Source organism: Microcaecilia unicolor, chromosome 9, assembly GCF_901765095.1.
Source record: "Microcaecilia unicolor chromosome 9, aMicUni1.1, whole genome shotgun sequence".
NCBI lineage: Eukaryota > Metazoa > Chordata > Amphibia > Gymnophiona > Siphonopidae > Microcaecilia > Microcaecilia unicolor.
The window spans coordinates 152,118,016-152,371,000 of record NC_044039.1 but is presented as its reverse complement, the minus strand read 5'-3'; the positions used below and the strand labels follow the sequence as shown (position 1 = coordinate 152,371,000).

The 252,985-nt window shown below is 43.7% G+C and overlaps 1 protein-coding gene across 6 annotated transcripts; it reads right to left on the bottom strand.

Annotated features, from left to right (window-relative positions):
• Positions 1-28,027: 28,027 nt before the first annotated feature.
• Positions 28,028-249,118, bottom strand: MIA2 (MIA SH3 domain ER export factor 2). 6 transcript variants are annotated; one of them, XM_030215534.1, is made up of 28 exons: positions 248,851-249,118; positions 226,521-226,654; positions 219,233-219,319; positions 215,816-216,971; positions 182,737-182,955; positions 182,257-182,357; positions 149,721-149,852; positions 146,761-146,782; positions 130,565-130,653; positions 130,268-130,339; positions 117,731-117,841; positions 112,374-112,445; positions 101,078-101,182; positions 92,257-92,379; positions 85,005-85,128; positions 83,016-83,062; positions 74,675-74,765; positions 73,390-73,528; positions 72,070-72,171; positions 71,923-71,983; positions 66,687-66,722; positions 65,004-65,071; positions 60,430-60,512; positions 60,164-60,292; positions 59,886-60,044; positions 46,862-46,932; positions 36,849-37,080; positions 28,029-28,454 (listed from the first exon to the last, which is right to left on the bottom strand). In XM_030215534.1, the coding sequence occupies exons 1-28, from the start codon at positions 249,050-249,052 to the stop codon at positions 28,285-28,287; spliced, it is 4,137 nt and encodes a 1,378-aa protein (XP_030071394.1). In that variant the 5' UTR covers positions 249,053-249,118; the 3' UTR covers positions 28,029-28,284. The 6 variants fall into 6 exon arrangements, with proteins under 6 accessions (XP_030071393.1, XP_030071394.1, XP_030071395.1 ...); XM_030215535.1 differs by having other exon boundaries at positions 216,833-216,971; positions 248,851-249,115; XM_030215536.1 differs by lacking the exons at positions 219,233-219,319; positions 226,521-226,654; positions 248,851-249,118 and adding an exon at positions 232,507-232,512 and having other exon boundaries at positions 215,816-216,366.
• Between the last annotated feature and the right edge of the window lie 3,867 nt (positions 249,119-252,985).

Genomic DNA, 252,985 nt, shown 5'->3' with positions numbered 1-252,985 from the left:
TGAGGCCAGTGTGCACTGCTAGAATATGCTGGAAATGTAAAGTGATAAACCTCATTTTAGTATTCATAAAGTATTAATATTAACTGAAGATTCTTTGTTGCAGGCACCATTAACAAAGCAGTTTTGCCAGCTTCTGTTAACTGCTTCAGCCAATGCTACCCTGGCTCAGAATGACAACAGTGAGGAGAGAATTTTGAAAACTTTTGGCCAGTAATCATTTGAGAGAGAAATAATAGATGGAATATTCACAGTCCTGCTGTGTACCATCAGGTGTTATGGGGTGATGAAGTAAGATAGCATGAGGCAGGTCTGACCTGCTAAAGCAGGAGATTCTTCAATTTAAGAACAGAAGAGTAAGTAGTCAAAATATCGGTGGGTTTTTTGTGTTTGTTTTAACTTTTTTCTTATGTTTTCACTTTATTGCCTGTCCTGTATATGCCACAGTCACAGTGCAATGTGGACAGAACAAAACCACATGATATTTTGGGGGATAAGCAGGTGAACAAATGAACTCTTCTGCTAGGGTTGCTGTATTGCAAATACTGCCTCACATACCCACTAAAAATCAACAAAATCCATCACCACCAGAAACCCACTATAGTGGATTTACAAATAACTCCCCCCAACACTTTATCCCTCCCCCTCCCCAGAGTTGCCTGCATCGTGTGCTGGCCCAGGGCAGCAAAGAACAAGGATCTATGCCATATCTTAGAGTTCCTTTTCCACTCCTGTTCCAGTTCTCCTAATATTTGACACAGCAATCACATCACTTAACCCTCCATTGCCTCAGGTACAAGCTTAGATTGTGAGCCCTCCAGGGACAGGGACATACCCAGAGTACCTGAATGTAACTCACCTTAAGCTACTACTGAAAAAGGTGTGAGCAAAACCTAAATAAATAAAACATTAGGGGATGGGACTTGATATACTGCCTTTCTATGGTTACAATCAAAGTAGTTTACATTTACATACAGGTGCTTATTTTGTAACTGGCACAATGGAGGGTTAAGTGAGATGCAGTGGGAATCAAACCCAGTTCACCAGGATCAAATCCCACAGCACTAACCACTAGGCTACTCCTACACTCCATTAGTGCCTCTACTACAGGTCAGCACCATTAGCTACTCAGCCAGGGCTGAGACTGCTGTAGATTGATGATTTAGGTTTGTACCTTGCCCTGTCCTTTTTATCCTCACCTCTTTATTCCCTTACCCTTAATTGTTCTGTCTGTCTGTCTTATCTAGATTGTAAGCTCTTTGAGCAGGGACTGTCTTTTTTTGTGTATGGTTTACAGTGCTGCGTATGCCTTGTAGCACTATAGAAATGATAAGTAGTAGTAGTGTTATCTAAAGAAACATGCATGCTCTTAAACTTTCTCCCCCTGCCATAGAAGGGCTCAAGACAGGTGAGTCCTGCTACATCAGTTACCTTCCCAAAGCTTGTCACATACAGCAGACAAAAAAAGTGAAAACTTCCAGGTAAACTTATAGGAGTCCTGACTCAGCCAGCTGAATGACTCCACAGCGCACTCACCCACCTAACAGGTTCCACCATTCTCCCCATTTAGTTATACCCATATGTATTCCTTTATCCTACATACAGATTCAGGCAACTTTATTGATATGATTGAAAGTCCGAACACAGCCTCACGCTTGACTGTGTATATCTAATGTAGAACATTCACTCTGCTGTGAAATCTATAACTTCTGCTTAAATTAAAGATGGAGGAAAAAAAGCCTCAGATTCGCCACCCAGCCAGCCCAACACAGCAGGCTATAAGACATAGGCTCGGCGTGCCATCATGTAGCTTTAAAAAAAACTCCATCAAATTCTACTCATTGTTATATCCACCAGAAAGTTTCTGTCTCAGTATTTAATCTTTTGATTCACAGTCATGTGTGTCTACCCTCCTATAGATCCATGATAATTTATATGACATACATTCCAAATGATGTGGCTATCGCACTCAAATTTTAATACGGAGAACACCCCAGAAATCACTTAGCTCAGTCCATTATGTTTCAGTGATCCGGACCCAACGGTGTTGACCGCTTTTTATTGATATGACAGTTTGTGTATACACACAGTTCATCACAACCCACCCTCCTTCATTCAGTCGCCTGTACAAGGGCCAACGGTGATATTGACACACGTGTGCCAGGGGGTCGCTGTAGCAAGCTGCTCAGCCAACAAAAGGCTTAAGACTGATGACTGTTCCACAGACTTCCCCAACTGCATACCCAAAAGCTGTTGCAAGAAAAACGTTGAATTGTCCATTGACAATTAGGATGACTTGGCCACAGATATGGATAATGTTATCCAATGGCACTGGGACACATCACTCTTAGAACTTGGGCAGAGACACTTCAGTCTTATTTTTCCACTCTTTTAAATGTATATGTTCTAATAATTCTTGCACCCTTGCATCTTAATGGCTAAACATTTTTTTTTTCTTTCATTCCTTCTTACCTTTGAAATTTTTTCCTAAAGAAGAACTCACCTCCATTTGTTTTCTCTTCTCATAGTACCATTGAGCCTGATCTGGCTAGGATTAGCCTAGTGGTTAGAGTATGGCGCTGACAGCAAGGGTAGGCTAGTTCAAATTTCTCCGCTGCTCTTTGTGATCTTAGTCAAGTCATTTTTTTTTTTAAACTTCAAATTTTTTTAGTGCATTTTATCATATATTTACATATGTAACCATCAATCCATACATAAACATCGAGGTTTGTGTCCATAACTCCGTCTCAACATCGAAACTGTTCAGCTACCTCTAAATACTTGAACCCGTGTATTTACGTTTGTAACAACCCTTCCGGAAAATACACAGCAGGTCATTAGCCTATTTCTTAACTTCGGCTTGGCTGGCTGGCTATCCAACTATTTCTAACTGCAAGGCCCCCGTATCTTTCCTATAGGCCCTGCTTCTACCTTGAACAAGTCCCTCCTCCCGTATTACCTTAGGCAAGTCATTTAACTCTCCATCAAAATTAGATTGTAAGCCCTTCATAGACAGGGAAATACGTAGTATATTTGAATGTAACTCACCTTGAGCTACTACTGAAGAAGGTGTGAGCTAAATCCAGATAAACTCTTCAGTATGTCCAAGGACAAGCAGGGTTTTAAAGGGTGTCCTAGTCATAACAGGAAAATAGGTAGATGGGGTGATCACAATATATGCTTGCTCTGCCTCAGGCTGACACATAATGAGGAAACTTGTTAGAGCTGTGGCAAGAGGGTGCCCAGGGCCAGCTCCATCAGGAGACTTTAGAGCAACATCTTGCAGTAAACGAGACTGCATGAAGAAGAAAATGGTCAAATCACCAAATCTAGGTCTTTCTTTATGTAGGGGGCAGGATGTTGTTCCCACACACACTGCTTTTGTGGTCCAGAAGAATGGGGGATCAGCTGAGACTTAAAACATTTTGGCACAGTTCCAAAAGATTTGTATTTATGCCTCTGCACCCAAGGTTAGAAGAAAGGTATTTGTAGTATGGAAGACCAGTTTGTGCTGAACCCAAGCCACAGCATAGGTGCCAAGTCCTTGATGTAGACCACCTTTGCCAAACTTCAGATGCAGAATCCCCACATTGATGTCTCGGCAGAGAAGACTTCTTTGTAGACTCTCCACACTGAAGTTTTGATGCTGATGTTTAATGCTGAGTTTACAGTACAGAAGAGTCATCGTAAAGAACTGGACACACAGATAATGATGTGGATCTTAGCAAATTTCAGGATGTCATTGTAATAGGAGGACTTCTCATTCCTAAAGGGCTTAGATGGCCAGCTTCCACATTGCAATTAGCGTTCAAGTGACAGAAGGCATTTCCAGAGATTCTAGAGATGAACAATTATCTTTCTTGTCTCTACCTACTCATGTAGCAGCACCTGCTCAAACTGTTATGATCAGTGTTTGGAAAGAATTTTCTTTCTGGCAAAAACCAGGCACAAGCTAATGATGTCTCACAAAAGTTTCTTCTTACTTCATCTTAGATCATTCTAGTTCAAAGATCACAATAGCTTCCCAGGCTTCAAGAAGAGTTTGTGTTTCTCAGTCACTTGGACTCAGGATCAGTCTCCAGCAGATTTTTCTGGGCAGGCTACTGAGGTGTTCTACTAATTGTGGAGGGTGCAGCACTGTACTCCTTATTTTTGTGAGTCATCAATACAAGTAGAAGAGGAATTGTTGACCAGAGTACCATCTAACCCTTCTCCTGCCATTAAGGACTGTGTGTCTGTATAAGGATATTAAATACCCAAATTTCCTCTGAAATTTACAAAATAAGTACAATTTATCATCCCAGCATGAGATGGAAACAAGAATGGACTAATTTGATTTCTTAGAATATTTAGAAATGCCTTTTAATATAGCAGCAGTCCCCATATGCATATTGCTTTTGGACCTTCAGACATGAGCCTGCCAAAACCTTATTTGTTTTCCTAGTCCCCAAGAGAATTTGTAGAAAATATAGTTTAGTCACTTCTGCTTTTAATGAGACCCAGCAAGCAAGCCACTTAGTAGTAGTGGAATTTTGGGATCTACCAGATATTTGTGACTGGCTACAGTTGCAAATTGGCCCATTAGTCTGACTCAATTTGGCTTTTCTTTTGTTCTCAGCAATGAGAAAAGTGAAAAGGTCAAAGGATTTTTTTTTCCAGTAATCCTCCAAGAAAGGATCCTAAAATGTTAGATATTTTTATTTATTTAGATAACTCAGATTTTTCAGTTAACCGTGTTTATCTTTAGACATATAAAGGTATCATCTCAATATGATGCAACACACAGATACTTGCTTACAAAAGATGCAATTTGTTTGCAACACTTTTACTAGACACAGAAAATTCAGTCACAGATAATTAAGGTAGAAGAGTATGGTAAGCATCTCATCATGTCCATTCATGAGATATTTAATACATCAGCTAGAGCTTCACCAATAATAGGCTTTTCCCATGTCTATCTTAATAGCAGATTATGGATCTTTATTCCAGGAACTTGTCCAAACCTTTATTTAAACCAAGATATTCAAACTGCATTACCTCATCCTCCAACAATGAATTCCAGAGCTTAACTGTTCATTGAGTGAAAAAATATTTTCTCTTCTTCATTTTAAAAGTATTACCATGTAACTTCATGGAGTGTCCCCTAGTCTTTGTACTTGTTGAAAGACTAAACAATCAATTCACATAACCCATTCTACTTCACTCAGGATTTTGTAGACCTGCAATTTTTCATAATTTGTTTTGTTTTTTGTTACCTTTTCTAAAAGACGTCAAATATCTTTCTTTGCAGATATATAAAGGCAACTGATTACACATATTTGAGCCTATAATAGAAGAGGCCTTAGAGTGTGTACACCATCTCTTGGCAATATCCAATGATGGAACATTCAATAAATCTTTAAATAGGAGAATACATGAAGGCTCATAATTGAATTGAGTATTCCAGTCCCACAGCAAGCAAAGAACAAACAGTCTAAGTAGGGTAATATAAAAGTTCACTATATCAGATACTTAATGGGTAGCCAATGTAACTTAACAAAATACTTTGGTAATGAACTTCTTCATAAACTGGTATTGAGTGATCAGAAATTCACTACATATGGGGGTACATGTGACAGATTGCTTGTTTTACTGAAATTAAGTGTTAATTCATTTGCAATTTACCATTTTAAAATGAATTGAAAATCAGAAGTTAACTTTAGGGACTGAATATCCATTCCTATGCGAATGAAGTAAAAAGAAATATATTGTCCACATCTAGTCTAAACTCAATATTCATTTCAGAAGTGATATAAATTAATATTGCACATAGATACTCTAGTCAGCGCCATTCAGAAACAGTATTCTCAATGCACACCTGACATATGAAAAGAAAACCAGTTTAGTACTGATCCCCAAATTACATAACTGCATTCGCAACAAACATAGCAGCATACCTTCACTTATATACATGTCTTCCTGTAGCTAAAGCAGTGGTTTTCAACCCAGTCCTTGGGACACACCCAGCCATTCAGGTTTTCAGAATACAAAGAATGGATTTGCATTGGATACATCTGCATGTACTTCCACCACTGTATGCAAATCGATCTTATACATATTCATTGTGGGTATCCTGAAAACCTGACTGGCTGAGTGTGTCTCCAGGACTGGGTTGAGAACCTCTGATCTCGAGAACAGGTTCATAGTGGCACACAACAAATTGGAAGCAATATGTGCTACTCAAGTCGTAATTCACCTTCTGCAAGGCGTAGCATGCCTCATAAATTAATAGAAATCCAGCCTTTTTCTGGCCAGGGCAGTAACTTTCATAGGAGTTCATCTGAATCCAGTAGATGTGAAAGTACCTTACTACAGGGCAGAATGAAAGAGCTGTTAAGTGTTAGAGTGCGAGAGTCTCTTTGTCCCTACTGTAATGGCATGATATATGAAGATGTTTGGTTACATGGCACTAATGGGGTATGTAGTTCCATCTGGTCAATTTTCACGTGAGAAGCGTGTGGCGGGTATTGAAATAACAATGGAATCAAAATGGGCATACTAAGATAATGACATGGGAACAAAGTTTGGCACTGTCCCCACTCTGTCCCCGTGAGTTCTCTCTGATCCCATCTGCACAAGCCTTGAACAGTTATGATTTTATTGAAGTATAAAAAGAAACAATATTCTGTACAACTGGCGGTTTATAAATCACAAACCATAGAGAACAAGGATCAACAAAACCCCTGTCTCCTCTCCCCCCTCACAAATATTCCCTCCACTATCGGGGAAAAACTGAACAAGCCCAATTACTACAGAATGCTACATAGAAAATTCATGCTAACAATACCTCAGTCACACACACACAGAACACAAATGCCAAACATAATAGCTGACCAAAAATGATAAAATATAAACCCAAAATCACAAGAAGCCACACTGAAAGAATGGAAAGAGATGCGTTTCCTCCTATATGATGCAAAATATAAAGATCACACATGCCAGGGATGGTGTTAGGGGAGTGCAACTAGGATAACTGCCCCCAGGCTAGAGAGAGCTGGAAGCCTGCTGGAAGCTGAAGAGGGCATGGCCTGGTAGTGGACTTTGGGGTCCCCTCCCAAATTTCTGCCGTGGCCCCAGCCATGTCTAACACCAGCTCTGGCAGGATACACATTTCAAATCTGACATATTCTAATCACAAAATAGAAAATAAAAAATTTCTTCTACCTTTTGTTGTCTGGTCATTTTATTTTTCAAATCATGTTGGTCCCAGGGCTCTTATTTCTGGTTTCCCTCTGTCTTCTTTTAACTCACCAGGGTCTCCTTCCCATTTGATATTTCTTCTTTTTCCATGCTCAGTATCCATCTTCCATCTCTGTTTACCTATCTTTTCCCATGTTGAGCATTTCCCTTCTCTGTGTCCCCTATATTTCTCTGTCCAGCATATCCACTGTGTCCATCTCCCTGCATTCATCATCACCATTGTCTCTATCCTCAACCCCTGTGTCCAGCATCACTCTTCTGTGCTCCCCCCCAAGTCCAGAATCTCCCTTCTCCCCCATGTCTAACATCTTCCCATTGTCTATATATATATATATATATATATATATAAATAAAATATCCTCTCCCATGTCTGGCATTACCCCTGTGTCCATTCCATATACCATCCACATGAATGTGTTCCTGTCCCTATGCCTCCCTCCATTCCCATCCTCTCCCTTCTGTTTCTATATAACTCCCTGCGTCCAGCTTCTCTCCTCTCTTCCTCCCCCAGACCACTGTGTCTATCTCCCTCCCTCCTTCTACTGTGTGTTCAGTATTTCACTCCTTCCTTCAGTTTCCTTGGTTCAGTATCGCTTTCCCTTCTGTGCTCTCCCCCCTGCAGGTCCAGCACCTCTTTCCCTGCCGTTCCCTCTGCAGGTCCAGCACCTCTTTTTCTTCACGTCCCCCTGCAGCTCCAGCACCTTCTTCCCTTCTCCCTGCAGCTCCAGCACTTCTGTCCCTTCCCTTCAGTGCCAGCTCCCCTCCCTTTCTCCCTGGCAGCTATAACATCTCTGCCCCTTCAGCTTTGACCCCCTTTTCTCCGTCCTGCGGGTCCAGCACCTCTGATCCCTTCAGGTCCAGCCCCCCCCCCCCTCCCTCCAACTGTCCAACACCTCTGTCCCTTTCAGCGCCAGCCCCCCCCCTTCCTCCAGCACCTTTCTCTGCTTCGGGTACAGTGCAGCCCCCCCTCCCTCCCACAGGTCCAGCGCAGCCTACCTTATGCAGCAAAGATGAGGAGGATCCCCACAGGCCTGCTTCATGGCCTTCCCTCTGCCAACTCCCGCCTTCTGACATTAACCTCCTAGCTTTTACTGCATAAAGTACAGAGACCAGCGTCCTTGCCAGAGATGGGGCGGGGATGAAGGAAAACAGACGTAGCAATGCTGGGCTCGTGGTAATCGCTTTTTATTTTGGTGTTTTTTACCGTGGGAGCAAGGCTTTTTACCACTCCTGCAGGGCTGTAAAAAGGTTTCTCCCGCACCCATGGTAAATGGAATACATTTTTTTTGTTATCATGGATTTAGCGCGAGTCCCCATCCTAATGTCATTCTCTAGTCCACACCCTGTTTTTCTAAAATCCATTGTTCCATCAGTATGAACGCCTTCAGCATCATGAGAAGTACATCTTGACTGAAGATGCACTGGCATGCTTTCGTTCCTAGAAGAGAAGCAACTTCCCCTAAGTAAGAACATAATATACCCTCAACAACCTTGTGTGGTACTTTTGTGGAGTGGAGGAATAGCCTAATGGTTAGAGCAGTGGGCTGAGATCCAGGGGAATTGGGTTTGTTTCCCACTGTAGCTCCTTATGATCCTGGGCAGATCACATGGGACTCAATTCTATAAATGGTTCCCAAATTTGGGTGTGAATAAAAATTAAAGCTAATATTATTCTAGAAATGGCGCTCAGAGTTGGGCACTGGTTATAGAATAGCATTTGGTGCTGGGATCTGTGAGGATTTACATCAAATAAAACCTGGTGTAAATTATCTTGCTTTCATTAGGTGCAGATTTCCTTTATTCTGTAAAACTGTGCAAATTCCAGGTCCATCCCTGATCTGCCTATTCTCCCATGGCCGTGCCCCCTTTACAGATCCATGTGTAAAATTTATGCCAACTAATGTCAATAATTATTAGTGCCCAATTATCAGCGCTGATTGGGCTTGTTTATCAAATTGGGTGTATACCCATATTTGTGTGCATAATATTGAGCACAATATATAGAATTAGGATGCTAACCCTCCATTGCCCCATGTACAAAAGCTTAGATTGTGAGCCCAAAGTACATTCATATACTAAATGTACACCTCTTTGGTTGTACCATAGAAAGGTGACATATCAAATCCATGACCCTTTACATCACCAAGGGCAGCAACAAACAGCCAGAATCGGGGATTAGGAGGTGGTCCTGGAGATCTTAAGAGAAGTGGTGTTCTCAGGAGATCAGAATTAGTAGACAAACTCAGTTGTGTATTGCTGCCTTAGGAATGGGCCCTGACCAGTACACTATTAACAGATCTCTTCAAAAAAGGGGGAGCTCCTGTGGATCTATTCACATCCAATCTCAATAACAGACTACCTGTTTCTTTGCTTCAAAGCAGCAGCAAAAGACAGAATAACTTACAGGTATTAGCCCTACTATGGAATTAAAATTTCAGATAAGCGGATCCTCCCATTCCACTAATACCCAGAGCCTTTTGACACTCAGCCCAATGGCTCAGTGATAGGTTCTTATTGGCTAAGGCACAAATAGTTTCCACTTCTGCTGGGTATTCCATTCCATGATTCATATTGTTGAAGCTGACTTTGCCTTTGATAACATGGTAAGCACAGGATCTCTCCTTTCCTCTTCAGTGTTTCTTTCGAACCAAACCTTGAGATTCTCCTATGATGTAAAGACAAGAGCCAGAATGTCTTTTCTTGTTACTTGATTATTTCACTACCTATTTTTCCCATTTCATAGCAAAGATCTTCAGACATTATTAGTTAAGGTACCCTCCAGTGCTATTTCAACTTATAAAACAGCCAGTAAGGTTGCAATTTTAGAAGAGTCCCATCAGTGCAGAGGCCTTCATAACAAACTTTATCTTTCAATAGCTTCAGTTTCTTAGGCCTGCAACATGGCTTTAGCACAGTTGATGAAGCTTCTGTTGGAATCAATAACAATTTTTTGGAAGTGCCTGACTGCCTATAGGATCCCCAGGATCGTTCTAGAAAGCCCCATTTAGAAGGCCAGGTAAATCAGGCACACAATCCTAACCACTTGTGACTAATTGTGGTCACTTTAGTGAGAAATTTATGAGCTTCCAATGCTGTTACCCTTATCTCACTTGCAGTTCTTCTTGAATAAAGTTTATGCTAAGAACCAATCCTAAAATTTCTTCCAAAAATCTTATCACCCGTTCATCTTACATAAGTAATGCCACACTGGGAAAAGACCAAGGGTCCATCGAGCCCAGCATCCTGTCCACGACAGCGGCCAATCCAGGCTAAGGGCACCTGTCGAGCTTCCCAAACGTACAATAAATGTACTAATCTTCTGTCCTTATCTTTAGACATATAAAGACATCATCTCAATATGATGCATCACACAGATAGTTGCTGACAAATGATGCAGTTTGTTTGCAACACTTTACGAGACACACAAAATTCAGTCACAGGTAATTAAGGTAGAAGAGTATGGTAAGCATTTCATCATATCCATTCATGAGATATTTAATACATCAGCTAGAGCTTCACCAATAATAGGCTTTCCCCATGTCTATCTTAATAGCAGATTATAGACTTTAGAGAAAAAGTTCTTCATGCAGAGACCAATAGAAAATATACACAACTTATGTCATATTATCCCAAGTAGTTTGTATACAATTTGCTACCATCAAGCTGGGTTCTCTACACAGGACAAGAATCATAATGTGACATATCTTGCTACAAGACAGCTGTAGACCTGCCATGCATTTCTTACTATATCTTCACATAGCATGCCTGGATTGTGCTTCAGTAGGAGAAACAAAAAAAAAAATCTTTTTACTTATCAACTGTAGAGATCATGGGTTGTTTTGAGTCTGCCAAATGTAATAAGTACTTCCTCCAATAACTTTTTTACAAGAATATTTTGGTTCTCCAGAGGTGGTATTGTGCTAAAGCAACCGTTAAAAAGATCCCACATGTGTAGCTGATTCATCAACCTGCTTTGTTGAAAGACAAACCACAGTTGTTCACGTGAAATAGGTGTTAAGACCAGGGCTGCTCAAACTGTCCTAGGAACCCTACAGCATGTTATTAATTTGTATACATTGGAGACTGCAGTATATGCATTCTTTTCATGCCTATTCATTGTGGTTTCCTGAAAACCTAACTGCCTAGGATCCCCAGGATTGTTTTAGAAAGCCCTGTTGTAGAAGGCAGGGTACATCAGGCACACAATCCTGTGTACCTCCCAGGGAGTTGATATTAAGCTATGGACTGAAGTGCCTCTACAGGGGCATGAGATGTGGTGGTAAGGTATGCATATGCTCAAACATTTTTTTTTCTTGCGCAAGTTACTCCGGCATGATACCATTGGATCACATCACCAGTGTGTGTCTAATTTATCCTGTCTGTGGTGGACATCTGTTACAGGAAAGTAACTATGTTGTATAGAATGTTCTTTGTAGTTGCCATGCACAGCTAGGCTTTAAACTGGACCTGGTATAAAAAAGTTAAGTCATTTGTATTTGTGTAGCACAGTGGTTCTCAACCCAGTCCTCTAGACACACCTAGAGGGGCATAATCGAGCGTTGCCGGCGATCTATTTTGGCGGCGGCGCAACAGCTGGCTGGAACCGTATTATCAAAAAAGATGGCCGGCCATCTTTTTTTTTCGATAATACGGTTTAGCCTGGCCAAATGCCAGAGTTCACCAGGTTTGAGAAGGCCGGTTTTGTTTTTCAGCGATAATGGAAATAAATGCCGGCTATCTCAAACCCAGCAAAATCCAAGGCATTTGGTCGTGGGAGGAGCCAGCATTTGTAGTGCACTGGTCCCCCTGACATGCCAGGACACCAACCGGGCACCCTAGGGGGCACTTCTAAAAATGTTTAAAAAATACACGCATAGCTCCCTTACCTTGGGTGCTGAGCCCCCCAAATCCCCCCCAAACCCACTCCCCACAACTCTACACCATTACCATAGCCCTTATGGGTGAAGGGGGGCACCTACATGTGGGTACAGTGGGTTTTGGGGGGGGGGGGTTGGAGGGCTCAACACTTAGCACCACAAGTGTAACAGGTAGGGGGGGGATGGACCTGAGTCTGCCTGCCTGAAGTGCACTGCACCCATTAAAAACTGCTCCAGGGACTTGCATACTGCTGTCAGGGAGCTGGGTTGAGGCTGGCATACAGGCTGGTAAAAAAAGGTTTTGATTTTTATAGTTTTAGTGTGGGAGGGGGTTGGTGACCACTGGGGAAGTATGTGGAGGTCATTCCCCATTTCCTCCGGTGGTCATCTGGTGAGTTGGGGCACCTTTTTGAGGCTTGGTCATGAAAATAAAAGGACCAAGTAAACCCGGCGAAATACTGATTAACACCGCTTTTTTTTTTCCATTATCCACAAAAGCCGGCCATCTGGTAGCCACGCCCATGCCTGCCCATGTCCCGCCTTCGCTGCGCCACCGACACGCCCCCTTGAACTTTTGCTGGTGCGGCAAAGGGAAAGCGGCGATGGTGTAAAAAAAGCCGCTTTCGATTATACCGATTTTGCCGCTTTTGAGAGATCGCCGGTGATCACTTTCGAAAATAAGCCTGCTAGCCAGTCAGGTTTTCAGGCTACCGTAATGAATATGCATGATATTGCATGTTCTACTTCATACGCTCTCATATCTTCAGTGTCATGTGTCGTCTCCTATGGAAGTCCATTCCTTTAGATCTCTGCCTGGAAACCTCCCTGCCTATCTTTAAAGCTCCTCTGAAGGCCCATTTATTTATTAGGTCCTTTGACTCTCATCACTCTTCATTGCCTGTAATATAGTTGTGGCTACATGATGGTGGCCTTTCCTTTTTTTTCTTTCTGTACGCTTGCTATAAGGCTTTCAGCTTTCTCCTTTTTTCAGTGTATATTGTAATTCCTTTCACTTTCTACTATTGATTATAGATTTGTTGATTTGTATTGTAAATCGCTTTGATGGTTCTCACTAAAGTGGTATATTAAGCCTAATAAAAACTTGAAACTTACTATGTTCAAATCTTAATTGATCTCATGCATAGTCAATGTGGAGACCAAATATGGTTTGTTTATTTGATATACCACTATTTGTAAAAAAAATTTTAAAAAACAGCATAGTAGTTCACAATACAAAACTATTTTAGAAAAATGAAAACTCCAATGGCAAGTAAGAGAGAGAAATTAAGAAGGCTTCAATCTAACCAAAAGAATAGCAAATTTAACAAAAAAAACTAGCCACACATTATCATCATACTGCCAGAGCAGAACAAAACTTGAGGGTGCCCAGCGTCGATTATATTTAATGGATATTGTCAAAGGTGGTTGCAAATGTCTTATGAGTTGCTTAGAATCTGGGAAATAACTTGAGGCAGAGAGATGGGGGCAATGAGTTCCATAGGGTTGGAGCCTCACAAAAGACGACCTTGTACATAAGTATTGCCATACTGGGAAAGACCAAAGGTCTATCAAGCCCAGCATTCTGTTTCCAACAGTGGCCAATCCAGGTCACAAATACCTGGCAAGATCCCAAAAATGTACAAAACATTTTATACTGCTTATCCCAGAAATAGTGGATTTTCCCCAAGTTCATTTAATAACGGTCCATGGACTTTTCCTTTATGAAGCCGTCCAAACCTTTTTAAAACTCCGCTAAGCTAACCGCCTTTATCACATTCTCTGGCAACGAATTCCAGAGTTTAATTACACGTTGAGTGAAGAAAAATTCTCTCTGATTCGTTTTAAATTTATTACATTGTAGCTTCATCGCAAGCCCCCTAGTCCTAGTATTTTTGGAAAGTGTGAACAGACGCTTCACATCTACCCATTCAACTCCACTCATTATTTTATAGACCTCTATCATATCTCCCCTCAGCCGCCTTTTCTCCACAATGAAGAGCCCTAGCCACTTTAGCCTTTCCTCATAGGGAAGTCGTCCCATCCCCTTTATCATTTTTGTCGCCCTTCTCTGCACCTTTTCTAATTCAGCTATATCTTTTTTGAGATGCAGCGACCAGAATTGAATACAATATTCGCGGTGTGGTCGCAACATGGAGCGATACAAAGGCATTATAACATCCTCATTTTTGTTTTCCATTCCTTTCCTAATGATACCTAACATTCTATTTGCTTTCTTAGCCGCAGCAGCATACTGAGCAGAAGGGTTCAACGTATCATCAAGGACGACACCTAGATCTCTTTCTTGGTCCGTGACTCCTAACATGGAACCTTGCATGACATAGCTATAATTCGGGTTCCTGTTTCCCACATGCATCACTTTGCACTTGCTCACATTAAACGTAATCTGCCATTTAGACGCCCAGTCTCGTAAGGTCCGCTTGTAATTTTTCACAATCCTCCCGCAATTTAACGGCTTTGAATAATTTGTAGAACCTAGTGTAGCATTTGCCAGAAAAGAGATATGCAATCTATTGTGATTTAATGAATGAAGAAGCTTGGGGGGGGGGGGGTGCATACTGTGTAGATTACTGGGATTCCTGAAGAAAGGATTCTATGAGTAACTGTCAAGACCTTTAACTGAATATGGGAGCCAATGGTTCTGAAGAAATAAAGGAGTAATGTGATCACATTTCCTGGCTCAATCAAATACTCATAAAGCAGTATTTTGTATTGACTGTAAACGCTGAAATATCTGCGTAATTTCAGAGTAAATGGAATTGCAGTAATCTAACCGTGATACAAGTAGCACAAAGAGAAGAGTAATTTGTGACTTTATATCTTTAAAGGAGCAGACAAAGTGAAATTGTCTCAGTACAACAAAACAAGATCTGGTCAAAGTTGCAATCTGTGGTGCAAATGACACGGTCAAGGATGATACCTAATAAACTGAAAGACTAATTTTAGTGGGGAACCTTGCAGAGTAGGCAAAAGTGACGGGGCATTGTGATCCAGTACACAGTGGTCTTAGAGGAAGTAAGTACCAGTTTATTCTGGTACTCGCTTCCTCTAAGCTGGGTGTGTTCAAAGGAATAGGTTGAGAACCCCTGCTGTAGAAGAGTCAATGAAAATCGCTCTTCTTTTTTTTTTTTAATGCTGAATAGAGCTATTTCAAAATAAATTACAATAGCCATACTGGGTCAGTCCAAAGGTTCATCTGAGTCAGCAACCTGTTGCCAGCTTTGGCCAATCTCATTCACAAGAATGTGACAGGGTCCCAAAAAGGTGCACAATCTCCCTTTTCCTAACGTTCTGTTTGCATTTTTGGCTACTGCTGCACACAGCAGAAAATTTCAGTGTATTGTCCACAATGACAGCTCGAGCCTTTTGCTGGATGGTGGCTCCTAATGAGGAACCTAGCAATAAGCAGTGGGTTATGGACTTTTCTTCCAGCACTTTGTGTAAACCTTTTTTTTTTTTTAACCTAGCTATACTAAGTGCATTTACCATATCGTCTGGCAGTGAGCACCAGAGCTTAACTCTGCATTGAATCAAAAAAAAAAATGCTGTTTCTTCTCCATGCTTTCATAATCATTTTGGTTCCCCTTCTCTGTACTTTTTCTAACTATGCTATATCTTGGGATGCAGTAAATTGCACACAGTATGTAAGTACCAGTCATACCATGGATCAGTACGCTGGCATTATGACATACTTTGTTTTATTCTCTATTTCCTAATAATTCCTTTCATCTGTCATTTGGATGCCTACTCTTCTCCAGGTCCTCCTGCTCTTTCTCACACTCCACACATGATTTAACAATTTTGATTTTTTTTTTTTTGGCCTCTGCACAGTTCTTCCCCATCATTCCTATTTCCAGATCATTTATAACTTACAGCACTGGTCATAGTACCGACCCCTGTGCTACTCCACTATTCACCTTCTCCCATTGAGCGAAGCGACCATGTAAACCTATTCTCAGTTGTTTTTTAACCAGTTCCCAATCTGCAATAGGACATTGCCTCCAATCCCATGGCTTTTTAATTTCCAAAAGCATTCTGAAAATGTAGGTACTCTACATCAACTGAATCCCATTTATCCACACCTTCATAAAATGTAGCAGACTTGTGAGGCATGACTTGTCTTAGCTAAATCCATGATGATTTTTATCCCAGTAAACCATGTCTTGTATTTATGTACAGTAATTTTGTTCTTTATATTAGTTTCTACCATTTTGCTTAGCAGTGGCTCCTCTCTCTTTTTCAAACCACTTATGACACCCTTTTTAAAAATTGGAGGGTAACTCAATGTAGCATCAGTGTTAGCACACCATAGATTTTTATGATAGATTAAAGATTAGTAGTAATAGTGAAGCTACAGTTTCATTTTTGAGCTCTTCAGTAGTGCTGCTTATTAGTTTATTGATTTGGCTTATTGCATCTTCCCTTTTCAGAGATTTAAGAATATGGAACATCGGGTGATTTCTGCATCGCTGTCTTCTTTGTCCAGTCTCAAGATGCCTCTAACCCAGAAGAGAGGACGCATGGTCCTCAGCAGCCATAACCCATTGGGTCCTCAAGATTTTCATAATGAATATACATGGATTGATTTGCATGTATTGTGTCCAATATATGCAAATGGATTTCATGAATATCCATTGTGGAAATGTTGAAAACCCAGCCAGGTTGTGGCCCTCACAGACTGTGGTTGCCCACCCATGCTTTAACCTGTGGCGTTGTGACCTAGATATCGAGCTTATAATCATAGGAGCAGAGGCTGGAAATGTTAGGGTCATAGGAGCTGATATTAGTGACTATCCATCAATATTTAAACTTCATAGTTGCTGTTTATTCAGTGTTGGCCATAATCTGGGTAATAGTTCTGTACAGAGCAGGGTATGCCAATGATTGCTGGAGTTAGCCGGATAACTTTCTGTCCAAAGTTACTGGACTAGTGGTGCTATTGCTACTATCCAGATCATTGCCTACTCCATGTCTATGGTTCCTCTACTGTATTAAGATAGCACCAGAGCAGTCTAATGCTTATTCAACCAATTCTGCTGAAAATCAATGAATGGTCCTGGTCAGCTACTTCCTTTTGCATATTGAACATAATTAATAAACCCTGGATCAAAGATACTTACATACAAGTTTGAAGAGGCAATTAAATTAATTTCTGAAGGTCACATACCAAACACAGTCTCTAAATATTCTATACTCCCAAACTGAAGAGAAAATTTGCAGTGAGTTTTTTTCCTGACATAAAAATATATCATTTTAAAATGAGTGAGAGGTAGATCAATGCTTAGCAATGAAACTGCAAGAAGTATGACTGAGTGATTTTAGGTTCAGTACATGAGAGGGTAATTTTATAATAGGGCATCTGGATTGATAGGCTGCATGTGGATGTCTGATGTGTTCTTATAAGGGGGGGGAATTGCTATACCACCTTGCTGTGGTTTTTGCATCTGCATTCAAAGCAATTTATATTATATACAGGTACTTATTTGTTCCTAGGGCAATGAAGGGTTATGACTTGCCCAAAGTCACAAGGAGCTGCAGTGGGAATTGAACTAACTTCCAGAGGCTTAAAGTCTGCTGCACTAATCACTAGGCTACTCCTCCACTCCAGAATCACATCTGTCATTTGGATGTCCAGTCTTCTACCTTTCTAAGGTCTTCCTGCAATTTTTTCACAATGATGAATAGTTTTTGTGTCAGCTGCAAATTTAGTTTCCTCCTTCACAGTTTCAGATCATTAATAAATATGTTAAATAGCATCAGTCCCAGTACAGATCCCTGGGGCACTCCGCCACTGAGAGAATTGCCCATTTAACCCTACCATCTGTGTTCTATCCAACAACCAATTTCTAATCCATAACAGAACATTGCCTCCTATCCCATGGGTCTGTAATTGTCTCAGGAGTCTCTCATGAGGGACTTTTGTCAAACACAAATCTAGATACACTACATCAACCGGTTCACCTTTATCCATGTAGTCAAGCAATAAAGCAAAGGGGTGAGGTAACAGGTCCCTTGTCTGAGCCTGTGTTGACTCTCCCATTAAACTAGGCTGTACATTTAACACATTAAATGTGTAAAAAAATAAATAAATTTGTCCGGGACCTTGACACTCCAGCAGCCCCCTCTCCTCTGCATGTTCCAAATCTCTAACAGGAAGTTGTCAGGGCAGAACTTCCTGCTACAGCCGCTTTGGGCGAGTGAGACACAAGGAGAAGGCACTGTGCTGTGAGGAGCTGCTCACCCTTGTGCCACGCTGGAGGGGAAGCAGGCCCTGGCAGGAAAAAGAGGAAGAGAATGTGTGAGAGAAATGACGCGGGGGAAGAGCGGCTGACTGCAGCAGGAAAAAGGATAAGAGACCGTGAGAGTGATTCACGGGGGAGGCAAGGGGAACCATGGTGGTGAGAAAAAGGGAGAGTGATGTGGGGGAGGGGGTACCACAGTGGGGGAAAGAAGAAAACAGAAATCATGGATGGAGGAAAAGGAGGGACATCGGAAGAGATGGTGCCCAGGGAGGGGATATCCTGAGAGGAGAGGACATGGTGTGCCTGGGGAAGAGAGACAGGAGGGGAAAGAGATGGAAACTAGATAGATTTGAGCAAGAAGAAGAATGGAAGAAAGTTTAATGTGAAGATGGATATAGGGCAGCAAGTAAAGGAAGAGAAAAAGAAATAGTGAATAGACAGGAGGTCCACAAAAAAGTTCAGAGCACAGGGAAGCAGAACCGGCAACAGTAAACAAGATAATCAGAAAGATAAAATCACCAGAAAACAAAGGTGCAAAATTATTTTATTTGTAGTTTGGTGAGTGAAATATGTCAGTTTTGGCACATTTACATCTGCTGTCTATATATTGCACTGTATAGGAGGAAATGTGAAGGGTGCTATATGCGATTAAAAAAATTTTACGGTTTACAGCCCTACATGAAATCATGTTTGTGTATGTGTTCAGTGATTTTATTCTTTATAGTTTCCACTAATTTGCCCAGTACTGACATCAGGCTTACCGGTCTATGATTTCCCAGATCCCTTTTTAAAAATAGCCATTCAGGTACTATGGATGATTTTAGCAACATGTTACAGAGGTAACAGAAAAACAAAAGAAGGGGTAGACCAGTGTGGTTCCAAAACAGTTGGTTTATTATATTAGGCAAGAAAACGGACTTGAAACAGTGCTGCATTTTGCCACTACATGCACCTGCTTCAGGAGTCAAACCAATTATCGCAGCAGCAGATGATAAGTTGTAAACGTAAGGGCTAGAGCATCCAGTGGTACTGCATCCAGGTACTATGGATGGTTTTAATGACCAGTTACAGATCACTAACCGATCTGCAGTTTCATATTTGAGTTCTTTCAGTACCCTGGGGTGCATACCACTGTTCCCTCTAAGCTGAGCGGGAGTCCTCCACTTACATTGCTACCAGTGGGGAGTAGTGCTGTCCAATTCATGATTCGAATCCATTTGCCTTAGGTGAATCTATTCTTTTCAGAAAAAAAAATTGGGAATCCCGATTCAGGATTTCCCCACCTCCCTCCTCCTGTCACCCAAGCCACTGCTGCTGCTTCACTCAGCAGCAGCAGTGACAAGAAGATAAACTTACCACAGGGTCAGTCTATCTATTGTTGCAGGATGCCGGCTCCGCCCCAGAACAGGAACTGACAGGAGGGCGGGACTGGCAGCCACGCCAAACTGCCAATGCAAGGAGGTTTGAGTGAGAATTTGCACAATGGAGAGTTGCAATTAGGTGATTACCCTTTCCCTCTCCACACAGCCGTCATCACCGTTAACCTAAAACAAAGCACATATTGGTTTCGTCGGAAAGAGGAGTAATTTACTTCTAAATTTTAAATCATTGTGTCATTTGGAGGGGCTGGTTATAGGGACTACCTATATTCGTGCAGAGATGTGTTTACCTGCTAAAGGGCCACCAAAACAGACATCATGTCATGTGAATCAGGTGCTTAACAATCAGACTTAGTATTTATAAGTACAGTTAAAAAAAAACCCAACAATATTAATTAGGTTGAAACCTGGGAGCATTTAACATCTTTTTTTTTTCTGTGCCTACATCAAAAGAAAAATATGGCATGTGGGAACTTGCTCCTATTAGATACAAAGTTAATTATGTTCAGTGGAAATAAATCTGTTTGCTCAGGCTTTTTCATTATTGCTTTCAAGTATTACATATTAAGGGCATTTGCTTGAAACTTTTAATCCCTTTATCCAGTCCTTACAAGCTTTTTTTTTTCTTTTCTGTGTTAATGTTTGTTTTAAGAAAAAAAAAAATATCATTGAGCTCTTCCTGTTTGCTTTTTGGGTGAAGGAAGCAGCTTCATGGCAAGAATACTTTTCATTTTCTATTTGCCCAAAGATTGGTGGCTTTCTGGCCCTTTGTTCCCCAGTTTCAAGGAACTGAGCTGGATTGCATGGTGTTTTTGGTTCTTGGTTTCCTCTGGCAATATGTTAGCTGTAGGCTCACTGTTCTATGAAATGTATATTTGAATTGATATCGTGTTCTATTTATTTCTGATGGGCCCTTTTTTGTGGTGGTGGGGGGGGGGTATGTTTTGAACTTAATTTTAATACTGAACAATAATTGTGGAGATAGTGTAGACATTTTAGAGAAGTAGAGGCTGGCGCAGTTTAATCTGTCATCACAAATTCTTCCTTGAATGTTTAAAATATTCAATTGCTGCTGCCTGTCTGTTATAATATTAGTATAGGGCTTAGGTCTGAGGCTGTGGCCCCCTATATTTCAGTAAAGCTGAATCGAATAAAAAAACTAATTCCTATGAGCAGATCGAATTGAATTTTAAAAATTTTGGAGAGAATTGGACAGCACTAGCGGGGGGGGGGGGGGGGGGTAATGCTTCAATGGTGTGTTTTCTATCACTAGGGACAAGCAGGTTCCCTGGAGTCTTGCAGGGTTTGCCGGTCTCTCACTATTGAAAATGTGATGGTGAAGCACCACCCCTCACTAGCAGGACTTTAGCTGGACTCTCGCTCAGCTTAGAGGGAACAATGGTGTATACCATTTGGTTCAGGTGATTTACTACTCTTTCATTTGTTGCTTTGGCTCAGTATATCTTCTAGGCTCACTGAGATTTCTTTCAGTTCCTCTGCATTGTCATCCTTGAAAACCATCTCTGGTACAGGTAGAGCTCTTACATCTTCAGTAAAGACCAAGGCAAAGAATTTATTCAGCCTCTCTGCTATGGCCCTGGCCTTCCTGATTGCCCCTTTTACTCCTAGATAGTCTAACATTCCCACAGATTCCTTCATGGGCTTTCTGCCTGTGCTAGAACTGAAAAAAGTTAGGAGTGTGAGTTTTTGTCTCCGAGACAAAAGCGATGCACATTGGGAAGAATAATCCAAATCATAGTTATTTGATGCTAGGTTCCACCTTAGGAGTCAACACCCAAGAAAAATATCCAGGTGTTATTGTGGTCATTACACTGAAATCTTCCGCCCAGTGTGTGGTGGCAGCTAAAAAAAAACCAAACAACAGAATGCTAGGAAAGGGATAGAATGGCCATTCCCAACCCAGTCCTCAGGGCACACCTAATCCTATCAGATTGTCAGAACATCCACAATGAATATTCTTGAGTTAGATTTGCAAATCTAACTCATGAATATTTATTGTGGAGATCCTTAAAACCCGCTGGGACTAGGTGTACCCTGAGGAGTTGGGAATGGCTGGTAAAGAAAATAAGGCAAAGAATATTAGAATGCCTCTGTATATTGTGTGCAATTCTGGTCACTGTATCTTTAAAAAAAAAAAGATACAGCATAATTAGAAAAGGTTCATAGAAAGGCAACTAAAATGATTAAGGGGGTGGAACTCCTCTCATACGAGGAAAGGCTTAAGCCCGTGGTCCCCAAACTTGGCCCTAGAAGCACCCAGTCTTCCAGGATATCCACCATGAATAAGAGAGATTTGCATGCAGATCTTTCTCATGAATATGCATTATGGATATCCTGAAAAGCTGACTGGCTGGGGTGCCTCCAGGACAAGGTTTGGGAACCACAGGCTTAAGAGGTTAGGACTCTTCAGCTTGGAAAAGAGATGGCTGTGGGGGGATATGATAATGGTCTACAGAATACTGAATGACATAGAATGTGTTTCCCAAGTCTGGTCCTGGAGTACCCCTTGCCAATCAGGTTGTCAGAATATCCACAATGAATAGGCATGAAAGAGATTGGCATATAATGGAGGCAGTGCATACAAATCAAGTTCATGCCTATTCATTGTGGATATCCTGAAAACCTGACTAGAAAGGGGTACTCCAAGACTGGACTTGGGAAACACTGATGTAGAATGAGTAAATGTAAAGCAATTTTTTTTTACTCTTGCAAAAAGTACAAAGACAAGGGGATACTCAAGGAAGTTTTATGGTACTACTTTTAAAACGACCTGGAGGAAATATTTTTTCACTCAGCGAATAGTATGTTTGTTTGTACTCAACTCTGGATAAGAGCAGAATATAAATTACAAGAAATGAAACAGTTAAGCTCTGGAACTCATTGCCAGAGGATGTGGTACAGCAGTTAGTGTATCTGGGTTTAAAAAAAGGTTTGGACAAGTCCCTGAAGGAAAAGTCCAGTCTGCTATTGAGAGACAAGGGGAAAGCCACTGCTTGTCCCTGGGATCAGTAGCACAAATCTTGATACTATTTGGGATTCTGTAAGGTACTTGTGATCTGGATTGGCCACTGTTGGAAGCAGGATACTGGGCTAGATGGACCATTGGTCTTACCCAGTATGGCTATTCTTATATAAAAGGCAAGCATAAAACCTGCATCAATCATGGCTAAACTGACACCATGGACATTTATACTAGCTCAAGAGTAGATGTAAATGTACATGCATAAATTCACTTTCTGGTCAGTGCATGTAACTGTGTATGGAGTAATTTTGTAAGTGCTACTTTACATGTGTGTACTATTATATCTGTGTGCAAAAAGGCCTTTGTAAAATTACTCATAGTGTAAAAGCCACAATTGCTAAAAGAGGAATGATTGCATTTCATCAGAGTATTTTGCTACATGAATCCCTCTTTTTTGGAATGGGATAGTGCTGCTACTGAGGGAGAAACTAAAATTATGCTTTGGAGGAAAAAATATCTTAAGATATTCCTCAGTAATAGTCATCAAAATAAAGAGAAGTTATATGTGACCATCTCTGGGAAAGGTGGCTAAAGTCACCAGAAACAAAAAGAAAATGAGGTTTTAATTAACATTGTTAGAGCAAATAATTTGCAAAACATGAGTCCAACCCCATCCTTTTATGTGAAAAGATAAGGAAAAGTTACAGAAGTTCAAACTACTTATGGACCTATGACATGAAAAATTAGCTACTCTCAACATTTTGGATATGAGCCTTTAGTCACCTTTTCCCAGAGCCAGTCACATATTATACTCGGTTTACAAATAAAAATAGATTATTGCATTTTAAAGTGTAGGATAAATTATTACATTTTAATATTTACAACTGTGATAGAACAGCATTTGCCTAACTTGCTTTAATTTATATTTCTCTTTTCTGTTAAAAAAAAAATAATAATAATTACAGTACCATCCTGCAAGGTATATAGGTTACCTAGGAAGCAAATAGGAATGAAAGCATTTAAGAAACATTTGGCTTCCTTACCAAAGATGACCCTCCTTACAATACTGAAATCCAAAACAAAAAAATTTAATATAGTTTTAGCCTCAGCCAAGATTAGAATAAGCATCCTTAAGTACCATGCCATCTAGTTACAAGCTACCAGTGCAATTGTATGCAGGTTTTTTAGCAGTTGACTCTGCTCAGTTTTCAGGCTAATTGCAGTAAGATCTGATTAATCAAAGGCTGAAGAATATCAACCAAACCATAGCAAACCTAACTAGCAAAAAGTGGCTACTTCCAGTATTTTAAAGAAAATGTATTCGGTTTTCTCTCGTCTTATCTCAATCAGTGTGATACTATTTAATGCTGGCAGCCAAAGGTAAGATAGAAGTAATGAGCTGTAGGTGCATGGTATGCTGCTAGTTTGCAGTTACATAGAGCAGAGTGTTAGAGGATATGGGTTGTTCTCTTTGAAGCCTCTTCTACGAATCAAAAAGGAGGGAGCAACCATTAAATGGCTTCATTATCTTCTGTATTTCTTGTATTAAAATATGAAAATGTTATTTCTGTGCACTTTACAAGATGCAAGAAAAAGACCGCTTTAAAACAGGAACTCTCTCAGGGCAACTTGTTTTAATACAGCACTCTACGAATTAAAAAGTAACAGCCATTTTGTATGAAATAAGTACCTCAAATCAATGTGCACATACTTTTAATGGCACTGTTATATGATACTGTTCTGCTTGATTCATAGTCTCTTCTAGAGAAAAAAAATTCAGGCAAATACTGTAACATACAATGAGACAAAAGAAAAAAATGCCCAAACTATAAAACACTGTTTTAAAAGTATAATAGAAATCAAGTCTAAAACTGGCAAAAAAAAAAAAAAAAAATTCTTCTTTTCCAGTATCAGGCAGACTTCACAATCTCAAACTGAACTCTTTCAAAGAAGACAAGTCAATGATGACTCTACCTTTTGGCTGGTTTGATGAGGATAATTATGTCCTTTTCATCTTTATTTTCTTCATCATTGTTGTTGCAATCCGATTCTCCTACATTATCATGATGATCGTCATGCATACTTAATTATTGATGGCAGAATTCAACCACAGCCATACTTCAGGCAGAAACACATGCCATTGGAAATCGAGGTCTTCCAGATTCACCACAGGCTAATAGGACAGCTTCAGGCTTGCAACTGCTACAAATCCATCGTTGGAGTGATTCTGTACACCTGGCTTCACAATGTTGCATTTGTCTTTTACAACTTCCCTAAGACAAGCTAGGATGTGCTTAGCGCTATCTTTATCTACTTTAAATATGAAATTGGTGGCTCTGGCTAAGCAGGGTACTGTCAGTATGGCTGTGGGGTTTGGTCCTGGACTCTAGCTCTTTGGAAATTGTCCCTGGCAGGAAATGTGCATGAACAGCAGCAACACTGTAGTGCCTCTACAAAGTCACAGATCACAAAAAGGAGCATCTCTAAACTCCACTGCTCCTGGCATAAAATAAATGTCATACAGCAACACTTCAGAAGGTCTATTTTTTTCTCTGCTGTAAAAACGTTACATATGTTAAGCAACATTATAATGGTTACTCAGAGACAGGACAGTGGGTTCAGTAAACCATTTGGACTCTGTAAGAAACATCCAGAGCAAAAAAAAAAAAAAAAGAGGCTTTGGTCTAGGCCTGTTTATGGAACGAATAATCAATGAAAATCCACCGAAGTGGAGGAACGACGGAATCCCACGACAGAACCAAAGAAACAAACAGTAGAAAAAGACCAGGCAATCCAGAAACAGACACGAGAACTTGACTGTTCAATTGAAGTAAATATATATATATATAGATATAGATACAGATACATAAACACACACACACATGACCCCAAGTGTGGAAGAAATAGTCTATGTTGAAACAGTTACAATGAATTATTAAATAAATATAATCAAATTACAAATGCATGAAGATTATGATCCAGATAATCATGGGTAAGCACAAACATATTTTTATGTAACACTAACTTCCTTCAACAGACTTATGTGTATGTCCCAAATGGTAATAGATACCGGGATCCTCCTTAATTACCACAGAAACAATTATAATTAGTATAAGAGAGTTCATTCTGTTAACTGGCTATTTCACATGTAATGCTGTAGTCTAAATCCACTTTTCTATTGATCTTTGAACAGAATATGAATAGAAACCAGTTTGCCAGCACTCCCACTCAGGGAGAATCTGTCATGACCACCTTGCTTCTGCAATTATAACATGCCTTGCCCTTCTTTGTGCACAAAAGGCAACTAATTTACATATTAATTGATATTTATTTCTAACAAATACATTGCTACCCATCAAGTGGCAAGTGTTTAGCCATTTTTTCATGAATCTCTTCCATTAAACTAATCAAAACAGCAAGTTTCAGCACAATACCAGGTATCAAGAGCTGTGGAATTCTCACTTTTCTAAGCAAGAAAGCAAATTTGTGTGAAAGATTAGGCATATGTTCTACTTATTTAAGCTAAGAATTTGCACCTGATTACTAAAAGAATCAGACTTTATAGTCAATATGTCAACATTCTAGTAGCTGGGAAATAGGTAAATTTTAGTTAGTAAATTATACTGAAATTGAACTGGCTTGCAGACTTTAAATTGTATAAACAACAACTTACACTGTGCTAACTATTGGTAAAGCTTTGGCAACTGAGACAAAAAGATGCAAGGAAAAGTAACATAGCATTGAAAACGCTCTGGAAGACGCTATGTTGAACACTGGCAGCCCCTGATGAAGCAGTATCCAGTGAAACGGAAGGGCTTTGTTGAGTGTATGCCATGCTGAATATAATAAAGCTTTTGTTAAGCAGAACACAAAATTCTTAATTTACCAAAGCTAAGTTACTAATGTTTACTTTTGAAGCTAAGACAAGCTCTATTGGATAAAATTTAAAAAATTGAAACAGTTTTAAAAAAAGGACAAATATAGGAAGGGGGAGGTTTTCTGACTAATGATGTGGTATACAGTATCTACGCAATAACAGTAGCACTAGTTTTACTGAAATATTTCCTCCACCAAAAAGAAAGGAAGGAAAAAATATATATACTTGGTGCCACTAGTTAGCAGACACAGTGTAATTTGTTAGTAAATGATGCCAGACTGCGTACTCAGACCAAAAAGACTCAAAAACAAGAGACAGCATGATTAATGGAGGAATACATTGAAATGTGAGAAAATAATAGTGCACATTAGCAGACTAAGGCATAGTTTGTCATGGAGCTGTAAATACATTTATAAGTGAATACTAGTAGTCTGATCATAGCACAAAACCTAACCTGTAGCTAGTGAGGTGCAGTGACATGGCATAGAAGCAGCTAAGAAAGCAAAGAATCCATACTGCAGCTTCCTTAGGGTCCTCATTTTAAACACGTTTACTAAAGAGTCCTGCCTGGCAGTTCAATGACAACGCAATGTACTACCATGCAGAGAAACCTAGACACAGTTCCCAGCTCAGGTCCTTTGCTCCACTGGTTGGCCAAGGCTCAGGATATTGCTGATTTAGGTCCCTACTTTGGCTTGTGTCCCTCATCCATGAACTGTACAAATATTACAGTGACTAAGTTGTGAAGAAAAGAAAAATCAGATCCCAACTGAGCTGGAAGCCCAAAGGAGCAGAAAAACTGCTGTGTAATCGTTACACTGATTACTGGAAATGTATTTTGGAAATATGTGTCTCAACTGGATTGTAAAAGGATTATGGAGAAGGGACTGTCTTATGTGTAAGCAGTACTATACTCAGTTCATTTGACAAGGAGACTATTAATTCAAACTGTTAGAAGACTATGAGGCATATTTTCAAAGCACTTTGGGAGGCTAAGTTCCATAGGTTTCTATGGAACTTTGGGAGGCTAAGTGCTTTGAAAATGAGCCTCTATGTGTAAAAGGCAGTATCAAACAGCATGGGAGTGAGGAAGGGTGGCAACTTCTTTTTAGATATTGTTGAGCTGATAACAAGAACAGAGTACACAAATGTGATAAAAACCCAAATGCTGTAAATAAAAAGAACTATGCTCATCTAAATGTATATGAAAAGTTTATGAAAAATCCTATACAAATAGGAGTGAGTATGAAAATGGAGCGAAACTCATAAGTTAGGACAGCTTTCAAAATATATCTTTAAAAGTTTATTAGTTCAAAAGTTAAATATCTTAAATTCTATTCACATTTGTCCAAACACTTTTATTTTTGCAATACATACAGCTTTTGACATGCACTTAAGTGGCCTCTGCAAGGAGTTTAAACTACATTAAAAAAATTACTCTGTTTACTTTTTAACCAATTAAAAACATATTACTTAATTTAAAATATTGCATGACAGTATACAATGGAAATCATTTATTCACAATATTCACAATTTTAATCATCCTTATGTACACAACACTATCCTGAGACTTATACTATTGTAAGCTACAATTTGAGCAAATATGCAGTTAAGTAACACTAGTTACTTAAACTAAAGAATTTTAAAGTTCAAAACCAGGCTGAAGAGGATGTCAAGGTTCTTGCTGCGTTTCTGCATTTACTGCAGAGGGGGCACTGGAAGAATGATGAGCAAGTTCAGATAACAACTCGTTTCTGCTTTCAGGTGGTGCCAATGGTGGGAAAAATCCAGCTCTTTGTGGTGGAAAATTAGGTAAAGGCCATGGTGGAAATGGATTTCGCACTGTTTCAAAAGATATAAAAATACAGAAATTGTTTTAGTCTGTTACACCATAGTAATATTAAATCTGATGACAATGAACATCTTTCACTCAGCGAGACTAAGTGCTTTCACCGACATTTTTTTGTAAATTAGAAAATCATATCTACAGGCAGCCAGATTCTGTTCCTTTAACAAATCAGAAAATGCAGATAAGGAAGGAAACAACAGCCTAGCCAAGTTATAGGCTATTCTAATTAGGGAGTCAAACCAAATCCAAGCTTGTACCAAAAACTAGGAATAAACTTTTTTCCTGAACTAGAGACCCACAAAAAAAGAGACTACCAATTCAGAATAAAACTTTGGCTACAACATAACCAAGCACATGATGCAGGATCCTTACTCCGGAACCAGAATGACTATAGACAGATGTACACTTAAAGCTGACAGTACAAATAAAATAACCATTTCACATTTAAGTATTTATCTGTTGTTTAATGTATACTTTATGATGCATATAGTTGACATGAGTTGTAACAGATTTGGACCAATTAGCTTGCTCTGCCCCCCTCTGTAAATAAATGTGCCTTTAAATTTAAATGTTTTCATGAACAAAACAATCATTTGGTTGATGTATGCCTGAAGCAGTTACTGAATCAGAAGGAAACCAGCTAAACATGAGCCAACCTGTCAGTAATGTGTGACAAATGAAAAATAAGCACGGGCTTTGCTCATTACTGTTTTCATTTATGCATGAAAAACCTGGATTTTTCTTTTAAAAGTTGTAAGCAGTGGGCTGTCTACTGAAAGAATTAGCACCTTTAATTCCTTGGCAGGCCAGAGGTTCAGGCACATACTACTGTCTGGCAAGAGACACGTGTCAAAAACTTCAGCAAAAAAATACTTCATACAAGAAATGCATGCTCCAAAACATTTACAACACATGTACTGTGGCTGCACTAAATAAATACATCAAATTAGCATCTCAAGTATCTCTTTGCTACATACATTTAAATCATTATTTTATTGTTGTTTATTGTAAACTGCCTTGCTGTGAATAAGAAAGGTGGTATATCAAATTTGAAGCACCTGGCATAGCTGCAACTATACAAGAGCAAAATAGGCAATGTTAAGTGGATGAACAAATGTTTACAGAAATTAGGAAAGCTGGCAAATTGGGCATTATAATAATGGGTGATTTCAATGACCCCAGTATTGATTGGAGAAATGCTATATCAGAGGACGCTTGAGAGGTAAAATTCTTAGATGTAATAACAACTGCTTCCATATCATCAAGCTGATCAATCCATAGACTGGTGGGTTGTGTCCATCTACCAGCAGGTGGAGATAGAGAGCAAACTTTTGCCTCCCTATATGTGGTCATGTGCTGCCGGAAACTCCTCAGTATGTTCTCTATCTCAGCAGGTGGTGGTCACACACAGCAGCAGCTCTGGCTAGGCCTCCAAGCCTAATTTTTAGGTTTTGTTGAGTGCCTGGGGTTGAGGGCTCTTTTGAGCAAGTGCAAACCTGGTGGTGCCAGGTCCCTCCTTTTCTCCCCCCTCCCGCTGGCTCCGTTAAAAAAAAAAAAAAAAAAATTTTGAACGTCCTTAAAGGCGTTTATTTCGACGTTTATTTAAGCGTCTATTGCAGCTACTCACTGGGACACCAGGTCGTTACAACTCGGAGCGGACAGCAGGTAATTTTTACCTTTTTATAGCGGGCAGGGGGTTCCCCGATTCTTCTCCTCGTGGCATATGGCGTCGGAGGGCGAGGGCGCAAAGGGTCGCTCCCCGGGTCGCTTGAGCGCTTCTAGAGGGGATGCGGGGGTCTTCAAGCCTGATTCGCCCTTGTTGGGTGACAGTTTCGTGACCGATGAATGTCCCGGTCCTTCCTCCAGCGTGGCGGTTTTTCCCGCCATAAACGCCCATCCCCCGCTCCTCGCCTCCGCCATCTTGGCCGGCCACGCGGCTCGGACGGCTTCTTCTTGGGCCGCCCTTGAGGTTGGAGACATTAATGCCATGAACGCCCTTAATTTGGGCGACGGCACAGAAGCGGCTAAAGTTAAGAGCCGTTCTTCCCGCGCGGCTCCTTTGCGGAGTTTCGCGCCGGACGCCATTTTGGATGCGCAGCATGTCTCTCCCCCGCTATTGCGAGCGCCGGTTGAGGGTGCGTCTAGGGCTGTTGCCCAGACTGCGGAAGTGCACAGTCTGGGGGGTTTCTCCCCCGAGTTTGTTTTGCTGCTGCATCAGGCCTTCCTCATGCACAACGCTGCCCCTGCTCCCTCGTCTGGTAAAGAGGTTGAGGTTCCCAGAGGTAAACGCCCTCGGGTTGATTCCCAGGCCTTGGAGGAATTTGTCTCCTCCGATGTAGATGAGGGCAGCGTGTCTGAGGTCTCCCAACGGTCCTTTGCGGATTCCTTGGAGGAGACGGATCCCCGCTCGGATGGAGCGGATGACCCCTCTGCAGCGCGGCTTTTTAGCTCAGAGGATTTGCCCAACCTGTTGTTACAGGCCATGGACACTTTGAAGATTTCCTCTCCGGAGGACGTCTCTCCCTCAGCCCCTGTTGGCTCTGCCATTATGCTGGGGACGAAGCGCCCGCCTAGAACCTTCCACGTGCATGATGCCATGCACACCTTAATTTCGGCTCAATGGGATGTCCCAGAAGCGAGCCTTAAAGTGGCTAGGGCTATGTCCCGCCTCTATCCTTTGGCTGTGAGTGAACGTGAGGCCTATCTGTGGCCTACCGTGGATTCTTTAATCACTGCGGTGACTAAGAAAACGGCGTTGCCGGTGGAAGGTGGCACGGCCCTAAAGGACGCCCAAGACAGAAGATTGGAGGCGGCCTTAAGGTCGTCCTTTGAGGCGGCTGCTTTAAGTTTGCAGGCCTCAGTTTGCGGCTCCTATGTGGCCAGGGCGTGCCTGACTATGGTGCAGCGGGCTTCCCCCTCGGATCTTTCCTTGAGGGCTGATTGGCCGGCCCTGGAATCGGGCTTAGCCTATTTGGCAGACTTGCTGTATGATGTCTTGAGGGCCTCAGCGAAAGGCATGGCTCAGACAATCTCTGCGCGGCGGTGGCTTTGGCTGAAACATTGGTCTGCTGACCACGCCTCTAAATCCCGCCTGGCTAGGTTGCCTTTTAAAGGCAAGCTGCTCTTTGGGGTCGAGCTGGACAAAATCGTGACCGATCTCGGCACGTCTAAGGGCAAGAAATTACCAGAGGTCAGGGCTCGGGCTAGTACTCGTCCCGGTACCTCCAGAGGACGGTTGCAGGAAGCCCGTCGGTACCGCCCGGGCAAGTCGGGCTCTGCCCCCTCTTCCTTCAAGAGGAATTTCTCCCCCAAGCAGCATTCCTTTCGCAGAGACCGCCGTCCCGGAGGTGCTCCCTCCGGTCCTCCCCCAGGGTCTCGTACCCAATGACGGGGTCTTGGTCCACGCCCCAGTGCAGATTGGAGGACGGCTGTCCTCGTTTCTGGGCGAGTGGACCACAATAACTTCAGACGCGTGGGTGCTGGAAGTCATCAGAGACGGCTACAAACTAGAGTTCTGCCGACCCTTAAAAGTCGGGTTTGTACTCTCTCCCTGCAAGTCTCCGGTCAAAGCTGTGGCAGTGCAGCAGACCTTGGACAACCTGATCCGCCGGGGTGCGGTCGTTCCGGTGCCAAAAAATCAGATTGGCAAGGGACGTTACTCCATTTCCTTTGTGGTTCCAAAGAAAGGAGGCCTGTCCGGCCTATCCTCGACCTTAAAGGGGTCAATCGGGCCTGGAAGTGAGGCACTTTCGCATGGAGACTCTCCGCTCTGTTATAGCGGCAGTGAAGGCAGGAGAGTTCTTGGCTTCCTTGGACATCAAGGAAGCGTACCTGCATATTCCCATCTGGCCTCCTCTCCAACGCTTTCTGCGTTTTACAGTCCTGAGACGACACTTCCAGTTCAGAGCCCTCCCTTTCGGGTTGGCTACTGCTCCGCGGACCTTTTCCAAAGTAATGGGGGTCATAGCGGCCTTCCTGCTAAAGGAAGGAGTACAAGTCCATCCTTATCTGGACGACTGGTTGATCCGAGCCCCCTCTTATGCAGAGTGCGGCAAAGCTATGGACCGGGTAATTGCTCTTTTGAGCTCCCTGGGATGGATCATCAACTGGAAGAAGAGCCAGCTGCGCCCGACTCAGTCCCTGGTGTATCTGGAAGTTCGATTCGACACCCAAGTGGGCAGAGTGTTCCTGCCAGACAATCGGATTGTCAAGCTTCAGGCTCAGGTGGACTAGTTCCTAGTAGCCTCTCCTATTCGGGCTTGGGACTACGTGCAGCTGTTGGGCTCTATGACGGCCACGATGGAAGTAGTGCCCTGGGCCAGGGCTCATATGAGACCACTACAGCTATCTCTGCTGCTGCGCTGGACTCCGATGTCGGAGGATTATGCTGTGCGCCTTCCCGTGGACCCAGCAGTGCGCAAGGCGCTGAGCTGGTGGACGCAGACAGACAAGTTGTCTGCAGGATTGCCTCTGGTGACCCCGGAGTGGATTGTCGTCACGACAGACGCCTCTTTGATGGGCTGGGGAGCCCACTGCTTGGGAAGGACAGCGCAGGGGCTCTAGTCTCCTGCAGAGGCAAGTGGTCTATCAACCTCCTGGAACTCAGAGCCATTCGGTTGGTGTTATTGGAGTTCATCCCGGTACTGGTGTTGAAGCCTGTACGGTCCTGTCGGACAATGCCACGGCTGTGGCCTATATCAACCGCCAGGGAGGTACCAAGAGCGCCCCTCTAGCCAAGGAGGCTATGAGTCTTTGCCAGTGGGCGGAAGCGAACCTGGAGCAGCTTTCAGCGGCCCACATTGCCGGAGTCATGAATGTCAAGGCGGACTTTCTCAGTCGCCATACCTTGGAGCCCGGAGAGTGGGAACTATCTGCTCAGGCGTTCTTGGACATCACGAAGCGCTGGGGCCAGCCGAGCCTAGATCTGATGGCGTCATCGGCCAATGGCCAAGTGCCGCGCTTTTTCAGCAGAGGACGGGACCCTCGATCCCTGGGAGTAGATGCTCTTCTCCAACAGTGGCCGACACAAGAGCTCCTCTATGTGTTCCCGCCCTGGCCCATGTTGGGCAGGGTGCTAGACCGGGTGGCAAAGCATCCCGGCAGGGTAATCCTGGTGGGTCCGGATTGGCCCAGACGTCCCTGGTATGCGGACTTGTTCAGGCTCTCAGTCGACGATCCTCTGCGGCTGTCAGTGGAGCAGGGCCTGTTACATCAGGGTCCCGTGGTGATGGAGGATCCCTCTCCCTTTGGTCTTACGGCCTGGCTATTGAGCGGCAGCGTCTGAGGAAGAAGGGCTTCTCAGACAAGGTCATCGCCACTATGCTGAGAGCGAGGAAGCGCTCTACTTCTACTGCTTACGCCAGGGTTTGGCGTATCTTTGCAGCATGGTGTGAAGCAGGCTCACTTTCTCCCTTTACTGCTCCAATTTCTTCAGTGTTGGCGTTCCTGCAAGAAGGTCTGGAGAAAGGCCTGTCGCTCAGTTCCCTTAAAGTCCAGGTAGCGGCTCTGGCTTGCTTCAGGGGCCGCCTGAAGGGTGTTTCCCTGGCTTCGCAGCCAGATGTGGTGCGCTTTCTCAAGGGAGTTAATCACCTGCGCCCTCCTCTGCACTCAGTGGTGCCTGCGTGGAATCTCAACCTGGTGCTAAGAGCATTGCAGAAGCCGCCTTTGGAACCCTTGTCGAGGGCATCTCTGAAAGACCTGACGTTGAAAGCAGTCTTTTTGGTGGCTATCACTTCAGCCAGAAGAGTTTCCGAGCTCCAGGCGCTCTCATGTCGAGAGCCTTTTCTGCAGTTCACTGAGGCAGGAGTGACTATTCGCACAGTGCCTTCCTTCCTGCCCAAGATTGGTTCTCGCTTCCATGTGAATCAGCAGCTCTGTCTCCCTTCCTTTCGTAGGGAGGACTACCCAGAGGAGTACTCTGCTCTTAAATATCTGGATGTGAGACGAGTCATCATCAGATACTTGGAAGTGACCAATGATTTCCGGAAATCGGATCATCTGTTTGTCCTGTTTGCAGGTCCTCGTAAGGGTCTGCAGGCTGCTAAGCCTACAGTGGCAAGATGGGTCAAGGAAGCCATTGCAGCGGCTTATGTGGCCGCGGGGAAGGTGCCGCCTATCCAGCTGAAGGCTCACTCCACGAGAGCTCAGGCGGCCTCGATGGCAGAGGCCGGATCCGTCTCCTTGGAAGAGATATGCAAGGCGGCAACTTGGGCTTCGGCTCATACATTCTCCAAGCATTACCGTTTGACTGTGGCTGCACGGGCGGAGGCCCGGTTTGGAGCTTCAGTGTTGAGGTCAGGGATTTCTATGTCCCGCCCTGGGTGAGTACTGCTTCGGTACATCCCACCAGTCTATGGATTGATCAGCTTGATGATATGGAAGGTAAAATTATGTATAATCATACCTGATAATTTTCTTTCCATTAATCATAGCTGATCAATCCATAGCCCCTCCCAGATATCTGTACTGTTTATATTCTGGTTGAATTTTAGGTTCAAGTTTAGCCTTCAGTTACTTCAGGAGGACTTCGTGTTCAAGTTCTTCTTTCACTTGGATTCTTCAAGAGTTGAGACGAGTTTGTGTTACAGTGAGCTGCTGCATTCCTCTCCCCTCCGTTTTACGGGGCTGGATTGAGACATAAATTCTGCCGGCACTCCCTCCCGCTTCGTGCGGCTGTAGGGCAGCTTTGTACCCCTCCCGCTTCGGCGGTGTTAGGGTCAGTCAGCTCCTCCCGCGGTTGCGGTTGCAGGATAAGCCAGATCCCCCCGCATCGGCGGGTGTGGTGTCCCTCCCCCGCTCCGCGGGGATGAGCTGGACGGATTCCCCTCCCCCACCTGTGTGGGGATGAGCTGGGTTAATTCCCCTCCCCCGTTTCGGCGGTGGTGAGCTGGGCAGAGTGTCCCTTCGTGGGTGTAATTCTCTAAGTGCTGAGTCCTGCGGATGGAGCTTTGATATCGACATACTGAGGAGTTTCCGGCAGCACATGACCACATATAGGGAGGCAAAAGTTTGCTCTCTATCTCCACCTGCTGGTAGATGGAGCAACTGGTCCAAGAACCGATAAGAAGGGGAGCTATTTAGATCTAGTCTTTAGTAGAATGCAGGTATCAAATTTGAGCTGATACCTAGGGTGAAGTCACTAAAGATATATACTGTAGCAGCATTCAATTTTCAAAAGGGTGACTGTGACAAAATAAGGGAAATGGCTGAAAGTTCCTGGAGTCAGTCTATTGTCTGTTATTGAGATGGACATGGGGGAAGCCACTGCTTGCCCTGGGATTGGTAACATGGAATATTGATACTACTTGGGTTTCTGCCAGGTACTTGTGAACTGGATTGGCCACTGTTGGAAGCAGGATACTGGGCTAGATGGGCCATTGGTCTGACCCAATATGGCTATTCTTATGTTCTTAAACATCCAGTGTTCAGCCTCTCAGCCATCTCTGGCATTTCCTCCTTCATGATCCAGAAGGCACAAAACACTTCACCATCACAGGACATTTTGGCTCCCGGTGGAAAAACTACCTTCACAGCCCCATTAAACCATCTTCCTTGTTCAGAGCAAACCTAACAGAGACCAGCTGCAAGACACTATAAAAATCTCTCATAACCGAACAGATAAGTTTTGAGAAACTAAAGAGAAAGGAACATGCTGGTCACTTGATATTTCTGTGGTGATAGTGTTCTAGTCTAAGAGCTTATCTGACTAAAGTTGCTTTATGAAACTGCACTGAAAATATCAGGAATTAGTTTGACATCAGCTACTGTTTATTGACCTTTTCTGTCTGTGATCTTCCCCTAATGTAAAGTTTCAGAAATGTAGACATGCACATCTATATAATTTATCTTATTAGACTCCAAATCTTTATAAAACTCAATAAGGCTTCCAGAATTAATACCTATGAGCACTATGTTTTTGTTCCTATAAGAGGCGAGTGATGGTGGTTGGGAAGAATATTGAAAAGACCATCTTTTATATTTAATGGGCTGGATAGTTTGGGGAATGTATATGCTTATCAACCAAAACTGGTAGAGAATCAGAAAGAAAGACAAGTAGACAGACTGGATGAGCCAACTAGTTCCTAAATTCCATCATCTACTATGTATCTGCCAAGAGGACTGGCCTCCTGACTGTGCAGAATATAAATGTATATTTATTATTTAGGAAATATTTTAAAAAATAAATGTATTGGCAATGGAGTTAACACAAATCCAAGCATATAAAGGCCAAAAAGTCAGTATTTACTCTCTGTGCACAGGTGTTATATATATTAATGAAGATATGCAAATGTTCAGTCCAAATACTATAATAATCTGGTTTCAAAGAAGAAAAATAATATATTTTATTGCTCGAATATGGTTTTTAAATGCCTCAAAAAGCTACATACTTGGTGGTGGAGGACGTGGTACACCTGCAAAATCTCTTGGGAAATATTCTCGCGGTCCATACATGCCAGGGTGCAGAGGTGGAGGAAAAAGAGGGCCTCGTCTCAGAAAAGGGCCTCTTGGATCCACTGGCAACAAGGGACTTCTGATTGGAGGGTGAGGTAATGGTATGTAGCCTGAGCCCCTTCCCTCAATTCCAGATGGAAGATGTCGATCAGAAGCATTTAGCAAACCCTATAAAATACAACATATAGAATCTTTATTCTTACTGGAGTATCTTTCACATAGTTAGGACTCTAACCGTCAACAAACAGAGAGGAAGCTTAATGCTTCCCCAGGCAGATGCATAATGGCAGAAAAGTCTTGACATTTTAATTTTAGAATATTGTCTATAGATTACTATAAAGAGGTACTTCAACTGTATGGCTAGTCACAATAAAAATATTCTAAAAGAAATGGTACCTTAGGAACAGAAAAACATTGGTACATTGACAAGTCTTTACTATTTTTAAATTAAAAATAATACATTTTGTTTTATTACTGTTAAAGAGGAAGACATGACAATACAGTACACCTTCAGGAAAAAAATGTTATGAAATTAAACAGAAATGACGCAGTTGCTCATATGTAGAAACCTCTGAAGCTGTTATATTAAGGAACAATCATGGAAAATTGTGAGATTTAACAGGGTGTTGTGACTGCGATGTTTTGAAGCATTCTCCGACTATGAATTAACCTTACAAATAGGAGAAAGTTTTTCTTCACTCAGCGTGTGTAGTTAGACTCTGGAACTCATTGCCGGAGAATGTAGTGACAGCAGCTGGCCTTACGGAATTTAAAGGGGGTTTGGAAAGATTCCTGAGGGAAAAGTCCATTGAACATTATTAATTTTTTTTTGTGGGGGGGGGGGGGGGGGGGGTTCTTGAAGCCTGGATTGGCCGCTGTCTGAGACAGGATGCTGGGCTTGATGGACCCTTGGTCTTTTCCCAGTATGGCGGTGCTTATGTACTTATGACAAAATGGCGAATAACTATTTATTTATTTATTTATTTAGTACATTTATCAGTAAATGAAAGCAGCCACCTATTGCTGTAGTCTCCAAATACAAAGCACAAGATGAAATAATGTGACTGTAAATAATGAATCAGATTGTACTTGGTTAATCAAATTCCTTACTTAAACAAAAAAAATAAAAGAAAAAGGATCATCAAAGCTACAGCCCCAGTTGTGCTAATTCAGTTCCTTTCAGTGTTTATTACCATGTATCCAGTAGATGCACATGTATTTTCTGACTCATTACAAACAGAATACAATACAAGTGGAATAAAAGCAAAACTGTTTACCTGTAATAGGGGTTCTTTATAAACAGGATAAATCAGATACACAAATGGGCAAAATCATCCAACAGTACCAGGCTTTTCTGAATATGATTCCCATGCAGCTGCTACCACATGGGTCTTTTCAGTCTCATTTATTTATTTAGATTTTGCTCACACCTTTTTCAGTAGTAGCTCAAGGTGAGTTACATTCAGGCCAGGAGGGCTCACAAACTAAGTTTGTACCTGAGGCAATGGAGGGTCAAGTGACTTGCCCAAGATCACAAGGAGCAGCAGTGGGATTTGAACCAGCCACCTCTGGATTTCAAGACCAGTGCTCTAACCACTAGGCCATCATGTAGAGTGTACGTCAACTCCTTGGGAAGGACGGTGGGTATGTGTGTCAGATTTATCATGTTGTCTATGGAGAGCCCTGGTTAACAAGAAAGCAACTTTGGTTTCTCTATCTACAAGCAGGATGAACCAGCCACACACGCTAAAGGCTGCCCCATGTTGAGGTTTTGATTATGCAGAGCAACCAGAAACAGATGTACTGTGGGAATTTATTAACTGCCATTTTAAGGTCCTCAAGTAGGGACAGTGGTGTTGGAACTACTTATTATGCCCCACCAACTGATCAGATTATGGAATGACCAGGGTCAAAATGTCTGATAATGAAGTCCTAAGAGCCTGTAAAGAAACTGCTTTTCTTGCCTTTTCGTGGGTCTTAGGTGGTGGAGAAAAATGTGATTATGATGAGTAAAAGAGCCTTCAAAACTGTCTTGCCTCAGGGACACCTTGGCACTGTGAGACAGCAGAGGCATTGCTGGTGGATATTAATGAAGCCACAATTAGTTATAAACTAGATATTTATTTGCCTAAAAAGTGCAATGGGGAGAAAAGACCTCAGAGTTTCCACTGCCTTTAGCTATAACTTCTTTGATAGCTTACTAGGCTAAGAGTGACAGTCACTGATCAGAACAACTCAAAATAGCGTGCAGATTCCATCATGAAATAATAATTGCAAGCGCATAAGAGTATAGCCTTTTGAATTCAAAAATAGCCAATTGCAAACAGCCTATCAACATCATCAATGTCCATTTAAACGTTAAGTCTTATTGGCTCAAAAAAGGGCAATCAAAACATTTTAAGGTTTTATTGACTCAATGTAGGGTACACAGGGGTATCCAGAGCAACATATTACGAGACTTAATTTTAATTTAAAAATTCATAACGAAAGCCAGAAAGAAAAATAAATCTCAGCAAAAACTGCCAGTATGAAAAATATTCATGTTGGAAGTGATCACACACATTAGCAAAATACTTGTTAAAAAATTATGTTAGGAAAAGTGCTATATTTGAGGGGGAAAAATCTATGTTACAAAACATTCGTATTAGAAAAAAACCTTCTTGTCTAAAAAGCCATTTAACCGATGAGGCTCAACCACGTTTAAATGAAAAATCCATCTTTATTCTAAGCTCAAAAGGCTTTACCATGGTTGCCCTTTTGGGTATTATCTTGTAGTTAATCTATAGCAATATGCCATAAATCAGAAATCATGTTTGCCAATGCAGTGAGAGACTATTGGAACCTCCAGTATCCCTTTTGATAATATTTGTGTTCAGTAATTCAGAAACTTAGGGGTTCCTTTTACTAAGGCGCGCTAGAAAGTGGCTGAAGCTGCGGTTAGTGTGTGGGTTTGCCGTGTGCTCTGGCCACTTTCTAGCACAGTAGAAAAACAGCCAGTCAGCTTTTTTTTTTTTTTTTAATGACCATGCACTCATTTCCCCATTAGCGCATGGCCATTACCGCCACCTATTTAGGAGGCGGTAAGGACTCCCACGCTAATCAGGTAGCATGCGGTAATGTGCCCATGCTACCTGATTAGAGCAGGCACACCTACTCTCCACCCCCAGACATGCCTCCCGTGGGAAAAAATTTAATATATTTTGAACTGTAGGAGTAGCACGAGCTGCTGTCCAAACTATCATGGGACACTTCAGCGTGTCCTGCAGTAGTGCCCTTTTACCGCATGGTAGGCCCACAGTAGATCTACTATGACTTAGTAAAAGGACCCCTTAATCCTCTAGTTGTTTTTCTGACATATAGAATAGCATTTTAGAAAGGACATCCAGGTTAGTAAGTTGCTGGTGGTGCTAGTATTTTAGAACAGAACCTTCCGACATACAGCCTGTTCTAAAATACATGATAAATGGACGGCCATGTGCTGGTGACAATGGCCAAACTATGAATGGGGATAAACAAGAGAGACATGGACATCATTGTAACAGCACAGGAATGTCCATGTTATAAAATGGCCACCATAAACGTCCACTGAACATATCAAACGTGACTTCATTATCTCTAGGTCAGAGGATAAAGCACCTAGGTGCTCAGGCAGTGTTCTCATCGATTCTTCCTGTTGAAGGAAAAGGCCAAATGAGGAAAGCTCACATTCTGGAGCTAAAGGTGTGGCTGTGTGGATCGTGCCAACACGAGTGCTTCAGTTTCCTAGACCATGGGATGATTTTCCAAGAGCTACTGAGCGGTGATGGTGTCCATCTTTCAAGGAAGGGACGAAGTGTCTTCAGTAACAGACTGGCTAAATTACTAAAGAGGGCTTTAAACTAAATTTGCTGGGGATGGGTGAGAAAAGCCCCAAAGTAATTAATAACCCTTATAGAAAAGGGGGGAAAAAAAGTAACACGTGGAGAACCTTGTAGATCAATGCCCTAGTATGGGAAACAAATTTCTAGATCTAGAGGCTGCAATGATAGAAGCCAACTTACATTTTCCTTTCCCTCTTAACCAGTTTAACCAACACAATTTACATTGGTGTAATATACAGATCACCTTCACAGTCAGGAGAAATGGACAGAGGCTTCATTGAAGACAGCCACAAAATAGCTAGGAAAGTGGAAGTATTATACTTATAGGTGATTTTAACATGCTGGACGTCGATTGGGGCATCCCTGCTGCACGGTCATCTAGAAGCAAAGAGATCTTGTATTCTCTACAGGAAGAATTGCTTCAGCAGTGGGTAACAGAACTGATGCGAGATGGAGCTATCCTAGATCTGGTACAAACGGGGACAATGTTTCTGATGTTACGATGAGAGATCATTTGGCATCTAGTGATCACTGAATGTTGTGGTTCAATATTAAGATAAAGGAAGGGAGGGCTCATTTGAGATTGAAGGTCCTAGATTTCAAAAGAACTAACTTTGCTGGGATGAGGGAATTTCTCAGGAGTTAGTTGGCTGGGAACAGCTGAAGGGAGTAGAACAGCAGTGGGCAAAACTGAAAGCAGCTATTACAAACCTTTATGTTAAAAGATTACATAAAAGTAAGAGGAAAAGAAGGTTAGTTTTCATACGTTACGACTCAGAAAGAGGAGGACAGGGAAAAATACCTGGAAAAGCTAAGAGAAGTTGGAAAAGCTGTCAGGAATGCAACGATGCAAATGAAAGATAGCTGATATGGTAAAATTGGGAGACAAGACATTTTTCAGATATATAAATGACAGGAGGAAGTGCCATAATAGCATTGTGAGACTCGAAAGCTGAGGGGGAGAAATATGTAGAAGCTGATAAGTATAAAGCTGAACTGCTTAACAATTATTTATTTTCTGTGGTAGAACCACAGAAAACAAATGCAAATGGGGATAGATGTATGGTAGACTGGGATTGATTCTCAGAAGAGTGTGTTCGTGAGTTAGCTAAACTAAAAGTAGACAAAGCGATGGGGCCTGATGGGATACATCCGAGGGTGCTCAAGTAACTTGGAGAGGTTCTGGCGGTTCCACTGACATCTTCAATGCTTCCTTAGAGTCTGGAGTGGTCCCAGAGGACTGGAGAAGGGCAGATGTGGTCCCTCTGCACAAGAGTGGAAGCAAGGAGGAGGTTGGGAATTACAGACCTGTCAGTCTGACCTCGGTGGTCAGCAAACAAATGGAGACGCTTCTAAAGCGGAGGATTGTGAGGTTTCTCAAATCAAATGGACTGCAGGACCCAAGGCAGCATGGCTTCACTAGAGGCAGGTCGTGTCTGACAAACCTGATTGATTTCTTTGACTGGGTGGCCAAACAGACTTGGGAGGGATGCAAGATGTGATGTACTTGGATTTTAGCTAAGCCTTTGACATGGTTCCACACAAGCCACTGATAAATAAACTGAGTGTCCTCGGTATGGGACCTAAAGTGACTAACTGGCTTAAAAATTAGTTAAATGGAAGGAGACAGAGGGTAATGGTAAATGGAGTTTGCTTAAGGAAAGGGGTGTTATCAGTGTTGTACCGCAGGTGTAGATCCTCGGGCCGACTCTGTTTAACATCTTTGTGAGTGATATTGTGGAAGGACCGTCTATTAAAGTTTGTCTCTTTGCGGATGATACCAAACTCTGTAATAGGGTTAGGGTTACCATATGGCTCCAGAAAAAGGAGGACGGATTGAGCCAGCCGGGTTTTACTTCCATTGCTTTCAATGGAAAGCAATTGCTTTCAATGGAAGTAATTGAGCCAGCTGGGTTTTACTTCCATTGCTTTCAATGGAAAGCAATGGAAGTAAAACCCGGCTGGCTCAATCCGTCCTCCTTTTTCTGGAGCCATATGGTAACCCTAAATAGGGTAGACACCACGGAGGGTGTGGATGATATAAAGAAGGACACAGCGAAACTTGAGGAATGGTCCAATAATTGGCAACTAAGACTTAAAGCTAAGAAATGCATTTTGGGTTACAAGAATCCAGAGGAGTGATATAATATAGGGGGTGACCTGCTTCTGTGTACAAAAGAAGAACATGACTAGGGGGTGATTGTGTCTCATGACCTTAAAGTGGCCAAACAGGTAGAAAACGCGACAATCAAAGCCAGAAGGATGCTTGAGTGCATAAGGAGAGGGATGACCAGCAGGAAGAAAGAAGTGATGATGCCCTTGTATAAGTCTCTGGAGAGGCCCCATTTAGAGTACTGTGTGCAGTTCTGGCGACTGCACCTACGGAAAGATATAAACAGGATGGAATCAGTCCAGACAGTGGCTACAAAATTGGTACGTGGTCTTATAAGGACAGGCTTAAGAACCTCAACATGTATACACTGGAAGAGAGGAGGTATGATAGAAACATTTAAATATTTCAGAGGCATTATTGTACAGGAAGAGTCTTTTTCAAATGAAGGAAAACTCTGGAATGAGGAGGCATACTATGAAGTTAAAAGGAAATAGTCTTAGGAGGAATCTAAGAAAGTATTCATTTATGGAAGGGTGGTGGAAGCATGGAATGGCCTCCTGGTGAAGGTTGTGGAGACGAGGACTGTGTCAGAGTTTAACCCATTAGTGCTCGATGTTGAGAAAGGTGAAAAGTGGTGAACATGAAAAGGGCTTCTGCTTCCTGTTTTTACAACAAAGCGAGAATATTTTCCTAAAAACCGCAAGCTCTTCTAATCAAAGGCTCTTTGCTGAAACCAAAATTGAAATGCTATCATGTTGTGCTCAATTCACACACTGCTAGAAGCAAATTTCATAGACTGGGATGAAGCAGTGTTCCATGATTTTTGAGTGATCAGTTCTAGAAATTAGTCCAATCCTATGGACCTCTGACTAGAAAGCTCAAACACAGAAACAAACTTGCCTTGACCAATCAAGAGCTATCAGAATCATTGAGCTGCTGTTCTGAATTTGAATAAAATTCTAGCTATTAGGGGTTCTGGAGATAAACATACATGAAATTTCATTTCCACAGACTAATCAATGCATCACGAGTTATCTTGTTTTTGCTAGAATCTTGGAGAAAAAATGGGAAGTACGTTTGTTGAGGCACAATACAAATAGATCCACATGGGGAGTTCCCCATTTTTGAAGAGGTTGGTTAAAACAAGCACTATTCAAAGACTATTTGTGAGGCTCCAATACATGACTTAAGTTTGTCTGCCAAATAATTCTGGTCTCCTGCTATGTAGACTGTTACAACATTATTCATGGCTACTGCTCAATCCCCAATTCTGGCAGCCTGTTGACAAAGGGACAGTGAACTCATCCCTCCTTTCTTGTTTGATGCAGCACATTGCAACTTGTTCTATATATGAATTCAAACAGTCTTTCCTTAGAGATGTATCACAAAGTTGTTGCGGGTGTTGTGTATTTCTCTTAGTTCCAGCTGATTTACGTGAAATTGCTTCTGCTTTATGGACTAGACACGAAACATTTATTGCCTCAATATGTGCTCCCTGTTCTCTATTAGAGGTATCTGTGGTTAGGACACACTGGTGATGGAGTTGCTGGAATTAAATATCTTTCAGAAGATTGCTCACTTGGTAGATTGCTCAGTCTAATCAAACATGACACATAATGGACTTTCTTATTCCACAGCCACATTAACTTCCAGTGAGGTTTTCTCATATGGAGATAACCAAAGGGAATGCACTGTTGATGCCATGTGACCAAGCATTTTCATGTACTGTAAGATCTTGTCATTAAATTGGTGTCACAGCTGGCCTTTTGGATGCCAGGTTGTTCATTCTGCAATGTGGCAAGAAGGCCTTTGGCTTCTCCCATATTCTGCCTAAATGTTATGAAAATTAGTTTCATGGTCAGAATGTGGTTGATTGCATTTCTGGTAATTTATGAGAAAACCTATATTATGAAGAAGATAAATGGTATCCTGAGTGTCATGTATAGCAACCAATTTGGTATAAACAGCTGACAGCCTTCATCTAGGTATGGGGAAAAAAAAAATCTGTACCCACACAAACTTAGATTGTGAGCTAATTAGGGACAGAAAAAAAGTACCTGCATATAATAAATGTAAATCACTTTGGTTGTACCATAGTAAGGAGGTACATCAAATCCATGACCCTTTACGTTCCTAAAATATGCTGTCACCACTGCTAAGGACTTGGTCAACACTCTTGGTATTGCTGCGAGGCTAAACAGTAGAACCTTGTACTGACAGTGGATACTTGTTTCTTATACCTATTCACTGAGAGTTCAGAAATTATGGAAAAGCTTGCATATTTTAGGTCTAACAAACATAGCCAATCTTCCTTTTGAAGAAAAGGAAGAATAACTGGGTGGAATTCTTCTTGAATTTGACCTTCAAGAGGAATTTCTTACAATCCTGGAGATCCAAGATAGGATGTAATCCTACTGTTTTCTGTGGTATATAAAATTAACAGAAACAAAACCTGTTTTGTTAAGCACAGGGATCTGGTTCTATTGGTCCACCCCTTAACAAAGCTTGAATTTCCTGTTTGTCATGGAATGTGTGGGTGAAGAAGCAGGAACAGGTAGAATCTGAGCTGAAAATCTCTCTTGATAATACTCATCACCCATGTATCTGTGGCAATACAACTCCATTTCTTTAAAAAAAAAATAGTTAACCAGCAGTGTTGGGTCAAAAAGTTAACAGTTGCTTTGGTGGATTCTGAGCTTGCTGCTTTTGTGGCTTTTATTCCTTTTTATGTGTTTGAGCGAAAACTGAGGATAGCATCTCTTGTAACATAAGTATTTATTGCTTTCTGTATGAAGAGGACTGGAATCTGAGAAAGACAGACATTGTCCTTTACGGTATCTACTGTTTATCTTCCTCATCAAATTATCCCCTATATCAGGAGCATCGGCCAACAATGTGATGCACAACCTCCTGGAGTCCTGAAGCCCACAGTTGTGCCAGCCTATGTGGTGCAACTTCTGTGGCTGAAATTCTAACTGATCTATCAAAGATATAAATGGATCTGATTAAGTGCTTATTACAATCTAACTTTATTACCTTTGACTGAATTGTCTGTTTTAGTTTGTCCAGTAAATTGTCATAAAATTGACTATTTATATATTGCTATTCTAGAGACTAACACAGTTGTGATAACTGAAGTGCCTCCACAGAGATGCACTGTGCAGGAAGGTATCCACTTTTCCAGAAAGGTTTTCTAATTGTTTCTAAGCTTTATCCCAGTACTGCCAGATATCACCCACGTGTGTGGCTGATTCATCCTGCTTCTTGACAGCATTTAAATTGCCTACCTTTCCCTATCCAAGCTCAAAGCCAGTTACTTATTGTACCTGAATGTATTTCTCTTCCTAATGAGATTAATGACTGTGTGGGAAGTCCTGTGCATGCCTGGAAAACCTTTAAGGTTTTTCTCAGCTCTTTGTGAACTATATATATTGGCACTATCCAATGACACCATCCACTTGTGCTGCTGATTCATTCTGCTTGTCAATGAAGAATATGTGGTTACTTCAAATAGGTTTGCCACTCATTCTCAGAGCTTAAATCAGAATCTACCACAGCCCTGATCACTCCCACCCGTGACAGATGTTCAAAGAAATATTTGTTGCTGCCAGGAGGCTTTCACTCATTAGCTTATTCTCTCATCCACTTTTGTTTCTACCATTATAACAATCTCTCCTATCCAGAGGATACAAACCATGGCTCCTGTTAATGGTGTGATCATTCACTATTGCTGTTGTGTAATAACTGGCACACCCTTCTCTCACAGCTCTCCAGGATTTGTGATCACTGCCTCCACACACGCCAGTCTCACCTGTCCAACCAAGAGGTTTTGGATCTAAAATTTGAATTCAGGTTTCTCATTATGGCAACCACTAAGCAATTAGGAAGCTCTAAAATTATATTTCTCACATAATACAAAGCAAATCTATTTAAGTAAAGTAAAATATTTTCAAGTTTTATTTTTCTTTGTACTTACACCAAAATTCTCCTTAGGGCCATTTCCACTAGATTCATATCCCAAACTATTTTCAGGGGGTGGCTGTCCACCTGTTCAAAAACAACAAAATTGTTACATTTATATGTTTTCAGCCAACCATGTTTATCTACATTTTTAAAAAATTAGTAGACATATCCTAGCAGACCATAACAATGCTATTTATTGTCCACACTCTATTATTTATGGGCCTGATATTCAAATGCACTTATCTGATTCCCAGCACCTACTATCTGAAAAAGTGCCACTGATGAGACCATCCACTGATGTACAGTGGCACTATCTGGATAGTGTCACTGAAAGATTCAGCAGAAATACCCTGAGGCAGAGAACTCTGAAATCCCACGGGAAATAGTAGAAGACAAGTAGGAAGTCGACTGTGGACTCCAGAAATGAGAGGGACAACCTTGATACTTTAGAGAAGATTTACTGATAAAAAGACTTGACAGCACTGTGTTTCAGCCTGTGGCCTGCTTCAGGAGTCTGTTGATAACAAGTGGATGACAAAATCTCCAATGCAGTACCTTTTCAATGCAAAAAATACAAAGGAAAGGTCTTGAAAAAGACCTTAGATAAAATATGGAAGATCTGTGCATCCTCTAATCGATGCCTTTCCCTCCTTTGACCCCCCCCCCCCCACCCACCCCCAACCACCTTAAGTACCCCTCAATAATAGATCCAGATGCACCCATTCTTCAGAAGAGGAATCATATCGCCCCAGTCTATGGTCCGTTAATTTCTACAAATCCCCCAAAAGTTTTATTTTGAAAAACCAGCTAGCTATTGTTGGTCCTCTCTCTTGCTTCCAATGGGCCACTATGACACTTTTCGCTGATGCTAAGAATAGCCTCTTGATGCGATGCTGCCACTTCAGGCCTCTACAATTGCCCCACCCAAGTAGACACCATTTAGGATCACAAGGAAATACAATATCAAACAGTGAGGATAAATGTTTCATAACTCCCTGCCAGAATCACTGGAGCTGCTCACATATCCACCATATATGAAAAAAGGTGGCCGTTTCCGTACCACATCTCCAACACAGATCAGTAGACCAAGGGTACATAGCTCTTATCTTAACTGGTGTACAGTACCATCTAATTAGTAACTTATATGCATTTTCCTTAATCAGGACACATATGAAAGCTTTTTTCACCTCCAGGTATATCGCCTTCCATTCATTCATATTCAGTTCACACCCCAGATCTGTTTCCCACGCCCGCCTATAAGAATGCTTAGATAACTCATTTCCCCCTATAAAGCAGTATAGATGAGTGATGGGCCCCCTAAGCATTCCCAATGAGGCCCATAGATTTTCCAAATGCTCAGTCTCATCCAGGTCAACCCTCAACCACCCCTGGCTGGAAATGTAATGCTTTACTTGCAAGTACGAAAACCTCTCTGTGTGTGGTAACCTGCGAGACTCCTGAAATTCTTCAAAGGACCGCATTTCCCTGACATCCAAGAAATCTAGAAATTTAATAAGACCACTTCGGGCCCATCAAAAAAACTGCCTGCCCATGGCCTGCCGAAAAGCCTGGTTCTTGAATGACACAAGCAAATGAGGAGGGAGCGAGCGAGCCCCTCAACTTAAGTTTTTAAAAAGCTCCATAGGGTGAGTAATGTGAATGATTATAATAGAACTATCCCGGGGAAGGTTGAAGAGGGGCCACTTACATCTCACTATAACCATCTTATTTTTTGTTACCTATAGCCCGATACCTGTAAAATGGAGTTGACATTGTGACTTATACCCACAATCCCCCTAAGCTTAACATGCATCTGAAAAGGACCTTATTGCTCCCCTCTGGAATGGATGGGACTACAGCAAAGGTTCAAATGAAGCCCTTACTCTCGAAGGCCTTCAAGGGGGGAGATGTAAATAATGAGTACAGGTCATGCACCATGGAACAGGGCCAAAGGTCAAAAACTGATAAGCATATGAACCAGAAACTCATGATCTGATAAGACATTCCTGCGTGCAAGCAGGCATGAGAAAGGAGCAATTATCAATAGACAAAAAAAATGTGGTTTAGCAACTGAGGGGAAACAGTTGGTGTTGAAAGAAAACAGAATGATCTCTGAGGAAGATAACTTGCTAAACCTATGTGAAGCATTGTTTAAAATAAAGGTATATAAGCAGCTGAACTAGAACATATCTTTGGAGAGACGGTTACAGATAACACCTATGTGCAGCAGTGCTGTCCTCTCATGAGAAACTATTGATTGTATCTGTACTTTGGTAAGTAATAATCAATAGTTTCTCACGGGAGGATAGCACGGCTACACAAAGGTGTTATCTGTAACCATCTCTCCAAAGTGCGAGACAAAGGGGTTGGATGATAGCTGCTTGTATGCCCGATTGGAAAGTGAGGCCCAAAGGACAGCTCCCAGGGAATAATCCTTCATAAAATGTTGTTCTAGGGAGGTCGTTACTATCTACCCCCCCCCCCCCCACCTTACTCCAATAAATCATAAGTTTTAGTTATGCGGTCCAATAATACCACACTAAATTAGGCGTTCCCCTTCCCTCCAGCTCCACCGCACCCCACATCACTTTCTTAGCCAATCTAGAAGGGTGCCTTCCCCATACAAAGTTAGAGATTTCTGACTAGAGTTGCATTAGCGCCGTCCTCGGTACCGATAAGGGTAGACTTTGAAACAAACACGGCGACCGTGGTAGCAAGTTCATTTTAACTGCCGAGATCACACTCCACCATGATAACCACCCATTCTTCCAAATATTCAGGTCTCGGCAAAGCTGTTGGAATAATGGGGTATAATTTAAAGTGCATAATTTAGACAAATCTTTGGGTATCTGTATACCCAAATACCAAAATCTGATCTGCGCTAAGGTCCACATTTACTGGATTATATCCCTTTAGAAATGAATACAAATTGTTTCATCAGAAAATATTCAGAAATATTACTGTAACCATAGAACAAATTAATTCACTTCTCAAAGTTATAGCCCAGCAAAAATAATAGACAGACAGATATAAAAATCTACAATTTAGAGTCTCTTGAAGTCTTTCAGATTAACAGTTATACTTCAATTTTGTATGCAATGAACTACCCAGTCTCTATTCAAGCACAGTTTAAATACAAATCTGGACAGGCTGCAGCTTGACTTGCTTTCAGAGCAAGTGAAACGTATTTACTGTTAAACCTATCATCCTTCTTTCTAGAAGAAGAGTGATGCAGCTGTCACTATAGAGCACTGGAACAAGCACAGCAAAGAACTGAGTGTTTTAGGAATTGTGTAAGCCATTATTTAAAATTATATTTAATTAAAATAATTATTTTGCATTTTTACTGCACCCAGTGATAAACAGTTGCACTTCAGAACACGAAACTGGTCAATTTTAAATAAGTAAAATCACACACATCAGCTGCTCCTTATCATTTCAAGTCCATCACACCAATTTAACTAATAACCATTTTCGGGGCAGGCCCTCACACAGGCAGGTGCTGCACATCCCCTCTGCCTTCTTAGTCCAAAGAGAAATTACTAAAGCTCAAATGTTTTCATGATGAAAGTCGCTTGGTAAAATCAGACCCTGAATTGCATGCTGTTGTGAGTAAGATCAGGTTTTGATTCCGAAGCTTGCCTTCTGTGCCAAAATATGGCTGTGAATGTTGCAGAGGCAGCATTCATAGCCATCACAAACAATGCCAAATTCTATATTCAAGCATAAAAGGTTCCTATGGAACGTACAAAGTACAGTTGCTTACTTGTAATAGGTGTGGTCCATATATAGGCAATGAAAGTGGTGACTTCATAAAAGCATCTACAGCAGTCCTGCTCATGCACAGCAGTCTCTTTAATTCCGCAGTTAACTCCATAGCTCAAGGTGTACAACTCTCACAGAGGTGGTACAGATTCTGTGCCTAATTAATCCTGCTATGGAAAAAATCTGTAACAGGTAAGCAACTTTGTTTTCCCATCAACAAGCAGGATATGATCAGGCATATGATCAGGGTGACTCCCAAGCCCAGGGTCATTCAGCTTTATAAATAATTTGTCCATTGTCAGGAGAGGCCTGCTCAATAAATGAGTGCAAGAATTGTTGGCATTACAAAGACCGGTAGATCAGTACTGCTTGAACGAATGCACTGGCTCTCATTGGACAAGTCCTCAAACATCAGAGAGAGGTGAAGGTATGAAAGCAAGAACCAAATGGCTGCTTTGTATATCCTGTCCAATGAAGCAGACTGAGAAAGCAATTGCAGCTGCAGTGGCTCTGATTTGATAAGGTTTAACTTTACTTGTTAGATGGAAATCCAACCTGTTCACAACAGAATTAGACACAGGAAGCAGGCCAGCTGGCTAGGGTCTGCTTAACTACTGGAATGCAAAATCTGTTGGGGACTGAAGGATACTAACTGCACAACCTGAAAGATTTTGTTAATTTTACACTCCAGAATGTGGAAGGATTCCTCAGGTGGATACTTGTGCAGTTTAGGATAATTGTAGACAACACTATTTCTTCAAAGATATTAGTAGGAATTTAGGATGAGTCCACAGAACGACTATCCTGATGAAACAGTATATGGTTCACATGTGACTAACAAGCCCATTTTAGATAGGTTGTACAGACTGGAACTGGAGACAGCCAGGTCAAGGCATGCTCAATTCTTCCTGCATTTTACAAAAAGCTTTGTGAAACTTGGAGCCTTTTGTAAAACACATATAAGGATGTGCAGGAACATACAGCAGCCATTTTACATAGAAACCTAGAAAAATGTAGGTAGATAAAGATTATATGGCCTATCCAGCCTGCCCATCCATGCCATCTACTCTCCCTATCCCTCCATTAGACATCCTATGTACTTGTCCCAAGCTCTCTTGAATTCAGATACTGTTTTTGTCTCTACTATGAGGCTGTTCCTCGAATTCACCACCCTTTCCCTGAAGTAGTATTTTCTCAGGTTACTTCTCAGCCTACCCCCTTTCACTTATCCCCCCCACCCCGTTCCAAAGCTTCCTTTCAATTGAAAGAGACTCGCTTCCTGTGCATTTATGCCACATAGGTATTTAAATGTCTCTATCATATCTCCCATCTCCTGCCTTTCATTCAAATAATACGTATTGAGATCTTTAAGTCTGTCCCCATTTGTTTTATGACAAAGACCACTGACCATTTTAGTAGCCTTCCTCTGGACTGACTCCATCCTGTTCTATCTTTTTGAAGGTGCAGTCTCCAAAATTGCATACAATATTCTAAATGAGATCTCACCAGAGTTTTATACAGGGGCATCATCACTTTCTTTTCCTACTGGCCATTCCTCTCCCTATGCACCCAAGCATCCTTCAAGCTTTCGCCGTCATTTTTTTTCTACCTGTTTGGTCACCTTAAGATTGTCACACACCCAAGTCTTGCTCCTCTTTCGTGCACAAAAGGTATTCACTCCCTAAACTGTACTGTTCCCTTGGGTTTTTGCAACCCAAATGCATGGCCCTGCATTTTTTAGCATTAAATCTAAGCTGCCAAATTCCAGACCATTCCTCTAGCTTCGCCAAATCTTTCCTCATGTTATCCATACCATCACCAGGAGAGGTCTGACTGACTGACTCTTCAGAAGCTCATATGTCTTAATGCACCTCAACGCAGAGCCGATGCTGTAGTCTTCACTCTTCCATGTACTTCCCCTGAACAGTACTTCTGTTCATGGGAAGTACATGGCGAAGCGACAACTACAGCATCAGCTCTACGTTGAGGTGCATCGAGGCACATAAGCTTCTGAAGTTGGAGAAAGCTCCTCTGCTGATGACGACGCATGTATCGGTCAGGTGTGAGGTGTAAGCTGCCCCCCCCCCCCCCCCCCACGGTCGATGTTGAGCGGGACGTCTCCTGTGACTCTCATATACATAGCAACATAGTAGATGACGGCAGAAAAAGAACTGCACGGTCCATCCAGTCTGCCCAACAAGATAACTCATATGTGCTACTTTTTGTGTATACCTTACCTTGATTTGTATCTGTCTTTTTCAGGGCACAGACAGTATAAGTCTGCCCAGCACTATACGTATCAATGGGCTGGGCTGAGGCTGGTGCAAGCACCCTATAAGTCTGTACAGACTGCATATGCAGTAGCCCTGAGAGCTCTTTTTCGGGCATAGGCGTCAGTACCAGCTAAGAAAGTGGTAGAGAAGCAGCTTGAGTTATAGCCTGAGCAGGCATAGGATATCTGGAAGACCTTGAATGCTCTCAATGCGAGATAAGCTGGAGAGGACAGCGGGTCACAGCAGCATAGATGTTTCCATGCATCAAGGACGTCAATGCATGGACAGTACGGACAGAGTGCCTCAAGGGAGTACAGTGGCAATACTTCTTAGACTTCTTGCACTGAAGGTCCCTTGATGCATGCAGTACTGATGATGAGGACAGAGTCCTTATGATTTTGTGGCATATATTTATTTATGGCATTTATACCCCGCTCTTTCCCGCTTGATAGCAGGCTCAGTGCGGCTTACAGGGTGTGGTACAGAGTATCATAGAGATAACACAAAGTAAGGTACAAGGTGTGGTACAGAGTATGGTATGAAGTATCACAGAGATGATCCAGTTGGAAAGAGTAGGACAATAGGGAGGGATGTGTGGGAGAGGATTGGAGTATGGGTAGTGCGGTTTGAGTTCGAGAATTAAGTTGGGTTATTTGGGTAAGCTTGTCTGAAGAGGTAAGTTTTAAGCAGCTTTTGGAAGGGTAGGTGTTCATTGGTTGTTCGAATGTGTCGAGGTATTGCGTTCCAGAGTTGGCTGCCTATAATGGAGAAGTTGGATGCATAGTAGGTTTTGTATTTGAGGCCTTTGCAATTGGGAAGATGGAGACTGAGATAAGTACGAGACGATTTGGACCCGTTCCTGGCTGGAAGCTCAATCAAGTTGTTCATGTAGCTTGGAGATTCGCCATGGAGGATCTTGTGGATCATTGTGTGGGCTTTGAAGTTTATGCGTTCCTTGATAGGAAGCCAGTGAAGTTTTACATGAAGTGGTGTTGCACTTTCAAATCGTGGTTTGCCAAAGATGAGTCTGGCTGCTGTGTTTTGGGCGGTTTGGAGTTTTTTCATGATTTGGGCTTTGCAACCGATGAATATACTGTTGCAGTAGTCGGCATGGGTGAGTACTGTGGATTGTACTAGGTTGCGGAAAGTTTTCTGTGGGAGGAATGGTTTTACTCTCTTCAGTACCCACATCATGTTGAACATCTTTTTTGTCGTGGCTTTTGCGTGAGTTTCCAAAGTTAGATGTTTATCTAATGTTACTCCTAGGATTTTTAGATTGTCAGATATTGGGATTGTAATGTCGGGGGTGATCAGGGTGGTTGGTAGCAGAGTAGCGTGTTATGATGAGAGGATTAGGCATTGAGTCTTTTCTTTGTTCATTTTCATCTTGAAAGCGTTGGCCCAGGATGATAGGATGTTCATGGCAGAGGTTATTTTCTCCAAGATTTCAGTAAGGTTGGATTGGAAAGGGATGAATATCGTGACGTCATCAGCGTAGATGAAAGGGTTAAGGTTGGATTTGGATAGGGATTTGGCCAGAGGAATCATCATAAGGTTGAAGAGGATCGGGGATAGAGGTGAGCTTTGGGGGACTCCGCATTTTGATGACCATGCAGGCGATATCGATGAGGTTGATTTGACCTAATACGATCTGGTGGTGATAAAACTTTTTATCCACTTAATGATGTTTCCGCCGATCCCTAGTTTGTCCAGTAATTTTGTGAGAATAGTATGGTCTACCATGTCGAATGCACTGGATAGGTCAAACTGCAGAAGAAGTATTTTGTTGCCAATTAAAATTTCCTGTTTGAACCTGGATACCAGGGTGAGTAGTACTGTTTCTGTGCAGGTCGGAAGCCCGATTGCGATTCATGTAAAATAGAGATATATATAGTTCGATGAAGCACCCTCTTGATGTTGTATGGGTGCACCCAATGTTAATGCCAATTCCGCGTCAACTGCTATGCTCAATGTAGATGATGATGTTGATGGAGACCCAGAAATATTTTCACACTGGACTCTGCAGGCTTTAAGGGTCCTCACTCACATGCACTGGCAGAGGTTACAATGAATGTCCCAGTGCTCTGGACCTAGGCACTGAACACACCAATTATGGGGATCTGGGCTTGAACTAGTCCTATTGCATCAAGTACACTTCTTAAAGCCACTCAACATCCTCGATGATATGAAGGGGAAAACGGCCAACACTAAGTCAAAAGACTCTGTGGCCCAGGAAGCTCGAGTAGTTGCGTATCTGAAAAAGGTCAATGCTTCCCAATGAGAAGGACACAGAGGCTCCTCGGGCCAAAAATCAAAAAAAATGAAAATACATAGAAAAAATTATTAAACTTTACAAATAATTATTGAAAAAGATAAAATATGAAGAAAAGGTATCCCAAAAAAAGGAAGGCACCGGGGCAAAGAACCCAAGATGGCGGCAGTAACTGCTGTGTGAGCGCGTCGTGGTGCGAGTTGCTGGAGGAAAATTACTTTACTATACTAATGCCACATATGAAAAGGAAGGGGGTGGTCAAGAACACACCCCCAAACCAACAACTTATCGAGCGTTTCACAATCAGCGCCCCCTCGCCTCTTGGGGAAGCGAGCCCTGTTGAGAAGTGCGAAGATGGAGAATCGGCTTCTCTAAGGCTGAAAACATCTCTCTGGCCCCCAGCATCCTTCGTGCCTCAGTGTCCGGTGATTCTGCAGCTATCAAATCAACGTGCAGAGCAGCCTGATGCCAGAAGTGCTGCGGGTGTCTCTGCAAATGAGGGAGCTGTTGACTGTGTTAAACTCCAGGAAGGAACCTAAGGTTCTTAAACTGTCCAAAGTCCCCTGGAATGTTACCTCTTGATTCATTTAAGAATTACCTAACTATGGTTTTGAAATATTCCCCTGAAGCTATTCCTCCACTTAACAAAATTTATTATGTGCCTATACCTATATAGAAATCTCAAGGAGAAATGGAGGATGGACGGACCCAAGGTACTCAGCTAGATGTGGAAAATATTTCAGACTTTTTGGAAACATCTTTGTCGAAGTCATCAGAAAGAGCTACATTGTTTGTATCTCTGGTTTTTGAACAAGATTTGAATGCTATTTTCAGATTATATTTTAGACATTCGACAGAACTATTTTATGGTAAACATATTTGGATTTACCCTGATGTAACAAAATCTACTCGAGAGAAGGAAACAATTTTGATTACGAGGAAAGAGACCAGAGATCTTGGTGCCACTTTTCTATTGGCTTACTCATGTAAATGCATGATTAAATTTGGAGGGACTAAATATGTCTTCTTTGCACCAGAACAATTGAGGAGTTTTCTAGATATGAAGATCATTTGTGTCAGCTTTGGACTTTATTAGTAATTAATGGGTGTGGGGGGGGGGGGGTAACTGTTAAACCTTATGTTCCTATGAATCTAATTTTCCTTTTTTGCTTTCTTCTGGCTTGGGGATTCTCTTCCTTATTAGTAGTGGTCTAAGGAAGATTTAAAGTGCTTTCTTCTTTAAACAAGATTTATAGAATATTTTTGATTGTGTTTCTGAAATAAGAGTTATTCTTGTGAATGTAAAATTGAAAATTATAAATAAATAAAAAGATCTGTTTTGTGAAGGCTCAGTGCTCAATCCTCGCTCACATTATCACAGTGCCCCTTATTCCCCTCAAAGTATTCCCTCTCATGAATACATATTTAAAAAAGGCTTATTCTTAGCCCTCCCCCCCACCCCAGTTCTGCTTGGTGGTCTAGGGAATCCAAAGCAGGAACAATCCCCAGTTGCTCCTGCCTCTACAGGTGCCAATTTCAAAATGGCACCCACGACTCCCTAGCAACAGTCTCACAATACTACCACTAAGGGTCAGGCTACCACTGATCTTAATTTAGAAGTCTAAAAGTTAAGCTTATAAATTTAGGGCTGCCATTCATTTGCCCAGATTTATGAACCTAATGCTGAAAAATAAGTGCTACGTTTCTAACTTCTTTCCCCCACACTAAATCCACCCCTGCTGCCACCCACTTTTTATGCTCCTACATTTAAGAGTTTAGTGAAATTTTGAACATAAATTTAGGCACTTGGCCCTAGTAAATTTTCAAAGAGGCCAATTTAGGAGACTAAGAGGGGCATAATCAAACAGGGACGACCATCTCTAAGGGCACCCATCTCTAAGGACGTCCCGACGAAGGGGCGGGGAAACCCGTATTATCGAAACAAGATGGGCGTCCATCTTTCGTTTCGATAATACAGTCGGGGACGCCCAAATCCCAACATTTAGGTTGACCTTAGAGATGGTCGTTCCCGGTTTTTGGTGATAATGAAAACCGAGGACGCCCATCTCAGAAACAACCAAATCCAAGCCATTTCAGAGGAGGCAGCATTCATAGTGCACTGGTCCCCCTCACATGCCAGGACACCAACCGGGCACCCTAGGGGGCACTGTAGTGGACCACATATTGCTCCCAGGTGCATAGCTCCCTTGAGTGCTGGGTAGGTTGGTGCACAGTGATTCCTGTGCTGCACGTGAAGTGTCAAAATCAAGACTGGTGCACAGTGCAGTTATGACTGCATTGGGAATCAACCAAGGTCTCTGTGCTTATGCAGAAATGTGTAGGTCAGTGCTACACTCTTGCTGAAACTTTGTAGATGGCACAGGAGAAGTCTGAACTTGTCTGCATTTTAGAAGATGCACCCTGGAGATCACCTGCTCTGAGATGCATGTGCTTCTTCAGACTTTGAAGGTGTTGTAAGCTCAGACTTATGCAAATGCACAGTAGACTAAGAAGTCTGTTGAGACTCAAGGTGATTTGGAGGATCCCTGGCACTTGTTTGCAGATGGACTCTTTAGAACATCTGGAAGGTAGAGACTATGTCACATTTGTGACCGTTTCCTTGTCTGTGCTCACCTCGCCCTCTGGTGGCCAGACCTGGTGGCTGCAATGGACTGTCTGTTTACTGTCACCCATTCCAGACTTCAGCCCAGTTCAGTCCAGTTCTTCCGGGCTGCCTGAATTGCTTTCCTTGTTTGTACCTGAACAGCACCTGTAGTTGCCTTGTGATTGCTGCAGCTGATGGGCTTTATTAATCACCTAGAAACTTCTGTGTTTGCCTTTGCATCGTCTAAGGTCCCTGGTATGTGGGTGTGCTCTGTGCACTTCTGCCTAGTCCAGTTTTATTCTGAGTTCTTGCCTGGTTCTTGTTTGTTTGTGTGTAGTTAGCTTTGGTTTTATTGTTTAGTTCCTAGTCTTGTTTCTGGTCTGCATTTCCTTGTCTTGTGTCTGTGTTCTTTATTAGTGGCTGCTTGGCAGCTTTTAGTCCTCACTCCCTCCTGTCTGTGTTTCTGTCTTAGTGGCTGCCTGGCAGCTTGTAGTCTTGACTCTGTTGTGTGTTTCCTGCTGGTATCCAGTTCCTGCCTAGTCCGGTAAGTCCTGCCGGCCGCCTGCACCCAGGGGCTCAACTCCTGGGGAAGGGTGGGAAAGTGCAGGTGAAGCCTTGCTCCAGTCCTGTGTTCCAGTCCAAGTGTTCTTGTCCAGTGTGTTCCTGCTTTGCTTATCCCTGTCCCTGCTTTGTGTGTGTGTTAGCCCAGTGCTGGTTGGGGTGGTTTTGCCTGCCACTGCTGCTCCTTGGCAGCGGCCCAAGGGCTCACACACCTAGTTGCTGCTTTGAGACCTGATAGACAACATCCACAGAACAGGATCTACTGGAGTGGGAGAATCAGCCGATCTCTGCACAGATGATGTTTTCTCCTTTTTCTGCACTAAGAGTCTTCTCCACCTCATAATAATTGCCAAGTTGATCTAGGCCATATTTTCAAGCTTGTGGAAAAACCTTTCCACATTACTTACATTTAGCATAATTTTGATCTGCTCCTGAACAGATCAGGCATTTGGAATGGTGTCAAAGTTCTGAATTCTTATACCATATTAACTGCATGGCTGGAACCCCAAATTCATCTGAAACATTTTCTGCAGGAAAAAGAAAATAACGTCTTTTTTGAAAGACTAGCAAGAGGTAAACCTCTTCAATTACAGCATAGCTTAGTTTTCGCCTCCATTTGACAGAATGGAAAAATACTGAGGAACTGAGGCGACTGCTGTGTGTGGAAAGGGCTGTGCATACTCAGAACTATACGAATAGTTCTGAGCTCTGGAAGAGCTGTTATATTCTGGCACCATGTAATTCTGTCACCCTGCTTGTGTACCTGGTTATATCCTACTTGTTGATTAAAAATCTGTCTCCCTTCTATAAAAAAAACAGTAATTGAAATGGCCTGGCTAAACAAAATGAGGGGGTTAGCTGAGAGAAAAACTACCTTTAGCTGCAAATAAAGACTCATGACACCCCAGCCACAGCAGCAACTAGGTCACACTGAGCTGCAAATCCAAAGACACATGTAAAAACTGTCAGGTGAATAAATAAAATAAAAATTATTGGGATGTGAGCTGCTGCTACAACTACTAATTTTATTTATGCCTATCATGCATCAACTAAACATTACTATATGTATGGAGACCTGAAAAATTAAATTTAAAAATTACCCCCTCGGATATTTCTGTTAGACATCACTGCACAAGATACATCACTTGATTATAAAAAGTTTACAAGTTAAGCAACATGGTCAAACTGACACCAAGATTATCCAAGTTTGCTAGACTCCATAAACCTATACTATCAGGAAGAGCTTTGTTTCCCATGCACCAATGGTCAAATTAAATGCCAATCATTGGTAAATTTATTTCATCAGTGGAGTCTACTATTGATCAGCTAGTGTAGGGGATTTTCAACTCTGTCAGTGAGTACCTCCACCCAGGCTGGTTTTCAGCATATCTACAACAAATACGCATAATGAAGGTGGTGCATGAAAAACTCTCATATACATTTGCTATAAGTATGCTGAAAGCCAGATTGGGTGGGGCTATCAAGGACAAAGCTGAAAACTAAATAGCGAGTACTTGCAATCTGCTAGCTCGAAGTCTGACAGGAAGGGTATGGCACAGACCTGATATTGGGACATTCATCCTACGTTCTCTTTCCCAGGGAGGAGATAGTGATCCAGTGCCCGAACGTGTTTTCTGGTGATCAGATATCCTGTCATAGCTCAACTCTGCACATTCATTAGGAGCAGGGTACTCAGCGTGATTCCCAGCTCCCCTCAGTGCTAGAGACAGAAAACACAAACAGTAAATTCAAAATTAAATAAACACATTTTTATCATCTTACACTTGGAAAGCAAGGACACCAGAACATTAAACAGGTTTGCCAACATTAGAAGCCTACCTTGCTCCCCTCCGCCTGGAAGCACAGGTGACAGTCTCAGGGGACCTTCCAGCAGAGTTGGAGGAGAAACAAAAGCCCTAGTCTCGGAGGAAGGCCGTCCTAACGGGGAAGGACCACAAGGGGAGTTCTCTGCAATTATTTCACAAAACAGAAATATTCAAGTCCACAGAGGTACAGCTATCAAAGAGCTTTGTAATTATCTCTTAGTAATTTATATACTCTGATTTTTTCAGGTTGGTTAAATTATTTAACCCAAAACACCATACCTCTACCAAACGCTGCACTGGACACATCAAGAGCATAGGGATCCTTTTCTAAAAGCTCAAGTTTAAACTCTGCTTCCGTTAATCTGAAACACAGGAAACACAAATATTTCAGGATAAACTTAATAGTAGAGCAACCCATTCGGAACAGAGACATACTTTATGTAAGCTAATTTTTAGAAAATTGCTTTTGCCATTTGTGTATAACAATTCTTCATAATTATTCAAGAAAGAATATTTAAAAAATGGTTGCATGCATCATGCATTATACTGCTAATTGTTATCTCCCAACTTCTCCATGCATTTTTCCTGCTTTTTCTGAAATCTACATCTCTTATTCAAAGATCTATTGTACAGCATTTCAACTGAGTTAATTCTCTGAAAGTTCCACTTCTTAGTAGATTTAAAGTGTTCCAGACTTAGAGGTAGGGACTTGGGATGGGGATGCGTTGTTGATGATACAGCAGTATAATCAGGAATTAAGCATGGTTAGTAAAGGAACAATATGTACTGTTTTTTATTCACTTATTGAATAGTTAAAAGTTGAAAATGCAAAAAAAAAAAAAAAACTCCAAACCTGCTTTTCAATTTTGCTTATATAAAATTTAAAAATCACATACAAAGATCAAGTAAAGGAAACTATACATACAACCTACTTTCATAATATCAAATTTTCAAATTCACACTGCGATGATAGACAATCCAATGATAGACAATCTCTCTTCTCTGCTTTACTCACTCAGTGGAGGAGTGGCCTAGTAGTTAGGGTGGTGGACTTTGGTCCTGGGGAACTGAGGAACTGAATTCGATTCCCGGCACAGGCAGCTACTTGTGACTCTGGGCAAGTCACTTAACCCTCCATTGCCCGCCGCATTGAGCCTGCCATGAGTGGGAAAGCATGGGGTACAAAATTAACAAAAATAAAAAAATAAAAAATTAAATCTCTTTGGCAAAGATCCTTTCTATCTTAATAGCAGGGGTCAATGTTATAAGTTAAACTAAAGCCACATCCCCACTGCCTCCTGACACAAAGGGTAGGATCCTGTAACCACCTGGCTTGTTCACATAGAACACTGCAACATGGTTGCCCGTTTGAATGAGAATAATTTGGTTCTGTAGCTGATCTCTGAAAGACTGTAAAGCATTCCAAATAGCCCTGAGCACAAGTTGATATGGTAAGCTGTTTCCTGAGCAGACCAAGTACCCCAAGTGTGAAGCCCATCTACATGAGCTCCCCATCCTAAGTTAAAAGCATGTGTTGTTAATACCATCTGAGGAGTTGAAATTTGGAATGGCAGTCCCGTAATCAAATTCGACCAAACTGTCCACCAGAGAAGGGCATGAGTCAGTTCTGGAGGAATCTGGATTACATCCGCTAGATTCCCAGCCACCTGAGACCACTGGGCCTCTCTCAAATGGAGACGTGCACTGGGAGTGGCATGCACTATTGAGGCCACATGGCCCATTAATCTCAACATTTGTCAAGCTGTGACCTGCTTGCTGCTTTGGACAAGTGTTATCAAGGCCGCTGCTCATGCTTGAGGAAGAAAAGCTCGAGCCCGTAATGTATCAAGCAGGGCTCCTATGTACTCCAATCGCTGAACTGGAAGAAGATGGGACTTAGGGTAGTTTTACCACAAACCCTAGTAACTCCAATACCCGAATAGTTAGGCACACTGACTGTCGCTCCCCTCCTGCAATGGAGATACTTCCTGTGACTGGGAAGTATCAAAATGTGGGTACAGGTATCTTTTAAATTCAGAGAGCATAGCAAATCCTTTTCCTGAATCATGAGAAGAAGGGTGCCCAGGGAATCATCCTGAACTTTTGTTTAACAAGGAATTTGTTCAGGGTCCCTAGATTTAGGAAGGGATGAAATCCCACCATCTTTTTGGGCACAAGGAAACACCTGGAATAGAATCTCTTCTCTTCTCCTGGTGGCACGGGTTCAACCACAGCCTGTAGAAGGGCAGAGATTTCTTCTACAAGTAACTGCTTGTGTCGAGAGAAGACGAACAATGCTCTTGGTGGGCAATTTGGTGGTCTTTGATGCCAATGCAGGGCGGAATCAAGATGAACTATTTAAGAACCCACTGGTCGAAGGCTACAAGAGGCCATCTTTGCTGGAAAAAATTCAACCTTCCCCCTACTGATAGGCCATTCAGGATGGTTACTTGAACTCCGACTATGCTTTCCTGGAGCCAGACAAAAGCTCATCCCTTGCTTTGACTGGGGAGCCAGCTGGGACTTCTGAGGACGGGACTGGCGAGGCTGACAGCGCTGGGTCTGGGACTACTGGGCAGAACGAGAAGGTGGCAGAAACCTATGGCTTTGAGAGTAGTAGGGTCACCGCCTAGGCCCACTCGAAAACCTCCTAGAAGAGAAGGCTGCAGCTGGAGATTGCCAAGACAGGGACTGGATAGTAACCATATGTTTCTTGATGAGGTCAGCAACCTCATCTACCTTGTCCCCAAAAAGGCTGTCCCTTTGGCAAGGTCCATCCGCCAACCTCTCCTGAACCACTGGTTCTAGGTCAGAGACACGTAGTCATGAGAGTCTGCATATCCCCACACCCACTGCAGAGAGTCTGGATGCAATATCAAAAGAATCCTAAGTGCCCCACCAGAAACTTTCTGAACTCCAGCTACTTATTAGCCAACTAGTGAAACTCTACGGCCTACTCCTGAGGGAGAGAATCTGAAAAGCTAGTAGGACTGGATGCGGGCAATAAGAATCGAGGCCTGCTAAGCCTTCCCCCCCCCCCAAACAAGTCTAGTGTCCGAACCTCTCTACCTGGGGAAGCAGAGGCACGAGTCCTGGAGCTCCTAGCTCGTTTGAGGGTGGATTTGACAACTAGAGAGTGGCGAGGTAGCTGTGCCTTCTCGAATCAGAGAGCCTTCTGGATACGATACTGCATATCCACTTTCTTAGGTGTGATCTGCACTGAGACAGGAGATTCCTAGTTCTTTGTCAGTGCATCTTTAAGGACAGGGTGCAATGGTACTGTGAGCCCTTCCTTAGGAGGAGACTCATAATCCAGAACAGTTTAACATCTCTGCCCTGGGCCCTTCCTCCACCTCCAACTTAAATGGAATGGCCGAAGCCTTCTCCTTCACAAAACAGCACTCTTCCCAGTGTCAGTGCTTCTCAGGTACTGGCGATGCCAATGCACTGGCGTTCCTGGCACCATATGCATCGAAGAGGACGAATGCTTACGCTTCTTGGGCTTCCCTCAATGCTCAGTATCACGGTCCCTCATTGTTGGGTCCCATGCTGACCGATCCCAGGGCGTACTTTCAGCACCTGACATCAAGAGAGGTGGAGACCTCCTCAATGCTGGTAAACTCCCAGTGGTAGTCTAAGTCTGAGCAGCCATCGAGGTCAATGCTTCTGATGCCGATGTTAATGGACCGACCTTCAAGGAGCCAAAAAGTTTCTCCTGCTGGTCCTGCCACGCCCTCAACTACATTTTCAAACAGAGAGAACAAGAGAGTTAGGCCCATAACACCTGACTACATTGGGCACACCTCTTGAAGCCCTGGGAGTCTTCTTGGACATCCAAAAAAGAATCATGGCCAAATTAAACTCCTCAATTATGAACTGTAAAAAGGGGCAGCCAAACTGAGGTCAGTGCTCCAGCCTAAGCAGGCCTAACAACTCGCGAAAAAGAAAGCAAAGACCTGAAAAAACTAAAAGGAAACAAAATAAAATAAAGTTTAAGGATAGAAGAACTGCGAAAGGAACACAAATACCTACATGGGAAGGCACTACAATAGCACAGAAAAACACTGAGGAGAACACAAAGACGCATTCTCCCTGCTCTGCAGAAAAATGAAGACTGAGGGACCCACGCTCACCTGTCGGGCGGGAAGGCACCAGCGCATGCACAATGAGATGCTGCTAGAAATTTCTACAATCATCTTGCTACACCAGGCTCCATCAGATGATGTCACCCAGATGTGAGAATACAACTGGCCTGCTTATCCTCAAAGAACTGAACAATCTAACACACTTTAGTAAAAGGGCTCCTTTGCCTTTGTATGAATAACATCTTCCAGATAATTAAATTCCACCAAAATCAACACATCCTTAAACTCTAAATAGTATTGGACTATTGACTCATGAAAGCCCTCCACTGATTTGGCCTCTTTCTCTGGGGCTAAGTAAATGAAGAGGATCCTAATCAGACCTTTATTATTTAAAGAGCTTAATCTTAATATTCAAACCCTTTAACTGAACCACTACTATGCAAATAAACTTGCAACTAATCTAATCTACAAACAAAATCAGCCCCCCCCCCTACCCTTTTTAATCAATCTAGGGCAATTCATCACCTTGTAACCCAAGAGGCACATTGCCTGCAACTGGGGACTCTCTGATCTGGTCAATCATCGTCTTTCTTTGTTCTATGACCTATTGAGCATGTCTAAATCACTACAGGCATATGAGTGTGATACACAGTATAAATGAGACTGAACAAGAAAACACAGACTAGTTTCACTGGTCCTTAATTATCAGTTTTCTAGCAGTTTCTTATACATGGCATATACAACTAGTGGATACTGAGCAGTACTTACTTTTGCCTGTTGTGCGCATTTTCTTTTCTAACATCATTAAGGTTCCTTTCAGCTGCTCGTGCTGCAAGCTATAAAACCAAACCAAATGCTGTTCAGTAATTTTCCACTGAAAAGTATGTACTTTCAAATGCTGTCAGAGTACTCCAATGGAACAATACAAGCACTCCTGCTCCTACATCAGACAAAATTCTAACAATTCACATGGCAAGCTTACGGCAAGTCTAAGTTACAGAACATCAGTCCAACTTCAAATAGCAGTAAGCAAAAATTCTGGTTTCAACCTCTGGTATCCACTATAAAAAATTAGAGCCCAGTGGAAAAAACATATGGAAGACATCTTATAGGAAGTGTCAGCTGAAATGTTCTCCAGGATCCGTAACTAACAGTACGTCCTATCCAAGAGAACTCATCATCACCAATGGGCAAGAGAACTAGAAAAACACAAGAAAAATCCCTTCTACCCTCAATCGTACTGTTGGAATTTTAATAGTCAGAGCTATTTCAGTACATTCAGCTGCTAAGTTACTATCTTAAGAAACCTACCAAAAATATCCAATAATTTAACTCAAAAGTTTAGTTTCATAAGAACTTTAGACAAGCCATGCCAAGTCAGATCAAAGTCCAGCAGCGTGTCTCTGACAGTGGTCAGTTCGGGTCACAGGTACCCAGCAAAACCAAAAAAGGTAGATCTATTTCTCATAGCTCATTTCCAGAGAGCCAGTTCTAATCTGGCTAATCAATTTTTATGGAGCTTGTCCAAACCTCTTTTTGAACTCCCTAGGTTAGTTGTTTTGAGCATATCCTCTGGCAACAGATTCCACAGCTTAGTATTTAAATACTATTTACAATTTTTCTCAATCTACTGGTCATTAGTTTTATTGTATACCTCTTGTTTAACCTTTCTAAGCAACCCTAAAATAACTGTTCCCTATATAACCATTCCACCTACCTCACGATTTTATAATCTTCTATGCTAACCCCTCTCCAAGCTGAAGAGCCCTAACCTGCTTGGCCTCTCTTCATATGGAAAGTGTCCCATCCCCGTTATCATTTTGTTGCCCTTAGCAGAACTAGAAAAGGTTCAGAGATGTCTATTTTGATATTAGGTAACCAAGACTGCATACAATAATCACGGAGTAGTTGCACCATGAACCTATATGGAAAAATGATACTCTGTTTTGTTCTTCATCCCTTTCTGAATAATCCATATTGTTGTATCTGCTTTTAAGGAGGCTGAATTGCACAGCTCAAAACTTCATCATATTGTCCACAGTAACTCCAATATCTTTTTCTTGGGTGGTGACTCCTGAAAACCCATCATTTTGTACCTGTAGCTGGGATTATTTTTCCCTGTTTCAATTTGTATTTGTTCAATTACATTTTATCTGAAATTTAGATGCCCAGTCTCCATCATCTCACAAGATCCTTCTACAAATGTTCACAATCCTCTACCATTTTAACAGCTGAATAATTTTTTGTGTCACCTCCAAATCTGATCTAATAAATCAAAAAGGCAAGACATGCCTTTGCTGGACCCCAATTGACTCGTTCCCATTAAGCCATGCCTATCTATAGTCACTTCTGAGCATGTCATCTAGGTCCTAAAGCTGATTTGTATTTACATACTAAAGCTAAGCCATCATTTTCATATGGGCAAGAGAACAAACTGCTACTAAAACTTACCCAGTTATCATGTGCTTTCTTCTCATGTGAAGTAATCTGTTAAAGAGAAATATATTCATTAGCATACCCACTAATAATTACTACCTTATCACTTTTCAAACAATTGGAGGGGGGGGAATAAGCATAATGATTTGATTTATGGACTTTATATTAAAGCAGTTTATAATGCTTCGTTATACAATCATTTAGAAGACAGGAGTTTACATCTGAGAGGCATTTTTTATATGACGTCTAAGTTCAACTTTGGAAGTTTACACAAAACGTCCAAAATCCAAACAGGAAAGGTGCTCATTTTTGAAAAAGAAAAAAAGTCTATTTTTTTTTTTTTTTCAAAAATACTGTTTCAAACAAGATTTTGTGCTTTGAACATTTTGTTTTTTGGTCCATTTAAAAAAAAAAAAAAAAAGTGCAAAACGTAGAGATTCATGCCATTGGGATGTAGGAGCAGCCAGGATTTTTATTAGACTGGTCCCTCAGACATCCCAGGATAGCAATGGGGCACCCTAGAGGGCACTTCATGAAAATGCTCCCAGCTGCACATCTCACCTTTGCTCCCAAGGGGGCATCTATATGTGGATACAGTAGGGTTTGGGTGACTTTGGGAGGGGTCACGGTTTGTGATGACAGGCCAGCAGCTGAGGGGAGATATGATAGAGGTCTATAAAATAATGAGTGGCGTTGAACAGGTAAATGTGAAGCGTCTGTTTACACTTTCCAAAAATATTAGGACTAGGGGGCATGTGATGAAGCTACAAAGTAGTAAATTTAAAACGAATCGGAGAAAATGTTTCTTCACTCAACGTGTAATTAAACTCTGGAATTCGTTGCCAGAGAATGTGGTAAAGGCGGTTAGCATAGCAGAGTTTAAAAAAGGTTTGGACGGCTTCCTAAAGAAAAAGTCCATAGACCATTATTAAATGGACTTGGGAAAATCCACTATTTCTGGGATAAGCAGTATAGAATGTTTTTGTACTTTTTTGGGATCTTGCCGGGTATTTGTGACCTGGATTGGCCACTGTTGGAAACAGGATGCTGGGCTTGACGGACCTTTCCCAGTATGGCAATACTTATGTACTTATGTAATGCTCTTTTGTGGGAACTACAATATAAATTTTCCTTAGCGTGCATATCTGTCCTTATTGTGCTGCCTTTGCAGAAACGGCAGCTTGCCCTAAGTGTCAAAACGCCCCTACCTGTTACGATTCTGCCCATGTTTCAGGCTCTCAGTCATCTCGCCACCTGGTGGCCAGACCTGGTGGCTGCAATGGACTGTCTGGTTATTGTCACCCGTTCCAGATTTCAGGCCAGTCCAGTCCGGACCTTCCAGACTGCCAGACTTGCTCTGTTTGTATGAACCTGCACAGCCCCCGTAGTTGCCTGGTGATTGCTGCAGCTGAGCCTCAGCTGCTGCTGGGCTTATTAGTCAGTTGGAAATTCTCTGCCTTTGCATCGCCTAAGGCCCTGAGGTTTGTTGGGGTGCTGTTTGCACTTCTGCTCAGTCTGGTTTCTTGCCTTGATTCTAGTCTGTTTTAGTTAGTCTGTGGGTAGTTAGATTAGGTTGTTTGTTTGCTAGTCCTGTTTCTGGGTTATAGTTTTGTGTTTAGTCTTTGCTGTTTGTGTCTTAGTGGCTGTTCTGCAGCTTTCAGTTCTGTGTCTTGTTAGCCAATGTTTTGTTCCCTGTTTTAGTGGCTGCTTCCAGCTTTCAGTCTTGTCCTTTAGCTTATCCCTTCCTTGCCCTGCGGTCCCTGTTTATTCCTTTCCCCTCTGACCCTCAGTCCCTGTGCAGCCTTGTTGGGATCCTGTTCCGGCCCTGTCCTTTAAGTCCTGCTGGCCACTTGCAGGCAGGAGCTCAACTCTTGGTGAAAGGTGGCCATGTGCAGGTGAAGTCTCACTATTTGTCAGAGTTCTGCCTTGCCTCTGGTGTAGGGTGGTTTTGCCTGCCGCTGCCGCTCCTCGGCAGTGGCCCAAGGGCTCACAAACCCAGTTCCAGCGTTGAAAACGTGACACTGCCACACTGGGACATATGTTTTGGGCTCAAGTCTTGCATGCTACAGAGTCCCAATGGTCTCACAACCTGTTTATCTTGGATCCACTGCTATTGCTTGAAGATTATAACAACGTCGCCAGTGCCACCAGGCCTTCTGGGGTTTCTTCAGCGCCTGGTTCTTATGGCCAAAAAAGTCATTCTTCTTCATTGGCAATAGCCCACCGCACCTTCTATGTCTATTTGGAGATCTCAGATGATTACATTACTCACCATGGAACGTAGAGCCACTCAAGACATTTCTTCAGCCAAGGGTCAGCAATTTCAGCATTGTTGGGTGCACTTCTGGTCAATTCTGCAGCCCGTAGCCGACTTTTAAATTAACAGACTTTCTCTTCCATGCATCAAATTCGGGTAGCAGGTGAGAGGGGATGGGAGAGGGATTTAGATTAGCATTTTTGTCATAGATAAGAGTTTGACTCTGTATAGTGTTTGCTGCATTTAAGCGATGTGACAACTGTTTTTTGTATCTAATGTTTGCCGTTATGATTAATAAAGATGATTTTTTTTTAAAAAAACAACATTAATTCACATCCCCTTCAGCCATCTCTTCTCCAAGCTGAAGAGCCCTAACCTTAAACCATCCTGTTCCCAATCCCCATCGCCCAATACCATCATCTCCTATCATCAATGGTCGGCCATTATCTTTTCTCGATTCTGTTCATATCCTTGGTGTTCCCTTTAACTCTAATCTAACATTTAAATCATAGGTTAACTCAGTTGTCCGTCTCTCTTTTCAGGCGCTTTGGGGCATTCATTCTGTGAAACCCCTATTGTCCATTGGTCAGATACGGTCATAAGTACATATCAGTACATAAGTGCTGCCATACTGGGACAGACCAAAGGTCCATCAAGTCCAGTATCCTGTTTCCAACAGTGGCCAATCCAGGTCACAAGTACCTAGCAAGATCCCAAAACAGTACAATACATTTTATGCCGCTTATCCCAAAAATAAGCAGTGGATTTTCCCAAGTCCATTTTACTAAAGACTTATAGACTTTTCTTTTATGAAGCCATCCAAACCTGTTTTAAACCCCACTAAGCTAACTGCTTTTACCACATTCTTTGGCAACGGTCACTAATCCATGTCTTGACGTTAATGTGCCTTATTTTAATGCCCTCTACAATGGCTTGCCACAGGCTACCTTTTGGAAGCTAAATTTAGTTGAGTCTACCGTTGTCAAACTGCTGAATAACGCTCACCATCGGGACTATATCATCCTTCGACGAACAATCATTGCCAGTTTCAGCTAGATGTAAATTTAAAATACTCTCCTTGATTTATAAAGGCTTCTCCCCTGCTGCACCAAATTATATATCCGATCTGCTCTCACTCTATCTCCCTGCACATGTTGTTCGTTCCTCTCAGCGAGCTCTCCTTTCTTTGCCTCCACCATCTTTGCTGAGACTAGATCCATCGCATGATTCTGTTTTCTCCTTTCTTGGATCCTCACTGTGTAACTCTCTTCCTTTGGACATCCATTTGGAACCAACCTAACTGATCTTTAAAAAAGGCAATAACCTGGCTTTTAACCTTTAACTGACTTTTCCCCTCTTTTTATCTCTTCCTTTGGGAACAGTGTCCCTCTCCCCACTATCTTTTTGTTCTTCCCTCTCGGTTTTGTTCCTCAGTTTCTCTCTTTTTTTTTGTTCTCTTTCTCTTTCTCTTTAAATAAGACTGTAATTCTTTTCCTCCTTCATCTTTTGTATTTGTAAACCGTGTAGAAGTAATATCTGTACATTATGTGGTATATCAAGTGCAATAAGTGAAAGTATTTGTGGTAACTTCTAAATGAAAGTATACAAAGTATGTAAATCACTCTTCAGGGGGTAGATTTTTGCTGGAAAACTAGGTAAGTAGAGTTGAAAATACAATCTAAAAGTATATATTAGCTCCCCTGACCTAAACAGGCTTCTTTGCTACATGGGTAAAAGTATACAACATGTGGACTTTCAACAGCACTAAAGAAGGGCAATTTTAAAGCAGCTCTTGTTCCCTATACCCTCACCATTCATGGTTCTCAATGCATCCCTCAGGCTAGCAGGTTTGTTCACCCATTTTGGGCCTTTTGAAATGTTCATTAGGGCGTACATATCTCATGGAGAAGATATGTACCAGAATACGATTGCTCCATCACATTATCTAATTTCCTCATTTTCAGTGTGCCTTTAGATCCTGGAGGATTTTGTTTTGGACTTTTTTGTACTTTAATAAGAACTTCTTAAGAACAAAGCATGGTGTATAGTTTTTTTGGTTAATTTGTAGCCTGGTTTCAGTGGAGAGATTGAAAGAACATCCAGAGGTCAACAGTGCAATCTGTGTAGAAATATTTATTAAGATGTGGTAAAAAGATGAAAGGTCATGGATTTGATATATCGTCTATCTGTAGTACAATCAAAGTAGTTTACATTTATTATATGCAGGTACTTTCCTCTGTCCCTAGTGGGCTCACAATTTTTGTACCTGGGGCAGGGCAATGGGTTATGTGTCATGTCCAAGGTCATGAGGAGCCATAGTGGGGGACAGAGGCCCAACTCCTGCTGGCAGGGTCTCCATATAACTTGTGCCAGCAACTCGAGAACCCAGCCCAAAGGCAAGGCTCCAAGCTAAAATGAGATTCAAAACACCCCCACGTTGGCCTGTGATTGGCCCACACGTTGATCCCTGGGAAATAGGTACAGTCCGCAGAACTTGACCAGCAAGACACTGGGTCTATGGGAGAAGGTACTAAGCAAAACAAAAAAAAATAGCTGCACCAGTCTAACCTTCACCACTGCTGGAGGTAGAGAAATACAGACTAGCTCCAGGCTATATCTACTGTTATACTAGTGATGTCGGTGGAATTTGTCCGTTTTCTCTACTTCCATCTGCTGGTCGGAAGATATAACCCCACTGGTGTGGACTGGTTTAACTGGACTATAAGGAACAAATTTTAGATGCAAAGAAGGCCAAAAAAATATGTGCTGGCAGGCCTGGTTTACCTTGTGGGCTACTGTTTGCCCATCCCTGTTCTAAATCATTAAGAACCATGTTATTTTCTGGAACAGGTAGCTTCAGCATCACAGAGTCGTCCACCAAGTCATAAAAACAAAAACAGCTCATCTGTACCCCAGTACAGGGCCACAGACATAGTGTAATCATATTAGTTTCCAAAACAAGAAGCGAACACAGATATGCTCAAATAACTATACCTGGCTTTGGTAAGAACGAATGGTTTTCTCTAGCTCTTCTTCTAGGTCTTTTGCTCGAGTTCTGCAAATAAATAATTACATCAAGTTAATATAATACCTTACTACTGATATAATTGCATCAAAATGCTGTGTTAGCATTATTTGTACCTGTAACTGTTTAGCTCTTCAGCAGCATGGTTAATCTTTTCATCTACTTTAGAGAGTTTTTCTTCTTTCTGTAAGCGATATTTTTCTTCTACGGTCAATTTCCTTAAAATAGAAAAACAAACACACTTTACAATCATTTGAAACCAGAGAACACATTAGCTACAAGGCAAAAAGTTGGGTTTTTTTTCTTGAAAGAAAACAGTATCCTATGCATATTTAAGTAGTATTTCAAGTATACCGAAGTATTAAAACACATGCTATATCTACAAACAAAAAAACAAAACATTAACCTTATATAAATCAAGTGCAATGATCAGTGCAGTTTCCCTGCAATTCTACTGCCGACTCTAAAGCACCTACGGAAGCAAAAATCAGAAACTGCATTAACTAATCTGATGCCATGTCATACGAGGTTACATGTGTCACTGTTACCAAACATAGTTGCTTCTAGGGGTACAAAGAGTTGCATGGGAGGCACTTAATACAAACAGGACTAAGAATATAGTCACTAAGTCCAAAGCTATCTAATTAGTTACTACTAATAGAAATCAAACAAAATAAAACATGGAAAAGAAAATAAGATACCTTTTTTATTGGACATAACTTAATACATTTCTTGATTAGCTTTCAAAGGTTGCCCTTCTTCGTCAGATCGGAAATAAGCAAATGTGTTAGCAGATAGTATATATAAGAGAAACATCAAAGCATTACTTTGACAGTCTGACAGAGTGGGAGGGTGGGGGTATGCATGGGGACATCAAAGCATTTCATTGATATTCTAACAGGATGGGTGTTGGTAGGACTTAATAAGGATCTGGGTTTTCTAACCCATTATAAACCATAAAGCTGTATTTCTCTGTTTATTACCCTCCTCTCACCTACCAACACCCATCCTGTTAGAATATCAATGAAATGCTTTGATGTCCCCATGCATACCTCCTACCCACCACCACCCTCCCACTCTGTCAGACTGTCAAAGTAATGCTTTGATGTTTCTCTTATATATACTATCTGCTAACACATTTGCTTATTTCCGATCTGACGAAGAAGGGCAACCTTCGAAAGCTAATCAAGAAATGTATTATGTCCAATAAAAAAGGTATCATCTTATTTTCTTTTCCGTGTTTTATTTTGTTTGATTTCTATTGATAACCTTTAAGAGTGGACTAAAACGGCTACCACACCTCTCTAATTAGTTACTGCAATTCCTCTGAATTGCTAGCCAAATATCGTTATTGAAATGCAGTGATTTACAGTCAACTCTTGGCTACAATATCAACTCCTGCCCACAATATTTTTGTTTTGTATGTTTCTCTCTACCTGTGAAGTTTCATTTCATTTTCTTGATACATCTCTGTCATAACCCTCAGTTTTTGCTGTAGCTTCTGAACTTCACTCTCAAAACGTGAGGTTTCAGAATGTAGGGAGCTTTGTTCATTTTGAAGTTGTTTGATGCGATCTGAAAGGTGAAAAAAAAACAATTAAAAACAGGAATATAAGGTCAGAGGAGGGTGTTGTACATAACGCAGTTTGCAAAGTAGAAATGCACACTTCAGAAAATCAGAAGAGACATACTGTACATGCTAGATGCTGACTAGCTAAATAACAGCAGTGCTGGTAATTGTTACTCAGCTTGTACTGATGTTCATTTTTCTATTCACACACAAAGTGAGGTGAAAACATTTGGGAAGAAAAACAAAATTAAGAAGTAATGCTTAAACTCCACGTGCAATTACAATGAGCACTTGATATCTAAGCATCACCAGAATCCCTTGCAGTAAGACTAAAGGGCTCATTTTCAAAGCACTTGGACTTACAAAGTTACATAGTAACCTATGGATGTCTAAGTGTTTTGAAAATACTCCTCTAAATCATCCAGGATATCACAAGAGCAAAGTACGGTAATGTTCTCCTAAATAGTCAATTCCAAACCTGCAGTCCAGAGAAAGGCTTTGGTACATTTTATAAATATCTATTAATATGGTTTAATTCATTCAGGAGATGCTTTTGCAAAGAGAAAAATGTTCTCTCTTTCATCATGTTCTTGTCACAAGTTGATAAAGTCTGCTTCAGAATTGATTAAAATTACCATTTTGAACTCCTTGATATTGTGTGTGTGTGAATCCCCTTTTTCTTTGGAAAAGATGCAGGGTCTTCATTTATTAAATATGGATGGATAATGTCTGTTTATACTTAACTGCAAACAGAAATCCAAGTAGATATCAAAGTTTAAGATAAGGTTATAAAAACTGAACAAAATAACCAGAACACACTGTAAAATTGTAGCATACTTATTTAAGGTCTGGTAAATATTACATTATTAACTACACTTGTGTGTTTCGCCCAAGCGACAGCACAAATTGGAAAGGCTCCATCCGTTTGTCCATCTGCATGCAGAGACAAAAAGAAACACACACACACACATATATGCGTCATATAGTTCCTGGCACCCTAATAAGATACAATTTATTATGTCTTTTCACACCCAATTCATGAACAGACATGCCTGAGTTTGCACATGGAGGAAAGGGAAACATGCCTTTTTGACACATTATACATGTGCGTTTTCCAAATTGTAAATCTTATAATAAAGATTTTGGCTTACCTGCAAGCTCCTCCTTAGCTTTAACTTCATCAGACAGCTTAGCATAGATTTGGTTTCTTTCTGCCTCCAGTGTTTTTAGAGATGCACTTAGCTACATAAAAATTAAATAAGTAGTCATAATACATTAAAATCATATTTAAAAGCAAAAGATTTAAACCATTTGCTTCACTTTAAGGACTGAAGATCCTATTCTATTTAAAATATTTATCAGTATCTATATTACTATAAGGAGTATATATATATATATATATATATATATATATATATATATATATATATATGAATTGCAAAGAAAAATAAACATATATGAAGCTCTCCATTAGCTGTATACAGGGCTTCTATTCTTAGATGTTTATAAATTGTGCATTTAGATTTTAGTTTCCAGCTAATTAGGTGTTCTCTGAAGTTACAAAAAATTGGTATCTATTACTGCTACATACTACAAAACTTGAACCTTAGTACTTTAATCAAGGTATAGTGGGAGGGTCAACTCTGACCACCTTGTTAGGCAGATCCAGTAAATGACAGCAGAAAAATACCTGTTACTATGTACCTTTTCCAGTGGAATCAAATATGTACATTTGTATCACTTAGGCGTTATCAGGGTAGAAAGAAAACAAAAACTGAATGGAGAATACAAGACAAGATAGGGGAGGAGGGGAGGGGATAAGAGTACTAGAAGAAATAGTGTTTTTACGGTGTTTATCCAATAAATGCTTAATTTTTTGCATCGGAGGTGTTTTATCAATGTTTATCAGCTAAAACCTAGTCAGAAGCCAAGCCATAGCTATATTTTAAAAAGCTATCTTCGGGGGGGGGGCACTGGCGAGCTCCACAATGCAAGGAGGCATAAATCCGTAGCTCCGGGAGGAAGTGACGTCACGCTCCGCAATGGCAGCTTGAAAGCGGAGCTCCTGATAGCCAGCTTAAAAAGGAGATAAAAATATTGCTGTCTGAGCCCTCGGGTGGATTCTAAGAGCACCAGAAGCGAGACGAAAGATCGCGGACCTAACGATGTCGAACTCCAAGCTTAAAACGACGAATTTAAACGCCTTTGCATTTCGACAGCGAGAACAGGCGCCAGAAACACAGGCCGTGGAAAAGGGCGCGAACGGGAGCGCCATGAGGCCAGGCGCATTAGCGGACCCTAAAGACAACGGGGAAGAAGGAGATGGAGATATGCAGCCGGATAAATGGGACCAGCTGCGAACATGGTTCCACGATATAAAATCAGAGATGAAAGAAATGCGCAGAGAATTTGCACAGTTGGGGGCAGACTTGCGGGGAGAGATAAAAGAGCTGGGAAAGAGAGTCAATGAGACTGAGGCTAGCTTAGAAGAACAAGCGGACTCTATAAAGGCGATTGAGAGGCAACTGCTGGAACAGCAATCAGAGGTACGGTTTCTCACTGACAAGGTGGAAGACCTCGAGAACAGGAGCAGACGGGCAAACATTAGGATAAGAGGCCTCCCCGAGTTACCGGAGTATAATAACAGTGAGCAAGTGGTGCAGGCACTAGCAGCCCACCTTCTGTCCACGCCGGAGCAGGTTGTGGCCCCCGAAACTATCCGAATAGAGCGGGCACACCGAGCGTTGGGCTCACGTAAAGCTAATGTGCCCAAGGATATTGTGGCATGTTTCACAGAATTTAAGACTAAAGAAGAGGTCATGCATAAGGCGAGGGCGAGCGGGCCCATTATCTGGGAAACATACCCTATAGAATTATTTCACGATATATCAGCCACAACGCTCAAACGCAGGAGAGCATTACGCCCGCTGACAGAGCATCTGCGAGCAGATGGCATTAAATACAAATGGCAGCACCCGTTTGCCCTAGTATTCTACCGAGAAGGCAAACAGCGAAGAGTAACATCAATCGATGAGGCTCAAGAATATTTGGACCCGGAATCGTCGGCGGAAACAGGTCGATCACAATCACTAAAAGATCCATCAAAGAGCTACAAATCCAAATGGCAGCGGGTCTCCCAGGGGCGTGGACGCCTGAGACGGCAAGTATCGGGGCATACAACTATAGAGGAAAAGGCCAACTGATCTAGAGTTTTCCTATGGATTACAAAATCTACAACTTTTCCTGGTTGGATATATAATGGCAACGATACGAAGATTATTTCCAGTTCGAGGGCCAGACATATTCAGCAAGCTGGCGAAGATATCGGGACATTGAGTCACAACTCCAAAGACATGTCCCTTCGGGTGAGAGGGACTTGTCGGTTATGGTTTAAGGTTGGGTGGGGAGGGGGGAAGGGGATAGGGGGGAGGGAGGGGGAGACTAAGTGGTGGTTGTATCACAAGATGTATAATTAGAAATGGCAGATAAAATGATCACGTGTGTAACTATGAATGTGAGGGGGCTTAATTCACCTATGAAGCGCAAGTTAATGTTTAAAGAGATGCAGCGCCTAAAAGCGGATGTAGTTCTCTTGCAAGAGACACATCTTAAAAAATGCTATGAGAAGTTAGTATATCATAAGCGTTACCCTATAATGTGTTTCTCGTCATGTGCAGCTACCCCTAAAAAGAGAGGAGTGATGATAGCGTTAGCTGGGACACATCCGTGGCAGGTGCTAAAGAATATAACTGATAAAGAGGGTAGGTTTCTATTGATGGTGGTCTCCCTATACAATATCCAATATACTATACTTAACGTATATGCCCCGAATCAGGGACAAGGCCCACATATAGAACAGATAGAGCAGGCTTTGCAGCGCCACCAACAGGGTATATTGCTAGTAGGGGGAGACTTCAATGTGACTATACACCCGCCACTAGACAACTCCACGGGCCAAGCTCCATATGCTAAAGCGGATAGGAAATTGTTAAAAGGATTTATGGCCCGATGGGGATTGATGGATCTGTGGAGGGCGAATCAGGGGTCTAAGAAAGATTACACATACTATTCCTCCAAATATAACTCCTATTCTAGAATAGATTGTTGGCTGGGTGAGGGAGCCCTAGCAAATAAGGTACAGAAGATAGCTATTGAACCACGAACATGGTCAGACCACTCTCCAGTGATACTAGTAATTCGAGCTGGCTCCAAATTTATAGGCCCCAGATATTGGAGACTGGATGAGGCTATCCTAAATGACACGAAAAATGTCCCAGTGATAGAAAAATATATTCTAGAATATCTGGAATACAATGACACGGGAGAAATCCAACCGGCTAGTCTGTGGGAGGGATTGAAGGCTGTGATTCGTGGGCACTTGATCGCCTTACGGGCCCACATTATTAAAACCCGCACAGAACAGGAGAATAACCTTAGGGAGGAACTGCGGAGAATAGAACAGGAGCATAAAGAGAAGCCAGCGGACACTAAAGGATGGGAGAAACTGCATCAGTTGAGACTAAAGCTTAATGAACTTCAATTAGCAGACTTAGCCGCACAATTACAAAAGGTGCAGCAAGAGCACTTTGAATTTGGAGACAAAGCGGGTAGGCTGCTGGCTAATAAGCTTAAAAAGCAGGCCCAGCGTAATTACATTGGGGGCATTCAGAATCAAACGGGAGAATATGTCACTCAGACAGAGCAAATTCAGGATACTTTTCTAGATTATTATAAGACACTGTATGAGGCAGAACAGACATCAGAAACAGCAGTAATTGAACAATATTTACAGGAGGTGGATATCCCCCAAATAGGAAGCAGAGAGTCTGAATCTTTATCTGCCCCCATAACGCTCGAAGATGTCAACTGGGCGATAGCGGACCTTGCGAATGGCAAGGCCCCAGGCCCTGATGGATTTCCCACAAAATTTTACAAATTGTTTGCGAAACACCTGGCTCCAGTGCTGTTACAGCTATTTAATACGCTGGAAGGTGCCCAGGAACTCCCTCCTTCGTGGAGATTAGCAGGGGTGACTTTAATAGCAAAACCAGGGAAAGATCCCCAGCTTTGTAGCTCCTATAGGCCGATTTCACTCCTTAATGTGGATTATAAAATCTTTACAAAAATATTAGCCCGTAGGTTACAAGAACAAATACCGCACATAATACACGCAGATCAGGCGGGATTTATAGCTGGACGTCAAACATTCGATAATATTAGATGTCTAATACATGTCCTCCAACAAGTTAGGGATGATCAGACGCCAGCAGTTCTGCTTTCAATTGATGCTGAGAAAGCGTTTGATCGCGTGGACTGGACATTTTTATTTGCGGTATTACGGCGAGTAGGTATTACAGGGAGATACTTAGTCTGGCTCCAACTCCTATACAAAGGCCCTTTAGCCACATTAAAAATTAACGGAGCATATACTAAAACGTTTAACCTAGGGCGAGGGACCCGACAGGGATGTGCGGTATCTCCACTCCTTTTTGCCTTATATATAGAACCATTGGCCTGCCTGGTGAGGAAAGATAAGGAGGTTAGAGGGATAGTGAGAGGATGGAGAGAACATAAACTTCTGCTTTTTGCCGATGATATTTTATTGACGTTAGCACAACCTGAAATTTCAGTAAAGAGGGTAATAGAACATATGACACACTATGGACAGTTATCCGGCTTTAAACCAAATCTAGCCAAATCTGTATTTCTTAACCTTACAGTAGCTACAGGAGATCTGCCGGGTCTTCGTGCAGCTTTCCCATTTGTTTGGGCGCAAAAATCCATTAGGTATCTAGGCATACAGATCACACCAAAGGTGGAGGACCTTTTTCTTGCTAATTTCCCTGGTAAAACAGAGGAGTTATTTAAAGAACTTGATGGTTGGGAGGGCCTTAATATTACTTGGAAGGGCCGTATACACGCTGTTAAGATGATGCTGCTTCCCAAATTGCTATATCTCTTTTTGGCACTACCTCTCCCAATTCCGGCCTCCTTCTTTGATAAGCTGAATCGAAAAAGTTTTGCGTATATCTGGAGGAAACGTCCACCGAGGGTGCGACGAGCGATGATGTGTCAACCCTATGAACGAGGAGGCATGGGAGTTCCCAATTTTTTTCTTTCTTATCAAGCAGCCCAACTAAGAGTGTTGGCGGAGTGGGCCCCCGGGGCCTCAAAGAAATGGTTGCATTGGGAGAGGGCATGGCTACATAGGCGTGAGATTGAAGATATTCTATGGATACCAGGGGGAGAACTAGCACATATCATAAAACAGACGCCTCTAGCACTGAAACACCCACTTATGACATGGTATCAGATTAGGAAACAAATGTTCCCGGAGAGAAACTATTATAGACAAACAGCGATCAGATGGGCGAAGGGATTCCCAATGGGAGGGTCTGAAAAGATATTCGATACATGGGCTAAAGCGGGATTGCGTACATTGGGACAGGTTTGGAAGGAGGGAGAGTGGGTTAGTTTTGCAAACCTGCAAGAGGAATATGGGCTAGAGGAAAGGGACCTGGCCTACTACTGCAGCCTTCGGAACTTTGTTAAGAGGCGAGCACAAGAAGAATTAGAGCTAGCTGTAACGGCCCTGGAATCAGCAATAGGCAGGGGGGGCGGAAAGGGTAGTATCACTCGTATCTATCTAGCCCTATTGAGCCGTACAGATCCTCAGGTATTTTACCATGCGAGATGGGATAGGGCGCTGCAATACTCTTATCCTAAGGAGGTATGGGTGAGGAATTATAAATACTTGCTCAGATCTTCTTTAGCACAATCAGTAAATGAAAATGGGTTCAAAATGTTGTATTGGTGGTACTACACCCCCGTTAAACTACAAAAAATATATCCGGGACTGACGGGTCAATGCTGGCGGGAGTGTGGTCAAAGGGGCACATTCCTTCATGTGTGGTGGGAATGCCCGAAAGCAAAAGTATACTGGGCGAAAGTGGTGGATCTGGTCAGTAAAGTAATCCAAAAGCCCTACCCAAATAGGGCAGAACAATGCCTACTCCACTTCCGGCCGATATCAATCCCTAGCTGGCAACATAGACTAGCAACCCAATACTTTGCAGCGGCCAAAATCGCATTAGCCAGGGCGTGGAAGCAAGTGGAAATGCCTACATTACAGATGGTGACGCAGAAAGTAGATTTCCTTTACCAAATGTCAAAGCTAACGGCATTACGAAGAGGGGCTATGATGACCTTCACAAAAATATGGACACTATATGAACAATTACAAGAGCAAGATCAAACACCACGAGTCTAGGGGGAGGGAATATACAAGGTGGGGAAATAGGGGGGATTAACTATGTAATAGCTTTATGATACTGTTTAAATGTCAATGTATCTTGAATGGTTAACAATAAAAAATTACTAATAAAAAAAATAAATAAATAAATAAATAAATCCGTAGCTCCTGTTCCCAACATAAGGAATCCCTTTCATTTGAGCCAGTTTCATCTCTCTTGCATCTTACAATTCTTTTAACATAGTGTAACTCTAAAACTGACCCATGAACCATCCTGTTACTGGCATCGAAACGACCAAAGCAAGAGCCCCATTCACCAGCCAAAATGGCTCCTGAACACGAGGCAGAGATCTCGCTGTAATCGCTGATGGGGGAACCACAAGGATCAATGTTATCTCCTATTGTTTAACATCTACCACAAGCCACTAGCTGAGCTGATTCGGTCAGTGGATACTTAGTTCCACCATCTGCTTGGATGACATGCAGTTACTCTTACCTGCTGAACTAGACTTACCCACAGGCCTGAATAAGCTGACTACTTGTTTAACAGCAATTCAAGAATGAGCTAAAAATAACCACCTTTGGGGAGGAAGTGACATCAGCCCTCTAGATGACTGCATGATTTTGGGCTCTCGACACCTCTCCTAATATTAGCCTCATCTCACGCTATCAGACCTTCGGGACACACTCTCAGCTTGCAATTTATGTGCCTTACCTCTTTTATGGCCCATAAACTTAAAACCACTGACATTAAAGAGTCACTTTGGCTGTTTCACCTGTCAACACTAGGGGGCACCCTAGGGTGCAAGCCATGGTCCTGACAGCTGGTTAAGGTGAACGAGTGGTCTCTGACGGAGTCTCGCACACAGGTATAGCTGGTACTGAGAGGGAGCTGTAGCCTTCCTGCTATTCCTATATCCCCTGGAACTAGTTCAATCTAGCCCCATGGAAGTCTTTTCCTACAATAACCACAATTCCTAGCATTTCTCAAAATCAAGTTTTATATTGTGGTTAAAACAAGCAGAAAATACAAGCCCCTATTCTTGGCATTGGCTTATAGGGTTTTCAGAATATACAAAAGCACCAATAACAAAGTAAAATTCCTCTTTTCTTACAAACAGTAGGGCATCAAACAAATCAGTGAGGGCTTACTCCTACCAAAACCCTTCTCTGGTCCCACACAGCACTGGTTAATCGTGGGCAATCCCTCTCTTCCAGGTTCAGCCTAACAGTGACCTCTCTATGATTTGCACAGTACTGCACAGAGGGTGAGAACTTGTGTGCATGAAGACTGAAAATTTAATTCCTGCAGTTAATGCACAACGGCAAACACCTAGTGGCTGGATTTAATGCCCACAACTAGATGGTTCCACATGGAGCCCTGGTGCAGAGGCCTCAGCCAGGAACTGGTACTGCAACAACTGAGCTAAATGAATTGGGAAAGGAAATGGGGTACACCGCAATGAGCCTTCATTCCCCCATCTACCCAGGGATTCTTCCGAGTCTGAATTTGACAGAGCTGGAAGCCCAACGAAGCAGGATACCTAACAGGTAAAAAAAAAAAAAACCTTTATCAAATGATTAAGATATTATTCTGCTAGTCTGCATTAGACAATGTAAATACAGGTAGAGCTATTGGTTAACTAAACTGCCCTGTAATGGCAAAAGGAAGTAAGTTCATTAGACTGATTTGGGGGAAAATGTTTTGCTTGGTTTATTTGCAATGAACTTATTGCCTTTTGCCTCTGAAACACTAGGGAGAACCTGAAAGAGTTATGTAGAAGTCCAATATACATTATGTTGGGACAGTGGCGTTCCTAGGGGGGGCTGACACCCAGGGCGGATCGCCGATGCGCCCCACCACCCGGGTGCAGCGCCACCCCCCCCCCCCCCCCCGGCAAAAGAACCCTCCCCCCGGGTGCACACCGCTGGGGGGGTGCCGCGCGCCGGTCAGCTTCCTTCATTTCCATGCTCCCTCTGCCCCGGAACAGGTTACTTCCTGTTCCGGGGCAGAGGGAGCATGGAAACGAAGGAAGCTGACCGGCGCGTAGCACCCCTCCAGCGGAGTGCACCCGGGGCGGACCCCCCCCCCCTCCCCTTGGTACGCCACTGTGTTGGGACATACTTCCTCAGTTACAGATAAGTTTTTATTTTTGAGCATGCACGGAAGCATATACCTCACATTTTTCTGAGCTTTCCCCAACTCTTCTTTATGCCATGCAACTTAGAGTGTCACATACCTTAGCAGCATAAATCAGCTTCTTTACAGTTTGTTTCTGGTCATCTTCTGAACACAGAAAAAAATAACAAAAAAGGTAAATCATCAATGAAATCTATGCATTTATAGGATGCATTTCCTTAAGAGTATGCTAGCTCCTATACCTCTAATTTTTGAATATACACCTTCTGGCAATGACTAACTGATAAACCTCATTAAATATGTTCTTTGAGCACCTTGGCACTATCTGGACAGTGTTGTGACAGTCTGTGGGTGGAGTTTGGACAGAGGTGAAAGTTATCTGGTTAGCAGTGATATTCAGACTACTAACCAAATCAGAAACTAGATAAAGGAAAGCTATCCTGACTTTATTCAGTTAGTGGCCTGGATATCACTGCTAAGCAGATAGTACTTCTGGGATGGCACTGAACAGATATTAAGAACTGGCCTGGAACCTGATACCGGTGCTGAATATCTGGTTTCATTTTAACTGCAGCTGCCAGCGTTTTACTTAACCACTGATCACAGTGATTAAATATTGGGCCACACATTTATTGCTCTTTCTTTTCTGGCCTGAGAAAGAAAGTATCAGCTCCCAAAAGCTAATCAAGGAATTACACTAGTCCAATAAAAAGTTTAATCTTATATTTGTTTTTTTTGTTATCCTTTATTCCCAAGAGTACACACCTCATATGTTGCCCACGTGGCTGTTATTTCTGCAAACATTTGTGTAACAGCGCAAGCTACAGAGACTAACTATGCTGCCCAGGTTGAGGAACAGGGGTTCTGGAATAAGGGCCAACTGGTTTTTACCCAGGATGTCCCTTCTTCAGGATAAAACTTTCTCCATAGACAAGCAAGATCTCTACAGCCACAAAAGTGGGCAACATCACCAGCAGAGTCCTCTATTCCAGAGTTCAGAAAACACTGGAAATATTTTCTGAACCTCCACAGGTGATGCCATGCTCCCAAACTGCAGTCTCCTCATCTTAATTTAACCACAGTCGAAGACAGTTGGGTAATCTCCTCTTCTACACTGAATAAATTTAGACAGTCCTTCTGTCTGTTAAAATTGAGTTCATCTTATTAGAGGTAGCTCTGTATTTAGAATGCCAGACAACAAACCTGGATTTAAGCAATGCCTGGAGTGCTATAAAAAGATGTTAGTCATCGACATATATGCTCTGTGTGTGCATTACATGGGTCCTACCCACAATATACAAAATTGTTGTTCATCATCTTTCTTGTCCTTGGGGACAAATGGGTGTGCTTGGAACAAACTGAAAGAGTTTCTGGAGAAGAACAGCAGCCCTTGGACAAGGAATTGTCTACAACGAGATAAGTATACCAAATGTCTCCTCAAGCTCTTCAGATAAAAAAATGTTCCCATTCTGACACTTGAACAGAGAGATGTACTGTTTTGGGATCTTGCCACATACATGTAACCTGGACTAGCCACTGTTGGAAACAGGATGATGGGCTTGATGGACCTTCGGTCTCTCCCAGTATGGCATGGCAATACTTATGTTCTTATGTTAGATATAACAGGGCATTATAACTGAATCAAAGCAAAACAATTCTTTAACATCCTGCTCCCCTGGCCACATCAACAAGTCAATGATGGAGGCAAACACTCAACTGCATAACTCCTCTTCTGATATCAATACTGCTCAGACTAAGATTTCACAGTGGGGAAGCGGTATCTCCAGCATTGCATTAGAGTGCTGACTCCTGCCCTTCACCTCAAAAAGCACAGCATCATTGAGGCTTTTCCAACACAACATCATTAAACTGCCAAGCCCTCCCTCTCAGACCGAATATGGTGTCATATCAACAGAGCTTCTCAAACCACAACCCTAGCCGCACAGCCACATGTCAACAGCATTGAGGACTGTTACTCAAGTAATTTAAACAATAAGGATGAAGTAAATTTTGGTTCTTCCCAAATGTGTAAGATTTTGTCTTGATCAGGAGGAGATGGAGGAGGGTGAGGGAAGCAATTATACTGTACCTAGATGCTCTCCATTTTCAGTTTCACTTTTCATTTCCACTTCCAAGCTGTTATCTTTGTTGTCATTTTCACTGCCTAACTCAGAGCTCCAGTCTTTCATCGCCAGCAGACATTCTGTCAGTGACTACACAAAATGTCAAAGGGACAAAATCAGTGAAGCGATATGACAGTTGACAGTTTTTTCACACTTCTGCTTTGTTATCACATAGCACTTTAAACATTAAGAGGCAGAGTTATCAACGTGGGCTACCATTAAGATGTGTTATTTTACCACTAGCTCATGCTGTTTTAGCACAGGTCTGTTTGGGACTGTCAGGGCTGGCTGGAACACAGAACCAGAACCCAAGCCCCTCCCCAAACCAAATACCCTCAGCTGCACTTTCTTGGGACACCAGCCTGGGCAACCATAAAAAGAAAACTACAAACAAAATAATCTTATCACGTTAGCAACTGTTTATTCCTACAAAATTAGCAGCAAAGCAGAAACTTGTTTCTTAGCAAGAAAAAGCAGGGGGAAATTGGCTATATAATAAGCAAAGGGTAAAACAGCAGGTGGAACACCTACTAAGTCACTGGTTCCCCAGAGACTCAGGACTGTCAGTGCCCAACCTGCCTATAGTATCTGAGTCCTTACACAGTATCTTCTCTCAACTCAGAGTACAAACAAGCTGGTTCTGTAATAAGTCATTGTCTTGTTATTACATGATTAAGGCACATAAAAGATGCACTTCCTGGGTTCTCATTGGGCTCATTCTTTGTTAAAAGCTTTTTGTTATAGTTATACAAAGTAAGGTTGTAATCCTGAGGAAAAGGTCATATTCTCAGGAACCAGTTTGTTTTCCTGTTCCATCTTTTCTCCCTTGCCTTACAGCCAAGGTCACGTATCCCTATATTCCTTCTTCCCACACCCTTCTAGCCATAAATATAGTGCAGATGGAACTATTGCCACCTACTCGAGTTGGCTCCCTCTTTGATGCACACATAGTGGTGGACATAATTATAAAGTAGCAGAGTTCCTCTCCTCAGGGAAAAGGGGGGGGGGGGGGGTTCTGAAGTAATTGTTCAATTGCTTTGGCCCGAACCATGCAAGGAAATTAACGTTTTTGATCCACTGTAAGAGAAATGTATTTAACATCTCACCGTCTGTAGATCTGTACTGGACCTTCATATTTACTAGGCCATATTCTCAGGTCCTATTTTATGCAATGAGACCTGGTTACTAATAACTGGGATTAACTGTAAAATAACTCATCTTAAAAGGTACCTGTGTTGATAATGTTGGTGGAGGTGTACTTTGTACTTATGAAGGCCTGAACCAAGTAGTTTCAGTGCTGCTAAGTATCTAATATCTAAGAATTAATGTACAGACGATGAGAAGTGGAAATTTCTCTTTTTTTCTGTTATCAATAGAAATCAAACAAAATAAAACATGGAAAAGAAAATAAGATGATACCTTTTTTATTGGACATAACTTAATACATTTCTTGATTAGCTTTCGAAGGTTGCCCTTCTTCCTCAGATCGGAAATAAGCAAATGTGCTTATCCACACCCACCCTGTTAGAATATCAATGATATGCTTTGATGTCCCCATGCATACTTCCTACCTACCCCCCTCCTCCCACCCTGTCAGACTGTCACAGTAATGCTTGAATGTTTTCACTTATAAACACTGTCAGCTAGCACATTTGCTTATTTCCAATCTGAGGAAGAAGGGCAACCTTCGAAAGCTAATCAAGAAATGTATTAAGTTATGTCCAATAAAAAAGGTATCATCTTATTTTCTTTTCCATGTTTTATTTTGTTTGATTTCTATTGATAACCTTAAGAGTGGACTAACACGGCTACCACACTCCTCTTTTTTTCTGTAAATTACAATGATATTAAGCAGGCCAGGTGGCGCAAGTACCCACACCTCTTTCCCCCACCTTTCTCTGACCAAGCAAGTGAAAGACAATCCATTTGCTATTCACATGAGTGTGTTTATTAGCCTTTGAGAGACTTTTAGGATGCAGATCAAAGGAAGTTCCAGGTGTAGGGGGCAGGGCTGACAGAGGAGAGGAGAGATAGAAATCCTGTAGTAAGGACTGGATAAGAAAATATTATTGCAGAAGGGGGAGAATCTCTCCCTTTGAATATGGCCAGGCTTGGAAGTAAGGCTACTATCCAGGACAGAATTACCCTTTTACAACCATGAATCAGGTAACACCTTATTTCCTTCTCTGCCTAGAACAATTCAAACACTATCTCCCTGGTCCCTGGAGTCAAAAGCAATAGTTCTATTGACAAGAGAAACCTAACACCTCTATAGCAACTGGAAGCAGTAGTTAACTTTTGTCTCCTCTTTTAGAATAGGGGAAATACTAATTAAAGGTTTGAGAAATGTATGTCCAAAATATTTGGACAACAGACCAAATGCATCTTCAAAAGGAAATATAAACAGATGCTGTGTATTTTATTGATACTAGAGATCCTGACTGACTGTAAGGTGCTAACTAAGGGGGTGTGACAACCCCTCCCCCTTGTGCTCCCTTTTTGTCTTGTAAGGGAAAAGAAACCCTATATAATATTTCTCTGCCAGATAGGAGGTTGGGCGGTGTACATCTCTTTTGGCTCCCAAGCCAGGGAGTTTGAAAGAATGTCCTGCTTCCACTTTCCATTGTAATTTCCATTTCTATATACATGTTCTCATTTCTGTCATATTCTAGACTATTTCTATGACCATTTTTCTTAATTTTTTTATCCTAATCTTTGGATAATTAAATAAACCAGTGTTAACCCCAGGAAGAGCTTCCTTGGTCTCTTTTTGTCTTTGTTGCAGTCTAAATAGTGCTACCAGTTGTCTGGTTCTTTTAAGGTATCGGTCGAGGGGATTGCATTTGTGTGAGTAGTGCCCAGCCGTGATTAGAGACTCTGGAGGCGGCACGAAAAGCACAAACAATAATAAGTTCTTAGGGGAGGAAATTAACTAACCTGTGGTAAGCTTTCACAGTTTCCACCCTGTAACAGCAAAACCTCTGCATTAACTGTTGAGACACATTTTCCGCAGTTTCCCATTTTGTTAATGCAGAGAAAAATCTTTTAAGTTGCGTTAACTGAATAGCAGAGAACACAATGCAATTAGTTACACCTACTGAAATAGAGTTAATTACACCATGTTATCTGGCATGTTAACATCATACAGTCCATATGTTCTAGTTATGGTCTGTATGATGTTAACATAAAAGAAAAAGGAATCAAGAATGCAGTGATTGCTCCTATCATTTTTTAAGAGAAGTCAAACGCCACTGAAAATAAATACGTTTTTAGGCCAACTTTAAATTTATTGTAAAAGGATTTGGAGAGGAGCTCCAGGGGCAACCCATTCCATAAAGATGGAAATAAAAAGAAAAAGGCACTACCTCGTGTAGACTCCCAAAGAGCTCTTGACAGGTGAGGAAGAACGATCATTAAGTAAACGTAATAACCATGAAGGAACATAAGGAATAGTATGATTGGACAGACAGTCCAGAATTATTTTATATTTAATATTTTTGTTTTATATTCGTTATAGTTATTTTTAATTGTATGATTGTTTTATGTGGTTTAATCTTTTTAAGTTTGATTTTTTTATGTTGGTTGTAACCTGCTTATATTTTTAGATAATGAGGCATATTTTCAAAGCACTTAGCCTTCCAAAGTTCCATAGGTTTCTATGGAACTTTGGAAGGCTAAGTGCTTTGAAAATATGCTTCACTATATGCTAGAAATCTTTTTATTGAAATAAAATAAAGGCTAAAAAAAAATTTAATCTGAAAGAATCAAACTAAGATCCCATGTCATTGCAAGTGGCTTAACGGGAGGCTTCATCTGAAGAAAGAACTGCATAAATAAAAATAAAAATCATACAGAGATGAAATTTCCTTTTAAATGCACACAAGTTCTATTTGTACCAAGGCAAACACACACAAGCTTGGTTTTGAGACCAAAGAAGTAGAAGGAACTGAAGCAGTTTTTGTGTAAGGCAAGAAAAAGGATCATTTGAATTTGTAGGATTTCATGGTGATGCCTTTCTAAAAATAAGGAGAATTTCAAATACTGCATCAGTGCATCCACAGAACAAATCAATTTACTCTGCTCTTTGATCTTCTCCTGGTGCAGAATGTCTGAACATTCCTGTTCAGCCAAACATGAAACAGACCTCTCTCATGCGTATTTTCTCTCAAGAAATATCTTATCTGGCACTTTCTGAACCAGAGACCACTTTTGGTCTAAGATCCAAAGTGGTTGTCTACCAGAACATTCTTTTCCTTCCAACTATATGGCCCTTACAGCTGTCCTCAGAAAATGTCAAAACTGTGAAACTGGAATATTTCCTAAAACAAAAGTAATAACCTTGTTCCTCCCTGCTTATTCAGCTGAAAACAAAATTACACAATTGATTGTTTGAGCCAGGACAATTCTGCTGGTCACAATCTTTTGGGAATTTAGATGGGTTGTTCTTTGTCCAGAATGGCATACAAGGTCCACCAAGATAGTCTCCAAGCTATCCCAAGTTACAAATGTGCTTCTTTGTCCAAGTGGCTTAACTGCACTAGAACTTCAAGGTCTGTTGGAGGCATACCAAGAATATCATGTGATGTGCTGAAAGCCATATGGCTTAAGATTATCAACAAGTTTTAGGCAAATATCTGCAAAATTCATCTTACCCTGTACGTTAATTCAGTGATCCTGTCAGTAGGAAGAGAGACTTTTTCTCAAGTCAAATCTAGCAAAGGAATGGATCTACGGAATCTTAGCGGAGATTGGGTGGCGACGCCGATATTTGGAGAATAAAACCGGTGCAGGGTCGACTTCTACAGTCTGTGTGACCTGATCATGATTGAATAGATATGGATGAGCTGGAGAGTAAATTTTAAGGGGCTTCGACGTTAGCTTCAGAACTTTTAGTACAGGAACAGTACTGGGCAAACTTTTACGGTCTGTGCCCTGAGAAAGGTGGGGACAAATCAAACTCGGGTATACATATAAAAGTATTACATACCATGTAAAATGAGTTTATCTTGTTGGGCAGACCGGATGGACCGTTTAGGTCTTTATCTGCCGTCATTTACTATGTTACTATGTAAAGTCCCAGTGAACTCCAATTGACGTGACAGACTTAAGGTTGTTCATAAATGACCAAAAATCCTGCCTATCAGCTCCCCATTCTGTGCTAGGCCAAAATGTAATGCACAACACTGGATGTGGAGACTTCCTACTACAAAACAGAGATATTCCGGTCAAGATAATATTTTCTATGCATATATACATCCTTGAGATCCAGAGTATAACTTACAGAAATTTTAAAAACTATTCAAAGCCCTTGGAACTAAGACAGGATGGTATCCTCGGGGAGTTTTTCTTCTGGATACCCAACAAGATTGTAAATTATTTTTGGAAGGGATTTTACTGTAAATTGCATTAAACATTAACTGGAAAGCAGGATATAAATTACAAAAAATATATTGTTAATTACTTGGAGTAAACTCCCTACCTTCTTACCGGTGGTGAAACAGGTTCTACTGCTCTGGCCTGTTATAAACATGGAGAGCTAGCTCCATTTGCAGTAATTCCCCATAACAAAAGTAGTAAACAAATGCACTGGGAGGGCAACTTAATAGGATTCTCATTAACTACAATCTGCAACTCTCCTTCATAATACAGAAGACCTGGATGTTGGAGGCTATTTTTGGTGAACAGTTTACGTAAAACCTCAGTCTTCCTGACAGGAAGAGTGCCGAGGACAGAAACTGGTTCTGGATCCAATCACAAATCCGGATCCAGTTTTGGCCAAGTTACTATGCGAAGCTTAGAGCTGCTGCATTCACACGAATAAATCCTTAAGCCCTGCTGCTGACTAACGTATAATTATGTCTAATTCTAGATGTCCATGTCCTACACAGCAGTAATCTGAGTGCTTTAGTAGCAGTACTCTATAATAAAATGGTATCCTCTTTAGCTCAAACAGTTCCCATTAGAATGGGATACACACATATTCAAAGATGGCAAAAGCCCACACTTAGAAAAAACAGATGATGTTCAAAAGGTAATACAGAATATTCATCTATTAGAGGTAATCTCAAAATGAGGGGTGGGCAATCAATGTGTTAATTTTTTTTTTAACGCATAAGGAGCTTTTTAATGCTGCCCTCTTTTTTTTTTTTTTTGTTTTACGCAGACCCACACCCTGCCCCCCTTGTTTACCTCTAAAGCTGGGCTCAGGCTCCAGATTTTTCCAACTTCCTCGGCGCAGCCTCAAAGTCCTTGTCTTCCCCTGCACGGCCGGGCTCTACAGACACTTGAGCCATGTCGTGAAGGAAATTGGGGAAGTCTCACAGGACTTCTCCAACTTCCAGAGCATCCCGGCTCCTAATGCCACCCCAGAGTATCCCCCTCCCTCCGAAAGACACCCCCCCCCGGCCTACCTTAAGGATTTCCTGGTGCTGTAGGGTAGGATGGACAGAAGCGATACATAATCGTCTCTGCTGGATCCAGGTTCAAATGTTGGCCACAGTAGATGCCTAATTTCAGGCTGCAGCAGTCAGCGTTAACAGCATTAATTTTAATCACTGTTAACATTTGTGCATTAATGTTCAATCATTACATCATAAGACATGGAGTTTCGTTTTGAACAAATTGCACGTTGTGAAAATCGGGGGTATGAGGGCTTTCTTTATTGTTGTTCTTACTATTTAGAGTGGAGTGGAGGAGTGGCCTAGTGGTTAGGGTGGTGGACTTTGGTCCTGGGGAACTGAGGAACTGAGTTTGATTCCCACTTCAGGCACAGGTAGCTCCTTGTGACTCTGGGCAAGTCACTTAACCCTCCATTGCCCCATGTAAGCCGCATTGAGCCTGCCATGAGTGGGAAAGCGCGGGGTACAAATGTAACAAAAAAAAAAAAGAATCAAATCTCCTGATGGTTAAGTTAGGAGGGGGGACAAGGGGGAGTTGGGGGGTATAGTTTGGGAGGGGGTGGAAGCGAGAGTGAGGTAGATGGATGTTAGGAATAGAAAGTTCTCTATTTCATATGTAAGGGAAAACTGTTGCTATTCATAATCTGTTAGTAAGCTGGAAAAAGTGTTTTGTATTTGTATTATTGCTGGTTAACTTCTTGGTTGTTATTTATCTGTTTTTCTATGAATAAACATATTGAAACATAGCATTTGTGCATTAAATCACAAACATTAATGGCGATTAATCAACAGCACTAATTCTGAGCACATATGGACTTACTTTGATTTGGCTTTCTTTATTATTTAGTGCATCCTCCAGGTCTCTTTTTGATGATTCAAACATTTTGGTTTGTTCATTGAGCTCACTAAATCGTTCATTCCATCCTTCTGCTTCATGAGAAAGCTAAACAGAATAAGAGTCAAAAACAATTTTGCCGCAATTAGCCGGGAATTGGCTGCTAGACAAAACTATTGAGCTAGATAAAGGTAGACAAAAAAAACATCATTCAAATAATTCATAATATATGCTGGACATAGATGCTAAGACTACAGTTAGATTTGACATATTATTCAATAGCAAGTCTCACTTCAGTCTCTCCAGGAAGGGAAAGCCAAATTCAGGGGCTGATGCTCAAAGGTTCGTAGTAGAGTATTCACTCTACAACAAAACTAGTGCAAATAATTGCCTCAGCATACAAATTAATGTTGCATTAAAATAGGGGCAGTTGTCTGCTGCTCAGCGCTAACTTTCCTTTCACTGCCTACCTGGAAAGCCGATATTAAAAATAAATAAAACACATACATATACATACACAATCATGACAAAGCATGCATCATCCCCTTACCCCCAACCCAACACCTCTTCCCTTCCCCCTCAAACATATCCCTGGTGTCTAGTAGCACCTCTCTTATCCCCATTTAAATAAAATGCCCTGGTAGTCCAGTGCCCCCCCTTCCTCCATCCCCTGCCCAGGCACAAAAGAAAAGATGCCCATATGGTCAGGTTGCCCCCTGGCCCCTCCCCCCAGTCGCAAATGCCCTGGTGGTCTAGTGGCCCCTCCTTCCCCTGCCTTGGAGCACAAAAAAAATGCTTGGGTGGTCGAGTGGCCCTAGACACCCGTTCCTCTCAACCAACCCTTCTACCCTGCCCTGGACCTGGTGTAAAGTTTCCCGCACTAAACACACATGAGAACTTTTTTTTTTTTTTTTAACATGGCTGCAGAATGCTTAATGACCAAATTAATGCATTTAAACCACTTGAGCATTTGGCGCACAATATCCTGTGCACAACCTGGCATTAAGCACTGGCAGTAGTTTTCAATATCACATTCCAGAAGGAGCTGCAATTTGTGACCCTTGCCCAAGAACCAACAACAGAATGACTGGGCCAATTTGGAACTGAATTCAAGGCACTGTCAATGCCGACTGAACAGAAGTGCAGAGGAGGAAACTGCAGCCCTCTCCACACCTCTCCCAACAAAAAACTAGAGGAAGCTAGCAGGTACTTTAAAAGACTACAACCACAAATGAAGGATTGATTTTTTTTTTTGTCCAATGACCAATTTATCCTAACCAATTAATAAATGTAGTACTAAATAGAGACTTTTATAGACATATTCACCCAGATTTTATATAGCGTGACCAAAATTGCAAGTGCAAATCTGATCATATTCTGGATTTGTGCACGCAATTTAATTGCTTAGCAAGCTAATCAGTGCTGATAATTGCCACAACAAGCAATTATTGATACTACTGGCATTAATTTGAATTTATGCATACAACTTGCTAAGTGTATTCTATAAAGTAGTGTGAGTACATTCTAATGTGCGCTGCTAAAAGAGGGGCATGGCCATGGGCGTAGAATGGGCATTCCAAAAATCTATGTGCACGGTTATAGAATACACCTGCTCTGCTCCACACTTAGGCACAGGTATTTACACCAAGTTTAACTTGGCGTAAATGAACACGCCTAGAGTGAGGCGCAGGCATGGCCGCTAGGCGTATTCTATAAACCCGCTAGGCATATTCTATAAACCACACCTAAAACTAGGCGCAGTTTACAGAATACACCTAGGAAGAAATATTTTTGGCACCTATTTTTCAGGCGCTATATATAGAATCCAGTCCATTATTTATATAGTAGGTATGTTAAAAGAAATTATAGAAAGATAATCCACGAATCTTTTTCACCCAAATATATCATCTAGAAATCTATTTGCGTCTCATTTCTCTTTTCAGAATATGATAAGTTACTGTTTGACTTCTTGGTCTCAGTTGCACTGAAATTGATCATCTCGCACTAGAAAGACAATTCCCAAGTGAATGTGGTGCTTTGGTGGAACTGGATTTTACTATACAAAAAATAGGAGCAGTCGGCCGTAAATTCTATTCCAGGACATAAAACTGGTCTTCATAAATGGAAATCTTTAGACCTCTTTTTCTCAGCTACGGCCCGCCATTAGGATTTGGACTCAGCTTTGTGTACTTTATTCTGTTACACTATCTTTCTGTTTTTGATGTATTTTTTTAAAAAAAACCTAATAAAAATAATTAAAAAAAAAAGAAAGATATAATTTACTGTCTGTATTAATTTTTACTGCCTGTATTAATTTTATAGGTTAACAGAAACATCTGAAGAGTATTAAATTAAATTTAACACATTTTAAAATGGCTCAAAAATAGGGAGAAAATTATAACACTTGGTGATGTTCACCAAACACTATGGGGTCCTTTCACAAAGCTACAGTACTAGCATGCGCTTATCTCAGCTTAAAAGGGCTTACCGCAGGACTTGCTGTGCACTGTAGAAGTTTAATCTGCACATGCTATCCACGCGCTAAAAAATATTTTTAATGTTTTGTGGGGGGTGGCAGAGAGTGAGCATTTCTGCACTAATCATTTAGCACATCTACATTACCACATGAGCCCTTACTGCCTACAAAATGGATAGCGATACGTCCCCCACGCACTAATTTCTATTAATGGCCCGGAACTAATGGCAATGTTAACGCATGGCCATTAATTCTGAAAACAGAAAATTGGTCATTTTACTGTTGCAGTAAATATGGCCTTAGTATGCAGGAAGGACCCACAAAAGTGCTATGGCCACTTTTTACCACAGCTTAGTAAAAGGCCCCCTAAGTAAGTTGTTATAAATATCTGTTTTATTTACAGTTAAGACATTTCAACAAAAGATATAAAGGTTGTAAGGTTCAGTGTAACTGTCAACAAACCAAGAAGATTGCTATGCAAGGGAAAAGCATCTGAAAAAAGGATAAAGGAGAAATTCATCTACCTGCTAATTTACTTTCCCTGAGTTTCTCCATACCAGTCTAGATGCTTGGGTTTTTATGCTCTCCTGCCAACAGATGGAGACAGAACTAATGACTTGTGACATCACCACTTAAGTATCCTATGCTGCCAGTGGCTATTCAGTATTTATCATAGCAAAGCAGTAAATAAAAGCAACTCCCCAAAGAACTAAGATTAACGAACAGACAACAAATACATCTTGAACTACTTATACAGAAACCAAAAAAGGCTACAACTGGAAAAGAATGCACATATTCTGACATTCGAGTTTCTCAACAGATGTATAAAATTTGAAAAGTAACCTGCTCTCAAAGGGTGGGTCTGGAATAGAAACATGACAACAGATAAGGAGAAAATGGCCCATCCAGTCTGCACATCCTCAGTAACCACTAACTCTTCCTTTCCTAAGGGATCCCACATGCCTGTCCCACGCTTTTTTTAAATTCTGACACAGTCCTCGTATCCACAACCTCCACCACCCTTTCGGTGAAAGAGTATTTTCTTAGATTCCTGCTAAGTCTATTTCCTCTTAACTTCATCGTACGCACCCCCCCCCCCCCCCTCATTCCAGAATTTTCCTTCATTTGAAAAAGACTCGACTCCTATATATTGATGCCACTGAGGTATTTAAACGCCTCTATCATATCCCCTCTCCCTCGCCTTTCTTCCAGCGTATACATGTTGAGGTTCCTAAGCCTGTCCCTATATGTTTTACCACTAGACTACATATACAAATAATTTCTACCAAATGAAAATGTCCTGAACACTGTTTCAAATATACCAATGTCAGTCCCACTATGAATAATCTTGTATCACAGATGCTCAAAAACTTATTTCTGAAATTATATGGAAGGAAAAAGGCCTCACAGAGCTCATAGACCATATAAATCTAACAGAACTGACCAGATCGCAACAATCTTCTCTTCATCATTGGCCAGAAAAAACCTTCCAATTACAAAAATTGTATGAAAAATTAAGTAAGTAATTTTTACTGCTATAGTATTTTCTTTATCACTTATGGAGTGTTCACCAAAAAGAAACAAAGTGGGACTACAGTGATACGCCAAGGTAGTATTGGCAGTAGTGTGCAGCCACTTATCTCTCTTGTCGGGACTCTCTGTTACATAGTAACATGGTAGATGACGGCAGAAAAAGACCTGCACGGTCCATCCAGTCTGCCCAACAAGATAAAGTCATATGTGCTACTTTTTGTGTATACCTTACCTTGATTTGTATTTGTCATTTTCAGGGCACAGACCGTATAAGTCTGCCCAGCAATATCCTCGCCTCCCAACCACCAGCCCCGCCACTAAATGATCCTGTGCTGGACCGTGGGGTGAAGGGGTAAAGAAAATATGGTCTAGCACAGGATCATTCAGTGCCGACAACAGAGAGTCCCGACAAGAGAGATAAGTGGCTGCACACTACTGCCAATACTACCTTGGCGTATCACTGTAGTCCCACTTTGTTTCTTTTTGGTGAACACTCCATAAGTGATAAAGAAAATACTATAGCAGTAAAAATTACTTACAAAAAGTAAGATGAGTGTCTGCACCTCACTTTTTAACCATGCCGACTGTTGTCTGGTCTTCATTCCTTCTTTTTTAATACACGGAATAATTTGGCCTGGGCTTCCAGATGGTATTATTGAAATGCACCCACACCTCATGTAAATTTTTGACCTTTGCAGCTGCTCCGCTAAAAAAAATTTTTCCATCATTGTTCTCATTTTATCAGTCTCCTTTTTGAAAGTTAAATGCTAACGTATTGGATTTCCTGTGTACTTACTTCAAGGCCGATATCAAATCTGATCATATTATGATCACTGTTATCAAGCGGCCCCAGCACCATTGCCTCCTGCACCAGATCATGCACTCCACTAAGGACTAAGTCTAGAATTTTTCCTCCTCTTGTTGGCTCCTGTACCAGCTGCTTCATCAAGCAGTCCTCAATTTTGTCAAGGAATTTTACCTCTCTAGCATGCCCTGATGTTACATTTACCCAGTCAATATCGGGGTAATTGAAATCACCCATTATTGTGTTCCCCAGTTTGTTAGCCTCCCTAATTTCTGATAACATTTCTACATCTGTTCATTTTGGCCAGGTGGATGGTAATACACTCCTATCACTATCCTTTTCCCCTCTACACATGGAATTTCAGTCCATAGGGATTCCAAGATATGTTTTGTTTCCTGAAGAATTTTCAATCTATTTGATTCAAGGTCCTCCTTAACATACAATGCTACCCCTCCACCAATTCGATCCATCCTATCACTACGATATCATTTTTGTATGACAGTGTCCCACTGGTTATCCTCCTTCTACCAGGTCTCAGAGATGCCTATTATATCTAATTTTTCATTTAGTGCAACACATTCTAACTCTCCCATCTTATTTCTTAGGCTTCTGGTATTTGCATATAGACATTTCAAACTATGTTTGTTGTTCCTATTCAAAGTCGTTAAATCGCGACAGGATTGTGAAAAATTACAAGAGGACCTTACGAGACTGGGAGACTGGGCGGCTAAATGGCAGATGATGTTTAATGTGAGCAAGTGCAAGGTGATGCATGTGGGAAAAAAGAACCCGAATTATAGCTACGTCATGCAAGGTTCCACGTTAGGAGTTACGGACCAAGAAAGGGATCTGGGTGTCGTCGTTGATAACACACTAAAAACTTCTGCTCAGTGTGCTGCTGCGGCTAAGAAAGCGAATAGAATGTTGGGTATTATTAGGAAAGGTATGGAAAACAGGTGTGAGGATGTTATAATGCCGTTGTATCGCTCCATGGTGCGACCGCACCTTGAGTATTGTGTTCAATTCTGGTCGCCGCATCTCAAGAAAGATATAGTAGAATTGGAAAAGGTGCAGCGAAGGGCGACTAAAATGATAATGGGGATGGGACGACTTCCCTATGAAGAAAGATTAAGGAGGCTAGGGCTATTCAGCTTGGAGAAGAGACGGCTGAGGGGAGACATGATAGAGGTATATAAAATAATGAGTGGAGTAGAACAGGTGGATGTGAAGCGTCTGTTCACGCTTTCCAAAAATACTAGGACTAGGGGGCATGCAATGAAACTACAGTGTAGTAAATTTAAAACAAATCGGAGAAAATTTTTCTTCACCCAACGTGTAATTAAACTCTGGAATTCGTTGCCGGAGAAAGTGGTGAAGGCGGTTAGCTTAGCAGAGTTTAAAAAGGGGTTGGACGGTTTCCTAAAGGACAAGTCCATAAACCGCTACTAAACGGACTTGGAAAAATCCAAAATTCCAGGAATAACATGTATAGAATGTTTGTACGTTTGGGAAGCTTGCCAGGTGCCCTTGGCCTGGATTGGCCGCTGTCGTGGACAGGATGCTGGGCTCGATGGACCCTTGGTCTTTTCCCAGTATGGCATTACTTATGTACTTATATATTTACATCTTGCTCAGCAGTTGGCAGTGTTAATTTGCAATCTCTTCTCTGGTTTTTCTTTAAAGACACCTGGAGGCATATTTTCAAAGCACTTAGCCTTTCAAAGTTCCATAGAAACCTATGGAACTTTGGAAGGCTAAGTGCTTTGAAAATATGCCTCATGGTCTACTATGGTCTCTACTGCAACCTCGCAATCAGGATACCCTATCTTCCCTGTTTTGGTGATATCTTTGAAAGATACCTTGTTCCAAACCATGCGCTTTTGAACGACTCTCGGCCTTCCTCCAGTTTCTAGTTTAAAAGCTGCTCTATCTCCTTTTTAAATGTCGATGCCAGCAGCCTGGTTCCATCCTGGTTAAGGTGGAGCCCATCATTCCAGAATAAGCTCCCCCTTCCCCAGAATGATGACCAATTCCTTATAAATCTAAAACCCTCTTCCCTGCACCATCACCTCATTCATGCATTAAGACTTCGGAGCTCTGCCTGTCTCTTGGGCCCTGCGCGTGGAATGGGGAGCACTTCAGAAAATGCTACCCTAGAGGTTCTGGATTTGAGCTTTCTACCTAACAGCCTAAATTTGGCTTCCAGAACCTCTCTCCTACATTTTCCTATGTCATTGGTATACAGCAGCACACAGTCAGCATATTCTCAAAATGTCATCGATCTGAGCTCCCTCAGAGTAGGACAGAGGCAAAAATTTCAAAATGCTGTCAGGACAACATCCAGGCAGCACATTCTCAAGTACTGGCATCCTGAATTCCCTCAGAATGAAAAACAGTGAAAACATTCTCAAGTGCTGTCAGGCTGAGCTCCTTCAGAGTTACACAAAGGCAGCAAAATTTGAAAGTACCATTGATCTGAGTTCTCTCAGAATAACACAAAGGCTGAGCATTCTCAAAGTGCCCGAGTAGCACATAGGCAACATAATTTTGAAGTGCAATTTTTCTGAAATCTCTCAGAGTAACACACAGGCAGCACATCCTCAAAGTGCTGTCATTCTGAGCTCCCTCACAGCACAAGTAAACCATTCACACAGTGCTGTTGACTTGCATTCTCACTATAGGTAGTGGCTTACTGTAGTCCTAGAGAGAAAAAAAATCCCTCCATACATAGGAGCCAACTTTTCACATTATTGGAGGTGCTAAAACCAATGGAAATTGCCTCTGCTTGGACAGTCAAGGAGTCTGTTCAATACTGGGGTCGCTCAAGTACCCATAGCACCCAAAGAGCCGACTCCTATGCCTCCATGTAGGCTTCTCAGACCAGGAGCTGCATGATCTGTCTGTTACCATCTGCTGGAGGCAGAAAAACACTGAGCATTCTAAGACAGCATGGTGCCCTAAAAGGGTGAATCAGGCAGAACTACTTTGGGCCTCTTATCAAGCTGCGCAAGCAGGGCCCACACAGCAATGCCGATGAAGCCCATTCAAATTGAATGGGCTTTGTCAGCATTACCGCACCAGGGACTGCTAGCACGGTTTGATAAACGAGGCCCTTTCTTTCTAGATCTCCATCCACTAGTCAACAGACACAACCTACTGGTCTTGTATGGACACTAAGGAATAATACTGTATTAAGGTGAGGAAATGAGGGACCTGGAGCTCCCAAGGTGTAACACCTTCTGGCTCCACATGGATGGAAAACTGTCCTCAGCCACTGTCACTAACCCTAGAGCAGGGTAATTAAATAAAACTTTTTTTATCATTATTTAATAAAATTCCTCACAGAAAAACAACATAATTAAATCCTTCCACACCAAACACAGGATAACTTGTCCTACCACCTGCTGGAGACCGAGAAATGCTGACTAGCCACTGGCTCCACAGGATACTTAAGTGGTGATGTCACTAATTACTAGTTCACTGTCTCCACCTGCTGGCAGGACAGCATAAACCCAAGCATCTGGAATCATGTGGAGGGACAATAAAGAATAATAGACTTTCAGTGCTTTGCATTCATCAAAGTTATTTATGGTGCACCCATCCCATTTAGACAGGGAAAGAAGAGATATAAAACCCCCAGTTTTAAAAATTATGGCTATACAAAAAAGAACACAATGTTAAGTGAAATTACATTTTATCAACAGGTACCAATGGAAGAAGATTTCTATACTTTTCACAGATGTTCACTTCCCTTTACTTACCAAAGAAACAAAGGCGCTCATTTTCAAAGCACTTACACTTATAAAGTTCCACAGATTACTATGTAACTTTATAAGTCTGGGAGGTTTGAAAATATGCCTCAAAGTAACAAAAAGCTTTATCCAAAACGTTGCTGAACATGTATACAGAGTCCCCTACTACAGCTTCTCTTCCACAAACACTCTGTGCTACTGAACCTCACTACTCTGTAAGGCATCAAAAGCACACAATACCTGCTGGTTGCTTTCTTGGAGATGAGAACGTTCCTCCGTCGCATCCTGCAGAGAGATTTCAAGCCTGCCTCTGCTAATCTGAAATACTTTTAATGTTGTCCTGGCCTAAGAAAATTAAAGTTAAAAAAAAACACATCAGAACACTGCCTATTACTACTACTTAACATTTCTAAAGCGCTACTAGGGTTACGCAGCGCTGTACAATTTAACATAGAAGGACAGTCCATGCTCAAGGAGCTTACAATCTAAAGGACAAATGTACAGACAATCAAATAGGGGCAGTCAAATTGGGGCAGTCTAGATTTCCTGAATAGGTATAAAGAAATACAAAATTAATTCACCTTTAATTAGGTTTTATTGTTTGTGTGTTGATAAACTGCATTTCAGCTATGTTGAATTTTATGCAGAGTCTTAAGCATACAAATGTTATGAACCTGTGTATGTTACTTTTATGATAATTAGTTTGTTGTTACCTACTAGAAGCCTGATTGTACTGGTGGGCTATACATCTAAATACATTTCAAGAAAACTACATAGTGCATGTGAACATTTTACCTAATGATTCAAAACATTAACTTAATGCATAATGTCCTGGCTCTCAAAGTTCAATAAAGCAAGCATACATACTGGCATAATGAAATTTATTTAATGGGACAAAGGGAAGGCAAAACAAAAGAAACTATTAAAAGAAAGCTATTGATTTCCTGGTATTTTAGTGGCTTTCCATTTAGCTTTTTGTTTGCAGTATATATATGAAATTACCTAAGTCATGTAATATGCTGTCATTACAGCTCAATTCTATAGTGAGAGCACAGATCAGGAGGCTGGTTCAGACCTACTGATTGCAATAGCTTCTGTCTGTTACAAACAGACATCTACCATCAGGGCTGTTGAAAAGGACAGGCAGGCAGGCCAACCTACCTAGGGTCCAAAATTCAGAAAGGCAGCATGTTGCCCTTTTGAGTCAGTGTGAGTCTGCAAAAATATGAACCTGAAAGGGCACAACAACAACAAAAAAAAACAACCCTTGTCCTGAACACCAATTATATGTAGCTAGGGAATTCCTCCTCTCTAACTGCCTCTCCCCTATTCTCCCCTCCACACACACTAACAAATACTCTCAACCCCCAAAACTGCCCCCCATTTTTTGGAGGAAGAGTGAGGCTTATATTTATGGAACCCCGATCTTGCCCATTTTTAAACTCAATATGGCTGTTCACCAGTATGTTCCCATGCCAAATTTGATCCCATTCCATTGCATTTTCAGAGAGTTATTTGGCCTTCAAACAGATATTCCTGACACCTTACGTAGAAATTTCTTTCCAACCCAATTTACATGGTATCTGGAAAAAATGGGACCCGTTACATAGTTTCAACATACTTTGCAATTGTTTAAACATTTGGTATGACCTTTGAAAACACATTAGTATAATGTTTTTTTTTCCTTAGTTAATTCATTATTTGTGTTCAAAGTGTCCTCTTTCAACCTTGACACATTTATAAAGTCTTCAATGCCACTGAGCTGTTAGTTCAGTGATTTGTGGGGCTTCATTAAATTAAGAGCTCAACTGTTTTGTGAGCTTGATGCGCTGGAGCTCGATCCTGCTGAAAAATAAAGTACTCAAAAAAAAGTCTCAAATTTCAGTACTGCAGTAGGACGTTCTTGGTTTGTCTGGAAAAATGTTGGGGGTCTCATTTTTTCCCGAACACAGTGTAATTCCTCAATTCATGTTTAAGAGTGTGAATTGAAAAAGCTATAGCCCGTCAACTGAACCTTCTAGATGAGATAAGGATGGTTCATAAATTATTATATTTTGGTGAACTACCATATCTATTCCAGTATTTGATCACTTCTACTCCATCTTATACTTTGAGACAGAGGGTGACTGAAAGAGTTCCTGGTTTTGACTGAAACCAAATCAGCAGCCAAATTTTGTTGTTCGGTTTCGGCAGAAAAAGAAAATGCCCCCCCCCCCCCCCCCCCCCAAAGCAGAGAGCAGATCCTCCTGGGCCAGTCCTTAACCACCACCACCTCCTCCCCCTCCAGCAGAGGGTGGGTCTTTCCAGATCTGCCAGCCACACCCCCTCCGCTCTTCCAACACATGAAGGCCCTCCCCAGGCCTACTAGGGCATTTAGTGGTCAGTCAGCTTGGTGGGGAGGAGGGCAGAGACTTTTGGTTTCAACCAAAAATGCACTGGCATTTTCAGCCACAACCCAAACCCAGATTTCAGGCCAGTTTGGGTACTGAATCCAAAACAAATTCAATCAGCCTCTACCCTACTTTGAGATCACAGGAATGGTTACAGATTATGTCTTCTTTCAGAATTATTTCTTTGGATACTATTCATTAATCTATATTTAGTGTTGTCATTCCTAAGCTCTAGAATAATCTACCATTATACTTCAGATTGGAGTCTTCCCTTCAGAAATTTAAAGTAGGCCTACAAACGCTCTTCTTTGAGAAAGCTTTTGAAGCACAGGGCCTGATATTCAGCTGGCAGCAATCAGTGTTTTGCTGACCACCACTGGCATCTTCCCCAGAAATTCAATGCTGGGCCATATCCGAGCTCCAGCACTGCATTTCCAAGTATACAGAGCCAGCAAAAACAGAGCCAATTAGGTGTAATATTCAGCACTTAAACTAGCTATAAGAACCATATAAAGATGGGACTGCATTTTATGCAGCCCTATTTACACAGTTATCTTAGCTGGTTAAGTGCTGAAAATCGGCACTTAACTGGCAAAATGCCAACTCCACACCCAGAACACTCCCCCAAATAGCTAGCTTCAGTGCTAATTGGACATTTTTAGATGCACTATCCGGTTAAGTGCAGTTGAAAATTCCCGGTTAGTCCTGGACACGCAATTTAAACGGTCAGGTGCCTCTCCTGACCCTTTAAATTGTTTTGAATATCAGGTCCATAGTTTATTATTTGGTACACAGGAGGAGAACCTTAGGAGACACAGCAGTGATGATCTATTAGTTGATTCTATCATACACCTTTCCTATTAATAATTGTAGGTTTTTTTTTCACTTGCTATTTTATAGGCTTATGTTGATTCTTTTTTTTAAATTTTAAATTTATTTTTTATAATTTTGTTTTAATAATGCTACTAACACATTAAAACAAAAGGTTAGCCTGCAGAATTGAGCACAACTTGAAACAAATGCATCTTTAGCATCATCATAAACTTAGGAACATCCAATTCTAGTTGCAACTCAAGAAAATTATGGAACATTAAAATTATTTCATTACACTTTGACCCATTGTGCTATCCTATAATCTGGGCTTCTGATTTTAAGTTTTAATTGACTAACATTGATAAAACACCATGATGCAAAACAATTAAAATAGGTGTTTATTGGGTAAACGCTGAAAGAACACTGCTTCCCCTAGTACTCTCTCACCCTTCCCCCTGGCTTTTCTTGTATCCTCCATTCAGTTTTTTGTGCCTTTTCTATGCCAATGACTCTTAAATGAGACAAATATTCCTATTTTAATCCAGTGAAAATGGTACCACAAATATTACCTGTGGCACTAAAACACTTATAAGCACCAAAATGTTTGTATCCTCAAACGACCCCTAATTAGCTGAAAAACATCTTAATTTACAATTTATAACACCTAAGAACAGAAACCCTACTCATAATAAGGCAACATCTCTAGAAATTAACACATCAATATTAGGTTTGTGTAATACTAATCTGCATCCGGATATAAATTTGCTTGTTAGAATATTTTTACTTATAATGCAACAAATTTCTAGAATTTTTATCAAAAATAAGCACAGATGGGGCAATTCTATAATCTGACACCAAAAATAGGTGCCACAAGGGGGCACATTTAGGGGGGTCTTTTACTAAGGCACACTGACGTTTTTAGCTCACGTTAAAAATTGGTGCATGCTAAACGCTAGATACCCATAGGAATGCATTGGTGTCTTTAGCGGTTAGCGCACGCCTATTTTTAACGCGCCCTTAAAACACTAGCGCGCCTTAGTAAAAGACCCCCTTAGAGCCAATTCTATAATGGCACTTTCTAGAATGCTAATGCAAGCCCACTTTGGAGTGCCAAAACTTAGGCGTGATCACTTATGCCATATCAATGGTTGATGTAGGTGTGGGAGTGCTTAGGTGTGCCAATCAGCATGCACAATTGGTAGTATTCTACAAGTTGTGTGCATTGTTTGGCGACATGTCCATGGCCCACTTATACTCTGCCTATGTGTACAGCCTTCTTGCACTTATGCTCTACCTTATAGAATAGCACCTACTGTATATATGCGCACCACTGCTGATTATTGGTGCCAATGATGTGCGCAAGTGGCATATACTTCTAGGCACCCGTTTACAGAATTGCCCCAAAACGTCTTTACTTGCATCACTGCTATTACTATAAGGGCAAATAGGGCCTGTATCATGGCAAACTCAACGCTGTGAATGCTTATACAGTATAGTCTCGATTATGCAATCCTCGCTAATCTGATCATCTAGCATCTAGATCAACCCCTCCCCCACCACTCAATGTCATCGCATTTATTTCTATTAAAAATCTTTGTTTTAGAACAATTTTTTAAAATCGGGAACTTGATGATGCATTGTTTCAGGGGTTTATGCAAGTATTTTCTGTATTATCCGACTCTACTTATCTGACAACAGGTCAGTCCTGTTGACATCAGATAATTTATTTATTTATTTGTAGCATTTATACCCCGCTCTTTCCCACTCGATAGCAGGCTCAGTGCGGCTTACAATAAATGGTAACAAAGTGTAACAGAGATGACATAGGCTCAGTGCGGCTTACAATAAAGCGAATGCTACATACCTGTAGAAGGTATTCTCCGAGGACAGCAGGCTGATTGTTCTCACTGATGGGTGACGTCCACGGCAGCCCCTCCAATCGGAAACTTCACTAGCAAAGTCCTTTGCTAGCCCTCGCGCGCCCGCGCGCACCGCGCATGCGCGGCCGTCTTCCCGCCCGAAACCGGCTCGAGCCGGCCAGTCCAGTATGTAGCAAGACAATACACTTCAAGGGAAGACACAACTCCAAAGGGGAGGCGGGCGGGTTTGTGAGAACAATCAGCCTGCTGTCCTCGGAGAATACCTTCTACAGGTATGTAGCATTCGCTTTCTCCGAGGACAAGCAGGCTGCTTGTTCTCACTGATGGGGTATCCCTAGCCCCCAGGCTCACTCAAAACAACAACCATGGTCAATTGGGCCTCGCAACGGCGAGGACATAACAGAGATTGACCTAAAAAATTTACCAACTAACTGAGAGTGTAGCCTGGAACAGAACAAACAGGGCCCTCGGGGGGTGGAGTTGGATCCTAAAGCCCAAACAGGTTCTGAAGAACTGACTGCCCGAACCGACTGTCGCGTCGGGTATCCTGCTGCAGGCAGTAATGGGATGTGAATGTGTGGACAGAAGCCCACGTCGCAGCTTTGCAAATTTCTTCAATGGAGGCTGACTTCAAGTGGGCTACCGACGCAGCCATGGCTCTAACATTATGAGCCGTGACATGACCCTCAAGAGCCAGCCCCGCCTGGGCGTAAGTGAAGGAAATGCAATCTGCTAGCCAATTGGATATGGTGCGTTTCCCTACAGCCACTCCCCTCCTATTGGGGTCAAAAGAAACAAACAATTGGGCGGACTGTCTGTGGGGCTGTGTCCGCTCCAGGTAGAAGGCCAATGCTCTCTTGCAGTCCAATGTGTGCAGCTGACGTTCAGCAGGGCAGGAATGAGGACGGGGAAAGAATGTTGGCAAGACAATTGACTGGTTCAGATGGAACTCCGACACCACCTTTGGCAGGAACTTAGGGTGAGTGCGGAGGACTACTCTGTTGTGATGAAATTTAGTGTAAGGGGCCTGGGCTACCAGGGCCTGCAGCTCACTGACTCTACGAGCCGAAGTAACTGCCACCAAGAAAATGACCTTCCAGGTCAAGTACTTCGGATGGCATGAATCCAGTGGCTCAAAAGGAGGTTTCATCAGCTGGGTGAGAACGACATTGAGATCCCATGACACTGTAGGAGGCTTGACAGGGGGCTTTGACAAAAGCAAACCTCTCATGAAGCGAACAACTAAAGGCTGTCCTGAGATCGGCTTACCTTCCACTTGGTAATGGTACGCACTGATTGCACTAAGGTGAACTCTTACGGAGTTGGTCTTCAGACCAGACTCAGACAAGTGCAGAAGGTATTCAAGCAGGGTCTGTGTAGGACAAGAGCGAGGATCTAGGGCCTTGCTGTCACACCAGACGGCAAACCTCCTCCAATGAAAGAAGTAACTTCTCTTAGTGGAGTCTTTCCTGGAAGCAAGCAAGATGCGGGAGACACCCTCTGGCAGACCCAAAGAGGCAAAGTCTACGCCCTCAACATCCAGGCCGTGAGAGCCAGGGACTGGAGGTTGGGATGCAGAAGAGCCCCTTCGTCCTGCGTGATGAGGGTCGGAAAACACTCCAATCTCCACGGTTCTTCGGAGGATAACTCCAGAAGAAGAGGGAACCAGATCTGACGCGGCCAAAAAGGAGCAATCAGAATCATGGTGCCTCGGTCTTGCTTGAGTTTCAACAAAGTCTTCCCCACCAGAGGGATGGGAGGATAAGCATACAGGAGGCCCTCCCCCCAATCCAGGAGGAAGGCATCCGACGCCAGTCTGCCGTGGGCCTGAAGCCTGGAACAGAACTGAGGGACCTTGTGGTTCACTTGAGATGCGAAGAGATCCACCAGGGGGGTGCCCCACGCCTGGAAGATCTGTCTCATCACACGGGAATTGAGCGACCACTCGTGAGGTTGCATAATCCTGCTCAACCTGTCGGCCAGACTGTTGTTTACGCCTGCCAGATATGTGGCTTGGAGCACCATGCCTTGACGGCGAGCCCAGAGCCACATGCTGACGGCTTCCTGACACAGGGGGCGAGATCCGGTGCCCCCCTGCTTGTTGACATAGTACATGGCAACCTGATTGTCTGTCTGAATTTGGATAATTTGGTGGGACAGCCGATCTCTGAAAGCCTTCAGAGCGTTCCAGATCGCTCGCAACTCCAGAAGATTGATCTGTAGATCGCTTTCTTGGAGGGACCACCTTCCTTGGGTGTGAAGCCCATCGACATGAGCTCCCCATCCCAGGAGAGACGCATCCGTGGTCAGCACTTTTTGTGGCTGAGGAATTTGGAAGGGACGTCCCAGAGTCAAATTGGAGCAAATCGTCCACCAATACAGGGATTCGAGAAAACTCGTGGACAGGTGGATCACGTCCTCTAGACCCCCAGCGGCCTGATACCACTGGGAGGCTAGGGTCCATTGAGCAGATCTCATGTGAAGGCGGGCCATGGGAGTCACATGAACTGTGGAGGCCATGTGGCCCAGCAATCTCAACATCTGCCGAGCTGTGATCTGCTGGGACGCTCGCACCCGCGAGACAAGGGACAACAAGTTGTTGGCCCTCGCCTCTGGGAGATAGGCGCGAGCCGTCCGAGAATCCAGCAGGGCTCCGATGAATTCGAGTCTCTGCACTGGGAGAAGATGGGACTTTGGGTAATTTATCACAAACCCCAGTAGCTCCAGGAGGCGAATAGTCATCTGCATGGACTGCAGGGCTCCTGCCTCGGATGTGTTCTTCACCAGCCAATCGTCGAGATATGGGAACACGTGCACCCCCAGCCTGCGAAGCGCCGCTGCTACCACAGCTAGGCACTTTGTGAACACCCTGGGCGCAGAGGCGAGCCCAAAGGGTAGCACACAGTACTGGAAGTGGCGTGTGCCCAGCTGAAATCGCAGATACTGTCTGTGAGCTGGCAGTATCGGGATGTGTGTGTAGGCATCCTTCAAGTCCAGAGAGCATAGCCAATCGTTTTGCTGAATCATGGGGAGAAGGGTGCCCAGGGAAAGCATCCTGAACTTTTCTTTTACGAGATACTTGTTCAGGGCCCTTAGGTCTAGGATGGGACGCATCCCCCCTGTTTTCTTTTCCACAAGGAAGTACCTGGAATAGAATCCCAGCCCTTCTTGCCCGGATGGCACGGGCTCGACCGCATTGGCGCTGAGAAGGGCGGAGAGTTCCTCTGCAAGTACCTGCTTGTGCTGGAAGCTGTAGGACTGAGCTCCCGGTGGACAATTTGGAGGTTTGGAGGCCAAATTGAGGGTGTATCCTTGCCGGACTATTTGGAGAACCCACTGATCGGAGGTTATGAGAGGCCACCTTTGGTGAAAAGCTTTCAACCTCCCTCCGACAGGCAGGTCGCCCGGCACTGACACTTGGATGTCGGCTATGCTCTGCTGGAGCCAGTCAAAAGCTCGCCCCTTGCTTTTGCTGGGGAGCCGCGGGGCCTTGCTGAGTCGCACGCTGCTGACGAGAGCGAGCGCGCTGGGGCTTAGCCTGGGCCGCAGGCTGTCGGGAAGGAGGATTGTACCTACGCTTGCCAGAAGCATAGGGAGCAGTCTTCCTTCCCCCGAAAAATCGTCTACCTGTAGAGGTAGAAGCTGAAGGCTGCCGGCGGGCGAACTTGTCGAATGCGGTGTCCCGCTGGTGGAGAGATTCTACCACCTGTTCGACTTTTTCGCCAAAAATGTTATCCGCACGGCAAGGCGAGTCCGCAATCCGCTGCTGGATTCTATTCTCCAGGTCGGCGGCACGCAGCCATGAGAGCCTGCGCATCACCACACCTTGAGCAGCGGCCCTGGACGCAACATCAAAAGTGTCATAAACTCCTCTGGCCAGGAATTTTCTGCACGCCTTCAGCTGCCTGACCACCTCCTGAAAAGGCTTGGCTTGCTCAGGGGGAAGAGCATCAACCAAGCCCGCCAACTGTCGCACATTGTTCCGCATGTGTATGCTCGTGTAGAGCTGGTAAGACTGGATCTTGGACACGAGCATAGAGGAATGGTAGGCCTTCCTCCCAAAGGAGTCTAAGGTTCTAGCGTCCTTGCCCGGGGGCGCCGAAGCATGTTCCCTAGAACTCTTAGCCTTCTTTAGGGCCAAATCCACAACTCCAGAGTCATGAGGCAACTGAGTGCGCATCAGCTCTGGGTCCCCATGGATCCGGTACTGGGACTCGATCTTCTTGGGAATGTGGGGATTAGTTAATGGCTTGGTCCAGTTCGCAAGCAATGTCTTCTTCAGGACATGGTGCAAGGGAACAGTGGACGCTTCCTTAGGTGGAGAAGGATAGTCCAGGAGCTCAAACATTTCAGCCCTGGGCTCGTCCTCCACAACCACCGGGAAGGGGATGGCCGTAGACATCTCCCGGACAAAGGAGGCAAAAGACAGACTCTCGGGAGGAGAAAGCTGTCTCTCAGGAGAGGGAGTGGGATCAGACGGAAGACCCTCAGACTCCTCGTCAGAGAAATATCTGGGATCTTCCTCTTCCTCCCACGAGGCCTCACCCTCGGTGTCAGACACAAGTTCACGGACCTGTGTCTGCAACCTCGCCCTGCTCGACTCCGTGGAACCCCGTCCACGATGGGGGCGTCGAGAGGTAGACTCCCTCGCCCGCATCGGCGAAGCTCCCTCCGCCGACGTAGTCGGGGAGCCTTCCTGGGAGGTGGCCGCGGTCGGCACCGCACGCGGTACCGACGTCGGGGACCTCAACCTGGGCGATGGGCCAGCCGGCGCCACGCTCGACGGTACCGGTGGCGCAAGCACCGCCGGTACCGGAGGGGTAGGGCGCAACAGCTCTCCCAGAATCTCTGGGAGAACGGCCCGGAGGCTCTCGTTTAGAGTGGCTGCAGAGAAAGGCTGAGAGGTCGATGCAGGCGTCGACGTCAGTACCTGTTCCGGGCGTGGAGGCTGTTCCGGGCTGTCCAGAGCGGAGCGCATCGACACCTCCTGAACAGAGGGTGAGCGGTCCTCTCGGTGCCGATGCCTGCTGGGTGCCGACTCCCTCGGCGACCCAGAGCTCTCGGTGCCAACACGGGGAGGAGACCGGTGTCGATGCTTCTTCGATTTCTTCCGAAGCATGTCACCGGAGCTCCCCGGCACCGACGAGGAGGACGTCGAATCCATCCGTCGCTTCCTCGGGGCCGAGACTGAAGAAGGTCGATCTCGGGGGGGCTGTACCGCAGGAGCCCTCAGGGTAGGAGGAGACCCACCCGAGGGCTCACCGCCACCAGCAGGGGAATGGACAGCCCTCACCTGCACTCCACCCGATGCACCACCGTCCGACGACATCAGCAGACGAGGTCCTGGTACCACCGACGTCGATGCAGCTATCCGATGTCTTGGCGCCGATGCAGAGGCCCGATGCCTCGATGCACTCGATGCAGGGGCGGCCGAGGAAGATGGTCTGGACGCTGACGACGTCGATGCACTCGAAGATCCCGGTGCCGATGCCGACGAAGAGCCCGAGAACAACACGTTCCACTGGGCTAGTCTCGCTACCTGAGTCCGCCTTTGAAGCAGGGAACACAGACTGCAGTTCTGAGGGCGGTGCTCGGCCCCCAGACACTGAAGACACGACGAGTGTCGATCAGTGAGCGAGATAACCCGGGCGCACTGGGTGCACTTCTTGAAGCCGCTGGAAGGCTTCGATGTCATGGGCGGAAAAATCACGCCGGCGAAATCAAAAGCCGAAATGGCGAAATTTGGAGCACCAAAATTTAGAGGGAGAAAAAAATCTCGACCGAGGCCGAAAAGAGGCCTTCCCCGACGACGAAAGAAAACTTACCGGGGCAAAAAGCTGGAAGTACGGGGAGGATTTACACGAAACCCGGCGGGGGGTTTCCGGAGCACTTCCCGACTAAGGAAAGCTTTCCCGAAGGAAAAAACACGCTCAAACAAGTTGGACGCGCGAGGTCGACTTTCCGGGGCTCGACACGGCGAAAACACGACCGTACCGAGTGCGGACAAAAGAAGACTGGCCGGCTCGAGCCGGTTTCGGGCGGGAAGACGGCCGCGCATGCGCGGTGCGCGCAGGCGCGCGAGGGCTAGCAAAGGACTTTGCTAGTGAAGTTTCCGATTGGAGGGGCTGCCGTGGACGTCACCCATCAGTGAGAACAAGCAGCCTGCTTGTCCTCGGAGAAATGGGAATAAGGTGTATCAGAGATAATATAAGATATGGATACATCATTTTACAGAGATACAAATTGTATAGAGAATGAGAAGACGAAGGAATATGGGGGCAGGATAAGGTATGGTAATGCTTTCGGAGCCTGTATTGTACTTTTATTTTGACCACAATGAAAAATGAACATATTGCTAGAGACAGCTGCATCAATCACTTCTGATACCAGTAAGCACAGTGCATTATTATTTTTCTTTAAAAATACAGTGAGAAATAGGACAAATATACTTACCTCTTCTGTATGTGATTTGATGGTTTTCGCTTCATTTTCTAAAGACTCTATCCTTTTCTGAATTTCAGTACGCTGCAAATTAGATACATTTTTATATACAATTTATTATCAATATCATTACTATGTAAATGACCTCTCAACTGAAAGATAATTTTGTAGATCTTTTCATTGAAGCTAGCAACTGTGAGCCCCGTTTACAAAGGTGAGAAGTGTTTTCAGAACACACTAAAAATTAGTGTTAGCTAACCATGTAGATGACCATAATGGGCCGGATTCTATATACGGCACCTACAAAATCCGCACGGATTTGGCATATTCTATAATGGTGTGCATAATATCTAGAAATGTTCGTGCCCCTCCCATGGCCACAACCCCTTTGGAGATTCACGCATTAGGATTTACATGCATCACTTTACAGAATACACTTAGAAAGCTGCGCACATAAATTCTAATTAGTGCCAATAATTGCTTTTTATTGGCCAATTATCAGCACCAATTAGCTTGCTAAACAATGAAGTTGTGCACACAATTTGGTCACGCTGCCAAATTTGCGTGCACAACTTTAGTCGACAAATATAATCTGGGGTATATGCATAAAAATACAGTTTTGCAAACTGCCTAAACTCAATTATCAATTTCTCCACCTCTGGGTCTCTTCTCCAACCTCTTCAATTGATGTCCTAGTATGTCTTTCTTTTCTTTTCATTCGTTTGTCATTCTGGATCTCCTCTCTGTCACTACCCTAATCCTTGCTTATAACTCCATTCTGAACCCCCTCCTTGTCTCCTATCAAGCCTAGTCTTGATGTCCCTTTCCAAATCCCTTCTTTCTCTCTCCGCATCAGTCTTTTTACTCCTTTCTGGATCCCTTCCCTCTTCTTCTGAATCAGCCTGTGGTGCTTTTTTTCAAACCCTTTCTTTCTCTGACTGTACCAGCTTTTCTCCTGTGGTTCCCTTCTCAAGGCTCCTGTTTCTTTTTCGGTATATACACCTTCCCTCGGATGCTCCCCCTTAAGTCTTCTCTTTCTCTCACCATTTCTTTTTCTACAGAAGCCCTCAATTGTGTTAAGATATTATCATTCACATACTTCTTTTTTTATATCTTTAAAATTAGGGATCTTAAATGTGCTTCAGTCATCTTTTCCAATGGCAATGTTCCTCTTCCAGTTTTTGGCAAACCTCTTAATTGAAATATAGGGTGTGTCGCATAAGAGTAGCAGTACATTACTGCCTCTTTATCTGCAGGAGTTCACTTATAGTTAATTTAGGGTCTAGCACTCGGTGGTCCCCTGATGACTTTTCACCTTTGGTGGATCCGATAGTACGAGCTCCCAGTACCACACTCTTCCCCTCTGTCCTTGCTAGATGACAAGGAGGATGTAGTAAATTTTACAAAAACACACACATACACACAAAAACAAAAAAATCATTCACTGCAACCTCTTCCCATATTGAATCTGTACTGTGGTGCTATGTTGGAACCCCAAGTGACACTATTCTCTTCCCCCTCTTTTCATCCAGTATATCTGGAATTTATACACTATAGCTCAGTGTGTCATCTGGTGCATTTGGCCTCGCTTGTAAGAAAGCAGGCAGGCATCAGGCTAATGGGTGCAATTCATGGAGAGTTAGCACCCAGCTAAAAGTAAAGCTGGACTGGTTACATCTGGGGGAATTCTGCACAACTGTGACTTCCAACCTGCACACAAATTTATTTATTTATTTACAGCATTTATATCCCACATTTTCCCACCCAAGGGCAGGCCCAACGTGGCTTACAGTAATTTACAAAAGCATACATCAAATCTTCAACAAACAGTCAACGGCATTGTAGGGAAAGGGACAAGTGAGTAATAGCAGAGGTGGGAAAATATGAATAGAAAATAGAATTCAATAGGTAGCGGTGCGGGGCGGGTCAAGAGTGTAAGCCTTTCCGAATAAGTAGGTCTTAAGGTATCTTTTGAAGGTCGGATGATCATGGATAACTTTCACAAATTTAGGTAGACCATTCCACAGTTGTGCGCTAATATAAGAAAAGGTGGAGGCGTAAGCAGTTTTATACTTGAGGCCACTGTAGATTGGGTAATGCAGATTTAGGTACAAGCGAGCTGATCTGTGAGAGTTTTGAGGCGGTAAGCTGACAGGCAGTATCTGTAGAAGAAGAGGTGGCAACAGCAGCTCTCCTTGCTTCCCTGCAGTGATCTCAAGAGGAGGTGGTGGTGACAAACATTTCCACATCAGGCCACTTTCTTCTCCTTTACTGTCTTGGGCCTGGCTGCTTATTTGAACTGAACAGTTCAAATAGGAAGCGAGGCTCAGGGCAGTAAAGAAGGACATGGCCTGATCTGCAGTCATTCACTGCTTCCTCCTGCTGCACCAAAAGAGGGGGAGATGTGCCGTGGAGGTGTGGGGAGAGCAAGCTTGTGGATGTGCTGGGGTGGGGGGAGACCTTGGTTCCAGACTAAACTGGGGTTTTGCTAGGGAGAGAGAACAGGAATGGGGCACAGGAGGCTGAGGGGTGGGGGGAGAAAACTGCAAAGGGCAGAGAATGTACTAGAAGGTAGAGAGGGAGAGAACAGAGGAAGAGAGAGAAGGGAGCATTGTTGCGCAGAATTACCCCAGAAGGAACCCATCCAGTTATAGCTAATGAGAGCTCTGGGAGATGGGAAGAATTCCCCTGGGCTCGTTTCTATAATAGCGACCCATTTTGCAACTCAAAGTAGAAACAGACAACATCCAAGAGCACCTGTGCAGTATAAAAGCTGTCAACTACTGCAGCACACACCATAGGAACACCAGTGGAGCGCAGAAGAGCAAGCAACTTACTGTGAGATCTTTGAATTGTGAGTACTTTGTGTTTGTACGGGCAAGTGTAAGATTAAAGTCATGAATGTATCCATATCTACTCCTGTAACTAAAGGTCTGATGGATAAACATGTTGTTGCTGGCATTCATCTAGGCTATCTTCAAATTCTCCACAAGAGTTAAAGGCAGCAGTGGAGCCTCCTCAAAATCTTTTTAGATGTATGGACAATTGTTTCTTGAATTGAGAGCTTATTTAAAAATAGTCACTCATTTATGTATATTTACCTCAGAATCTGTTACTAAGTTTAAGGATATGGGGCTAGATTCTATATATCATGATTTTAAAAATTGGTGCAAAAAAAAAAAATACACCTAGGCAAATTCTATAAACTACACCTAAAGTTAGGTGCAGTTTATAGAATGTGCCTAAATCAAGGAGTAGTTTATAGAACATGCCCAGTGCCTCTTTTCAGTGGCTATATTTAATCACTGCAATTTACACCAATGAAAATCTGGTGTAAATGCAGATGCTTAAATTATGGGTGGAACAGGAATACTCTGTAACTGCGCGTAAATTCAAGGAATGCCCACAACTTGCCCATGCCCCTCCCATGGCCATGCCCTCTTTTCAGATCTGCATCTTAGAATCCATGCACATCACTTTATACAATAATACACTTAGACAGTTATGCGCGTAACTTCTAATTAATGCCAATTAGTGTCAAAAATTGCTTAAGTGCAATTATCAGCACTGATTGGCTTCTTAACCTAATTAAGTTGCGAGCGCAAATCCAGAATACGACCAGATTTGCGCACGCAACTTAAGTCACACTATATAGAATCCAGGGGGGGTGGAGGGTAAATTTTCCTTTATAGAAGTCCAGGTAAGAACCTTTCAGTTCCACAGAATTCTTTTCAATCTATAAGTGCTTCTGCCGTTAAGGATAGCCTCTATCTGCATCACTTTGGAAAATGGGGACTTTGGAAAATGGGCTGAGAATAAAGAATCTTAGATTCCTTAATTTTCTTGTCATTCATTATCAGCAGAAATAGAGAAAGGCGGTATATAAATAAAATTCTATTCTATATGCCTCTGGAAGACAATAAACAAAGGAGTAATATGCTCATAAGTACATAAGTATTGCCATACTGGAACAGAGCAAAGGTCCATCAATCCCAGCATCCTGTTTCCAACAGTGGCCAATCCAAGTCACAAATACCTGGCAAGATCCCCAAAAAAGTACAAAACATTTTATATTGCTTATCCCAGAAATATTTTCCCCAAGTCCAATTTAATAATGGTCTACGGATTTTTCCTTTATGAAGCCGTCCAAACCTTTTTTAGACTCTGCTAAGCTAACTGCCTTTACCACATTTTCTGGCAATGAATTCCAGAGTTGAATTACACACGTTGAGTGAAGAAAATCTCTCTCTGATTCATTTTAAATTTACTACTTTGTAGCTTCATCGCATGCCCCCTGGAACAATCAATGGTACTAAGCCATGTAGACTAGTGCAATGGAATCTATGCGGGATGTAAAGAACAAACCTTAAAGAAAGTTCAGACCGCTCAAAACACGGCAGCTAGGCTTATCTTCAGAAAAACGCGATTTGAAAGCGCAAACCCCTCCGCAAAAAACTACACTGGCTCCCAAAGAACGCATTGCTTTCAAAATCTGCACTGGTTCAGAAAATTATCTACAGCAAAGCCCCAGGATACGTGACAGACCTGATCGACCTACCAACTAGAAACACATCCGAATCAACACGAACGTACCTAAATCTGCAGTTCCCAAGCTGCAAAGGACTCAAATACAAATCAACCTACGCATCCAGTTTTTCCTACATTAGCACACAACTGTGGAACGCATTACCAAAAGCCTTGAAAACTACGTACGATCACCTAAACTTCCGGAAAACACTAAAAACTAACCTGTTTAAAAAGGCATACCCTGCCGATCCAACATAAACGCCTGATATCTGCAACACAACAAAACTAAAGTACGTAATGGACATAACACAACCAGTGCCAATAGTTGGATGTTAAGCAATTAGTACTAATTAGCACATATTAGGATTTAAGCGCATCACTCACTAAACATATTCTATAAAGTGATGCGCGTAAATCGGACCATGAGAATCTCAAAATGGGGTGTAGCCATGGGCGGGTCATGGGCGTTCCTAACATTTGCACACAGTGTTATAGAATATGCCTGATCTGTGCCTAAATCTGCTTTTACACCAGGTTTTAGTTGGCGTAAATGGCTGTGACTAAATTTAGTAACAGGAACTGGCACTAAGCGTATTCCATAAACCACGCCTAACTTTAGGCAAGGTTTATAGAATACCGCCAAGCGTCGTTTTTTTCAGTGCCATATATAGACTCTAGTCCATAACAACTGCATCCACTTATGCATCCAGTTCTAAAATTATGTCCTTGTCTTTAATACGATTCATAATCTGATTTTGACTACATAAAAATACAAGTACAATTAACAATTCATCTAAATTAGTAAATCAAATATTTAAGATGAAGAAGTTAAAAATAATTACCAAATTGTCCTGTTCCAATCGCTTAGATTTCTCCTCCTCTAGCTCCTCTTCCAGATCTTTCACTTCATTTTGGAGCACAATGTTTGACCTGTTCAGTTCTTCAGATGTTGCCTAAAAGAAGAATCAGTTTCAGAGCCAGCAGACAGATTACCTTATATACTTTTATAAATTTTAATCAACAGTAACCATTTTATAAACCTAGTTGTTTATAGATTAACCATAAGCAAAATACTATTTACTGTAGAACACAAGCCTATTCTAGTGTTATACGTTCGAGGCATATTTTCAAAGCACTTAGCATTCCAAAGTTCCATAGAAACCTATGGAACTTTGGAAGGCTAAGTGCTTTGAAAATATGCCTCATGGTGTTCTGTCACATTAACAAAAGCCAAGTTTCAAAAAATACATTTTACAGTTATTGTCTTAGGAGCCTTTTTATTAAAGGGTGTTAAGCCCTAAGGCAGGTTTAGCGCCTTTAAGTATTTTGCAGTAAGGTAAAATTATGTATAATCATACCTGATAATTTTCTTTCCATTAATCATAGCTGATCAATCCATAGACTGGTGGGTTGTGTCCATCTACCAGCAGGTGGAGATAGAGAGCAAACTTTTGCCTCCCTATATGTGGTCATGTGCTGCCGGAAACTCCTCAGTATGTCGATATCAAAGCTCCATCCGCAGGACTCAGCACTTAGAGAATTACACCCACGAAGGGACACTCTGCCCAGCTCACCACCGCCGAAACGGGGGAGGGGAATTAACCCAGCTCATCCCCACACAAGTGGGGGAGGGGAATCCGTCCAGCTCATCCCCGCGGAGCGGGGGAGGGACACCACACCCGCCGATGCGGGGGGATCTGGCTTATCCTGCAACCGCAACCGCGGGAGGAGCTGACTGACCCTAACACCGCCGAAGCGGGAGGGGTACAAAGCTGCCCTACAGCCGCACGAAGCGGGAGGGAGTGCCGGCAGAATTTATGTCTCAATCCAGCCCCGTAAAACGGAGGGGAGAGGAATGCAGCAGCTCACTGTAACACAAACTCGTCTCAACTCTTGAAGAATCCAAGTGAAAGAAGAACTTGAACACGAAGTCCTCCTGAAGTAACTGAAGGCTAAACTTGAACCTAAAATTCAACCAGAATATAAACAGTACAGATATCTGGGAGGGGCTATGGATTGATCAGCTATGATTAATGGAAAGAAAATTATCAGGTATGATTATACATAATTTTACCTTCCATATCATCAAGCTGATCAATCCATAGACTGGTGGGATGTACCGAAGCAGTACTCACCCAGGGCGGGACATAGAAATCCCTGACCTCAACACTGAAGCTCCAAACCGGGCCTCCGCCCGTGCAGCCACAGTCAAACGGTAATGCTTGGAGAATGTATGAGCCGAAGCCCAAGTTGCCGCCTTGCATATCTCTTCCAAGGAGACGGATCCGGCCTCTGCCATCGAGGCCGCCTGAGCTCTCGTGGAGTGAGCCTTCAGCTGGATAGGCGGCACCTTCCCCGCGGCCACATAAGCCGCTGCAATGGCTTCCTTGACCCATCTTGCCACTGTAGGCTTAGCAGCCTGCAGACCCTTACGAGGACCTGCAAACAGGACAAACAGATGATCCGATTTCCGGAAATCATTGGTCACTTCCAAGTATCTGATGATGACTCATCTCACATCCAGATATTTAAGAGCAGAGTACTCCTCTGGGTAGTCCTCCCTACGAAAGGAAGGGAGACAGAGCTGCTGATTCACATGGAAGCGAGAACCAATCTTGGGCAGGAAGGAAGGCACTGTGCGAATAGTCACTCCTGCCTCAGTGAACTGCAGAAAAGGCTCTCGACATGAGAGCGCCTGGAGCTCGGAAACTCTTCTGGCTGAAGTGATAGCCACCAAAAAGACTGCTTTCAACGTCAGGTCTTTCAGAGATGCCCTCGACAAGGGTTCCAAAGGCGGCTTCTGCAATGCTCTTAGCACCAGGTTGAGATTCCACGCAGGCACCACTGAGTGCAGAGGAGGGCGCAGGTGATTAACTCCCTTGAGAAAGCGCACCACATCTGGCTGCGAAGCCAGGGAAACACCCTTCAGGCGGCCCCTGAAGCAAGCCAGAGCCGCTACCTGGACTTTAAGGGAACTGAGCGACAGGCCTTTCTCCAGACCTTCTTGCAGGAACACCAACACTGAAGAAATTGGAGCAGTAAAGGGAGAAAGTGAGCCTGCTTCACACCATGCTGCAAAGATACGCCAAACCCTGGCGTAAGCAGTAGAAGTAGAGCGCTTCCTCGCTCTCAGCATAGTGGCGATGACCTTGTCTGAGAAGCCCTTCTTCCTCAGACGCTGCCGCTCAATAGCCAGGCCGTAAGACCAAAGGGAGAGGGATCCTCCATCACCACGGGACCCTGATGTAACAGGCCCTGCTCCACTGACAGCCGCAGAGGATCGTCGACTGAGAGCCTGAACAAGTCCGCATACCAGGGACGTCTGGGCCAATCCGGACCCACCAGGATTACCCTGCCGGGATGCTTTGCCACCCGGTCTAGCACCCTGCCCAACATGGGCCAGGGCGGGAACACATAGAGGAGCTCTTGTGTCGGCCACTGTTGGAGAAGAGCATCTACTCCCAGGGATCGAGGGTCCCGTCCTCTGCTGAAAAAGCGCGGCACTTGGCCATTGGCCGATGACGCCATCAGATCTAGGCTCGGCTGGCCCCAGCGCTTCGTGATGTCCAAGAACGCCTGAGCAGATAGTTCCCACTCTCCGGGCTCCAAGGTATGGCGACTGAGAAAGTCCGCCTTGACATTCATGACTCCGGCAATGTGGGCCGCTGAAAGCTGCTCCAGGTTCGCTTCCGCCCACTGGCAAAGACTCATAGCCTCCTTGGCTAGAGGGGCGCTCTTGGTACCTCCCTGGCGGTTGATATAGGCCACAGCCGTGGCATTGTCCGACAGGACCCGTACAGGCTTCAACACCAGTACCGGGATGAACTCCAATAACACCAACCGAATGGCTCTGAGTTCCAGGAGGTTGATAGACCACTTGCCTCTGCAGGAGACTAGAGCCCCTGCGCTGTCCTTCCCAAGCAGTGGGCTCCCCAGCCCATCAAAGAGGCGTCTGTCGTGACGACAATCCACTCCGGGGTCACCAGAGGCAATCCTGCAGACAACTTGTCTGTCTGCGTCCACCAGCTCAGCGCCTTGCGCACTGCTGGGTCCACGGGAAGGCGCACAGCATAATCCTCCGACATCGGAGTCCAGCGCAGCAGCAGAGATAGCTGTAGTGGTCTCATATGAGCCCTGGCCCAGGGCACTACTTCCATCGTGGCCGTCATAGAGCCCAACAGCTGCACGTAGTCCCAAGCCCGAATAGGAGAGGCTACTAGGAACTAGTCCACCTGAGCCTGAAGCTTGACAATCCGATTGTCTGGCAGGAACACTCTGCCCACTTGGGTGTCGAATCGAACTTCCAGATACACCAGGGACTGAGTCGGGCGCAGCTGGCTCTTCTTCCAGTTGATGATCCATCCCAGGGAGCTCAAAAGAGCAATTACCCGGTCCATAGCTTTGCCGCACTCTGCATAAGAGGGGGCTCGGATCAACCAGTCGTCCAGATAAGGATGGACTTGTACTCCTTCCTTTAGCAGGAAGGCCGCTATGACCCCCATTACTTTGGAAAAGGTCCGCGGAGCAGTAGCCAACCCGAAAGGGAGGGCTCTGAACTGGAAGTGTCGTCTCAGGACTGTAAAACGCAGAAAGCGTTGGAGAGGAGGCCAGATGGGAATATGCAGGTACGCTTCCTTGATGTCCAAGGAAGCCAAGAACTCTCCTGCCTTCACTGCCGCTATAACAGAGCGGAGAGTCTCCATGCGAAAGTGCCTCACTTCCAGGCCCGATTGACCCCTTTAAGGTCGAGGATAGGCCGGACAGGCCTCCTTTCTTTGGAACCACAAAGGAAATGGAGTAACGTCCCTTGCCAATCTGATTTTTTGGCACCGGAACGACCGCACCCCGGCGGATCAGGTTGTCCAAGGTCTGCTGCACTACCACAGCTTGACCGGAGACTTGCAGGGAGAGAGTACAAACCCGTCTCTTAAGGGTTGGCAGAACTCTAGCTTGTAGCCGTCTCTGATGACTTCCAGCACCCACGCGTCTGAAGTTATAGTGGTCCACTCGCCCAGAAACGAGGACAGCCGTCCTCCAATCTGCACTGGGGCGTGGACCAAGGCCCCGTCATTGGGTACGAGACCCTGGGGGAGGACCGGAGGGAGCACCTCCGGGACGGCGGTCTCTGCGAAAGGAATGCTGCTTGGGGGAGAAATTCCTCTTGAAGGAAGAGGGGGCAGAGGAACCCGACTTGCCCGGGCGGTACCGATGGGCTTCCTGCAACCGTCCTCTGGAGGTATCGGGACGAGTACTAACCCGAGCCCTGACCTCTGGTAATTTCTTGCCCTTAGACGTGCCGAGATCGGTCACGATTTTGTCCAGCTCGACCCCAAAGAGCAGCTTGCCTTTAAAAGGCAATCTAGCCAGGCGGGATTTAGAGGCGTGGTCAGCAGACCAATGTTTCAGCCAAAGCCACCGCCGCGCAGAGACTGTCTGAGCCATGCCTTTAGCTGAGGCTCTCCAGACATCATACAGCAAGTCTGCCAAATAGGCTAAGCCCGATTCCAGGGCCGGCCAATCAGCCCTCAAGGAATGATCCGAGGGGGAAGCCCGCTGCACCATAGTCCGGCACGCCCTGGCCACATAGGAGCCGCAAACTGAGGCCTGCAAACTTAAAGCAGCTGCCTCAAAGGACGACCTTAAGGCCGCCTCCAATCTTCTGTCTTGGGCGTCCTTTAGGGCCGTGCCACCTTCCACCGGCAACGCCGTTTTCTTAGTCACCGCAGTGATTAAAGAATCCACGGTAGGCCACAGATAGGCCTCACGTTCACTCACAGCCAAAAGATAGAGGCGGGACATAGCCCTAGCCACTTTAAGGCTCGTTTCCGGGACATCCCATTGAGCCGCAATTAAGGTGTGCATGGCATCATGCACGTGGAAGGTTCTAGGCGGGCGCTTCGTCCCCAGCATAATGGCAGAGCCAACAGGGGCTGAGGGAGAGACGTCCTCCGGAGAGGAAATCTTCAAAGTGTCCATGGCCTGTAACAACAGGTTGGGCAAATCCTCTGGGCTAAAAAGCCGCGCTGCAGAGGGGTCATCCGCTCCAGCCGAGCGGGGATCTATCTCCTCCAAGGAATCCGCAAAGGATCGTTGGGAGACCTCAGACACGCTGCCCTCATCTACATTGGAGGAGACAAAAGTCCTCCAAGGCCTGGAAATCAACCCGAGGGCATTTACCTCTGGGAACCTCAACCTCTTTATCAGAAGAGGGAGCAGGGGCAGCGTTTTGCATGAGGAAAGCCTGATGCAGCAGCAAAACAAACTCGGGGGAGAAACCCCCCAGACTGTGCACTTCCGCAGCCTGGGCAACAGCCCTAGACGCACTCTCAACCGGCGCTCGCAATAGCGGGGGAGAGACATGCTGCGCATCCAAAATGGCGTCCGGCGCGAAACTCCGTGAAGGAGCCGCGCGGGAAGAACGGCGCTTAACTTTAGCCGCTTTTGTGCCGTCGCCCAAATTAAGGGCGTTCATGGCATTAATGTCTCCAACCTCAAGGGCGGCCCCGAAGAAGCCGTCCGAGCCGCGTGGCCGGCCAAGATGGCGGAGGCGAGGAGCGGGGGATGGGCGTTTATGGCGGGAAAAAACCGCCACGCCGGAGGAACGACCGGGACATTCATCGGTCACTAAACTATCACCCATCAAGGGCGAATCAGGTTGTAAAACCCCCGCATCCCCTCTAGAAGCGCTCCAGCGATCCGGGGAGCGACCCTCTGCGCCCTCGCCCTCCGACGCCATCGCCACGAGGAGAAGAATCGGGGAACCCCCTGCCCGCTATAAAAAGGTAAAATTACCTGCTTGCCGCTCCGAGCTGTAACGAACTGGTGTCCCAGTGAGTAGCTGCAATGAACGTTTAAAGAAACGTCGAATTAAACGCCTTTAAAGACGTTTAAAAATTTTTTTTTTTTTTTTTTTTTTTAAACGGAGCCAGCGGGAGGGGGGAGAAAAGGAGGGACCTGGCACCACCAGGTTTGCACTTGCTCAAAAGAGCCCTCAACCCCAGGCCTCAACAAAACCTAAGGATTAGGCTTGGAGGCCTAGCCAGAGCTGCTGCTGTGTGTGACCACCACCTGCTGAGATAGAGAACATACTGAGGAGTTTCCGGCAGCACATGACCACATATAGGGAGGCAAAAGTTTGCTCTCTATCTCCACCTGCTGGTAGATGGACACAACCCACCAGTCTATGGATTGATCAGCTTGATGATATGGAAGCATGCATTTTTCTATATATATTTTTCTTTGCTCATGACACATCCCTTTCCATATATATATATACCAGTAAAAAATGCCCGTTTCAAAAGGGAAGGAAACGGGTGCTAGCAAGGCCATCCCCCACCCTCCCTCGCTGTTCCAGACTCTGCCGTCCCTCCGTTTTCACACCCCCCCCTCCGCAACCCAGTCAACCCCCCTTCTCGGCGAAAACCGTCCCCTGCCACCGTCCAGTACCTGTGCTGATGGGGGACCCCAACCCACGTCAGCCCAAGTCCTGTGCTGGGCTTCGTGGCGTTGCTTCTTCAATGATTTTGTGTTCAAGTTCCTCTGCATGCGTCTGACATCAGACGCACGCAGAGGAACTTGAACCGAAGATCATTGAAGAAGCAACGCCGCAAAGGCCAGCACAGGACTTCGGCTGACGGGGGTTGGGGTCCCCCATCAGCACAGGTACTGGACGGCGGCAGGGGACGGTTTTCGCCGAGAAGGGGGAGGGGTCGACAGTGTCGTGGAAGGGGGGTCCAGTGGGCTGTAACACAGGGGGAGGAGTAGGGAAACACGCTCCGCATGTTTCCCTATTCCTCCCCTTGCTTTGGTATCAGCTTTGGTATCAGCTGTCACTGACGTCACTGCGTGCCTGCCTAGCAGACCACCTCCGAGGGAGGCACGGTCCCAGGCACATTCGAACGCTGGAGGTGAGAATTATTATATAGGATATGGAAAGGGATGTGTCATGAGCAAAGAATGGTTGTAGAAGCATTATCCAGCTAGCCTTTTAGCATTAGTACATGCTAACTGGATAATGCAAACTTAAGGTGAGAGCAGTAAGTACTCCTGTATTAATTTTTTTTTTGCAAGTCCCACACACCAATGGAAAAATAAGCACAGGACCTGCAAAAAACAACTAAAACGCCCTAAATACTGATGCATTAAATCTGAGCTTAGCATGCAGGAAACTCAACCCAGATTTTAACACCTTTTAGTAAAATGTGAGCTATATACGGTTTATAAATGTGATGATGGTTTTTTTTTAATCTTCCAGCCCCTCTAGGCAGGGTCTCTGACTTCATTCCATCCTCTTCCATTTGCCCCTTAAACAGTACTGCAAGGAATTATTTCCTCTTTGCCTTTTCGGTGGTAGAATAATACAGATCCCCTTTACAGAGAAATACTTCAATGCAGGAAGGGTTTCACAGGGGGGGCAGCCATGTAACATTACATACCTTCTTATATTTTGCAAATACCCAATTAGGTTTTATGCAGATTATGTATAAAGATATCCAGCAACTTCTGAAGAGTAACAAGTGAAAAAAGCAAAAGTAATAAAATATAGTACTACAAAAAATATAAAATTCAAATACCTATCAACCAGTTAAAAATCACTTGAACAAGTAGGTTTGCAATGCTTTCCTAAAGTGAAAATAACTTTGCAATGACCTGAGTTCATTCTAAATAAGAGGGGAAAATTAGTTCTTACCTGTTAATTTCCTTTCCATTAGTCCCAAAAGATCAATCCAGTCACTTGTAAGTTATGTCCGTCTACCAGCAGGTGGAGACTGACGTTTTCTCTACCATGTAGGACCCTGGCAGCAGCCTCACTTTCAGTATTATCAATACACAAGCAGTGAAGAACAGAAATCAGAGGGAGAAATCTCCTGCCTCTGCACAGTACAACAAATTAACAAGCAAAGAACAAACCAGCACAACAAAAGATGCCCTGCTAACACCACAAACCACGTGTGACCCAACACCACTGGACAATCATTCAAATCCATCGTAGTCGCACTCACAGCATGAGATGTACCGCGGCTATGCATGCAGTACGGGAAAACCAGAAGAACTTATCCTCCGGCAGATCAATCACTCTTTGTGCTGAAGAATGTTCTGAAAACACGTGCAGTGCCTCCACAACTCCCCACCTATACAGGAACAGAGCAGAGACAAGAAAAGCTGAAATACCAACACCAAGGGTGGGCCCTCAGGATTGATTTCAGGACTAATGGAAAAAAAATTAACAGGCAAGAACTAATTTTCCCTTCCACAGCGTCCCTCAGATCAATCCAGAGACTTGTGGAATGTAACAAAGCAGTCCTCAACAAGGGCGGGACCAAACAATCCCAGCCTGCAACACCACCACACCAAAGACTGCATCCCGGCATGCCGCTATGTCCAGTCTATAATGCCTCGTAAAGGAGTGCACCGAGGCCCAAGTTGAAGATGTACAGATCTCATCCACTGACACCACCTGCGCCTCCGCAAGGGAAGTTGCCTTTGCCCTGGTTGAGTACACCTTTAGCAAAGCAGGCGGGAGTTTCACCACTAGAACATATGCCGATGAAATTGCTTCTTTCAGCCAGCACCTTTTGCTACCTGCTAGCCCTTCTTCCGACCCGCAAATAACACAAAAAGATGGTCAGACTGACAGAAATCCTTGGGGTAATCCTCCCGCCAAAAGCATGGAAGGAAAATCGGCTGGCTCACATGAAACTCTGTTACCACTTTTGGAAGGAAAGAAGGACAGTCCGAAGTTGTACACCCACTTCTGTGAAGAGAAAGAATAAAGACCAAAGAGGGAGGGATCCTCCATGAACAATGGACCCTGCACCAACAAGCCCTCTGCCGCCAGCCAACCGAAGCAGGTGATCCACCAGAAGCTGGATGAGGTCTGCATACCAGGGCTGCCAAGGCCAATCGGCCGCCACCAGCATCACTAGAACTGGGTGCCAAGCAATGCACCCAAGAAGCTAGCCGATCACTGGCCACAGTGAAAAGACATAAAGCAGACTCTCAGAGGGCCACAGCTGCAAGAACGTGTCTACATCTTCCCCCGCTGCATCCCTCCATCTGCTGAAGAAGCAGGGCACCTTGGCATTGGCCCGAGACCCCATGAGATCTATCTCTGGAATCCCCCAGCAGTCCGAGATCAGGTGGAACATCTGATGGGAGCATGCCCGTTCTTCAGGATCCAACAGCATGTGAATGAAAAAATCTGCCTGAACATTGAGCACCCCCACAATGTGCACTGCGAAGAGGAGAAACAGGTGGCACTCCGCCCACTGATAGAGACGAGCAGACTCCAATGCCAGGGCTGCACTCTTGGTTCTGCCATGCTTGTTGATATAAGCCACTGCTGTAGTGTTGTTGGAAAGGACCTACACAGCTCCGTCCCACAGGAGATCCAGGACCACCACCAAAGCCATCTGAACCACCCGCAATTCCAGCTGATTGATTGGCCACACCGTCTCTGTGGGTGACCAAATGCCCTGCGCCATCCTATCCAAGCAGTGAGCCCCCCAGCCAAAAGGCTGACATCCGTCATCACTACCACCCAATCTGGGGAGGCCAACGAAACTCCCCACTGCAGGTTGCTGGACTGAAGCCACAATATATCCCAACTCGGGCCTGCACAGTCCACGGGAGCCATAAGTGGTACTCATCCAGCAGTTGTGGCTACCTGTGCAACTGCAACAGTTGTAGGTCCCACATGTGGAAACGCACCCACAGAAAGACAACTTTGCCTACGGGCCTCTGGAAAAAAGAACTTCCCCAACCGCATATCAAACCACACCCTGAGACACTCTAGATTCTGCGAAGGCTGGGGCCTCCTCTTTTCCAGGTTGATCACCCAACCCAAGGCTCACAGAAATACGATTACTCAATTTGAGATTTTACATCTGCTGTCTTATTTTGCACTGTATAGGAGGAAATGTGTTTCTTTCTGTTTTTCTAGTATTGTGCTGCATGCAGTCTAGCTTCTTAGGATTGGTTAATTTTGAAGAATTTGAAGAGGGCTATCTCTGTTCTGCATATGTGACCGCAAGGCCAAGTGTCTGAATAGGAATCTGTTAGGTTCTGAGATTTTGATAACATATTGTATTTCAGATTTGGCAAGACTGTTCTCCTAATTCCTGGTCTGTGTGCTAATTTGGTTTGTGTCATTTTGGGTATACCGGAGCTGTAACAGCTTACTTAAATTATTTCTAATGAAAAAAAAAATCACAAGTTGTTTTTCTTCTCCTACACTGGTGTAATATTTTCAATGATGCCTGTTTATATGTGCCATGGCTGATAAAAGGGGTGTGGCTACTGTACGGGCAGAGCCATAGTGATCCCACCCCTAAGGTTACCCATGAGTACCAGTACTTTTTTTCCTACAAAAAAAGCACTAAGGGCAGATGTATGGTAGTGGAGGAGTTTGTGTTGCTCTCACTGAAGGGAGGGAAGAGAGAAGGTGCTAGACAGGGGGAGGGGAGGGGTTGGGAGGTGGAAGGAGAGACAGGAGATGCTGGATGGGTAGGGGGTGCCAGAAACCCTAGCACCGGCCCTGGGTGGGCACCTACTCTGACATTAGACACACTTTCCCCATTTGTGAGCACCAGATCCAGCGTCGCTCCTTCCCTTGTAGGATCCATCACCATCTGTATGAGCAAAGCACTTTTGAAAGGCATCCACTATCTCCCAACTTCTTTCTGATTCCGCAGTTCAAACTTTCCAGTTCACACCTGGCAAGTTTAAATCTCCCAGTAACAGTATTTCCCAGCTTTTAGACAACTGCAATCAGACTAATCGAGCTACTCAGATTGTGTTGGAGGTCCGTAGACAATACTCAGTCTTCTCTTTTTAAGGCAATCCATAGTGCTTCTTCTTTTCCCCAGAACCCCTGCATTTCAGTCACTTTGATATTAAATTTCTCACATATAGAGCTACTCCTCCACCTTTTCAACCATCTCTATCCTTCTTAAATAGATTATAGTCCCGTATGTTAGCGTCCTATTCATGGGAGTCACTTGAACCATGTCTCTGTGTTAGCAACATCTAAATCTGCCCCTACCAGATCATGAACTTTGTTGCTTAGACTGTGAGATTGATTATGTGGCTCGTGATAACATAGCCTGTCTGGTTGTTTTGCTGAATAGCTTGTTACGTGGTTGATCAATAAAAAGAATTATTGAAAGGTTGAGCACAATGCCAGGACTTTAACACCAAGTCTGAGGACTCGTAGAAGGATCACCTATTTCTTCTGCAATAGAATCTCTGAGGATTTAGGGATGAATTCTATATAAGGCGCCGAAAATAAAGTTAGGCACGGTTTATAGCACTTACGCCCAGAACTCGCGCCAAACGTTAGGTACAGCCATTTGCACCAACTGAAACGTGGTGCAAATGTATGTGCCTAAATTGGGTGTGTATCCCCCTTACTCTATAACAAGGTGCATAAATGCTAGGAATGCCCCCATTTCACTCATGACCCATTTCTGTGCCCCTTTTTTACTCACATGTAAAATTACAATTAAATCTAATTAGTGCCAATAATAGCTTGTTAAAAATCCAATTATTGCCACTAATTAGCTCATTATTCAATTAAATTGCACCTGTAAATTGGGCACACAGCCAAATTTGCATGCGCAATTTTTGGTGAATTTATAGAATTAGGGGGTTAATGCCTGTCCTTGTTTTTCATATAAGCATACAGGGCCTGCCAACATTTTTTGTGGCCTTATTTAGGCACATGGATTAAAAAAAATAAAATAAAACGGAAAAGGGAAGGTAACTGCTTTGCACTAAAGGCAGCTACAGCTGCACACAGTGCTGAACACAAACTGTATCAGAACACATATGCAAGCACAAAATAGCATTCTGGCATGTGCACAGATGTGTGCTGATGTATTTTTCTGCTAAGACAAGCGCACAGCACTAGCTGCCCTTGGTGCAGAAACGTGGGCACATGCATCCAGTTTGCCTCCCATGTTGGCGAACAAGTTCTGCAAGTTCCCTATTGATATATAATTTGGTTTACCACATCTGTGAGCAAATCCCTGGTGTTACACTTGCAATAGGAAGCCATGCACTAAGCCATCAGCGCACAATTCTAAACACAAGCTTTTTGCATAGGTCCCCTTCATGTTCTTTTCAACGATAAAGTGACACTTGCAACTTTCTAGTAACTAAAAGAAAAATCAAATTTTAGCATCATGCAAATGTGAATCTGAGACACTATTGACTCCCCTTTCTTTAAAATTAAAGAACATTAAAAGGAAGGCTAACATACTGCAAAAGTGCCCTGATAACAGCAACTAAGTATATTGATCTATTCTAAAAATAGTCATTGATAAGTATACATTGCTAATTTTAGAAAAATCATACTAATTTTAGCCAGTCTGTTTTACCTCAAGACATGTTGCTCCAGATGTCTCTTTCAGAAGATCTGCTTCCTTTAAAGACAACTCTAACTCTTCATACTGAAAAAAAAATGTTTGTATCAGAAATCAATGACATCAGAAATATTTTATGAAGCAAAAGAGATAACACAGCTACTAAAATTATAAGGTTAATATGAGGCACCATAATAAAGGCAATATTAACTCAGGTCCTTGAATCTAAAACCTAGTGAAAAAGTATATGTCACCATGAGAAACTGATTAATAAGGAAACTGAGCAAAAATAAGTACTAGAGTGAAAAATACCTGTTGTTTGCAGAGGCTGAGCTTCTCTAGAATGCTGCATTTTTCTCCTACTAATTCAGCAACCTTAGTGGCAAGTTGCCTCTCTCTTCCTGAAAATAATAATTTTGATATCTATTTAAAACAAAAACACAAACTGAGTTATGCACTTGGAGCTGGTGGCAGTTGTAATATTCTTGAAAGGGGGATATGCTGACACTATAGTGATAGGTAAGGATGAAGAGAATATGAGCCTGAATCCAAAATCAACCCCAGCTTTAAATTCCACAAGCCCAGTATAGAGTACCATGAAATTGCTATAAAATACTGTGTAATTCGTTCTAAACTCTATACATGTGTGCACACTAATTTCCACACACAATACTGCAAGTAATAAATTAAGATGCTATATTCTGGCTAATTCATTCAAATTAATTTGCCTAATCATCAATGGTGGCTCAAGAGGTTGTGGTGCCCTGAGTCAACCGTTGCTCTGACACTCCTCACACACCCTCCCCTGCCTCAGCTCTCTTACAGCAACAAGAACATGTCACTTTGCTCTCACTGTTATGCTCTCCTCCATACTTGGCCACTGGCACCACATCAGGCTGCTGGTACCTGTTCTCATGTTTAAAACTGCAGCAGTGCCAGTGCAGAGAAGAGAGCACAACAATGAGAGCAAAAACATGCTCTTACTGCTGTGAAGACTAAGCCAGTGAGGCTGGCTTTTGGTGCCCTGAGCCAGTGCCTCACCTGGCTCATGCCTTGAGCTGGCCCTTCTAATCATGCATATTTTGGGTGAAAGTAAAGCTGTGATAAACAGATACTGCATAGCAATTTAATGACACCTCTATGCTCATCATATATGTTTCATTATGCTCTTGAAGGAACCACCTTGTTTGGAAGACTTGCTAATATAAGAGCGTGAGAGCGAGGAAGATAGACAGAAATCTAGCACCTGTGAACAGGACTTTTATAACACCTCTTTGTAGCAGGTAAACTACCAAGTAATTAATAAAACAGGGCTTGGAAGGATCTTTCTTATTCCTGCAGGAAGAACAGATACCTGCAAAACACTTGCAGCAGGCCCAGCCCTCATCTCCTTCTCTCCTACCACACCCCTTCCTCCTGCTGATGTGTTCCTACCACTGCCTCCTCCAGCCCACATGGAGTAATCCACTATCTTCTGGATTTAAAGGCTCTCATGGACAGCAGGAGGCAGTGGTAGGAGCACAGCAGCAGCACCACTGAGCAGGGAATGACTGCTGGCACCACTGCAAGTGTTTTACTGCTATCCACATGAATTTCTCCCCCACCCCCACCCCCATCCTGGCAGTTCCTTTGAATTGTGTACAGCGTGGCTGTGGAGCCACTGATGATTTCTTTCATCTGCCCCCGAGTATGTACTTAGCATTCTGGATCTTCAGAATGCGGTTCATTATCCTCAGAAAGCTGATTACTGCCTATTATATTTCCGTCCCCTTGGGTTAAGTTGGAGATTCATAAGTTTGCTGTTTATTTACAGTGGGCAAAATTGCTATAGCAGCACATTGGAAACATACTGAATTACCTCCAAAGAATCAGCTCCTTAAACGTTTGGACTATGTTCATCAGATGTCGCAGTTGACAGCTATTTGTCAGGGAAGACCGTTGCAGTTTCACAAGTTTTGGGATGTTTATGAAACCTGGCGAGGGCAGCTCCCTACTAGTGGGCAGCCCTGAGCAATTAAGTTGGATGTTGTATGCTCATGAATCTGGAGTTAAGGCTTTTTAGATGGTTTTGCTTGCAGTTTCGGATTTAGCACCAAAACCAACCCAAAATGTGGGTTTAGGTTGTGCATTTTTGGCGAAAACCAAAACCGTGGCCCCACCCCCCACTACCACAAGTTTAACCCCCAAGTCAGCTCCTCCCACACATACACACAGAGAACTCTTCCTCCCCCAGGCCACCCCCCACCCGTAGGTCCTCCCTGAGTGTATCTTCTAAAAGCTCTGGTGCTGTAGTGGCCTCTTGGGATGCTCCTGTCCCAGAGTTGCACAGGCTTCCACTGGCTGCATTGTGAAAATGGTGGCTGCAACTTTCCACGACAGCCTTGTGAGACTGCCATGGAAGGTCATGGCTGCCATTTTGGGATTGGAACCAGCATGGGAGTGGTGAGCAGCCTAGACCAGGAAGGGAGGGGGGGGGAAGAGGGCTGGCTCAAGAGGACTGGACTTGCGGAGATAGCAGGGCCATGGTTTTGGTTCCAGCCGAAACCAAGCAGCAAATTTTGGCTGGAACCAAAAAATCACTGGTTTTGGTCAGTCTCTACTTACAGATTCATTGAAACATGCATTTTGACCACAGGTACCTAAACGTTTACATAAAAGGTACCAAAAGTGGGGTATATGACTTATTTACACCACAAGACAGAGAGATTTCAGCAGCATAAACCTGAAAAGTTTCAGCCTCAGATATGGATTAATAACATCTTTAAAAAAAAAAAAGGGAGTAACATTTCTTAATAAAAAATAAATAATTAACCCTAGAAATCACATACCCCACTTTAGGTACCTGCAGTTTTTAGGCTTTAGAATTCTACTGAACCTATAGTACACAAAACTTTCAAAAAGGAAAGCTGCTCCTCCAAGCATTTCTAGCTTTCATCTCTTACTTATAACCCCACTTTTGGAACCTTTTCGTTCAGCAGGTTACACACATATATTTCAGATATAGATATCTAGGACTGCACGTTAATCACAATTATTAAAAAATAATCGCAATTAATGATTACCCCCCCCCTCCCCCGCACATCCAGTCCAGCATCTCTTCCTCCCCTCCTGGACCGCCAGCGGCTCTCCTCTCCTGGTTCACCTTGTCTTGCAGCAAGTCTTCGCCCTAGAGCAGCAGTGTATAGAAATGCTGCCTTGGTCTGCACCGGGCCTTTCCTTCTGACCCATCCTGCCCTTCTGAAGCAACTATCTGTTTTCAGAAGGGGGCATCAGGTCAGAAGTAAAGGCCTGTGCAGGCTAAGGAAGTATTTCTATACGCTGCCACTGCAGGGCAAAGATTTACTGCAAGACGAGGTAAAGTGGCAGGGGAGGAGAGAACCGCCAGCGGTCCAGCAGAGATGGCAGGTGAGCAGAAGGAATCGAGAGAGAATGCAGGCGGGGAGGCACATTCGACGGACAGAGAGAGAGAATGGGTGAAGGCACCGGGGCGGGGGGGGGGGGGGGCACATGGATAGATACAGACAGAATGGGTGAAGGCACAGGCAGGCACATGAGCAGGAGAATGGAACCTGTTCAATGGCTGGTGGGGGTAGCTGAAGCTCCGAAATCCGCTGCCCGAGTCACCCCTTCCACCTCATACTGCCTCAGGAGTGAGGACATCTGTAAGCTGCTTCTAGCCACCAATGTTTGCACTCCTCAAGCATGCTCAGTTTGTGCATAAATTGAACATGCTCAGGGAATGCCAGCATCGGCGGCTGGGGGGGCACCCTGCTGACTTCCTCGCTCCTGAGGCAGCACAAGGGGGGGGATGACTCGGGCAGCATTGGCAATGGATTTCTTTGACTGGCTTCACAATCCCCACCAGGGAAGGTATATTTATTTATTTGTTGCATTTGTATCCCACCTTATCCCACCTCTTTGCAGGCTGAAAGTGGCTTACAACACATCATGATTAGTGGAAGAAAGTTAATAAGTAAACATTTGATATTACAGGATTTTGGTCATTTTGATGAAGGTATAACATACAGTAACATACAGAATAAACGATTTCATAGTGTACAAGCAGATATTAAGAATCAAGTTCTGAAGTGTATATGCGAGTTGTGCCTTTTCTCATTTGTTGATCTTTGTGGTATGCTTTATTGAAGAGATATGTCTTCAGTAGGATGCAGAAGTTCGTTCTTTCGAATGTCGATTTCAAACTGCGTGGTAGTGCATTCCAGAACTGTGTGCTCAGGAAGGTAAAGTTTGACGTGTGCATTATTTTGTATTTCATTCCTTTGCAGCTGGGGAAGTGCAGATCAAGGAATGTGCGAGATGATAATTTGGCGTTCCTAGGTGGCAGGTCTATTAGGTCTGACACATATGCTGGTGCGTCTCCGTGGATAATTTTGTGGACTAGTGAGCATATTTTGAACATTATGCGTTCTTTGAGTGGAAGCCAGTGTAGTTTTACTCATAGGGGCTTGGCACTTTCAAATTCTGGTTTGCCAAATATGAGTCTAGCTGCTGTATTCTGAGCTGTCTGGAGTTTCTTGATTATTTGTCCTTTGCAGCCGGCATATAGTGCGTTGCAGTAGTCTAAATGACTGAGCACCATTGATTGTACTAGGTTACGGAAAACACTCCTTGGGAAGAAAGGTCTTATTCTTTTTAATTTCCACATAGAGTGGAACATCTTCTTGGTTATGTTTTTCGCGTGGTTCTCTAGTGTTAAGTGTCGATCAATGGTGACTCCAAGAATTTTTAGGGTTTCTGAAATAGGGAGGTTTAGAGTTGGTGTGTTAATGGCGGTGAATTCTTTCTTGTTGTGTTGCAAGGTGAGTATTAGGCATTGGGTTTTATCTGCATTGAGTTTTAGTCGAAATGCGTTCGCCCAGGAATGCATGATGTTAAGACTTTGGTTAATGTTGTTGGAAATTTCTTTTAGGTCTTGTTTGAATGGGATGTAGATTGTTACGTCATCTGCGTAGATGTATGAATTAAGGTTTTGATTTGCTAGTAGTTTGGCCAGGGGTATCATCATTAAGTTGAATAAGGTCAGCGAGAGGGGGGATCCTTGTGGTACTCCGCATTCAGGTACCCATGCGGCTGAAATAGTCGAGTTTGATGTCACTTGGTATGATCCTGTGGTTAGAAAACCCTTGAACCAATTGAGGACGTTGCCTCCAATTCCGAAGTATTCAAGGATGTGTAATAAAATTCCGTGGTCAACCATGTCGAAAGCGCTTGACATATCAAATTGTAGTAGTAGTAGTATGTTCTTACCGGTTGCAATCGTTTGTTTGAATTTAGTCATGAGAGTTAATACAGTTTCGGTGCTGTGGTTAGATCGAAATCCTGACTGGGAGTCGTGAAGTATTGAGAATTTGTCTAGATAATTTGTAAGTTGCTTGGTCACTAATCCTTCCGTTAATTTGGTTATTAAGGGAATGGATGCTACTGGTCTGTAATTGGTTAATTCACTTGCGCTTTTCTTTGCATCTTTGGGTATTGGGGTGAGTAGGATGTTTCCTTTTTCCTTCGGGAAAAGTCCGTTTTGTAGCATGTGGTTCAGGTGTTTCGTTATGTCGTTTATGAATTGTTGAGGAGCAGATGTCATCAGGTTGCTTGGGCATATATCTAGTCTGCAATGTGATTTGGCAAATTTTTTCAGCGTTTGGGAGATAGTGTCCTCCGATAGTATCTCGAAGTCAGTCCAGGTCCTGTCCGCTGGGTAAATGCCAGGGGTTGGATCTAATAAATAAACTACAAAACCAAAAATAAGAACTAACTGTCTGCAAATAGCAAAACCTTTAGTTTTTCATTACACATTGGTTTGTTATACATATTCATGATGTGATATAATCTTATACTTGTATAAGGGAACCCTCGGAAGATACCACTTATAAAGACAATGTCATTAAATCTTTTGCCTAGTGGCATAGCATCTCTTCATTGGGCTATCCCTTAATTCATTTTTTGTAAGTGCTATTGCAAACACGTAAAAGTGCTCAAACTACACGTGCTCTAAATAATAATAATAAACTTATCTTATCTTCGAAGCCGTGTCCATGTCTCTTAATGCTAAAATCCACTTGGGCTTCCCCTGATTGCGCCCGACACCGCGGGTTTCAATACTTTCACCAGGGACTCGGGTTAATTGCCCTCAGCAGATACACAATCAGGGGAAGCCCAAGTGGATTTTAGCATTAAGAGACATGGACACGGCTTCGAAGATAAGATAAGTTTATTATTATTTAGAGCACGTGTAGTTTGAGCACTTTTACGTGTTTGCAATAGCACTTACAAAAAATGAATTAAGGGATAGCCCAATGAAGAGATGCTATGCCACTAGGCAAAAGATTTAATGACATTGTCTTTATAAGTGGTATCTTCCGAGGGTTCCCTTATACAAGTATAAGATTATATCACATCATGAATATGTACAACAAACCGATGTGTAATGAAAAACTAAAGGTTTTGCTATTTGCAGACAGTTAGTTCTTATTTTTGGTTTTGTAGTTTATTTGGTTGCGTTTACCAAAAAACATTCCATTGGGGAGATTTTGTGTGGTTTCAAGTCAGGGGTTGGATCTAGGCAATTGAGGAGTTCAATGTAGTCGATGGTGCTGGTCGGTATTTTAAGTCGCAGTTGTACTATTTTCTCGTTAAAGTATCTCGCGAGATTGTCTGCTCCAGGAGTGTCTTTGCTATTGGTGGTGACTGGTGTTGTATCTAATAGTTTGTTCACGAGTTGGAAGAGTTTATGTGTGTCCTCGTAGTTTGGTCCGATTATGGTTTTGTAATGTAGTCTTTTGGTTTGTCTTATGGTGTATTTGTATTTTCTGTGAAGTTGCTTCCAATCGTTATGTGTAGTGTCGTCTTTCTTCTTAATCCAAGCTCGTTCTAACCTTCTGACTTGTATTTTAAGTTTTTTCAGCTCTTCATTGAACCACGGCGTTGAGTTCTTTCTGTGTGAGGTTCTTGTTTGGGTTGGAGCAATGTTGTCTAGTGTGAATCTGCATCTGTCGTCCCATTCTAATAGGAATTGGCTTGTATCTGTTTTTATTGACCAATCGTTGTGGTAGATCTGTTGCCAGAAAATTTCCGGATCTATTTTTCCTCTCGTGGTATACGTTTTGCGTTCTTGTTTGTTCGGTAGTCCTTTTGTTCGCCATTGGAAGGAGATGTTTGCTTTGTAATGGTCTGACCATGGTGCGGGTGTCCATTTTGTGTCTGTTAGTATAAGGTTTGTGTTGAGATCAAAGTTATATGTGATGATGTCTAGAGTGTGTCCTTTTTTATGGATAGGTTGTGTGTGTGTCTTATGAAGATCCCATAATTGTAGGAACTCCGCGCATTCTCGGGTACTGGTTAAATTGAGATCTTCGAGATGTAGATTGATATCTCCTATTATGATGATATTTGAGCTAGAGACGCAGGTGTTTGAGATGAAGTCCATGAAGTGTGTTTGGGATTCATGCCAGTTGCCTAGTGGTCAGTAAAGCAAGACTGCGGTGAGGTGTTCTTGTAGGTTTGGGTGGCTAATTCTTACCGAAGCGATTTCGAGTTGCGGTAGAATAGATTCGGTTATTGTTGTAATGTTGAACTCGGATTTGTATATGATTGCTATTCCTCCTCCTCTTTTTCAGTTTCTTGACCAGTGGATAATTTTGTATCCCGGTGGACATAGATCTAGGATTATAGGGTCTTTAAGATCATGAATCCAGGTTTCAGTGATGAATAGGAGGTCCAGTCTATCTGCGATGATCCAATCTGTTGGAGTCGCTGTTTTAGTTATCACTGATCTGGCGTTTGTGTATCCCATGTGGATTTGTCTGTAGGGTTCCGTTTGGGATTTGGTTGTGTTGATTTTTATTATTTGTCTGGTTTCTTGGTGTTTGTTTTTGTTGTATCTTTTCTTCTCTTTATGTTGGTTGTTTCCATGTGAGTTTGTTCTTAATTTTGGTTGGTTATTGTTCCTTTGGTTTGTTGCACTGTTAAAGGGTTGTCTGTGGTCTTTGTATGTTGTAGGAAGATTGTTGCTTATGTTGGGAGTAGTCCATATGTGGTAGATTAAGGGTAGGAAGTATATTAGCATGAGTAGTTTGTTGGGATGCATTTTGGCTGTGTTTAGTGTTTAGTTAATCTGGTGAGGAAATGTACCTGTCCAATCTATTAGAAGAAGCACGGGAGCAGAGTTAGTTGGTTTTTGTTTCCCTGTTTAGAGTTGCCATCATCCAAGTGCTCTTAGAGGGATTGCTTGCAGGTCTTGCGTTGGTCTCATAGGCTATTATTGGAAGTGAGCCTGTCTGGTCCTATGTGGACGATGAAGCCACTCTTCAAGAAGGTCTCTGTAGCCTATTTTCGCCAGCCCCCGATTGGGCTCCGGTCTAGAGACCCGAATAGCCTCTTTGGGAACAGTTCTCCGCGAGATCGTCGGTCCCGTCACCGCTTCCCGCTCCGCCCTGGGACACGACAGGCAAACAGTGCCCGTCCGTCTCTAGTCTCCCCTGTGTGCCCGCCTGCCCGTCCCGGAGCTCCTCGATCGCCTCATCCCGAGGTCTACTCAATCCTCAAGCAGCCTTGCCAATCCGTTCTGGGTTACGGCGGGCCGAAAGTATTAATCAGCTTCGGCCACTCGGCCGCTCGTTGCTCAGCCAGTTCGGATGGGTCTGTCCGGTCTGATGTGTCGGGCCACGAGGTCAGCTGCGGTCGGCTCGCTTATTCGCTCCAGAGAGCCGCGGCACCGCTCCGTTCCAGGGATCCCGACTGGCTCCGATCCTGTTTTGTTATGGACCATTTCTCAGTTCGGTCCCCTAGGCTTGGGCCGATCCGACAGGCTCAGCCAGTCCCAGACGGGCCGTATGGTCTGGTTGGGAGTATGCAGGGATATCAAAGTCAGCTACGGCCAGGCCGTCCCGGCCAGTCTTGGGTTTGCTCACCTGTGCTGTGCTGTTCCCCGCGGTCCCGCAGTTCTCGGTTCGACTGCGGACCCGCTCCGATTTAGCTCCGGTCCATTCCGGTCCGGTTGGAGACAGCGCACAGTGGTCCAGGTACATTTTGTTTCCTCTGGACTTCGGGAGCTCCTCACCTGGGGTCCCTACCTGTCGGCCATCTTTTACCAATTCTAACATATCTAATGTGGGGGGGAGGGGGGACACATTTCCTCTCCACCCTCACCCCACATTAGATATACCTTCCCTGGTGGGGATCTGAAGCCAGTCAAAGAAATCCATGAAGCTATAGTCAAACTTTAATCGCAATTAAAAATGTAACCCTAATATATATATACACAGACACACACAGACCATCTCTGGGAAAAGGTGACTAAAGTAGCAAATCCAAAATGTTGAAAATGGGCAACTTTTCATGTCTTAGGTTCATAAACAGTTTGAAAACGTTACATTTGAACTTCTGTAACTTTTTTATTTTTTTCACATAAAAGGATGTGGTTTGGACAGTTGTATTACAAATTATTTGCTGTAACAGAATTCATTAAAATCTTATTTTTGTTTCTGGTGACAAGAGAGAGACAGAGAGATACACACACATATATATATATATATATATATATATATATATATATATATATATATATATATATATATAGGGTATGATACATACCTGTAGCAGTTGTTCTCCGAGGACAGCAGGCTGATTGTTCTCACGACTGGGGTTGACGTCCGCGGCAGCCCCCACCAACCGGAAGAAGCTTCGCGGGACGGTCGGCACGCAGGCCACGCCCACCGCGCATGCGCGGCCGCCTTCCCGCCCGTGCGCGACCGCTCCCGCCAGTTGAATGACAAGCAATAAAATATGAAACACACAACTCCAAAGGGGAGGAGGGAGGGTAGGTGAGAACAATCAGCCTGCTGTCCTCGGAGAACAACTGCTACAGGTATGTATCATACCCTTTCTCCGAGGACAAGCAGGCTGCTTGTTCTCACGACTGGGGTATCCCTAGCTCTCAGGCTCACTCAAAACAATAACCCAGGTCAATTGAACCTCGCAACGGCGAGGGTACAACAGAAATTGACCTACGAAGAACAACTAACTGAGAGTGCAGCCTGACCAGAATAAATTCGGGTCCTGGAGGGTGGAGTTGGATTTACACCCCAAACAGATTCTGCAACACCGACTGCCCGAACCGACTGTCGCGTCGGGTATCCTGCTGGAGGCAGTAATGTGATGTGAATGTGTGGACAGATGACCACGTCGCAGCCTTGCAAATCTCTTCAATAGTGGCTGACTTCAAGTGGGCCACCGACGCTGCCATGGCTCTGACACTATGAGCCGTGACATGACCCTCAAGAGCCAGCCCAGCCTGGGCGTAAGTGAAGGAAATGCAATCTGCTAGCCAATTGGAGATGGTGCGTTTCCCGACAGCGACCCCTAGCCTGTTAGGGTCGAAAGAAATAAACAATTGGGCGGACTGTCTGTTGGGCTGTGTCCGCTCCAAGTAGAAGGCCAATGCTCTCTTGCAGTCCAATGTGTGCAACTGACGTTCAGCAGGGCGGGTATGCGGCCTGGGGAAGAATGTTGGCAAGACAATTGACTGGTTAAGATGGAACTCCGACACCACCTTCGGCAGGAACTTTGGGTGAGTGCGGAGCACTACTCTGTTGTGATGAAATTTAGTATATGGAGCATGAGCTACTAGGGCTTGAAGCTCACTGACCCTACGAGCTGAAGTAACTGCCACCAAGAAAATGACCTTCCAGGTCAAGTACTTCAGATGGCAGGTATTCAGTGGCTCAAAAGGAGGTTTCATCAGCTGGGTGAGGACGACGTTGAGATCCCATGACACAGTAGGAGGCTTGATAGGGGGCTTTGACAAAAGCAAGCCTCTCATGAATCGAACGACTAAAGGCTCTCCAGAGATGGCTTTACCTTCCACACGATAATGGTAAGCACTAATCGCACTAAGGTGATTCCTTACTGAGTTGGTCTTGAGGCCAGACTCTGATAAGTGCAGAAGGTATTCAAGCAGGTTCTGTGCAGGGCAAGAACGAGGTTCTAGGGCCTTGCTCTCACACCAAACAACAAACCTCCTCCACTTGAAAAAGTAACTCTTTTTAGTGGAATCCTTCCTAGAGGCAAGCAAGACCCGGGAGACACCCTCAGACAGACCCAACGCAGCGAAGTCTACGCCCTCAACATCCAGGCCGTGAGAGCCAGGGATTGAAGGTTGGGGTGCAGCAACGCTCCGTCGTTCTGCGAAATGAGAGTCGGAAAGCACTCCAATCTCCACGGTTCTTCGGAGGACAACTCCAGAAGAAGAGGGAACCAGATCTGACGGGGCCAAAAGGGCGCTATCAGAATCATGGTGCCGCGGTCTTGCTTGAGCTTCAGTAAGGTCTTCCCCACCAAAGGTATGGGAGGATAAGCATACAGGAGGCCGGTCCCCCAATGAAGGAGAAAGGCATCTGACGCTAGCCTGCCGTGTGTCTGAAGTCTGGAACAGAACAGAGGCAGCTTGTGGTTGGTCTGAGAGGCGAAAAGATCCACCGAGGGGGTGCCCCACTCTCGGAAGATCTTGCGTACCACTCTGGAATGGAGCGACCACTCGTGCGGTTGCATGACTCTGCTCAGTCTGTCGGCCAGACTGTTGTTTACGCCTGCCAGGTACGTGGCTTGGAGAAGCATGCCGAACCGACACGCCCAACGCCACATACCGACGGCTTCCTGACACAGGGGGCGAGATCCGGTGCCCCCCTGCTTGTTGACGTAATACATTGCAACCTGATTGTCTGTCCGAATTTGGATAATTTGGCAGGACAGCCGATCTCTGAAAGCCTTCAGTGCGTTCCAGATCGCTCGGAGCTCCACGAGGTTGATCTGCAGATCCTTTTCCTGGAGGGACCACAGACCCTGGGTGTGAAGCCCATCGACATGGGCTCCCCACCCCAGGCGAGATGCATCCGTCGTCAGCACTTTCGTGGGCTGCGGAATTTGGAATGGACGTCCCAGGGTCAAATTGGTCCGTATGGTCCACCAGAGCAGTGAAGTGCGGCAACTGGTGGAGAGGCGGATGACATCCTCTAGATTCCCGGTGGCTTGGAACCACTGGGAAGCTAGGGTCCATTGAGCAGATCTCATGTGAAGACGAGCCATGGGAGTCACATGAACTGTGGAGGCCATATGACCCAGAAGTCTCAACATCTGCCGAGCTGTGATCTGCTGAGACGCTCTGGTCTGCGAAGCCAGGGCCAAGAGATTGGTGGCCCTCGCTTCGGGAAGGTAGGCCTGAGCCGTCTGGGAATTCAGCAGCGCTCCTATGAATTCCAGAGACTGAGTTGGCTGGAGATGGGACTTTGGGTAATTTATCACAAACCCCAGCAGCTCCGGAAGTTGAATAGTGCACTGCATGGACCGGAGGGCTCCTGCCTCCGAGGTGTTCTTGACCAGCCAATCGTCGAGATATGGGAACACGTGCACTCCCAGCTTGCGTAGGTAGGCCGCTACCACCACGAGGCACTTGGTAAACACTCGTGGGGCAGAGGCGAGCCCAAATGGCAGCACACAATACTGAAAGTGGCGTGCGCCCAGGCGGAATCTGAGATACTGTCTGTGAGCTGGCAGTATCGGTATGTGAGTATATGCGTCCTTTAAATCCAGGGAACATAGCCAATCGTTTTTCTGAATCATTGGCAGAAGGGTGCCCAAGGAAAGCATCCTGAACTTTTCTTTGACCAGGAATTTGTTCAGGCCTCTCAGGTCTAGGATGGGACGCATCCCCCCAGTTTTCTTTTCCACAAGGAAGTACCTGGAATAGAATCCCTGCCCTTCCTGCCCGGGTGGTACGGGCTCGACCGCATTGGCGCTGAGAAGGGCGGAGAGTTCCTCTGCAAGTACCCGCTTGTGATGGGAGCTGAAAGACTGAGCTCCCGGAGGACAATTTGGAGGCAGGAAGGCCAAATTCAGGGCGTATCCGTACCGCACTATTTGGAGAACCCACTGGTCGGAGGTTATGAGAGGCCACCTTTGGTGAAAGAATTTTAACCTCCCTCCGACCGGCAGGTCGTCCGGTACGGACACTTGTAGGGCGGCTATGTTCCCATGGATCCAGTCAAAAGCCCGTCCCCGGCTTTTGCTGTGGAGGCGCAGGGGGCTGCTTAGGCGCACGCTGTTGACGGGAACGAGCGCGCTGGGGCTGTCCCTGTGCCTGACGAGGCCTTCGGGCCGGCTGGTTGTACCTACGCTTCGCAAAAGAATAGGGTGCAGCCTGCCGAGCCCGGGAAAAACGCCCACCCGCGGGGGCGGGTGCTGAAGGCGCCCAGTGGGAGAGCTTGTCGAGAGCGGTTTCCCGCTGATGCAGTTGGTCAACCATCTGCTCGACCTTCTCGCCAAAAATATTATCCCCCCGGCAAGGGACGTCAGCCAGTCTCTGCTGGGTGCGGTTGTCCAGGTCAGAGGCACGCAGCCATGAGAGCCTGCGCATCACTATACCTTGGGCCGCAGCACGAGATGCCACGTCACAGGTGTCAAAAATCCCCCTGGACAGGAACTTTCTGCACGCCTTCAGCTGCCTGACCACCTCCTGATAAGGCCTGGACTGCTCCGGCGGGAGCTTATCGACCAGGTCCGCCAGCTGTTGCACATTGGTCCGCATGTGGATGCTCATATAGAGCAGGTAAGATTGGATGCGGGTCACGAGCATGGAGGATTGGTAGGCCTTCCTCCCAAATGAGTCCAGAGTGCGAGACTCCCGCCCCGGGGGCGCCGAGGCGGTATCCCTCGAACTCCGTGCCCTCTTGAGAGCAGAATCCACGACCGCTGAGTCATGGGGCAACTGGGGCCGCATGAGCTCTGGGTCAGAGTGGATCCTGTACTGGGACTCTGCTTTCTTGGGAATGGTGGGGTTAGTTAGTGGTCGCACCCAGTTCCGAAGCAGCGTCTCCTTCAGGACATTGTGCAGCGGTACCGTGGAGGACTCTCTAGGTGGTGATGGATAGTCGAGGACCTCGAGCATCTCGGCCCTCGGCTCTTCCACAGAGACCACGGGAAAGGGAATGCTTATAGACATATCCCGCACAAAGGAGGCAAAGGAGAGACTCTCAGGAGGTGAGAGCTTCCTCTCCGGTGACGGCGTGGGGTCCGAGGGAAGGCCCGTAGACTCCTCTGAGGAGAAATATCTCGGGTCCTCCTCTTCCCCCCACGAGTCCTCATCCTCGGTATCGGACATTAGCTCATGTAGCTGAGTCCGGTACCGGGCCCGGCTCGACGTCGAGGCACCAAGGTCTCGGTGTCGTCGAGCGGTGGACTCCCGCGCCGGCGGGGACGGAGCTCCCTCCATCGACGTCGACGGGGACTCCACCTGCGTGGCGGTCGAGACCGGCACCGCAAGCGGCGGCGGTGTCGACAGCCCCGGCGCCGGGCTAGAGCTCGCCGGCGCCACAGTCATCGGCGCCGGGGGCGCAAGCACCCCCGACGCCGGCACAGCCTGGCGCATCAGCCCTTCCAGGATCCCCGGAAGGATGGCTCTGGGGCACTCGTCCAGGCCCGCTGCCGGGAAAGGCGGTGGGGCCGGTAAGGGTGTCGGTGCCAGAAGCTGCTGGGGGCCAGGAGACGGCACCGAGGTGCCGGAACCCCGACGCGTCGGTACCTCCACCACCGACGGAGATCTCTCCTCTCTGCGATGACGCTTCGGCGTCGACTCCTCTTCAGGGTGCACCGAGGGCTCCCGGTGACGGCGCTTCTTATCTTTTTTCCGGTGCACGTCACTGGCGCCGGAGGGCATGGAGGAGGAGGAGGTCGATCCCCCTCGGTCTCGAGGTACCGGGTCCGACAGGGTTCGGTCCCGTGGCTCACGAGTTGAGGGAGTGACCGGGGCCGACTGCCCACGCGACCTCTCAACCCCACTCTCACCGGCGGACCGACGGGACCTGTTCTCCTGGGGTCGCTGCCATCGGTGCCGATGTCTCGGGCATCGATACCGGTACCGAAGAACCGGCCTTCGATACCGATGCCGTCGAGGTCGACGTCGAGGGGCCGGCGCAAGTTCCAAAAAGACGGTCCCGCAGAACTTGCCTCGCAACCTGGGTCCGTTTCCGGAGACCGAGACACAAAGCGCACGACTTGAGATTGTGCTCCGGCCCGAGGCACTGGAGGCACCAAGCGTGGGTGTCGGTCTGCGAGATCGGCCGGCCGCAGCGACCACACTTTTTAAATCCACTCGGGACCTTCGAGGACATCGACAGAAAAATCGCGTCGGCGAAGTCAAAGTCGGCAATGGTGGCTAAAATCACACCACGAAAAAATCAACCGACCGAGCGGCCACTAGGCCGCAACGTGGCGTCCCCGCTAGAAAGCGAGGGAAAAAGGGGAGCGCGTGCTCCACACGCGCAAAAAATTTCTTTTTTTTTTTTTTTTTTTTCTAAACAATACAAACAAAATCAGAGGAAACCGAATGGGAATCCAAGCGACGATCCGCGTAAACGCGGTCGAAAATCCGGCGGCTGAACCGAGAGACAGGCAAACGCACCACTCTCTCAGTCGCGGAAAAAAAGTAACTGGCGGGAGCGGTCGCGCACGGGCGGGAAGGCGGCCGCGCATGCGCGGTGGGCGTGGCCTGCGTGCCGACCGTCCCGCGAAGCTTCTTCCGGTTGGTGGGGGCTGCCGCGGACGTCAACCCCAGTCGTGAGAACAAGCAGCCTGCTTGTCCTCGGAGAAATATATATACACACACACACATATATATATAGAGAGAGAGATTTCTAAGATAGATAGCCCAAGAAAGATAACCCGTTTGATTTAAGCACTTTCCCCCACATACAAAAGGTAATTCTATAGCAGGAGACCTAAGGTAAGAGTAAACCAGGTACCTATTTCAAGCCTATCCAATAAAGAGAAGTGGGCTTTCCTATATGGAATACTGGCACAATGGTGCAATCACCTTCACCAGCCCTATAGCTGGTGTAAATGCCCGCACCAAGATGACAGAAGTTGTGTGAATTATAGAGTACTGTAACAAGGCAATTCTATAACTGTGTGTGTATCTGTGTGCTCCACTCATGTTCAACCCAAACTTCGCCTATACACATGCCCACCCACCAGCAAAGTACAGACCATCAAAACATGGCGTGCCCTTTTCCGCTAGATGATATCCTATAAGATGTCATTTAAGCACATACAGTAAATGACTAATACTGCCATTTACATGATTTCCTGGCTGCTCCTTACAGATTTACTCCCAGACTGTTTAATTGTTTAATATTAGCTCTGTAAGGAATCCTAGTCATTAAAATATGAAATCCAGATATGTTTTATTATCAGACTATCTACTATTTTTGAAGCTCAAAGAAAACATAATAATAAACACATCAAAGTCTGCTGATTGTCCTAGAAGTTCAATTGTATAAGAATTTGAGTTTGCCAGTTATTTTATTCAGATCCAAATATGCTATCCCTCTAGCTTAATGAGAGAACTATTTATAAAGAACGAAGTACATCCCCCAAGATAGCAAGTTGTAAATATCTTGTGTGTTAAGAAAAAGACCCATAACAGAAAATAAAACACCTACCTACATAAAGTCGGCTTTTAATCTGAAAGAAAAACAAAAAAAAGCAGGCAAATTACTTCTAGCAGGTGTATATATTTTAAACACAGTTCTAAAAGAATGATACTTGCATTTCATTTCAGCAAAGAAGCTATTAGCTGCTGGCGACAGTTACATAGGAAGCCTCCTATCCTATCGATTGCTTTTCTTCCTAGAGAGCAGAGTCATCTTCTCCCCTAAAGTGAGCACACATTCAGTACTAATTGACTCACTGAATTTCACCTACCTCCACAGGTTACAGGATGCTCCTTCTGCTAGTGCTTTTCTAAAACAACAGTAATAACAATCTTCCACACCTGTACTAGTTGCGCTCAAATGTTCTCCTTATAAACTAATCTGCTCCTGGACATAAGGTAAGCAGAGGAGAGAGGAAATGCTGGCCTAACATCACATGAACATTCAGGCATCTTCCCTGCTGTGAAGTAACACATACCTTGTAGCATTATATAACTGTAATAGTAGTGAAGAAATAGCAGCACGGTTACGGCTCAAGGGATGTTTTAAAGGTGAAGGCCGACCAAACTAACAGATATGACTGTAGCTGGAATGGTATGTGAACAGGAGTTCAGGAAACAGAACATGAGATAATAGAAATGTAGCAGGGAGTTTTTGGCTGTACAACATAAGAGAGAAAGATGATGAGTGAAAGAATGAAGTAATGTCTTTTATGAAAAGGCTTTGTGTAGAAACAGTATATAAGTAGCAGCATGATTAGTAAATGTTTGAGACAGTCTCAGCCAATACTTTTGTATAAGCAGAACTGTACTCCTATGAGAACATTTATTTTAATTCTGTATGCTCTATTGGTAAGTTAATAAATTGCCTCTCTCATACGTTACGTGGCCTGGTCTTTTATCATTCCAATCTTTTATTGGGATATGCATGATTACTGGGATGGTAAAAATACCTAAATCTTAATTACAGTAGTAGTACTAGTACTATGTACTTCCTTTAGCTCAACGTGGGGGCAGGGGTCAGATTCAATAGAAGATGAAATTATTTTTTAGACTAGTATGGCTGTAGAGTAAAATTATTTATAAGTGTCACTCTGAAATAGATGTCATCCTAGTAATTCTTTTTTTTTTACTTTATATTTACTGCAAATTTTTTTTACAATTTCCACAAGCAATGAATAAACATTCAAATTGTTCAAAAAAATAAGATACAGCGCAAATAGTAATACATCTTAATTAAAAAGAAAAAAAAGCAACTGAAGGTAATCTCTCCTCTTACTCCCCCAAAGAGGAGGGATCAAATAGCAATTTATAAACTGTCCTTCATATTTAATGGTAGATGTGCCATCTCAGTTAGTGCATTGGCTCACTTCTTTTCTAAATGATTATTTACAAATCATTTATTGTAAGTGATATCTTTCTGACTCCTCTTTTGAAATATGTGAAGCTAGATTCTGGTCATCCGGTAATCAATAGAAATAAAACAAAATAAAACATGGAAAAGAAAATAAGATGATACCTTTTTTTATTGGACATAACTTAATACATTTCTTGATTAGCTTTCGAAGGTTGCCCTTCTTCGTCAGATCGGAAATAAGCAAATGTTGGTAGATGACAGTATATATATGAGTGAAACATCAAAGCATTTCAGTGACAGTCTAACAGGATGGGGGTGGGTAGGTGAGAGTCAGGGCAACAGGAGAGCACTACAATTTACAAAGTACAATTTTATGCTTTGTAATGGGCTAGAAAACCCAGATCTTTGTTAAGGTCATCCAGCAAATTATTGACCTGTGACCCCAATGTCCTAGAAATCACCAGGGAATAACTTGAGAGCAGGAGACTCGCCCAGAAGTGAGCGGGACCCAGTTGATGGGAGGAGTGTGCGTACAGAACACATGCACAGCTGCAAGCAGGTCTGAGCAGTGCTGGGGATAGACCCTCCAGATGGTTGCAGGGTTAACCCTAGGCGAGTGCTAGGCATTTGCAGCACCACCCTACTAATTCTACTTCAAAGGTTCCATACTCAATAACATTACAACTTTTAGGTATTCAAGAAGGCAAAGTAGCCACAGAAGCAGACAGACGATGAGAGATCTGCAAACTGAAGGAAAAGTCCATCTCAATGTGATTCTTTGGTGCTAGAATAGGTCCGCTTCATTTCAACAGCACCCAGGAAAACTACCAAAATTAAATTCTGGATCAAGTGGCTGTTTGGAACCAATGCATATATTTTGCAGGCAAGCTCTATCATATCAAGGCTTCTTAGGATACAGATAGAGACCGACTCTTTATGGGTGAAATTATACTGCTAGGAAAGATTTGGGTCAAGCATCTATCTGGTATCAAATATCAGATAGTGAAGAAGTAAATATTTTAAGAAACCAAGGTTCTCACAGGACCCCAGGTTATAGATAAAGGTGATAAATTAGGATTTTAAAGGATAAGCAGAGATTATGGGAGTTAACACAACAAAAATAAATAAGAACTGAACAAAAGACAAAACAATTTATCAGAAGCAGATATGCAGAATAGCATGAGTTTGTGAATGAAGAATGAAAATCTAGAATAAAAAAAAGAAAGATAAGATTCCTAATCTATTCAAAAGCAACTTCCTAAGGGGGTCTTTTACTAAGGTGCGCTAGCATTTTTAGCTCACACTAAAAATCACTTTGCGCTAAGGGGGAGATTCTTTATATGGCGCCTAAAAAAATCAGCGCTGAAATCAGTGCCAACTAAGCATATTCTATAATCGGTGCCGAGATTTAGGAACCAATTATAGAATACGCTTAGTTGATCTTTCAGTGCCTAAATCTATGCACATCCACTTACACCAACAAAAACGTGACAAATTCCAGTGCATAGATTTAAGCGCACTGGGCCATATTCTGTAACTAGGAACATAAATTTCAGAATGCTCACGAAACGCCCATGCCTTTCTTACTTACAGCAAATATGCTGAATACTTACTGACTGACAGGTTCTGCAGATAAATAATAATACTGTAAATAATCCAACAATAACAGCACAAAACACCATTTCCCAGGGAAATCCATGCTGATCAGGGCCTGGTTGCAGATCTTCAGAAAATGCTTCCATTAGCTACAGAGAAAAAGACAAAGCCTGTCAGTCCACTGAAGAGTAAATAAGATGTTTATATACAGAAAAGTAAAAGCTGTCCTAGTATATCACATTTTCAAAACATATGTGCACACGTACTGAGAGAAACTGTATCCTGCAGAACATAATATGTTCACAATTAAGGTTGTATCTATCTGTAAAACTGTCAAGTGTAGAGACATAGCAACAAACCATTTATCTTCCTCACTGAAACTGAAAAATTCATGAAGATTCAAAATTAACACATTAAGGACAGGGGTGGGCAAATTAATTTAAACTAATATTTACTCTTCGCTAGGATTTAAAGTGGAATATATCAAATAAAATAAATATAGCTTCAACAATATTAAAAATACCACACACAAAATCAAACAACTACTAAACCAAAAACGGATCAATACAAAATAAAACCCCATAAAAATAATCCCTAAATTAGACTACTAACTCTTTCATTATGACCCATTTGACACTGTCAACAGGCTGGAGATAATGCAGTTTTTCTACTCACTCTGCAGTTGATCTTGCAACATCATTATCATTCAAGTCCCATATATCCAACTTTGGCGTGCGTGCGTGCGTGCATGCGTGCGTGCGTGCGCGTGCATGTGTAGATAGATAGATAGATAGATAGATAGATAGATAGATAGATAGATAGATAGATAGATAGATAGATAGATAGATGCCAACCAAATTTTAGATTCAGTTATGGTGTCAAAACCAACCCCAAATCCTTTTTCTGCCTGGTTTCAATTTCAGCCAAAAGGTTATTTTAATTTCCAGCCATGTTTTCGGTTTCAGCCAAAAATGACCATGTGTTTTCAGTGGAAGCCAAAATTTTGTGCTTTATTCCGTCTCCCTTCCTCCCTCTACTACCCAAACAGGAGTTGCCTCTCCTCCCAGAACCCCCCCTCCAGGTTCCCCCACCTCCTAGGCCTAGCTAATAATCTCTAATGGGCAAAGGGTATAGTTGGAGCAGGAGCGATCCCAAGTTACTACTGCTCATTCCAGCTCTGCTCCCAAAATGACTGCCGGACTGTGGCATTGCTCCTGCCCCAACTACACCACTAGACCACCAAGGATTGTCAGGCTGCCAAACTAGGGCATTGCTCGTGCCCTGACTATACCACTAGACCACCAAAGATCATCAGGTACTCCTGGTGGGGGGCTACTTTTTGTTTGGCTGGGTTTTTTTTTTGTTTTTTGCACTGCGAGTGAAAGTAATGTAGTTATGATCTTGCACAATAGTTTATATGGTAGAATGTTCCAAATTAACGCTTTTAGAAGGAATCAGAGGCCAACTGAATTTCAGTTTCAGATTTCGCATTGAACCCAGATCGAAAATCCAGGTTCAGATTTTTGCTGAAAATGCCTGCGCATTTTTGCCTGAAACCTGAAACTCACTCCCCCCCCCCCCCCCCAATAACACTTCCCCAGGCCTGGGGTCAGCTTGGTAGAGGGATTTATTTTGATCAGGTGTAAGGGAGGGAATGGGGGGGTTGTTTATGGGCAGCCAATTTCAGTTGCAGATTTGGTTTTGGTCTAGCAGGAATTTAGGTCTGTAAATTTGGTACGACAAGCTACTACTACTACTACTTATCATTTCTATAGCGCTACTAGACGTACGCAGCGCTGTACACTTGAACATGAAGAGACAGTCCCTGTTTGACAGAGCTTACAATCTAATTAGGACAGACAAACAGGACAAACAAAAGATAAGGGAATATTCAAGTGAGGATGATAAAATAAGGGTTCTGAACAAGTGAATAAGGGTTAGGAGTTAAAAGCAGCATCAAAAAGGTAGGCTTATAGCTTAGATTTGAAGATGGCCAGAGATGGAGCTTGACGTACAGGCTCAGGAAGTCTATTCCAGGCATATGGTGCAGCAAGATAAAAGGAACGGAGTCTGGAGTTAGCAGTGGAGGAGAAGGGTGCAGATAAGAGAGATTTACCCAGTGAAAGGAGTTCCCGGGGAGGAATGTAGGGAGAGATGAGGTTGGAGAGGTACTGAGGAGCTGCACAGTGAATGCACTTATAGGTCAATAAGAGGAGTTCGAACTGTATGTGGAAACGGATAGGATGCCAGTGAAGTGACTTGAGGAGAGGGCTAATATGAGCATAACGACACTGGCGGAATATTAGTCGTGCAGCAGAATTTTGAACAGATTGAGGAGGAGAGAGATGGCTAAGTCAGAGACCTGTGAGAAGCAAGTTGCAATAGTCTAAGCAAGAGGTAATACGAGTGTGGTTGAGGATTCTGGTAGGGTGCTCAAAAAGGAAAGGGCGAATTTTGGTGATATTATAGAGAAAGAAACAACAGGTTTTAGCAGTCTGCTGAATATGTGCAGAGAAGGAGAGGGAAGAGTCGAAGACGACCCCAAGGTTACGAGCTGATGAGACAGGAAGGATGAGAGTGTTATCTATAGAAATAGAGAATGGGGGAGGAGGAGAGGTTGGTTTAGGGGGAAAGATAAGAAACTCAGTCTTGGTCATGTTTAGTTTCAGATGGCGCTGAGACATCCAGGCAGCAATGTCAGACAGGCAGGCTAATACTTTATCCTGGATTTCGGCTGAGATTTCTGGTGTGGAGAGGTAGATCTGGGAATCATCAGCATAAAGATGATACTGAAAACCATGGGATGAGATCAGAGTACCAAGGGAAGAAGCATAGATGGAGAAAAGAAGAGGTCCTAGGACAGATCCCTGCGGTACACCAACTGACAGTGGGATATAAGTAGAGGAGGATCCACTAGAGTATACACTTAAGGTATGCTGGGAGAGATAAGAAGAAAACCAGGAAAGAACAGAGCCCTGAAATCCAAGTGAGGCCAGCGTATCAAGGAGTAGGCTGTGATCAACAGTGTCAAAAGCAGCAGATCGAGAAGGATGAGGATAGAATAGAGACCTTTGGATCTGGCCAGGAACAGGTCATTGGAGACTTTAGCAAGCGCTGTTTCAGTTGAATGAAGGGGGCGAAATCCAGATTGAAGAGGATCAAGAATAGCTTGAGATGAAAGAAAGTCAAGGCAATGGCGGTGAACAGCATGTTCAAGTATCTTGGATAGGAAAGGGAGGATGGAGATGGGGTGATAGTTGGAAGGACAGGTAGGGTCCAATGAAGGTTTTTTAAGGAGTGGTGTGACTATGGAATGTTTGAAGGCATCAGGAACAGTCGCAATGGAAAGTGAAAGATTGAGGATATGACAGATAAAAGGGATGACAATAGGAGAGATAGTGTTAAGTAGATGGGTGGGAATAGGATCAGAGGAACAAGTAGTTAGTTTCAAGAAGGAAAGAAGATGTGTAGTTTCCTCTTCAGTGATTTCAGAAAAGGAAGAAAAGGAGGCAGGGGTTGGAGGGTTGAGAGAATGGACTAAGAGAAGGAGAGGTGGAGGTGTCCTGGTTAAGAATTCAAGTTTAATCTTGTGAACCTTATCATGAAAGTACTCAGCCAGAGTCTGGGGGGAAAGCGAAGGGGGGGTTGGAGGTGAAGGCACTTTGAGGAGAGAGTTCAGTGTGGCAAAGAGATGTCGAGGGTTTGAGCCAAGAGAATTTGTCAACTGGATGTATTAGTCCTGTTTGGCAAGTAAAAGAGCAGACTGGAAGGAGGTCAGCAAGAATTTGAAATGTATGAAGTCAGCATGGGCACGGGATTTCAGCCAAAGGCGTTTGGCAGAGCGGACACAGGAACGTAGGTAGCGGATTCTAGAGGTCAGCCAAGGCTGGGGTTTGGTACGTTTTACAGAACGGGGAATGGGAGGAGTGAGAGTATCCAGAGGAGAGAATAGTATTATAGGAAGAGACAGCCTCACTGACAGACTTGGATAACATAGTGGTAGAGCTCATTAAGGATTGTCATAACTCCACAGACAGGCTGTCACTTAAATGTGGCACATTTTTAGTTTCAATTTTCATTAGCTGCGGTCCATGTGTGAGGAGTTTAGGAATCAAGGTAAGGTATACACAAAAAACTAGCACATATGAGTTTATCTTGTTGGGCAGACTGGATGGACCATGCAGGTCTTTTTCTGCCGTCATCTACTATGTTACTATGTAACTCCACAAAGAGGCTATCATCTGTCACTCTAATGTGGCACATTTTTAGTTTTAATTTTCATTAGCTGCGGTCCATGTGTTAGGAGGCTAGTTTGCTTGGAGGTAAAATACGGACCTTCATTCTTTATTTCTGGCTTGGATACAGTGGGTTTAGCAGAAGGATGCCAGGTCTACTTTCCTCCTTCTTGAAAAACTTTGTGCCCCTGCAGGCCCAGCAAAATTCGGGCTTTCTGAAGCCAATCTTTATTCTTCAAATCAAAGACTAAGGGAATAAGAAGTAGTCCCCATTTGGGGGGGCAAGGGGGGGACCCAATTGAGAGGGTAACTGTCACCTCCACCGCTGGTAGTGGCCCCATAGGGTCTGCTACCAGGATACCACAATGAGCCAAAGTCTGTGGACTAAGGCTTGGGGCAAGATTGCTAAGCTTCTGGCTCCACTGAGGTAAAGTCCACGGACTGAACCTCAGGAGCTAAAAGCTCTGGGACTCAACCTAAAGGTAGCAGACTATGGGCTGCACCTCAAGAAACCGGGCCTATCTTCTGTGTCCTACTGCACCAACCCACCTGCCATCTGCTAAGTAAAGACATACTGAGGAATTCCAGCCTGCACCAGCCCTTATACAGGTGATGCATACCTCCATCTGTGAGTCCGGAAAGGACACAACCCATTCTTGTGGACTGATCTAGCAGGATTTTTAAAGTTTAATTTCTTATACTTATTTATAGGGATTCCTTGACCATCTTTATAAAGAGATTCATCCAATATAGAACAAGTAAAGCGCGACATAAAAACTTATACTGTCTAAAAGCCTGAAAGCTATTGAAGCAATGCTACATTCAAGTATCTCTGGAGGGTTCACAATCTAATGAAAAGGAATGCAGGACCTTGGTGCAAATATTAACCATCTCTTTTCCTGCAAGGGTAAAATTATTAGCTCTTTGTACCTCTGCCTCTCCTTACCTCAGACTTTGGCGGGCAGACCCCAGACCCCTACTGATCCCAATCATAGCTCCCAACGTGCCCCTTAGGCCTAAAAGGTTTTCCTATCCCTGATCTAGAAATATTTATTTATATCGCCTATCCATATATTAATGCACAATTTACAGTAATGTATTGTACATACAGCTAAACAGTAATTCTATGATCTGTCATCTTTTTGCCTACACTACCATTTCTCAAACCAGATCTGCAGATGTGGAGGCTCATCCCATTCAGGCCTGCCAACTTAAAAAAGAAAAAAAAATGTTTACTAGAAAGTCTACTCCTTACTAAAATAACATCAGACATTCAGAACTGCAGATAGTCAGAGGGGAAGCAGCTAATAACAGATGATATCAGACAGCCTCTCTACAGTCATACTGTGGCAATAAAGAAAAACAAATCAACACTAAGTCACTATCACAACAGAAATAATTAACATTACACATGTAACTACCAATAAGGAGATGAGGTAGGTGTGGCTTGTGATCTTGCTACTAGGATTATCATGGGTATTAAAGCAACTGAGCAGTTTCCAGCAGGTGCAGAAAATTAATGGACCACCTGGAGGACCATAAATCACCTCATTACGTAAATTAGCATGTCAAGAGTCAATATGCAAAACAGGGATACTCTATCAGATATGATATCTGCGACTGTGGCAAAAGGCAGACCATGTTGGTGACAGGTCCTTGAATAATTTAAGCTAAGTAGCTTTTATTATACCTTTCAAAAAGATGTTGAAAAAGTGAGAAAAAGGTTTTGTACGGAAGATTAAAAAGTTTGATATTTGACCAATGACAATATCAGTGAACCACTAGGCTACACCTAGTGTGAAGAGAGTCCTGCTGAGATCGTATTAATTAATCTTTCCCTGTGTTTACACAGATTAAGGTGCTGGGCTTTTTTGCAGTTTATATTTAGTGCTCCCACCAATTGAAGATCGGACTGTTGAAATTGGATTTATCACATTCACAGTCTATCATCATGGCGTCTGAAGAATCTGGAGAGTTCAGCTATACAGCAGACCAGGAAGCAGCCATATTACAACATATGGCTGGATTGGATGAGAATGGGTCTACCACTTTTCCTACACCATGGTCTTATGTGGAAGAACTGAGAAACAGGACCATAAGAGCAGAGATACAGAACAGTATATTCATAATCATAGGAATCAGAGAGAATTGCGGGTTTGTTTGGAACTTAAAATATTTGATACGAGTTTTCTTACTAAATGGAATGGGATCCTTGAATAAATATAGCAAGGATCTCATCTTGCTCATTATTTAACCTAAAACAGAGGTAGAGGAGGAGTTGATAAATGAAATAGGAGTCATGGAGGAAAAATTGAAAGCATCACCTTCCATGGTGAGTGAATATGAGAAGTCCTGACAGGATCTATTAAACAAGTTGAATATACTTAAAGACTCTATAAAGAAAGATAAAATTAAATATAAACAGGACGAGTGTGACTACCAGTTGAAAACTGTTTATCCATGAATAAGGATCGATCATAAAAAAACAGATTGTCATAATACATTTACTTATCCATCAGAAGACTTTGATTCCACCGAGGATGAGGTTGAGAGATTTACTACTTGTAGTGATCTGGGTTTTTTGTCCAAACATAAACCTGCGAATTGGGGCCAGGGATCCACGCGGGTTGGATTTCAAGATCAGTCAATCAGCCCCAACATTTGGGCCAGAAGGGATCAAGATCATCAGTGATCCTTATTGGGCATCCACAGCATGATATCTGCCACTTTCAAAGTATTTTGGAATTGGGATTGACTTTTGTACCCATTGTACCTTATGATTCTTTTAAGATGTGTATTGCTTTGTTTAAATGTATGAGGAAATTGCATTTACAGAAGTACTTTGATGGTATCCAGATTTTGCAATATGTTTTCATTGTTAAAATGTGATCTACACGGACTCCTCCAGAAAGCGCCAGTTTCAGAAATTAAGATTTTTCAGAAACTAGTCTTTAGAGATTTGGATTGATTGGAACAAAGACTGTTGTTGAGACATCTTTAGCAAGACAAGGATTGTCCCAATTAAGTGACAATAAAGATCTGGCAATATTGCCAGCTGATAAAGGAGGTGAGATTACCCTTCAATCAGTAAACATATATACTAGGGAAGCTTTGTCCCAATTGCAAGATGAGACTGTATATTGTAAATTGGACAGAAATTTGATTGCAGGAAGAAATTAAGGAATATGTGGGTCAAGCATTCATGCAAAATATTTACATACCTAAGGCTTATGTATGCAGAATCCTCTTACCCCAAGTATTTATTCCTTGCCAAAAATTCTTAAGAACATAACAGCACCTTCAGAATTTCTTATAGTATGGCACTGTAGGGCAATAGAAACATCATCCCAACGGGGACCCGTTTCACCGTTCGGCTTCCTCAGGGGACCAGATACTGCTGCGCCTTCTTTTAAGTTACTGACTGTCCATCCAACTCAGTGCTGGCGACCATTGAGCCTGGACACTAAGAAGCCATACAAAGCTAAGTTCAACTTTTAGCCTTATGAATTTGTTACAATATTTTCACAGTTGAAGATTTTTTGCATAGATAAAAAAATTGTCTTGGTTTGGTTGGGGGTTTTTATGACCAATGATAGAAGCTGGGAACTGTGACTTGGATGCTGGAATTTGATAGTATAACGGCATTCTGAGGACTTCACAGGCATCTGAGGTCTTTTCCCCCACCATTCCTTTATGGTGTCAATCTACAGAGAATCCATTTCTCACCCTAGCCTTTGAACTGAGCAGCAAAATAAAAGGAATGGAGTCTGGGGTTGGCAGTGAAGGAGAAGGATACAGTTAAGATAGATTTACCCGATGAACAAAATCCTCAGGGAAAAGTGTAGGGAGAGATAAGAGTGAAGAGGTACTAAGGAGCTTTGGAAAATGACTATTCGTTTTAGACTTTTTCAGTGCAAAAACGTCCATCTCACAGACATAATCAAACAGGGAAATCTAGACATTTTTCCTGCTCAATTATGGCTTTGAGATAGACAGGGTTTTTTGGATGTTATGCACTAGATTTTATATATCACGCCTAAAAAAATCGGCGCCTGGGTATATTCTATAAAGTATACCTTAATTTAAGCATACTTTATAGAATAAGCCTAAATTTCTGCACCGTTTACAAAATACGCTGAGCGCCCGACCGCACGACTAAATTTAGTCACAGACATTTACACCAAGTAAAACTTGGTGTAAATACAGACACCTAAATTACGCATAGACTGGATGTATTCTATAACCACAGCATAGATTTTAGAAATGCCCACGGCCCACCCATTCCATGGCCATGCCCCTTTTCAACTATACGACTTAGAATTTATGTGCATCACATTATAGAATACGCTTAGACAGTTCTGCACATCAATTCTAATTAATACCAATTGGTGTCAAAAATTGCTTAAGTGGCAATTATTGGAACTGATTGGCTTATTAACTAGGTTGCATGCAAAAATCCAGAATACAACTGGATTTGCATATGCAACTTACATCGCGCTATATAAAATCCCAGGATATGAGCAGGATGGGGGGTGGGGTTGAGACAGACATTTTTTTTTTAAATGCCCCTCCACACCTGTTACCACACACACAATTCCTACAACTGGCTGGTATTCACAAAACATGTGGGCAGATTTGCTCAACCCCAATACTCACTCTGCCCCCACCAACCAAGGACTCTCATTCCATTCTGCCCACTGCATTCTTCAGCCTCTCTCCTGCACTGACCAGCTGTGTCTGCTGCCAGTACTGGCATCTCTCTGGACTCACAGCCCCCAACTTTGCAAAGAGTACAAAGTCAGGGAAGCCAGGCTCAAATCCCAGTGCCAGTCTTTGTGTTCTTGGACAAATCACTTAGGCCTCCATTGCTCAGGTGATTACAAACCTTCTGAGAACATAAAAACTCTGAATGTAACTTGCCTTGAACTACTGGGAAAGGTACATACTAAATCCAAATTGGATATGACTGATGCACAGATATCAATTAAGCCACAACAGCATGACCCCCAACAAACAGATGCTACTTTCAAGAATTATTGATATACCTTTTTTAATATTTCTTAAAAACAATCACCAATTTTGCACTGATAATTAATAGAGACCTTCATTTTCAAGCTTTATTTTTCCAAGACTCAAGAACAAAAATAGGAGAAAAATCAAAAGAATAATGTAAATATTAAGTGTTTACTGAGGTGAAGATAAGCATGAGCACTTAAAAAATATTTTCCCCAGCCCACACCCCTTCTTCAGACTTCATTGCTCAGTCTGTCAGAGTTCAAACTCCTTACAGTCTGACACTTGCTGAACACTGACTGGTTTGCGTGAATCAAAATCATTTTGAGTCTCACAGTACCAGTATGTCCACGTTTCTAATAAGTCAAAACTAGAACAGCACGGGATTGTGGGTATCAGGCAGCTCAAGTTTCTTAACAGATGCCAAGCAGAGTCAGCAGTAGTGTCACGCTGCACTTTCTCTCTCCTGCATACATGAAAGCAACCAGAGTGGGTATGATTCTGGGCCACAGCCATAACTGAGAAGTTAGACAGCACTGCTTTCGTTTAGACAGACTAAAATTAGGGTGAAAATCAGTTTAAACACACTTTCACCTCTGCAAAAATCTCATGAATTTATGGGTGAAAATTGCTTTAAATGGATAATAAAGAACCAATAATCAGACACAACTATAGTATTACTAAAAATAAAAAAAATAAAAAGTCACAAGCTATGTCAAATAAGCTACCCTAATTCTACTTCAGGAAACTAGGACCACAGCTAAAGAGTTCCCTGAAGTTAGTAGCCAATCCACACCATCAAATCTACCCCCCCCCCCCCTTTTACAAAGCCATGCTTGGCAGCTGCCAACTCCAGACTTCGCGCCTTCTGTCTCGCTGCACCCTACGCCTGGAATAAACTTCCTGAACCCCTACGTCTTGCCCCATCCTTGGCCACCTTTAAATCTAGACTGAAAGCCCACCTCTTTAACATTGCTTTTGACTCGTAACCACTTGTAACCACTCGCCTCCACCTACCCTCCTCTCTTCCTTCCCGTTCACATTAATTGATTTGATTTGTTTACTTTATTTATTTTTTGTCTATTAGATTGTAAGCTCTTTGAGCAGGGACTGTCTTTCTTCTATGTTTGTGCAGCGCTGCGTATGCCTTGTAGCGCTACAGAAATGCTAAATAGTAGTAGTAAATAGTAGTAGTAGTAGCCCATTCAAAGTGAATGGGCTGTATCGGCACTGCCATGCAGCTTTCTAAACGGGAGGGGTAAATCTTTAACACACACAAAGAAATACTAGCAGGTACATAAAATTTCAAGATCGCACAAGTAAATCCTAATATATAAGGAAAAACATTTTAAAGTTTGTGTCTGTTCTAAACTGTACTATATAAATATGTAGTAAAAGTCAAATACTGCATTCAGAAACTAAACTTGTAAACTTATTTTCAAAACTAAATATGTTGGCTATTAAACAAAAATACCATCCAAGTACAAGAGTTTTAAAAATTCAAGACTAATCTGGCTCAGTTATGAAAAGATCATTAACTCACTAGGACCCTGATGGCGAACCTATGACACGCGTGTCAGTACTGACACGCGTAGCCATTTTCGGTGACACGTGGCCGCATACAGAGAAGCAGCGGAGTTCCTTGCTGACACCCGGGGCGGATCGCCGATGCGCCCCCCCCCAGGTGCAGCGCGACCTCCCCCCCCCCCGTTGCGTGTTTACCCGCTGGGGGGGTGCCGTGTGCGCTCCTATTGGCTCCCTCCGAGTCCTCCGCTTGTTCCCTCCCTGCTGCTCCCTCTGCCCTGGCCGTTAGGGGATCTTTGACCTCACTTCCGGCCGGCGGAGCAGAGAGCAGCGGAATGCCGTGGGGGACGCATCTCTGAGGGCCCTGTGATCACCATTACCAGCAACCATCATCCAATCTACTGTTCTGGGGTGTCGTGGATTTGTAATTGACCATCATTACTGAGATAGGTGAGGGGGAGGCTGGGAGAGGCGAGGGCATGTGCTATGGGTGCCTTTTCCCGCCATTAGAAATAGCGGCAGCCATCTTAATTTACATAAGGTGGTCAGTTAGGCTAGTTAACCCCTAATTGCCTGCAGGGCTAACAGGCTATCTATAATTCTATCTTCTGTCACTGCCCCCCTGATGGAGAACCCAAAAAATAAAAAACCAAGGTTAAGTAAAGGAAGTGGTAGTAGCAGTAGCCGACCCTTTCAAGAGACATGGACCGAGATGTATGGCATTATAGAAAAAAATGGCAGATCATTTTGCGTTCTATGTACTGAAACGGTAGTAAGCAGAACGTGGAATATAAATAGACATTTTAAAACTAATCATTCCCAGCTCTTGAAAAAAAGTGAGGATGAAAGGAAGGAATATATTTCCAGGCAGCTACACTTTTATAAGAGCCAAACTAATTCCATCCTTACATTTGTAAAAGGTTCTACAAATTTAACATCTGCAAGTTTGAGCATTGCTCACTCCATAGCTCAGCATGGAAAAGCACTCAGTGAGGGAGGATTTATTAAAGAAACTCTCCTAAGATGTGCACCAGTTCTATTTCACGATATGCAGAATAAAGATGCAATTATTAAGAGAATATCTGAGTTACCAGGAAATTTGGAGTGCCTGGATCCGATTACCAGACACTTTTAGCACCCTGAAAAATATAGCAATGGCTTTACTCAATTGAAGATTTAGCCAATGAAATTCAGCAACAAAAAAGTCACTAATAGGCAGATTAGTTAAAGAATTCCCCCTCCCTCTCACTTATCTTAGTTCACGGCACCCCACACAAGTTAAATAATATGAAGACCAACAAAAGAAACCGACTGACAGATGAACAAAGAAGTCACTAAGTAGGTAAGTTAAATAATTAGTTTTTGGTTTATTAAATACAGTTATATATTACAATTATACATTTTTGTTATTTAAACTATAAATATCGCGAAATTGTGTTTTTTTTTCTCGAAGTGACACACCACCCGAGTTATGCTCGGTTTTTTGGCGAATTTTGACACACCAAGCTCAAAAGGTTGCCCATCACTGCACTAGGAAGTCCTTTTACTAAGGTGCACTAACAGGCTTAGTGTGTTCTATAAGATGCCCATTATATTCCTATGGGCGTCTTATCTTTTAGTGAGCACTAAGGGCCCCTTTTACAAAGGTGCACTAGCATTTTTCGCACACACTATTCCTATGGGTGTCTCTAGCATTTAGCACGCACCAAAAACACTAGCACGCCTTTGTAAAAGACCCCCTGAATCTGTTAGTGCACCTTAGTAAAAGGATCCCTAAGTGAAGTATCACGTTTTAACTAATATCCAATGTGTTATTAATATGTGTACGTTTGAATTTATACAATTTATTCAATGCAGTTTATTCACATTACTAAATGATTGTGACACAGTACACATCCGAGTAAGTCACAGTGAAATGGAAATTCAAAACATCAAATAACTGTGTTCAATTGAAAAACGATATCCTTCTCTCCATCTCGCATTTGACACGTAAAGATACCAAGTCACACGCATTCAGCTGTATTCACACTCTCACACGCCGAGCACCCCTCGTCACACACATTCAGGGATTGGGGGACTGGTCTCCTCACGCATTCGGGGATCAAGGGGACCTGTGTCCCCTCCCCATGATCTGCCATCAGCCCATCTATTTTCCACTCTCCCTTGTACGTGAGCACAACACCTCTCCCTCAATTCCCCCACCCCCCGTCAAACTCATACCTGAGGTCGCCCACTAACAATCCCACCGCTTTTCTTTTCCGGTGCCCCCGTTTCCTACGATATTACCAAGGCGTAAGGACCTCCTCCTTGGACGAATCGACACACACACAACTTCTCTCTCTGTACTGCCGGCGCCCGCCTTCCCGGAAACAGGAAGTTGCGTCAGAGGAGACGGAGAGCGAGCGGCGCAGCAGCAACAGAATGTCTACTCAGTTTTTGGTGTAGTAGTGCTCCGTTAAAGCAGACACAAGGATACCGTGTAGCCGTTTTACAACTATCTATGGGGGCAACTCTGTGAAGATGCGCTTTTGTACGATTAGCCATAAGGAATCTGCATTTTCATAGTAGAAAAAGATATAAGCCGCTTATCCATTGCGACGAATTACGTTTTGTGACTGGTTGAGGCAGATGCCGCTCCCGTACGAAAGAAATAATTTTAGATGAACAACCTGGGCATGTTGTGCGAGTTAAATGGTAAGTGTTCGCGCGCAATCAATCGACATCTGTATGAGCAGGTGGACAGAACTATGGATTGATTTAAATGAAACGGAGACCACCTTAAATTTTGGGTGCTGTGGACGAAGGAGTATCTTGGTTTTCAATATTAGTACCAGGCAGCGCTCGAATATCCCTAATACGTGGTGATGTGATTGTAATCAAAAAGAGTATATATATATATAAACTTTTTGATTACAATCACATCACTATATATATAAGCAATGGCAGCCACTGCGCCAGCGAGCCTTATACTAATGGGATTTATGACCAAGGGCACACTGACACGTCCATCACATGTCAGCAACATCAGAGGATACTTGATCTACAAGCAGGGTTGCCAGCAGGGTTGCCAGGTGGAAAATTTTTTTCCAGCCTAAAGGAGCCCAAAATCCAGCCCAAAACCCGCCCAAACTCAAACCCCGCCCCTGACACCCCCGCCCCCGCCGTCATCAACCCCGCCCCCGCCGTCATCGGCCCCGCCTCCCCCGTCATCGGCCCCGCCTCCCCGTCACTAACCCCGCCTCCCAACGTCACTAACCCCGCCTCCCACGTCACTAACCCCGCCTCCCAACGTCACTAACCCCGCCTCCCACGTCACTAACCCCGCCCACCGCGGCCGAAAAGCCGGCCAAAAAACCGCAACCCGCCGCGGGCAAAAATTTCCCGCGGCGGGTCGCGGAAAACCGCCCAATTGGGCGGTAAAACCGCCCACCTGGCAACACTGGTTGCCAGGTGGAAAATATTTTTCCAGCCCAAAGGAGCCCAAAACCCGCCCAAACTCAAACCCCGCCCCTGACACCCCCGCCCCTGCGTCATCGCCCCCGCCGTCATCGGCCCCGCCTCCCACGTCATCGGCCCCGCCTCCCACGTCACTAACCCCCGCCCAAAAACGTCGCTAACCCCGCCCACCGCGGCCGAAAAAGCAGCCCAAAAAACCGCCCGAAGCCCAAAAAGCAGCCCAAAAAACCGCAACCCGCCGCGGGCAAAAATTTCCCGCGGCGGGTCGCGGAAAACCGCCCAATTGGGCGGTAAAACCGCCCACCTGGCAACACTGTCTACAAGCTTGGGCCAGAAAGCGCAAGTGCGGTTGGGCTGAATTGTTGAAGCGAGGAGTGATAGAACTTGTTGCACAATGCTGTTTGCTACCAAAGCCGTAAGTGTTAAATAATGCTTCGAGAGTTTGTAAATTCGCGCTGGTTGGGTAGTTAAGGGCAAACTAAGGGGCAGCATAGGTTATAGAGCATGAAAGTATGCTGCTTTGAATATAACTTACGCCACGTCTACCTTGTATGCATGAATGATGTCAGACTTACTGCTTATGTGGATTGTTGGTTCAATAATAATAAAAAAGTAACACTTTATTCTTTTTGTTTGTCTTCATTTTTTACATTTCTTTCATTTTCTACAAATGCACACAGTCTGCAGCCTCTCATTTCCCCTTATGTTCCCGCCCGAGACCTCAGCTCACAGGACAAATCCCTCCTCTCAGCACCCTTCTCCACCACCGCCAACTCCAGGCTTCGCCCATTCTGCCTCGCCTCACCCTATGCTTGGAATAAACTTCCTGAGCCCTTACGCCAAGCCCCCTCCCTACCCATCTTCAAATCCTTGCTCAAAGCCCACCTCTTCAATGTTGCTTTCGGCACCTAACCTTTATTCCTTTCAGGAAATCTAGACTGCCCCAATTTGACTGCCCCTACTAGACTGACTGTACATTTGTCCTTTAGATTGTAAGCTCTTTGAGCGGGTACTGTCCTATGTTTAAAATAGAGTAACAGGCAATCCCACTTACTTTATCCATGTATAATGAGTGTAGCAATTTAAATGAATGGAACCACTGAATATGAGTACATAAAGTGGTGCAGAAATAAATAACTTATGAAATAGTAAAATGAATTTATAAAGGCAAAGACAGTGTTAAGTTCTGTAGGCAGTAGTTATTGTTCCTGCTCAGATTATAGTTCTAGCCTGATGACAGGAGCACATGTTAACTGCAGCATTATGGTCTTACTACATGCTAAAAGCCCATAAGTCAGGCACTAATTCTATTAATGTGCGTTAAAGCCATAACACTTCTTGATGAATTCCCCCCTTAGTTTTCTGGTGGTTCTGGTAGAGGTATGTTCTCCTTAAGCAGTTGTACTATGCAGTCACTTACTTTTTCTTCCACTTTTCTCTTTTACATTTTCTTTCTTTCTTTTTATATACATGATCTGCCCTGCTTGCATGAAGACTTCTATATTTTGATGTAGTGAAAAATGCAGTCATTTAGAGAGACTACAAATTCGATATGTGGTTCAAATAAAGTAATGCAAACATTATTCTTCAAGGAGAATTAGATTGAACGAGAGACTCTGGCAGAGACACATTTGCGAAGTATATATTCTTCCCAATTAAATATTTCAAAATTAATAAAGAGCTTTTGTTTATTTGGACTCATTAATTGGGAAAAACACATACTTCATAAATGGGTCTCTGCCAATGACTGCAGATAAGAGCCAAATGGCCCATCCAGTCTGCCCATCCACAGCAAATCACTATATCCTAATTTCCCTAAGAGATCCCATGTACCTGTCCCATGTACCTGTCCACCACCTCTACTGGGAGGCTATTCCACACATCCACCACCCTTTCTGTGAAAAAGTATTTCCTCAGATTACTCCTGAGCCTATAACTTCTTAACTTCATCCTATGCCCTGTCATTCCAGAGTTTTCCTTAAGTTGAAAAAGGCCCATCTCCTGTGCATTAATGCCACAGAGGTATGTAAACAGCTCAATCATATCCCCTCTGTCATTCCTTTCTTCCAATGTATACATATTGAGAGTCTTACATCTTCCCCATATGCCCCAATTTTGTAGCTGCCCTCTGTACTGACTCCATTCTGTTTATATCTTTTCGCAGGTGCAGTCCCCAGAATCGCATACAGTATTCTAAATGGGGCCTCACCAGAGACTCATACAAGGGCACTATCACCTCTTTTTTTCCTGCTAACCATCCCTCTCCCTATGCACCCAAGCATCCTTCTGGCTTTGACCATCGTCTTTTCTACCTGTTTGGCCACCTTGAGATCATCTGATACAATCACCCCCAAGTCCCGCTCTTCTTTTGTACACAGAAGTACTTCACCCCTATACTATACCGTTCCTTTGGATTTTTGCAACCTAAGTGTATAACCCTGCATTTGTTAAATGCACGTTATCCACACCCTCTGGGGTGTCCACCCTATTGTAGATTTTGGTATCATCCGCAAAGAGATAAACCTTACCAGACAGACCGTCCATAATATCACTCACAAAGATGTTAAAAAGAGCCTTCCCAAAGACCAATCCCTGCAATACACCACTGATAAAAACATTCTTTTCCTCTGAGCAAGCTCCATTTACCATTACCCTCTGTCTCCTTCCACTTAACCAGTTTTTAACCCAGCCAGTCACTTTAAGGACCCATACTGAAGGCACTCAGTTTATTTATAAGATGCCTTTGTGGATATGTGTCAAAGGCTTTGCTAAAATCCAAGTACACCATATCTAGCGCCCCAACCACATCCAACTGTTTGGTTACCCAGTAAAGAAATCAATCGGATTTGTCTGGCAAGATCTGCCTCTAGTGAAGCCATGCTGCCTCGGGTCCTGCAGTCCATTCGATTCTAGAAACCTCTCAACCCTCCACTTTAGAAGCCTTTTCATTAGTTTACTCACCACCGAAGCCAGACTAACAGGTCTGTAATTCCCAACTTCCTCCTTACTTCCACTCTTGTGTAGAGGGACCATATTCGCCAATCTCCAGTCCCCCGGGACCACTCCAGACTTAAGGAAGCATTGAAGGGATCAAGACAACAGAGCCGCCAAAACTTCCCCGAGTTCTTTGAGCACCCTCGGATGTTTCCCTCAGGCACCATCGCTTTGTCAATTTTTAGTTTAGCTAGCTCCTTCCAGAGTCTTTTGAAAACAGGTCTACCAAACATCCATTTCCATTAGCAATTGTTTTCTGCAGCCCTGCCCCAGCCTTTCATCCGTGAACACAGAACAGAAATAATTGTTAAGCAGTTCAGCTTTATTCTTATCAGCTACATATTTCTCCCCTTCACCCATGAGCCTCGCTGTGCCATTTGGCACTTCCTCCTGTTGCTTACATATTTAAAGAATGTTTTGTCCCCTAGTTTTACCCCACTGGCTTTTTTTCTTCCAGTTGCGTCTTTGCTTTCCCAACAGCTTTTCCAGCTTCTCTGAACTTTTCTATGTATTTTTGCCTGTTTTCTTCTTTCTGCGTTGTCTTGTAATTTATGAAGACTAACCTTTTTTTCTCTTACCTTTTCAGCTACTTCATTTGAGAACCAAAGTGGCCTTCTTTTTATCTTACTCTTATGTGCTTTTCTAACATAAAGGTTTGTCACCTTTAAAAGAGCTTCTTTCAGTTTCACCCACTGCTGTTCTTACTTCAGCTGTTTCCGTCCACTAACTCTTCCTTTTTTTTTTTTGTTACATTTGTACCCCGCGCTTTCCCACTCATGGCAGGCTCAATGCGGCAGGCAATGGAGGGTTAAGTGACTTGCCCAGAGTCACAAGGAGCTGCCTGTGCCGGGAATCGAACTCAGTTCCTCAGGACCAAAGTCCACCACCCTAACCACTAGGCCACTCCTCCACACGATTCTAGAAACCTCTCAACCCTCCACTTTAGAAGCCTTTTCATTAGTTTACTCACCACCGAAGTCAGACTAACAGGTCTGTAATTCCCAACCTCCTCCTTACTTCCACTCTTGTGTAGAGGGACCATATTCGCCAATCTCCAGTCCCCAGGGACCACTCCAGACTTAAGGAAGCATTGAAGGGATCAAGATGAGATATTCCCCTTTGTCGAAGTTAATTCTTTTGAAGTATAGAACTTTCAGTCTTGAACAAGCCCTCTTCTCATTTGTGTTAATATTGAACCACACCATCTGGTGATTACTAGATCCAAATGACCACACACTGTAACGTCGGAAACGCACTTCCTGTTTGTAAGCACCAGGTCCAGAATAGCTTCATTCAACAACTGCTAGAACAATTCTTCCTGTAGAGAATCCCAGATCTCCTTGCTTCTAGATGACCCCGCTGCAGGAATCCCCCCATATTAAAATCACCTATGAGTAGTACTTCCTCTTTCCTAGCTATCTTGTGAATGTCGTCAATTAAATCTCTTGTCTATTTCTTCTGGTTGTGTGGGAGGCCTGTATATCACACCAGTGTAAATACTTTTTCTGTTCCCTCTTTCCAGATTAACCCACAGCACTTGTTCCTTATTCCATATATCCTGCAATTGTCACTTTAATATTATTCCTAACAAATAATGCCACTCCCCCACCCTTTTTTCCTACCCTGTCTTTCCTGAATAGATTGTAGCCAAGTATAACTATATTCCAGTCATGGTTCTCTGTGAACCACATCTCCGTGACTGCCACTAAATCAAGTCGGCTTCTACCATTACCGCCTCCAAATCCAGGCATTTGTTTCCCATACTACGGTCATTGGTATACAAGGCTCTCCAGATATTGCTGTTTTTTCCTATTGCTATAAAAGTTTTAGATATCTTACATTCCCAAGAGTTGGTAATGACTTTGAGGCTTTTCTCACCCATCCCCACTGAATCTAGTTTAAAGCCCTCTTTAGTACATTAGCCAGTCTGTTACAGAACACACTTCGTCCCTTCTTGGATAGATGGAAGCTATCTCTGCTCAATAGGAGCATCCTATGGTCAAGGAAACCAAAGAACTCTCGCTGGCACCATCCACGCAGTCACACATTCAGCTCCAGAATGCGAGTTTCCCTTGTTTGGCCTTTACCCTCAACAGGAAGGATCGATGAGAACACCACCTGTGCACCTAACTGCTTCACCCTCTGTCCTAGAGCCATGAAGTCATGTTTGATAGTTCAGCAGAATATCTAGCAATTGTGCCAGCATGGATAGCAGCTTAGGGTCAGTAGGCTTGATTCTTGGTAAACTTTCTGCTACATCCTGAATCTTTGCACCAGGCAAACAGCACATTAACTACCGCCCAGTAGCATCAATCCCACTGGTGGTCAAACTGATGGAAAGCATGGTAACCAAACAACTTACTGATTATATAAACAAATTCACAACATTACATGAATCACTATCAGGATTTTGCCCCCTCCATAGCACTGAAACAGTACTAATTACCCTCCTAACCAAATTCAAGCAGGAAATAGCAACAGGCAAAAGCATACTTCTCCTCCAATTCGACATGTCCAGTGCTTTTGACATGGTAAACCATAAAATACTACTAAGACTCCTAGATTACTTCGGGATTGGCGGACACATACTTCGTTGGATCAAGGGTTTCCTAACCACTAGAACATATCAAGTGAAATCAAACTCAAACATATCACCACCGTGGAATACAGAATGCGGCATACCTAAAGGATCACCACTATCACCGATCCTTTTCAACCTAATGATGACCCCACTATCCAAATCCTTATCCAACCAAGGCCTTAACCCTTTCATCTATGCAGACAATGTCACAATGTACATTCCTTACAAACGTGATCTGACAGAAATCACCAACGAAATCAAGCTCAGTTTGAATATCATGGACTCATGGGCAAACGCATTTCAAACCTCCCTGCCCATCTTCAAATCCTTGCTCAAAGCCCATCTCTTCAATGTCGCCTTTGGCACCTAACCACTATACCTCTATTCAAGAAATCTAGACTGCCCAACTTGACATTTCGTCCTTTAGATTGTAAGCTCCTTTGAGCAGGGACTGTCCTTTTTGTTAAACTGTACAGCGCTGCGTAACCCTAGGAGCGCTCTAGAAATGTTAAGTAGTAGTAACTAAAACTCAACACAGAAAAAACACACTGTCTCATCCTCTCATCCCAATACAATACGAATAAACCCACAAACATAAACACCCCAGATTATACCCTCCCTATCTCAGACAGCCTGAAAATTCTCGGTGTTACAATCAACTGTAACTTCACACTAGAGAACCAAGTGAAATCTACAACAAAGAAAATGTTCCACTCAATGTGGAAACTCAAACGCTTGAAACCATTCTTCCCAAGGGAAACATTTCACAACTCGATACAATCAATGGTACTAAGCCATATAGACTACTGCAACGGAATTTATGCGGGATGCAAAGAACAATTTCTAAAGAAACTTCAGACCGCTCAAAACACGGCAGCCAGGCTTATATTTGGAAAAACACGATTCGAAAGCGCCAAACCCCTCTGAGAAAAACTGCACTGGCTTCCAATCAAAGAACATATTGCTTTCAAAATCTGCACCCTGGTCCATAAAATTATCTACAGCGAAGCCCTGGGATACATGACAGACCTCATAGACCTACCAACCAGAAACACAACAGGATCAACACGAACATACCTAAATCTCCACTACCCAAGCTGCAAAGGACTCAAATACAAATCAACCTATGCTTCCAGCTTTTCCTACATAAGCACACAACTATGGAACATATTACCAAAAGCCGTGAAAACAACTTATGATCACCTAAACTTCCGGAAATCATTAAAAACTAACCTGTTCAAAAAGGCATACCCTTCCTACCCAACTTAAATGCCTGTACCCTGCAACACAACGAAACCAAAGCTCATAATGGACATATAATAACTCTTCCTCTCTACGATTCCCTAATGTGTCTGTACACACGAACCTTATTCTACCACAACATTACTGTATTTGTTTATACCGGAATTGGTGAACGCCTTTACGGTACTATGTAAGCCACATTGAACCTGCAAATAGGTGGGAAAATGTGGGATACAAATGTAACAAATAAAATAAATCAGGTAAATGTACATTCACCCACATAAACAGCAGCATTGCACCTAATCACTATAATTACATGCCCAACTCTTAGGTGTACACGGGAGGGGCCTGCGTGGGGCATAGGTAGGGCCAACATTTATGTAGGCAACTTTCAGAATATTGTAAGTTGTGTGTGCTCCTATTGAATTTGAGTGCAAGCATATACACAAGTCCTAGACCTATTGTAAATGTACGCACCTATATGTGGCATGCTGATGCCAGGTTTACAGTACTACTCTATAAGTCATGTGCGCACCCAGGTTTTCTTATAGAATAGGCTCATTATTCACGTAATTAGGCTGCCTAAGTGGAGGCACCCTGTTACCCAATTCCCTCCATTATTCTATACAGCAGTGCCAGGATGAGTATAACTTGGTACAGTTCAAGCATCATTGTTACAGAATAGATACGGGGTGAGGCAAAAAAAAAAGAAACCCCCTAGAACAGTGGTTCCCAAACCTTTTTAGTTCATAGCACCCTTCATGTCCAAGCAATTTTTTGCGGCAGGGCCACACAGGTCTCCATCTTTTCCTCTGCACAAATATAACAGTGCCAGGGTGTCCCTATAATCATCCCCTCTAAATGACACACTGATTACAATTTATAACAAATTACTACTCTACCTCTGAAAAGTTATTCCGTTATTATACTTGCTCTTTATACATCTGTATGCTGCATAAGACAGCATGTTTAAAAATATAAGTGAAATTAAATAAAAAATGCTACCAACAATAAAGAATGACAGAATGACAACTCAGATGCAGCAGCTCGTAGGTTTGCTTGCTTTTTTTTGAATGGGAAGGGAAACAGAGACTGACCTACTGGCTTCAATGTTTTGACTTCATCCCGTCTCCTGTTTTCATCTAACCTTCTTGGCAGTCACCTCTGTGAGTCCCAAACACTATCTGCTCCCTGTCCCCAGTGGCCGCAACAACAAAAAAACAGGGGGCTGCAGCAGCCTTCAGGCATGCACTGTCGGCTCTGCTGGTCCTCTGTAGCCGCTGACATCAACTTCCAGTTCCGGGGGCAGAGGACCAGCAGAACTGACAGCACATGCTTGAAGGCTGCTGCAGCCCTGCGCTTGCTTTTTCTGTTATTTTTGTGCTGCTGTCTGCAGTAGCGGTTTGGGCGAGAGGAAGGTTGGGATTTTCTGCAGCACCCAGAGAGTTTGCTGCGGCATACCAGGGTGCCGCTGTGCATAGTTTGGGAAACGCTGCCTTAGAGGTTTTTGCTGTTTTCTTAGCAACCGCTTGGCATTTCAATGTGAAATGTTGCAGCTTAATTTGTTCTTACTATCTACGTGTGAATGACGAGTGGAATGAGATTATCTTTAAACACGGCAAAGTTACAGACTTTATAGTAGGACCACCCAGCAATTTTCATGCGTTCAAAAATGTTTGCACTGTAAAAGTACCATTATTTGGAAAAGAAACAGGGTACCAGCTTACTGTTAATGATGTGACAGTGACATAGATGTTTGTAAACAATAATTTGTGTTTGATAATATAATTTACAAATAATTTCTTCAAAAGCATTTCAGATTGGAACAGCAATCATGGGCAAGATATCAGCAGATGATCTGGGACAGCCTGCAACAGGGACCGATCGACAAGACTGTTAAGAACTTCCCAAAGTGATGAAGGCCATTATTAAAGCTGGGGGTGGAGATTTGAGCATTCACAATGACTGCAAAATTCTGACATATTATTAATTGTATAGTTTGCATGATGTTATTTTTACTGTGTTTTACCTCAGTGGAGGAGTGGCGGACTTTGGTCCTGGGGAACTGAGGAACTGAGTTCAATTCCCACTTCAGGCACAGGCAGTTCCTTGTGACTGGGCAAGTCACTTAACCCTCCATTGCCCCATGTAAGCCGCATTGAGCCTGCCATGAGTGGGAAAGCACGGGGTACAAATGTAACAAAAAAAAAATCACCAGGTAGTAACACTAAAATGCCAGTAACATCAACATAGCTTAAGCTAATTAAATGTTGTTTAATAGTCAAGTATGTAAAATTTCTCATTGAAATTCAGAGCAGTTGCTGAGAAAACTGCAAAAAAACTGTAGGCAATACATTTTTTTTTTTCTTGCCTCACCCTGTTTATTAGAAGAATAAACTTGGGTAATAGTTACCAAGCAGTTTCTGTACAGTGGTGAAATACTGCAAGTGTTAGCACAGGGCTAATGAGAGATATGTGTGGTTGCACAGTTTACAGTTTATTTCATCTTTGCTATCCTTCTTAGCTTAAAAAAGAATGCAACGATGACCAATACAATATACAAAAAAAAAAAAGCAATAGAAAAGCAAACACCACATAAAAAAGAAGTCGGGTAAAAACAAACAAATTAAAACATAAGCCACGGCAAGGGTAAGGGTCTTTTTTACAGAGCCGCACTAGCGATTCTTGCACGGCAAATGAGAGGAAGCCCATTCAATTCCTATGGGCTTCTCATTTGTTGTGTGAGAATCGCTAGCGCAGCTTTGTAAAAGAGGCCTTCTGAGATAATGATACTCCAAAAGCACAGGGCACCAAAATTGCATCCTTTTCACTGTGTCCGCTACTCACCTTGGTGCCTGAAATTTCTTGTCTCCAAATGTTGTTCGCTTTGCAAAACTGCCTCAGTGCTTCTCCCAAATTTGCACCCCGATTCATCACTCTCTAATCTTGAGCTGCATGGTTCAGGAAGTCTTGCAGTTTCAAGTCTCATGCAAGACCAGCTCAAACTTCCTTCACTGTGTGACTCAAGCTTAGAGAGAACTGAACCGAATATGGGAGATGCATACAGCAAGATAATTGCCGAGAATGACTTATGACAGCAAGAGAGCAACTTGGTGGAGGTGTGAAGTAGGAGAGGGAGAGAGTGGGTAAAGGGGGATGTGAGAGAGAGAAAGGCTGGTGTGAATATAAAAGAGAGACTGGGTGAAGGCTTGGGAGAGAAGATATGGTAGAGAGAGAGGCAATAGCCACTTTGCTTCAGCTATCGAGAGGCTGAGAGCATACTTTGGGAAGGGAGACTGCTGGCTTCTGCAGAGGCATCTTAAGGGACTGACTTACTAAAGTTTCTTTGCCCACAGACACAAAATAGTATCAGTTTCTGAAAGAGCTACTGTTGATCTGGGATGAGATTCCCCTCCCCCCCCCCCTTGAAATTCACTGGGGACAATGTTGGAGGGGTGGGGAAAGAGAATCAAGAGCGATCTCAGCTGCTGGCTTCTAAAGACCTACATTTTTGAGCTAGCTAGATTTAATTAAAATTTGTTGAGGCTATCTGCAGGCTACTGTGGTGGTCTATGGTAGGGTGGGTAGCAGTAATCCCCAGTCACTGCTGCCTGTGCCACTCTGGGATCAAAGTGGTGGCCACGACCTCAGTGGTAGTCTCAAGACTACCTAGACCACCAGGACATCCTTCAGGTAGGCTGGGGGTACTATGAGGGGGTGAGGGGCTCCTTGGGAGGAAGTGGATGTGTGTCGCGCCTCACGCGCTCGCCGCGCTCTCGAGGACCTTGGCATACCTTCAGGCTTCTTCCCCGGGAGCGCGGGGTTTGTGAGTCCTTAAGGCAAAATCACCCTCCAGGTAGACAGGAGAAAAGACTGGACCGGAACTCCGGACTGGAGTTGTACACCGGAACACTCGGAACTGGAACGCACCGGGCTGGTGCGCACTGGAATGGGGCCCACTGGACTGGACACACTGGAGTGGCCCCACTGGACTGGAACATACAAGAGTGAAACCTGCTGGGCTGGAACACACACTGGAGCGGAACCCGCGGAACTGGAACACCCTGGATCTAGGCTTCACCTACACTTGACTGCCTTCTCCCTCGGGTTGAGCCCTCAGGTTCTGGCAGCCGGTAGGACTTACAGGAACAGCAGGAATGAAGATCCAGGAGTGCCCCCTGGCACCTAGGCGAAGGCAAGGCAGACAATCAGGAACTATCCGGGTTCTGGTAGTCAGCAGGAACCAACACAATGACAAGTAAGCTGGACCCAGGCGCATAGAGACGCTGTACCCGGGCAACCCAGTCATACACAAGAACATACACAGAGCAGACTCAAGAGGCTTGGAAGGCTATACACCAGCTAACAACTAAGCTGTGCCCCAGCTAATAAGTCATGCCCTGGACCCAAACACAGAAGACTAGCACGGCTTGACACAGGCTACACGCCAGCGGGGCCTAAGCTGGCTAGTCGACACTAAGAACAAACACAGTCTTGGAATAGTGGCTAGCAAGGGCGGCTAGGCTCACTCTAGGAACAAACACAATCTTGGAATAATGGCTAGCAAGGGCGGCTAGTCTAACACTAGAAACAAACACAGACGTGGAAATGGCTAGCAGGACGGCTAGCTGACACGAGGAACAAACATGGTCTTGGAAACAGCTTAGCAGGACGGCTAGCTGACACGAGGAACAAACATGGTCTTGGAAATAGCTAGCAGGACGGCTAGCTGACACAAGGAACAAACATGGAACACTAGTACAGCTATGCACAGGCAACAAGCCAGACGGTGCCTAAGCTAACTATTCATATCTTGGAAACAAACATAGAGAACTAGTAAAGCTATGCACAGGCAACACGCCAGACGGTGCCTTAGCTAACTAGTCCTACCTTGGAAACAAACATAGAGCACTAGTAAAGCTATGCACAGGCAACACGCCAGACGGTGCCTTAGCTAACTAGTCATACCTTGGAAACAAACACATAGAACTAGTAAAGCTATGCACAGGCAACTAGCCAGACGGTGCCTAAGCTAACTAGTCATACCTTGGAAACAAACACATAGAACTAGTAAAGCTATGCACAGGCAACAAGCCAGACAGTGCCTAAGCTAACTAGTCATACCTTGGAAACAAACACATAGAACTAGTAAAGCTATGCACAGGCAACAAGCCAGACGGTGCCTAAGCTAACTAGTCTGAACAAACATAAACACTAGCAAAGCTATACACAGGCTATAAGCTACACGGTGCCTAAGCTAGCTAGTCAAACAAACATAGAACACTAGCAAGGCTATACACAGGCTATAAACTACACGGTGCCTAAGCTAGCTAGTCAAACAAACATAGAACACTAGCAAAGCTATACACAGGCTATAAGCTACACGGTGCCTAAGCTAGCTAGTCAAACAAACATAGAAACTCACACAGAGCAAACACTGACACCGGGTACAGCACTCTATACTCCAGGACCTTTGCATGAGATTAGATGAGGTGAGTAGAGGTTAGTAGATACAAAGGCAAAGGCTCTAGTCTTCAGGTGACTAATAAAGCCCATCAACACCAGAGCCACAGGTGCAGCAATCACCTTGCAACCAAACAGAGGCTTGACACTCAGAGCAGGCATCCCATAGAAAGTAACAGCGGGGGCCATCTTGGATACTGGCAGAGACGAAGAGGCGGCAGCCATCTTGGAAGAGGCAAAGCCCACACAGGTGAGGTTCAGTAGGGCAATCAGCACACAGAGCCAGAGAGAACCTAAGACAAACACAGACACAGAGACAAGCAGGAGCCAGCACAGACACTGACTCCCAGAAACAGGGTAAGTCTGAAGGGTGGCACGGCCACCAACGGGACAGTATCCCTTCCTCAAGACCCCCCTCTCGGTCTCCCGGAGGTGGTCAGGTATCCAGGGGTAACTATGATGAAACTTCCTGATAGGTCTCAAAAGCCAGACATAGATCACAGGGCTGGAAGTCACAAGGAAGACCAAAACTGGCAAATAAAAATAGAACTTGGAACCAGGAAGCTCCTTCGAGTCACCATGGGGCAACCTCAGGAACATGGATACATCAAAATGAACACAATTCAAAAGTAACCCTCCCCTGAGGGGACCCACAATGTCCTGACCCTCTTGGCAAATCCATGAAATGACAGGAACAGGGCTGGAGTCGCTACCCCAGCTGACATTAGAAGCTGGGCTGAGGCTCAAGGTGGCATTCCCATCTTGGCAGGAGTTAGAAATCTGAACAGAACTGGATCTGGAACTAGCACCCTGGTTGGCCTCAACCCCTTGACTGGAACTGGATTCAGGGGCTTGACTGGAACGGAAACTCAACAGAAAGTCAGCCTCCTGACGGACACTGGAACTTAGGACGACCTCAACATCTTGGTCGGACTTGGAACTAGACATGGACTCAGCCTCCTGGCTGGAACTAGAACTCGGAACAGGCCTAGCATCATGGTTAGAACTGGAACTTGGAAAAGATTCAGCTGCAGGGCGGGACGCCCCTCTCTGGCCGGACTGGGACGTCTCTCTAACCTTAGCTTCGGGCGGCCTCTGCCGAGCAGGGTTCAAGAGGAGACGGCCCTGGTATCCCCAGAGCATGCTAGCAGGCTGAAATGCAGAAAAGGGGTTTCTCCGGGCTCCAAGCCGTTGAACACACCCTCTCTCAGCTATAGCTTCGGAGATCTTCTCCCAGGCTGAATCAACACAAGGTCTATCACAGTCCTCTGGGAATATCATCTCTTCCTCAATAGCAGACTCAATATCGTGGCTGATCTCTGCACTCGGTGCAGATTCAGCATCTTGACTGGACTTGCAACTCGATCCAGGCTCAGCATCTTGACTGGACTTGCAACTCGGTCCAGGCTCAGCATCTTGACTGGACTTGCAACTCGGTCCAGGCTCAGCATCTTGACTGGACTTGCAACTCGGTCCAGGCTCAGCATCTTGACTGGACTTGCAACTCGGTCCAGGCTCAGCATCTTGACTGGACTTGCAACTCGAGACGCCCTCTGCCTCCTGGCAGGGACGGAACTTTAACTGAGGCTTGGCCGAACACACCCTTAGGGCAGGGATCGGCGGCTCAATCTGAAGCGCCCCTTGAACTGGGGTTCGGAGCTTGCTTAGAGGGGCCCTCAAGACTGGAAGCGGTGGTGCCACCTGAACCACCCTGTGGACTGGCACCGGAGGCTTGGTTAGAAGCCCCCCTCGAACTGGACTCAGTGGCTTGACTGGACGGGTCACTTGAACAAGAACCGGAGACTTGACCCGAAGCGCCACTTGCACAGGAATCCGAGGCCCCATCGAAGGCTTCCCTCGGACTGGACTCGGAAGCTTCCAAGGACGTGCCACTTGAATGAAGACTGGAGGCTCGACCCGAAGTGCCACTTGCACAGGAATCTGAGGCTCCGTCGACAGCTTCCCTCGGCCCGACCTCAGTGGCTTGACTAGAGGCTTCACTGGAACCCCTCTTCGAACTGGACTCAGCATCTGTGGACTATGATCCCGATGAGAAGTTACCCCACCATGGTACAGCCAGCTACTCGGCTGAGGAGGACGAAAAGACCCGGGTGACGAAGGTTCCCGGCGCCTTCTCTCGAGCTCAGACTCCAGAGTCTCCCACAGAGCAGGGTCTTCCCGAAGTCTGCGGCGGTACTCCCGGAGCGTGATGCCCGAATCCATGGCAGAAACTGGGTCATAGTGGCACCGACTCCAGTCGATACGCTCTATCTCCGCTGCTGCTTCACGAGTAGCCGCAAAGGCAGGATTCCACAGAAGTTCCTGTCGGTATTCCCACAGGCTTAAATCGGGATCAAAAATAGAAACTGGACTGTCCTTGGGAAAAAAAGATTTTTTGGCAGTTCCCCTGGGATGGTCCGTAGGGCACGAACTTATGGGCATGAAACCCACCTGGACTGATGATCTCGCCGAACTCATGGCCTTTGTATTCTGTCGCGCCTCACGCGCTCGCCGCGCTCTCGAGGACCTTGGCATACCTTCAGGCTTCTTCCCCGGGAGCGCGGGGTTTGTGAGTCCTTAAGGCAAAATCACCCTCCAGGTAGACAGGAGAAAAGACTGGACCGGAACTCCGGACTGGAGTTGTACACCGGAACACTCGGAACTGGAACGCACCGGGCTGGTGCGCACTGGAATGGGGCCCACTGGACTGGACACACTGGAGTGGCCCCACTGGACTGGAACATACAAGAGTGAAACCTGCTGGGCTGGAACACACACTGGAGCGGAACCCGCGGAACTGGAACACCCTGGATCTAGGCTTCACCTACACTTGACTGCCTTCTCCCTCGGGTTGAGCCCTCAGGTTCTGGCAGCCGGTAGGACTTACAGGAACAGCAGGAATGAAGATCCAGGAGTGCCCCCTGGCACCTAGGCGAAGGCAAGGCAGACAATCAGGAACTATCCGGGTTCTGGTAGTCAGCAGGAACCAACACAATGACAAGTAAGCTGGACCCAGGCGCATAGAGACGCTGTACCCGGGCAACCCAGTCATACACAAGAACATACACAGAGCAGACTCAAGAGGCTTGGAAGGCTATACACCAGCTAACAACTAAGCTGTGCCCCAGCTAATAAGTCATGCCCTGGACCCAAACACAGAAGACTAGCACGGCTTGACACAGGCTACACGCCAGCGGGGCCTAAGCTGGCTAGTCGACACTAAGAACAAACACAGTCTTGGAATAGTGGCTAGCAAGGGCGGCTAGGCTCACTCTAGGAACAAACACAATCTTGGAATAATGGCTAGCAAGGGCGGCTAGTCTAACACTAGAAACAAACACAGACGTGGAAATGGCTAGCAGGACGGCTAGCTGACACGAGGAACAAACATGGTCTTGGAAACAGCTTAGCAGGACGGCTAGCTGACACGAGGAACAAACATGGTCTTGGAAATAGCTAGCAGGACGGCTAGCTGACACAAGGAACAAACATGGAACACTAGTACAGCTATGCACAGGCAACAAGCCAGACGGTGCCTAAGCTAACTATTCATATCTTGGAAACAAACATAGAGAACTAGTAAAGCTATGCACAGGCAACACGCCAGACGGTGCCTTAGCTAACTAGTCCTACCTTGGAAACAAACATAGAGCACTAGTAAAGCTATGCACAGGCAACACGCCAGACGGTGCCTTAGCTAACTAGTCATACCTTGGAAACAAACACATAGAACTAGTAAAGCTATGCACAGGCAACTAGCCAGACGGTGCCTAAGCTAACTAGTCATACCTTGGAAACAAACACATAGAACTAGTAAAGCTATGCACAGGCAACAAGCCAGACAGTGCCTAAGCTAACTAGTCATACCTTGGAAACAAACACATAGAACTAGTAAAGCTATGCACAGGCAACAAGCCAGACGGTGCCTAAGCTAACTAGTCTGAACAAACATAAACACTAGCAAAGCTATACACAGGCTATAAGCTACACGGTGCCTAAGCTAGCTAGTCAAACAAACATAGAACACTAGCAAGGCTATACACAGGCTATAAACTACACGGTGCCTAAGCTAGCTAGTCAAACAAACATAGAACACTAGCAAAGCTATACACAGGCTATAAGCTACACGGTGCCTAAGCTAGCTAGTCAAACAAACATAGAAACTCACACAGAGCAAACACTGACACCGGGTACAGCACTCTATACTCCAGGACCTTTGCATGAGATTAGATGAGGTGAGTAGAGGTTAGTAGATACAAAGGCAAAGGCTCTAGTCTTCAGGTGACTAATAAAGCCCATCAACACCAGAGCCACAGGTGCAGCAATCACCTTGCAACCAAACAGAGGCTTGACACTCAGAGCAGGCATCCCATAGAAAGTAACAGCGGGGGCCATCTTGGATACTGGCAGAGACGAAGAGGCGGCAGCCATCTTGGAAGAGGCAAAGCCCACACAGGTGAGGTTCAGTAGGGCAATCAGCACACAGAGCCAGAGAGAACCTAAGACAAACACAGACACAGAGACAAGCAGGAGCCAGCACAGACACTGACTCCCAGAAACAGGGTAAGTCTGAAGGGTGGCACGGCCACCAACGGGACAATGTGCCTGGTGGGGGAACTGGAGTGAGCTTGTATAAGGGGGGTGAATGTGATTGAGGGGATCTTTGGGTGGGTTTTTCAAAGCGGGCTTATGGGAGGGGTTGGATGTTTGTGGGAGTTGGGGGAATGCCCATGGTAGGTGAGTCACACGGTGCAATTCTAGCTTGCTACAGGCCTGCTTCGGAACAGCCTAGTAGTAAAAGCAGCAGCCTGAGAACAAGAGAAGTCAAGGTTTAAATCCTGCTTTTAACCCTTAATCCTCATGACCTGGGAAAATCACATCACTCTCTTGTGCCTCAGGTACAATTTAGACCATCAGCTCACGTGGGCAGAGACACAACTTGTGTACCTGGTTGTAACTTGCTGTGGAGTTTGGATTAGGAAAAAGCACATAATTCAATCTAAAAATCCAAATCCACCCTTACATGTATCACACAGCCTGATGGGAAAAGACGACAGTTCCAGTTGGACTTCTTACAGACATTCCACATTCAAGGATGTTGCTTTCAAAGTAAACACATTCTGCTTCTCAGAGCCTCACCCATGCTAATTGCCTCTTGCGTGTAAACCAGCAGCCTTACAGCTGGGATCTCCCCCTATCCAACGTGTCAGAAAAAAACAGGCCTCTAATGGACACACTAGACCCAGGTAAGGAATCAAGAAAATGCTCCTGACTGAAACTAGATATTTAGTGATATGTTTTAGGTTTACTGCTGCTCTGAGGTCTTGAGTGGCAGATACACTGGACATTCCTTACGAAAGGCACCAGGTACTAGCTAGAACATCGAATTGCTTTAAAGGTTTTAGAGATCACATGTATGTGCAACCTGCTTCTGAAAATGCAATAGCTAAATCAGGTTTTATCTCACTACCAGCCACCTGGCCATGAGATCTCAGATGTAGTTTGCAAATTTGATTAAATGCAGTAGTCTTTGGTCTAAATATTAACTAGTCACTGCCATGATTACAAATGTGCAGAGAGGTTAGCATACATTATATGGAGCACCTCTTTATGGATATGATCCAAGTGCACTCTCGGAGCTATGAACTGAGGAGGGTCCCTTTTTGACTGAGACTGAGAACCTGTTCAATGTTGGGGGGCAGGGGAAGGGTTAATTAACTATCACTTGACCCTACTAATCATTGTCAAAAGGTTTAAATGGTTTGGTAATCAGCTATGGATTTTGATTTTTTTTTTTTTGCTTTATGTATGCTGCCAGTGATGTTTTCAAAAGTTTCACTTCTCGGGAGGGAAGCCATGTCTCTGCCATGCCAGTGGTGCAGTTATATTCCTAAGGTTTAGTATTAATCATTTCATTAGATATTTGTGTCACTATTTATTCCCAATTAACAGTCACACAAGAACTTAAGAGGTTACTTTGCAACCTTACTCATCCAGAAAAATGGGAACTATATTGTCTTTGTGAATACTGAAATCATTACATACCTTCTTTATATGTGTAGCCACTGCTGAAAACGCACACTTTACAAAACTGCGAATTTCAGATGTCTTCAAATTCCAAAGCATCCAAAATGTTGGTTCATCTTCTGCGTGACATGGAAAAGAGGCAACATAATATATCCCATTGTAATGGCCTCTCTTCAGCAAAATTCCTGAGCTGCACTTTTGTCTCAGTATTGGAAAGACTGTCTTGCTGCATTTAAACTCGTAATGCAGGAATGCATTTTTGAGGTTTATTCAGGAAATATTCAATTCAGTCCTACAGAGACTTGCTCCTGCAGGGAATTTTTTTTTCCCCTTCACTGAAGTGGAGACTAATTCCTGAAACTGTGGTAGCATTTTAACATCAGGGAGACCTAGTCACTAAATCCCACAGCTTCAAGAACTGGCCTCAGTGTTCTGAGATCAGTTAACAATCTTTGCACTACTGTGTGTCATAGGTATGTCAGCAAATCTTATAGTTACCATAGTAGGGACTGTGGTCCACATGCTGCACAGGGGTTCCTGATAAAAGCTCCTTTGCATCCTCTGAAGTGTGTGAATCTGAAAGGTGTTCCTCTTTCTTTTTGCCACGTAGTGCTCTAAATATGTGAGCTTCTGTCTCGTGACCTTTTCCTAGCTCAGTGTTTGTACAATGTATGTTCTCTGGATCAGGATTTAATGATTCCACATTAGCTGCTGTGTCTGCAAAGGAAAATACAGTACAACTGTATTAATTTTTTATTGTATTGGTCATTATTTGGACTGAATTTGAAAATGAATGATTACTTGTTCTGCTACAGTAGAACTTTTTGTCATTGGCCACAATTAAGCATAAATGGTAGTCCTATAGGTGCTGTCGGTGCATCTGTGTGCATATTCTGCTGTACTTATATCAGCCATTTGTAATTTTCATTCTGCCATTTTTCTGGGCTTAGGGTGTCTCCTCATATATCTTTAAGTTGTTGTGATGACATTCTTTTGGTTACTAATAGCCTGTTTTGTGCCTGTGGCAGATATCTTTATAACAGTGGGCTTTAGTGTTTTTTCCCATGTGACTTCCCAGAACAGGTATGACATGAAAGCATAGTAAAGTGGGTCTATTCTGGTTCCAGCAGTGTCCTCGCAATTTTGATATTACCAAATGACTGGCATAAGCTACAGTGACAGACTACAGAAAACTACTTACAACATGGTTATACTGAAAGAAATTCTTCAGCCTAGTCGGTGCAAAAAAAGTCAGAAATGCTCTCCAAATAAGTTGGTTTCACAATTATTATTCTGCATATTATCAAATGTAGGAGCTAACTTTGAAATTACAAATTACTAGCATTATGAATAATTAGGGGCTTCACATGTTTACTATCCCACTTAGGGTTGCCAGCTGGATCCAGATTCACCTAACAGGGTTGATCCAGTCCTGGGCTTACCTCCAATGCATGAAGGGACTTGTAGCCTGACTTTTCTTAGGGAATCCAATGGGGGAAATCAGAACCACAAGTCCCTGCATGCAATGGGGTAAGCCCAGCGGCATAGCTGGGTTGCAAGCGGAGCGGCTGCTCCCCCAAACAGACTTCTGACGGCATCGGCCGTCCACTCTCCATTCCCCCCCCCCCCCCCCATGCCCTCAACCTGGCTACGCTTCTGGGTAGGCCCAGGATAGGATCAACCCTATCGGGGAATCTGGATCTAGTTGGCAATTCTAACTCCACTGCTTCCACAAGGATACACAGTCCTTCAATATCTCCACAATAGTTTTCTCAGAATAACCAAAAGCAGGGATTCTCAACACAGTCCTCGGGACACACCCAGCCAGTCAAATTTTCAGGATCTCAACAATGAATGTGCATGCAATAAATTTACATGAACTACCTCCACTGTATGCACATCTATCCCATGCTTATTCATTGGAGTATCTTGAAACCTGACTGGCTGGGTCTGTCCCTGACTGGGTTGAGAACCATTGCCCAAAAGTAACCATGGATCTGGTGCCTGGAAACCAGCCCCAAATTACAGAGAGGGGACGTACACAACAAATGACAAATGTTTTCAATTGAATTTCAAGGGTCATATTAAACCACCAGAAACCATTTCACCTAAGCTAGGGGTCTGCAACCCATGGCTTCTGAGCCACATGCAGCTCTTTGGAGACTTGAATGGGGATCAGTCATAGGAGTGTTGATACACAGCAGTGAGGGCAAAGAAAAAAAGGCTGTATCAGCAGCTTACACTGGCATAGGAAGCAGGTGTGAGCTGGTGTCTTCAGCTGTGGGAGACAAGGGGGAAAGTGGTGGTGGGCATCTCTGGCCTACAGCCCATGCAGTTCAAGTGCCTCCTGAATACAAACAGGGTAAGAGACAGGGCCGTGCCAACCCAGTAAGCAGGGTAAGCACCGCAGGGGGGGGCGCCACGCCGGCCGCCGCATTGCCGTCCAGTTGTATTTAAAAAAAAATTTAAAAACCCTTACTGCGTTGGTGCATCGGCGACTATGCGCATGCGCTGCTGTTGCCTTCCCACGCACAGTGCTCGGCTCTATGGCACCGGCACTTGGTATGGGGAAGAAGAGGAAGGGAGCCGCTTGTCATTGCCCTCCGGTTTCAGCAGCTCCACGGAGGATGACTCAGTTCACATTGGAGGAATGTGGAGTTACGCTTGGGTCTGGGACACCATCCCTTTCCACTTTGCTGGGGAGATCATCGAGCAGCAGTGTAGAAGGGGTTTCTTTGACCCCTGACCAGAGGCTTAACCCACCGCAACCCAGAAGTAATAGCTACAGCATTTTTGAGGAGCATTGGCCCACGGCTGTAATGCTGGTGATGAAGTCGCTGGAGGGCCCTTCTGCTGTGGCCTCCTCCCCATTGCAAACACCCTGTGCCTCCTGGAATCAAGTGCAGCCTTCAGTCGATGAGGAACTAGGGAGAAAGGGCTCCGATTCTTGCAGTGAGGGAGCTGCACAAGCCTTAAGTGGTGACATTGGATTCACTCTGGGACCCAATTCAGGTACTTAATTCTTCAATGCTTAAATTATTGGGAAAGTTTGTTTCTGATATAGAAACTGTGAATAAAGATGTGGAGGTCCAGATCCAAATAGTGGTTCAGCATTCTGCAAAGTTACAGTTCCATAAGAGTAAAATTTCTGCACTACAATTATTGAATGAAGCTTTGGTAAATGATAAGAATTCTACTGCCAGAAGACTTTATGGAAAATCAGATAAGAAATAAACACATTGAGATGTTTTAACTTTTCCAAATCTCCGCTCATTGCTCCTATGGATATGGTGCAAAAGTACTTAACATAGATATTGAAAATGCCCTCAGAAGCGTTACCCCCTATAATGAGGGATCATTATCTATCTCTGAGTAAACTTTCAGCTCCTGTAGATACAACAAGTAGCTGCTTCTCCTTCTTGGATGAATCTAATAGAATCTCAGCTAGGGAGAAACCTAGTTTCAGGGTAAGATGTCCTTGCTGTAGTAGTTGGCTTGGGGAATGATAGCTATGTTAAGCGTCCTTCCCATAAATTTAGTTAATTTCCTGTATCTTTAAATTTAAAATGATCCCTTGTTTTTTCTGCTTTTTGTGGATGACTAGATTTATTTATTTTCTCTTTATTATAATATACCATATTGAAATAATCATCAGTATACCATATTGATGATTATTTCTTATGTCACAACTGTTTGCTGTGATTGTATAAATAAAAATATAATTAATTTTTTTAAAGATGCTATGTTGCAGTTTGTTTTCTGCAGAGCATTTTGTTTAAGACTCAGTATCCTCTAACATAGAGTGCAACGGGCCCCTTTTACCAAGCTGTGATAAAAGGGGCCCTGCGGTAGCATCAGTGCATGGATTTGCTGCACACCAAGGCCTCTTTTACCACAGCAGGCAAAAAGTGAAAAAAAAAAAAAGAAATGGCTGTACGGTAAGTAAATACTTGCCATGTGGCCATTTCCAAGAGGATCCCTTACCACCACGTATTTAGGAGGCAGTAAGGGCTCCTGTGGTAACCAGGCAGCGCATAGCACTGCCCAATAACTGCAGCAGTAAAAAAAATATATATTTATATTTTCTGGTCGTGCCAGGGGCGACACTACCACCAGCTGTGGTAGTGTCAGACTGGCGTGCGACAAACTGGTTGTAGTTCTTCAACTTGTCATTCACCTTTTATGGTAATGGGCTGAAAAAGGGGGCAGGGTGGGAGAAGAGAGAAAGGAGATGCCACACGGGGGGGGGGGGGGGGCGCCAACTGATAGGCTGCAGGGGGACACCAGAGACCCTATGCACAGCCCTGGTAAGAGGTTACTGGGAATGAGGGAAGGAGTGAGAGAGAGAAACTGGTGGGGGTGAGAAGAGATTGAAGAAAAACAAAGAGACTGACTGGAGAGATTGGGGAGTTAGAAGAGAAAGTATGGATATGGAGGGACTGAAAGAGGGATTGAGAAACGAGGAAAAATTAAGACAGATAAAGACCATATGGCTTATCCAGTCTGCCCATCCTTGCCTTCTATTATCCCTTCCTCTCTCTTAAAGATCCTACATACTTGTCCCAAGCTTTCTTGAATTCAAATACAGTCTTTGTTTCCACCACCTCCACAAGGAGGCCGTTCCACAAAGTCACCACCCTTTCTAAGAAAGAGAGAGCCTGCTGGAAATGATGCAGAGGAAAGAAGAAGAGGCAATTTATATGAGTGTCCTAATTTATGACAGCATTGCAGTTCTTAAAATATTTTGGACAAAAAAAAACTATGAAATGGCTCTTTTCTGAAAGTTTGCAGACCCCTGATCTCAAACCAGTCAAGGAGTGCTCCCTAGCTCACAGGTGGGCAACCTGGGTCCTAGAAGGCTGCAACCCAGTCAGGTGTTAGGAGGTGGAGGATATATCAAAGAGAAAAGGTAGGTTTTAATGGCGGTTTTAAATTCAGTAAAAGGTATCTCAGATCTAATATAGACAGGAATAGAGTTCCAAAGATTTGGTCCTGCGTAACTTATGGTGGTGGCATGAGTAATGTCAAGTCTGATTCTAGATGGGGGTGGAATCTGAAGTAAACCTGCACTCATGGAATGAAAGGACCGAGAAGGTACATAGGGGATTAAAAGACAAGACAGATAATCCAGCGCATTAGGTAGTTGTGATTTAAAAACCAGTGTAAGTAATCTGAATTGAATATGTGAGACTAATGGAAGTCAGTGTTCAGCACACAACAAAGGAGTAACATGATCAACAGGAGTTGGCCTATGAAGCAAACAGACAGCAGTAGACTGAACTAATTGTAAGTGTTTCAAAGAAGATAGAGGCAAGCCAGCATAGAGGGAGCTACAGTAATCCAAATGTATAATAACTAAAGAAAGAAGTAAAGTGCGGACAGAGGTGAATAACGAACAAATAGCTCAAACATGGTGTAGAGCAAAAACTGCATATTCATTGGGGAGATCCTGAAAACCTGACTGGGTTGTGGCACTCAAGGACCAAGGTCACCCACCCCTGCCCTACACAGTCTGGCTTTTAGGATACAACAAATATGCATGAGATAGATTTACATACTACGGAGGCAGGGCATGTACATCTATCTCTTGCATATTCATTATAGATATCCTGAAAACCAGAATAGCTAGGAGGTACTCTAGGATGAACTTAAACCCTGATCTAAGTCAACTTCTAAGTTGAAATAGAGTACACCTTTAAGTAAAATGTATTGGTTTAACATGCAAACCCAGGAACCAGAGGTTACCTACTACTTTACCTGCCCAACTGCAAAAACATACTATACAAGTCCACCTACATGGCAGGATTTAGTTACCTAGACTCAAAATAGTGGAACTCAATTCTCATAGTCATAAGAAGCATCACGAACTACACCTCCAGCTCAGAAAAGACCTAAAGACCTACCTCTTCAGGAAATTCTATGAGTAACATATGCACTAATCATTCTGGAACAACAATACATAACACAGCCTCTAACTGTAACGCATCTTTTCATTTAAGAAAAGAACTAAGACACACCTTCTCAAGAAACCCAATGAGTAGTCCATATGCACTAATAGTTATCTTGCCAACCACTGTAAAACACAGCATCACACAACCTTGTGAATGTAATTGAATCAATGTAATCTCTTAACAATTGTTAAATTAAGCCACGTTGAACCAAAACTTGTTTTAGGATCATTGTGAGATACAAGTATGAATAAATAAATAAATGTCTATGCATACAACTATGCAACTTGGATAGATTGTTCTCTTGAATGATGTTTTGTCAAGTTCTGTGAAGAAACTTAAAGCCCTTCTTCATAAATTATAGAAGGCAGTTTTGATGTACTTTTCATTTCAATTAAAATGCAAAGCCCTACTGAGGAGTACTGCTTTAGACCTCTGCAGAAATCAGTAAGAAGAAAGCTACAATTGTCTGCAGTCGCTATCGCCTTTCCTCCAAATAAAGAGGCCCTTTTACTAAAGAGCATTAAGTCTTAATGCATGTTTAGCATGTAAAAAAAGGTTTTCTGCAAAAAAGCATTTGTAGTCATTTGACACATTCTAATCGCACATTATTCTTTTTCAAACATTTTTGGAAAGGAGCATAGCATGGTCAGGGAATGGATGTGGAAGCATTATCCTGCTAAATGCTAACTGGATAATACAGACAATGCAAGAGCATTTAGCAAGTGCTCCTGTATTAATTTTTTGCTGATGGAAAAATTTGTATGGGACCGTAAAAAAAAAAAAAACTAAAAAAAAAGCCCTAAATACTGCCACATTAGATTTGAGCTTAGCATGTGGGAATCTGCTGCATTAAAACACATTAGGCCCAGATTTTAACATGTATTAATGAAACCACAAAGGCCTGGTGAATACCTTTCTTATCCTATGTAAATATAGATACTTCTGACATTGTTATACTGCACTTCTCAGTGACCTTAAAAAATGTAAAATAAACAGTTCTAGTGTGATAAAAACTTGAAAAGGGGCAGCTGTGTTAGTGTGGTGTAACAAAGTACAGTGTGAGGATCAGTGTGGGCCTCAGTTAATGTGTTTTGAGCATTAAGCACATTCTGCTGTCTTCAATGAGTCAGACTGAAATGCCTAACCAAGTCTTGAGAAAATGACTGAAACATCCTGGAACAGCAAGAAGTAAGCATTCCCAGGTGTGGGAGGTGCCAGCCAAGTAGGAAAGAGATACAGGATTCTAAAAGGGAGCAGTGTGCCATTTACATAGCTGCTCCTGGATGCCAGCTACAACATGGCTCCTGATTTCATACGGGTTTTCTCTCACGGTGCATTTATGAGAAGAAATCTATAGACACCAAATCTGCCCAACATAAATAGGACACTGTAGATACTACATATTTTCCCATAAGCACAAAAGGAGACAAATAGCTCTGCAGTGTATCTTATCCACACAGTTTATAACAACAAACTTGGGGTTAATTTTATAAGCCTTTTTTTTTTTTTACATAAAACAGTATTTTGAGGTTAATTTTATAAGAAGCTGCCTAGCATAAATGTGTATTCAGGTGCCTATATTAGATCACCCTTATAAAGACAAGTAGGTGCCTATTATCTTTATAAAGTATTAGTGTAGGTGGGAGAAATCACACCTATATTACAGATATGGCCATGTACACCCGTCCTGCAGCAGGTGTAAGTGTCCACACCTATCATTTTTAAGTATGCGCATTGATCATATATTTTATCATCTACATGCATGCTCTGCCCTGCTCATGCCTACTACTACTACTACTACTACTACTTAACATTTCTAGAGCGCTACTAGGGTTACGCAGCGCTGTACAATTTAACAAAGAGAGACAGTCCCTGCTCAAAGAGCTTACAATCTAATAGACAAGTGAACGGTCGGTCCGATAGGGGCAGTCAAATTGGGGCAGTCTGGATTCACTGAACGGTAAGGGTTAGGTGCCGAATGCAACATTGAAGAGGTGGGCCTTAAGCAAAGACTTGAAGACGGGCAGGGAGGGGGCTTGGCGTAAGGGTTCAGGAAGGTTGTTCCAAGCATAGGGTGAGGCGAGGCAGAATGAGCGGAGCCTGGAGTTGGCGGTGGTGGAGAAGGGTACTGAGAGGAGGGATTTATCCTGTGAACGGAGGTTACGGGCGGGAACGTAAGGGGAGATGAGGGTAGAGAGGTAGTGAGGGGCAGCAGACTGAGTGCATTTGTAGGTAAGAAGGAGAAGCTTGAATTGAATGCGGTATCTGATCGGAAGCCAGTGAAGTGACCTGAGGAGAGGGGTGATATGAGTATATCGGTTCTGGCGGAATATGAGACGTGCAGCAGAGTTCTGAACAGACTGAAGGGGGGATAGATGGCTAAGTGGGAGGCCGGTGAGGAGTAAGTTGCAGTAGTCCAGGCGAGAGATAATGAGAGCGTGGACGAGAGTTCGGGTGGTGTGTTCAGAGAGGAAAGGGCGAATTTTGCTGATGTTAAAGAGGAAGAAGCGACAGGTCTTGGCTATCTGCTGGATATGCGCAGAGAAGGAGAGAGAGGAGTCAAAGATGACTCCGAGGTTGCGGGCAGATGAGACGGGGAGGATGAGGGTGTTATCAACTGAGATAGAAAGTGGAGGAAGAGGAGAAGTGGGTTTTGGTGGAAAGACGATAAGCTCGGTCTTGGACATGTTCAGTTTCAGGTGGCGGTTGGACATCCAGGCAGCAATGTCGGATAAGCAGGCCGATACCTTTGCCTGGGTCTCCGCGGTGATGTCTGGTGTGGAGAGATACAGTTGGGTGTCATCAGCATAGAGATGATACTGGAAACCATGCGATGAGATCAGGGAGCCCAGGGAAGAGGTGTAGATTGAGAAGAGAAGGGGTCCAAGGACCGATCCCTGGGGAACACCAACAGATAAGGGGATGGGGGTGGAGGAAGATCCATGAGAGTGAACTTTGAAGGTGCGGTGGGAGAGATAGGAGGAGAACCAGGAGAGGACAGAGCCCTGGAACCCAAATGAGGACAGTGTGGCAAGAAGTAAGTCATGATTGACAGTGTCAAAAGCGGCGGATAGATCCAGGAGGATGAGGATGGAGTAGTGGCCTCTGGATTTGGCAAGGAACAGGTCATTACAGACTTTAGAAAGTGCTGTTTCTGTCGAGTGAAGAGGGCGAAAACCGGATTGAAGCGGATCAAGGATGGCATGAGAGGAGAGAAAATCAAGGCAGCGGCTGTGGACTGCGCGCTCAAGTGTCTTGGAGAGGAAGGGTAGGAGGGAGATGGGGCGGTAGTTGGAGGGACAGGTAGGGTCTAGTGATGGTTTTTTGAGGAGTGGCGTGACTACAGCATGCTTGAAGGTGTCGGGGACAGTTGCAGTGGAGAGAGAGAGGTTGAGGATATGACAGATGGAGGGGGTGATAGTAGGAGAGATGGTGTTAAGTAAGTTGGTGGGGATGGGATCAGAGGAACAAGTGGTGCATTTTGAGGAGGAAAGAAGGCGGGCGGTTTCCTCCTCGGAGATATCAGGAAAGGAGGAGAAGGAGGTCTGGGTTGGTTGGTTGAGGGAGAGGGTTGAAGGGTGAAGAGGAGGAGGTGGCTTGGTAGTGAACTCAAGGTTGATCTTTTGCACCTTGTCGCGGAAGTAGTCAGCCAGTGATTGAGGAGAGAGTGACGGGGGGGTGGGAGCGGGGGGCACTTTGAGGAGGGAGTTAAGGGTGGCGAAGAGACGACGAGGGTTAGAGCTGAGAGAATTAGTCAATTGGGTGTAATAGTCCTGTTTGGCAAGGCATAGTGAGGACTGGAAGGAGGATAGCATGAATTTGTAGTGAAGGAAATCTGAATGGGTGCGAGATTTCCTCCAGAGGCGTTCAGCAGATCGGGCGCAGGAGCGAAGGTAACGGATGCAAGGGGTCAGCCAGGGCTGGGGATTAGTACGCCTTGTGGGACGGGAGGTGGATGGTGCAAGGGTGTCCAGAGCAGAGGAGAGAGTGGCATTGTAAGCGGAGACAGCCTCGTCAACAGACTCGGAGGACATGATGGAGGGGAGGAGATTAGAAATACTAGATGATAAGGTGGGAGGGTCAATAATCTGGAGATTCCTGGAAGTAGTGGTTAATGTTGGGCGGGGCTGAGGGGGAGGGTGAAGAAGTGTGAAGGTGATCAGGTGATGATCAGAGACAGGAAGAGCTGAGGTGTGGAAATTGGAGGGTGAGCCGGAAGAGGAGAGGACGAGGTCAAGGCAATGGCCATCACGGTGAGTAGGGGTGGTGGAACATAGCTGGAGGTTGAAGGAGGATGTTAGAGTGAGGAACTGAGAAGCGTGAGAGTTGGACAGGTCATCAACGTGTATGTTGAAGTCTCCGAGAATGAGGGATGGAGATGAGGGTTCAAGAAAAACAGAAAGCCAGGCATCGAAGTCGGTGAGGAAGGAAGGGAGGGATTTATCAGGGGGGCGGTAAATGACTGCCACTCTGAGTGGCAACGGGTAGAATAGACGGATGGAGTGGACTTCAAAGGATGAGAAGCAGTGAGACTGTGGTAGGAGGAGGGGTTGGAAGCTACAGGAGGGCGAGAGTAGTAACCCGACGCCTCCTCCACGGCCAACTTGGCGGGGAGTATGGGAGAAGAGATAGCCTCCATGGCATAGAGCCGCAACTGAGGCAGAGTCGTCAGGGGAGAGCCAGGTTTCAGTTAGGGCAAGCAGGTGAAGGGAATGAGAGATGAAGAGATCGTGGGTGAAGGGAAGTTTGTTGCAGACCGAGTGGGCATTCCACAGTGCACATGAGAAGGGGAGGGAAGAGGGGGGGAGGAGGGGAATAGATATGAGATTGGAGACATCCCGGAAACGTTTGCATGGATAGGACGAGGACAGGTGTGGGGGACCTGGATTGGGATTGATGTCTCCTGCGGATAGCAGGAGGAGGAGCAAGAGAGTGCGGAGGAGGGTGGGGGAGGTAGGGCGACGAAGGCGACGAAGATGGGATGCACTTAGGAGGAATGGGGATGGGTTAATGGCAGGAAGGAAGTGTTGAAGGTTGAGAGCTAGGAAGGAGGAGGGGGACACGAGAGATGGTGAGGTGGTGAGGGACGGGGGTGAGTAGGGTATTGCAGTAGTGAGCAAGATGGGAGAGGACATGGGTGGGCAGTGAGTTCCAGTGGTAGACAGCGGTAGGGGGAGGGGAAAAAGATTAGGAAGGGACAGGGCAAGGAAGAGAATGTGTAAAGGGGCCATAAGTAGTAACTGAGGTGTTACGGGTATATATGTAGTGACTGAGGTGTTAAGCGATAGATAGAACGGCAGAGCTGGATTAGAGGCTTAAAACTGGAATGGTAGGCAGCAGGCAGGTAGGCACTGCCCAGTAAGAACAAGTCACACCTACTATGTTTGAAAAATGTGGGAGGAAAGGAGGTGAAGAGCCTGAACACAGAGACAGAGCAGTTATCTGCAGGCAGATTAGGTTGCTTGGGAGGGTATATAAGAACTATCACCCTAGGGGTGGGTGGGTAGAGGGGTGGGTGGGAGGGATCTAAGTCTAAAATGTACAGACAGAGCTGCAGCACAGCCAGTTAATCTGTAAAAAAGGTGGATTTCTCAAGAAAAACTGGTATAGAAGGCTGCCCCTCTAACAGAGAATCAGGTGGAGGTGGTGTAGACTAAGACCAAGGAGGTAAGAAAAACAGGAGACAGCATGATGTCACAAAACTGAAGCCGGTCCATCCAAGAAGGTTTTCATTCTCCCCAAAGCAGCTGCTGCCATCTTGGTACACCCAAAACAATGTAATTGATAGGGCAACAAGCTCCGCCTTCTGACTTCAGCCCAGATAATAAGACAAGTACGCTCCTGCCGTCTCCTATTCATCAAACCTCCTTGACCAAGACCATATCTGAATTCAATAAAAGCATGGGACAGATAGGATCTCTAAGGGAGAGGAAAGGATAGTGGTTGGTTATGTTATATATGCACTTGTATTCCGCCTAATCCATACAAATAGGTTGAAAGCGAGTAACATATCAGAAACTAAACATAACTTCAGGAATTATAGTTACAATAACAATCACAAATTAAAAGATTCATCAAATAGATAAAATTTCTAATTTTTTTATAAAGCGCAGATATCATTAAGTTGTACCAAGTATGGCAGAGAATTCCAAAATTTCACTGAACAAAAGTTGAATGATTTATCGTACAACAATTTAAAGGTGGTAAAGCCAATATTAAACGGTCTTTATTATGATCATATTTGGGCATGCTAATTAATGGAACTAAATTAGAAAGACTCTGGAGAATAACCTATCAACATTTTATGATAGTAGACCTTAAAAACAATTCTAGCTTTAACAGGGAGGCAGTGCAGATGAAGCAGCAAAGACGTCAATTGATCAAAACTCAGTTTACCAAATATCAGTTTAGCTGCAGTATTTTGGATTAACTGCAGCTTTAGCCTCGATTTTGACAAAATACCTAAATACAAAGAGTTGCAGTAATCCAAGTAAGAAAGAATTAGTAATTGAACTAAAATTCTAAAATGGTCAGTGTAAAAGTAGGAGTGAACTAAATGTAACTGCCCAAGCTTTAAAAAAAAAAAAATCTTAGGAAATTAATTTGAGAGTCGAAACTTAAAGAACAATCGAGGATTTTTCCCAGTACTCTAGAAGACCTGTCTACCTTTAACAAGAGTCCAGCAGCAAGAGACAAAGAATCAGGAATTAAGTCAGACTTTAAGCAAACCATAGCAATTTGGTTTTATCCGTATGACGGTGTGGATGAGCAGACTGGATTGGCCATATGGTCTTTATCTGCCATCATTTTCTATGGGGCTGATATTCAAAAGGGTTTAACCAAGCAGAAGAGGCACCTGCCCAGTTAAACCTTGCTGAGCTAGCCGGCTGCTGATATTCAGTAGCACTTAACTAGGTAGTGCTGCTGAATATCTCCACTATAACCAGCCATTCTGGCTAGGTTAGGGGTGGTCCAGGGTGGAGCTTGGGCAGAGCCAACACTTATTTATTTATTGATTTAAAATATTTCTTGACCGTACCATCCACATTTCTAGGTGGTGTACATAACAACATACACAATAAAATATCATAAAAACAGACCATAACAACATAAAATGAGCAAAATATTAACACCATAAAACACAAAACACACAGCTTGCATGAAAATGGGTCACTTACTCAGAAATGAAAGAAAGCAAAGGTCATAAAGGGATAGATTCTATATATCACGCCTAAAAAATCATCACTGAAAAAAATATGCCTAGGCTTATTCTATAAACTGCACCTAAATTTAAGCATGGTCTATAGAATAGAATAGAATATGCCCAACACTCATTTTCTGTGACTATATTTAATCACGGCCATTTACTGTGAAAACCTTGTGTAAATGCCAATGCCTATATTACATGTGGAAGGGGCATATTCTATAACAGTACGTGTAAATTCTAGGAATGCCCATGACCCACCCATGGCCACACCTCCTTTTCAATTCTGCATCTTAGAATTTACACACATCACTTTATAGAATATGCTTTAGACATTTGTGTGTGTAAATTCTGATTATTGCCAATTAGTGTCAATAATTGCTTAAGTTCAATTATTGGTGCTGATTGGCTTGTTAAGCAAATTAAGTTGCGCACACAAATCCCGAATATGACCAGATTTGCGCACACATCTCAAATTGCATTATATAGAATCTGGGGGAATATGCCTAATTACAATAAACCAGATTAAATTAATGAGCCTTCCACAATTTTCTAAAGCTTAGAACAAGAATCAACATTTCAAAGCTCAAGGGGCAACACATTCCATAGGCGTGCACCTTCAAAACGGACCACAGAGATCCAATACACATTGTGCCTAATTTGTTTAAATTAAGGTATTTTCAACTTTGTCAATAGATCTCAAACAACAACTCAGTCCATAAATCTTCAGTGCAGTCGCAATTGCAGGAGATGTTTCACTTTTCAAAGTTTTATAAATCACAGTGAGAACTTTAAATTTCACACGAAACTTAATTGGTAACTAATGTAACTTCCTTAGAACTGGTGTAATATGACAAGAACAAACCAAACCCATTAATAACCTTGCTGCTGCATTCTGAGCTTCCTGTAAAGCTGGTTAGAACTGATATTGAGTCCACTAACCATCTAAGTAAATGTATAAAGTTAGGACAGCAAGAGGTTGTTCTAACTTAATGTGCCAAGTTATCTGGGGCATTGGTCTGAATATCGATTGGTCCCTGGTTAACTTCCAGGTCAACACACATACCCGAATATTCAACGCTGGGAGCTGTGCATGCCCCAGAACTGAATATCCGGGGCAGTGGTGTTCCTAGCCTCGACGACACCCAGGGCGGATCGCCGATGCGCCCCCCCCCCCCCCCCCGGCAAAATGACACCCCCCCGGGTGCACGCCACTACGGGGGGGGTGCCGCGGCGCGCGCCTGTTGGCTGCGAGTTCGAATCGCTACGTTAAATTCTCTCGTTCGCTGCAGCTCCCTCCCTCTGCCCCGGAACAGGAAATAACCGCCCCCACCGCCCCCCCCCCTTGGTACGCCACTGATCCGGTGGAAGCAGCTTACAAGCCACTTACTACCGCATCCCGAGTACTACCATGCAGTGGCGTAGCTACGTGGGCCAAAGGGGCCTGGGCTGCTGTAGATTTGGCCCTGGACCCCCTGCAGACGACCCCCCTCCCACTGCCAACCCGCCGCCATCGCCTACCTTTGCTGGCGGGGGACCCCAACCCCCGCAAGCTGAGGTCCTCTTCTTCCGGCATAAGGCTTCATTCTGTTTCTGTGAGTCTGACATCCTGCAGGACGTCAGACTCACAGAAACAGAACGAAGCCTTGTGCCAGTAGAAGAGGACCTCAGCTGGCGGGGGTTGGGGTCCCCCACCAGCAAAAGTAGGCGACGGCGAGGGAGGGTTGGCGGTGGGATGGGGGGGTCGAGAGGGTCGTCAGTAGGGGGGTTCAAAGTTGTTGGTGGTGATAGCAGCGGGGTGGTCGGCAATGGCGGGGGGGGGGGTTGGTGGCGAGGGGCTAAAATGTGCCACCTCACCTCAGGCTCTGGACCCCCCTCCCACCGAAGTCTGGCTACGCCCCTGCTACCATGATGTCAAAGCGTGTACTTTATCTGGACTGTATTTTATAAGAGGCCATTTGCATATGTGACTTTATGAAATTACCCTTCACATGTGCAAAACTAGGAGCTTCTAAGCTTGCTTGGAGTTACACGCATAAAATTACAGGTTGCCAATACACAGTTTGGGTGTAGGTGTTCCCAGAGGTGGAGGTCGGGCAGAGCCAGACAGACTTCTATGGTCTGTGTCCTGCAAATAGCAAAAGACAGGTGGAGCTTTGACAAATCCAGTGTTGTAGATCACTTTGTCATGTGCTGCGGAGTGTGAGTGCTGTGCAGCTCAGGGGGGAGAGGAAGACATCTTGACTGGTAAGTTGAATACTGTCAACAATACTTCAGGATGCTATGTGGTCATAACCAAGACTTCATCATGTTTGGTTGCCTGTATGGTTGGCATAATGGAGACTTGCCGACCAGTGTTTAAGCATGGGTGGCTGGGCCCTGCACAGAGTGGCAGGCACAGCTCTGGTCACCTTGTTGAGCAGACTGGATGGACTGAACAGGTTTTTATCTGCTGTCATTCACTGTGCTACTGTGTGTTAGAGCTGGGGCAGAATTGCAAGTTACATGTGTATGTAATCTACGCAAACCGAAGGGGAAAAGTCACACCTGCCTCGGAACAGGTATAACTTTGGGCAGGAACTTTCAGGTAGACATTTTTTTTTATACAGAGAGGCACAAAGGCACCTATATTTCACTTACAAAATAGGCACAATATATGCCCCATCAGCCTTCACAGACTATGCACCCATTATAAAACCAGCACCCTAGAGGATAATTTTATAACTTGCGAAGCATAAAATAAGTGCCTTGTACTGTAAGGTTTTCTGTTTTCTTACCTTTCAGTACAAGGCAGGAAGTAATGGCTGTAATTAGGATTAATTGCAATAAAAGACAGCCAGCAGTAATCCTATATACAAGAAAGCACATACTGCAGAGATAGATTTACTACTACTACTACTTAACATTTCTAGAGTGCTACTAGGGTTACGCAGCGCTGTACAGTTTAACAAAAAGGACAGTCCCTGCTCAAAGGAGCTTACAATCTAATGGGCGAAATGTCAAGTTGGGGCAGTCTAGATTTCCTGAATAGAGGTATGGTGGTTGGGTGCCGAAAGCGACATTGAAGAGGTGGGCTTTGAGCAAGGATTTGAAGATGGGCAGGGAGAGGGCCTGGCGTATGGGCTCAGGGAGTTTATTCCAGGCATGGGGTGAGGTGAGGCAGAAAGGGCGGAGCCTGGAGTTGGCGGTGGTGGAGAAGGGTACCGAAAGGAGGGATTTGTCTTGAGAGCGGAGGTTACGGGTAGGAATGTAAGGGGAGATGAGGGTAGAGAGGTAAGGAGGGGCTGCAGATCGAGTGCATTTGTAGGTTAGTAGGAGAAGCTTGAATTGTATGCGGTACCTGATTGGAAGCCAGTGAAGTGACTTGAGAGGGGTGATATGAGTATATCGGTCCAGGCGGAAGATAAGACGTGCAGCAGAGTTCTGAAGGACTGAAGAGGGAATAGATGGTAAAGTGGGAGGCCAGTGAGGAGTAAGTTGCAGTAGTCAAGGCGAGAGGTAATGAGAGAGTGGATGAGAGTTCGGGTGGTGTGCTCAGAGAGGAAAGGGCGAATTTTGCTGATGTTATAGAGGAAGAAGCGACAGGTCTTGGCTATTTCTGGGGGAACAGCCTGGAATCCAGTTCTGCCACTTCTTTACAGACTCCAGAGGCAAGGCTGCCAACTGGATCCAGATTCGCAGGACAGAGTTGATCCCGTCCTGGGTTTACCCAGTGCATGCTTTTCATAGAGAATGCAATAGGAAAAATCAGAACCGCAAGTCCCTGCATGCAGGACTGGATCAAACCTGTCCTACGAATCTGGATCCAGTTGACAGCCTTCTCCAGAGCAGCAGGTATATCTTGCTCTGCCCCCCTCCCTTCCAGTAAGCCTGCAGGGGAGGGGAAGAGAAGGACTGAGATGGAAGCTCTCTAACTCTGTCTTCTGTTCCTCCTGCTTCAAGCCCCACCCCGCCCTCTCTCCTGGCTCCACAGTTCTACTTCCTTTTTGGCTTATTTTTTTTTCTTACATTTGTACCCCGCGCTTTCCTATTCATGGCAGGTTCAATGCGGCTTACATATACAGGTACTTATTTGTACCTGGGGCAATGGAGGGTTAAGTGACTTGCCCAGAGTCACAAGGAGCTGCCTGTGCCTGAAGTGGGAATCGAACTCAGTTCCCCAGGACCAGAGTCCACCACCCTAACCACTAGGCCACTCCTCCACTCCATGTGAGGGAGTCTACAGAACACTGCCCCTCTCCCTTAAAAAAAGTCCTTCCAATAGCCTGGACCACCCTAAGAGAACAATGCCCGCCTCGGAAGAAAGTGAACTGGGAGGGGCAGAGCCCATACCTAGGAATATAGAAGACAGAGCCAGGCTGAGGATAAGGAGGCACAGGGAGAGAAGAGTTGAATCCCCAGCATATGACACTGAAGTTATAGTTCCATAATTGTGACCTGGCTGAGGTAAGCCATTTGTTATTGCCAGATTGAACCTTGTAAGTTTTGCTTTGAGGTCTGGCTGGACCACAGACCTCTCACAACTATACTCTACTAATTTGGTGCTCTTTAAAATATGATCTTGGTCCCAAGAATGTGTTACAAGTCTTGCCTATTTTCTTACAGCATCGGGACAAACTCATTCTTAGGAAAGCGGTTTCCTCTTTCCTTTGGCAGGGTAAGAAGGCCCGCTGCCCTCTGGCCCACCTCCGTCTATCCCTTGCAAAAGGAGCCCTGGGTCTCTTAGATGTGAAATTGTTCTCTGTGGCATGTTGTATGAGACACATTTCAGACTTCAAATTAATTCCTGATATACTGTAGTAAGAAGGGCAGAGATGTCAACTTGGTACCTGGAGATTTTAGGACAATCCTGGTGCACTACGGCATTTGCAACATTGATTTTAATGGGCTTTGAGATGTAAGTTGAAAACCAGGACTGGCCAAAGGTCTCCAGCCTGAAATTGGGAAGCTTGGCAGGACTGTGTAGCAAACAGTTCCACATTTTAGTTTAAGCCTCTGGAGGGTAATTTATATCTGGCTGCTGAAGTTGGGAGGCCAAGTAGGTGCCTAATTTGAGGTTGATTTATAAAGATGCTTAGGAGCTTCATCATCTTAAAATAGTCTCACAAGTGCAGCCAAAATCATGGCTAAAATGGGGCTGCATATATTTACACCAGCTCAGGAGCTGGTATAAATGTACATGGGAGAAGTAAGTACACGGGCGAGTATTTTATAACCTATGCATAGGATTGCCAACTAGATCCAGATTTACCCAATAGGGTTGATCCAGTCCTGGGTTTACCCCTTTGCATGTAGGAACTTGTGGTTCCAATCTTCCCATTGGCTTCCCTAAGAAAAGCAAGACCCTGCATGCATTGGAGTAAGCCCAGGACTAGATCAACCCTGTTGGCCGAATCTGGATCTAGTTGGCAACCCTACCTATGCATGTACTTCATGTACTTCATGACTCTCTACCCTCATCTCCCCTTACGTTCCTACCCGTAACCTCCACTCTCAGACAATCCCTCCTTTCGGTACCCTTCTCCACCACACCACTCCAGGCTTCCGCCCTTTCTGCCTCGCCTCACCCCATACTTGGAATAAACTCCCTGAGCCCATACGCCAGGCCCCCTCCCTGCCCATCTTTAAATCCTTGCTCAAAGCCCACCTCTTCATGTCGCTTTCGGCACCCAACCACCATACCTCTATTCAGGAAATCTAGACTGCCCCAACTTGACATTTCGCCCATTAGATTGTAAGCTCCTTTGAGCAGGGACTGTCCTTCGTTGTTAAACTGTACAGCGCTGCGTAACCCTAGTAGCACTCTAGAAATGTCAAGTAGTAGTAGTAATGACTGAAGCTGTTCACTGCCCAGACTTCTCCCTAAACATGTCTGCCCTTGAGTCACATAAAATATGCACCTTTTAGTCACCACATGTGCACGGTAATTTTATAATAGGCTTTCTCACGAGGTTGACATACAAAACGTCCTCTATAATACTGGCCCTTCCAGGATCAAATAAGGTATAAGTAGTAGTGCCTGCGCATGTTGTATAATATATAAGGTTTTCACACACAGCTTTATGTTATGCCAAATTCCTGCCATGCACAATAGTTGCAGTTCCAAATTCCACAGTCTGTATTGCCATACTATTGAAGAGATGCCAAGGGGGGAACCATCTCAAAGAGTGAAATTTAGCACCCCAATGAGAGAGATTGAAGGGTTAGGTTTTCCAGATGTTTTAGTGCACAGGAATCTCTTTTTGCATAGTAATTTTTTTTCTTTGCAGTTCTGTCCATGAATCATTGTAGAATTATTGACAGTATATGATAACTGATATGTTGTACCTTGTTGATTATAAATTAACATAGTAACATAGTAGATGATGGCAGAAAAAGACCTGCACGATCCATCCAGTCTGCCCAACAAGACAACTCATATGTGCTACTTTTTGTGTATACCCTACTTTGATTTGTACCTGTGCTCTTCAGGGCACAGACCGTATAAGTCTGCCCAGCACTATCCCCGCCTCCCAACCACCGACTCTGGCACAGACCGTATAAGTCTGCCCAGCACTATCCCTGCCTCCCAACCACCAGTCCCGCCTCCCACCACCGGCTCTGGCACAGACCGTATAAGTCTGCCCAGCACTATCCCCGCCTCCCAACCACCAGCCCCGCCTCCCGATCTCGACTAAGCTCCTGAGGATCCATTCCTTCTGCACAGGATTCCTTTATGCTTATCCCACACATGTTTGAATTCCGTTACCATTTTCATTTCCACCACCTCCCGCGGGAGGGCATTCCAAGCATTCACTACTCTCGCCGTGAAAAACATTTTTTTTTTTATTTGTAAGAAGTCTTTTATTGAAAATTTGCAATAAACAATGTACAATATTCATCGCTCTACACTGGTATGTTTACAATGTAGTCCAGACAAGATGAGACCCAAATAATGCAGTTTGCTGCCACAGTGCAACAGTGAAATATAACTGTAGAAACTTCAACTTTTTGTTATTTTATTTTAATAATGAAAACATTTTCCCCCCCCCATCCCCCGTCTAAACAACCGCCCCCATCCTTTATTGAAACCTACCCAATCCCTCCCACCCCCTTCCATTTCCCTGCCCTTCACGACTGTCTCACTATGCGTCATTCACACTTCTCACATGTGCCTGTTCTAAACATTACCTACTGCATTAACAAAGAACTGCCATATGTCATGCCACTTGTGCGTTTGATGTCTCCTGACTGCCAAGAGTCTTTCCATTTCGCACACATGTTTCAGTTTATTGTGCCATCTCTTAACCGACGGGACCCCCTGTTGTTTCCAGTGCTGTGCAATTGTCACTCGGGCAACACATACCGCCTGCCTCAGCAGCTTATGCCGCGCAGCCGGCATGCCCTCTACTTTTGCAGCAAAAAGAAACACCGTCGAGGCCCAAGGAATGGGTGTTTGTAACCAGCTCTGCAGCCTGTTTTGAACCGCCTTCCAGAAATCTCTCACTTTATGACAATTCCACCAAAGGTGTCCCATCGTCCCCCTCATACCACACCCCCTCCAGCAAAGACCTGATGTATTTGGGTATATGCGCTGGAGGCGGTCAGGAGTAAGGTACCATCTGTATAGCACCTTCATAGCATTTTCCTTTAGCGGGACGTGTATGGAGACCCTTGTCGCTTCACGTTCTATTCTCTCCCACCCCGGCACATCCAGTGTCACCCCCAATTCCCTCTCCCAAGCCCTCCTATGACACTCGTACACTGGGTTCTGCGTGATGATGTATTTGTAAAGTATGCCTATCAAGCCTCTAGAAGTGGTTAACTTTTCACATATCTCCTCTAAGTAGCCTTTGGTCCGCTTAATTACCGTAGTAACGGCCTTGGTGCGAAGGAAGTGAGCTAGTTGGTAGTATGCAAAATCGTCTCTCAACACCCCAGGGTTTCGTAACTGCAGCTCTCCAAATTCAAGGAGAGTGTCACCATCGAACAGCTGGTCCCATGTTCGTAGCCCTTCCCTGTACCACCTCATGACCGAGCCCTCCGTCGTCCCAGGCAGGAATAACGGGTTATGTGCTATAGGGGCCAAACGTGTCAAAGTACACCTGCCCCCCGGAAACAACTTATCCCAATAGTGAAGGGTAACCTCCACCGAGGGACAGACGCTCTCAGCAAGCTTGCGAAATGGCTTTGGTAGCCACATAAGCGCTCCCAGCGGTGTCGTACCTGCAGAATGTTGTTCCAAGTGCACCCATTGTCTGTCCGGGTATCCCTGATACCATTCCAAAGCTACCTTTTCCTTGGGCCGCCCGATAGTACCAAAAGACATTTGGACCGCCAGGCCTCCCCGACGTCTCCCTTGATACAACAGGGCACGAGACAGCCTAGGATGTTTTCCTGCCCAGACGAAACGCACAATTCTATCTTGCAAAGAGGCAAGAAATCGTCTGGGCATCATTACAGGCAGCACCTGGAACAAGTATAAGATTCGAGGTAAGACGTTCATCTTAAGAATTGCTATACGACCAAACCAGGAGACCTCTAGATCGCCCCAGTGTTCCATATCTGCCGCAAGGGCTCGAACCAGACCTCTGTAGTTAGCGGAAAATAAGTCAGACAAGTTAGAAGTGAGGTTCACCCCCAGGTATCGAATGTGTCTACCCGCCCACCGAAAAGCATGAGCAGCTTTAAGTTCTGCAACTGTATCTTCCGGTAAAGAGATATTCAGGGCCTCAGACTTTGTCATGTTGACTTTAAAGCCCGATACTACAGAATACTCCTCAATAAGTTGAGTAAGCCTAGGGAACGCATCGTGGGGGCGGATAATATACAGCAAAACATCGTCCGCAAAGAGTGCCATTTTATGCATTCTCCCTGCCACAGTAGGCCCTGCAATCAGCGGATCTTTCCGAACCTTAGAGGCAAATGGCTCCATGACAATAGCAAACAAAAGAGGGGAAAGAGGACAACCCTGTCTTGTGCCCCTATGCAAGGAGAATGAATCTGAGTGACTGCCATTAATCTTAATGCAAGCTCTGGGAAAGGAATAAAATGCTTGTATCCAGCCCCTGAACCGTGTGCCAAACCCCAAAGTCTCCAAGGTCCTATACATAAAGGGCCAGTGGACCCTGTCGAAGGCCTTTTCTGCATCTAGGCTTAAGAGGCACAATGGTCTCTGGTTTCGCTTGGCCAAGTATATAAGATCTAAAGTGCGTCTGATATTGTCCATCGCCTTTCGATAGGAAACAAAGCCCACTTGGTCAGGGTGCACTAAGGTTGGCATGAGCGGTGCCAGCCTATTAGCAAGGACCTTAGCCAAGATTTTAACGTCAGCATTTAGTACAGATATAGGTCTATAAGAGCCACATTCAGTGGGATCTTTGCCGGGCTTTGGGATGACCGCTATCCAGGCCTCCAGCATTGTTCGTGGCAGGTGTCCTCCCACCCCCACCTGATTAAACATATCTGCAAGCAAGGGGGCCAATTCAATGGCGAATGTCCGGTAGAACTCGTTGGGGAAGCCGTCAAGCCCCGGAGACTTGTTTGAGGGCATACCTCCAATCGCCTCCTGGACCTCTTTAGGTGTAACAGGCCTCTCTAACAGTTCCTGATGTTGTTTAGCTAAAGGGATGAGATCACTGTCTTGCAAATAGTTATCTATTTTTTCCCTAGGAGGTTCAATCTCCTGCTCGTAGAGCTTCTGATAATACTCTCTGAAGCGCTGGCGATTGAGTGCCGAATGGCGCAACAAACCACCCCCTCTATCTTTCACCTGCTTAATCATTCTATCCACTTTCTGTCTTCGCAATCGCATTGCCAATAAGCGCCCAGCTTTGTTAGTTAATTCATATGATTGTACACCCTGCCTCGCCCTTATGAGCTCAAGTTGTTCCGAGTATATCGAATCCAACGCCATTCTCTCCCTACACAGGGCATCCCAGATTTGTGGTGAGGGACCAGCCTTGTGCTGTTGCTCCAGTGCCTGTATACGTCCTATGCATGCGTTTAAGCGAGTTCTACGGGCCCTTGCACGAGTACTAGCCAATTGCAAAAAGTGTCCTCTGGACACCGCCTTTAAAGCGTCCCAAACCACATGCAACGGTGGGCCAGAAGCTAAGTTGTGGTCGAGGTAATCTTTAAACACCTGTTTGTAGCCCTCCACCACCTGCTCATCCTGCAACAGGCTCGCATTCAGAGACCAGCGTCTATCTTTCACTTCATTCTGAATGTTGGGGAGAGTGACCCATATTGGGGCGTGATCAGATATCGTCATACTACCAATTCCAGCGTCCGGGCCTAATTCCACTAATGTGGTGTCTAGGAAGATGTAGTCAATACGGGAGTATGTTTCATGTACCGGAGAGTAGTAAGTGTAATCCCTTTCTGTATGGTGTGTCAGTCTCCAAAGATCTAAGAGTCCCAGGGAATAAGCCAACGAGGCCAACGATCGCGCTTCTTTGTGCCCCTCCATCCTACCTGCCCCAGAACGGTCGTGTCCTGGATTCATAACGGCATTGAAGTCACCCCCAAGTATAAGCGCCCCCGCGGTAAAGGTCCCCAATAAGGTTCGAATTTTGTTAAAAAATTCCCCTTGCCCAGAATTTGGGGCATATATTGATGCTACCGTGAGGACTACTTGGTCTAGCGTAAGTTGTAAAAATAAAAAACGCCCCCCAGGGTCTCTTTTAGTCTGTGTCACCTGGGCCCCCAGTGAAGAGTGCAGCAATATCGCCACTCCTCCCCTCCTTGAATCCGCCCCGGAAGCGCAGTAGACCCCTGAGTAACCAGGGCAGGAGAGAAATTTCTCGTGTTTGCGACGCAGGTGTGTTTCTTGCAATAGAACTATGTGTGGTTTTAAACGGTGGAGTTCCCCATAGAGCTTCTGTCTTTTTTGAGGCATGTTAAGTCCCTTGACATTATAGGAGACTATCTTCAGCTCAGGACACATGTCCTAGTGTGTAAAGAAGAGCTAAGGTCTGCAGAGAGTAAGAGCAATGTACATCCCCTTTGTGAGCAGCACAGGTCAGTATAGCAATAATTGTTACCTATGTCTTCCCTCCCCCTCCCCACCCCTCCCTCGTCTCGTTCCCCCAATCCCCCCCCCAACATCTCCCCACTGTTACACCAGCCAGGAGTGTAAAACCCCTAGATGGGTTCCGAGTAAGTGGGTCACAACACTCCCGACACCCCAGCCAGACATCCCCTCCCCCCGCCCAGTTACATTCCAGCATTCAACCGCTATGGTATACAGCCCTGTCCATCCCCCTTCAACATAGTGTTAGTTCCTATAAAGTGTATCTATACACTTCCAGCCTCGGCCAACCACATCATGTCATTCGTGTAATTCAATCAAACTTATAATCCCATAACCCTCACCTCATAGCAATAATTAGCTGGTCATCCACCAGACTTGGTCGCCTGTTTGAACAGCTCCTGGCAGACCAACGGGAGCCAGGTACAATGACATATATCTATGTCCATTTACTCAGTCCAAATGTCTTTTTTCTGAACTGGAATCTGTCCAATCATCTCTTATTGTTGCCACGTCGCCCTGCTGTTCTTTGCCAACCCTGAAGCTTAGCCATGGTGGATGATGCCAGCTCACCTGGTGGGATAGCCGAATTCACCAGCTCTGCCGTGTGCAAGGCCTCCCAGGCTTCTTGTAAGGATCGCACACGATATTTGCTACCCTTCAGGGTAAAGTTCAAAGAAAACGGGAAGCCCCATCTGTATTGCACTTGATGTTTTGTTAAAATATCTAGGGCTGGTTTCATTTGTCGTCGTTGCTGCAGGGTATATTGCGACAAATCCTGATACACCAATACCTTTGCGCCTCCAAACTCCAGATTCTGCGCCTTCCGCGCCTTTGTCATTATCAATTCCTTGGTTTCATATTTGTGGAAGCGGACAATAATGTCTCGCTGTTGCTGTTCTTTGCGAGCTCCAAGCGCTCTATGCGCTCTGTCCAGTTCCACGGTATTCTCTCCAGCTTCTGGGCCAAGTAAAGAGGCACATATCGTCTGCACAATCTGTGTAACGTTTTCTATTTCTCCTCCTTCTGGCACCCCCCGAAACCTAAAGTTGTTTCGCCTCCCTCGATTTTCCAAATCATCTATCTTATATTCTAGTTCCAGTCGGTGTTTGTCCAGTTCAAGCAGCTTCTCATTATGTTTAAGCAGTGTCTCTGCCTGTTCTTCTAGTTTAAGTTCTACATCTTCCACCCGCCCCCCCCAACTCACGGAGATCTGTGCTCAAAGAATCCATGCGTTCCAGAATTTCATCCTTCGACTGCTTTATCTCTGCCTGGATATTCGCTAAGAACTTCCGCAGTTCAGTTGGGATACCTTTTTTGGAGGGCGGGTGTCGCTGCTCAGCCTGAGACTGGGCCGATTCGGAGTCGGAATGCGAGGCTCGCTCTGGTGTCTCGTGGCGTTTGGCGCTTTTTCCCGCCATGATTTTCTCAGACCACTCACTCTCTTTTTTACGTGTAGCGGGAGTTTTGCTCATCGCCAATTCTGTTGAAGGGAGAATTTAATAAGCTGATATCGCTATTTTCTCCCGCTTGCTGCCGTTTTTTATTGCTATTTATAGCTGAAATCTAGCGCGAGGAGACGGAGCTTCCAAGCTAGGCTGCCATCTCTCCCGGTGACGTCACTTCCTCCCCGTGAAAAACATTTTTTAAGTGTAGTATTGCCTTGAAAATGATAAACACAGCATGAAATATTTGTTTTTCTATGGAGTTTCTAAAAAGGGTACAGAGTGAAGGCAATGTGAGTAAATTCTCTAGGATGAAAATTGTTCTCCAGTCATGTAACTGTAGTGCAGGGATTAGGGATGGCATGGAACAGGCAATACACAGGAAGGTGTGTTCAGATTTCTTCCCACTGGTTGAGTCACTTAGTTTTAATTCTTTAAGGTTTGTCTCTAATAAAACCAGTGATCAGGATTGGCACACTGACTCTGAGGCTTTAATGAATGACAGAAGGGACTCAAAGAGTGTGTGAGAGAGAAAAGCCTTCAAATGATGAATGTGACACACTCCTAATGAATGAAAGAAGGAAGGACTCAAAGAGTGTGAGAGTGAAAGAGTATTAAATGAGTGTGACACACATCCAATGAGTGAGAGAAGGGCTCAAAGAGTGTGAGAGTGAAAGAGTATTCAAATGAGTGTGACACACATCCAATGAGTGAGAGAAGGGCTCAAAGAGTGTGTGAGAGAGAAAAACCTTCAAATGAATGTGAAACACTCCCAGTGAGTGAGAGAAGGGCTCAAAGAGTATGAGAGTGAAAGATTATTCAAATGAGTGTGACACATATCCAATGAGTGAGAGAAAGGCTCAAAGAGTGTGTGAGAGAGAAAAACCTTCAAATGAATATGACACACTCCTAATGAGTGAGACTTGGCATCTCTACTATTGTGCGATTTAGTAATTTGCAGATGCAAAGTAATTTTAAGGATGGATCAGAGGTATATGGCATACTAATTATAAAAGGCGATTTAATTGCACAGTACTACTGGAGCAAACATTTAAATCATGATGAGTGTAGTGGGCCGGGCTCAAGTCCATTCCAGCACCACTCCAGCTTAGTAAAGCAGAACTCTGATGCATTCACTAGTTAGGATAGACTTATTCACAGTGGAAGAACAAAGATTACAACAAAAGATCAAGAACTGAAAGAAAAACATAACACCTGTCTCCACCTGAGAATGTATATATCATCAGTTATCTCACTGACAGGGACCAGGGTAGGCCTGAATCCCACTAAACAAGGGCCAGGGTAGGCCTGTTAATCCTACTAAAATACAATAAAAATAGCAGCAGATTCAAACCCTTCTTGAGTGTTTAACCTTCACCCTAATTCCCTTGTCTGCTTACAGGGACTAGTCCACTCTCCTTTTCTTCACATGTCTTTTTCTACCTAACTCTTTCAGGAGCAAAGAGCAAGTAAGCAAATTTCAGAGTCTATAATGAAGCCCCTGCAACAGCGCTTATCAATCTTTCTGCAGCATGACTCCAATTTGTGTGTCCATAGAACGCGTGTAACTCCTGCGTGGCACAGGACAATGATGTCCTATGAAGTGCCTGCCCAAACATGGGTTTTGTAACCTCATTTAGGGTCATGACCCACAGTTTAGGAAGCTCTGCTCTAGAATCTGGCTGCTCTGGACAGAGGAACCAGATTCTCCAGTTGTAAATGCCCACAATGTGGGCAGATAACAGTATACAAAGCATTTCTTCCATAGTACAAAAGAGGGAAAACTCTTCAGTGCATCTGGCTAAAAGCTGGAGCAAACCCTTAGTACATTTGGCCCAATGAATGCAAAACGGGGCCAAAAAACTGAGTAGCTCGACATTTGCACTTTTGGAAGCATTGTGCAAAGATGCAGTTCCATTGATCATTCAGGAGGGAAGTTTTCAACGTGGGCAATAGAGGGAACAGCACAAGATTAAGAAAGAGCATGAACTGGGGAAGTGCAGGTCAGCTTCTGTCTACAATGATTATTAGAGCAACTCCTAGCATTCTGTGTAAAAACAGCACTACAAGTGAGAAGGCACTAAGTACATAAGTATTGCCATACTGGCAAAGACCAAAGGTCCATCGAGCCCAGCATCCTGTTTCCAACAGTGGCCAATCCAGGTCACAAATACCCGGCAAGATCCCAAAAATGTACAATGTACACAATCCTTAAAATATTGCCACTGACATGCCACACTGGCATAATATTAAATTTAAAATTAAGTAATAATCAGGAGTGGGCAAATTTTATACACAGAAAATGAACAAATGCACCATATAATTCACTGGCAAGAAAATGTAATGTAATGACTGAATTAACATTACCAGAATGGTACTGTATACTTCTGTCTTTCCAAACAGTTGCTAACAGTGTCAAACAAGCCTTGTCCCATTGTATCCTTCAATGGTTCCACTAACAACAAAACTCTGATTAATGTTGTTTGTGTGGGTCATTTTCTGTGTATATTTCCCATGTTCCTGTGGGCTGCATAAAATTCAATGGCAGGCCACACTTTGCCCACCCCTACTATAACTGCTAGCTGTTAAATTCACAGGTCCCATTTCTGGATGCAAAAAAAAAAAGACTGTGCACCTATTATCACATCTGACACCTGGCATTTTTCTTGCTTATCATCTTTACTAAATAAACCAATTAATCCAATACCTGGTTCTGCATTTACACCAGAATCCTGCGCTGCACACTGGGCTCTGATGGCAGACAGCAGATCTTGCAGTTTCTGAAGCCATCTCATTTTGTCTTGCGTACAGTTCTCATTCAGGATTTCTGATTTGTGGGTAGCAGATCTAGCAACATTATCGTGCTCTTCCTCCCTGCTGTTCTTTTCACACGTGGATGTACTCACTTCACTTTCAATGCTTTCAAGATGCTGTTCATACCACAACAGTTTCATCCTGCTTCCTTCACAAACACTTTTTAGCTGTGCCACTGGCACTCTCGTTACCATCTGATGCAATTCCTGCAACTCACTAAATGCTCTACGTATCACCAGGTTTATTTCATGCATTTTCTCCTCTTTGTTCTGCTGCAAAACAGAATCTGTCCCAGTGAATGAAAGTTTCTCTGATTCCTTTTCATCTTCTGCCTCTTCTATAGTTGATTTTTCCCAAGTGCCAGTCTCAGGTTCCTCTGTTGGCAGCATTAAATCACTGATTTTTGCAAGGTGATCTATGGTTTCAGTTGACTGAAGCACAGTCACTTTTCCAAAAGTATTTTCAATTAAATCAGACTTTTGCCCGGTACTAGGTTCTAAATTTATTATATCTTTCCTATCACCCTCCACATTTTCATTTGATTCATGGTTAGTGATTTTGTACTCAGACTGTGAATTTGTGTCTTTATCTCTGTTTCTATTGAACAAATCCCCCAAGAACCCTGATGCTCTGGAAAATATAATGGTCATCATTCCTTTAGCTGGAATATACCTCTGATCTTTAGTACCAGGAAACGCTATGGTTTCCTGACTCTCTCTATCTATTCTCTTTCCTTCCTCCCAATCTCCAGCCTTTTCAGAACTGTCGGATTCTTCTGACTGATTGTGCTGCTCAGTAGGAGACTCATTAGCCTTTTCAGCATATGTTTTTTCTTTTACTTTGCCTATCTGCTCTTCATCAGAGGCATGTACAGAAGTTAAATACATAACGCTTTCAAGCATTGACTCCTCCTGTCTGTGTGTAGGAGATAAAGATTGGTCATGAAATGTAACCAAGTCTAAATGTGATGGCACATTTCCTACTTCAGAGTTTACCATCATCCTAGGTTGCTCTTGGGATAGCAGTTTTCTCTGTTCAATGAAGTCTTGGTGGCTAGATTCTACAGACGTTATCAAGCTATCCTGAGATATTTCCTTCGATTCAAAAATACCCGTTAACTTATCTTTGCTAAGATGACGAGGATATAAAAAGTTACTTTCTCTCTTTATTATGTTTTCTGTGTCATCGAGGTAACTTGAACTTGAAGGCTGCTGTATTTCTGAGTTTGGTGATGCTAAAAGATTTTGGTTTTCTATCTCCAGCCCTTCTTTTTTAAAATGTTGTCTGAAATTTGAATTACCTTTGTCAACAGTGGCATCATCTAATGTTAGAGACTCAGTTTCTGAGGATATATCTTGTAAATGTATTGTTCTCCGGTCTTCAACTTGGTTCTTATTTGCTGGAATCCAATCAGGCTCTGTTTCTATCTGAAGCTCTTCCTCTATAGGATTAGTATAAGTAGGTGCAAGAGATATAATGGTATGCTCTTGTAGAACATGACCAACCAATCCTTTTCCTGCTGGCAAATCTTTGTCATTTTTGGTATCATCATAATGCATTTCAGTTCCATCTGATTTAATGTCTTCATCTGGTTGTTTTTTACCATCATCTTCCAATTTTTCATTGAGTTCATGGGTAAGATTTTTGTTTTCAGAACTATTGCTTTTGTCGTTATCAATATTTTTATTGAAAAAATCTCCAAAACCCCATGAAGTCCTGGCAAATGTACTACCCACAGTTTCTTGAGGTGGAAGAGATTTCACATCCATTCTGTTCTGGGATGGTAGTCTTTCTTGCTTTTCTGAATATATTCTATTTTGTAACTCCCAATCTGCTTTCTCAGAATTATCAGACTCTTCTGACCAATTGTGGTGTTCAGTTACTAGGATCTCATGCTTTTCAACATACGATTCTTCTTTTTCTTTGCTAACATATTCATTATCAAAGGTTACCTCACTTTCAGGAGATACAAATGCTAAATGTTCATGCAATGACACCTCTTGTCTGTCAGTGGGAGATACAGGCTGGTCTGGGTTGTGTCTTTCATGAAATGTAAGTGTCTGAACATCTATTTCAGCCGAACTAATCAACTCTGAATGTGATGCTTCAGAGTTTCCGATAACAGTAGGATACTTCTGAGATAACTGTTCTTTCTCTTTAATGAAGGTTTGCTGTCCAGGCTCCTCTGATATTATTGAGCTGTCCTGAAAGATTTGCTTAGACATGGAAACATCCTGTAACTTTACTGTCATGTCTTCTTTGGGATGAGGATATATATTGTCACTTTCTCTGTTAATTATTTTTATACCATCGTTATAATTTAAATCTGAATCCAATGATGCTAAAATGTCTCTAACATCTTGTCTTTCTTTCCCCAGTACCTCCTCTTTTTTAACTTGTTCTATTAAACGTGAACTGTCTTTTTTAGCAATACTGTCTTCTGAAATTAGAAACTCCGGTTCTGAGGATTCATTTTGCAAATTATCTTCTGGCTGGTCTGCAGATTCAGCATGTTTTGCAGGGATCGGTTCAGAAGCAAACGCTGTAATGACTTGTTCTAGTAAACCATGGTCAGTCCAACTACTTCCTGTTTGCTGAGCTTCACTGTTTTCATAATGCATTTCAGTTGTATCTGAGTTTGTCTCAGCTTCCAATTTGTCATTTGTTTCATAAACATCTCCAAAAATCTCAGAGGTTTTAGAAAATATACTACCCACAATTCCTGTATTCCTGTTTCTTTCATCGCATGCTACCTTTGCAGAAAAATCAGGGTCTTCTAAATGACTGTGATTTTCAGTAGGAAGGACCTGATATTTTTTAACAGATGTTTCAACTTTACCGTTATCCCTGTGCTGTGTGTCAAAGGCTAGATCATGTTCAGAAATCAAACATGGCAGTTCTTCAGTCACTGGCTCATCCTCTCTGTCAGTGGGAGACGTAGGCTGACCTGGGTAAAGTCCTTTATAAGCTGTAATTATTGTCTGAATATCTACATCACTAGAACTAACCAAGTCTAAATGTGATGCTAAGTTTCCTTCTTCAAAATTTCCAACAAAATTAAGCTGCTCAATGAAGGCTTGCTGGATGGGTGCTGCTGATATTCCTGAACTATCCTGAAAGATTTCTGTAGTCTCTGAAACATCTGGTAACTTAATTGATATGTCGTCTTGAGGACACACAATGCAATTTTCTTTCTCTTTAATGTTTTCTACATCTTCAAGATGACCTAAACTGACCAGGTCCAGGTCTGATGGTATTAGAGGGTCTTTTTGATCTCTCTTTTCCTTCTGCAGCATCTCCTCTTTTTTAGGATGTTCTCCCTTATTTGAATTGCTACTCTTTTCAGTTTCATCATCTGATGTATGAAGTTCAGTTTTGGAAGATAGCTCATGCAAATCAATTTCTTTGTCATCTTGTAAATGTATTGTTCTCAGGTCTTCAACTTGGTTCTTATTTGCTGGAATCCAATCAGGCTCATCCAATTGTTCCAGTTCCTCCTGTAATTTAAAAACTTCAGCAGAAGAAACCGTATAGGTGGAGTGAAATTCGATCTCCTGTTTTTGCAAACTTTGGCCAGTCGATATATTTTCTTCCTCTAAAGTTGCCTTATCATTGTATTGTATTTCGGTTGCATCCGATTTTGAAATGTTCTCGTGCATGCTTAATCCTTCAGTTATGTGCCCCTCTTGAGAAGACATAGGTGATATTAGGTCATTCTTCTGTGTATGGCCCTGGAATCTATCTTCATTCATTGTATGGTCAGTGTGGTGGGAAACAAGTATGTCGCTATGGAGTTTTTTCCAGGTCTGGGATATATCCATGGGTATTGGCTCATGGATTATTGGTGCATTTTCTTTTTCTTCATAGTTTTGTTTTTCTGCATCTCCATATTTTGTGGTTGGTTCTCTGTTTACTACCTTGTTTCCTCTAAGCTTTAAACCATGTTTTGAAGGGTTCTGTGAGTGGTTTATATCTTTTTGGTAAAACCTTATTAAATCTTCATTGCCTGTTATCTTATTCAACCCATCTTCCCTAGTACTTGAAACTATAGAATATTCTCTTAATGCTGAACATTGGAGAGAATCATGTGATTCACCAGTTGGATACTTCTCAGAAGTTACAGTGGATTTTGATTTTATATCAGTCATCACTTTTTTATAACCTTCTAAAAAGTTAGGTTTCAGAGAATGATGGCGTAAACAGATTTTTGATGGCAATTCATCAGACAAAAGTTCTTCTAACATTTGAATGTTGTTGATATTCCCATCTTCACTAATGCCATTATGGTCACATTCACGTTTACCATCTTCCATTGAATCTGCCTCCCTTTCTCCTTTTTTGCAAACATTTTTCTCATCATCAAAAGAAGCAATAGAGATTTTTCTTGGTTCAGAGGAAACTTCTGTAAGTTCTCCTTCTGATTCTAAAATTATTCTGTGATATTCTTTCAGATGAGAATCCTCACCTTTTATTTCTTCCTCAAACATTTCCTGTCTTTCACTACTTCCAGAATGCCCATCATGAGTATCAGGATATTTAGATATTTGTAAAAGTTGTTCCTCAGACTGTTCTGCATGATCAAATTGAGATTTTGCTTGTGGAGGAGGCAAGGCACTAAAATTGTCTGTCACAAATTCATTGCCTTTAATTACTGTTTCACCATTTTCCCATTTAGTTTGTAGTCTCAGTGTGGATAACAGCATGGCCTCTTCTGAAAGGCCTGCATCATTTTGTTTCTGGTCTGGTAATTCTCCATTATTGTTCTGCAGTGCTTGTACTTCTGGTTCAGTTTCCTTAATGTCTTGTAACAATTCCTCATCACTTTCAGCCTGGGGAGTTTCTACTTTAAAACTTTGATCTTGTTTCCCCCGAATATATTCTTCAACTTTCGATGTTATTCCTGGTACACTTAATAAGTCTGTAAAATGACTAAAAGTCAGGCGTGACTGTGGTTTTTCATCTTTCCCATGCTTTTCTCCTGTTAAATGTTTTGCATTAGTTGAGTCTGAGAACTGCCTAATAGAAGAACTAGACTGCTCTACAGTTAATTTATCTGTGCCCTTAGCAACAGGAGATTGCTCTCCATTATAATAAGCAGGTGAAGCATGTCTATGAAAACCAATCAAGTGACTATACATATTCTCATACCAACCTGACTGGTAACTCTCCTCATCTTTGGTACTTTTCATCATTTGGTTTTCTGCAGCAGGTCCTTGATCCATACTGGAATGTTGGAGTGCTTGATGTTTGCCATTTACTTCCATTGTAGAATGCAACTGAGCTTCACAGGTAGCAACTTTGAAATTCAGAAAATTATGCAGATTACCTGAAAACCATCCAGTGGCTGGAGATTCATTGCCTAAATCTCTTGGTTCTGGTAAGAGTTCATTTTTCCCCTCTTGATGTATTTCACCTGTCACAGATTTGCCTGTTTCTATTGTCTTTTCAGTGCCTATATCTGAAGTTGCTGCCCCCAGGTCTAATGATTGTCTTTCTAAAGCACTGTCCTTTCCTTCTCGTATCTCTTCCTTCTCCTCCTCATTAATAGCCATGTTATCTTTTTGACTTTGCCCAAAGTTTAAAACATTATCTAAACCCAAGGGGAACCAACTTGATTTTGTACCTATGCTTTCACTTGCTTTCTTTTCCTGCTTTTCAATCATAGGGTCTGTTTTAATCTGTTGATCTGAATCTTCATCAATACTATCACTGCCTTTGTTAAGTATGCCAGGCCTTGAGTCACTTCTACCAAAATCTAAGAGGTCTGTAAATCTACCATCAAACCAGCCAGGCTCTTCAATTTTTGATTCATCCTTGTCATTTGAGTCTTTTAAACTATTCTCATCACTTAAGGCAATTTTTCGACTTTGGAAAGAGACCTCTTGAAAAGTCTCTGGAGCTGGTTTCAATGTTTCTTTTTTTGTATTTGTAGCTATTCCAAGCCATCCTCCAATATCAGAAATAGTCCAGCTAGATTCTGATGCATCCTGCTGAAAAGAGTCATCTATTTTGTTCTCACTCATTTCCGATGTTCCAAATATCTCTTGAAGATCATCCAGTAGAGTTGCTTGGGTTTCCTTTGACTCTCCCTCTAGCTGACCATTTGCAGAAGCTGAACTGATCCCTTGTTCCTTTTGGGAGGAAGTGCTTGTATGTTTTAGAAGCTCACCTTCGGGCATTATTGAATCTGGGCCCACTGTCTCTGTGTCAGGATGTGGATATTCAGCTTCCTCATTATTGTTCTGTAATATGCTGTCTTCATTTTCAAATACGTATTCACCTCCATCAAGACAAACAAAATCTGTTTCCTGTGAGAAACACACACAATTATTAAATTATTGACGACAAGGGGAATTTTATGACAGAGTGCCTTACAATGTGAATAGTGCACCTATTTCATGCTTATTTTATAAAGACATAAAAGTTTTATTTTTTTAAAGGATCTTCATATTTAGAAGACATGATAAGAGCATTCTATCTCTACATAATTCCGGAGAGGTGGTTACAGACTCCGGTGTGAACAAATACAGTGTAGGGGTACCGTTACAGTGACAAATACAGTAAAGAAATATCGGTAAATAGGTTGGGGTGGTTCATCCCAAGCAGAATGCTAAGGTTGGATCATGTATCAGGGTTGAGTACTGTCTGTTTCCTGGTTAAATTGTCATATTTCATTATTCTGTATTTATGTCAGTTCTGTGGGATATGCCTTTTTGAAAAGGTGAGTCTTTAGTTTTTTTCGGAATTTTAGATGATTATTCATGGTTTTCAGGCATTTTGGTAGTGTATTCCAGAGCTGTGTGCATATGTAGAAGAAACTAATATGTGCTTACCGCAGGGTAAAGGATGTGCTCAGGCACCCTGCGGTAGTTTTGTGTTCGGCACGCACTACTCATGTGCTAAAAAATAGAAAATATTTGTTTGCGCTGGGGGCGGAGAGTAGGCATGTCCAGCGCTATTCAGTGCAACTCCATTGCTGTGCACTAATTGATTAGCACGTGGATAGTGCAGGAGCCCTTACTGCCTAGAAAAAATGTGTTGGGAAAGGCTCACGTGCTAACGGGGAACTTAGCACATGGCCATTAATAAGCAAAATGGAAAATGGAGCCATTTTACGGCTATGCTAAAACTGGCCTCAGCACGTGGGAAAGACCCGCACTGGGGCTACCACAGGCCACTTTTTGCTCAGCTTAGCAAGAGGGATTGAGCAGCCACCCACGCATATCTGAGTACCAGCAGTATTCAGACCAGTACCTGGAAAACTACCTGAATAAATCGCCACTAACCAGGTAACTCTCGGCTCTGTCTCAGACCAATCCTGAATTAATTGGATGGTACCAAGGTGATCTGAGCAGATACTGAGTAGCACTAGCCAGTTAAGTGCTTCTGAATACCTGGGCAGGACCTAGTCAGTGTGTGTTAAACAGGTAAGGGCTGCTCCTACCTGGTTAGTTCATGCTGAATATCAACCTCCTTGATTTTATTTGTCTAGCTTTGTTTAATATTAATGTAGTGAGGTTTGTATTTTTTGCTTTGTATATGTTTTAAGTACTTCATCTAGGATCTTTTCAGATAGTATGGAATAGAAATAAATAAATGAAAATAAATAGTAAATGCAATAGTGTAAATTAAACCAGGTTTAGGATTAGATTGTTAAAAATTACTGGCATGGAAAGGTTGCTAGAATGATCATGAGTGGCAAATAGGCCATGTTTAGCATCTACAAAGTAATGTCAAATGGATTAGTTTGCCGGTCCCATGCCCCCTCTGCCATTACTTCCTGTTCCAGGGACTGGTAGAGCCGACAACCGCATGCGCCTAATCTGCACACCCCCTTGCTAGGAGGAAAGGTGGGGGTGATGTGCTACGCTTTGGGAGGTGACATACTGGGGCGCAGTAGTGACCCACCCCAGGTGGAGAACAAGCTAAGTGCAATACTGTTAAAAGGAAAAGGACCCAACACTGGACCGTGTTTCGGCTCAAAAAAGCCTGCTTCAGGGTTTTTTTTTTTTTTGCAGACAGCTCTCATGCTTTTTGCCAAAGACAGCCTCATCTTGTGAACGGACTTACAATTCTTTCCTGGATGTTCCTTGTGGTTTAATATTGTAGAAGAACACTTTTTAGATCTTGTCTACAAAAGATCCCTGAAGCAGGCTTTTTTTAGCCAAAATATGGTCCCGTGTTGGGTCCTTTTGCCTTTTAATAAACTACATCCTTGAGAATCTACCATTTGTATGTGTGAGTACGTGTTGAAAGACCCAACCATTTGATCTTACTGTTTGACTGCCTTTATGGACTCCATAAGGTTTCTCTTGTTCCTCCACTTCGGTGTTGTTTTCCCCTGTTTTCAACCCAGTCCTCAGGGCACACCCAGCCAGTTGGGGTTTTCAAGATTTCCCCATTGAATTCAGTGGGGATATCCTGAAAACCCCGACTGGCTGGATGTGCCCTGAGGACTGGGTTGAAAACCTCTGATCTACACAGTACATTTATTCCCCTGTCTCCATGCATAAAGAACATTCTAGAAACTTGGAGGTATCATACTATCTTCCGTTCACAGATTACTTACCTTGGTTGGTACCTCCACCTCTTCTGAAATATAAACATCTTCAATTTTAACAGCATCTCTTGGAAAATATCCAAATTCCTTTCCTTTCTATAAATACACAGGGAGGGAACCAAGAAAATATTTAATGCTGGATTAAATAATTAGGTTTTTTTTTATTTTTTTTTATTTAAGAGATAATTAAAATATTTTCCAATATTTATCCAACTGTCTTCTCAGCCTCCAATTATATTTTGAAGGCAGAGGCCTAGACAATTGCATGCAACATGTGGTTACCCCATAGGTGTTAGTGTAAACTTTCAGGGCCACGCCCTCTCTGCATTTTTCAGTGGATGATACTATTTTTAAATGTGTACATGGATTTATATAATACTGAAGTAACTAGTAATAGTGGCATTAAGTGGGGCAAGATATAGGAAAATAAAAGGACACCTAGAAGTCTTCTACAAAGTCATCTCTGTAGGCTGAAACCCGGTTAGTTCTGGGTCTTCTATGGTGGTGGAGTATCTAGTATTGGAAAAGACTCAGTCCCAAAACCTTTTGCTACCACCATTCAAAATGAGTAAATAATGAACAATTATCTGATTTCAAAATGAATTGGGCAGCAGATGGTATAGGGATGTCGCAAACCAGACCCCATATAACTCTACAAGCTGTTTATAGCTATCATTTAGGAAGAATCATACTAAGGGCTTTCTTCCATTTTGAGCTTTAGTATTAAGCATTTTTATCCTAGACACAAAGGATCAAATTCTAATAAATGTGCTTAGCACAATTCTATAAGGGGTATGCATCCTTTATAGAATCATGCTTAGTGCAAAACTGTACCTAAATGTAGGCATCTGGCCTAAATGTAGGTGCCTACATTTAGGCGCGATTCTAGATTTATACATGCAAATCCTGGAAACTCCCCCACAATGCCCCAACCACACCCCCATACAGTTACGCACAATTGAAGTTAGGTGCATGTTGGATGTGCACATAACTTCATAGACACATATCCAATGTGCACCTAACTCTCAATTAAGTCCAATTAGTGCTGATAATTGGTTGTTATGTTATATTCTAGTCTTTTTACCACCACCTCAAATTATTATGTACCAGCCACCCACAATTTGGAGTGATAAAAGACCAAGGCCACGTATGAGAAAAGCAATTTTTATTACTTACCAAAGTACAGATACAATTAATAGTTTCTCATGGGAGGGCAGCGCTGCTACATATAGGTGTTCTCTGCCACTGTCTCTCCAAAGTATTGTTCTGATTCAACTGCTTATATACCTTTATTTTAAAGAACGTTTTACGTAGGTTTAGCAAGTTATCTTCCTCAGAGATTATTCTGTTTTCTTTCAACACCATCTGTTTCCCCTCTGCTGCTAAACCACATTTTATTATTTATTCATAATTGCTCCTTTCTCATGCCTGCTTGCATGCAGGAATGTCTTCAGATCATGAGTCTCTGGTTCACATGCTTATCAGTTTTTGCCCTTTTGCCCTGTTCCATGGTGCATGACCTGTGCTCATTATTTACAGTTACCACCCAATTATCAGCACTGATTGACTATTAAGTTGCGCATGTAAATTGGGTATGTGCCCAATTTAACACAAGCAATTCTAGGCATCATATACAGAATTTGGGAGAAAGTGAGTAATTTTACAAAGCATCTCTCATGTGAAAGGCATGAGCTAAATTCCAAACTCCATGTGTAAAACAAGTTCCACATATGGGAAAGCAATGATGATCACCTGTAACATTTGTTTTCCGTAGATAGCAGAACTGAGTCAGGCACACAAATAGGTAGCATCATCTGATGAAACCAGAATGGAACTGCTCTCCTAGATCTCAGAACTTTAGTATAAAGTTCTCAGCATGTGTGTCCCTTTCAGCGGTGGTCTCCTCACTTGGTTCCAATGCTCAATTTAATTAAACAAATCTTGGGAAGGCAGGAGAGATTGTGTGCCTTATCAACCTACTGTCTATGGAAATACCTGTTGTAGATGAGCATTGTTGCTTTTTCCATCAACAAGCAGGACTAAGTCAGGTACACACGCTTAGGGCTCCTCAGTCACATAAGCCTGGATTCTATCTATGGTGACTAAAGTTGCATACACAAATCAGCATGCATTGCTGATTTGCATGTGCAACTTATTTGATTAAAGAGGCAATCAATGCCAATAATTGGCTGCTAACAACCAATTAGTGGCATTAATTGACTTACTTGGGATTTACGCATGTAAATCTTATATAACATGTAAATTTAAGGGGTGTGGCCAGGGGTGTTTCAGGAGCATTCCAGGGTGTTCTCAGAATTTATGTGCATTGTTACAGAATAGACCCCATCGGTGCCTAATTTAGGCACCAATTATGCGCTTAGCGCTTATATTTTTTAGCACCATCTAGTCCATAGAGGGTAATTCTATATCAGTGCATCTATGTTTAGGCATCAAAAAGGTGCCAATGTGGTGCCTAGTCTATTTGTCTACTTTTCTTTATAAGCATGAGCACTTAAACCAGCCATGGAGCCACAGATTGCTAAGAAATGTACATAATTATAGCTTTTAAGCATGTAACTGTGTACCCTTCTCATGCTCCACACATGTATATATGTGATTAAAGCCAGATTGCAGAATAGCACATAGCCAGAATATTGGCATTTACTCATCTGTGTGCGCACATATGCACATGTATGCCAGTATTCTGGTCATTTATGCACATTCTTGGTGCCTAACATTATGCACACTGTTATATAATCACCCTCATATTGTTTTAGTCCTTAGAGCAGCCCACAAGTCAAATGGAAGGGTTGTTAGGTGACAAGCATGGATTGGTCAGCACTGGGCTTGGTCAGCACCGCTTACTCTGGGATTGGTGGCATGGAATGTTGCTGCTATTTGGGATTCTGGAATCTTGCAACTCTTTGGGGTTCCAGAATCTTGCTACTATTTGGGTTTCTGCCAGGTACTTGTGACCTGGATTGGCCACTGTTGGAAACAGGATACTGGGCTAGATGGACCATTGTTTTGACCCAGTATGGCTATTCTTATGTTGTTAACATCTGTTTAGGCTGTGCCCTCCCCCTTTGTCTTAGTTTAGAAGCTGCAGCTCATTGCACCTGTTGTGGTTGGTTTTGACAGTAAAATAACTTCTTGTAATAATAGCCACATCTGAACTGCTTGAATGGCGCGTGTCTAGCAGAGGTGGCTGATATAGAGGGTTCAACAGCTGAAAAATGCTGAAATGTGGAGCAGCACTCTTTAATTATGTCCACCGTCTCCTTAGCCTTCTCCCCAAAGAGCAAGTCTCCAGTACAAGGAACATCTGCTAACTTTGAGTGGGCATCTTTCCACAAGCTTGAAGCACGCAACCATGCCATGCATCAGACTACAATTGCCAAAGTGGAGATTCTAGCTGTATCATAAGCAGTTCTAATGAGGTACATGTCACATTAATCAGCTTCTGCTACTATGGATGCTAGCTGCTCTGTGTAGTGAGCTAGCAAGAAGACCTGCACCTTATAGAAGAGTGTGCATATATCGCATTATATACAGCTGGTGAACGGCTGTGCTTGCAAGGAGCATACCTCCTTGAAATACTTTCTTTCCAATATGATCCTGAACAGCTGGACTTTATTAAATCCTAGAGCTGGTTGAACTTTGAACTTCATATCCAATAATTTAGAGACTGGCTCAATAGAGAATGGGTTTTACCACATGCAGAATTGTTGGTCCTTGAGTATACTATATACAGGCACTACCACTGTTGTCTTCAGGTCCTCTATATATTTTAAAAGACCAAAAGACATCTGATCTGGACTCCTGTTTGCTGCTAAATGGGAAAGGGCACCTTTTTATCCATCGTACTTTGACTATAAAATGTCTTGTGGTGGGATTCATTCCTTGAAGGTGAAGGGGAAGAGTAAAAATGAATACCAGTATATCCCTCTTCCTTATGCTCAGTGGCAAGTATGAGCCAATTCATATTTCTAGTCTGAAGAGAACAATAAGGAAAAAATAGGATCTAAACAAGAAGCTCTCTGCATAAGAGTAAGACCAGATGGGTGCACTGGTTCTTTAAGTTGTAATACAGAAGGAACATCTGATGCATCTTTAAAATATCCTTTCACAAAGTCTTAAAAAATGCCTTGAAGAAACAAATGGGAATGCTCAGACAGTGAAAAGATATCAATGAGGGAGATTAATTGGCTACTATAATCAATACCAGTAGCTTAGAAGTAGGAAATTGTGCAGTGGTAGTACTTTTTGTGCTGAAGAAACTGATCACGGGATTAGTTGGCCTCATAGAATAAGAATCTGGGCTGGACTGCTAGCACTTACCTAGCTCTTCAGCTGGAGTTTATGCAAGCAACTCTGCTCAGGCAGCTGCAGACACTTAAGAAGCAACTATACTGTGAGCTTTTTTGCACAGAGGAACAAGACTTTTTGCACGACTTTTCCAGCACCCAAATTCTCTGAGTTGATTAAAATGATCTCTTCATGCTCTCATAAATATTCAAGCACAATGTTTATATTATAGTCCATTTGGTCATGTTCGGGTAGTTGATGTGCTTGTCAAAACTCAGTCTTTCCATCCACATTTTGGGCACAAAAGAAAAAGAATAATAAAATCAGGGCTTTTTTTGAGGGGGTACTTGGGGGTACTGAGTACTGGCACCTTTTCCATTGTCTGCTAAAGTTGACCCATGGCCCTCATATTTTAATGACAGAGCTCAGGCTCTACATACAAGTTCTGCCTTGTCATAGATTCTGTGACTGGTTGCAGGGGACCTGGCTGTTGTCGGTGGGTCTCTCAGTGATCACCCCACCCCTGAAGGGTGGCCTGTCATTTGAGTACCGGCACCTTTTTCAGTAGAAAAAACACACTGAATAAAATTGACAAGAAACAACGTCAGAGAACAAACCACATGGGGCAACTTTGTTTTGCATCTGTCCAGCTGAGCGGAAAAAAAACACTGAGTAACTAAAAAGATTGCTGCATGTGGGAATGGCCATCCATGCTCAGAGCTGTACACTAAAGATCCATCTTGGAGTTGTCAGATGATGTCACCCACTTGTGTACCTGACTCAATCCTGCTTGTCAACAGAAAATGGCTATTAAAAAATTGCTTGCAGATCCCAAGATAACAGCCTTTTGGACTAATCTCTTATGTTATATTTCGACATTGTGGCACACTACATGGAAGCGCACTCCCCTTCTATTGTTTGGACAACCATTATTGATCACCCCTATCCCAGCAGGATATAAAGGATTTGTGCGCAGATCAACAAACATAGCTAAATCAGTCATTTTGAAAGAATGGATCTCCCCCAAAAGCCCTACAATCCAACAATGGTGCAGCAAAATGATTGACTATATGAAGTTTGAGTGGAGAGTGGCTAGGTCTGATTTGAGGTTTCCAGAATCAGCCTTTTTTCGTGTTTGGACACCTTTTTGGCAAACGCTCACTCCGGCCGAGAAAGGACACCTTATGAACATGTGAATCCCTGTGAGAGACCTAGTGTATATGTTTGCAACCGTGTGTCTTACCATTAAGGGAGGGAGGGAGGAGGGAAGTTAGGGAGGGAGAAAATTGTGAGCATATTTCTTACATTTGGTAGAGTTGGTAGACATATGAGAGTTAAAAGTATTTACAGTCTAAATTGCACTAGTCGTTAAAGTAATCTCAATCTTGCATACGGTCTTCAGTTTCTTTATTATATTTACTATGCTGTGATTGACTACATGACTCACAATAAACAGAAACTGAAATAAAAATTGCTTGCACACATGTGCTGACAACAGCATGTATAGTTTTCTCAGAGGTGTTGTTTGGGTCAGAATTCCAATGTAGGATCATATTTTGTAAAATAAGCATGTACATACATAGATTACACATACACTTTTATAACTTCTTTGGAGCAGGTGTAAGTTTGTGAGAGAGAATTTCTGTACTATGAGAGAGCGCTCTGGACACCTACTTTTATAAAAATACATAGGCACCCATGTTGCCTGTATAAAATAGGGTTGTTTTTTTTATATTTCACGTATAGGTTCCCCATTATGAAATTACGCCCAAAGTAGGAAAACTCCTTTGCTATTGCATCTGTGGTAAAAATGCTTAGTACTAGAGAATGACACAGGGACAGGGACCCGCAGTAACCGCGGGGATGGGAATGGAGACAGAGCTTGTAGGGACGGGGCGGGGATGGGGACAGATCCCACGGGGACAGGGACAAACTTTGTCCCCATGTAATTTTCTACTTTGAAGCCTGTTAATGAACTAGACTGTTATTTATGTTTGAGTGATGCAGACAATGATATTTTGATTTTTTTGTAAAAACAAGCAAACATGCTGGCCACAAGTAGCAACATTTGCACGGGGGATCCTGTACATCCTGCTACCAGAACATCTTCTAAGAAGACATCATCTATTGCAGAAGGGACTGTGGAAGACAGGAGAGCTAGATTGAATCCTGAGATTGTTGATGACTTCTTAATTATCCACAGATTAAAAAATCATAACAGTGCTTCATAGGGCATATTTCTCCCTTCTAGGGTTGTATTTTGTATACCTGGACATTTTAACAGGGTACATTAGGATTCCTTGGGGCAGTAGAAGTCAGCTATTGTTGGGTTGGAAGGGTAGAGGATGGTGGTGAGGAGGGTTATTATAGCTGCTCGTCGTTATTATTGTTTTCTATTTGTAATTTATACACAATAGTCGCACAGCATATTGTTCCTTTTTATACTTTAATAAAAAGATTTAAATATAAAATCATAATTGTTCGAGGCTTCTGCAGTTGAGGACAGAGCCCATGGGGACAGGGTGGGGATGGAAACAGGGCCTGCGGGGATGGGGCAAGGATGGAGACAGAACTTGTGGGGACAGAGACAGAACCCACAGGGACGGGGACAAACTTTGTCCCCGTGTCATTCTCTACTTAGTACATCTACCCTTGATTAGTAAAATACTTCAATTATGTTATGATCTTTCCCAGCCCCATGAAAGAAGGAAAGCAACTTCTGACACCAATTACTGTTTGATACAACAATAACAACATTAAAATCTTTGGTACAAGTTAACACAATAGCACTGTTATTTTCTAAATCTTGACCTTTCTAAACTTAACTGCAAAGACAAACCAGAAAACCCTTCTAACAGTAAAACTCCTTATGGCTTTTTTTTTTTCACAAGATAAGCTATGAATATGAGCTATGATTTCCATCAAGTAACTTTATGGCTCATGGTTGATTTTTTTTTTAATTTGTCCATTTTTAAGTTGAAATACTTACACTTCCTGCCCACAAATCTTCTCTTTTTCCTGACAGTTTAAAGTACACAAGCACTTCGTCTCCTATTTTGAAGTTCAGATATCTGCAATCTGGTCCACTGTAATCCTGAGAAGCTTGAACTCTGATCATTAAACCTAAATAAATATTTTAAAAACAGGATGATTATTATGAACAGACACAAATCAATAGGTTCTGGGACTGATCTATTTAAACATAGAAATTTTGTTTTCGGTTATTTAGGAGCCAGTGTAAAATCTGCAATGGTGAAGCACATTACTTACCAGTACATTGGGTTTCAATACCAGATATATTAAACTAATGAGATGCACATAGTGGGCTAGATTCTATATATAGTGCCAAAAAAGTTGGCACCAAAAAAGGCTATTCTATAAGCCGCACTTAAAGTTAGGTGCGGTTTATAGAATAGTGCTTGTGCCCGAAAATCGCGACTAAGTTTAGGTGCAGCCATTTGCACCAACTGAAACGTGGTGCAAATATACATGCCTACATTAGGCGTGCATTGCCATTATTCTATAACAATGCATTCATTTTAGGAACACCCTCGTTCTGCCCATGACCCACCCATTTCCACGCCCCCTTTTCAAATCGTGCATAAAGTTTAGGCACGGATCCCGCGCCTAAATCTACACGCATAAAGTTCAATTAACTTTAAATAGTGCCAATAATTGTTTGTTAAAAAATCCAATTATTGGCACTAAGTATCTTGTTATTCGATTACATTGCATGCGCAAATTGGGCACATGCACAATTTTTGGCAACTTTTACAGAATTAGGGGGAGTATGCACATACAGTAAAGCCATAGTTTGGGCTTCCCCACGCTAATTGACCCCAAGTGAAAGGGACAATTAAAAGGCTATTCTATAAGTGTATGCCTTGCATGTGTAAGTGCCCAGAAAAGTGCTACTTAACACGTTAGTGTACTACACACTATTCTATAAGATAGCACGTAAGTGCTGTAGCATGTAATTGAAAGAGGGCATATATATAGGGGCCGAGCACAGGAGGGGTTTGGGCGGGTCTGCTACTTATGTGTACAACTTTCAGAATATTTTGTTACCCATGATGTCTGCCACTCTTAGGCACACCCATTTTACACCTGTTGTAGACTTGACGTAAGTGGGAGTGCTTACAATTAGGCACACCAATGTAGGTTTATATTGATATTTTATAACAATTTTAGGGCACCCAGATACCGTTATAGAGTAGATATGCCTGTTGCAGCATTGGGGCACCTAAGAGGGTGCATCCTGTTATAAAATTGTCCCCTTACCCCTTAATTCTATAAAAGTTGCCAAAACTTGCACATGCAAATTTAATTGAATAATGAGTTAATAATTCACACTTTAACAAGCAATTATTGACATTAATTAGATTCAATTGGAACGTACACATGAGTAAAAAAAGAAGGGCCATGGAAATCGGAGCATCATGGGCGGAATGGAGGCATTCTAGTATTCACGTGCATTGTTATAGTATATGGGGGGTATGCGTTTAATTTTAGGTGCACCTTGTTTCAGCTGGTGCAAATGGCCATGCCTAAAGTTAGGCACAAGTCCTGGACCTAAGCACTATTCTGGAAACCGCATCTAACTTTAAGCATGGCTTATAGAATAATGCTATTTTTGGCGCCCAATTTTTAGGCACCATATATAGAATCTAGCTCTTAGTGTTCTTCTAACCGCCAGCTAGGAGTACATAGCCCTGAGGGCAAGCTGACACCCACCACCACCACCACCAAAGTCTTCAAAACCTTTGCCAGCAGGAGGAAGCCAAAATTGAAATGGTACCACTGGCACTGACCCACACACAGCATGGAATGCAGGCGAGCTGGGAAGGCTTTATTAAAGTAGGAAGAAGGATGATCAGTGACCATGAAGGCCAACGTCTGTGAAGGGGGTGAATGTTTTCAAGCCTGGAGGATGGAGTTAACAAAGCCTACTAAATTCACAACACTTAACCATATTTCCTGAGATGTATACTTTTCAGTGCTAGGTGTTAAGCCGCTCAGGTAAATCAAGTAACATAGTAAATGACAGCAGATAAAGACCTGAATGATCCATCCAATCAGCCCAACAAGGCATTAAGAATGGATACTATATTCAGAATTAATATCTAAGAAGCTAATTAACCCCCTCCCCTCCTTTTACAAAGCTGCGCTAGCACCTGCTGGTGCGGTAATGCCAACACAGCTCATTCACAGTGAATTGCTGTGTGGCAGTCGCCACTCATAGCCTTAACCCATTTGGAGAAATTGCTTCCTTAACCCTCCCCTTCTCCTATCCCCCCCCCCCCCCACACACACACACACGCACAATCCTAAAACCCCTCCCAATTAACCCACCCAGTTTTTTAAACGGGTAATTTGCATATGTGCTGTATTCCTACCAGGGAACCAGCAGTATTGCAAGTGTGTGTATAAATAGCAATAATACATGGAATTCAACAAATTTTTGATCATGTAATGTCTTGAAGCAGCCACTTGGCGAAACTAGTTGGCTGGATCTTTCACTATTGAACACGCTGAACGTAAGTCACATCTTTTGGTTACCAGTAATTTATTGCATTGCATAGAGCCAGAACAGTTTTTTGGGAGGTTTTTTTTTATGCCAATGAGGTCACTACCTGTAAAATCCTCTCTTTAAAATAAGAATATGGGACTCTGAGGATTTTCCTCCAGTTTTAATTGTTATTGTTCACCTCTATGCTAGAGTGTTTTATATAAATCTACAATAGACCTTGCCACATACCTCTCTACCCTCATCTCCCCTTACGTTCCTACCCGTAACCTCCTCTCTCAAGACAAATCCCTCCTTTCAGTACCCTTCTCCAGCACCGCCAACTCCAGGCTCCGCCCTTTCGGCCTCATCTCACCCCATGCCTGGAATAAACTCCCTGAGCCCATACGCCAGGCCCCCTCCCTGCCCATCTTCAAAGCCTTGCTCAAAGCCCACCTCTTCAATGTCGCCTTTGGCACCTAACCACCATACCCATAGGCGTAGACTGGGGGGGGTGAGGGGGGCAATGCCCCCCCAAACGATGATGAGGTGCCGCCGCGCCATTAGTTAAAAAAAAAAAACACACATGCACGCACGCGCTCCTCTCCATCCGCTTGGCTTCCCTGCTCTCTCTGTCTGCGTCCCGCCTTCCTCTGACGTCAGAGGAAGGCGGGACGCAGACAGAGAGGGCAGGGAAGCCAAGCGGAGTAGCGGACGGAGAGGAGCGTGTCCGTCTACCCCTCTCTCTTCCTCCCTCCCTCCCTCTGCCGCAGGCAGCAGTCTTTTCCAGTGTTCCTGGCAGCGGTAGCGTTGTACACGCTGCCTTCGGTCTGCCCTGAAGCCTTCTCTTCAAGTTCCTGTTCCCGCATAGGTGGGAACAGGAACTTGAAGAGAAGACTTCCGGGGCAGACCGAAGGCAGCGTGTACATCGCTACCGCTGCCAGGAACGCTGAAAAAGCTGAAGACTGTTGCCTGCACCGGAGGGAGGGAGGGAGGAAGAGAGGGGGTAAACGGAGTCACCATCTTGGACCTCGCGGGGGGGGGAGGCAGAGGGAAGATGGATGGGACTGGGAGGGGTGGGGAGCAGAGGGAAGGAGCAACAGATGGATGGGACTGGGAGGGGTGGGAAGCAGAGGGAAGGAGCAACAGATGGATGGGACTGGGAGGGGTGGGAAGCAGAGGGAAGGAGCAGGAGATGAATGGGACTGGGAGGGGTGGGAAGCAGAGGGAAGGAGCAGGAGATGGATGGGACTGGGAGGGGTGGGGAAGCAGAGAGGAAGGAGCAACAGATGGATGGGACTGGGAGGGGTGGGAAGCAGAGGGAAGGAGCAGGAGATGAATGGGACTTGGAGGGGTGGGAAGCAGAGGGAAGGAGCAGGAGATGAATGGGACTGGGAGGGGTGGGAAGCAGAGGGAAGGAGCAACAGATGGATGGGACTGGGAGGGATGGGACTGGGAGGGGTGGGAAGCAGAGGGAAGGAGCAACAGATGGATGGGACTGGGAGGGGTGGGAAGCAGAGGGAAGGAGCAGGAGATGAATGGGACTGGGAGGGGTGGGAAGCAGAGGGAAGGAGCAGGAGATGAATGGGACTGGGAGGGGTGGGAAGCAGAGGGAAGGAGCAACAGATGGATGGACTGGGAGGGGTGGGAAGCAGAGGGAAGGAGCAGGAGATGAATGGGACTGGGAGGGGTGGGAAGCAGAGGGAGGAGCAGGAGATGAATGGGACTGGGAGGGGTGGGAAGCAGAGGGAAGGAGCAACAGATGGATGGGACTGGGGAGGGATGGGACTGGGAGGGGTGGGAAGCAGAGGGAAGGAGCAACAGATGGATGGGACTGGGAGGGTGGGAAGCAGAGGGAAGGAGCAGGAGATGAATGGGACTGGGAGGGGTGGGAAGCAGAGGGAAGGAGCAGGAGATGAATGGACTGGGAGGGGTGGGAAGCAGAGGGAAGGGAGCAACAGAATGGATGGGACTGGGAGGGATGGGACTGGGAGGGGTGGGAAGCAGAGGGAAGGAGCAGGAGATGAATGGGACTGGGAGGGGTGGGAAGCAGAGGGAAGGAGCAGGAGATGAATGGGACTGGGAGGGGTGGGAAGCAGAGGGAAGGAGCAAGAGATGGATGGGACTGGGAGGGGTGGGAAGCAGAGGGAAGGAGCAACAGATGGATGGGACTGGGAGGGGTGGGAAGCAGAGGGAAGGAGCAGGAGATGAAATGGGACTGGGAGGGGTGGGAAGCAGAGGGAAGGAGCAAGAGATGGATGGGACTGGGAGGGGTGGGAAGCAGAGGGAAGGAGCAGGAGATGGATGGGACTGGGAGGGTGGGGAGCAGAAGGAAGGAGCAAGAGATGGATGGGACTGCGAGGGGTGGGGAGCAGAGGGAAGCCTACTGGAAAGAAGACACTGAATAAAACAGAAGACACTGGGACCAAAGCGAATAGAAAAAACTAAATGATCAGACAACAAAGGTAGATAAAAGTATTTTATTCATAATTTATTATTGAAATGTGTCAGCTTTTGAAATGTGCATCTGGGATATTTTGCCTGTAAATTCAATTCCTTCCTCCACATTAGCATATTCATTTGCATATGTATATATGCAAATGATATGCTAATATGCTCCGCCCATTCTTTGCCCCCCCAAATGAAACAGTCAAACTACGCCTATGCACCATACCTCTATTCAGGAAATCTAGACTGCCCCCACTTGATATTTCGCCTATTAGATTGTAAGCTCTTTTGAGCAGGGACTGTCCTTTTGTTCAACTGTACAGCGCTGATTAACCCTAGTAGCGCTCTAGAAATGTTAAGTAGTAGTAGTAGTAGACCTTGCCACACTCAAAGGAAAGTATTTGAGAATCATTATATTTCTTTTCTGTTCTCTATCAATTTGGTTACTAATAGCATGTGTTGACATGCTTTTATATTTACAGTAGCCGGCACTGGCATTAACACCCAATAGGACTCTAATGGAAAGTAATTTTAAAGAACATAAGACAGCCATACTGGGTCGACCAATGGTCCATCTATCCCAGTATCCTGCTTCCAACAGTAACCAATCCAGGTTACAAGTACCTGGCAGAACCCAATTAATAGCAACATTATATGCTACCAATCCTGGGGCAAGCAAAGGCTTCCCCATGTCCATCTCAATAACAGACTATAGACTTTTCCTCAAGGAACTTGTCCAAACTTTTTTAAACCCAGATATGCTAACCGCTGTTACCACATCCTCAGTCCAATGAGTTTGTAGGGTACCTCTCTCTTATCTGTACCCTTCTCCTCTACTGCCAACTCCAACTTCATATCCTTTTATCTGCTGCACCATCTGCCTGGAATAGACTTCCTGAATCAGTATGTCAAGCTCCAGCTCTGGCCGTCTTCAAATCTAGGATAAAAGCCCACCTTTTTTGAGGCTGCTTTTAACTCCTAACTCCACTTATTTAGTACTCATGTCTGTTTATCATTCCACCTTAAATATTTCCCTTGTCCCTTATTTGTCCTGTTTGTCTGCCTTGATTAGATTGTAAGCTCTGTCGAGCAGGGACTGTCTCTTACATGTTCAGCGTACAGTGCTATGTATTTCTAGTCATGCTACAGAAAAGATAAGTAACAGGAGTAGAGTTCCAGAGCTTGACAATTCTTTGAGTGAAAAAATATTTCTTTCTACTTGTTTAAAAATATTTCCATGTAATTTCATTGAATGTCCTCTGGTCCTTTGTACTTTTTGAGAGTGAAAAATCAATTCACTTTTACCTGTTTTACACCACTTAGGATTTTGTAAACGTCAATTACATCTTTTCCAAGCTGAAGAGCCTTAACCTCTTTAGCCTTTCCTCATATGGGAAGAGTTCCATCCCCTTTATCATTTTGGTCACCCTTCTTTGAACCTTTACTAATTCCGTTATATCTTTTTTGAGATGCAGCAATCAGAATTGAACGCAATACTCAAGGTGAGGTCACACCATGGAGCGATACAGAGGCATTATAATATTCTTGGTCTTATTTTGCATCCCTTTCCTAATAATTCTAGCATCCTGTTTGCCTTTTTCACTGCCACCACACACTGTGCAGAAAATTTCAGTGTATTGTCTACAATTGTCAGGTCTCTCGGGGAAATGTGAGCCCTTGGGCCGCTGTCACGGAGGTGGCAGCAGCAGGCAAAACCACCCAACAGGAGACAGGCAACCCTAAGACGGGCTGAAGTAGACAGGACTGGAGTGGCTGGGCTGGAGCTGAAGAGGAAAGCAACAAGGAATCCAGGAACAATGTCCTACAGCAGGGTTAGGCTTGAGAAGCAGGATACAGGATACTCAATACAGGCTTCTCCCACAGGATTCAGGAAACTGGCACAGCTAGACTGGATCCGGGTTCACCCAAACACTAGGCAGGCAGGGTGTCCATGGAAGCCTAGCTTGGCAGGAAAGAGGACACAGGAGCTACATACAAGCTAAGCTCAAGGGAATGGGAATGACAGATACGCTTGCCAGAGGAAGGGTTAGACTGGAGCTACAGTAGCTAACAGATAGAAAGGAGAGAAATGGCTGCAGCAACAGCCGCTAACCAAACCTCAGACAGGGAGCAGCGCCACTGCACAGGGATAACGAAAGGCTAGAAGCCCAACAGAGAATAATATACACAGAAAGGCTGAAAGCCTACAGGTCAGAGAGATACACCCAGAAGGCGAGAAGCCCACAGAAAGGCTGGAAACCCCCAGGCCGCAGTAATACACCCAGAAGGCTGGAAGCCCACAGATAAAAGGGATATACGCAGATAGACTGGAGGGCCCTCAGAGCAATGGGCACAGAAGAGCTGGAAGCCCACAGAGCATAGACACAGAAGAGCTGGAAGCCACGCACAATAGACCACGAAGGGCTGTAAGCCCACAGCGCAATAGACCACGAAGGGCTGAAGCCCACGCGCAATAGACCAGAGGGATAGAAAGCCCACAGAGCAATATAACCCTGAGCCAGAAGGCAAGGCCACTGGGGATAGTAACTAGCAAAGCAGAAGGTCTGGAAGCCACAAGAAAAGACAAGGAAAGCTAACTGTGCAAACAGCACACTAACTCGGACCTAAGGCACTGCGGAGGCATTGGCAATGCAAAGGCACTGAAGACTAGAACACCAGTTCCTTAAGAAGGCCCTGACAGATGATGTCACCCCTTCAGGCCACAGGCAGGGAGCATACAGAAGCCCAGCGAGACCTAACCCACACAGGTGTATCTAGTGAGATAATTAGTGACAGGCTGAAGCAGCCAGCCCACCCAGCCTGAAACAGAGCTACCTCTGGAACAGCCCACTGGAAGTACGAGAGGCCCAATACACACAAGTGTAGAGTAGGGCCTTCTCTCCAAGTGCACAGAGTTCCAGGTGCTTTGGCTAGGATCAGCGACCCTCAGGGGGAGGAGTGCTGGCTTCGGCCTAACACCGGTAAGCTTTTCCTCAGCTGAGAGGTGCCCACCTCTACCACCGGCTGCCTTTCAGGTGCTGTGGAGGACTTGCAGCTCATCTGCATATCCTTACAGCTTCTTCTCCGGGGTGACACCCAGGTCCACCCCGATCCACTCAGGGCCTCCGCTCTAGGTGCCCAGCGCTCTCACCAGGTGCTGTGGAGGACTTGCAGCCCTTCTGCATTTCCTCACAGCTGTATCCGGGGTGACTCCAGTTCCACCCCGATCTTCCCAGGGCCTTCTCTCCAAGTGCACAGAGCTTCCAGGTGCTTTTGGCTAGGATCAGGCGACCTCAGGGGAGGAATGCTGGCTTCGGCCTAACCCCTGGTAAGCCTTTCCTCAGCTGAGAGGTGCCCACCTCTACCACCGGCTGCCTTTCAGGTGCTGTGGAGGACTTGCAGCTCATCTACATATCCTTACAGCCTTCTCCGGGTGACACCCAGGTCCACCCCGATCCACTCAGGGCCTCCGCTCTAGTGCCCAGCGCTCCACCAGGTGCTGTGGAGACTTGCAGCCCTTCTGCATTTCCTCACAGCTGTATCCCGGGGTGACTCCCAGTTCCACCCCGATCTTCCCAGGCCTTCTCCTCCAAGTGCACAGAGTTTCCAGGTGCTTTGTGGCTAGGATCAGCGACCCTCAGGGGGAGGAATGCTGGCTTCAGCCTAACCCCTGTAAGCCTTTCCTCAGCTGAGAGGTGCCCACCTCTACCACCGGCTGCCTTTCAGGTGCTGTGGAGGACTTGCAGCTCATCTGCATATCCTTACAGCTCATCTGCATATCCTTACAGCCTTCTCCGGTTTTCCAGTTGCTAAAGTACCTTAATCGTTTATGGCCCTATTCACATTCTCTTCCTAGCTCTGTCCCTTCCTAATCTTTTCCCTCACCCCCTACCTCTCTCCGCTACAGGAACTCACTTCCCATCCATTGACTTCATCACCTCACCTTCTCTCCTACCCTCTTCCTCCCTCTTGGCTTTTAATCTCCGTCTCTTTCTTCCCTCCATTTTGCCTTCCCCATTCACCTAAATACCTCTCGTCTTCGACGCCTTCGTGGCCACACCTCTCCTACTCTCCTCCGCTCTCTTTTACCTCCTTCTCTTACTCTCAGCTGGTGACATCAATCCCAATCCTGCCCTCCTCACCAACTATTATCCAAACTCTACAGATCTCACCGTGACCTCTCTAACCTCATCTCTATTCCTCTACTCCCCTCCTCTTCTCTGCCCTTCTCTTGCGCCCTATGGAATGCCCGCTCTATCTGTAACAACTCCCCTATATCCAGGACCCTCTTTATCTCGCGTCACCTCCATCTGCTCGCCATAACAGAAACCTGGCTCTGCCCTGAGTGACTCTGCTTCAGTCGCAGCCCTGGCCATGGCGGTCATCTATTTTCACATACTCCTCGCCCTGCTGGCCGTGGGGGCGGTGTTGGAGACTACTTCTCTCTCCTCCCTCCAGATTTCAACCCCTTCTTCCACCTCAATCTCACTGCGTTTTCCTCCTTGAAGTCCACTCTATCCGCCTTTTCTCTCCTCTGCCTCTTCGAATAGCAGTCATTTATCGTCCCCCTGATAAGTCCCTTTCATCCTTTCTCAGTGACTTTGACGCCTGGCTTGCCTTCTTCCATGATCCTTCCTTCCCCTCTCTCATCCTTGGTGACTTTAATATTCCTGCTAATGATCCTTCCAACTCTTATATTTCCAAGTTACTCGCTTTAACGTCGTCCTTTAATCTCCAACTATGCTCCACCTCCCCCACTCATCAAAATGGTCACTGTCTTGATCTCATCTTCTCCTCCAACTGTTCACCTTCTAGTTTCCTTGCCTCTGATCATCCCTCCTCTGATCACCATCTTATAACTTTCACACTTAAATCTCCTCCCTCCCAGTCCCGTCCTATCCTATCTAATTTATCTAGGAATCTTCATGATATTGACCCTTCATCTCTATCCTCCCATGTTTCAAACCTCCTCTCTACTGTGGCACCATCCATGTCTGTCAACGAGGCTGTTTCTTCTTACAACAATACTCTATCCTCTGCCTTAGACACTCTTGCACCTTTGATGACCCGCCCTGTAAGGCGTACAAAACCCCAACCTTGGCTGACTTCTAATATCCGCTACCTACGTTCCTGTACCCGCTCCGCCGAACGCCTCTGGCGGAAATCTCGGGCCCTTGCTGATTTCTTACACTTTAAGTTCATGCTGACCTCCTTCCAATCTGCTCTTTTACGTGCCAAACAGGATTATTATATCCAACTGACCAACTCTCTTGGCTCTAATCCTCGACTTCTCTTCACCACATTGAACTCTCTCCTCAAGGTGCCCCCTCCCCCAACTCCCCCTTCATTATCTCCTCAGACCCTTGCTGAATTCTTTCACAACAAGGTTCAAAAGATAAACCTTGCTTTCTCTACCTCACCAGCTCTCCCTCCACTAGTCCGTTCCCCTCGCTCTCCTTCCCCTCATTCCCTTTCCTCCTTTCCTGAAGTTACTATTGAGGAAACTACACTTCTCCTTTCTTCCTCAAAATGTACCACCTGTTCCTCTGATCCCATTCCCACCCACCTTCTTAATACCATCTCTCCTACTCTTATTCCTTTTATCTGTCACATTCTCAACCTCTCACTTGCCACTGCGACTGTCCCTGCTGCCTTTAAACATGCTGTGGTCACACCTCTCCTTAAGAAGCCTTCACTTGACCCTACTTGTCCCTCTAATTACCGACCCATCTCCCTCCTTCCTTTTCTCTCCAAATTACTTGAGCGTGCTGTTCACCGCCACTGCCTTGATTTTCTCTCCTCACATGCTATTCTTGACCCACTACAATCTGGTTTTCGCCCTCTCCACTCAACTGAAACTGCGCTTACTAAAGTCTCCAATGACCTATTACTGGCTAAATCCAGAGGTCAATATTCCATCCTCATTCTTCTTGATCTTTCCGCTGCTTTTGACACTGTCGATCACTGCATACTTCTCGATACCCTGTCCTCACTTGGATTCCAGGGCTCTGTCCTTTCCTGGTTCTCTTCCTACCTCTCCCTCCGCACCTTTAGTGTTCACTCTGGTGGATCCTCTTCTACTTCTATCCCTCTGCCTGTCGGCGTACCTCAGGGTTCTGTTCTTGGTCCCCTCCTCTTTTCTATCTACACTTCTTCCCTTGGTTCATTAATCTCATCCCATGGCTTTTCCTACCATCTCTATGCTGATGACTCCCAAATCTACCTTTCTACCCCTGATATCTCACCTTGCATCCAAACCAAAGTTTCAGCGTGCTTGTCTGACATTGCTGCCTGGATGTCTCAACGCCACCTGAAATTAAATATGATCAAAACCGAGCTTCTCATTTTCCCCCCCAAACCCACCTCCCCGCTCCCCCCATTTTCTATTTCTGTTGATGGCTCTCTCATTCTCCCTGTCTCCTCAGCTCGAAACCTTGGGGTCATCTTTGATTCTTCTCTCTCCTTCTCTGCTCATATCCAGCAGACCGCCAAGACCTGTCGTTTCTTTCTTTACAACATCCGTAAAATCCGCCCCTTTCTTTCCGAGCACTCTACCAAAACCCTCATCCACACCCTTGTCACCTCTCGTTTAGACTACTGCAATCTGCTTCTTGCTGGCCTCCCACTTAGTCACCTCTCCCCTCTCCAGTCGGTTCAAAACTCTGCTGCCCGTCTCATCTTCCGCCAGGGTCGCTTTACTCATACTACCCCTCTCCTCAAGACCCTTCACTGGCTCCCTATCCGTTTTCGCATCCTGTTCAAACTTCTTCTACTAACCTATAAATGTACTCACTCTGCTGCTCCCCAGTATCTCTCCACACTTGTCCTTCCCTACACCCCTTCCCGTGCACTCCGCTCCATGGATAAATCCTTCTTATCTGTTCCCTTCTCCACTACTGCCAACTCCAGGCTTCGTGCCTTCTGTCTCGCTGCACCCTACGCCTGGAATAAACTTCCTGAGCCCCTACGTCTTGCCCCATCCTTGGCCACCTTTAAATCTAGACTGAAAGCCCACCTCTTTAACATTGCTTTTGACTCGTAACCACTTGTAACCACTCGCCTCCACCTACCCTCCTCTCTTCCTTCCCGTTCACATTAATTGATTTGATTTGCTTACTTTATTTATTTTTTGTCTATTAGATTGTAAGCTCTTTGAGCAGGGACTGTCTTTTTTCTATGTTTGTGCAGCGCTGCGTATGCCTTGTAGCGCTACAGAAATGCTAAATAGTAGTAGTAGTAGTAGTAGTAGTAGTGAAGCAATTAAAGCAGCCAGCCCACAGAGATAGAGCTAACTCAGGAACAGTATACTGAAGCACAGAGAGGTTAAACCCACACAGGTGCAGTATACTGAGGCAATCAGCGCCATGCTGGAAGTGGCCAGCACCCAGAGACAGAAACAGAGCCAACTCAGAAGTAGACAGAAACCAGCACAGACACTGAATCCCAGAAATAGGGTAAGTCTGAGGGTGGTCACGACCACAGACGTGACAACAATGACACCTAGATCGTTTTCTTTTTCCACTTTAAATTTCATCTGCCATTTGGATGCCCAGACTTCCAGTTTCCTAAGGTCTTCCTGCAATTTTTCACAATCCGAATGTGTTTTGATAACTTTGAATAGTTTTATGTCATATGAAAATGTAATCACCTCACTCGTCGTTCCGATTTCCAGATCATTTATAATAGAGAGGTGTGGTAGCCGTGTTAGTCCACTCTTAAAGGTTATCAATAGAAATCAAACAAAATAAAACATGGAAAAGAAAATAAGATGATACCTTTTTTATTGAACATAACTTAATACATTTCTTGATTAGCTTTCGAAGGTTGCCCTTCTTTGTCAAATCTGACGAAGAAGGGCAACCTTCGAAAGCTAATCAAGAAATGTATTAAGTTATGTCCAATAAAAAAGGTATTATCTTATTTTCTTTTCCATGTTTTATTTTGTTTGATTTCAATTGATAACCAGATCATTTATAAAATAAGCACCGATCCCAGTACAGATCTCTGCGGCACTCCACTATTCACCCTCCTCCGTTGAGAAAAAATGGCCATTTAACCCTACCCTCTGTGTTCTGTCCAGTAACCAATTCCTAATTTATAGAAGGACATTGCCTCCTATCCCATGATTTTTTAATCTTCTCAGGAGTCTCATGAGTAAATTTGTCAAAAGCTTTCTGAAAATCTAGATACACTACATCAACTGGCTAACCACTATTCACATGTTTATTCATGCCTTCAAAGAAATGAAGCAAATTGGTGAGGCAAGACCTCCCTTGGCAGAACCCATGCTGACTCTGTTCCTATTCAACCATGTTTGTCTATGTATTCCATAATTTTATTCTTTATAATTGTTTCCACTATTTTGTCTGACACTGAAGTCAGGCTTACCGGTCTGTAATTTCCCGGATCACCCCTGGAATCCTTTTTAAAAATTGGTTTTACATTGCTCACCCTCCAATTTTAGAACAGGGAGCCTTTAAAAATTCTCTAGAATACACATATTTTATTTCTCATTTCTGAAGATAACAGAGGTGCTTATGTGCCTTTACAAAATGGGCTCCTCTAATAATCCCCGATAGTGTGTAAATGCTGCCACACAAACTTACACCTGCTCCAAGGCAGATGTGATATGTATATACTGTATGCATGGGCTGGTGGTTGGGAGGTGGGCCTGGTTCTGGACAGACTTCTATGGTCTGTGCCCTAAAAATGGCAGAAACAAATCAAGGTCAGGTAAACACATAAAGTAGCACATATGAGTTTATCTTGTTGGGCAGACTAGATGGACCGTGCAGGTCTTTTTCTGCCATCATCTACTATGTTACTACGTTACTATGTACATTTATTTATTTATTTCCTGCATTTATATCCCACTTTAAATCAAAGTGGGTTAAAATCAAACATTCATAATTTAAAATATATAAACAAATACATATAAGACCACATCAATCCACCCTCCAATAAAATTCTTAGAACCAATTTGAGTTCTCTCCAAATGACTGCTTGCTTCCAGCCTGAAATTAGCCCTCCAGGAGAACTTTTACAAAACAATGAGTTTTCAAATATTTCTTAACTGTTGTCTATTCACACAAAGTCCTGGAAGCTTATTCCGAATAGTAGGTCCAGCAAGTTCATACACTGCAGCTCCCCCCCAAACTATACCCAGGAAACACGTACACATAGATTGAGCAAATGAATACATCCTCCTGACAGCACACCACTTGTACTGTTCCCCCCCCCCCCCTTTCTGTGGAAAAGTGGGACTCCTGCATGCAGGCTTGGACCAAGACAATCATCCATTTCTCAAATTTGCTAATTCTGAGAGATTTTAATGTGCATGTTGATAATCCTTTTGACAACAAGGCAAGATCTTTCTGGATCTTCTTAAATGAGCTCTCCCTTCAGCAATGGATCTCCTTCCCAACTCATATAGCTGGGCATACTTTAGACCTCCTTCTTATCCTGCACAACTCTCCTATCACTCTGAGCTCATTAACTTCTTTCCCTATGTCTTGGTCAAACCATCTCCTTCTACACTTCGACCTCATCACATCACCTAGTACTCAGGCGCTACCACCTCCCTCTGGACGCTGGACTAGAAACCTCTCCCGCGGGACCACGTGACAAGATGGCGGCACGTTAGTTTGTGGCTTGTGTGAGCTCCGGAGTTTAGCTTGCCGAAAACTCTTACCTTCTAAGAATGCCCCATACAAAGCGTAAGGGAATGGTTAAGGCAGGAACCTCGACACCCAGGCCTTCCATAGGGCAGCAAACAATGGAGAGATACGCCACAACGGCACCTACCCAGGTTTCCGGAGATAGTCCTGCAACCTCTCTGGAAGGAGACCATGAGGGTATGGGACTCAACGTCACTCTTTCTCCCCCGGAACTCAAGCCACCGCCCCAACCCGAAGGGCGCCTTCTCCAGACGGGGTTCTTGCGACCGGGATCGGGTGCACAAGGACCCGTGGATCGAGGAATGGAGACGGCGAAACCCGATGGAGGGAAGAAGGGAGGAATCCCTACTCCTGAGCTGAGAGCTCTAGTTGTTAAACCTGGGGCGGTGACGCTGGAGAGTATTTGGGAAGCTCTCCAGCGTTTGGACATCTCAGTAGCCAATTCTACAAAAGAAATCTCATCTCTTGTGAGTAAAGTAGATTCACTTTATAACACTATGGAAAATACAAAACAAGAATTTGCTTCTCAATTGGTGGAAGTTAAACAAGAAATGAAGATTCTACAGGAATTTAATTCAACAACTGTTAAAGATAAGACTTTTATTCATCGGAAAATAGAACAGATTGAAAACTTTCACCGCAGACTAACATTACGTTTTTTGAACTTTCCAAAGTCCTTAGTGGTTAGCCCATTAGAAGCATTTAAGAAATATCTACAAGAAACTTTACATTATTCTCCTGAAATGTTTCCCCCGATAAGTAAGATATACTATATTCAATCAAAAAAAGTGTATGAAATTCAATCAGGATTACAAACCATTGAATCTTTAAATCAAAATAAGGACAGTTTGAATTTATCTGAGCTTCTAGAGACTTCTATGACCGAGGATTCTGAAAGATGTACTTTAATAGTGACTTTTGTATTTAAGCAAGACTTAGAATCAGTTAAACGTTTATACTTTAGAAATGCAAAAGCCCTTTTTTTGGGCAAAAAGGTATGGATGTTCCCAGATGTGACTAAACCTACTCAAGAGCGACGGAAAGTTTTCTTAGCTCTTAGAGCTGAAACATTAGCTCTGGGGGCATCATTTTATCTTAATTACCCCTGTAAGTGTGTGGTAAAGTACCTAGGGATAAAGTACATATTCTTTCAACCTGAACATCTTAGTGAATTTGTTAAAGTTAAGAAATTGGCTACTGGTTAATACCAGCTTCTAGTTGAGAATAATGTTTAGACGGATAGGTGCGTGTTAAGCTATACATTTGCTATAATGTTTTTTTCTTTTCTTCTTAAGACTTCTGTTATTTTCCTTTCATGTGATCCCCCATTCTTGTGGTCTAAGGAAGATGAGGAAAAAATTTTCTTTATTATTTGCATGTTATGATTTCAAAATATGTATCTGTATGCCTACTCAGTTTATAAATGGCTTGTAAAAAATTCTAAAATGGAAAAAAAAAAAAAAAGAAACCTCTCCCGCATTGATGTCAATTCCATCCACCATTCCTCTTACTTTTTCCTCTACTTCTCTAGATGATCAAGTCAAGGGGCCTGGCATTCCACTCTTGAAAGGGGCCTTGATTCAATTGCCCCAAAACAATTTCTTGTTCCCAGACACCTCTCGTGGCCAACTTGGTATCTGCTAATCTCTAGTTTACTTAAATGTCAGTATTGTCGTGCAGAGAGACTCTGGAAAAAAGTCAAAATCCACTAATGACTTACAGAAATGCAGGGCTCTCCACCATGAATACAACCTTCATCTCAGGAGAACAAAAAGTCATATATCTGTGGTAGCCTTTTGAAATTCACCCAACCCTCAAGAGACCTTTTTTCAATCTATCAACAAATGCTGTTCCCCACCATTCTTGATTATGTCTTGCCCTGCTCCCTCTGCGGAGATCTTCCCTCTTCTTGCTAAACAAATCAAGTCTCTGCTCAAACCCTTTCCCCCCCTACCAATCTCTTCACCCCTGGCGTCTCCTTCTTCAGAAATTGGTCCCTTCCACCCCAGTCTGGCATTGCTGTTTGGTCTACCTTCTAACCGCAATCCTTTCAGTCTCTGAAAGTCATAATGACCTCAGGGAGGACCACTTTCTGTCAAACCGATCTGATTCCTGCATCCTTGTTTAAAAACCCTGCATTAGGTCTACTCCCCACATTTCTATCAATGATCAATTTAAGCCTCTCTATCGGCCAGTTCCCAGATCTTTGGAAATTAGGTATAGTCCATCCCATTTTAAAGAAAGCAACTTTGGATCCTGCAATAGCCAGTCATTATCGTCTAGTTTCCAATCTCACTTTTATATCTAAAGTCCTTGAAAAAGTAGTTTTCCAACAGCTCTCTGATTTCTCAGATAAGACTCTTGACTTACACTCTCGTCAGGCTGGCTTGAGATCTAATTATAGTACCAAAACAATTTTGGCAGCTCTTTTAAAGTGAATTCATTCTCACTTTGATCAACATAAACAGTTTTGGCAGTTTTCCATGGACCTCTCTGCTACTTTCAATCTTGTCCATCACTCTTTTCTAATTTCTCGCCTATATTGAATGGGTATCTCTGGTATGGTTCTTTCATGGTTCACGTTCCTTTCTATCTAAATGCTCATTTCAGGTTGTTACACTACCTCCACCTCTCTCAAGAGGGATGTCCACTGTGGAGTTCCCCGGGATCAATCCTCTCCTCTTTACTTTTCAGGTCCTTTACCTAAGCCCTCTGGCTGCACTCATTCAGTCATTGGTATATCCGTATATTTCTATGCAAATGATATCCTTATGCTCTATCCAACTTGCACCGTTTCTTTCTCAATTTCTCCTCTTCAAACCTGTTCAGATTCTGTTGCTACCTGCCTTTTTAACCACCAATTAGTCCTCAAAGTTGACAAGACTGTAGCTTGTTGGTTCTCAAATTCTGTTATCCTCACCCCCCCCCCCCCCTCCTATTTCCTTCTTTGAAACAGTGACCTCTCTGGTCTCACATTTTCACTATCTGGGGGTAATTCTGGACTCTTCACTCTCATTTTTGCCACATATCTCACACCTGCCAAGGCTTTGCTTTTTCATGTTTTGACAGTTGTGGACTATCTGCCATCTTTTTGACTATGATAATTTCCCACACTTCTTTCTTACGTCCCGTCTTGACTATTGTAATATCATTACTCAGGCTTACCTCATTCTGCTCTTAAGAAGCTACAAACTTTACAGAACACAGTCATCAGACTACTTTTGCCATGCCCACTGCTTTGATCACACATCCCCCTTACTAAAACAGCATCACTGGCTTCCGTGGAATATTGGATCATTTACAAAGTCACCCTTCTGACGTTAAGCTTTCAAGTTAGGTACCCCCAATTATCTCTCCCACCTTACTACCCTTATTACTCTCCTGGAAGGGTCCTCTGTTCCTTAAATGACCACTGCCTTGTTCTACCAAGCCCCAAAGTTTACCCAGCTAGAAAACAACCAGACATCATGCTTCTTCTTCCTGTCTCCCCACATTTGGAATTCCCTGCCCCCTTTCCTGCATAGTGATCTGTCTTCTCCAAAGCTTTAAGGCAATCTGAAAGCTTGGCTTTCCAGACAAGTCTTTGGGGATTAGGGTTTCCCAGGGACTGCAGCCAGTCAGTCAGGTTGAGTCACCCCTGCCTTTGATTGTGTTTTAATGCCCTTCTTCTGTGTGTCTGTACCTCTCTTCTTTTTTCTCTGTGCTTGCTTATATGGTTCTATCATTATTTGTAGTTCCTTTTCTTTTATGTTTTTTAGTTTTTGCACACTGCCTCGCTCAGGCAGCTAGGGTGGTTAAGAACATTCAATAACTATAAAATAGAACTATATCTACAGCAGCACAGTTTTATAAGAGGCCTTTTCCACATGCAAAACATGCTATACATATTTGTAAAGAAAAAAAAAAGGTAAAAGACAGAAAGATGGATGGTTTATAAGTTTGTATTTAAGACAAAGAGGGGCATTTTCAATATGGCATCTAAATCCCACTTGAAATTGGATGCTTTCAGCAAAACATCTAAATCTGACTTTAGATGTCCTTGCTGAAAACATCAACATTTCAAGTGAGAACATGGCCATTTTCGAACCTGAAGAACGTCTATCTTTTTGCTTCTAAAATTCCATTTCCTAGACGTTTTCCTAGACATTTTATGCTTAGTGCATCTATCTTTTTGGACAGTTTGGAAAAAAAAAAGGTCCAAGTGAAAAATGCACAAATCTAGCCATTGGGACGTTGGAGGAGCCAGCATTCTTAGTAGACTGGCCAACGTGGCCGCACAGACATCTCAGCAGAACAATTGGACACCCTAGGAGGCACTGCTAGGAGGCATTCCATGTGCTGGACCTGAACCAAAATACAGCTGATTTCTGATTATTTTATTCTAATTTCTCACTTTTGGCTATAGTTTAGCTACCTGATATATCTATTCTCTGGAATTTAATGCTTACTGCTTAATTAATTTGTCCTGTGAATCTGTATTGTGGTGCACTTCTCTGTCTTCTAACCCTGTCCCCCCCTCACAAAAAGACAAAAACACAACAACAAAAAATAATAACCTCTTTCCTTTCCTGCCTAGCTCTTTAGAGGATAAACTCAGTCTCCCAACTGGTTATAATTGTGCATTTACATTGATGAAAACTGCTATAATTATTGGGAATATTTAGATTTATTTACTAAGGAAAGTTATATTCTAGTGGAATTTAAGAGTTAAATCAACTGAAAATTGTTTGATCAGACTGTATCAGTTCTGTCATACCTAGAGAACTTTTTTTGATACAGCACTTGGCTGATTCACGGAAGAGAGTGTGTATGAACAACTTGAAAATCTAAAGGTGGCCAAAGCCATGGGACCGAACGGGATCCACCTCAGGATATTGAGGGAGCTCAGAGAGGTTCTGGCGGGTCCTCTTAAAGATTGGTTTAATAAATCCTTGGAGATGGAAGAGGTTCCATGGGGATTGGAGAAGAACGGATGTGGTCCCTCTTCACAAAAGTGGTGATAGGGAAGAAGCTGGAAACTACAGACCGGTAAGCCTCACTTCTGTTATTGGAAAAGTAATGGAAGCAATGCTGAAGGAAAGGATAGTGACTTTCCTGGAAGCCAATAAGTTGTAAGATCCGTGACACAGAGTGGGACACCCCGGAGGGAGGGTGAAAAACATGAAAAAGGATCTGCATTAGCTAGAAGAATGGTCTAAGGATGACAAAATTAAATGCAAAGAATTGCAAAGTGATGCACTTAGGGAGTAGAAATCCACAGGAAACGTATGTGTTAGGTGGTGAGAGTCTGATATGTACAGACGGGGAGAGGGATCTTGGGGTGATAGTATCTGAGGATCTGAAGGCGACGAAACAGTGTGACAAGGCGGTGGCCGTAGCCAGAAGATTGCTAGGCTGTATAGAGAGAGGTGTGACCAGCAGAAGAAAGGAGGTGTTGATGCTCCTGTACAAGTTGTTGGTGAGGCCCCACTTGGAGTATTGTGTTCACTTTTAGAGGCCGTACCTTGCTAAGGAAGTAAAAAGAATTGAAGCGGTGCAAAGAAAAGCTACAAAAATGGTATGGGATTTGCGTTGCAAACCATACAATATTTGAACCATACAATATTTGAAGATCTGTATATCACCCCTGTTTCTCCTTTCCTCCAAGGTATACATGTTCAGGTCAGCAAGTCTCTCCTACAGATCTTCAAATATTTGAAAGGTATTAATCCGCAAACGAACCTTTTCCAGGATGGGAAGGCGGTAGAACTAGAGGACATGAAATGAGATTGAAGGGGGGGCAGACTGAAGAAAAATGTCAGGAAGTATTTTTTCACGGAGAGAGTGGTGGATACTTGGAATGCCCTCCTGCGGGAGGTGGTGGTGATGAAAACGGTAACAAAAAATGCGTGGGATAAACATAAAGGAATCCTGTTCAGAAGGAATGGATCCTCAGAAGCTTAGTAGAGATTGGGTGGCAACACCAGTGGTGGGAGGCGGGGCTAGTGCTGGGCAGACTTCTAAGGTCTGTGCCCTGAAAATGGCAGATACAAATCAAGGTCAGGTATACACATAAAGTAGCACATATGAGTTTATCTTGTTGGGCAGACTGGATGGACCGTACAGGTCTTTCTCTGCCGTCATCTAGTATGTTACTGCAATGGACTTCACAAAAAAGGTCCTAGGTACACATCTCACCCTTACCCCCTTATATTGTATGGTGAGCCCTCCAAAACCCACCAAAAATGTACTGTAACCAACTATACACCACTACAGTACCCTTATGGCTGCAGGTGTCACCTATATATATATATATAAGTACAGTAGATTTTTGGGGGGTTTTGGGGGGGCTGGCACTTTGAGTTGAAGCAGGCTCACGAGACTTCTGCAGAAGTCTTGCAAGATCACTCTCAGCAGTCATTTTGAATTGGCACCGATAAGGGAGGGAGCTAGACAGTCTGCAGCCATTCTGGCCAGGAAAGAGGGGGCTCTTTCCTGCCCCGAAGAGGTCACCTAGACCACCAGGGCAGTACAGTAAGGGGAGGGGAGGATAAGACACACTTAGGAGGTTTGACGGGGGCGGGTGAGGTGGTATGTGACAGGGGCAGGGTGGGGGGTGTGGCGGGGCAGGGCATGTGTCCTCTTTTTGTTAGGAGCAAATATGGTAACCCTACCTGGGTCCCCTTTTCCACGGTACAGTGCACTGACTACTAGGCTACTCCAGGGACCTGCTTGCTGCTCTAATAGGCCTGGCTGTAACATCTGAAGCTGTCATAGAGGCTGGTATGTACTGTTTCTTTCACATCTTTGGAGGGTGGGAGAGGGTCACTGACCACTAGGGGAGTATGGGGGGTTTCATTCCTTTATTCCTCCAGTTGTCATTCAGTTATTTATGGCACATTTTGCGGCTTAGTCATTATTAAAACCGGTCTAGACCAAAATATCCAATGTTTAGCCCTGAACATTTTTGTTTTGTTCCATTATGGCAGAAAAACATCCAAATGTTAGGAATGCCCAAATCTCGCTCTTAACAAGTCCCTGACACGCCTTCCTTGTGATTTGGATGCACTGCAGACGAACAGCATAGAAAAACATGTAAAATATGGGTTTCAAAAATAGTGATTTGGACATTTTTGCTAGAAAAATGTCCATCTGCCAGTTTGTCACTTTTTGGACATTTTTCTCTTTCAAAATGAGCCCCAAAGGTTTTTATTTTCCAGTTGCCTAGATTTCACAATGTGATTAAATCTGTAAACACTTTCAATATAACTTCATTGCTGTATTAACATTTGTATAGATCTGTAAACAATCAACAAGATAATTACATGGACACCACCACTTTACTTAGAAACTACAGGAGGTATTTTGAGCTTGTTGAATTGGAGAATGCATCACGATTATGTAGTATAGCAGCATTAAAAAAAAAACAAGTGATACATTTATTGACTTTTTTTTGTACTTTATAATCCTTATTCAACTGTAGCCACTGCTATATGGGAAGCCTTAGTCGAATAAAAGTCTCATGTCTCTGCCTGCTTGCCTTCAGGCACTGGGGTCTGCACGTATTTCCTGTAAACTTTGTACCTTTATAAGCTGTATATTGTTGCACAAAACATTTCACTGGAGCTCTTAAAGAATAGAACAACATGTGTCTGCAAAGAAAAGAATGGACTAAACCACCACCAACACCTCACCAAAAGACAACTTACTCTCACATTCCAGGTCACCACACTTCTTCAGCTCGGACAGAATCTTCTCACTCTGTAGACTTGTTAATAATGACACCAACAGAAACAAACTTCTCTGAGCCCCATACTGTGCCATACTTGAAAATGCAGAGAATGAAACCTGGGAATTGTCTAATTTGAACAGATGTATGATAGTTTTCTTAGTAGAAGTATCCAGTAGCATCCAGTATGTCAAAAGGTGTGTTAAGGTGCCATTTTCTTTCAGTTGTGGGTTTCACTCTGCCAGAGAGAGCTGTAAATCTGCAGAGTCAGGTGTCCAGGCTGCACACAGACAGAAGTAATAATTAACTAGAACAGGCTGTTTTGTGCTGCCCTGTCTCTTGCTGAACTTAGAGGCTATGCAATGTCCCTTCCAAATCAGTTTACCCAGGAGACTTTACCCTGCTACACTATAGATAATCACATTGCTTCTATTTGGGTTTCTGCCAGTACTTGTGACCTGGATTCTACTATTGGAAGCAGGATACTGGGCTAGATGGGCCATTGGTCTGACCTGAATGGCTATTCTTATGTTATCTTGTTACCTAACAAAGGGGGTCTTTACTAAGCCACGGTAGCATTTTTAGTACGCACTAATGATTAGCACGTGCTAAACCCTAGAGACACCCATAGGAATATATGGGCGTCTCTAGCATTTAGCGCACGCTTAGTTTTAGCGTGCCAAAAACGCTACTGCAGCTTAGTAAAAGGCTTAAGTCCTGGCAACTTCTGAGCACTGGAGAGCTCAACCTGAAAGGAAAGCTGGCTGTTACAGCTGAACATGCAAAACTAGGCTAAGGGTCTCCCTGGTGTTTCCTGCTGAGTTGTCATCTGGTTGTGACATCTGGTTTTGTCTTGCTGCACCCCACGCCTGAAATAGACTTCCAGAGCCTGTGCATCTAGCCCCGTCTTTGGCCGTTTTCAAGTCCAAACTTAAAGCCCACCTCTTTACCACTGCTTTTGACTCCTAACCACTACTCACTTGCCCTGTCCTTCAACCTCACCTATTATTCCCTTACCCTTAATTGTTCTGTTTACCTGTCTTATCTAGATTGGAAGCTCTTTGAGCAGCGACTGTCTTTTTTGTGTATGGTGTACAGCGCTGCGTATGCCTTGTAGCGCTATGGAAAAGATAAATAGTAGTAGTAGTGACATAAACAGATGCAAAATTATTTTGTCACTACTGATGAAACATGTCCCACCTGTGACAGCACTTTACAAAAGCAGAACACTGTATCAATGATTTTATACTGAGAATACTAAAAGGAAACTTTAAGACAATCCAGGAAAGACCTTTGAAGTCAGAATGATTAAATATTTTGACACCCACAAGACAGGACTTAAAGATCTGGGTTTTCTAGGCCATTATAAACCATAAAATTCTATTGCTTTGACACCCTCTTACCACTATGCATCTTTCCCTATCTCATCCACCCTGCTCCCATGTTTCTCACCTTACCTACCCCACCCTTTTCCTGCAAGATTGTCATTGGAATGCTTTGATGTTTCACTTATATATACTGTTATTTATTAACATTTGCTTATCTCTGATCTGAAGAAGGGTTACCTTCTAAAGCTAATCAAAAAAATGTGTCGCTAGTCCAGTATACAAGGATCATCTTATTTTCTTTTCTATGTTTTATTTTATTTCTGTTGACTACCTTTACAAGGGAAAATCTGCAGTTAGCACTTTGTTAATAAGGCCTACCACAATACACTGGAGTCCATGATGCAGAACCTCAACAGAAAAATATATAAGAACATTTAAGAATCATATATATATATATATATATATATATATATGGGTGGATGTTCAAATTGATGTAACTGAGCAGGAGAACCTCATGCCCGGTTAAGTCACTTGTGCCTACCTATCTGCTGATATTCAGCGGAGTGTATCCTGAAGTGTCAGGTGTGGCTCTAGCCAACTTTATTGGGCAGACTAAATGGACTCCCTTACCTTTTCTTGATGTACAAATTATTGCTTTGAGAATTATCTTAGACTCAAAGCTAACTTTCGTGTATCAAATGAACCGCTTGAGATCTATAAGGTCCTCATTGAGTCCTGTTAGCTATAGAATAATTGCACAAGCCATTCCAATACCTCAGTTAAATTATAGTAACTCGCTCTATTGCTTATTAACTGTGAAGCTGAAGAAGACGTTTCAACTGCTGGAAAATACTTTCACTAGATACAGTGAAGCTACTCCATTGTTTAATGACTTGCACTGGCTAAATATAGACAGATCATGGCTGGACAGATTCAGCTTCAGAATTTAGAGAACAAGGCCAGTGCTGAGCAGACTTCTATAGTCTGTGCCCGGATTGTTGCTGAACAGATTTGAATGGGTCGGAATGGAGCTTTTCAGGGGCTTTGATGACAACTTCTGAAAGTTTTAGAACAAGGACCGTGCCGGGCAGACTTTTACGGTCTATGCTCTGAAACTGGAAGGACAAATCAAGGTCAAATATACATATGAAGTATCACATCGTACCTTATGTAATGAGTTTATCTTGTTGGGCAGACGGAATGGTTCGTACAGGTCTTTATCTGCCATCATCTACTATGTAACTATGACAGCCATATAAATTTTAAACTTGAATGCCTAGCTTATCAACTTTTCAAAATTATTGGGGGTGCTAAGCTTAATGGAAATAACCCCTCCCTGGACACATACAAGGAATTTTCTCAATATTGGGGGTGCTCAAGCACCCACAGAGTTGGCTCCTATGTATAAAAGTATCAATGGGCTAAACCCTGAGAATAGCTCAATCTTTAATATTGTCAGGGAATGGTTTTTACTGAACATCCCTTTTACAAAAAAAATATAAATTGCAAATCAATTTGGTCATGCTCTTTCACTTTTCAAAGTGTTAAAGTCTGGAATAGTATTACAATTCAAATTCGACATGTTAATCTTATCTCTTCTTTAGAAAGGTTCTGAAAACCTATTTATTTTCACAGCAGCAATTGTAATTAGAACCAAGTGTTTTATTTTGTTAGACGGGAATAATGTTTATACTAGTCAGGCTAATACATATTACTATTAAAGAGTTCTGTTTTTTTATTGTTAATTCCTTCTTCTATGAAAAGTTTTTATTGTTTGCAATCCGCTCTGTAGCCTTCAGGTTAAAAGCAGAATAGAAATCTATTAATACAATACAAAGTTAGGCACCAGGATAATCCATGCTAAACTATCTGTTCTGCGCAGAACCACCTTTATAGAATACTAGCTTAGTGCAATTACGCCTCCCAAAAGCTGATGTAAATGCTTACACACAACTAATGGCAATTATTCTATCACATTGTGCCTAAATTCTGCTAACACCCCTGACCCTGTGGCCACGCCTCCATTGGAGCTGTGTGCTATGAAAATTAGGTGCATGTTATAGAATGGGGCATAGGGTAAATTCAAGTATAATTCCTAATGCTTGCCAATTAAGTGCATGTAATCACCAATTAAGCCAATTACTTTGCATGCTGATCTTGGATCCACTCACAAAACTGAGCACCCAACTTTGGGTGACATATACAGAATTCCCCCATCTCTCTGTTTAGCTCATGCCTTTTTAAATCCAATCATTGTTTATTATTGGTGCATGTGAAACTAAAGAAACAAAATTCAGTGTGTATATATATATATATATATATTTTTTTTTTTTTAATCTTATCACCATGTTAGAGCCTCAGTAATTACTCAGAGTCCTCAAAGGCTACCAACAGGCCAAGTTTTCCGGATATCCTACTGAATGTGCATGATAGATTTGCATAAAGTTAGTAAATGCATATTCATTAGGAATACCCTGAAAACCTGACCTATTGGCAGACCTCAAGTACTGGGAGAGAATACCAAGGGTTTAGAACAGGGATGCAGGAGGAGTTCAGGCCTTAAGTGCTGCAAACAGGCCAGGGTTGTCTGGATATCCCTAATGAATATGCATCTTCTCATACAAATATTACATTTTTTAAATTCTAAACACTGTGCTGTTCTTATACATATAGTTCAAACTCGCAACAGACATCATTGCACATCAGGTCACACCTTTTTATAGGGGCTCAAACATTAATACTAGTCTCTACATTTCTTTGAAGAATATATCATGCATTTTTCACAGT

What these genes read in the sequence shown, in the direction of transcription:
- MIA2 (XM_030215533.1), bottom strand. Translation starts at nt 215,801, where the DNA reads ATGTATAGTCACTTGATTGGTTTTCATAGACATGCTTCACCTGCTTAT. An exon ending in CTGGAGCAACATGTCTTGAG is followed by an intron (nt 117,842 to 130,267) that starts GTAAAACAGACT and finishes TTCTTCTTTTAG; the next exon opens with GCAACATCTGAAGAACTGAA. An exon ending in AGCTAAGGAGGAGCTTGCAG is followed by an intron (nt 73,529 to 74,674) that starts GTAAGCCAAAAT and finishes TTCACCTTTCAG; the next exon opens with ATCGCATCAAACAACTTCAA.